Source organism: Perognathus longimembris, chromosome 6 (genome assembly GCF_023159225.1).
Source record: "Perognathus longimembris pacificus isolate PPM17 chromosome 6, ASM2315922v1, whole genome shotgun sequence".
In the NCBI taxonomy this organism is placed as follows: Eukaryota; Metazoa; Chordata; class Mammalia; order Rodentia; family Heteromyidae; genus Perognathus; species Perognathus longimembris.
Genome location: NC_063166.1, coordinates 64553348 through 64824186, shown reverse-complemented (window position 1 = coordinate 64824186; position 270839 = coordinate 64553348). Strand labels below are relative to the sequence as shown.

General features: G+C 45.1%; 13 protein-coding genes, 1 long non-coding RNA gene and 2 other non-coding genes across 33 annotated transcripts; 9 read left to right on the top strand and 7 right to left on the bottom strand.

The window, feature by feature from the left end:
* Positions 1-8612: 8612 nt before the first annotated feature.
* Cpxm1 (carboxypeptidase X, M14 family member 1) lies at positions 8613-15133 on the bottom strand. Its single transcript, XM_048349372.1, has 14 exons — positions 14977-15133; positions 13900-14055; positions 13640-13749; positions 13411-13550; positions 12968-13058; positions 11902-12052; positions 11724-11812; positions 11276-11399; positions 10997-11193; positions 10730-10909; positions 10346-10643; positions 10019-10158; positions 8949-9051; positions 8613-8857 (listed from the first exon to the last, which is right to left on the bottom strand). The coding sequence occupies exons 1-14, from the start codon at positions 15113-15115 to the stop codon at positions 8613-8615; spliced, it is 2163 nt and encodes a 720-aa protein (XP_048205329.1). The 5' UTR covers positions 15116-15133.
* An 8417-nt stretch (positions 15134-23550) lies between these two features.
* C6H20orf141 (chromosome 6 C20orf141 homolog) lies at positions 23551-24336 on the top strand. Its single transcript, XM_048349371.1, has 3 exons — positions 23551-23573; positions 23757-23999; positions 24108-24336. The coding sequence occupies exons 1-3, from the start codon at positions 23551-23553 to the stop codon at positions 24334-24336; spliced, it is 495 nt and encodes a 164-aa protein (XP_048205328.1).
* A 739-nt stretch (positions 24337-25075) lies between these two features.
* Positions 25076-25552, top strand: Tmem239 (transmembrane protein 239). Its single transcript, XM_048347431.1, has one exon. The coding sequence runs from the start codon at positions 25094-25096 to the stop codon at positions 25550-25552; it is 459 nt and encodes a 152-aa protein (XP_048203388.1). The 5' UTR covers positions 25076-25093.
* A 7610-nt stretch (positions 25553-33162) lies between these two features.
* LOC125354049 lies at positions 33163-33278 on the top strand. The gene has a single exon (XR_007211434.1). It is a non-coding gene; the product is annotated as a U5 spliceosomal RNA (small nuclear RNA).
* Positions 33279-35245: 1967 nt separating this feature from the next.
* LOC125352338 lies at positions 35246-35780 on the top strand. The gene is made up of 2 exons (XR_007211161.1): positions 35246-35304; positions 35521-35780. It is a non-coding gene; the product is annotated as an uncharacterized LOC125352338 (long non-coding RNA).
* Positions 35781-39548: 3768 nt separating this feature from the next.
* On the bottom strand, positions 39549-44958 carry Pced1a (PC-esterase domain containing 1A). Of its 3 annotated transcripts, none has more exons than XM_048348919.1 (8): positions 44833-44958; positions 43724-43868; positions 43158-43237; positions 42809-43047; positions 42567-42717; positions 42232-42478; positions 40225-40494; positions 39549-39935 (listed from the first exon to the last, which is right to left on the bottom strand). In XM_048348919.1, the coding sequence occupies exons 2-8, from the start codon at positions 43845-43847 to the stop codon at positions 39688-39690; spliced, it is 1359 nt and encodes a 452-aa protein (XP_048204876.1). In that variant the 5' UTR covers positions 43848-43868; positions 44833-44958; the 3' UTR covers positions 39549-39687. The 3 variants fall into 3 exon arrangements, with proteins under 3 accessions (XP_048204876.1, XP_048204875.1, XP_048204874.1); XM_048348918.1 differs by lacking the exon at positions 44833-44958 and adding an exon at positions 44180-44605; XM_048348917.1 differs by lacking the exon at positions 44833-44958 and having other exon boundaries at positions 43724-44114.
* Positions 44641-60121, top strand: Vps16 (VPS16 core subunit of CORVET and HOPS complexes). Of its 3 annotated transcripts, none has more exons than XM_048348913.1 (24): positions 44641-44794; positions 53570-53658; positions 53855-53952; positions 54041-54169; positions 54247-54391; positions 54526-54641; positions 54770-54892; positions 55011-55066; positions 55410-55499; positions 55598-55692; positions 55864-55940; positions 56361-56492; positions 56588-56715; positions 57107-57142; positions 57305-57413; positions 57580-57714; positions 57812-57920; positions 58005-58102; positions 58178-58285; positions 58458-58535; positions 58632-58801; positions 58884-58980; positions 59605-59708; positions 59822-60121. In XM_048348913.1, exons 1-24 carry the CDS (start codon positions 44742-44744, stop codon positions 59964-59966), a joined length of 2520 nt encoding a protein of 839 aa, XP_048204870.1. In that variant the 5' UTR covers positions 44641-44741; the 3' UTR covers positions 59967-60121. The 3 variants fall into 3 exon arrangements, with proteins under 3 accessions (XP_048204870.1, XP_048204871.1, XP_048204872.1); XM_048348914.1 differs by lacking the exon at positions 44641-44794 and adding an exon at positions 45202-45334; XM_048348915.1 differs by lacking the exons at positions 44641-44794; positions 53570-53658; positions 53855-53952; ... (2 more) ...; positions 54526-54641; positions 54770-54892 and having other exon boundaries at positions 55054-55072.
* Positions 60122-66048: 5927 nt separating this feature from the next.
* On the top strand, positions 66049-182729 carry Ptpra (protein tyrosine phosphatase receptor type A). 3 transcript variants are annotated; one of them, XM_048348910.1, is made up of 23 exons: positions 66049-66627; positions 97877-97956; positions 124992-125070; positions 126167-126508; positions 131129-131155; positions 139267-139351; positions 140453-140526; positions 140666-140802; positions 156748-156838; positions 160004-160080; positions 162144-162180; positions 169106-169203; positions 169947-170066; positions 170915-171081; positions 171563-171698; positions 172420-172569; positions 173728-173821; positions 174492-174568; positions 175005-175139; positions 178385-178510; positions 178600-178751; positions 181067-181202; positions 182098-182729. In XM_048348910.1, exons 2-23 carry the CDS (start codon positions 97924-97926, stop codon positions 182170-182172), a joined length of 2448 nt encoding a protein of 815 aa, XP_048204867.1. In that variant the 5' UTR covers positions 66049-66627; positions 97877-97923; the 3' UTR covers positions 182173-182729. The 3 variants fall into 3 exon arrangements, with proteins under 3 accessions (XP_048204867.1, XP_048204869.1, XP_048204868.1); XM_048348912.1 differs by lacking the exon at positions 97877-97956; XM_048348911.1 differs by lacking the exon at positions 131129-131155 and having other exon boundaries at positions 66051-66627.
* LOC125354070 lies at positions 106840-106942 on the bottom strand. The gene has a single exon (XR_007211453.1). It is a non-coding gene; the product is annotated as a U6 spliceosomal RNA (small nuclear RNA).
* Positions 182730-186648: 3919 nt separating the features above from the next.
* Positions 186649-187703, top strand: LOC125353713 (progonadoliberin-2). The gene is made up of 3 exons (XM_048349369.1): positions 186649-186805; positions 186913-187040; positions 187665-187703. Exons 1-3 carry the CDS (start codon positions 186649-186651, stop codon positions 187701-187703), a joined length of 324 nt encoding a protein of 107 aa, XP_048205326.1.
* Positions 187704-187974: 271 nt separating this feature from the next.
* Mrps26 (mitochondrial ribosomal protein S26) lies at positions 187975-189637 on the top strand. Its single transcript, XM_048347430.1, has 4 exons — positions 187975-188213; positions 188306-188452; positions 188562-188685; positions 189203-189637. The coding sequence occupies exons 1-4, from the start codon at positions 187999-188001 to the stop codon at positions 189335-189337; spliced, it is 621 nt and encodes a 206-aa protein (XP_048203387.1). The 5' UTR covers positions 187975-187998; the 3' UTR covers positions 189338-189637.
* Positions 189638-197351: 7714 nt separating this feature from the next.
* Positions 197352-198063, top strand: Oxt (oxytocin/neurophysin I prepropeptide). Its single transcript, XM_048347429.1, has 3 exons — positions 197352-197489; positions 197618-197819; positions 197949-198063. The coding sequence occupies exons 1-3, from the start codon at positions 197370-197372 to the stop codon at positions 198005-198007; spliced, it is 381 nt and encodes a 126-aa protein (XP_048203386.1). The 5' UTR covers positions 197352-197369; the 3' UTR covers positions 198008-198063.
* A 6758-nt stretch (positions 198064-204821) lies between these two features.
* Positions 204822-206629, bottom strand: LOC125352333 (arginine vasopressin). Its single transcript, XM_048347428.1, has 3 exons — positions 206480-206629; positions 205146-205347; positions 204822-204994 (listed from the first exon to the last, which is right to left on the bottom strand). Exons 1-3 carry the CDS (start codon positions 206597-206599, stop codon positions 204822-204824), a joined length of 495 nt encoding a protein of 164 aa, XP_048203385.1. The 5' UTR covers positions 206600-206629.
* An 11163-nt stretch (positions 206630-217792) lies between these two features.
* Positions 217793-257882, bottom strand: Ubox5 (U-box domain containing 5). Of its 7 annotated transcripts, none has more exons than XM_048348903.1 (6): positions 257828-257882; positions 233246-233416; positions 230428-230489; positions 227822-229025; positions 223238-223399; positions 217793-218495 (listed from the first exon to the last, which is right to left on the bottom strand). In XM_048348903.1, exons 3-6 carry the CDS (start codon positions 230479-230481, stop codon positions 218287-218289), a joined length of 1629 nt encoding a protein of 542 aa, XP_048204860.1. In that variant the 5' UTR covers positions 230482-230489; positions 233246-233416; positions 257828-257882; the 3' UTR covers positions 217793-218286. The 7 variants fall into 7 exon arrangements, with proteins under 7 accessions (XP_048204860.1, XP_048204863.1, XP_048204858.1 ...); XM_048348906.1 differs by lacking the exon at positions 257828-257882 and adding an exon at positions 257361-257458 and having other exon boundaries at positions 230428-230589; XM_048348901.1 differs by lacking the exon at positions 257828-257882 and adding an exon at positions 257361-257458.
* Fastkd5 (FAST kinase domains 5) lies at positions 244222-257873 on the bottom strand. 2 transcript variants are annotated; one of them, XM_048348895.1, is made up of 2 exons: positions 257828-257873; positions 244222-246940 (listed from the first exon to the last, which is right to left on the bottom strand). In XM_048348895.1, the coding sequence occupies exon 2, from the start codon at positions 246901-246903 to the stop codon at positions 244483-244485; it is 2421 nt and encodes an 806-aa protein (XP_048204852.1). In that variant the 5' UTR covers positions 246904-246940; positions 257828-257873; the 3' UTR covers positions 244222-244482. The 2 variants fall into 2 exon arrangements, with proteins under 2 accessions (XP_048204852.1, XP_048204851.1); XM_048348894.1 differs by lacking the exon at positions 257828-257873 and adding an exon at positions 257361-257500.
* Positions 257883-259620: 1738 nt separating the features above from the next.
* On the bottom strand, positions 259621-269641 carry Lzts3 (leucine zipper tumor suppressor family member 3). 5 transcript variants are annotated; one of them, XM_048348899.1, is made up of 6 exons: positions 269504-269609; positions 266885-266957; positions 264677-264839; positions 263669-264145; positions 262538-263392; positions 259621-262200 (listed from the first exon to the last, which is right to left on the bottom strand). In XM_048348899.1, exons 4-6 carry the CDS (start codon positions 264125-264127, stop codon positions 261502-261504), a joined length of 2013 nt encoding a protein of 670 aa, XP_048204856.1. In that variant the 5' UTR covers positions 264128-264145; positions 264677-264839; positions 266885-266957; positions 269504-269609; the 3' UTR covers positions 259621-261501. The 5 variants fall into 5 exon arrangements, with proteins under 5 accessions (XP_048204856.1, XP_048204853.1, XP_048204857.1 ...); XM_048348896.1 differs by lacking the exon at positions 266885-266957 and adding an exon at positions 265478-265540; XM_048348900.1 differs by lacking the exon at positions 266885-266957 and adding an exon at positions 265478-265540 and having other exon boundaries at positions 262601-263392.
* Positions 269642-270839: the final 1198 nt, after the last annotated feature.

Here is a 270839-nt window from a genome sequence, read left to right as displayed (position 1 = left end):
GGGAGGCAGAGGCCCAGAAGCGAGAGGCCTTCCTTGATGAGGTGAAACAGCCTTTGACTCCCAGGCTGCTCCTCTAAGCCACATTCCAAATCCTCCCCATGCCCAGACCCCTTCTGGGTAATAAAGAAACAGCCATTCATCCACTCCCACCCCCAGAAGAATGTCAGTTGTCTGTCCTCCAGAGACATACTCCCTGGGTGAAATGCAGGCTATCTCCCCCTGAAACCACGCTTTTCCTTTGTATTCCAGTGGGCCCTTGGCTTTTTCCTTTTTCACTGACAACCCTGGCTCTGGCTTTCAGAAACCCTGTCCTTCCCAATCCTTTTACCCAGAGCTTTACAGCCTACTTAACAAACAACCCCTGCCAAGAAAGATGGTCTGGTTCTGTCCTTCCGAGTTGACCCTTTTTTCCTCCGGCGTTCTGTCATGTAGGACCCATAATAGAGGGTTATCCTGCCTCTGAATATCACACCCTATTCAGTGCTTGCCTGTTCTTCCCTTCCGTTTCTGCTGGCAGCCTGTGCTGCAAGAGCACCAAAGCCTGTCCATCCTCACTGTGCTCCACTCAGCTTCAAGCACTCCCCAAGGCCCATCCAGGCTGTGCTTCTGCAGAGCTCTAATCTGTACTAGTCACAAAAGCTAACTGGTCAATGGTCATATCCTGGTACTGGGGACAGCCAAATTATAACTGACCTCAGAGGTTTCAAGGCACTGCTCAAACCACTGGGTTAACACTCTCTGTCTCTGTTTCTGTTTCTCTGTCTCTCTGTCTCTGTCTCTCTGTCTGTCTCTCTGTGTCTCTGTCTCTCTCTCTTTCTCTCTCTCTCTCTCTCTCTCTCTCTCTCTCTCTCCTGTAATCCTAGCTACTCAAGAGACTGATATCTGAGGATTACTGTTCAAAGATAGCCCAGGCAGGAAAGTCCATGAGATTCTTATTTCCAATTAAACAATAAAAAGCCAGAAGTGGAGCTGTGGCTCAAGTGGTAAAGTACTAGCTTTGAGGGGAAAAAAAGAATCTCAGTGACAATGCCTAGGCCCTGAGTTCAAGCCCATGACCTGCTAAATAAACAGATACTTATTTTTTGTAATCTTGGAGCTAGCAACTTTGCTCAGGATGATTACAGTGATTGTCCACAGATGTCAAGTGTATGTTTCTTTTATCTTTTTTTCCAGTCCTGGTGCTTGAACTCAGAGCCTGGGCACTATCCCTGAGCCTCTGTGTGCTAAAAGGCTGGCATTCTACCACTTGAGCCATAGCACCACTTCCATATATGTTTCTTTTTTATTTCTTTATTATTATTATTATTATTATTATTATTATCATTTTTGCCAGTCCTGGGGCTTGAACTCAGGGCCTGAGGGTCCTTGAGGGTTTTTTTTTTTTGTTTTTTTTTTTGCTCAAGGCTATGCCAGGCAAGCATTCTACAGCCTGGCCACACTCCCAGCCCCATATATGTTTCTCTTTTTTCTTTTCTTTTTTTTTTTTTTTTTTTTTTTTGCCAGTCCTGGGCCTTGGACTCAGGGCCTGAGCACTGTCCCTGGCTTCTTTTTGCTCAAGGCTAGCACTCTGGCACTTGAGCCACAGTGCCACTTCTGGCCGTTTTCTATCTATGTGGTGCTGAGGAATCAAACTCAGGGCTTGATGTATACAAGGCAAATACTCTTGCCACTAGGCCATATTCCCAGCCCCCATATATGTTTCTTAAACACACAATTCTGTCACCTACAAGAGTTTTATTTTTTATCTTATTTTGATTAATTTTTCTTGCCTACATGTTCCAATATAATATTGAATAGAACTAGTGATAATGGGGTTTTGTTCTTGATCCTGGACGGCAAACTTTTAGCATTTCACCAATAAGTATCATGTTTGGCTACTGATATGCTTCTGTTTCTAATTTTCTAAAAGTTTATGACTAGATTCCAAATTCTATGAGATGTTTTTTCTGCATTAACATAATCAAATTACTTTCTCTGTTATTTTGTCAGTGTGATGAGTGATATTAATTATATGTCTAATTTGAAGTCTTTGCATTAACTGTCTAATTATGTGTTTGACAATAGACTACCATATACCATATGTCCTATACACAAGGTATCTATTAACACATAGCCCATTCTGTCCTTCTCTCCTCTCTATATTATGCTTGCAGAAGGTATCCATAGGCCCTCAAAAGCTAGGCATCTGGGAAAAACAAACAAACAAATAAATAAATAAAAAACATCTAGAAACCACCTCAGTAATTCCTCCTGCCATGCTGGCTTCTGCTATCTCTGAGGAACAAAAGAGGAAAAAAGATAAGAACTAACACAAATGACTCTCTCACTAGTCATTCTACCTTCATCTAACCTTCCTTAGCCATTTACTTTTTCCCCCCAGTCCTGGGGCTTGAACTCAGGGCCTGGACTCTATCTCTAAGTCTTTCTGTGCTCAAGGCTACCACTCTACCACTTGAGCCACAGAACCACTCCTGGCTTTCTCTGTTTATGCGGTACTGAGAAATCAAACCTAGGGCTTCTTGCACACTAGGCAAGCACTCTACCGACCACTAAGCCACATTTCCAGCCTCTAGCCATTCACTTCTCACCTAGCTCAACTTCTTAGTTATGGGTCTCCTTTATTACTAAAAAGTCAGAACATACTGGGGCCTGGGGGCTCGCTCCTGTAGTCCTAGCTATTCAGAAGGCTAAGATGTGAAGATCATGGGCGAAGCCAGACCAGGTAGGAAGGTCCATGAAACTCTTATCTACAGTTAACCACCCAAAAGCCAGAAGCAGAGTTGTTGCTCAAGTGGTAGGTAGAGCACTAGCCTTGAGTGAAAAAGCTCAGGGACAGCACCCAGGCCCTGAGTTCAAGCCCTAAGATGAACTCTCTCTCTCTCTCTCTCTCTCTCTCTCTCTCTCTCTCTCTCTCTCTCTTTCTCTCTCTCTCTCTGCAGAAGAGCCCTTGTGAGTGATTGATCCAGAAGCTCCTTACTCCATTCACTTTGCAAAGTGAGGTGTCCAGCCCCCTGCCTTTTTTCAACCTTGGCGAGGAGTGTGTAGTGTCAGTTCACAGGGGTCTGGGAGGGCTCTGGGTTCAGAGCTGGAAGGGAAGGAGGTGCTGGGTGCAGATTCCCCATGGATTCTGCAGAATGGAAGCAACTTCAGAGCTCCAAAGATGCAGAAGTGGCTTCCCAGCAGGGCAGGGACAGAAACATGACTGGTTTTCTCCATTCCTTTTACACGGTTTTACTTGTTGGGAAAGAAGGAGCCAACTATTCAAAAGGGGGAAAGGGGGCTGGGAATATGGCCTAGTGGCAAGATTGCTTGCCTCGTATACATGAGGCCTTGGGTTCAATTCCCCAGCACCACATATACAGAAAACGGCCAGAAGTGGCGCTGTGGCTCAATAGGCAGAGTGCTAGCCTTGAGCAAAAAGAAGCCAGGGACAGTGCTCAGGTCCTGAGTCCAAGCCCCAGGACTGGCCCCCCAAAAAAGGGGGTGGGGAAGGAAAAATTTCATCCAATAGTAGGGTTGTTGTTCTTTTGGGGCCCAGCATCCAGCATCTTGGTTCTCCAAAGCCTCTCCTGCTCCCTCATCTGCCAGCCTGAGAATGAAATCTACTCTAATGTGCTCTTGGCTTGGGTAGCAGGAGCCTCAGGTACCACCATCACCACACACACACACACACACACACACACACACACCACACACACACACACACACCACACACACACACACACACACACACACACACACACACACACACACACACACACACACACACACACCCTGGGTCTATCTGAGCATAGTTCCTGAAGGTTTGCCTTGGGGGCAGTGAGTGAGGAAGAGAACAACCCCCTGCTCTGGCTCTCTTCCCTTAGTACCTCCCTTGAGACCTGCATGCCCTCCCTTGACCTGCACCCCACACTTCATGCACTCAGAACAGGGTGAGTCCTCCTTCAGGTGGATAGGGGAAGATGCTACCACTTTGGGGCTGGCGCTGGCACTTGCTCAAGTCCAGCCAGCATGGGCTTCTGTGGTAAAAGCCAGTTTGTCTGGGCCACTCCCCAGGCCCCTCTTTGGAGCTGAGCCTCGAAGTTTACCTTGCCAAAATAAATTGTGGCTGCTGCTAAAATGTGGTAGTGTGGCTGCTGGACTAGCCCAAACCTGGCAAGCTTGTCAGATGGGGTCCCCACTGGCTCCCCATCATGGAGCCCTGAAAGTTCCCAGGGTCAAAGCAGATTGGGAGCAGATACCAAGGGACCACCAGAAATCTCCCTGTGTCATTGAGGCAGAGGTGTCCCCTCTCTGGGTCTTGCTTGAAACCAAAACAGTCCATCCTCAAGCTTCAATGTTGGATAGAATCCCTCCAAATCCACTCGTTGTGGGGAGCAGCTCCAAAGCAGAAGGTGTTAGGAGGAAGTGTCTATGCCTATATGTGCCTGGAGTGGCGGGGCGGGGGAAGGGGGGGGAGCGGGGAGCATGGGCATGCAGTAGCAGAGCAAGAGCTCCTGCAAGGCCTCTACTACCAGATCCATCATGGGGCTACATTAACCTTCGCTCCACAATTTACTCAGCATACATCATAGCCCATTAGAGGAGGTGGGAGTCCCTGGAAAAGCCTGAAATAGGAATGTAGGTAACAGGGCATCAGGACAGGGCAGGGGGAGAACTAGACGAGAATGTGGTCTTCAGGCAAGACTAACATGGTCCTAGCTCTGAAGCTTAAAGGGCACCTCATATGAACCCTTCTTGTGGACTGAGGGAGTGGGGTCAGTCAAGTCAATGGCTGCAGACTGCTAAAGTGGGGTAAAGCAATTCTGATTTGGCAATGGGCAATACTTGGGAGAAGATGGTAAAAGCTGTTCATAGCCAGCATTCACCACAGTAGGGGGAGAGGTATACTGGCTGCTAAAGAAATCTGGATAGGACGCTCAGAGGCTCATCAGCCTGGTAACTCCAAGAACAGGAGTTAGTCCCCAACTTCTTGGGTGTCAGAGACACCCCTTCTGTTTCAAGTAGAGTTCCTGGTTGTATGCTGGCCTTTGAAAAGCAAAGGGTAGAGATGTTCTCAGGGAGATCAGATGAAGCTGGCAGGGCTCTATCTACAGCAGAGGAGACAAAATCTAGTTGACTCAAAAGAGACTTGGGGCTAGGAATATGGCTTAGTGGCAGAGTGCTTGCCTCGTATACATGAAGCCCTAGGTTTGATTCCTCAGCACCACATATATAGAAAAAGCCAGAAGTGGTGCTGTGGCTCAAGTGGCAGAGTGCTAGCCTTGAGCAAAAAGAAGTCAAGGACAGTGCTCAGGCCCTGAGTTCAAGCCCCAGGACTGGCAAAAAGCAAAAAAAAAAAAAAATAGAGAAACTTAAGATGGCCGCTGGTGGCTCATGTCTGTAATCCTAGCTACTCAGGAGGCTGAGATCTGAGGATTGCAGTTCAAAGCCAGCCATGCAGGAAGGTCCATGAGACTCTGATCTCTAATTAACCACCAGAAAACCAGAAGTGGCACTGTGGCTCAAAGTGGCAGAGGACTAGCCTTGAGCAAAAAGAGCTCGGGGACAAACCCAGGCCCCGAGTTCAAGCCCCATGGACTGACCAAAAAAGAAGTTTCATTTTTGATTTTGAATCTCAATCCTTAGATCTCAATCTCCTGAGTAACTAGGATTACAGGCATTAGTCACCAATGTCTGGTGCATATTAACTTTTAATAACTAGCTTGTTGATAACTGCTCTTGATATAGGTAGTATACAAAGCCTTGGTCTTGTGGAGTTTCATTCCCTCTGTGCCCCTTTGTGCTGGTATTATTGTACTAGCTGCATTTTCTGCATTGTGGACTGTAATAGCTTCAGGATAAAATTCACAGCTATACAATTCATCTATTTAAATACCTCAATTCAGTTGTTGTTAATATATTTGCAGGCATGTATTACCATCAACACAGTGCATTTTAGGACCTTTTATCACCTAAAAATAAAAAAATTAAAAACCCTGCTCCTTTTAATTCCCATCCTTCCTCCCATTTATAGCAAGACTTGAGTAAACACAAATCTACTGTCTGCTTGTACTGGACACTTTCATAAAAATGGAATAATCTAGTATATGGCTCCAGTAAGTCTTTCCTTAGCCTAAGGTGTTCAGGATTCATTTATAATGTAACATGTACTATTCCTTTCCTCAACTTTTACAGTTAAACTTAAGGGTTTTAATTTGTGTGTGTGTACTGGTAGTGGGGTTTGAACCCAGTACCTCCTTATGTGAGAACTTAGTTTTAGATATAGCTTAAAGAAAGCCATTTTTGGCTCAGCAACCTCCATCCTAGGGTCTCAGCCCTTGCCTCAGACCAGTCCTGATCACTGTCCTGAAACTGCATGTATCCGGGGCCTCTGGCTGCACTGGCTGAATGCTGTCCACCTGGGCCTGACCACAACTATTGACTCCCTGGGCTAGGTCCAGCAGCTGCTGCAGAAGTGCCCCCGCCCCTAATGGTGCCAGGATGTGACCTTACGAAAATCGCTTATGAAAATTGCTTATGATAAGGCTGATGACAAATTTCACTTCTGTGAATCAGCTTGCTTGCTTGCAAAACTGCCTCGCCACCTGTGGACAGGGCAGTGGCCAGCCGGCTAATAAACTCCTTTGTTGTCTCTAACAGGGCCTCGGTGACCTTTTCCACTCTGAGGTTACTTCACTTACACTCTTACTCAGCTTTTTGATGGTTAGAGCTGGAAGCACAGGAACTTCCTCTCTGGGCTAGCTTTGAACCAAGATCGTCCAGGTCTCCACCTTCTGAATAGCTGGGATTATAGGTGTGCACAACTGACTCCTGTCCATATTTTCTTTAATTCTTTAATTTCTTTTTTTGAACTTTTTTGGGGGTTTGAACTCAGAACCTAGGTGCTATCCCTGAGCAATTTTGCTCAAGACTAGCACTCTACCACTTAAGCTACAGTGCCACTTCTGGTTTTCTGGTGGTTAATTGGAGATAAGAGTCTCATAGACTTTACTGCCCAGGCTGGCTTTGATTCTCAGATCTCAGCTTCTTGAGTAGCTAGGATCCCAGGCATGAGCCACCAGTGCCCAACTCTGACCATATTTTCTTATCTTGGGATATAGCCATTTTATTGAGTTTGAAGTGGCATCTTTTTGTGGTTTAGATTTGTTTTTCTATAATGATTTATAATGTTACACTTTTTTGCATATATTTATTGAGCCTTTCAATATCTTTTTTTTTTTTTTTTTTTTTTGGCCAGTCCTGGGCCTTGGACTCAGGGCCTGAGCACTGTCCCTGGCTTCTTCCCGTTCAAGGCTAGCACTCTGCCACTTGAGCCACAGCGCTGCTTCTGGCCGTTTTCTGTATATGTGGTGCTAGGGAATCGAACCTAGGGCCTCGTGTATTCGAGGCAGGCACTCTTGCCACTAGGCTATATCCCCAGCCCCTCAATATCATTTTTGGAGAACTGCCTACTCAAAACCTTTGTCAATTTTTGTGTGTGTGCTGGTCCTGGCCTTGGGGCTTGAACTCAGGGCTTAGACACTGTCCCGTGGAGCTTTTTCGCTCAAGGGTAGCACTCTAAACTACTTGAGCTACAATTCCACTCTGGCCTTTTTTTTTTTTTTTTTTCCTGATGGCTAATCGGACTTTCTTGACTAGGCTGGCTTCGAACTGCAATCCTCAGACCTCAAATCTCCTGAGTAGCCAGGATTACAAGTACGAGCCACTGCTGCATAGCTCTTTACCCATTTTTTTTTCTTATTTCTTTACCCATTTTTAACTGGGTTGCATATATATATATATATATATATATATATATTTTTTTTTTTTAGCAGTACTGGACAGGGTTTGAACTATGGTCCTCACACTTGCTAGACAGGTGCTTTACAACTTGAACCACGCTGCCAGCCCTGAGTTGTTGTTTGGTTATTGTTCTTGAGTTTTCAACATTCTGTCTACGTCTTAGATATGAATTGTATCAGAGCCCAGCACAGATGTCTCACGCCTGTATTCCTAGCTACTCAGGAGGCTGAGATCTGAGGATAGAGATTTAAAGCTGGCGTGGGCAGAAAAGTCCATGAGATTCCAATTACACAAAAATCCAGAAGCAGAGTTGTGGATCAAAAGCTCAGGGACAGAGCCCAGGTTCAGAGTCTAAGCCCTAGGACCAGCAGAAAATTATTTAAGTAAATCTTATCAGATATGTGATTTGAAGCTATTTCTTCTCATTCTGTGAGCTGCTGTTTTAATCTGTTAATAGTGTTCTTAAATTCTCACAAGTTTTTAACTTTCATTGAGACTTGCTCAATTTGTCTACTTTCCCATTTGTTGCTTGTCTCTCTGCCAGACCCTAGATTTGAGGACTCATGGGATCCTCTTTCCACATAATGTCTCCAAGACTTAAGTGCTAAGAACGTGCAAATGTGTACAGAATGGAAGCGGAGAGGTGGCCTGAGGCGTGTTCCCAGGTAAGGACTTGAGACATACAGGCAACAGGACAATAGGTACTGGGCAGCTTTAATGAGCTGGAGCACCTCTTCTTCTACTTTGTTCCCCTCCCCCGCAATGCCCCTTCAGTTCCGGACAGGTCCAGCCTGCCCAAGGCTCCCTCTGGCTCTCTTCATCTGGAGCTAGTCATCCTTCTTTCCCCTGAGACGCTCCAGCCGCCTCCGAAGGTCTGGGGGCAACTTGGCCTTGGCTGCCAGCAGCTCTCGCAGTCTCTGTTTGGGAGTCTTGGTGAGCAGGAAATTACAGGGGACAGGGCCCTCTTCAAAGGTGACCCGGCAGTTCCGTGTAACTGAATGGTAGCCCTCCGCACTGGCGGTCACCACATAATCCCCTGGGGTCAGCAGCCTCCAGTAATCCCCATCTCGTGCTGAGGAGAGTGAAGGGCAAGTGAAGTGACTCAGTCTAAAGAGCCCACCCCCTCGTTCAGTGCCCCAGGCCTCACTCTGGCCACTTCTTACCTGTGGTGACATCATGGTTAATCCCTTCCACAGAAATGACAGCATCAGCAATCCCAGTCTCTGTGTCTTTGTCCCTCACAACTCCTGCAATGCCCAGGCGCACCTATGTGGGAATAGGTTTGGGTTTTGTTTCCACTTTTAAGAAAAGATTTTGCTATGTAACCCAGGTGTGCCTGGAACTCTGGTCCTCAGCAGATCACAGGTACAATCTGTTGACCACCAAACCCAACAGAAAGTTTATTAAACCTCTAAGGTGGAGGCAGCATGATCTCTAGCTCAAGGCCACCCTGGGCTATACAATACGATTCTGAATCATTTACAAAATCCAACAAAACAAAAACCAAGCTAGGTAACAATGGTACATGTCTATAATCCTCAGGAAACAGACCTGAAGGATCATAGTTCAAAGCCTGCCAGAGAAGAAAAGTCTATGAATCTTCATGCCCAGTTGATCAGCAAAAAGCTGGGTTAGAGGCATGGCTCAAATGGCCAAATAAGCAACTGAATGAGCAATCTAAGCAAGCTCAAGGACCCAAGATTCTGGTACTAGGGGAAAAAAAATAAAAGGAAGCCAACAATGAAACAAACTAGAAGACCCTTTCTGCTCTGCATGAGTCTGACTAACTTTCTGGCTTTCCCACGAAAACAGTGGTATAGCTACTAGATGCCCAAGAGACACATTTCTAATCTCCTGATTAGAAACTTCCTCTGATTGGGAGGAAAGAGTGTCTCTGGGCTTTCCCACATGCATGGTGACCTACTCTATACCTGCCTAATATCTTCCCTGAGAATGGCCCCCGAGAACTAGATCTGGGACAGTTCTAGGGACAACCTCTCAAACTGCTGTCTCTAGTCCCCCGGCTCACATCATCGTGTGACTCTACCCAGCTAACAAACCATTCTTCCTGTGTAGACTCATCCAAGACTATCACATGCTAAGTGGCCCATGGCATCATGGGAATCTCACATTGGTTGGACCTTAGAAGAACCCCCAGATGGCAGTGGCAGCCTTAAGTGGAGAGCAGACTGGCTAGGAGTGAGTCAGGCGGGCCGGGAGATTCTGATCTGACCTGCTCCAGGTAAGTGAGGAGGGCATCTTTGTTATTTTCCCACTCCTGGGGCAGCTCGCTCTCATGAGGGAACTTGTCACAGGACAGCTCCACAGTGATCTCAAAGCAGTTGGTGTGGAGGTAGCTGAAGTCATTCATGCCTGGAAGAAGTCACAGACCTCAGAACTTAAGGGGGCAGGGTGGGAATTCCTCCCTCCCAGTGCTGTCCCTGAGAGAGACTTCTGGGTAGAAATTAAGAGGAGTGCTGTACACACAGCAGACTGTCTTAGGGGTCACCACCAGGATGAGGCTAACTCCACCCCTCCTCCCCCAGGATCCCTCACATACTCCCAGGAACTGTGTGCCAGTCAGCCCCATTGATGATGTTGCCATGTAAGGAGAAGTCCTGGTTGTGACAAGGCCGACGACCTGAGTCCTGCATGGCCCGATTAGTGCCAGCATAGACGATGCTAAGCCAACGAAAGACAGCGTCATCGGCCGTGGGAGTCAGTTCACGGGCAGCCCAGGGGGTCCGTGTCATGTCGAATGGGTAGGACACCACCAGTTCACCCCCATGGAGATTGGCACTCAGCACAAAAGGGATCCGCTTCATCCACTCAATCACTGCCCGAGTTTCCGGAGCCACCTGGACAGGAACCAGTCAGGAGAGGTGGGACACAGCAACAAGAGTTCCCTGGGTGGTCTTCCCACATGACCCTCCAGAATACTTACAGTGGCATTGGGCAGAGTATAGTATGTAGGCAATGGTAGGTGATGGTTGGGGACAGTGTGGGGCACCAGCCCTTCATCCTCAGCATCCCACAATGGAGTATTAAGGTCCGCAAAATTGTGATTAAGGTCAATGCTCTGCTGGGTCCAGCGACCTTCTGCCCAGCCTGCCAGCTCTGAGCCCTGCCAAGAGAAAGGGTTTGATCAAGCCAAGCTGGCTGGGAGCACCAATGCAGAAGGAGCAGGGAGCCCTCATGCCAGGTGGCCTACCTTACGATAGGCGATCTCATAACCATCAGGGTTCATGGAGGGCAACAGATGAATGCGTGTCTCAGTGAGCAGCCGGGTCACTCGTGGGTCCCCTCTCAGGTACTCACGGCATAAGTACTGCATCAGGAGCAGAAGCAGCTCCCTCCCCAGGGCCTCATTCCCATGCATGCCAGCCACATAGCGTACTTCAGGCTCCCCTGGAAATACAGAGGGCTCGCAGCTGCTTCACACACTTCACCTTGCCCTGTGCCCACCTCTCCCCACACCACCTGCCAGTACCCAGTTCATGTTCTCCGGGCTTGTCTGACATTTCCATCACATACAGCTTCAGGCCCTGGTAGCTCTTCCCAATGCTGTAGATACGGGTGATATCGGGGCACTGCTCATGTACCTGCTGCATTAGCTGTGGGGTGGGATAGGGGGCAGAGGGGAGCATAAGATGGTTACAACATCCAGGAGTCACAACACACATGGCTGTGGAAGGACTTACAAGTCAGTGGTGGGCCACACAGATCAGAGCATCCTAGCATGGTTCACAAGTGGAGCAGCAGACTCAGAAGAAAGGGATAGAATAAGGGAAAGGTAATTGAGGCAGAGCTTAGCAATCAGCAGAGAGAAGTGGCAGAGGGTAGGGAATGGGGTGAGTAGCAAGGGACATGCAGGCTTTGCCCTGGTAGGGAAGGGGAAAGCAGGCTCTCTTTCCTGGGCTATAGGGGTTATATCTGACCTTCCTCATGTCCTTATAGTTATGATGCCGAAAGTCCAGGGGATCTGAGGAGCCGCGTGCATAGGCCTCAGGAGATAAACCATTAGGATCTGGTAGAGGATGAATTTGTGATAAAGGGTGAATTCACAGTGGAGGATGCATCCTGCACCCAGGCCCTCCCCATCCAACCTTTACCCACCTAAGACTGGGCAAGCCAGGATCTCCGCCCGGAGGCAAGATGCACCTCCCTGAAGCCAGGTCTGGGGCAGCAGACGGATGAAACGAGCCACCTGAGGCTCTGGTAGGAGGTTCAGCACAGGGGTTTCTGGGTCCGAATTGGCAGGAAATACCTGGAGACATTGAGACCCTTTTTAGGGCTGCTCCAAACCCAAGACCGAAGGAAGAAACTCAGGCCCCCAAGGTCACTGGCTTAACTCTCTCTGCTGGGCTCAGCTGGAGAGCTACACTGCTTTAAACCAGGACCCTTCCCTGCCCCCCATTTGTGCCCCAGCTGTTTTCTGGCTTGGTAACAACTGGCTAGGCCGACATGGCCATGCAGTTCAGGAATGGCCCATCTTGATGCTGGCCAGGACTCTGTTCTGTAGCCAAGTGTCAAAGAGGTCCATAACATGGAGAAGTCAAAGCCCTGATCAGGCAAAAAGTGATGCAAGCCAGAGGCCCAGGGGCCAGAAGGGACGAAACTTCAGCTCAAGCCAATGTTACTCTCAGAGCAGTTACAGGGCATATCCTGAAACATCCTGGGCTGGAGACATGATATAATGGCAGAACACTTCCCTGGGATGTATAAGGCCCTGGGTTCAATCTCTAACACTGAAAAGAAAAAAGCCTGGCTCTCAGCCAGGCACTGATGGCTCATGCCTGTAATCCCAGCTTCTCAGGAGGCTGAGATGTGAGGATCAGAGTTTGAAGCCAGCCAAGACAGAAAAGTCTGAGATTCTTATCTCCAATTTACCAGTAAAAGCCCAGAAGTGGAAGTGTGGCTCAAGTGATAGAGCACCAGCTTGGAGCAAAAAAAAAGCAAACATGAGCTTGAAGCCCTAAGTTCAAGCCCTAGTACCCCTCACACACACCACACATATACAAAAATGGTGCCTGCTGTGTCTCTCCCTCTCTCCTTCCTGAGGTGCCTAAACGGACATCTATTATTTATCCTCAGGGAGCCTCAACCTAGCCAAGTACCATACAATGATCTGGGTGTCCAAGTCCCCAGCAGAGAGGGGCTCAGCCACTATGGGACCACTCACCGCATCCATCCCAGTGCTGAGATTCTTACTTCCCCACCAGTTCTGGGTGTCATTGCTGAATTGCACCTTGTATGATGTGACCCAGTCATATCTGGCAGGAGGAGAAGAAGTCATTGCCAGGCACCAGTGGCTCACGCCTGTAATCCTAGCTACTCAGGAGGCTGAGATCTTAGGATTGTGGTTCAAAGCCAGACAAGGCAAGAAAGTCTGTAAGATTCTTATCTTCAATTACTCAGAAAAAAACAGAAGTGGCTCTGTGGCTTAAGTGGTAAGGCGCTAGCTTTGAGCAAAAAAGAAGCTCAGGGATAGTGCTCAGGCCCAGAGTTCAAGCCCCAGGGCCCGCAGAGAAACAAAAGAAAAGATCATGCATGTCCTTGGGAATCCCACACCAGTCCTCCTGTATCCACCCGTGACTTCCCAGCTAGGGAGGTAGCCTGCCTCACCTCCAGATAGAGTTCCTGCCCTGTGTGATAATGCCTGAGAAGCGGACAGGTTTCTTAGCATCCACCTGAAACCAGGGCTCAGCATCCTGTTCTTCAGCACACCAGGCTCCATCATATAGATCCCCGTCCTCCAGGCCTGACTATGGGCACAGGACATAGTGGTCAGGCCCAGGTAGGCAGAGTAGAGTGGACCAGGATGAAGAGTGGGCTTTGAGCCAGGGTTGCCCACCTGGATGTTGAGCCGTCCTCGGTGTGGTCCAAGACCATAGGACTGGCTGCTGGATGCCTCGAACTGGCTATCTGAAACCCTCAGGGACTCCAGGCCCAATGGAGGGCAGCCTAGGGACAGGAATAGAGCACTGAGACTGGGTCAGAGGGAAGGTAGTGAGAACAGGTGAGAAGCTAACTTTACACTTACGTGCTTGGCAGGCAGGGGGGCATGAGGCCAGGAGCTAGTGCCCCAGCAGAGCCCCTGGGGGAGGACAGTACCTGGTTCTTGTTTCTTGGGGTGTTTGAGGGCCCTTGATCGGCTGGTAGTCACCAAAGGTCTTCCAGTCACGGAGCTGCTGAAACGAACTACCTTGCGCTTCCTCACGATGACTTTTTTCTTGATGACCCGAACTGGGACACGCTGTTCTGAGCTCCCTAGGATCCAAAAGGGCCCAGCATGCACCGGGGATATTAGAATGGTATGAAAGCATTCCCTCAGGAATGGTCTGCCAGCCCACTGTAAGGCATACATAGCCCGTGGCAGGCCCACTGCAAATATCCAAAGGACTTAGCATGGCATTCCAGGCCTGCAGCCTGACCTCTCTCTAGGCCCTTCTTTGGTGCCTCTTCCTGACTTTCCACCTGGTCAGCCTCATGTCTGGCCCACTGACCCAATAGAAAGCTACATCCAACCACTAGCAATTGGACGTTGCAAAAAGACAAGTTTGATTCTTTCCCTGCAAGTGCTTCATAGCCCTCCCCTCCCTGTATCCCCCAATCCTATACCCTTCGCTCTTCCCTAGCTCAGGACTAGATGCCCTGTCCCAAAGCCCCTGGCCATCTCCACTGTCCTTCTCTACTGAGAAGCCCTGTGTTGGAATCAATGTCCTGGTTATGGAGGCTTTTCCAGGCTGCAGGCTGGCACTCCGCGGGGTGGGGTGGGGGGGTCGCTCCGGGAGCAGTTCAGGGGAGGTCAGGCAGCCGGCCTCCCCACCCCCACTCTGGGGACAGTGCTCCCTGCTCTGCACAACCTCCACTAAGAGCTCTCCTTCTTTCGTTCTTTCCCTCCAGACCCTACCCTAAGCTTCTCTCCTACACACATTTGCTCTGCAAGCTTTTTAATGTGGTGCCTTTGCACGGCTTTTTCCCCTCCTCCGGGCCTCAGTTTCTTCACCTGTACAAGGGGACGGCTGGGGGTTGGCTCCAGCATCACAACTACCGCCTGAGTCCCAGGACTGCTGACTAGGTCTGGCCGGAATGGGGCTGCTGAATCAGCAGCATTGCGCTCTGTGTGTGTGTGCGTGTGTGTGTGTGTGTGTGTATGTGAGTGTGTGTGTGTGTGATCGGGAGGCTCACCGTTCGCATTCGAGAGAGGCTGTACGGAGAGCAGAGCTTTGGCAGGCGGCGTCAGGTCCAGCGGCGAGGCGCTGGGCGCCCCCAGACCCAGGTGTCCCGCAGGCGCCAAGGCGGCCAAGGCGAACAGGACGCCCCACATGGCTAGCGCAGAGATGCGGGCGCGAGTGGCTGGCCGCGATCTGCGGGTCTGCTTCTTCCTGCCGGTGGCTCAGGAGCCCCCCGCCCCTTCCTGCCGGCCCCCTCCATCACCCCACGCCCCTCGGCAGCCTCCGGCCCGCCCACCGCCCGCAGGCTGGACTGCGACCTCCGAGCAGGGGGCGGGGAGGGTCCTGGCGCGGAGACTGGGGTGGGGGGGAGCCGCGAGGGGCAGCGCCGCCCCGGGCCTCCCCACCCCCCAACCCCCCCCCAACCCCCACCCCACCCCGGCCCCGCTCCTCCCTCTCCCACCGCGCCGGGAGAACGAGCCTAACTTTGCAGAGCCAACCTTCCCCTTGGTCCTGCAGGGCGCCAGTCCCGCGGCGGTAACCTAGTTTGCACCGCGCTCCATGAACGCTATGTGCTTTGCATGTGGTGGGCATTTTACCGACTGGTAAACTGAGGCTCCCAGTGGTGGCTAATCGACTTGGCCAAATTAGTAAAGCTGAGACGTTTGCGGAGGAAACTAAAACCATAGAAGGAAAAAAAAAATCCATCTGGAAGCCACAGGTCCCTGTTAGGGCGGTGGGAGAAAGGATGGGGAAACTGAGGCGGGAGACCGAATGTCTGGCGGGAAGAGGAAGGGCTGGTCTTGCAGAAATCCTGAAAGACAGCCCAAGGGGCCCAGCCAGAGGCTGCGCTTCTCATCTCCACCACTCCCACCACCCTCGCCCCGCCTCTCCTCTCTCCTTTCCTCCCCTCCCCTACTTTTGCTCTTGCTCAGCTGCCACGTTCCGGGGTTACATAACCCGAAGAGCGGCCAGAGGGCTGGGGCTGGAGATAGAGGCTGAGGCTTGATGTCTCCTCCCCCTCCTTGCCCTCCTCTCTTTACTTCCCTCAGTCCTAGTCTCTCTTGCATTCCAGAATGCAAGACCCTTGACCACATCCTCCCCACTCCCTACCCCCTCTGGATTCTCCATGCCTGGTGCCTGGTGGTCGCCTGCCTAGAAGGAAGAAAACCCATCCATCCACTGAGTACCTTTGGCGGGTGCTTTTTCTTTACTGCCATCCCCTCAAGAAGCAACACCCACAAGGGGCTCTCCCACGGGTTTGGGGGGACACTATCTGTACAAGCAATTTGAATCACTCAGTATCAGCATGCCAGCACCATGCTGGCTGCCTAAGTTCACAAGGTGGGAGGAGGAGACCCTGCCACCAAGGCACATACAGTCTCATGGGCACAAGTCCTGGAGCTCCCCCAAAGAACCTGCTCCACTCTACCCCTGATGGATAGAGAACCCCTAGAGAAGGCAGGGCACCAGACAGGACCCACCCAGGACCAAGGTGTCTCATGGTCATGAACCTACACACCTCTGCCAAATTCAAGACACAAGAGAGAGAGAGACATAAAAAATAAAACAAAAAAAAACACAGTTCCAAAGTGGTGACACTGGAGGTGCAGGCCTCAGGCAGATGGGCATTACAGCAAACTGTGCCCCTCTTCCAGAAGGGAAGGCCACAGTTTGATAGGTAACAGACAGGAGCCAAGGGCCTATGCTAGGAGAGTCCTTGATTCAGTGCTTATGTGCTGACAGCCTTCTCTGTCTCTCTCTTTTGGTCTCTTTTTGCCTGCCTTACATGCTACAATCAAACGTTTGATGGGGGGGAGGGGGGATGTGGCTTAGTGGTAGAGTGCTTGCCTAGCATGCATGAAGCCCTAGGTTTAATTTCTCAGCACCATATAAACAGGAAAAGCCAGAAGTGGCCCTGTGGTTGAAGTGGTAGAGTGTTAGCCTTGAGCAAAAAAGAAGTCTGGGACAGTGCTCAGGCTCTGAATTCAAGCCCCAGAACTGGCAAAAAAAAAAAAAAGTTTGATTTGGCCCGGTGCCAATGGTTCACACCTGTAATCCTAGCTACTCAGGAGGTTGAGATCTGAGGATGGAGGTTTAAAGCCAGCTTGGGCAAGAAAGTCCATGAGATTCTTATCTCCAATTAACCACCAGAAAACTGGAAGTGGCTCTGTGGATCACATATAGAGTGCTATCCTGAACTGAAGAGCTCAGGGACAGCACCCAGGCCCAGAGTTCAAGCCCCATGACCTCCAAAAAAACAAACAACCAACAAAAACAGTTTGGTTCTTAGGAAAGGGACCAGATATGAACTGATAAGAAGGCCCTGGATCCTTCTCAAGTTTAACTCTGCTCTGGAATATTACTCATCATTATGTCACCCTACACATAGTCCCAAATAAAAAACAATTTCTGGTCTGATGGGGATAGAGTAGGCTACTTTTGTTAGCAGAAAAGTTGGCACATCTATCTTAACTTTTGTGTCTTTCAAGAGGAGTTCTGGAAAGCCACCAAATGTAGTGATAGGAAAGTTAATGTGGAAAGGAAGTCACTTGGAGTAGATTAAACGTGGTCTGTAGAATGAAAATGATGTTAGCCTTTGGGGGTAGAGTACTTCCTGAGACCCTCAGGTACAGCCTACAGGGCTAAAGTCAAAGCAGCGTCATGAGGATAATGATCCCTCTGGTAAGGGCCATGAACCTGGGTCTTTGTTAAGTTAAACACATCTGTGGTTCCACATGACTCTAACCATGGGAATATTTAGGAGGAGGAAAGGAAAGGCACAGAAAAAATCTAAGGGGGGGAATTATGCAACTGTGTATGAAGACATAAAGTATCTTGGAACTGGAGGCCATGACTGAACTTGTGCACCATGAGCAGAAAAACTATGAGCAGAAAAAAATTTGAGTGAGAGCATGAAGTCCTTAGTTCAAGCCTCTGTACCAGAACACACACACACACACACACACACACACACACACACACACACACACAACATAAAGAGACTCAGTAAAAGCTGTTGTGTAGAAAGTTGAGGAAAAACAATTGAAAGCCATTCTGAGCAAAACACAATATATTCATGTCTTAAATACCATAATGAAGTCCCTTAGTGCAATTTTAACACACACACACATACACACATACACGAAGGACAGACAACTAAAACAAGCTCTGCTGGGGAGGGTTGGGCTTACAAGGGGGTGGGATAAGTGAGGATATGAGGATGCATATGATAGAAGTAGTTTACTTGCATGTATGAAAAGAGAACAAATGAAATCTGTTGAAATTGTTTTAAGAAGGGAGGAGGTGGGTTAAGGAAGAGTGATAAGGAACATTTATACATGTGTAGAAATGTCACAGAGAAACCCTTCCCTGTACAAGTAATGTGTTAATAATTCAAAAAATCTGCTGGGTACCGGTGGCTCATACCTGTAATCTTAGCTACTCAGGAGGTTGAGACCTGAGGATTTGGGTTAAAGACAGCTAGGGCAGGAAAGTCCATGAGAATCTTATTTCCAACTAACCACCAGTAAACTGGAAGTGGCACTGTGGCTCAAAGTGGTAGACCGCTAGCCTTGAGCAAAAAAGCTCAGAGACAGGGCCCAGACCCTGAGCTCAAGCCCCACAACTAACAAAAAAAGTAATTGTTCCAGGTGGTCATGGATAATCACCTGTTCAAAATGATTCTTGATTCCTGCTGTAATTCTTTTGCACTTTTCATGTGAATCAACAGAGCTGTGCTGATCCTCTAGTAACAGTATGAACATGTCTCCACTGAAGCCCAGGCTGGCCACTTCTCTGATTCCAGCCCCCATCCCCATCCCAGTTTCCCAGACAGATATGAAAAACAGGAGACGACATAGGAGACATAAGAAACAGGATATCTCATAAATGGAGAAAAACTGAAATCATTTCTTTGAAAGTGATGAAACAAGAGTGTCTACTTTCTGGGGCTGGGGATATAGCCTAGTGGCAAGAGTGCCTGCCTCGGTTCGATTCCCCAGCACCACATATACAGAAAACGGCCAGAAGCGGCGCTGTGGCTCAAGTGGCAGAGTGCTAGCCTTGCGCGGGAAGAAGCCAGGGACAGTGCTCAGGCCCTGAGTCCAAGGCCCAGGACTGGCAAAAAAAAAAAAAAAAAAGAGTGTCTACTTTCCTCATTCTAAAAAAGAAAAGTTATTGCTATTATAAAGGTGATGTACAGAGGGGTTTTAAGTTACAGAAGTCAGGTAGAGAGTACATTTCTTTTTTGACAATGCCATCTGAACATGGAAAGCCCTCCCATATTCATAGATTGCCAGAATCAATATTATGAAAATGGCCATACTTCCAAAAGTAATCTACCCATCAGATCCAATGCCATACTCATCAAAATCCTATTATCACTCCTCAGAGAAATCATTCTAAAAATTCATATGGAGGCATAAAAAACCCTGAATAACAAAGCAATTCTAAGTAAAAGTCAAACAAAAAAATCAAGTGCTAGAGATATTACAATACCAGACCTCAACTTCTACTACAGAGGCATAATAACCAAACCAGTTCAATACTGGTATACAGTACCTGAAGACCAATAGAACAGAATAAAAATACCAGAAATAAGCTGGATGCTGGTGGCTCACACCTACAATCCTAGATATTCCAGAGGCTGAGAGCTAAGGATCACAGATCTAAGCCAGCCTGAGCAGAAAAAGTCTGTGAGACTCTTATTCCCAATAAATCACCAAGAAAATTGAAAGTGGAGCTTGGTTCAAGTACTAAAATGCTAGCTTTGAGCAAAAGAAACTCAGGGACAGTGCCTAGGCCCTGAATTCAAGCCACAGGACTGGAAAAACAACCCTACCAAAAATAAAGCCACACAGCTATAGCTATCTAATTTTTGACAATTGAGCCAAAAATATACACTGGAGAAAAGAAAAGAGACTCTTCAGTAAGTGATACTGGGAAAGCTATCCATCCACTTGCAGAAAATTGAACCTGGGACCTCTATCTCATACCCTCTGTCAACTCCAATTGAATCAAATAAGACCTGAACTTTAAGTCTGATACAAGAAAACATAAGGAAAACACTAAACATTTTAGATACAGGTAAATATTTTCTGAATAGGACTCCAGTTGTCTATAGAAGGCAGCAAGCATTAACAAATGGGACTATACCAAATGAAAGAGTTTCTGCACTGCAAAAGAAACAATTACCAGCATCAAGAGACAACCTTCAGAATGGGAGAAAAACCTTTGTCAGTTATTCAACAGACAAAAAATTAATATCCAGAATACACAAGGAGTTAAAAAATAAACAGTATGAAAACAAATAATCCAATTAATAAATGGGGAAGTGAACTAAACATGTAGTTCTCAGAAGAACTACACATGGCCAATAGGTACATGAAGACATGTTCATCCTTCTTAGCTATAAAGGAAATGCGAATCAAAACCACATTACCACTCTATGTCACTAAAGTCAGAATTGTATCTCTCAAGAAAACAATAAACAGCTGCTAGCAAGGATTTGGGGAGGGGAGAGGAAGAGGAAACTCTGATACATTGTCCATGGGAATGTAAATTAGTGCAGCAACCACTTGGAAATCAGGATGGAGATTTCTTCAAGAACTAAAAATAGATCTTCCTTATGACCCCACTATACCATCATTGGCCATATAGCTGAAGGACTATAAGTCAGCATATCAGAAAGACATTGACATTCTATTCTTATTATAGCCCTATTCACAATGATGGAATCAGCAAAGTGTTCAACAACAGATAAAGAAATGATGTGCGCACGTGCACACACACATACACACACACCATGGAATATTACATAGCCATAAAGAGAAATGAAATATTATTTTCAGGAAAAATGTATGGAATTGGAGGACATCATATATAGTAAGACAAGCTCTAAAAACAAGATATCATGTTTTTACTCATATGTGGAAACTGGACCTAAAATACATATATGCATGTGTACACATAGATATAGATACATAATTACATATATGGATAAACAGAACACAAATATAGAAACATACATGTATGGATGTATATATACATAGTTACATATATGGATTAAACAGAATAAAAATCTAAGAGAATACTTAGAAGGGGAAAAGGAAAGAGAAAGAGGGTAAATAGTTCTGAAATACTCTTCAACTATATATGAAAAGAGCATAAAAGCTTGAATGAAAGTTGTCGATCAATGAGGGTTAGGAGGGGAGAAAAGAGAGACAGCTGGCTGCTGGTGATTCATGCCTGAGTCCTAATGACTCAATCGGGAAGCTGAACTGAAGATTATGATTCAAAGCCAGCCTGGGCTGCAAAGTCTGTGAGACTTTTATCTCCCAAGGACAAGCAAAAAGCCCAAGGTGGAGCTGTGGCTCAATTGGCAGAGTGCCAGACTTGAGCATAAAAGCTCAGGGACAGCAAGAATCAAAGCCCTGAATTCAAGTTCTGGGATGGGCCCAAGGAGGAAGAGGAGGAAGACGAGGAGGAGAAGCAACGGAATCTGTTTGGAGAGTAGAGCACTAGTGGAGGGGAGTTGGGCTAACAAGGAGAGTGAATGAGGATGAATACGCTCAAAGTAGATTGCTTGCATGTATGAAAACAGAACAATGAAACCTGTTGAATTGTTTCAGTAAGAGGGGAAGGGATAGTAGAGCAGGACAGGAATGATTACAATACACTGTAAATGTGTTTATTCCCCCCGTATAACAAAAATATTCTGATGAAAGAGAAAGAGAGGAAAGAAAGAAAGAGAAAGAGAAGAGAAAAGACACATCAGAGACTCCTACCCAGCATATAGCAAACCCTCAAGGAGCATTCATCATATCCATCACCCAACCCTTTTGCAAAATATAGTTGCTTCATTTTAGTATAATCAACAGCATATGGCCCTCAAATCTATATGTCCAACAATACAATCTTATAGGTACAGACTGAGAAGTGGTCAGGTTTATGAGACTGGCAATCTCAAACCTGAACATTGATTTGCTTATTTACAAGGAACAAGTGGAACTTATACAAGAAGAAACTTATACAAGAAAGAGAGAGACGATCCTCTGTATACCTTAAAGACAGATGTCTACCAAAAGTGCAGTGGCCAAATATGCAAACAGAACCAGAGCAAGGGGACAGGGAATGATCCCAAGAGCCAGAGACCCTGATTCATCACTACCAAAGATGGTCAAGACAACCAGGCCTGAGTCTTTAGGCAGGAACTGCTGGAGGCAGGCTAATGGCCCCTTCTACTTCCCCTTCTATATGCTAGGAGGTCATTATCTGCCCTGCCACCACCACAGCAGTGTTCCTTCAGTTATAATACTGGGACAAAAAATAATTTTTCTTGATTATGACTCATTTCTTCCCTGTTTTCTCAAGTCACTAAATAGGTGGGTTGGCATCTCTGTAGCCACCACCCATTGACAACTTATCAGTAGAAATAGACTTTTTTTTTTTGCTAGTCTTGGGGCTTGAACTCAAGGCCTGGGCACTGTCCCTGAGCTGCTTTTTTTTTTCTCTCAAGGCTAGCACTCTACAACTTGTGCCACAGCGCCACTTTCAGCTTTTTCTGTATATGTGGTGCTGAGGAATCAAACCCAGGGCTTTATGCATGGTAGGCAAGCACTCTACCACTAAGCCACATTCCCAGCCCAATAGATTTAATTTTTTAGGGGATCAATCTCTTCCTTATCTGTTCATTTTTCTTAATTTCATTCTCAAAGGGCAACTGCTAGGTGTTATTTTTTATTAAGTAGTTGTACAAAGAAGTTCAATTCTTTAAGTCACGTTATGAGTACAATGCATCTTGATCCATGCCATTGTTCTCTCCAATTTTCTCCCCTCACATCCCTACCTTCAAGTTAGGTAGTTCAAGGTAGCTGCTAGCTACTCCTTCTCATTTTCTTTTAAATGTAGGGGTCTTACTATGTAGCTCAACTTAACCTCAAACTTACAATCCTCCTGCCTCAGCCTCCGGAGTTCTGGGATAATAGGTTTATGCTATTATGCCCTGGCTCAATAGCCTGTTTCTGGAACCCCAGCATCTATATCACCTTCCACAAATTGTAGTTGTTAAAAATTGCTTCCTCTCAACCCACTTTCATTAAGCAGGTCACATGGGAGCCCAGTCCCATAAAGCTTCCATTTGCAGAGCCTTTCTCTGTATTCCAGGAGAATAGTCATGAAAGTGTGAGGGGGGGGGGGGGGAAGGAACCCTTCAACCCCAAGGGCTTTATAAGTATCACCTCACTTAGGGAACAGAGCTGAAGACAGATTGAATGTTCCCAGACAGATGGCTCTGGAAACTTGAAGGATGAAGACATAACCCATCCTTGTTTCTTGGACAGCTCCCCCAAGGAGTGATGGCATTCCTGACAACCCAGAGTCCCGTGGGAAAGCCCAGGGGCAGAGAATTCACAAGGCAAGAGGATGAGAGTTAGTTCTCAGAAGTCACTGACTTCCTGGTTAAGACCCACGTAGTTCTCAGGAATTGCTGGCTTACATGGGTCTTAGGAAGCCAGACAGCTGCAGCCCCTCCCTGCCCCAGGGCCCCACCTGGCACTAGGTCACAATGCCCTAGGTGCTCAGTCCTAGAATGGCTGACCCAAGTGAAAGGAGGTGAGGAGGGTGGGTGGGGTGTATAGGGGAAGGGGGGAAATTCCCAAGGATCCTGGATCCCCACTCCAAGCTCACCTTTGAGTGTATCCTAGGGACCCCTTCCCCTCCCCCTTTTCCTCCCTTCCAAAACTAGCTGTTCGGACCGCTTCTGGTTTCCTCAATGACTCTATTGTGCTTACCCAGGGCCAAACCCCTTGCAAATCCCATCCCACACCCTCCCAGGGGTCTGGGTGCTGGGGAGGGGTCAAGTAGGCCAGTACACCCATGTGTGTCCTGCTGGGATCCTAGCTGGGCCCAGATTCTGGACAGTGTCCTAGGCCTGGGAGCACTAGGGCTGACAATTGGAGCCATCTTTTCCATGGCTGGCCCAGCCCTGTTGCTGCTGCTGCTACTGATCAGCTTCCTCACCTTTGACCTGCTCCACAGGTAAGTGGACAACCAACCAGCAGTTAGACATTGTAAAGCAGCGAGCACACATGGCCAACTTGCCTGAGCCCAACTGATAACCCTCTCTCTCCACAGGCCCGCCACAAGTCCCACTTTGCCACGACACAGACTTCTCCCAAGGGGCCAAAGTCAGGGAGCTGGTGAGGGTCCAGAACAGCAGGTGGCTCCCTTCTTCCCAACAGAAGCAGTCCCAAGACAACTCAGCCTCCAGGATGCATTGCTTCTGCTGCTCCTGAGCGTGGGGCTGCTCCTGGGAGTCCGAGGTATGCCTTTGGCTTTGCTAGGCCTGGCTTTCTGCCTCCACCCTTGGATCTGAGGGCCCACTCCAAACACTGAGTGCTCTTAAAACAAACAAACAAAATACACTGGTCTTCCTGCTTTCTTAGGCTTCCTCGCCATCCTGAGCTAAACAGAGGGCCTGGGACACGCCCTTTTATTCTCAGCCTGTACTTCAGGGGACCTCTGGCCTCATAATGTAGAGAGTCAGGACTGAGACTTGATGCAGGAACAGTAGGCAGGGGTGAGGCAGGGAGATCAAGATGGGATGTGCCAGCTAACTTGGGGCCTGTAGGTTGAGGGCAACCATTCTGGCCTCCTTCTGGAGAATGAGAGTCCATAGAAGAAGACTCAGAGCTGACATCAGCCACCAGGGGAGGGACAGAGATGAAGGCTTCCAGAAGCAAACAGGAGAAACTGTATCTGCAGAGCTCACCAAGCTCCTCTGCCAGCCTGGAAGGCCCATGGAGAGGAATTCAGGTGAGCCTTACACCATACAAGGGACTCCTCTCTTGAATGGACCCCACCCCAGTCCGGGTCATAATGGGACTCCCCCAGAGATGGTGGGGTGTGGGTGAGAGTGAAAGACTTGGATCTGGCTGCCAGGCTATCCTGGGTGCAGCAGGAAACAATATGACTTAGATGGCTCTTTCCCGAGGTAAGTCTCAGGTCCCTGCTCAGGGCCCCACCCTGCCCCACCCTCCTGACTCCCTATACCAACACCTGCCCTGAATTCCCCAGCATCTCCAGCTGCTCCTGCAGCTGGCCTGGACCTGTCCCTAGGTGCACCACCAGCCATGATGCAGCAGTCTCGACTGGAGACGGACACCATCGGAGCCGGCGAGGGGCCACAGCCGGCAGCGTCCTGGTCAACCTGGGTCACCAGGCAGGGCTGGATACGCTGGTGGGCATACCACATACCTCCCAGCTGGGTCCAGTGGTGGGCCACATCAGGCTGGCGGCAACCGCTGCAGCGCATACTGTGGGGTGTAGAGGGGGCACTCTACCTGCTGCTGGCACTGATGCTATGCCATGCGCTGTTCACTACCGGCTCCCACCTGCTGAGCTCCCTGTGGCCTGTGGTGGCCGCAGTGTGGCGTCACCTGCTGCCAGCTGTGCTGCTGCTGATACTCAGTGCTCTGCCTGCCCTGCTCTTCACAGCCTCCTTCCTGCTGCTCTTCTCCACGCTGCTGAGCCTCGTGGGCCTCCTCACCTCCATGACTCACCCAGGCTATGCTCAGGACCTGGTCCGTTAGAAGGGCAACCCCATCCCACTGCCTGTGTCTGTTGAGCCCTGGACCTAGGACATGAACATCAGGGAAGAGGGAGGGCAGTGGAGCCTCGGCAGGCCCCAGATCCCTCACCCAGAGCAGAAGCCTGGCCTCTTGGCACCTACCTACCTCAAGCCCAGTGCTGCAGGTACCTGGAAGGAGGGGTTAGAGGCTTTGAGAAGAGGGGACAGGACAGATGGCTGGGGACAGAGCTTGCCCGTACCACCGAGAACACCTTCGTGGATGTGGTAATACCACTGGGGCTCCCATGGAAACTCAGCTTCTCAGCCCTCTCAGCTGCAGACTCGTTGAGAGCTTCTTCCTGAGTACCCTCATTGCCATTCTTTCAGCCCATCCTCTCTTCTACTTCCAGGAGGACCGCAGGCTCTAGAAAGGGCCCCACTGACAGAAAGCTAGCGAGGTGAGGGATGGCCAGAAGGCCCAGAGATCTCACCTTGTCCATCTGCCCAGGGCACCCCTCCTTACCTGCCTCTGTCCACACCCCATATCTGGGAAACGGGTCAACCTGAGAAGTGAGTTTCATGTTTTTGTTGTGTTTTTGGGTTGTTGTTGTCATTGTTGATTTTGGTGTTGTTGTTTGGTGCTAGAGATGGAATCCAAGGCCTGGCAATATGCTAAGTACATGCTCCACCTCTAAGCTACATTCCCAGTTTCTTCTGCTATGGAAAAACAAGTCTATTTTCAGCCACCTACATAATGGATGGCCTTGGGCAGTTCATTCTTTTTTGCCAGTCCTGGGGCTTGAACTCAGGACCTGTGCACTATCCCTGAGTTCTTTTGCTCAAGGCTAGCACTTGAACCACAGTGCCACTTCTGCCTTTTTCTGTTTATGTGGTACTGAGGAATTGAACCCAGGGCTTCATGCATGCTAGGCAAGCACTCTATCACTAAGCCACATTCCCACCCCCAGTTCATTCTTTTGAGCCTCAGTGTTAAATGGGTCCCAACTCTGTCCCAGGGCATACTAAAATTGTAAAGGTTAAAACAAAAACTGTAAAGATGTTTTGAGCTCTAAAAACATGCTGTAGACTCCAAAGGTCTTTTGGCTAGTAAACCAGATGGGACAGCAAAGAGTTTCACGAGGCTTTCTGAGAAATTCTCTGTCATGGATAGAATTTGAGGCCTCTAATGACAAACAGAGGATGGACGGATGGTGTAGACAAGTTGTAAAATATCATGTGCCATGAAATCTCAAAATGAGCAGATGTGGAACTCTTCTGGTTGTGAAATTCTTGGAGCTGGGGCATAGTGCCAGGATCTAGCCACACAGCTGTGTGTGTAGGGGAAGGGCATAACAACTCAGGGAAGTCCAGAACCAATCCAGCAGAGCTGCTCGTAACTAAGAAGGGTATTTCTCGACAAAGTAGCATTCCTTGATGCCCCAGATTCTGGTGATTCAGTCACTGTTGACTCCTCCCCCCAACAACAACAAAAAACACTGAGTGATCACATATAAGGTAAGCTGATAGATATAATAGACAATTCACTCACAGCTAGGACCAATTCACTTAGCCTCCATCTAGTCCCATCTATTTACAGCTAACCCCCAAATCCTGACTTCTAAGGCTCTAGACCCAAGATCCTCCTTTCATGACACTTAAATAGTTGGGTCCTGAGGACCAGTCCCTGAAATGTGGTTAATTTTTGGTCACTAGTTATATATGTTCACCATCTTAGGCTTGACACACAAGGACTTGTCCTTCCTTCCTGTTTCTTTGAGTATGACCTGGTATCAAGGGTAAGAAAGGATATGGAGATGATTACCATGGTGTGCATACTGGGATTGGTTTCAAGTCCCAGTGCTGTTGTATCTAGCCCCGTCTAGCCATGAATGTCCTTGGTGGAAATTGCTAAACCTTCCTGAACTTCATTTTCTTCTGTGGTAAGACAAAGGCAAGGACACCTGTCTTCGGGCTTCTATGGGATTCCTGGTAAAAATGTCTGGTCTGGCTCTTATTTCCATGACATATAGCTATGCTATAACAATATCATTTCAGAGATTAAAAGTCCTCATGAGGGTAACTACTTGTCAATGGCCAGGCCACTGAGTCCCACTCCACTTTAGTGGGTGGTAAGGTGATGGGAGAAGATCCTGTGAGTTTCCTCATTCTCAAAGGCTCCTACCAGAAATGAAGATCAGGCCTGGGGATGTCATGAGTCAAACTAATCTAGATCTCCACTAGGCCGAAGTCCTGGAGTCCTCTAAGGAGGTGTGGCCTGGATCCTTCATTGATTTGGCTCTGTATTCCTGGCTGGGGATATCATTCTGGAGTCTGAAGGCCACTCTAATAAAAAAGAAAAGATACCATAATTCAAGATGGAATAGGACGTGGACAGGCGCAAGGCCTTTTCCCATACAAACACCCCTTTCCTACATGCCTGTCCTATGCCTGTGTAGGGTAGAATAGTATAGCCAGACTGGAAAGCAGAGAGAGAATATTTTACCAGATTAGGCCTTACAAGTACCTTATGACCCAGCAATTCAAAACTCTCCCAGAGGTACGTAGAACCTTCGTCCTCAGAATACACCCAGCAGTATATGTGCTCCATCAGAGCTGGTCAAAAATGCAATTGGCCTAGCCCTAGATCTGCCGAACCACAGCCTTCATTTTAACCAGATTCCCAAGAGATACACATGCATACTAAAGTTTGAGTCATGCTGCCTAAGGAGAGATGTTTGAAGACATTATCAGTTGGGGTAGGGAAGGGTAAAAGCACAGAGATGGGCATCATGGAGAAGAGGCAGAAGTTAGAAGACGCAGAAGCTACCTGGATCATTCTTAAAATCTTAGCACTTACAAGAAAATGCAATTTCTTTTGCACATATTTAAAATGTATGCCAGCAGAACAAGTGTTTTTGTTTTCTGTTTCCCAAGAACACCTGAAAACAAGAGATAAACAGAATGGCATGGACAACTAAGGGGAAGCAAACGGAAGTGAGAGAGCAAACAAGAATAAAGCAAAAGACCTTTGCCGAGAAGACAATGATCATATAATTCCTGACATTCCTTTTAATGTGGATAAAGTCATCCATTTAGAGTGAAAAGGCTTTAAAAAAAGATACAAGCCTGGGGAAAATGGACACGCTAGAATGAAGGCGTTCTAAGCTTTTCTGGTTTGGGCCAAGACAGGAAGAACTGTCTCATTGGTTTGTATAACCTGGACCATGGGATGGGATTTCTTTGCCTGTGCTCCTCCACTTCACCCCCACAGCCTTATCTGATGGGGTTGGTGTGAGAAGCGGGGGAATCCAGTAACTGTTTCCTGTTTTGGCCTAGCCAGAAAATCAGGTCAGCTAAAGGAAGTAGCTCAGTGGTAGAGCGCTTGCTTAGTATGAGCTAGCTCTGAGCAAAGACCTGGGCTCCATCCTTAGCAAATCAAATCAGGCAGAGCATAAGGAAGCTGAGCCCAGAATCAGCTACCAGTGGCCTTTCATTTGAACAGAGCAGACCAACAGCTGCAGAATCAAATCTTGGTGGGATATCTAAGAAATGGTGGAGGGAGGTGATACTCCAATAGGACTTCCCTGTGCCTGCCCCACCTCCCCAAACTGGGAGCAGGATGCAGAATATCCATGAGGGCTCCAAAGGGCTGTATCAGAGGGCGCATGCATGCTGCCCAGGGGGCACCGCTTAAGAGGCAGCTTTAATGGTCACCCAAAAGGAAAGAAAAAAGGTCCGTGGCAGAAAGGAGGGCTTCCAAAGGCCACTTGCAGTGCTGCTCAGACTCGTGGGCGCTGTCAAAGGCCGGGTGTGTGGAGTGAAAGGCTCTTAGTCTGAGACCACAAGGGAGAGGAGAGGAGGCAGGGCCATTGGGGACCCGGCAGGCGCCCCACGAGCAGGGGCAAAGCCCCGAGACACAAGCACAGATTTGCTGGGGAAGAGGGGGGCCGTGCTGCCCACAAAGGGGAATGGGAAGGCCAGACCGTGGCTACGTGGGGACCGAGGGGAAAGGGTGGTGGGGTTTGGGTGCGCGGATGTTGGGGACACCAGGGACGGGCCACAGGCGCGCGGCGCTGAGTTCATGCTCAGGCTGCGTGGCAGAGGGGTAACAGCCACCCCAGGGCGGGCATCCAGGGGAGTGGGTGGAGCGTGGAGCGTGGGACAAAGGCCTGAGGCTGTGGAGGAAATCTCAAGCTCACCGTTCAGTGTGAAGGCCGTGGGCATGAGCCGTTCTGGGCAGTGGCAGCCCGGGCAGCCGCAGCGTGTGCGAGGCGCGTCCCCTGGTGGACATCTCCGGCTCTGACAGCCTGAGATCCGACGCGCTGGAGCTGGGAAAGGAGGGAGCCGCGTGCACCAGCTTGGATACCAGCACCCAGGGAGATGGGGCAAGGCCTGGGGCCGGGGAGAGACATCCTAGGACCACTGACATCACCGTAGTAGCTTCGTCTTTGTCCCACATCTCTAGCTGAGCTCTCCAGCCAGAGTCCCGAGGCATGGAGGCACCTTAAAGAATTCTGAGAAGAGGGGGCACACTGGTGGCTCAGGCCTGCTATCCTAGCCACTCAGGAGCTCAGATCTGAGGATTGCTGTTCAAAACCCAGCCCAGGCAGCAAAGTTGGAGAGACTCTGTCTCCAATTAACCACCAGAAAACGGGAAGTGTCGCCGTGGCTCGTGCTAGCCTTGAGCAAAAAGAGCTCAAGGACAGCGAGCAGACCCAAGTTCAAGCCCCATGGAAGACACACACCCCTTAAAAAAAATCGAGAAGAAAATCTTACTTGACTGTCCCTGACTCCTGGCCCAGCTCCAGTTTGATACTGTCATTCCTCCTGGGGTAAAAGTCTGGCTTTTTTTTGTGACGTCCTGTTAAGATCTGGCCACCACCAACGTTGAACAAGCCAAATCCAAATATGTGAAAACATATCCATTTATATTTCAAACTCTTGCTTCCTTTATAGGCATTCCTTACCTTCCAAATACTTTCCATCTTAGAAGTAAATATGAAATGGTAGCCTCCCCCACAACACATTAATAAAAATAAAATTATTAAAAAAAATAAAATCCAAGTGCCAGTGGCTCACATCTGTAATCCTAGCTATTCAGGGAGCTGAGAAGTGAAGATCGAAGTTTCAAGCCAGCCTGGGCAGGAAAGTCCATGAGATTCTTATCTCCAATTAACTACCAAAAAAGCCAGTGACAGAGCTATGGCTCAAATGGGAGAGTGCTAGATTTGAGCAAAAAAAGAAGCTAAGGGACAGCATCCAGACCCTGAGTTCAAGTCCAGCATAAAATAACACTTTTAAAAAATGGTCTGGAGGCATGGCTCAAGCCAAGAAAAAACTTGTAGGCTCACTTCTGAGAACAAAAATGGCTGGATTGTGAGGTAAGTAAAGGTTTTTTTTTTTTTTTTTTTGGCCAGTCCTGGGCCTTGGATTCAGGGCCTGAGCACTGTCCCTGGCTTCTTCCTGCTCAAGGCTAGCACTCTGCCACTTGAGCCACAGCGCCGCTTCTGGCCGTTTTCTGTATATGCGGTGCTGGGGAATCGAACCTAGGGCCTCGTGTATTCGAGGCACGCACTCTTGCCACTAGGCTATATCCCCAGCCCTGTAAAGGTTTAACTTAAAAAAAAAAAACTCAGAGCCTCACAACTGTGAGAAAAAGCAATCTTTTTTGACAAACCAAACTGCTTCATCTTGTAACTAGTTACCATTCTGTACTAATATTCTCTGGAATTATTCTCTCTCTCTCTCTCTCTTTCTCTCTCTCTCTCTGTGTGTGTGTGTGTGTGTGTGTGTGTGTGTGTGTGTGTGTGTGTGTGTGTTGGTGCTTGAACTCAGAGCCTGGGCACTGTCCTTGAGCTCTTTGTGCTCAAGGCTAGCTCTCTACTACACTGAGCCACAGCTCCACTTCCAGTTTTTGAGTGGTCAATTGGAGATGAGTTTCACAGGGACTTTTCTGCCTAGGCTGGCACCAATACTTGAACTCAGGGCCTCACATTCTCACTTGGCCTCTTCACTTATGGATAGTACTCTACCACATGAGCTGCACCTCCAATCTGGCTTCTAGGTTAACTGGAAATAAGTGTCTCGTACTTTTCTGCTCAGGCTGCCTTCAGCTTTATGGTAGATCTTAATATCAAAGTGTAACCTTCCAACTTGTTCTTCTTCATTAAAGTTGACTATTCTAGAATTTTTTGAATAGCATTTTATTATTATTATTATTTATTTATTTATTTATTTTTTTGCCAGTCCTGGGGCTTGGACTCAGGGCCTGAGCACTGTCCCTGGCTTCTTTTTTTGCTCAAGGCTAGCACTCTGCCACTTGAGCCACAGCACCACTTCTGGACGTTTTCTGTATATGTGGTGCTGGGGAATTGAACCCAGGGCTTCATGTATACGAGCCAAGCACTCTTGCCACTAGGCCATATTCCCATCCCCACATTATTATTAAGGTGTATAGTACAGAAAGGATACCATTAGGGTTATCCTAAATCTTCTATATGACTTTAGAATCAGCTTGTTCATTCTTATAAAAATGTTGGGATTATGTATAGATCTAAATGTTATAGGTCAACTTGGAGAAAATTGATAACATGTCTGGTCCATATCTAACACCTTGGGAAAGGTATACCTCTCCACTTACTTAGACTTTTAAAATTTCTCTCAGCACTGTTTCATAGGCACTAGCAAATAGGTCCTTAACATATCTACTCATACTTATTCCTAAATGCATCATACTTCACTGTTATTGTAAATGGCATTGTTTTAATTTTTTGAGCTATTGATATTTGAACTCAGGGTTTCAAACTTGCTAGGCAGGTGCTCAACTACTTGAGCTACACACACCTCTCTTTAAATGTCTATTTCTAATTGTTCATTTTAGATACAAAGAAACACTGTTTTTTGTATACTCATAGATATATTCACTTTTAGTTCTAGTAGCTTCCTAAAAAATAATTTCCAACAGAAAAATCCTGTGTCTGCCAGCAAAAGATTTACTTCTGGTTTCCAATCTGTAAAGCTTTAATTTATTTCTCATGTTACTGAAGCAGCTATGGCTTCCAGTGAGTGCAACACTGAATAGAAATGGTGAGGATGAACATATTTGTTTGTGATCTCAGGGGTAAAGTATTTGGGTTTTTCCCCTGGTATGATGTCAGCTGGAAGTTTTGCATGAATGCCCTCTATCTTTATATTTCTACTGTTTGGAAAGCTTTTTTTTTTTTTTAAATCAGGAATGGATACTGAATTTTGTCAAATATCCTTTCTATCTCTACTGAAAGGGTCCCGTTCACTTTTAAAATGTGATCTAAATTTGCTTTCTTGGTTTTAAAAAGGAGTTTGTGCAGTTTGTTTTGTTTTTGTTTTTTTTTTTGGCCAGTCCTGGGGCTTGGACTCAGGGCCTGAGCACTGTCCCTGGCTTCTTTTTGCTCAAGGCTAGCTAGCACTCTGCCACTTGAGCCACAGCGCCACTTCTGGCCATTTTCTGTATATGTGGTGCTGGGGAATCGAACCCAGGGCCTCACGTATATGAGGCAGGCACTCTTGCCACTAGGCCATATCCCCAGCCCGAGTTTGTGCAGTTTGAGGATGATAAACTTGGTATTTCCTCCTCTTCAGAAATTACTCAAATGAATACTCTGTTTTCTCTTCAGATCGTATACATCTTTCACCTTTTACTAAAGATTTCTGTAGAGAGGAACAACTCTGAGTCTTAAACCAATTTTTTGAGGCCTTGTTTTGGCAAGGCTGTCTTTAAAAAAAAAAGAAATTACTCAAATGAAAGTGAAAATGAGAAATGGAAATGCAAATAGCAAGACTGATGGGATCAGGACAGAGCAGAAACTCCAAGTTAAATGGACAAGCTGGGGAAAAAAAAAGCAGTGTAAAACAAGTACAAATTGGAATAACCACTTTGAAGATCATTGAGCAGCATTTACTAAAGTTCAGCATTTACATATTTTATAACCTAACAATTCCACTGGGAGGGAAACGAGTACATCTATCCACCTAAACCCTTAAGCAAAAACATTCAGATGCTTTATTCAAGATAGACAAAATCTGAAAACAATTCAAATGTCCATCAACAGGGGAAGGTATACATTGTATTCTTTACATCTAATGGAAAGTTGTACACTAGGTAAGAGGTCACAAACTACCAAATGATGCAACATCATAGGTAAACCTCACAGAAGTAAACTGGAAAGAAGCCAGACAGGCGTGTACTTTATATGATTTTGTGACAGGATTTCAACTACAGCAAATTCAAGGTGACGGGGGTAGGGTAGTGGTTACCTTTTGGAGGAGGGGAAGTACTAAGAAAGAAGGGGCATAGGAAACTTTGTGGGATGATGGAAAATTTCTGTATCTTGAACTGGGTGGTGGTTACATGGACACATGTAAAAACTTAAGAAATCATATACTAAATTTGTGTGTTTTTAGTTGCATGTAAAATGTGCATGTGTATTATATGTTAATGGGAGTCAGGATGCTTTCTTCCCAGAAATACAAGCATATCTTAATGTGGAAATATGGGAGTGATTTTGTAAAACAAGCAAAAATGTAACTCACCATGGAAAACAACAAATGACAAATCAGTCCTCAGATGAATAAAAAGTATTTTTTATTATTGAGCATCCATTCATGGTCAAAATTTTTAGGAAACTAGAAATGGAAAAGGGTGTTTTGTTGTTTTGTTTTTCTTTTGGTTGTGGGGCTTGACCTGGGCACTGTCCCTGAGCCTCTTTGTACTCAAGGATAGCACATTACCACTTGAGCCACAGTGTCACTTCCAGTTTTTGAGTGATTAATTGGAAATAAGAGAAATAAGTCTCATAGGGACTTTTCTGCCTGGGCTGGCTTCCAATCATGATCCTTAGATCTCAGCCTCGTGAGTAGCTAGGATTACAGGTGTGAGCCACGGTGCCAGGTGGACAAGAATTTTAACTGAATAAAGGTTAACTTTCAAAACCCTATGGTCACCACACCATTTTTAGTGGTAGAAATTTAAAAGTTTTAAATCAAGTGGCTAAGATGATCAGATCAGTTCAATAAGCTAAGGACCACACTAGAAGATGATCTTTCCTGGTAATATCTTTTAAACTGATGTGGTCTCCATTGTTTCAGAGAACTCTGTAACTTTCATTTTAACTATCTGGCAAGTATACAGTACCATACATCAATTTAATATCTGGAATAATTTGTAAATTCCACTCAGGATGAAAAAGCCAGTTTAATAATATCTACTGAATTCCATTTATATAAAATTATTTTGTGGGCTGGGGATATAGCCTAGTGGCAAGAGTGCCTGCCTCGGATACACGAGGCCCTAGGTTCGATTCCCCAGCACCACATATACAGAAAACGGCCAGAAGTGGTGCTGTGGCTCAAGTGGCAGAGTGCTAGCCTTGAGCGGGAAGAAGCCAGGGACGGTGCTCCGGTCCTGAGTCCAAGGCCCAGGACTGGCCAAAAAAAAAAAAAAATTATTTTGTGTATGTCAGCCCTGGGATTTGAACTCAGGGCCTGAGAACTATTCTTGAGGGTTTTTTTTTGTTTTGTTTTGTTTTGTTTTTGCTCAAGGCTGGTACTCTTACCAGTTAAGCCACAATTCCACTATTAGCTTTTTAGGATTAATTGGAGATAAAGAGTCTCACAAGCTTTTCTGCCCAGGCTGGCTTTGAACTACAACCCTCAGATCTCAACTCCTGAGTAGCTAGGATTACAGGTGTGAGCCAACAGTGCCTGGCTCTACATAAAATTGACCTATATAGAAAGGAGGTCACGGGGCTGGGGATATGGCCTAGTGGCAAGAGTGCCTGCCTCGGATACACGAGGCCCTAGGTTCGATTCCCCAGCACCACATATACAGAAAACGGCCAGAAGCGGCGCTGTGGCTCAAGTGGCAGAGTGCTAGCCTTGAGCGGGAAGAAGCCAGGGACAGTGCTCAGGCCCTGAGTCCAAGGCCCAGGACTGGCAAAAAAGAAAAGAAAGGAGGTCACTATCAATGATTGTTTGGGGACAAATGGTGGAGACATGAGGAAGTTGTGGGAAGAGGTGAAGTGAAGAAATTATAGAGGAAAAACTTGCTTATCTTGATTGTGATAGTTTCATGTGTGTGTAAAATTGTATAGGTGAAATATGCATGTCAATTACATTTATATAAAGCAAGCTTTAAAAAAAGAAATAGTTCATTTCTTTGTGGTAAGAGTTTACTATTACATTTTCACCAATTCATGTCTAGATATATTTCAACACAGAATTGAACAATCTATACAAGGAACTGGATAATGGAACAAAAGGCAAGTTACCGACTTTTGTTGGGAAACTTCCAGTACATCAAATATTTGGGAGGGAAATACACTACACTTTTCTCAAAAGAAAATTTTCCTTATAGAATGTATAGGCTGGGCTGGAATATGGCCTAGTGGTAAAGTGCTCATCTCATATACATGAAGCCCTGGGTTCAATACCTCAGCACTACATATATAGAAAAAAGCCGGAAGTGGCGCTGTGGCTCAAGAGGTAGAGTGCTAGCTTTGAGCAAAAAGAAGCCAGGGACAGTACTCAGGCCCTGAGTCCATGCCCCAGGACTGGCAACAAAAACAAAACAAAAACAGAAAGTAAAAGCTGACATCTCAACTGAAGTGCTCATGAACTCTATACCTTTTAGCAAAATCTTGGTATGGCAAAGGTGTAGGATACTGGATCCATTTTTATTTGGAGGGAATGGGGTTTGAACTGGAAGTTGAACTCAGAACCTCATGCTTGAGGTAAGCAGGTACTCTGCTGGAGTCAAGCCTCCAGCCTAGGATCTACCTTTTAAAAGAGATCAAACCCAGCATGAGTGGCTCACTTATAATCCTAGCTACTCAGGAGGCAGAAATCAGGAGGCTTGTGCTTAAAGGTCAGCCCTAGCTTCTTGGAAAACAATCATAGGAGATTTGAGGTTCAAGGAGGTAGGGCATAAAGGGAAATACAAAATCCTATTCCCAAAAAGAAAGCAAAAATGACAGGGGACATGGCTCAAGTAGTAGAGTGACAGTGACAGCCTAGGAAGCACAAAGTGCTGAGTTCAAACCCAAGTAACACACACACACACACAGGTACACACACACACACAGGTACACACACACACAGGTACACACACACACTGTCCCCAGTATTCAAGTAGGCTCAACTGTGAGGACCATAAATTCAAAACTAGCCTAGGCTAGTGAGATCCTCAAAAAAAAAAAGATAAACAAAAACTAAGATTTTGTGGGCTGGGGATATAGCCTAGTGGCAAGAGTGCCTGCCTCGGATACACGAGGCCCTAGGTTCGATTCCCCAGCACCACATATACAGAAAACGGCCAGAAGTGGTGCTGTGGCTCAAGTGGCAGAGTGCTAGCCTTGAGCGGGAAGAAGCCAGGGACGGTGCTCCGGTCCTGAGTCCAAGGCCCAGGACTGGCCAAAAAAAAAAAAAAAAAACACTAAGATTTTATTGGAGTTATAGAAAGATTCTTAGTGGACAATTTCCCAGTGGCCAGCTATGAGCACTTTTTGGACACTAAAGTTTGGGCTCTGGTTTGCCTAAGTAGCCAGCAGTGGGTCTACATACTCAGGGCAACCTAAGATTTTCATCATTTTTGCATCTCAAAATAAAGCCCAGAAAATTATTTAAATGCAAATGATGATCTGTAAAAAGCTATTTTTAAGTCTCTTATTTCCCTATCATGTCTGAACAGAATCTGTAAGAGAGGAGCCAATCTTTAACTCCTTTGTATTGTATGTATTATATAACAAACCAAAACTAATTTCTCCCTCATATCTAAACAGATTGAGCTACCTCAATAAATTTTAAAGGAATGTAAAAAAAAGAAAAGGACAAAGTGGTTGGGACATATAAGTGGGTGATGTAAGCCTCACAGCTAAGTAGAATGGAAATTAGAAATATGGAAGAAGAATGGAGAGGATATTGAGGATATTAAAGTCTCCAGGCTAGGTACTGGTGGCTCAGACCTGTAATCCTAACTACTCAGGCAGCTGAGATCTGAGGATCAAAGCCAGCCTGGGGAAGAAAGTCCATGAGACCTGCATGTCCAATTAACGAGCAAAAAGATGTAGGTGGAGCTGTGGTTCAAGTAGTAGAGCACTAGCCTAGGAACAGTGCTCTCAGGCCCTGAGTTTAAGCCCCAGGACCAGAAGAAGAAAAAAACAAAGTTTCCAGATTGCTTACGCAGTGAGAGAACCAGAATCAGAAAAAGAGTGGAAGAAACAAGGAAGAAAACCTTAGAAAAGCTCAATAGGAAAAGTAGCAGGGAATTCTTGAAGAACAGGATGGCAAGCAAGAGAAAGGCCCAGAGACCCGGTAAGCTGTGGGTTCCTGCAAATCAGTCTATGTGCTGTGTTTTTGTTGTTGTTTTCCCTCGGCAAGATGGAAACCTCAGAATCAGAGATGCCAACGTGTCTGGACAGAAAAACAAGGTTTTGAGAAGGAAATGCATAAAGGAATGGCAAGGGACTGGAAAAAGTGGACACAGCTGAAGAAGGCTGTTTCAAGACAGTAATTTTTGGTTAATGAAAAGGAAAAAAAATTAGTGAAATGATCCAACATCTAATCTCTAAAAAACAAAAGAAACTATCTACTTTTTTTTTTGCCAGTCCTGGGGCTTGAACTCAGGGCCTGAGCACTGTCCCTGGCTTCTTTTTTTTGCTCTAGGCCTGCACTCAACCACTTGAGTTACAGTGCCACTCTTGGCTTTTTGTTTTATTTGGTGCTAAGGAATCAAAACCAGGGCTTAATGCATGCAAGGCAAGCACTCTACCACTAAGGCACATTCTCAGCCCCTACTTTTTTGTTTTGTAAATCTCCCTTTCCATTTCCTCCTCATACCAAAGAAAGGCAAATGAATTTGCTTAAGGTACTGGTTTTTTGGTTCCTCTAAAGGTCTTTACTGATTTACACAGTCTGCACACTTCCTAAGCACCAGTAGGTGTTAACCCCATCCTTTCATTTGCATTTCTTCTAGCAGACTGCTAACCATGATTGACACCTGATGTGGTATTTCTTGGAGGGTGAGAGGTGCATGCTTTCTTTCAAGGTTTCACTTACAATTACAGAAATGTTAAGAATTCTGCCATGCCTTTCCACCTATTCTACTTCAAAATTATTTAATAGATGTTTGTGTTAACTTAGTTTTCTGCTCCTACATCACTCCTAACCCCACAACCTTGTTCTATCCCCCACCCTTCCCCATTGTTCAACCCACAGTTTATCACTAGTGTAGTTTGTAGGGCCAAAAACCCAGGGTCAAGACCAACTGTCTAAGCCAAGATCTTGCATGGGGCCCCCTCCATGGCCCCCCACATTTGAGTAACATGAAGTTCAGCACAGCCTTCCTACCTTTAGTCAATTTGTTTCCCCCATCGCCACCAAAGAAGCTGGTCAGTGTTTGCTTTGTTCCCATTTCACATTTTATCAAGGAAATAGGTTTATAATTGATCTGCTCGGATTTAGGGGTTTTGTTGTTTACTTCCAACAACCGACTCCAATGTGCCAAAAAATGATAAGTTCCTTGCCTTTTTAACCTTTGGGGTAAATGCTCACAGGACTACATGCAACTAAGAGATATAAATGAGAATTAACCAGATCTAAAATAGTTTTGCCAGGCATGACAGTGCATGTACCTGTCAGCACCCAGAATGCTGAGGTAGGAACATCAAAAATTCACAGTGAGATCAAGGCCAGTCTGGGCTAAAAAAATGAGACTTTGTCTCAATCTCCCCCCAAAACAAACTTTAACTCAGCCTGGGACTCTTCCCATTTCCAGAGCTGCTGATATCAAGGCCAGCCACCCTCTGAGGTCTTTAAGTATATGTGTCCTAGTGAAAGTACAAATGAGTGTTAGAGGAGCACAGTCAATTATTTCTAAATAGTGGGAGTTCAATGGCCAAAGATGGAAAGAGTTCAGAGGCAACCTCCCCAACTCTTAAGTTCATGGTTTTGGGAGACCCACTCCCTTACACAGGAATATGTCACTCTGTCCTTCCATGCCTTTATTGGTGACAGCAATGGACAAGATCAATGTCAGGCATAGCAGACATCCTATCCCAGCACCTAGGGTGCTAGGCAGGCCTTGAAGAGTCACTGACACACCCAGCCCCAAGCCCAACACCCAGTCTACCCAGGCCATGTCCCCGAATGGGCATGTCCCCGTCTGTCTAGTTTGTATGTGTGGATCAGTCTGTCTGAGTGTCTGAGCCGCTGTCTACAAGGTCCCCCCATCCTTGGCACATGATAGGGGCTGTTGGGAACACAGCGTGACATCCCCCGGAGGACCACAGGGTTCCGCTGCTGACCATGGGAGACAGGGCCAGAGACTGGAGGTGGCAGGGGGCCAGGCACAAAGTTCACTCCAGGGCCACATCCTACAAAAAAACCAGTTATTATCAGAGTGGGGTTTTGATGGGAGTGAGCACAGCTCTGCCCTCAAGCAGCATTACTTCTCCAGGGTTTCTCGGGGCTTTTGCTTCTCCAACTGCAAACTGGGGATACTGCTTCCCCTACCTCCTCCAGAGTGGGAAACTGTGAGAATTAATCCAATCCTGGAGGTTCAAGGGATACCCAATTCCTCTATGCCTGTTGGCATAGAAGGCTAGGCTGGGGAACATGCAAGGGGTGGTTGGGGATATGAGGGGAGGCTTCAGAGGCACCTACCTAAGTTGGATGGCATCGAGAAGTCCTCCGTTGAATTATAATTGAAGAATTCATGAGGTGGGAAGGGCTGGCCTGGGACAAATGAGGCATCTTGGGGCAGAGGTGGGAACAAGGGAGGTGGCGAGGGCTGAGGAAGGGGGTAGGGAAAAGACATAGGAGGGGGCAAAGGAGAGGGTGGGGGCAAAGCCAGCTGTTCCCCGAAGTCTGGGGGCTGCCTATGGCTTCCCTGGAATGGATGATCCGTCTTTGACCAGTCCTCAATCCATGGGTCTAGGAATGGGATGATTGTTTTAGGTAGGCCTAGAAAGCCAGCTTGCCCTTAACTCTGGCTATTCACACTTCCAGAACTCTACTCCAATCTCTTTGAGAATAAGGCCACCAGCCAGAGCACCCTGGTTCTCCTCATTCTCTACTCAGGTACCTCATTCTTTTCCATTCCAAACCAAGCTCAAAGTATGCCTCCTTATTTCTTGCCTCTCCCACTACCTGTGTTCTGACCTCATGCTACCCTCTCAAGCCTACTTTCTTTGCTTGCTCAGTTCCTGTATCTTTATCTTGTTCCCAAGCTGTCATAAGTAATATTTTGCCCCATTTCCATCCCCTCATCAACTGCCCATTTCTTTCTGACCCTGCTTCATGCCTTCAGCATTTTTCCTACTAAAAGTAATTGCTCATTGACAAATTTAACAAAGCCTTTTCTTCCCAACACAGCTGCTAGAACTCTATCCTCTCCCAAAGTACCTCTACCCTCATCTTCTTGTTTCCCTATCATCACCCTACCCTGTCAATGCAAAGCATGAACACCGTTCTGTTTTCTTCTTCACAGGTCACAACTCCTGCCTTTCCTTTACCTCTGCTAGATACCATGCACTTTTGAGTCTAATGTTTTCACATCTGCCCTAATCAAACGCATCAATTCATCTTCCTACCCCAGATCAACTGTTCCTTTGATGTCCTTCATTCCCATAGCTCTTAGTTAGATTTAGAAAGCCCGAGCCAGTATTAACTAACCTTAAACCTTTAGAACTTCCCTTTCTTTACTGGGGACAAATTCTCTCAAGTAAACATCAAACAAATGGAACCATTTTACAATCAAGTCCTAACTCACCTCCCTGATGCTCTAACTCCTTGCCACTAAGTCCTAGAGGTCTGTCTCCATGATATTTCTGGCCTCTGTTCCCCATACTCTCCAGTGCTACAATAAACAGCACTAAGATGATTTGTTTCTAATGCAACAAATACTATAGTCCTGACCCTGTACAGAGCAACTGTGGCAGACAATGGAATGGAGGGGGTAAGCTGTTGATGAGTGAGGTAGGAAGCTTGCCCTTTGGGGACATGATGCAGAGGAGAAAGAGATATGTAAATAACCAGCCATGATGTACCCTTTGTGAGCAGACAAGGGCTGGGAGGTTAACAGAGAAACAAATGTTTAGTAGCAGAGTATATCACAGCTGAGATGTGATGGAAGAAATGCCCCCAAGATAAGCAGAAGTTTCTAGCTATGACCACAGATAAGGCCAGAGGAGATCTGCACTAGGCTGAGCTAAAGAAGAGTCTATGGGGTATTGTCTACTAAGTCCATCATCACAAGACCACCCTTCTCCCACGAACCCCAGAGGTTACATCATGTAACATCACCCTTTCATCTGACCCCCAAGCCCAAGCCGTAGGCTCTCTTGCCTCTGCCACACTGCATAGACCTTTCCTTAATTTCAGTCCTCCTATCTCTTATATCCATACTTAGATAGAAATAACCTCATTTATAACTTTTGACACCCTGCCTTATATAATCAATGCTGGCAAAACCCCATTTGTGTACACAGAGGGATTACATGTTAAGCTGTAAAGAACTGAACATTTGGAACTAGAATATTGCTGCTGTGCACCAGAGAACCAGACAGGAGCAGTCAGGAGCAATAACAATTCAAGGGATTCTCATTCTGAGCCTTATACTCTGAGGGATCTACCTGAATTACTACCCTTCCCTTCTGTGGCAGGGCTCACCAGGGGGATAGTCTCGCTTGGGTAGTTCCACACCCCATGCATCAGCTACATGTGCTAGAAGCAGGTGTGAGAGGTGACGGTGTGCGTGCTGGTCCCAGTGAACACCATCTCGATGACGGTGCCGTACTGCATGTCGGAAATGAAAGTGGAGGTCCAGGACATCGAAGCAGTGGTCCCCAGCTAGGGTAGCGCTGTAGAAATTCCCTTCAACCACATCACGCCGCAGAGAGCCGGCCAGAGGCTGGAGCTGGTTGAGAAAGTACAGCTTCTAAGAAGACACCCTGTCTATCAGCTAGTGGCCCCATCCTTTGTCTAGAAGGGCCCCAATCACTTGCCTCTGGCAGAAGGAAACCCCCAGTGACACGTTCCCCCAGGGGCATTGCCATGTTCCACACCAGCAGACAGGAATCTGGCAACACTTGGTCCATGCGCACAAACACTCGTTCTAGATTCTCTCTGTAGCTCTCCATTGAGTAGCGGCCATACCTGTTAAGAAACACATATAGGGTGGGCAAGAGCACAGGGGTGGAGCCATACCTCCACCTCTAAGCAGTATTTCCCTTTTCCCCATCCCAACCTGGAGAGATCCCAGAGGCAGGAGTTGATGATCACCAGGTCAGGGGCAGGCCCGTATGTCAGCTCCTCCAGGATATCCTCAAGGTACTCCGAGTAAACGCGGGTGAGGAAGTAGAAGCGTACAAGGTGGTGGCCAGAACCCGAGCAGAACTGGCGGACCTCACGGTACTGTGTCCCGTTGTGCAGCTCACCTAGCTGGCCCCCAGCCACCAGCTGGTCCTGTTCAAAGCTTAGCTCCCCCTGCCCACCCACCCCCACCCAGCTAGTCAGACCCAAGCCAGGGAGGTGGACCTTGCCAGGCCAGGGTCTGTACCCGCCCACCACTGGCATGGCTGCCGACCTTCCCTCACCTTGGCTTTCAACTGGGCAACTGTGAGCAGTGAGTCTTTCTGGAGCAGAAGCACCAGGTCCTTATATACAGCTCTCTGGACTGCAGGGAGACAGAGATCCCAAGGCTGAGGCAGACCTCACCCTATCCCAGCTCATCCCAAGTCCAGGCAGCCTGTCTTCCCAGTGCTGGGCTACCCAACATCAGCTGGTGGAGTGCTGGGGTGGGGGGAATGGGTTAAAAGCCTTGGCACTGACTTGGTGCCATCTAGCTGGGTCCTCTCCACCAACTTAGCATAGATTGATCCATGAGCACCTGGCATAATTAAGATGACCAAGACACTGAGGGGACACAACACAATCCATAGCTCTGTTTGGGAAAATTATGGAGGACTGTAAAGAAGGGAGAAAAGATGCTAAGATGGGCTAAGAAGTATATCTGCCAGGACACCTGTGGAAGGTGCATGGGGAATAAAAGAAGGGGGGAATTTTAGTGGGCTAAAATGAAGTAGGAAGCAGACAGGTCTGAGATGGAGACATAGCGCACAGGTGTGGGGCTGGGAAGCGTCATCCTTGAGGGGGCACTCACTGGAGTCCCCCAAGATGACCACGAACTTGTTGTGTAGTAGCTGCTGGACTTCCGAGGCTTGGAAGTGGACCATGGCGCTTCGCAGCGGGCGGTGCGGCACCTCGTTTTCCAGACAGAAGACCATGCCGCCGCTGACAACCACGGGCTGCAGAGAGAAGCTACTAAGCGTCCCGAAGGCGAGATCTCCGGGCAGGTCGGCCCCAGGGCCCGCCCTGGGATAAAATGAGACTCGCATCAGCCCCTCCCAGGTTGCTCGGGGCTACGGGGAGGAGGTAGCGACTGCAGTGCAGGGCCCATGGCAACGACAGCCCCAGGCGCACTAGACTCAGAAACGGGGTCACCCGGCCCACAGGCCCTCCTGGGCACTGTGGCGCTTCCCGCACGGCGCCGCCCTGCGCCCCGCCACGTGCCCGCCGCCGCCCCGCGCATGCGCGCGCGCCCGCTCGCGCCAATTACCGAGTCCCGGGGCTCCGCGCAATTCACCGGCGAGGAGGGCAGGCCCGCGCGCCGCGCGCCTCGCCCGCGGAGGGCTTGTGGTCAAGCCTCATGTTCCCGTACCCCGGGAGGGCAGTCGGTTCTGCAAAGCCCCAGCCCCACAGAGCCTATGCGCCCCGGCTAGCCGTCGGTGCTCAGCCCAACGCTCAGTGCTCTCCATGCGTGCGTCACGGAGGCACCGACGGCGCCTCAGGCCTCGGCGCCCCGGGCGGCGATGCTCACAGCTCCCACTTCCGGTCACCCATGTCCCGCCCCTCACAACCCCCCAACGCCGGGGGGAACTAGAAGGCCTCAACGTCAGCCGCCGTAGGGGGTAGGAATTAGGGCCAGGCCCACCCGGGCGGCAAACCCCGGGCACGGGCGAGGGAACGGCAACGACAGAGTGCGGCTGCCCACAGTCGTGATGGCTGCAGCGGCGGCCTCGCCACGTGACCCGGACGGGCGGAAGCGGAAGTTCCGGCCTGCAGCCTGCACTAGGTGGACGTCCCCCCTCAGCGCTGTCTCGCCGCTGCTGGCAACAGCCATGGATTGCTACACGGCGAACTGGAACCCGCTCGGGGACTCTGCCTTTTACCGGTGAGCCGCCCTGTCCTCCCACCCACGACCCGCCTTACCCGCCTTGTCCGCTGGTTCGAGTCTCCCGGCGGAGCCGGCGGAGCTGGCGGAGCAGTCTCCCGTCACTGCGGACGCTGGGGTCCGCCCCGCGGCCGCTCTTTCTGCGAGTCGGTCCCTTAGCACTGGGCCTCCTAGGGGCCTTCCCCCTGCTTCACGGAAGGAAATTGAGGCAAGTGCGGTGACCACCCCGAAGCCTAGGTCTGCCAGCTTCCGGAAGGATGCTCAGATCACGTTGGGGGAGGCCGCCCTCAGTGACAGCCAGTGCCCAGGCTTCTGCCGGAAAGTGCTGCTGAAGTCAGACCACAGGGGCGCTCAGAGGGGGGCGGAATCGCCCGGCGGGCGGGGTGAATGGGCTGACCAAGGCTGGGAGAACCTAGGGGCCTGCTCGAGTGAGGACCCCTGGGGAGCGGCAACCCTCTCGTGGGAGTTGAGGAGTCCACAAGTCTTAAGCGAATCACAGCGGTACCCTGACTTCATAGTGACTGACTGCCCTTTTGTAGGGTAAGCTACATATTGCTTGTAGAACGTCTCTATATCTCTTTGTAGGTCAGCTCGTATTTGTCGCGCCAAACTCATTTGCTACCCTTACCCAAATTTTGTGCTACACCTGTATAGAATTGGCAAGGGTCTCAAAGTGCCTGATAGTGTATGGCTTTCCATGTCTGCACGGACCTACAGTGCCTTCTGTGGACACTACCATTTCCCTCCTCATCACATTAAAGAATCCTTGCTCCTCCTTCAGGACTTAAGTTCAAGTGTTCTCTTCAGAACTTTCTTAAATGGTCCTCCCTCCAGTAGAATCTTTCGGGTCTCACAAGGCTCAGCACTAGTCTGTTTTATGAGCGGCGCGTTAAGGCAGTATTTACACAAGATTCTTTTGCTAAACTACGTTTCTGAGGGCATGTGTCTTGCATTTATCTCCAATGCATAACTACGTTTCTGAGGTCATGTGTCTTGCATTTATCTCCAATGCATATTTAGAACCGTGCATTTCTACTCAATATTGTTTATTTATTTATTTTGAAATCAGGGCCTGGTTGCTATGCTGTCCTTAGAATTTTTTTTTTTGTTGTTGTTTTGTTTTTGTTTTTGCTCAATGCTAGCACTCTATTACTTGAGCCACAACTCTACTCCCAGCTTTTTTTGGTTGTTAAGAGTCTCATGGACTTTCCTTCCAGGTCTGGCTTTGAACAGTGATCCTCAGATCTCAGCCTCCTGAGAGCCATGGGAACCTGGCTTCAATAAAAATTTTAAGGAATGTTTTATGATAGCACCTAAAGATCACAAAGATACTTCATTTGAGTCCTAGTTCAATAGAAAAAAATCACTTTTTTTTTTGCTAATGAAACTACCATTCTCATTCACTTATGCACACTTTCAAATGTAATTTTTAATTCACAGTGTAATGTACTTTCTAAATAACCAATGCCTTGTTTGTGCCTTTAGAGCTCTGTTGCGTTTGTTCATTTGTAATTCTCTCAGGAATATGCCTGTACAGTATGCAATAATTTAGCCGAAAATCAGTAAGATCTACCAATAATTTCACTTTAAAAAAGAAAATATATCAGCTGACAAAGGTAACCATACCAGTAAGTGTTTATTTATAAGGTAGTTGACACATTTTAAAAAATATGAACTTGCATTTACTTTTTGTTTGGTTTTGTTTTTTTGCCAGTCCTGGGGCTTGGACTCAGGGCCTGAGCACTGTCCCTGACTTCTTTTTGCTCAAAGCTAGCACTCTGCCACTTGAGCCACAGCGCCACTTACAGCCTTTTCTATATATGTGGTGCTTAGGAATCGAACCCAGGACTTCATGTATAGGAGGCAAGCACTCTACCACTAGGCCATATCCCCAGCCCTTGCATTTACTTTTGAAGATACCTGTTGTGACTTGTTAAGTCAAAGAGTACTGGAGACAATTGACCGCATTACCACAGAATTCCTATTTATCAAATCTAACTTTTGTGGATTCACCAGTAAAGTTTTATTTATTTATTTATTTATTTATTTATTTATTTATTTATTTAGGCAGGCCAGTCCTGGGCCTTGGACTCAGGGCCTGAGCACTGTCCCTGGCTTCTTCCCGCTCAAGGCTAGCACTCTGCCACTTGAGCCACAGTGCCGCTTCTGGCCGTTTTCTGTATGTGTGGTGCTGGGGAATCGAACCTAGGGCCTCGTGTATCCGAGGCAGGCACTCTTGCCACTAGGCTATATCCCCAGCCCACCAGTAAAGTTTTAAAAGGATGTGGAGTGCATAGACCTGGGTCTGAGTAGCTAACCTGCCCTTAGCTGTGGTATACAGCAAAAGAATTAGGAGCCTAGGGCTGGGAATATGGCCTAGTGGCAAGAGTGCTTGCCTCGTATACATGAAGCCCTGGGTTCGATTCCCCAGCACCACGTATATAGAAAATGGCCAGAAGTGGCGCTGTGGCTCAAGTGGTAGAGTGCTAGTTGAGCAAAAAGAAGTCAGAAACAGTGCTCAGGCCCTGAGTCCAAGGCCCAGAACTGGCAAAAAAAAAAAAAAAAAAAAGAATTAGGAACCTAAACCTTGCTATGGAGGATACTTAACTTCTAAATTGTTAATGTACTGAGACTTTCTTATCTACTGGACACTATGCCAAGTACTTTGTTGGTTAACTTGCTTAGGCCTTACAACTCAATTAGGTAGGAGGCGTCATGATTAACTTCCTCTTACTGATGAAAAACTGAGGCAGATAAACCAGGTTATAAAGACCAGGTTCCACAGCTGGTAAGTGCTAGACGCTAGTTTTAGCTTCTGTGCTCCGATATGGGTTCTTTTAAAAACAGGAAATAACACACTACTTTCTCTTTAAGGGCAGATATGTGGTTTTGTTCCTATGTGTACATAGCTAGGATCTAATCTATATTCTAGTAAATGAATGAGTAAAAACAGGTGGGAGACATTGCATTTTGTGTCCCATGTGCAGGACAGGATACTATTATTGGCGGTGGTATTCTGGAGAACTCACTTGAGTTTGGAAAGCCAAGGAGAGAAAATGATGGCAAGTTGTTTTGGAGCTCCAGAGGTTATTTTTATCTTAAAAAATGCAACTTGAGTTAATCCCATTTTTTTTTTTTTGCCAGCCCCAGGGCTTGAACTCAGGGCCTAAGCACTGTCTCTGGCTTCTTTTTGCTCAAGGCTAGCACTCTACCACTTGAGCCACAGGGCTACTTCTGGCTTTTTCTGAATATGTGGTGCTGAGGAATTGAACCCAGGGCTTCATGTATATGAGGCAGGCACTCTACCACTAGGCCATATTCCCAGCCCTCATTAATGAACTTGACCCAACCTTTGCCAGGCTGTGTCTAGCAGTAGAGCAGGCATGTACTCTGCCTGGCTTAGAGCTAGCAGGCAAGGCAGGTATGTCATAATAGTATTTGAACATAGTCACTGGGAGACACAGGAATGTATAACCTAAGAAAGCATTTAATAGATGAGATGAGGGGAAGGGAAGCAGAAGTAGAGGAGACTTTCTGAGAGAAATAGTAATACTCTATCCAGAATAGCATATACAAAGGAAATGCCCAACCCTATATTTAATGATCTACCTACCTCCTGAGACCACTCCCTGCAATCTGTCCTGTCTGGGTCAAGTCAGGAGACTTATTCTTGGAAAGTTGGTTTTAAAAATTGCTAAGTTGTGGGCCTAGGTATGTGGCTTAGTGGTAGAGTGCTTGCCTAGCTTGCATGAAGCCCTGGGTTCGATTCCTCATCACCACATAAACAGAAAAGGCCGAAAGTGATACTGTAGCTCAAGAGGTAGAGTACTAGCCTTGAGCAAAAAGAAATCAGGGACACTGCTGAGGTCCTGAGTTTAAGCCCCAGGACTGGCAAAAAAAAAAAAAAATGCTAAGTTGTGACTGAAAACTGTAAGTTATAAGAAAAACCTTACATAATAGCCTCGAGTTGAAGGAGATAACTCAAGGAATGACAACTTGTAAGGGTGACCTCTCCCCAGAGTGAGGTTCAGACCCTGTTGGAGTAAATAGAGTTGCAATCCACTGGATGGCAGTGAAGTTCACTGGTTTGCCTGGGCCAGAGCTTTTGCATAGTATTGAACAAGCAAAAAGCCACTCTGTAGAGTGCAGGAGGCAGGGGATGCATGCAGGCCTTTATGGCTGCCTTGGGTATGGACATGCAGCAAGTGTAGATATGCAGGTGGGGGCCTGGAAAGATCTCTATAAGGCAAGCCCCACTCAGTGACTAGTTGTGTATGAAGGGAATTAATGTGAAAAGGAAAAATGCTAGGATGCAGGTGGTGCAGCTAATGACCAGGCATCTTGGTATGCAGAGGAATTGATTGCCTGGTGTAAGCAGGAAGCCTGGAGTCCTGTGTCTGTCCAGAGAGTCAGCACAAGTTGATGTGGGAGGGTTTTCCAGGTCCATGATTAGGGCTCACACCAACCAAGTGCCCTCATACCCTTGCTCTGGATGACAGCCACTGCTTAGAGAAGGGTAGGTCCTTCCTCATCCAGTATTCTCCCAGCTCCCTCTGCTGAGAAAGCCTAGCATCATATTCCACATGCAGGAGAAAGGCTTGAAGGAATGCCCATCATTATCACAGAATCCATACTGAAGGGCGAATTTGAAGTTGAATAACAATCAGTTGATAACTAACATGTGAGATTGAATCTCTATTTTGCTATCAGGTTTCTTTGCACAGTGATTTTAGTAACTATCAAAATTCAAGGCTTTAAAAATTCACAGAATACAGAAATATATAGTATAAAAATACAGTACTATATTTCTCCCAATCCACCAGCACCCTTTCCAAAAGTACTTACTGTCTCTAGCTTCATGGGGAAGCCTCCGTACATTTCTGTGTATATTTACACACAAATGTGATTATATATAAACATACTAATCAAAAATGTATGTTCAGTTTTTTATTGCAGCTACAACCTACTTGTTTCACTTAAGATATCAGAGAGGTCATTTTGTGTCAGTACCCACAGAATCATGTTAATGGACACACAACATTTTCCAGAATGGTCATAGTTTATTTGACTAATCCCGTTTTGGTGGACATAAGGAGTTTTCCAGTTTGAACTAAGTCAAAGGAGCTACACAGTTAAAAGACAGTGTTTCCTTTTTGTCTATAATAATTGAGCCAATTTATGCTTCCATTAACATGTATGAGTGTTCATTATTACACTTCTCAAAAATACTACATTTTTTGGGGGTAGGGGGATTAGTAATTGAGGTTTGAACCCAGAGCCTTGCCATTATATAGGCAAGTGCTCTATTTCTGAGCCTTGCCTCCAGCCCCAGGGCCCCCCCCCCCGCCCCCGCCACTAACCCCCTTTGCTGGTCCTTAGGCTTGAGCCACAGTTCTACTTCTGGCTTTTTGGTGGTTAGAGATAAGAGTCTCAGGGACTTTCCTGCCCTGGCTGGCTTTGAATTGTGATCTTCAAATCTTAGCTTCCTGAGTAGCTAGGATTACAGGCATGAGCCACTGGTGTCAGGTACAAAGACTTTTCTTTCTCCCATTTTGTGAGTTACCTCTTGGTTCTAGTAAGTGTTTATTTGCAGAAACCATTGCATCTGACATAGTTCCATTTGTCCATGCTTGCTCTTATTTTCTGGGCAATTGATGTCCTATTCAGAAAATAATTACTATGCCTATGCCTTCCAGATTTTCCCTGTTTTTCTTGTAATTTCAGGATTTTCTATGTTACACCTAAATTTTTTATCCATTTGGAAAAAATCCATTGATTTTTCCACAGGGTGAGAGATAGAGTTCAAGTTTCAGCCTCCTTTATGTGAATACTCCAGTTTCCCAGCACCAGTTGTTGAACAAGCTCCCTTTTCACAAGTGTGTATTTTGGGCTCTTTTAGCAAAAAGTAGATGGCTGTAGCTGCATGGTTTTATTTCTGTTCCTTCTGTTCCATTGGTCTTTGGGCCTGTTTATTTATTTTTTATCAGTACCATACTATTTTTTTTTTGTTATAATGGCTCTGTAGTATAATTTGAAGTTTGGCATTTTGATATCTTCTATGTTTCTCTTTTTGGTCGGGATTGCTTTTGCTTTGTGAGATATTTCATACTTCCATATGAATTTTCAGGTTGATTTTTCCTTTCTGAAAAGAATGACTTTGAAGTTTTGGTAGGCATTATTTTGAATCTGCAGACTAATTTTGATAGTAAGGCCATTTTTATTATGTTAATTCTGCCAGTCCATAAGCATGGAAGGTTTTTCCATCTTCTTGTATCTTCAGTTTCTTTCTAAAAAGGTTTTATAGTTTTCATTATGGAGGTTTTTCACCATGGTTAAGTTTATACCTAGGAATTTAATTTTTTTCTCAGCTAATTCATTGTTGATATATAGGAAAGCTACTGATTTTTTTTTTGTTGTTACACTGAAATGCTATACTAGTGGATTGCTATTTTTTAATGGAATCTTTAATCAGAGTCTTGAATTTGCCATGTAGGCACTGTACCACTTGGGCCATACCCCCCCACCCTTTTTGCTTTAATTATTTTTTCAAATAGGGTCTCACATTTATGTTCTGGCCAGCCTAGACCAGTCATCTTATTTATGCTTCTTACGTAGCTGAGATACCAGAGGTGTCCCATTATGCCCAGCTTTTATTGGTTGAAATAGGGTCTCACAGATTTTTTTTTTCCTCTGTGCTGACTTCAAACTGTGATCTTCCCAGTTTCCACCTTCCAAGTAGCTAGGATTTCAGGCATGAGCCACCATGCCTGGCATAGTTTCTTTTTTAAAAATCAGAAACAAATATGAATGTATTATTTTGATCTTTTTATACATATATATAATTATGCTGAATTGCCTTAACTTTCACTTATATATGTTCGTTGGTCTTTTTCTTTGTGAATTTGAGTTCTGTATCATGCCTGGATTTTTTTTTCTACTTTGAGATTATAAAAATATCAGATATTTTTCTGATATGGCATTTTTTAACATTTAAATCTTAAATCCCATCTGGTAGATACCTTATTGTGGAAATTAAGTTTTGAAATAGCATTTATTGGGGTCCTTCCCATATGGCTCATTGTCTCATTTCAGATATCAATTTGTACCATTCTTCAGTTCCCAGGTATTTTTGGACACTGTCCTTGTCTATTGATCTATTTGCTTATTCCTATGCCAAGACAATAAGTTAATTTATATAGTATGTTTGCTATCTGATTTATATCTGTTCATACATTTTTTTCTTCTTTTCTTTCCTTTTTTTTTTTTGTTGGTTATGAGGTTTGAACTCAGAGCCTTGGTGTTGTTCCTGAGCTCTTTTGCTCAAGGTTGGTGCTTACCATGTTGAGCCACAGAACCACTTCTGATTTTCTGGTGGTTACTTTCCTGCCTGGGTTGGCTGTCATCCTCAGATCTTAGCCTCCTGAGTAGCTAGGATTACAAGTATGAGCCACCAGGGCCCAGCTATATTTTCAAAATATTAATCTTCCAATATTTTCTTTCAGGTGACTCCCCACCCCCCATACACAATGAGCTTTAGAATCAGTTTGTACATTCTTTAAAAAAAATTGATTACTATAAAGGTGATGTACAGAGGGATTACAATTATGTTAGGTCAAAGAGTACATTCCTTTTTGAACAATGTTACTCTTTCATTCACTCTCTCCTAGTTTTTCTCTTCCATCCTCACCCACAAGTTACATAGTTCATTTTCAACATAGTGTTCAGTGAGTACCATTGTTTCATTTGTCCACCTTTTTAAAAAAAAAAAGTTTTCAACTGTGGGGCTTGAACTTGGGGCCTAGACGCTGTCCCTGAGCTCTTTGGCTCAAGGCTAGTGTTCTACCACTTTGAGCCACTGCTACACTTCTGGTTCTTTTGTGATTACTTGAAGATAAGAGTCTCACAGGCTTTTCTGCCTACGCTGGCTGAGTAGATAGCCTGAGTAGATAGGATTACAGGTATGACCTACCAGCACCTGGCTCATTTGTTCACCCTTTGTCCCTCTATTAATTTGTGCATTCTTGTAAAAAAAATGTTAGAGGGAAATTTTTTATCAGAATTCTTGTACATTTTAAGATGCCTTTGCTGCAATTTTCTAAGATTTCATCAGGTTTATTCTTAAAAGTTTATTGCTATCTTGATTTATTTATATCTTGGATTGTAGGCATGTTGTATTCCAAGCGTGATTTCATTATCTCATTTAAGCCAACCATTCATAGACCAACATTAATTGCATCTCTCACCCTAGCCCCATTTCACTGAAATACTCTGCTTGGATGTCTTTCAGGCACTGGTAACTTAGAACCTCTAAAACTCATTTCATCAGTAAGTGTAGGTGAACCCCGGGGTTAAAAGTGCCTAACACCATTCATTGTTGAGAACCAGAAATAGAAGGAAGTCTTCCTACCTTGAGAGATCTTTTCCAAGGGTCTTATTTCCTGCTAATACCAGCTTGAACCAGCCACCTTACCCTACTTCTATCTCCGTGTGTGCTTTGGATATTGGCCACACTGCTTGCCTGTCTGAGGAGCTTTTGCCAATCTTGGACACTTTCCTCAAAAGCCACATCCTTCCTTGCCAACACCCTCTGATTCTTTGCTGCTATCCCTAGGCCAGCATGTGGTCAGTTTCTAGTTATCATCCTTGTCTCCACTTCTGGGTGGGGAGATTGATCTGCTGCCTTGTGGAGGACATATGGAAGCTTTAGGGATTCCTCTGGGGCTCATGGAATGCAGGTTCATGAAGACGTTAATCTGTTCATCTCTGTGTGGACAGGAAATATGAACTGTACAGCATGGACTGGGACCTGAAGGAGGAACTCAGGGACTGCCTGGTGGCCGCTGCGCCCTATGGGGGCCCCATTGGTATGTTATTCTTCCACCACTACATGCTCTGGGACCCAGGGATGAACTCAAGGCCCCTTGACTCCTGGGGATTTGCTGTCAAGTTGTTTTTTGCCAATTCACTTTGCTATAGTGCTTTTAATTCTGGGTGTCAAAGCGAGGCCTACCCCATGTGAAATGTGTAGCTGTAGAAGAAAAGTGTCTTCTCAAATTGCAGCACTATTGAGGAACCCTTGGAGGAAAGAGAAAACAGCCAGTGTGAGGCCAGTACTTGACATCTACTCTGCTTCTGGCATGCCTCTGGCCAGCCTGCTGGTGAGCACCCCAGACTGTCTCTAGGGCTGTGTGCTGGGTAGTGCTTTCTAATCCCATGGATAACCTCAGAAACCGCTCTACTCTGCAGTGGAAGAGTGGGCCTGTGGTGTCCCTAGGCTGGTCAGCTGAGGAGGAACTGCTCTGTGTGCAGGAAGATGGTGCAGTACTCGTTTATGGACTTCATGGTGACTTCCGGAGACATTTCAGCATGGGCAATGTAAGGACTCGGGTATGGGGAAGGAAGATGGAGTTTATGACTCAATGGAATGCTCAACCCATGACCCTTTTCTCCAGGAGGTACTCCAGAACCGGGTTCTTGATGCCCGGATCTTTCACACAGAGTTTGGTTCTGGGGTGGCCATCCTTACAGGAGCCCATCGTTTTACCTTGAGTGCCAATGTGGGCGATCTTAAACTCCGCCGGATGCCAGAAGTGCCAGGTGAGACCTGATCCACCTGACATAACCATTCAGTATGACTGATGTGCCTCTAGCCTATGGGACCAGCAGAGGCAGGAATGGTGGCGTCCAGTCATTGAGATTGTCCTCTGAGATCGTCTCCTCCCTGGTTTCAGGTCTGCAAAGTGCACCCTCATGCTGGACTACACTGTGCCAAGATCGAGTGGCACACATTCTTTTGGCTGTGGGGCCAGATCTTTATCTCCTGGACCATGGAGCCTGTTCTGCAGTGGTGAGGAGTGGAACAAATAGAGGGCTGGGAGAGGCAAAGGGAAGTCAGTCTGTCTGATGTCCTCTGAGTCAAGTCTGTCTGGCTCTGAGAAGTCCGTCTGTCTGGTATCCTCTCCTTCTGTGCCCCAGAACCCCCCTGGCCTAGCCCCAGGAGTAAGCAGCTTCCTGCAGATGGCTGTTTCCTTCACCTACCGACACCTGGCCCTCTTCACGGACACAGGCTACATCTGGATGGGGACAGCATCACTCAAGGTGTGATGCTAGGACAAGGGGTACCATGCCTTATCCAGGGAAAATGTATTGGTAGCAAGGGGCTTTTCAACCAGACGTGTCTTCTGGATGAGGCTATGACATGTCTGCACCCTTTCAGGAGAAGCTGTGTGAATTCAACTGCAATATCCGGGCACCTCCGAAGCAGATGGTCTGGTGAGGGTAGGAGAGTTCTTTGGGGGTGGGACTGGGATATAGCCTTAATTTTTCGGATATTTTGTTTCATCCTGTCTTGGCAGAGGTAAGTGGAACATTGGATCTCCCCTCCTTTAAGTGCTGCTGCACTTAAAACCATTGTCCACTGGGGGCTGCTCGCAGGAGCTATAGCACAGGACTGAGGGGGAAGCAGACAGATTAGCACATAGCTAGAGGAATGGGATAAGGGATATAAGAATGTTCAGTGCTATCCAAGGCAAAAAGATACAAACAATAATCTGGGATACATGGCTGTAGCCTGCTATCTTGCAAGTGTTTCAGATGTGTGTGTTGTTACCCACAGGTGCAGTCGTCCTCGCAGCAAGGAGAGGGCTGTTGTGGTGGCCTGGGAAAGGCGGTTGATGGTGGTGGGTGATGCACCTGAAAGCATCCAGTATCCTTAGAGGGCTGTCTGTGTGGGTGAAAGGAGGAAGAAGGGTCATCTGCCCCACCCGATGTTTAGATGCCCTTGGGAGCCTTGACTTTGCTTAGGTTTGTGCTAGACGAGGACTCCTACCTGGTGCCTGAGCTTGATGGGGTCCGAATCTTCTCCCGCAGTACCCATGAATTCCTGCATGAGGTGCCAGGTAAGGCCCCCATAAGGGCACTACATAACTCAGGGCAGAGCTCCTTCCTTCTCCCAGCCTGACCCCCCTCTCCCCACTGTCCTGGACTGTGACCCAAAGTAGGTTCTGGGTGTTGAGGCAGAGCTGGAAGTTTCTTGTCTCTTGCTCTCACTCACTAACTTCTTCCCCCAGTGGCCAGTGAAGAGATCTTCAAAATTGCTTCAATGGCTCCTGGAGCGCTGCTATTGGAGGCCCAAAAGGAGTATGAGGTAGATCCCTGGGCTTCTTACCAGGCACCAAGAGGTTCTCCTTCCCTTTCCTCTGCTTGGGTCAATCCCTTGTCTCTTTCTTGGATGTGTGGGAACACTTAGGTGTCACCTATCAGGAGAGAGGTTTAGACAAGACACCTGCCTGGGCTGGTGGGCTGACAGGAGTAGAATCTTACATGTGATGATGGGAAAGGACCGAGTGACTCCTCTCTTCCAAGCCAGGCCCAAATTGGCACTATTATTGGAGGTGTTAAGCCTTCACCCTGTGGCAATTGTGGGAATCTCAGGTCCAGTAGATGGGATTGAGGGCTGATCTCTTGCCTGTGCAGCCCCTCTACACCAGCCCAGTTAAGAGAAACTCAGGGCCAGGAGTGGGATAGCTCCTGTCATGATGCTCCATCTTTGGGCTTTCCTCCACAGAAAGAGAGCCAGAAAGCAGATGAATACCTTCGGGAGATCCAGGAGCTGGGACAGCTGACCCAGGCTGTGCAGCAGTGCATTGAGGCTGCAGGACATGAACACTGGCCAGACATGCAGAAGAGTCTTCTCAGGGTTGTCCTGGAGGGAGTTCTGAGGGAAGGAGTCCTGGGAAGGGAGGGCTGAGTAGCATGGGAAGCTCTCTTCCATTATCCTTTCGCTCTTCTCAGGCAGCCTCCTTTGGAAAGTGTTTCCTGGACAGATTTCCACCTGACAGCTTTGTGCACATGTGCCAGGATCTGCGTATACTCAATGCCGTTCGAGACTACCACATTGGGATCCCTCTCACCTATAGCCAGTATCCCCATGCATGCAGAGATGGCATATGAACAGGGGGTGGCAAGAGAAGGGCTGGTGATATGGCCATATAGACCCTTGGAAAATAGGCTTTTTAATTTTTTTTTTTGTGCCATTCCTGGCACTTGAATTCAAGGGCAGGGTGCTGTCCCTGAGTTTTTGTGCTCTAGGCTAGTGCTCTACTACATAAACCACAACTCCACTTCTGATTTTTTTGGTGGTTAATTGGAGATAGGAGTCTCACAGACTTTCTGCCTGGGCTGGCTTCAATCTGATCAATCCTTAGATTCTAACCTCCTGAGTAGCTAGGCTTACCGATGTGAGCCACCAACACCTGGCTTTGGCAAACAGACTTTTATTTACAGCTGGATCCTTAACCAAAGAAAATAAAGATATAAGCAGCTTACCATCCAGGTGCTGCTGGACAGGTACAACAAACCCAGGGGTACTAGGGCAAAGCTAGAGGTGGGTGGCTACTATAACCTCCGGTGGGGTCTTAAGGTCACTGCTCCTGATACATAGGCTAGTGATACTCTTCCTCCTCTATCTGTCTCATCTTGCCTTTGTACCCTTGTGCTCTTGTCCTCTAGGCTTGTGTTGCGGAGGCTTTACCCCTTGGCCATCCAGATATGCGAGTACCTGCGCCTTCCTGAAGTTCAAGGTGTGAGCAGGATCCTGGCTCACTGGGCCTGCTACAAGGCAAGGATGTGGGGTGAGGTCCAGGAGCACTGAGGTAATCTCAGTTCCTACTGAGGTGTAGGAAACATAAAGTATAGAAGTGAAGGGTGGGCTTTGATTGAGGGTACTCTAGAGGGGGAGACATGAGATACAGATTTGGTTTATACCCTCCCAATACTCCTTACAGGTACAGCAGAAGGATGTGTCAGATGAGGATGTTGCACGGGCCATTAATCAGAAGCTAGGGGACACGCCTGGTGTCTCGTACTCTGACATTGCTGCGAGGGCCTATGGCTGTGGCCGCACAGAGCTAGCCATCAAGGTGTGGACATACAGCCCTCCCCTGGTGCTCTGATGTGAGTGATCAAGGCTCTCACACCAGCTTTTTCTTTCCCATTGTGCCCTCCTCACCCCCACAGCTGCTGGAGTATGAGCCACGCTCAGGGGAACAGGTGCCTCTCCTCCTAAAGATGAAGAGGAGCAAACTAGCACTTAGCAAGGCAATTGAGAGTGGGGACACAGACCTGGGTGAGCAGGGTTTAGGGGAGGGCTAGGTGGGCGTCCTTAACTGAGCAGGGCCAGTCTGGAAGCCATATTCACCTTGTCCCACAGTTTTCACTGTGTTGCTGCACCTGAAAAATGAATTAAACCGGGGAGACTTTTTCATGACGCTCCGGAATCAGCCCATGGCCCTGAGTTTGTACCGACAGGTATGTGGGGAGCAGGGAGGATAGAGCCTCTTGGGCTCTTGAGCTGACCTTGCTGACTAATTGTCTGTGATCCAGTTTTGTAAGCACCAGGAGCTAGAGACGCTGAAGGACCTTTACAATCAGGATGACAATCACCAGGAGTTGGGCAGCTTCCACATCCGAGCCAGCTATGCTGCAGAAGAGGTCTGAGGTCATGATGGGCTAGGATTACTTATCTGGTTCTTCTCTAGGAACCTAGACCCCCCATATTGGTTCACACCCCATCTGGTCATCATCATTGAGGGAGAGTCTTGAGAAGACATAAGGCCAGGATAGATGCTGATCTCGTGAACCTAATCCACCCCTGTCTTTGTAGCGGATCGAGGGACGAGTAGCAGCTCTACAGACAGCAGCTGATGCCTTCTACAAGGCCAAGAATGAGTTTGCAGCCAAGGTTTGGCCAGCCTTTTTCTAAGAGTCCTTTGTCATCTCTTCTTGGACTTCCCTCCTTGTCCTATTCATCCCCAGGCTGCTTTACCTTGGTCCCCAGGCCACAGAGGATCAAATGCGGCTCCTACGGCTACAGCGGCGTCTAGAAGATGAGCTGGGGGGTCAGTTCCTAGACCTGTCTCTACATGACACAGTCACTACTCTCATCCTTAGTGGCCACAATAAACGTGCAGAGCAGCTGGCACGTGATTTCCGCATTCCTGACAAGAGGTAGATGAGGGCCTGGGCTGTGTGTAGCCCTAGAACTGCCTGTCTCCTGTGTGCAGTACATTCAAGTCCAACTTCCCTGTAGACTCTGGTGGCTGAAGCTGACTGCTTTGGCAGATTTGGAAGACTGGGAGGAGCTAGAGAAGTTTTCCAAGAGCAAGAAATCACCCATTGGCTACCTGGTGAGATCTTCCTTCATCTCCCCACCACCAGTAAGGGGAGTCCTTGGCAAGGAGTTAGGCAGGGTGACTATTACCTATTCAGCTGACCCGTGTCCTTAGCCAGTACTTCTTATGTCCATGAGAATGTGGGAAGACACCATGCACTGTGCTGGGTGCATTGGAGAATGACCCTGAGACAGATGCTGAGGGGTATAAGAATGAGGTGCCGTCCCTGAGAAGGACCACAAGGGCAGGGAAGTCCTGCTTAAGTTAGTGGCAGAGAGGAGAGGGAGAGTCCAGGGAGCATATCAGGTTGTTTCCTGTGGCAGATGGTATAGAGAAGTAGGGTGCAGGTTTCATAGTGATAGAAGAGAGAAGGCACAGGACCTGAGAAGGCTTCCTGTTGTAGATGGTGGTAAAGGGTGAAAATAATTAGTTTCCAGGCTGTAATGGATCTTTGCTTTAGATTGTTTCTCTCTAAGAATGTTGAGATCAGAGCTATTCTTGTGTAGATGGGAAAGGAACTACATATACTATTTAGTGTATAAAGTATGTATAACCAATATGTCCATTGGGATTTTGTTAAGGAAGACTGGGGGACTGTGCATTGTTTTTCTCCCCTTTTCCCTTTCCTCAACTTCAAAGCCCTTTGTGGAGATCTGCATGAAACAGCACAACAAATATGAGGCCAAGAAGTATGCTTCCCGTGTGGGTCCTGAGCAGAAGGTTAAGGCTTTGCTTCTTGTTGGGTATGTAAAATGAGGGCCCCATGGGTATGAGGTGGCTAGACTAATGGGTTGAAAAGAGGCAGGGTTGGTGCTCTTGGGCAGCCCCAATACTATCTCTTCTGTTCAAACTACAGTGATGTGGCTCAGGCTGCCGATGTAGCCATTGAGCACCGGAATGAGGCTGAGCTGAGCCTCGTATTGTCACACTGCACTGGAGCCACAGACGGGGCCACAGCTGACAAGATTCAGCGGGCCAGAACACAAGCCCAGAAGAAGTGAAGAGCTTCTAGAAGCTTTGGGGAGATCTTCTCCTATCCTGGACTTGGCAGAAGGGTCACTCCATCCACTCCTCCCCTCTCAGGGCAAAGCTGAGAAGCAGGGAGAGGTCTAAGGATGCAGAGGAACGTGGTTGTAAATAAACTTGGAATATTTTAGAATGGTCATTGTACACAAACTAGCCTGAGAAAAGCAAGCATAAGGGGACTGAAGGTGTGGCTCAAATGGTAGAATGCTTACTTACCTAGATAGCATGAAACCCTGAGTTCAAACCCTAGTGCCCCCCCCCAATAAAATATTAAAGCAGGACCATCTAGACACCTAAACAGAATTTTCCATCTTTGTGTAGAGGCTGTAGGTAGGTCCTTATATAAGAGGGGTCTGTCTCTACATAGTTACTAAGGAAAGCTCTCTCAAGGGGCTCTCTGAAAACTCCTAGGAACATTATGGAGATAAATGGCATAAAATGTAAGCACAAATGCAATAAGAACCACAATGAAAAGCATCCCATGTATATGCACACACTTTCGAGAGCCATGCTGAACATTTAGCCAGTATTGCATTTATTCCTCATGAGATTAGTAGCATCACCCCTCTTTATAGAAGAGGAAATTGAGGACCAAGATTAGTCACAGAAAATATGTGGCAAAGCCAGGATTTGAAAGCTATGTTGATTCCAACTGGAACTGGTATCAGTCCTGAGGCAAGGCCCTGTGTTGCCCTACAGTGAGGATAGGAGGACTAGTAGGACACATGTGACCATTCAGTTCTAGGGCTTAAAGGAGAAGCCTTTGGGAGCCTTGCCTACTGAACAGTGGTGAGCACTGGGCCAAAGAGAAAGAGGTGAAAGATCTGACCAACATAGAGGAAGGGAAAACGTCCCAGGAAGAACTATGAGCTAGAAACCTCCGGGCTCCACCCTATCTCACTGAAGCCTCCGGGTCAGCAGAGGCACCTGTTTAGCCCTCCACTCTGTCCCTAGTCTGTATACTCCAATGTACCATGGTACTGCCACCTGTCACTGTGGGCATTTTGTGTAGCAAGGGGACAGAGGAAGAAACCAAAGCAATAGAGCTTCAGGTACTATTTAACACTCCTAGGCCTGACCATGCTTTAAAAAAAATAATAAACTCTGGTCTGAGGAAGTCCTTTCTTTCCAAACCATCTGATTTATAAATGTTAGTTTATAGAAATTCTCCAAGGAGACACAACTCAAATTGTCAAGCAACCATTTATTATGCTTACCATTTATTATGTGGGTCAAGAATGTGGTCAGCATGCAGCAGGGATGGTTTGTGTCTACTCCACAATATTTGTACATCAGCCGGAAGACTCTGAAGCTGCAGGCTGAAATCATTTGGTTGCTTGCTCACCCACATGTCTGGGTGAAGCTGGTTGTTGACCAGAACACCTACAACCTGGGGTACCTCATAGCATAGCTGGGTCCCTAGAGTCAAAATCCATTTTGCTGTTGCTAACCAGCACTGAAGCCCCTTGGCGTCCCATTTGCCACATTCTGTTTGACAGGACAGCCTCAGAAAGCTACCTCACCATTTTCAAGTAAAAGGATGGCACCTCTTGATAGGAAGTTCTAGAAAGATTGTTGCCAGTTACTTTTTTCTCTTTGAAATAAGCAGACATTCTCAAAGAAAGTGCAGGATCCCCTTATGCTGGGCTCTTCATTCTGGGCTTTTGTCTTTTTTCAATATTGGCTCCACAATTCCTCATTGCTCTAGTAACTGATGATTTTCTTTCTTGGTGCTACTGGGGTTTGAATTCAGGTCCTCAAGCTTGCTAGGCTGGCACTCTGTAGCTTGAGCATAGTCCCAGCTCTTTTTTGCTTTATGTTTCAGGTAGGATCTTGTATCTTTGCCTCAGAATGACTTGACTTTGACTCCCCTACCTATGGCCTTCTGTGTAGCAAGATTATAGATGCATAGTGCCATTTTATTGAGATGGTGTCTCATCAGCTTTTTGCCCTGGCTTAGAACTACACTCCTTCAAATCTCTGCCTCCCAAGTAGCCAAGATTACAGGTGTAAGCCCTACAGTACCTGTATTCTTTGTCCTCCTCCCCCTCCCCAATCTTTTCTGCCTCTTAGAAGAGAAGAGATTGCTGCCAAATAATCCAACCTTCCCTCTCTAGAAGGAGAGACTTGGCCAAGGCTAAATATACATGACTTAAAAAAAAAACAACACAAAGTAACGTACTATCCATTTCCTCATGTGCAATACAAACAATAGACATTGTATGTGAACTTTTAGTAATATGCAAGAAATAAGTCTTAACAACAATGGGAGATTTATATAGTGATTACAACTTCATGAAAAATGTGTGTGCCTGTGGAGAAGCCCAGGAATTGTCCATAGGAGAGTTATTTGAAAAAGGCAGAGGCTGGGGATATAGCTCAGTGGCAGAGTGCTTACCTAGAGTGTACTTGATGTCTGAGTTTGATCCATGGGTACCGTGGTACATCAAAAGGGGAGGGGGGGAAGTGAAGGACTAATTTTCTCTCCAACATTCTTTTATGAAAACTTTTAACATATACAACCAAATTGGAAGCATTTTTACAGTGAGCACCTGTGTAAACACTACTTGGATTCTTCACATCTTATTATGCTTATTACACAGCTATCCATGCATTCATTAATTAATGCATCTTTTGTTGCATTTCAAGGTAAATTGTATGAGAGGTATGACAAATTGTATGAGGTAATCCCAGTACTCGACACGGAGACAGGAAATTGGAGAGCTCAAGGCCAGCTTGGGCTACTTTATCTCCAAAAAAATGTACATTGAAGATTTCAGTACACTTCCCTGTCAATATGGAGTACATTTCGTTAAGTAGAGTTCATTATAGTTTTTTTTAATTCCTTTCTGGCAAAGTCTACATATAATGAATCACAAAGATCTTAAGTGTACATAGATCTGCTGGGGTTTGACAGGTTCATACACCTATAAAGAGATACTTTTAAAAAAAATCTGAAATGGGGGCTGGGAATGTGGCCTAGTGGCAAGAGCGCTTGCCTCGTATACTTGAAGCCCTGGGTTCAATTCCACAGCACCACATATATAGAAAATGGCCAGAAGTGGCACTGTGGCTCAAGTGGCAGAGTGCTAGCCTTGAGCAAAAGGAAGCCAGGTACAGTGCTCAGGCCCTGACTGAGTTCAAGGCCCAGGACTGGCCACACACACACACACAAAATCTGAAATGGGAGGAGGAAGGCTTAGCTCGGTAGTAGAGCATTTACCTACTGTGTGTGAGGCCCAGATTAAATCTTGGCACCAGAAAATAAATTTTAACTAGGACTTTTTCTTTCAAATCCTTAATTGCCCAGTAGAAAATAGCATTTAAAAAATGGCCTTTACTTACAGCAGTTGTATAGCAGGCCTGAATCTATGAATTTGGGTGAGGCCAAGTCTTTTCTAATGGATGGTGTTAGAATTCTGGCTATAGGCAGAGTCTAGAAACATTTCTAGTTTAGGAAATGAGGGGTGGGTATAGACAAAATGAGAGTCCTATAAGACAACTCAGGGCAAGAGGCTTCTGCAAATAACTTGTAGATTAACAGTGACTGGAAGGGCTCTTGGCTCTCGTTTATTATTGTGTTGCTTTATTTTCATTACAGCACTTAGGAAACATTCTTTTTCATTTGTTTATTGTCTCTCTCTCCCTCCAGAATGTAAGCCCCTGAGAGCAAAAGGCCTCTTACTCCCCACTGTGTCCAGCACATGGTCTGCACTCAATAAGAAATTGAATGACTCATTGTTCCATTTACTAGATGGGGAAAGGAGGCCTGGAGAGGGAAGTGACTTGCCTGAAGGAACAGGATGCCTTTAGTCTCATCCTCTAGCTTCCCTTAAGTGCAGTCTTTTGCCCATTAACCCTGTGGCTGTTGGGTTCCTGTGGGGTGGCTGACAAGTGCCTGTTGGGTGTGCCCCATGAGCTGGGACTAAAGTAGAGTAGGAGAGCCACAGTCTCCCCTTGGGTTGCCTGGGGAAGCCTATCTCCTCTCCCTCTCAAAACAACCCTTAACTCTGTTGATGGGGGAGAGGCCCCTGGACAGTCAAGTAAGATACAGCACCAGGCCAGTTTCCATGACAGGCAGCTTAGAGTAGGACCCTGACCTCTTCCAGTGGAAACAGTTGTTTGCACTGAATCTTTCCAGGGTCTTGGGAGTCAGTTCCCCAACTCCCTTGGTCTTAAGTTCTGTGTTACCCCTTCATATACATCACAGATGTTATGATTATACAGTGTGCCTGTATCATGGAGAGTAAAAGATCTTGCATTTCTTGAGGATGGGTTACTGGCCAAGCTGTGTGTGTATCTACAATTCTCAGTACAGCTCTGGAGGGTTCCAGGAAGGACAGCAGAGGGAGGCTTAGGTCACTCAGCACTTGGCAGGGCTGGAAACCAGAGCCCTCTGACTGCCACACCCAACTGCAAGGATTCCCAAGTGAGGTCAGATCCAGTAGGGGTTCTTCATAGGGTTGTCCTTCAAGGATAACCACCTGTCTTAATAGTTTTTTAAATTCCATTAGCAATTATAAGTAGCATGTCAAGCTCTTTTATGTTAATATAATCAAACCGACCAAAAGCAACTATGTAGGTTAGTGTAGTTACGTAAAACCTAAGCTGGTAGTTCAGTTTTAGGCCATGGGGCTGCCCTCATTGCCCCGGTACCTTTTGTGCTTACATTGTTTTTCAGGTCTTTTTAAAGCACGGGTCCAATGCATGGCCAAAACTTCAGTTACTTTTCCATTCTCTGTGCACCTCCATTCTGGATAGATTTTTTTCAGGTTTTTTTTTTTTTTTTTTAAAGCACGGATCCAATGCATGGCAAAACTTAAGTTACTTTTCCATTCTCTGTGCACCTCCATTCTGGATAAATTTCAATTTGGACTTCCCAAGAAATGGGCATGTGGAAGGATCGTCCCTCACTGGCTACCCTTGGGGGTCTGACACTTCAGAGGACTGGGCATTGGCTCGGAGCCTTTGAGCTGAAGTGTCTATCTGGCAGAGACACGTTGAGTGGGCCATCTCCCCGACACTTCTGGACTGGCTCTGCCAGTAGTGTTTTCCCTGCAGGGAAGGGGAAAACCTGAGGAAGGGCCATCGCAGCTCGTATTTCTAGGAGGTGGCCCTGGTCAACATAACTAATTTCACACATGGGAGGTGGGAGGAGGGGGGTTGTATAGAAATTCTAAGTTGGTACCCCAGCAACAGGTTAGGGGGGACGACAACAGATGACAGGGACTTCAATCCTGAGTAGAAACCCGCTGATGTGCACTCTTGTGCAGACGTATTCTACTCAGAGTTGCCTCTAGTTATAGATCCTATCTCCTTCCTGAGCATTGAGCTCAGTGGGGCATAGTGGGTGAACTCGAGGCTTGCCCGCCTGGAGGAGAAGCTGACACCCACTCTGGGCACCACAGACTTCGGATCTAAGATAAGGTGTAACCCTCGACACTTCTTGGGCCTACAGAAGCCCAGTGGCTCGGCCTGGGGGCCAACTTTTAGCCGCAGGCACTTAGGTCTGGTAGCACCCAAAGTGGCTCCACCGTGCTGCCTCCAGACTTAAAGACAAATGGCTTCCGGGGCTACACGGGAGGGCAGCGGTTCCCAGGGTTCCTGGAAGGGGGTCGGCACCCCGGCCCTGGTGGAACTCGACTCTCAATCTTCCTCACCCTTTGATCCTCCCCTCCACCGCCAGGCCTGTAGCGAAAGGCTCCCCCCCCCCCCCCCCGCCCACCGTCCCCCCGCCCACCGTCCGGCATCACGTGTGGCGTTTCCACCCAGTTCCGTGGCGAGTCAGGCCCAGTATGCGCATCTGGAAAGCGGGAGAAATGTCCCCGGGGCTCGGGTGGGGATGATGTAGGTTGCTGGCTTCACGTAAGGCAGCACCCAAGGAGCCAGACTCGTTCTAGGGACTCGGCAGGTTCTCCCAGCGAAGTACCTTGCAGTAACGGGGGTAGGGAGCGCTGGGAGAAGGCCGAATCGGTCACATTTGGAGGAGTGTAAGAATGGTTTTCGCGTTCTAGGCCACCCCAGTCAGCGAGGATTGGTGTGGCTCGGCCCGGGCCTCAGTTTCCGCATCTGTAAACTGGGAAGAGAGCCCCAGGTCCAGGTTCCACAGATTGTAGACAAGCGTAAGATGTTGAAGAACGATCTACCGGCGCTACCAAAGTCCTGCTTTCCGCAGCATGGAGTCCCTTAGCTGTGGAGGACCGTGAGATCTACTTCACACCCCCGAAAAGAGGGCGCTGGGAGGCGCGCAAGGGCGGGGCCGCCAAGGCCGGAGACGCCCGTTCAGCGTGGGCCAACCAGCGCCCTCCTCTGAACAGCCAATGAGCACACGCCTTACAACCAAGGCAGGGTCGCGAGCGAGGCTGCGGCGAGTGCAGCTCTGACAGGGACGCGCGCGCGCGCGCGGCCGAGCTCGGACCCCGGGCCGAGGCCGCCATCACCGCCGCCTGCGCCTTCGTCCCTCTGCCACTTCCCCTCGCCATGCAGGCGAGGCCGCCGCCGCCGCCGCCGCGGGGCTTCGAGCTGCGGGCCGGGCGGCGGCCCTGAGGGCGAGTGGCGGGCCGAGCCGCTGCCGCCGCGGAACTGAGGCGGAGCTGCCGTCCCGGTCCCCCGTGGTCCCGCCCAGCGCCGGACTCGGTGAGTGTTCGCGGCCGCCGCCCCGGTGGGCTCCGGACGCGGGTGGGAGGGGCCCCCGGGTTCCTCCTTTCCGGGCGGGGTCCCTCGGGCTTGTGCGCTGGGATCTGCATCCCTGCGCTGTGGGTAGGGGGCTGGGGGTCTCCGGAAGCGTGTGGGACAGGGCGCCGACCTCTCTCCGCTGCCCCACAACTTTGCGGGCGTCCTCCTGGGATCCGGCCTGGGCGCTGCCATTAGTTCATTCTGAAACAAGAAACTTGGAACCGCGAGCACATCATTTGCCTAGGTTCATTTGATGGGAGGAAAAGAAAAGGAAAGAAGAAAACTCCTGGCAAGGGAAATGTTGTTCTTGCAGTCACCCAAGTTTCTTGCCCTAAAAGCCCCTCCTGGCCCGACTCCCAGGCCCCTCTCTCTTTGCCGTCCACTCCCAACTGTTGAAGATGCATTAGGAAGGGGACCAGAGAACTGCCCAGAATTCGTAATGAGCCACTTGGGAATGCAGATCCCCCCCCTTTTACTCTCATTTTTTTTTACATACATATATATTCTGTATTTCCTGAAAATAAAAACCTTAATGGCAGAACTGAGTCTAATGTTGAGGAAGGCGTGTGTGTTTGTGTGCGGTCAGTAATACTTGTAAGACAGGAAAAGAGGAATGTTCAAAGCCTTCCTAAGCAGAGTAATGCCTGTAGAAGCCTTTGGCTAGAATAAGGATTGCTGCTGGAAACCAGACACATCTCCTCAGAGATTGCTTCACTAACCACCTGCTAGCTGTTGAGACAGCCAGACAACTCGAAAGATGGTGGGTGAGAGGAGGATTGACAGAGGAAAGGGCGAGCATCTTCCTGTCTGGCCACTCCTTTTAAAAACACTGATCGGATGCTGTCACTTGTTTATTTAAAAACTCCCTCGCTTTGTTTTCTCCGTGGGATGAATGAAACTCAAAATGTCTTAATCTGGTCACAAAAGGCTGTGAACAGTCTTGCCTCAATTTACTCGTTTACATTTAGCTTAATCCTATCGTACTCTGGGCCTAGCCATTCAAAGCTGCCTGACTGCCCCTTCACCTATTTGGAGGTTTTTGCTTTCTTGTGTCCTATTTCCTCCCATCTTGACTGTGCTGGGAAATTTCTTCCCAGTTGTCTCCATTTCCCAAGAGAAATTTCACTTGTCTTTCCCAAAGGCCTGTTTGGAATGCATGCCAGGACTTTTGGTACCTTTGATTTCCCATCTCCCCATGTCTATCCTGCCTAGCCTCCATAAATAGCAGGCAGGAACTGACAGGACCCATGTTCCACAGGCTTCCAACTTGCTTGACTGCCCCTAAAAGACCAAAATCCCCTTAGTCATTTTTCACTGCTCAAAGGGGCTGCAGGTAAAGTATAATGCATGGTAGGATCTAGGAGTCCATTTACTGGGTGCCTGTTTAGCATGTGGGTACACTACAGAATAAAAAATTCAAGCCCTTTGACTTAAGTATATTTATGTGTCATGAATTTGCCAGGTAAAGTGCTTGATTATGATGCAAAATGAAAGTGAGAAACTTCTTGGGTCCTTTCCTTTGAAGCACTCACAGACAGATGCAGGACAGGTGGATATAATTACATCGTAGGTGCTACTGGACTAATAATGATTGCTATTACCTTTTATTTGCCTGTGACAGGTTATGTAATAAACGCCTACACAATTTTCTCATGTAATCTTTTCAAAAGTTGTATGGGGGTTTATTCCCACTTTGTAGGGCTGAAAACTAAGTCTCTATGGTGGGCAGATGAGGCAGTAGTCTGAACTTGAGTCCTGTTAGTCTACCTCCAGAGCCAGCCAGCGCAGGATACACTCCCTGAGTGGTTAGAGAAAGCTTTCTTGGCAGGGAGCCTTTGGGTTCTGAAGGATGCATAGAAGTTGGTTAATGATGGACAGCACACATAGTAAAAGGGGAGCAAGCTTGGAGTGGAAGGACCAACTATCTTTGGGAAGAGGTTAAGCTGGGTTGAATAGATGAGATTATGGTTAGTTTGAAGGGCTATGAATACTGTGTTAAGAGTTTGGGCAGTGGAGGGGGTAACAAGCTTGACAAGAAATGAACTCACTACATATGTAACTGTAACCCCTCTGTATAGCACCTTGAAAATAAAATAAAATTTAAAAAAAGTGTGGGTAGTGGGGAGCCATGAAAAGGTTTAAAGGAGGTCAGAGACTTGGGACTGATTGAGTATTGGAAAGATCTTTTGATGATGCTTTCTGGGGCCAGATGCTGATATCCTGTTGTTTTAGAAGGTAGTGGCCCAGCTCTACAACATAGAATCTTAGACTCAGGAGATTATACCTGTCTAGAGAGAATTCTGCAGTTTTGAGAAGATAATGCATTTGAGAGGAAAATCTAGCCGTGCAAATGTGTATATAGAAAAAATAAATCTCCCTCCTACACTGACCCCAAGTTTGCTGCTTCCTAACCTCCTTCCCAGAGCCAGTTGTAGTTTCCAGCTTCTGTGACCTTTCATAGACTCTGTTCTTTTATAAACATGTGTCAACTTATGTTCCTCTTACCATGGTATGTTTGTCTCACCTTATTTTTAATTAACATACTTAAGAAATTACCCCATATTACTACATTCAGAATTATTCACTCGGGGGACGGGGTTTGAATTGAACTCAGGGCCTAGGCTCTGTCACTGAGTTTTTTTGCTTAAGACTAGCACTTTACCACTTGAGCCACAGTTCTACTTCTGGCTTATTGGTAGATTTTGGAGATAAAGAGTTCAATGGACTTTCCTGCCCAGTCTGGCTTTGAACCACGATTCTTAGATTTCAGCCTTCTGAGTAACTAGGATTATAGGAGTGAGCCACTGGTACCCTGCTGATTTATTTATTCTTTGTATTGACACTCTATAACTTCAATGTGAAATAAGCTATATTTGTACATAGGACTAATATATATATATATATATATGTGTGTGTGACTAGTCTTCATGTTAAACATTTGTTATAGCTTGGTTCTCTTACAGAAATACAATGAATATCCTTTGGCCATACATTGTTATGTGCTTATTTGTACCGTTATTACAACAATATACTTTTTGAAGTGAAACTACTGGGTCAAAGGACATGTATATATATATATATTTTTTAAAGATATGTAGCCAGATTACCAAACCCTTTGTTTGAATTTAACCTGCTCCCCAAAATGTGTTGGATGTTCACCAAAATATCTAATGAGATCATCTGTGATGTTTATTCAGCTATCACATGCCTGCTTCCCACCGCCCCCCCCATGTGATTGTACCTGTTTTCCGCTCAAATTGAAGACATTGAGGTTCAGAAGGATTCAAGTGACTTGTGCAAGAAGATCTGTGTTAAGTAGTGGTGATATATTTTTGCAGCTCTGGCATTGGTATTTATCTAGTACCTTTCATGGAGACACTCAGCATTAACTTGTAAACATTGTCGGATTATTTTTTTCCCTTCATCTTCACATGAAAAAATGAGTCCTAGGCTTGAATTAAAAGTAGGAAGCTGGCCAAATATAGTCTTGTGCGTTTTTTTTATTTTTGTTTTTTTTTTAATTTTTATTATCAAACTGATGTACAGAAAGGTTACAGTTGCATACGTTAGGCACTGGATACATTTCTTGTACAGTTTGTTACCTTGTCCCTCATACCCCCCATCCCTCCTCCCCCTTTCCCTTCCCCCCCCGCGTTTTTTTTTTATTTCTAGTACAATAACTAATAAATGTTTCCAAATTCTGAAGCTGAAGAAAACCTACAAATAACCAATATTAAGGTTTATTTTTATATATTCTCTATTAAAGGGAGAAGCCACTAAATATAAAATGATATTTAAATTACCATCTATATCAGTAGACATTGATTTTTATAGTTATAGTCTATAAATACAGAATATGAGTTTTGAATTGTTGAGTAGCATAAAATATTTTATATTTACTTGTTTATACTTACTATTTTGAATCACAGTATTTTAAAATCACAATATAGTATTCCATGAATCAACATTTGTAATTTGTATAATGTGCTTTATTCCTTGCTTTTTTTCCTTTTTTTCTATTATAAATCCACACACCCATGTTCAAGCACTTCTTTTGTTTTATTTTCTTGGACCTTTACTGCTCAAGTGGGCTTTACGAGTCATAGGAATAGTTTAGTGCTCAGTTGCTACCGCTGAAAATTATACTGGTTACAGTTCCATCAGTAACATATGTAGCCCTGTTTCCTGGGAACCTAGCCAGTGTCATCACTTAAAAACAAAAAGTATTTCATATTTTATTAATTTGAAAGAAACACAGGGATACCTTGAAGTAGGTTCTCTCTCTCTCTCTCTCTCTCTCTCTCTCTCTCTCTCTCTCTCTCTCTCTCTCTCTCTCTCTCTCTCTCTGTGTATGTGTGTGTGTGTTAATTTTTGTGTGTATATGCCAGTACTGGGGCTTGAACTCAGGGCTTGGGTGCTGTCCCTTAGCTTTCTTGCTCAAGACTGGCATTCTCCACTTTGGCTTTTTTGGTGGTTAATTGGAGATGAATCTCATGGACTTTGCTGACCTGCTGCTTCAAATTGAGATCCTCAAATATTAACCTCCTGAGTACGTAATATTATAAGCATGAGCCACTGGTACCCAGCTCCCAGTTTATATTGCCTTACTGAAAAAATATTGTGAAAGTGGAATTGAATATATAAAGCATTGACCAGGAGCAGGGGACATCACAAAGTAACTTGGGTGTGATATCTGTCCTTATGACACTTGTTAGTGCAGTAGATAAACAGTCACCTTATGGTAATTACACACATGGTGGATGTGATCCAAAGAGAAGAATTGGGTTTCTTGGGAGTGTCAGAGAAGTTCAGTTAAGCATTCACAAAGTCCCTGAGCTAGGAAGGGTTTGATAGCTCAGGACAGCCTTCTCCAACTTGAATGTGCACACAAACCATCTGGGATGCTTGTTAACTGCCAAGTCCTGATTCAGTAGGTCTGGGGTGGGACTTGGGATTCTGTATTACTAACCACCTCCCTGTTAACAGATGCTGCTGGTGGGTGGATCACATTTGGCAGAGCAAGGCCTACTTCAGAGCTTGGTGAGCACCTGAAGCTGGCTGACCATGGTGAACAGTAGGTGGCAGGTGGCTTGCTATGACTTTAGAGCCTTAGTTCTCTGTCCTGGGTGTACTCTAGATTCACCTGGGAACTTTGAAATATCAGAGATGCAAATGCCCTGCCCCTGTGGGTTTTTTATTTATGTGGTCTTGGGTAGGATCTGAGAATATGTATATGTATTTTAATATCCCAGATGATTCGAATATGAAGTTAGGGTTGGGAACCAGTTGACTGGAGACAGGCAGAGGACAGAGTTGAAGGTTCTATATGCATGATTTGGGGCTTATCTTGAAGACAGAGCTGAGCCATTGATGGATTTTTCCCCCCCCTAGACCTGGGGCTTAAACTCAGGGCCTGGGCACTATCCCTGAGCTTCTTTTGCTCAAGGCTAGCACTCTACCACTTGAGTCATAGCGCCACTTCCAGCCTTTTCTGTGTGTGTGTGGTACGGAGGAATCGAACCCAGGGCTTCACACATGCTAGAGAAGCACTCTGCTACTAAGCCACATTCCCAGCCCTGTCATTGAAGGATTTTAAGCAAGAGAACGAACTGATCTGATTCCTAACTGTAAAGTTTACTGTGGCCTCAATCTTGAGCAGTAATTTTCATGGTGAGGTTGATAAGACATCTCACTGGAGTACTGGGACAAAATGTAGAACTTTTGTTTTTATCTAAAAAAATAGGGTATCACATTTAATTTAAGAATCATGGAACTTAGGGTGTTATGAAGGAAGAGAGGGAGTTCTTCAGTGAGCAGAGCTATATTCATCCCTTCAGTGAATTGCAACAAATTGGTAACAGTTTACATTATCCAGTTTTCATTCAGCTAACCTTTATGGAGCTGTGGGGAAGCCAGCGATAGAAGAAAATGCTGATCACATAAGCCAGAGCAAACAGTATGAGCTATTAAATCAGATTAAGTAAATTAGCTCTCATTAAAAAGGAACCTATCAGGGTTATACAAAATATGGATCTACATCCTATTATTAATTAGAACTTTGCTTTTTGAGTGTGTAACCCTTGATAGTAAAGTAGGAGGCTATCACTAGTATCAAGAAACTTCAAAACTAAGCATCCAGAACATGAAAACTTCCCTGTGCTGGGAATTGAACCAGGGCCTATGAGTACAAGGCAAGTTCTCTGCCACTGAATCATATCTCTATCGCCCTGCTTTTTTTCCCCCCAGTGATTTTTATTATATTTTTTGCCAGTCCTGGGGCCTGGACTCAGGGCCTGAGCACTGTCCCTGGCTTCCTTTTTGCCCAAAGCTAGCACTTTGAGCCACAGCACCACTTCCAGCTTTTTCTGTTTATGTGATGCTGAGGAATTGATCCTAGGGCTTCATGCATGCAAGGTGAGCACTCTACCACTAAGCCATATTCCCAGCCTTTCCCAGTGATTTTTAAAGACATGAATATTCAGTCAGATGAATTTACAAGTGTTAGGATTAAAGTTTATATTTTGAGGTTTTAAAGGGGGACTAACAGTCCCCCCAAGTGCTAAGCAAAAAGACTATAATATATGGGAAATAGTGTATCAAGAAAGCAAAATGGCTTCCTTTGTCAGCAGATATTGTTGGAAGATCATAGAAAACACTGCTGAATTTGTGAACAGATGTTAGCACAAAGCCAGATGTACCTGTAACCTCAGATACTCTGGAGGCCGAGGCAGCAAAATCCTAAGTTACAAGCATTTACCTTTTGAGCCTATGGCTGCACTCAAAGGTAAAATGCTTGCCTAACATGTATGAGGCCCTGAGTTGGACCACAGTACTGAAAGAAAATCCAGCAGCATTTAGCATTAGCATTACTGTCTCTCCTTTACCTCAACAGGGTCTCTCTTTGTAGCCCAGGCTCATCTCCAACTCCTGATCTCTGTCTTCCTCTTCAAAATGGTGAGATTTGTTTTACAAGTATGGGCCATTACACCCATCTAGATTCTCTTTTAATAATTAAATTCAAGGAGAGCCAATTCTTTTGTGAATTACTAGAGAAAAGTTGTATTGAAGAACATAAATTCTTATTGTGAATGATTGCCCTAATAAGAACATTGTTATTTGGAATAATTGTAAACTATTGGCAGAACAGCTACTTTGAATAAAAGAAAGAAAATGCATTTGTTGCCCTTTTATGCACAAACAATTGTCAGGTTATCATTTATTGGTCTTTTAGCAGAGCTTTTGATGACTTTCTCACTTTTATTATTATTTTTCATGACAACTTTTACTTATCATAGTAGTGCACACCTGTGACTCCAGCACTATAGATGCTAAGGCAGAAAGATTGAGAGTTCCAGGCCTCTCTGGATCACACAATGACACCCTGTCTCAAAACCAAACACAAAAAGCAACAGTAACCCATTTTGTGTGGTTACCTAGCTTAAAGTCATTTGAAAAAATAATATGCTTAACATAGTTCTTCAAGTAAGAGGTTATTTTTTTATTTTTTATTTTTTTGCCAGTCTTGGAGCTTAAACTCAGGGCCTGAGCACTGTCCCTGGCTTCTTTTTGCTCAAGGCTAGCACTCTGCCACTTGAGACACAACGCCACTTTTGGCCTTTTCTATATATGTGGTGTTGAGGAATCGAACCCGGGGCTTCATGTATACAAGGCAAGCACTCTTGCCACTAGGCCATATTCCCAGCCCAAGAGGTTATTTAAGTGTACAACTCAGTGGTGATTGTACATTGACAGTAATGAAAGCAGTCAGCAAAATCTAAGATCATTTTTTATCATTCCCAAAAGAAACCCTAACACATTAGCTTCACTCCCCATTCTGCCCAGCTTCCCACCCCTGGCAACCAATCATTCATCTTTTGTCAATATGGATTTACCTATTCTAATTCATATAAGTGGAATAAAATATGTGGCCCTTTGTGACTGGCTTCTTTTAGCATAATTTCTTTGGGGCTCATCCATTCCATGATTAACTGTGTTTACTCCTCTTAGTGACCAAAAATTATAGTATTTCATTATGTGGATATACCACATTTTGTTTATCCATACATTAGTTGATGAACATTTGGGTTGTTTTTGCTTTTTGGCTATGTAAATAATGAAGCTATTCAGATTCGTGTGTGTGTATACATATATATATATATATATATATATATATATTTTTTTTTTTTTTGTCAATCATGGGGCTTGAACTCAACGCCTGGGTGCTGTCCCTGTGCCCTTTTGCTCAAGGCTAACACTCTACCACTTTGAGCCACAGTTCCACTTTTAGTGGTTAATTGGAGGTAACCTCATGGACTTTCTTGCCCAGGCTGGCTTTGAGCCACTATCTTCAGATCTCAGCTTCCTGAGTAGCTAAGATTACAGGCTTGAGCCACCATCACCTGCCTCTGATGTATAGATTTTTGTGAACATGTTTTCATTTCCCTTGGGTATACACTTAGGAGTGGAATTGCTTTGAGAAGTTGCCAAACTGTTCCAAAGTGACTGTACCGTTTTGCCTTTCCAGCAGCAATGCACATGAGTTCTAGTTTTTCTCCATCTTTGTCTATACTTATTCTGTCTTTTTTGTTGTTATAAACTATCGAGATAGAGTGGCAGCCATGAGTAAACAAACTAAGCAAAACTACGAGGCCCCAAATTCAAGCCCTAATATTGGAAATAATAAATGATTAATTGCATGAGAGAAAATGGACTTTTGCTAGCCAAACTTAATTATTTAAAAGATTTTGTGGGCTGGGAATATGGCCTAGTGGCAAGAGTGCTTGCCTCATATACATGAAGCCCTGGGTTCAATTCCCCAGCACCACATATACAGAAAATGGCCAGAAGTGGCGCTGTGGCTCAAGTGGCAGAGTGCTAGCCTTGAGCAAAAAGAAGCCAAGGACAGTGCTTGGGCCTTGAGTCTAAGCCCCAGGACTGGCTAAATAAGTAAATAAAACAAAAATTTTTGTGTCAATCACAATGGCTCAGGCCTGTAAATCCTAGCTACTTAAGAGGCAAAGATTGAGAGGATCACAGTTTGAAGGTAGCAGTCTCATAACATCCCATCTCTACCATGAAAGGTGTGGCTGTCATCCCAGCTACATTGAATATGGAAATAGAAGGATTGTGGTCTGTGGGAGCTTCACATAAACATAAAATCCTATTTCAAAAATAACCAAAACGGAGGCTGGGAATATGGCCTAGTGGTAGAGTGCTTGCCTCGCATACATGAAGCCCTAGGTTTGATTCCTCAGCACCACATATATAGAAAAAGCCAGAAGTGGCACTGTGGCTCAAGTGGTAGAGTGCCAGCCTTGAGCAGAAAGAAGTCAGGGACAGTGCTCAGGTCCTGAGTTTAAGCCCAGGACTGGCAAAAACAAAACAAAACAAAAATAACCAAAGCAAATGGGAATGGCTCAAGTGGTAGAGTACCTGCCTACCAAGTGCAAGGCCCTATGTTCATACCCCCAGGACCGCAAATAAACAAATAGTGCTAGAGACTCTTTAAAAAAAATGTTTTGCTAGTCAAATCTAAGATGTAAATTATGGAAGAATAAATATCATTTAATTAGCACAGCCCTGGTGCTTTTTCCTTATGTATCTTTCCATCTTTCTCCCTCCCTCCCATCCTTTCTTCCTTTATGGCAGTTTTAGAGTTTGAAATCAAGGGCCTCAAGTTTGCCAAGAAGATACCATACCACTTGAATCATACCCATAGTCCTTTTTTGCTTTATTCTTTCAAGTAGGGTCTCTCTTTTTTTGCTAGGGGCCACTAAGAATCCCACTACCTATAGCCTTCCTGTAGGCTGGCATCATAGATGTGAACCATGATGCCTGGCTTCCTTGTCAAGATAGGGTCTCACCAACTTTTTGCCTTGACTGGCTTTGAACTACAGTCTTCCTTTGCCTCCTGAGTTGTTAGGATTACAAGTGTGAGCTGCTGTGCCCAGCCATAAAATAATTTTAAATGAGTTCTAATGTTAATAGTTTAATGTTAGAAATATCATTTTTATGATTATTTTAATTTCATTTGAAAATGCTTAGTACACAAACATAAATGTTTGATAAATACTAGCGCCTGTGGTACTGTTATATTCCGAGAGGGAGGCACAACTGAAGGTGGGAAGGGGTTTTATTTACAAAGGAACTTTATTTACAACCTAAAACCCAGAACCAGAGCAGCCCTCCACCTCCAAACGCTAGCCTGCGACTACCTTGTCCTGGGCTAGTGAACCCAGACCTGACCTGAACTCCGAACCTCCACTTCTGAACCTCCACTCCTTAACCTCCAAACCTCCAGAGAAGTGAGCTTCCTTCCTGCAGGCCTCGCCTCTCCTCAGGCTTCAAGCCTCAGGCCTCCCACAGGCCTTAGGCATCTCTACAGGCCTTAGGCCTCTCTTCAGACCTCAGGCTTCGGGCTTTTCTGCAGGCCTCAGGCTCCTCTCAGCTCAGCTCTCTGTCTGCTTTTCCCAGCTTTGCTCTACTCCACCGGCAGGCACCATCTGCTTCTCTCTCCTCCCTTCTCTCCAGCAGGCAGCATGTATATGTACACTCTGGGCCTCTGAAGCCCCGCCCCCTCTAATCACCAGACTGCTTAAAAGTGCCACTGTGGCTATAATGCAAGTGTAGGGCAGGACTTCCTAGTCTGCCCCTCCCTCTAGTTAGTTGCCAGGCCCAATTAGAAGTGCCACTGTGGCTGTAATGCTGGTGCAGGGCGGGACTTCCTAGGCTGCCCCTCCCTCTAGTCCCCAGACCCACTTAGAAGTGCCACCATAGCATTGTGGGGCAGGACTTCTTTTTTTTTTTTTTTTTTTCAAATTTTTATTATCAAACTGATGTACAGAGAGGTTACAGTTTCATACATTAGGCATTGGATACATTTCTTGTATTGTTACCTTGTCCCTCATACCCCCCTCCCTATGGGGCAGGACTTCTTAGGCTGACCTTACTCCTGAAATGGCCTAGTCCCATGCCTCCTTCTACAGTCCCCGGCAGTGACACAGCAAGGGGCGGCCCACGGGTTATTATATTACTGTTATTACTGTATGTTATTGTTATATGTTATTAATATATAATATATATTAGCACCTGTAGAGTGATGCTCTTTATTTTTTGTTTATGTTAGGCCTGGAGCTAGAACTCTGGGCCTAGGCACTTTCCTTAGGCTCCTTTTTGCTCAAGGCTAGCACTCTACCACTGGAGCCACAGAACCACTTCCAGCTTTTTCTGTGATTAATTAGAGATAAAACCCTCATGAGCTTTCCTGCTTGGGCTAGTTTTAAACCATGATCCTCAGATCTCAGCCTCTTGAGTAGGTAGGAGTACAGGCATGAGCCACTGGCGCCTAGCTAAGAGTCTTCTTTATCAGTGGATGTGCAGTAAAAAGATTTGATACATTGCTAAGGAAAATGACTGGTTAGAGCAGTCTTTTACTTTTTTTTTTTATTAGCATCAGCTAGCTGTACAAGGGAATATCATTGGACTCGCCTACTCTGTCACTCTTACCCCATGGGAGTCCCACAGTCACATGTATGATTGTTTAGTGTGGAAGAGTGGTGATGGACAGGTATGATTTAAACAGTAGAAATGGTAGGATTCCAGAGTTTTGGCTTTAGGAATAAAATGCTTGTTAGATGGTGGAACAGAGCTTCCGTGTATAGGAAGTTGAAATCCAGCTTCTGTGAATTGTGAAGTAGTTTTCAAATATTGACTGACAGATAGCTTAACCCACAATTAGTTTTCAAACATTGGTTGATAGGTGGCTTAATACATAAGTATGCAATCGATATAAATGCATCAATACTACCCATTAACAAAGAGAATGCCTTTCATTGATGTGTTAGCAGCCCTGTTACCACAGCACTGTGGAATAGTGCCAGGATTTCTCTGTTCTTTTAAAAGGAGCTAGTATTTTTCTTGATGCTTCTGCTCTCCTGATTTCTATTTGTTTCTGTGGTGAGGTGAAAGCTTCTCCCACCTTGTAGAGAATGAAGCTAGTCCCTAACTTAGTGCATCTGTTTTACATTGTAAGACAGCTACCTTCCAGCTTATCCTTGTCTCCTCCTGGCCTCATCCACTTAACAGGGCCTGAGTTCACAATGATGTCCAGCTTATCAGTGGTTCCCCTTGCCCAGTCTGCTGTGTTAGCTGGAATGGGCCTCCTAAAGCCTCAAGTCTAAAACTGCCACAGGTGACAAACAAGCAGCCCGAGAACCCTTCCTGGGTCCAGAACCTTGCCTCTTTTATTTTTCTTTTCAGTGGTTCATGCCTAGTTAGCAATAATGCCACTGGGCAGCAGTTCTGAACCTGAAGCACTGATTCTCAGTAGAGATTCTTTAGAGTGAAGAGGAATATTTTTTAAAAAAGCAAAGAAAACAGGCTGGCAAGGTGGTACATGATATAAACCCAGCACTTAGGTGATGGATGACCTCAAGTTCAAGGCCAGCCTGCACTACATAATGAGTTCTAGGCCCATCTGGGATATACAGTTAAGACCTTGTCTCAAAAAACAAAAAAAAAAAGGGCTGGGAATATGGCCTAGTGGCAAGAGTGCTTCCCTCATATACATGAAGCCCTGGGTTCGATTCCCGAGCACCACAAATATAGAAAACGGCCAGAAGTGGTGCTGTGGCTCAAGTGGCAGAGTGCTAGCCTTGAGCAAAAAGAAGTCAGGGACAGTGCTCAGGCCCTGAGTCTAAGGCCCAGGACTGGCAAAAAAAAAAAAGAAACATGGTTTGATTTTTTTTTTTTACTTAGTGTTTATAATTTGTGTAAATAAATATACATATGTATATTTGAAAAATACTGACACATAATATCTATAAATAATATGTAGTAAAAAAGTAATTATCTCCTCCCAACTTTTTTGTCAGTCATGGGGCTTGAACTCAGGGCCTGGGTCCTGTCCCAAAGCTCTTTTGCTCAAGGCTAGCACTCTTACCACTTTGAGCTATAGCTCCACTTCCAGTTTTCTGGTGGTTATTTAGAGGTAAGAGTCTCACAGACATTCCTGCCCTCTCTTGCTTTGAACTGTGATCCTCAGATCTTGGCTTCCTGAGTAGCTCGGATTACAGCCATGAGCTACCTACCAGTGCCTGGCTCAACGTTTTTCTGAAGTTATTCACAGATATGAACAATACTTATGAGACCTTCCAGAAATATTATATGCCTATACAACATAAGTTATTTAAACTTGATATTTCAAGTAACAATGAAGTAAAGTTTGGGTTGTTTGCTTATCAGGAGGGTTGAGAGTTAACAGCAGATTGAGATGTGTGAGGTGTGTTTGTGTGTTGTGCTACGATGGAACCCAGGACCACTAAATGTGCCTTCCTATCTTTGGTGCCAATGTTAAGTGCATTTGAGTTCCTCCAATATTACTGGGAGAGATTGTTTGACCTATTCAAACTTAATCAGTTTTCAAAATTTCTGCCTTAATGAGAACTTTGCAGAGCAGGTAGTAGTAGAGCAGCTCAGATTTATGTATGAATGTTTTAATGTTGGAGGAGGCCTTTTGTATATGTAAAAGACTATAATTCCTTGAGTTTCAAAATAATACTTTATCTTATTTACTTAGTCATTTATTGTCAGGACTGGAATTTGAACTCTGGGCCTTACTCTTGGTAGGCAAATACTCTACCTCTTGAGCCACTCCCCAGCCTCAGATTTAATTTATTATTAGAATGGCAGTTTAAAACCTAAATTCTCGGGCTGGGGATATAGCCTAGTGGCAAGAGTGCCTGCCTCGGATACACGAGGCCCTAGGTTCGATTCCCCAGCACCACATATACAGAAAACGGCCAGAAGCGGCGCTGTGGCTCAAGTGGCAGAGTGCTAGCCTTGAGCGGGAAGAAGCCAGGGACGGTGCTCGGGCCCTGAGTCCAAGGCCCAGGACTGGCCAAAAAAAAAAAAAAACAAAAAAAACCTAAATTCTCCCTTGTTAGTTTTTCTTGTGACAGTCTTGCTATTATACTTACAAGCATAGTAATTTTATATAGGGACAATAACTTTCTTCTTCATTTTTTTTTTTTTGCCAGTCCTGGGGCTTGAACTCAGGGCCTGAGCACTGTCCCTGGCTTCTTTTTGCTCAAGGCTAGCACTTGAGCCACAGTGCCACTTCTGCCTTTTTCTGTAGATCTGGTACTGAGGAATCAAACCCAGGGCTTCATGTACACAAGGCAAGCACTCTCCCACTAGGCCATATTCCTGGCCCCACTTTCATTCTTTTTTAAGCTAATGTTAATTCCTGAGTTTAACAGATGAATTCCTCCAAACCCTTAGTCATTGCATTAAATTTCCTGAGAGATTTCAAGCACATTTATATAATCAGTCTGTCAAGTGCTGACAGACTTTGACAGGTCAGAGTTAACACCTTAATATATAGAATCTCTAAGCATTGAGCAGTCTGTGATAATCAGAAATTAAACCAGCAAATGTAGGAAAGTAGGTTCTTATAAGGCCAGTACTTTCATTGTCTAAATCTGAATTACCAACATTTAAAAAACTTGTACCTTAAGCTTTAAAGTATTACCATTAGGACGTTTGTATACTTTGTTGTTCACATCTTTTCTTCCTAGAGTTGTAATGTCAACCAGTTATGGAAAACAGCTTTACCATCTCAGAGAGCCAAGATTATTGCATTAAAAATACAGGCCTAGGGCTGGGGATATAGCCTAGTGGCAAGAGTGCCTGCCTCGGATACACGAGGCCCTAGGTTCTATTCCCCAGCACCACATATACAGAAAACGGCCAGAAGCGGCGCTGTGGCTCAAGTGGCGGAGTGCTAGCCTTGGGCGGGAAGAAGCCAGGGACAGTGCTCAGGCCCTGAGTCCAAGGCCCAGGACTGGCCAAAAAAAAAAAATACAGGCCTAGGCTGGGAATATGGCATAGTGGTAGAGTGCTTGCCTAGCATGCATGAGGCCCTAGGTTCAATTCCTCAGTACCACATGAACAAAAAATAAATAAATTAAATTTAAAAATACAGGACTAGCTGGGCACCAAGAGCCCTCACCTGTAACAGTAGCTACTCAGGAGGCTGAGATCTGAGGGTCGCCATTCGAATCTAGCCCAGACAGGAAAGTCTGTGAGATTCTTAACTCTAATTAACTATTTAGGAAAAGCTGGAAGTGGTGCTGTGGTTCAAATGGTAGAACACTGTCCTGGAGCACAAAAAGGGACAGTTCCCAGGACCTAAGTTCAAGCCCCAGGACAGTTAAAAAAAAAAAAAAAAGGTACAGGACTATAACAGTTATTTGTTGGCTAGATGTTTGAGGCTGTGGAAAGGAAACTAACAGGATCCCCCCCCCCCCCCTAGAATGTCATATTCAAAAAGTATGGCATTACTTATAGTAGTTCTGAATGTGACATGAGTTGGGGGAATCATATTCAGTCTTTCACAGATTTGCCTACTATTCTTTTACTCTCCATGCCTTAGTTCAGGCTGTTTCACACCTAGATGCCTTGCTGCATATTCTCTAACCATCATTGCAGTGTAGCAAGTGATCCCATAGTAAGTTATCATATGCTGCCATGAGTGACCTTATACTTCCTGATCTAATCACAGCCCTGGAATTACAGGGGTGGGCCACCATCACCAGCCATGTTCATGGTCTCAGAAGTATCCAGGTAGTCCAAAATATTCACTAATAAATAATTTTACTAAGGCAGGGACTTATTATTTATGCAATGGCTTCAGTGGCACCAGAACTGTTTACTAGCTGTTCAGTGAGCACTTAATTCTGCCTTATTTTCACTTCCTATTGTAGTAAGCCACACTTCTAATGAAGGGATTAAAATTCTCTGTGAAAAAAAAATGTCATTCAAAAAGAAACCACCCACTAATTGGGTTTTTATTACACTCATGCAGATTTGAAGGAATCTCACAGTTTTATTTGATTATGTTCTGTAGAATAAATGATAATGATATCCAATAGTACTTTAAGATTTTGTCTTTTTTAGGCCAGCTGAGCTGGCCTCCAAGTGTCTTCTCCTGCCCTCAGCCTCTCTGGTACTGGGGAACTTGATGTGTAGCACAGGCACCCTTGGACTTCTGCCTCTGACTTGCCAGTGCTGGGATTACACTTGTGCTGCACCATGCCCTAAACTACTTTTTTTTTTTTTTAAAGTGATTTTACTCAAGAGTCTTGAACTTGCTAGGCAGGCACTCTGCTACCTGAGCCACACCTCTAACCCTTAGGATGATGATTATTATTGACAGTATTTAGATTTGAATTGGAAACCTTATACGTGCTAGTTACTCTACCACTTGAACCATGCCATCACTTCCATTTTCTTCTTTTTTTTTTTCTATTCTTGAAAGTACATTTGAACAAGAAACGTTAAGCCTTTGTAGTGCCCTCAAAACTCATACAATTTGGGTTATTTTGTGTGTGGAAGGGAGTTGCTGGGGCTTGAACCCATGGTCTTGAACATATTAGACAAATACTCTACCACCTAGCTCCAACCCTGTTCCTCATCATATTCTTTTTTTTTTTTTTTTTTTGGCCAGTCCTGGGCCTTGGACTCAGGGCCTGAGCACCGTCCCTGGCTTCTTCCCGCTCAAGGCTAGCACTCTGCCACTTGAGCCACAGCGCCGCTTCTGGCCGTTTTCTGTATATGTGGTGCTGGGGAATCGAACCTAGGGCCTCGTGTATCCGAGGCAGGCACTCTTGCCACTAGGCTATATCCCCAGCCCCCTCATCATATTCTTAAGATGCCTTTTCTTCTCCTTTTCCCATCCCCCTTGCTTTTCTATAGAGTCGTGTTGCTTACTCAAGCATATCTTTGGAAGCCAGGTAAGCATGTGTCCTCTTGCATCCCACCATGGGCTGGTTCAGAAAGGAGGCTCTCACCTGATACCAGCACTTTGATACTAGATTTCCCAGCCTCCCAAACTGTCAAAAATCAGCCTTCCTTTCCTTCCTTTCTTCCTTCTTTCCTTCCTCCCATATCCTGTCACAGAAACACAAAACAGACCAAGATGGATCTGTAGTTGTATGATAGCATAATTTTACGTTTACATGTGTTCCATGTGAAACATTAATTTAGTATTGAAGGTATATAAGAACCTTATTTCTTTCAGGGAAGAACTATTCTTTTGTATATTTTGGTCTGTAATAATTTGTTTCAAATATTTTAGCAAAAGCTTTCTATTTCTCCTACTTGCATGTATCTTGGCTGGCATAACAAAATAAATAGTTGCAGATATTACTGCCTTATTGAGAATGAGTGGGTTTTTTTTTCTACTTTTTTTCTTTTTCAGTTTACAGTATGTGGTGAGTGGGTAAGGAAGGGGTGGTTTATGGTACATGTTTCATTTTTCTTTTTTTTCTTTCTTTCTTCTTCTTTTTTTTTGGCCAGTCCAGGGGCTTGGACTCAAGGCCTGAGCACTGTCCCTGGCTTCTTTTTGCTCAAGGCTAGCACTCTGCCACTTGAGCCACAGTGCCACTTCCGGCCATTTTCTGTATATGTGGTGCTGGGGAATTGAACCCAGGGCTTCATGTATATGAGGCAAGCACTTTTGCCACTAGGCCATATTCCCAGCCCTCTTATTTTTCTTTTGCATAATTATGGGATTGGGGGATGGGGAGGATCCTGTGGCTTGAACTCTGGGACTGAGTGCTATCCCTGAGCTTCTTTTGCTCAAGGATAGCATTCTACTACTTGAGCCACAACACCACTTGTGGCTTTTTTTGTTTGTTTGAGATAAGAGTCTCACGGCATTTCCTGCTTGGGCTGGCTTCAAACTATTATCCTCAGATCTAAGCCTCCTGAATAGCTAGAATTGTAGGCATGAGCCACCAGTGCTCAGTTTTGATTATGGGACTTTTGAAAACTTCATACAGTATGAATAAGAAAAGAAAATATTTGAAACTTAAAAATAATATTATTGGGGACTGGGAATATGGCCTAGTGGCAAGAGTGCTTGCCTGGTATACATGTAGCCCTGGGTTAGATTCCTCAACACCACATATATAGAAAAAGCCAGAAGTGGTGCTGTGGCTCAAGTGGCGGAGTGCTAACCTTGAGCAGAAAGAAGCCAGGAATAGTGCTCAAGCCCTGAGTTCAAGCCCCAGGTCTGGCAAAAAACAAAACAAAACAAAAAATAATATTGTTTTCTCAAGGGATCTACATCTCAAATCTAAGAAAACGTTCTTCTTTCCCTTCTCTTCCTCTCCCTTGTCCTCTCTCCTTTGTATAATCTTGGATCTAGCAACTTTGCTTGATTACAGCAGTATTTTGTACTCTGATATCAAGTATATGTTCCTTAAGCATGCAATTTTTGTCATCTGCAAACTTTCTTTTTTTTTTTTTTGTGGCCAGTCCTGGGCCTGGAACTCAGGGCCTGAGCACTGTCCCTGGCTTCCTTTTTGCTCAAGGCTAGCACTCTGCCACTTGAGCCACAGCGCCACTTCTGGCTGTTTTCTATATATGTGGTGCTAGGGAATCGAACCCAGGGCTTCATGTATACAAGGCAAGCGCTCTTGCCACTAGGCCATATTCCCAGCCCCCAAACTTTTCTTTATTTGAAGTTTTTATTTTATTTTGATTAATTTCTCTCTCCTACATATATCTTGAACCTGTGGCTCAAGTGATAGAGCCTGCAGGGGCAGTGCCCAGGCCCTGAGTTCAAGCCCCAGGATAAGCACAAAAAACAAGATAATTTTTTTAATTCATTTATAAAATTAGGTTACTGTTGCTTTGGTTAGATTCCCCCCCCCAAATAATAGTTCAGAGTATTTTTTTAATTTCCTTTGTGTTTTTTTTTCTTTTATCTGTGGGTATTTCTGTGTCTTGTAAATTTTCGAGAATGGGATTTATCTAGTAGCATTATAATGAATTTATTGACTTACTGCATTGTGGTTAAAGAATATAATCTATATATTTTCTATTTTGTTGCTAACATTTTACCACAATTGTCTATATGCATTTTTCTGAATCATTTTACAAATAACTTGCACACATATGTTCCTTAATCTCTAAGACATTGTATATTTCCTTAGAACAAGAATACTTGCCCATATAGCCCAGAACCCCATTAAAATCAGGTAATAAAAATTTTTATAGTACATTCAACTCATCATCTCTGTGACAAAATGCCTGACATGAACAACTTAAAAGGAGGAAGAGTTTAGCCAGGCACCAGTGATTCACACTGTTCAAATCATCCTGGGCAGAAAAGTTCACGAGATTCCCTCCAAAATATCCAGCAAAAAGCCAGTCTGGCTGAAGTGGTACAGCACATGCAAGCAAGCACAAAGCCCTCAGTTCAAACCCAGTAATCAGCAAAAAGAGGGAAAAAAGATTCATTACAGCTTTTGGCTCCATTGCTATGGACTTCCAAGGAAGCACAGCATCGTGGTGGCAGGAACATGTGGTAGAGGACACTGCTCATCTCATGGCAGCTAGGAAGCCTTGAGAGAGGAGAGACAAACATAGAGACCCATGCCTTCTAGCTTCCTCCTTTATCTTTGTTCTCTTCAGACCCTAAGTCTATTAGGTGATACAACCCACTTTCAGAGTGGTTCTTTCCTATGTAGTTGCTGTACCACATATTAATAATCACTGGAAATTCCCTCACAGGCACACCAAGAAATGTGCTTTATTAATCTGTTTCTTTCCAATAAATTAAGTCAAGATTAATCATCATATCCCTTAGATTTTACCAATCTCTGAATCATGTCCCTTGTAGCAAAACCACTACAACAGAAAAAACAACAACAACACACCACCATCACCCCCAAAACAATACTGGAAAGCCTCTTACCTTTTGACTATTCTTATTTTGGATTCAGGGACCATTCTAGACCATGCCTTGCAATTTAGTTGTCATGTCTTTTTAATCTGCTTCAATTGGAATAGTTCCTCAGGTTTACTTCTTTGTAGTGATCTTGACATATTTGAAGAGGAGGCCAGTTACTTTGCAGAATGTTTTCCAGTCTGAGTTAGCCTGATGTTTCCTCATGAATAAGCTTAGATTAAGCATTTTTGACAGGAATACACAGATGTGGTGTTATATCAGGAGGCACATGTCAATTTGTCCCATTACAGATTGTTTGATTGTATCACTTGGTCGAGATGTTGCCTGACAATTTCTCAAAAGCTAATTCAAAAGTATTTTTGTGTACTGATTAATAAATAGTATACATTTTGTAGAAGTGGTGCTTTGAGACTATGTGAAAAGCTCATTTCTCTTCAAAAATTTACTGACACAGATACACATCAATAATGAATGTTATTGCTATTGTGGTTGCCAGATGGTAAGTTTTAAAAAATGCTCATTGCTTTTACATTTACCTGGCATTTTGCTATAAGGAAAAACAATCTCTCCTTTTAAAAAAAAAAAGAACTTAAAAAATATTAATGTAAGACTCATGGATTCCTATTTTACTTTTTTTTCACTTACTTTGTTGTTCAGTTTGTCCCAGATTTGGCCACTGGGAACCTTTCAAGCTGTCTCCTGTGTCCTTTTTTCATGTCCTCATCATTCTTTGATCATTTTTTTCCCCCTATGTTTTGGCACTAGATTTTTCATGTTCATCTTGTACTTTAGTCTTGGTCCTAAATACAGCCAAGACCAAGGCTGTATTTAGAAATCAAGATCTCAGCATTGGATGTGTTCCTTGCTCCTTGGGTGTCATTACTCTTAGGCTGAGACAGAACTGTGAAATTGTTTTAATACATACTTTGGATTTAATTTATAGATCTGACTGAGGGATGTAGTAGAAAGGTCAATACTATTGCAAGTTAAATTTGTTAGTTTTCCAGAAGCAAGATGTATGCTCTGTTGCACAGGACCACATGGAGAAGCATCAAAGTGAGTCAAGAATAGCAGGAAGTAGAAGAAGACCATTTTTAGTATAGTGGTTAGTACTTGTTAGGTAGAGACATCTCTTATTGTACAGAAAGCAAAACACAGATGTTCAGATATGTGGGTAAGGATTTGTAATAGTGTGTGTGTGTGTGTGTGTGTGTGTGTGTGTGTGTGTGTGTGTGTGTGTGTGTGTGTGTGTGTGTGCTGTACCTTAGCTTTTTCACTCAAGGCTAGCACTCTACCACTTGAGACCCAGCTCCACTTCCAGCTCTTTGGTAGGTAGTTGGCAGTAACGGTCTCACAGACTCTTCTGGCCAGGCTGACTTTGAGCTTCTGGCTTTTCTTGTGTAGTTCATTAAAGACAAGAGTCTTATGGACTTTTCTGCTTGGGCTGGCTTTGAACTGTGATCCTCAAATCTCAATGTCCTAAGTAGGATTAGAAGCATGAGCCACTGGTGTCCAGTATATTAGGGTTTTTTCATATTCTGAAAACCACAAAGATGGCATGGATGTAAACAACTTTACTATCTGGGCTAATGCTTTCAAGGTGCAAAATCACCAATTATAGAATACTAAGTGATTATTTCATATGCATATCTGTGCATATGTGAGTGTATAAATGTACACAAGCATATATGCCTACCTATAAATATTGAAAAGCATGACTTCATTCTGATAACTGAAATTCCATTCCAACACTATAGAGATTTTCTTGGTATTGTTTGCATGGTACTGAGGCTTGAACTCAGAGCCTCACACCCTCACTCAACTTACTTGCAGCTGGCACTCTACCACTTGAGCCATGCCTCCAGTCCAACATGTTACTGGTTAGAGACTGCTTCTTACAGATTTTTCTGCCTGTGCTGGCTTAACATTGCAATCTTTCAGATCTTAGCCTCCTGAGTAGCTAGGATATGAAGCATGAACCACTGGCCCCCTGATACTGCTGTTGTTTTAAAACTTATTGTCTTCCTACCCTACCCCCAGGGATACTGGGATTTGAACTTAGAGCCTTAATGCTTGCTAGGCAGGTGCTCTACCATTTGAGCCACACATACCCCAGCTGCCCTAGAGTTTTTTTTTCTTCTTTTTAGTTTTTCCTTTTCTGTTTGTATACCTCTCTTCTCTGACAATGACTAATCTGGCTTTCATTAGACTTTCATTAGCTTTTTTTGTTGGTCCTCTCGTAGGTAGCAATCTCCTGACCATGAGGCCATCCCATTGGCCCCAACCCTACTTAGTACATTGGATGAACATTCCCTTTGATTCCATGGGCCATTTTTATAAACAGTCTTTTGGTTTTTTGATGGTGTTGGAGTTTAAAATCCTAGCTTTGTCCAGCAACTACTCAACCACTAAGCCATGCCCTTAATCCTTGTGTTTTTGTTGCTTTTTTAATAAAGTCTTGCATTTATGCCTTGGCCAGCTTGGGTCTCTATTTATGCTTCCCAAATAGCAGAAATGACAGGCCTTGGCAGTCATGCCTCACTTTTATTGGTTGTGATAGGGATCTTTCGAACTTTTAGCCCAGGCTGGCCTCCAAACACAATCCTTCCATTGTCTGCCTCTGGATAGCTGGGATTATAGGTTCGAGCCCCTGTAGGTAGCATAATCTTTGCATGGGTCCAAACTACAGACATTTCCTTTACCTTTGTTTAATTAAGTAAGACTGTTTCCCCAACAACATTAGTAAAATACAAAATCTGACTTGTGATCAGAAACTGCTTCTTTATTTTCTTAAACATTTACTCTAACCCTAGAATAGCTAACTAAGGCTTCCCTAAACGTCATTCAACTGGAGCTAGTTTAATTTTTTAAAACTGGGAAAATTACAGTCTTCATTGCACTTAGCTGAACTTTACACAGCTCTGCATTTCCCTCTGTCAGTTCCTCTTGGAATGGTGGGTGGGTGGCAGAAGGGAGGATATGTATAATAATGTATTTTTAGTTCTTTTGAATAGAGGGGTTGCTCCAGCCATCGCTATTGATGGCAGGAAATATATTTATAGCTCCAGGGAAGGAGAGGTGTTACGAATCCCAGTTTAAGAAAACCAAGGAAGCTGTACTTTATTTCCATATTACTCATTTATACTTTGCTGTTCATTCTTGCTTTAGAAATGTGAGATGAATGGACCTGTTAGTTTAAGAACTATAGATATTTTAGTATATTGAATCTGCTCCTTAATTTGGGCAGTTCTTCCATTTTGAAATTTCACAGTAGGCAACTCCTGCGATAAAAGGACCTTCTAGGGCATACATCTAAGGATGTGTGTGTGTCAAGAATTCAGATGTTAGCAGAGAGTTGAACAACAGAGGTACTGAGGGTTGCTAAATATTGTTCCCAGTCATAAAATTCTTTTTTTCTTCTTCTAGAATTCTTAATACAGCTTTTGGTGTGATTCTTTTAATGATTGAAACTAGAATCATTTGAGGTTTTTTCATTATGCACCATGCAGCTTCCTTAGAACTTTGGAACAAGACTTTTGCCTCATGTGCAATGGGCACATGGAACATGAGTTAAATTATTCTGAAGCTTTCTCTTTTTTTTTTTTTTCTTCTCCACTTCCTTTCTTAATTGAGGGAAGGAAAGAGTTGGTTTCCAAGGATACATCTTTTTTCTTGTGCTGGTCTCAGATTGATGCAGTCATGGAAACCAGGCAGTAAACTCATTCTTGGCAGCTACTAGCCCCCATCTGATCCTTTCATAAAAGGCATAAGATTCTTTAATAATACAATTTGGGAAGGTTTGTGTCAAATGATTCCAAGTCATTCTGGAGGGGGGTTAGGAATACTTTCGAATTGATTTAAATGAATCAGTTAGTTATTAACATTTTGCTAAACAAAATTGCAGTTAAAGGTGTTTATGTCTAATTTAAATGGGGTTTTGCATAGAACACTGAATGTTTAGCCTTTTCTTAATACTTAAAAAATACTTTGAATATAGTTTGAGAATTTTATTTTCCATTTCAAGAATGTGTTATATCAAATTGTAGATGTACTGGGTTTTATTTAATTTAGCACACTGAAGACTTTTGAGTCTTGTTAAAGTCTTATTAAAGCCAGTGCATTAATGAGATGACAATATGAAATTGCTGAGCATCAGTGGCTCACACCTATAAACCCTAGCTACTCAGGAGACCAAGATCTGAGGATCACGGTTCATACCAACCCCAGTCAGAAAAGTCCATGTGACCCTTATCCCCTGTTAATTAGTGAAGATCTGGAAGTGGAGGTATGGCTTAATTAGTAGAACACCAGTGTTGGACATAAAAGCCAAATAGGAGTGTAAAGCCCCGAGTTCAAGCCCCAGTACTCTCTCTCTCTCTCTCTCTCTCTCTCTCTCTCTCTCTCACACACACACACACACACACACAGATGAAATTATGTAGTCTTTGAAATATTTTGTATATTCTTTAGATGGACTGCCTAGGGTCAAATTTCATCTATGCTGCATGATAGGGCCAGTTATTTAACTTCTCTGTGCCTCAGTTTGCTCACCTGCAAAATAGGGAATAATCACGTCCACTTCATGAGGTTTTGATGAAGAGTAAGGATGAAATAGGTAAAGTGCTTAACTTAAAGGAAGCACTAAGCAAGTGGGGGCTACTCCTTGTATACATAAGAAATAGAAATACCAGTGAAGTTGTAAAAGTTGGAAAAAGGTTTATACTGAATTCATTTATGAAAAACCTTTGAAGGAAGGAAAGTGTTTGACATCTGTACTCTTTTTAGGCTACTTAACAAGGGTAGTGGGTTTAGGACACTCTTCTCCAAATGAAAAATACATCTTTCCCTGTCTCTGTATAAAGATTAAATATTGGGTTTTTATAATTTAGCAAGATATTTGTCAATTTAGTAAACATTGCTCACTGTATGCTAGATATTCAGATCACAAAGGTGAATAAAACATGTCTTCAAGATGGGGAGGGGTGTATACACCAGCACTTAGAAGACAGATGGTGAGTTAAAGATGAGCTGGGCTACATAGTGAGTCTAGAAACAGACCTGGATGAATATGGGAATTTAGTAATAGCATTTAAAACTCAAGAGAGAAAGCCAGGACCTTTTTTTTTTTTTTTTTTTTTTTTTTTTAAGTAATTCTTGCTACTCAGGAGTCTGAGAGATCTGAGGATTGTGGTTCAGAGCCACCCAGATAAACTAATCCCCCAAAAGATGAAAGTGGAGCTTCGGCTCATGTAGTAGAGCACTGGCCTTGATCAAAAATATATTAAATTTGTGAGTGAGTGTGTGTGTGCGTGCACGCCCGCATTTACACATGCATGCATGCACGCACCAGTCTTGGGGCTTGAACTCAGGGCCTGGGCCCTATTTCTGCGCTGTGTGTGCTTTCTCTCTCACTACTCCTCCCCCCCCCCAGCTCTACTTCCAGCTTTTATGGTGATTTATTGGAGGTAAGAATCTCACAGACAGGGCTGGGGATATGGCCAAGTGGCAAGAGTGCTTGCCTCGTATACATGAGGCCCTGGGTTCAATTCCCCAGCACCACATATACAGAAAACGGCCAGAAGTGGCGCTGTGACTCAAGCGGCAGAGTGCTAGCCTTGAGCAAAAAGAAGCCAGGGACAGTGCTCAGGCCCTGAGTCCAAGCCCCAGGACTGGCCAAAAAAAAAAAAAAAGAATCTCACAGACTTTTCTGATTTCTGACCTGGCTGGCTTTGAACTGTGATCCTCAGATCTCAGCCTTCTGAACAGCAAGGATTATAGTTGTGACCCACTGGTGCCTGACTTGAATGATTTTTATGAAGAGCTGCATATTCATTGTTGGTAGGGTATTTACTCTCTACTCTTTAGTGTGCCTCATTCTCTGCTCTTCAGGTTCCAGGTTTCAGTCCTGCTGATACATACCATTTATACTTAATTATAATTTTACAATTTAATTAAATACTAAGAAACATGAGTGCAAAAATAGTTGCTTTTAAGAAAATTAAGTCAATATTGAGCAGATGAGAGAAGTGCAAATATCCTCTCATCCAAATTACTGTCTTATTAGTTGTGAGTATAAGCACTTAAACAGATTAAGGGAAGCTGAGCAATGGGTAGCTCATGCCTGTAATCCTAGCTACTTAGGAACCTGGAATCTGAGGATTGTGGTTCAAAGCCAGCCTGGGCAGGAAAGTTTTTGAGACTTTTATCTCCAGTTAAGCACCAAAAAAGTCAGAAGTGGAGCTGTGGCTTAAGTAGAAGAGCACTAACCTTAAACACAAAAGCTCAGGGACAGGGATAGTGCCCAGACCCTGATCAGTTCAAGTCCCAAGACCAGCAAAAAATAAAAAATTAAGGGAAAAACATTATAAAATTTTGACTTAATAGTCTGTACTTGGGGCTAGTACAGTGGTAGAGGCCATGCCTATTAGCTTTTGTAAGGCCTTGGTGTCTGTCAGTCCCCAGCACCACAAAAATGGAACAAAATATTCTACACTCAGTTATCTCACAAAAAGTTCTACATTCAATTGATTTCATTGTCTAGGTTTTCTGCTAACTTTATTTTTTTTTTATTATTTTTTTTTATTTTTTGGCCAGTCCTGGGCCTTGGACTCCGGGCCTGAGCACTGTCCCTGGCTTCTTTTTGCTCAAGGCTAGCACTCTGCCACTTGAGCCACAGCGCCCCTTCTGGCCGTTTTCTGTATATGTGGTGCTGGGGAATCAAACCTAGGGCCTCGTGTATCCAAGGCAGGCACTCTTGCCACTAGGCTATCTCCCCAGCCCCGGTTTTCTGCTAACTTTAAAGACACTGAAATTTATTATCACGTCTTAGTCTACCCGTTTGTGGACAAGTTAACTGCTCTTGCCACAGTTTTCTGCCTTGACTGGATTGCAACTGCAATCCTCAGATCTCAGCCTCCTAAGTAGGGAGGATTATAGCCATGAGCCACTGGAACATGGCCAAAAAGCCTTTTTATAGATGACCTTCAACATTGTAGGCATTCTGCTGGGCTCTCTGCATATTAAGACATTGACATTATCCTCAAGGCTCTTAGTGTTGAAGGATGTCATTAACCATGACTTGTGCTAAGTATTTTGCTAGAGGTAATGACTAACTGGTGGCTGAGGGAAAGGAAGTAATTGGGACAATTGGGATTTATGGATGAGGTAATGGGGTAGACCACTATAACCTTCTGCCAGTTTTTGCATAATTCACAAAGAATGATTTTTTACTTTTTTTGGGGGGGGTTGGTTGGTTGTGGGGCTTGAACTCTGGGCCTGGGTGCTGTCCCTGAGCTCTTCAGCTCAAGGCTACAATCTACCACTTGAGCCACAGTGCTGGTTTTCTGGTGGTTAATTGGAGATAAGAGTCTCACGGTCTTACCTGCCCAGGCTGGCTTTGAACTGCAACCCTCAATTCTCAGCCTCCTGAGTAGCTGGGATTATAGGTTTGAGCCACCAGCACCTGGCTTCTTGACTTCTTTAAATGATTGAGAAGAAAGAGGAGTAATGTTTTGTGACATGGAAATTAAAGTCAAACTTAAGTGTTCTTAAATAGTTTTAGTGGAATATTGCTATACTGAAATTTTACCTATTGTCTGTGGCTCTTTTAGTGCTAAACAGTGTAGCTCAGTAATTGTAACAAAGTCTGGGCTACAAAGCCATTTGCTCTTAATGTTGACTACTTGGGCAGATGGTGATTTGTATCTACTGAGACAAGCAAGTGAGGAGGAACAGATGTAGAAAGCCTATCTATGAGTGCTGATCATCTGAGTCAGAGGTGGTTTTGAAATAGGCAGGTGCAGAAGGCAAAAGCCAATGTAGATCTGAGATTCTGAAGAGAGTTTAAGGCTGGGGATAGGTTTGGGAAGAAAGGATGAAATGAAGATCCCTGGAGGGAGGATCCCATGGAGGAATGGTAACTTGGGTACCAGAATTTTTTTAAGCCCCCTGGCCAATTCCAGTATATAGTCAGCTTTGAGAGAACCACTGGTATGGAGTGAGAAGATTGAAGATGGAACTCTGGGGAGCATCAACATTTAAGGGAGTTCTAGGGACTCCTACCAAGTGGAGGAAATGCTGGTAGAGAGATGATGGAAGCTGGAAATGCCCTGCAACTGTTGGTCAAGTAAGATGAGGATTTCTTTGGAGGTGACTGCTGACTCTCACTAATCAAGAGCAGTTCTTATAGAGGCCAAGTGACAGCATGGGTTAGACAGAGAACAGTGACTTGAGGTGAAAGTAAAACTTTTAAGTATAAACTATTGAGGGAGCTGTCAGGTAAGGAAAGTGGGAGAACATAGTAGGGAGGGAGGGACTGGGGATATAGTTTGTTCAAGAGAGTTTTGCTAAGAGGACACAGCTTGAGCCTATTTATGTAGTCAGGGAGCCAGCACTCAGAAAGGAAACCTGAAATGACAGTACTAGATGCCACCATTCAGTTTTCAGAGCTAGATGTTTTTTTGTATTTCTTGGAATAATCTTAACATTACAGACTGTTTGGAATTGAATGCTTAATTTTATAGAAATATATAGTTATATATGTATAATATAATACATAATAACAATACAATATAAAATATAATAAATGATATAATATATGCATATGTTATATGTGTGTATATATACATATATGTGTGTATATATGTTGTGTGTATATATATATATATTATTTTTCCCCCCATCCTGGGGCTTGAACTCTAGGCCTGGGCGTTATCACCTTGCTTCTTTTTTGCTACCACTTGAGCCCCAGTGCTACTTTTTCTGAGTAATTAATTGAAGATAAAGAGTCTCATGTACTTTCCTGCCCAGACTGAGTTTGAAATGCACTCCTCAGATCTCAGCCTCCTGAGTAGTTAGGATTACAGGCATGAGCCACCAACACCTAGCTAAAGTCATATTTTAATTTTTTTATTATAAGTAGTAAAATTAACATTTGGGAGTCTTTTCTCCTAGTGTTTTTTAAATCTTTATATATGATTAATTAACTAATTAATGTATCAGTTGGGATCCCCAGGAAGCAGACACTGAGGTGGAATTAGAGGGGAAAGCGTTTATTAGGGAGTAATGTCTGTGATGAAGAAGAGAAAAGAATACGACTAGCTATGAGGCGGTCGCTGACAACAAATTACCTGATAGAGGCAGCCGTAAGACCAAAATGGATGGGTCCTTATATCACCATATTTCCCAGTCATTGGTTGGGGGCAGTGCTGAAGAAAAAGTGCTCTGGGCTTAAAAACTGACGCAGATTCCCAAGAAGCAAACAGTAAGGAACTATCAGGTCACAGGACTTCTTACAGCTTAAAGAGGAATCTGTTCAATGTATCTTGTTGTCTGCCATGACACAAAATTTTGTGTCCCGTCTTTTCTGCTTAACACATGTGGGTTAATTTGTAGTGCTTACAAACTTTAAAAATGTATACATAGTATCCCAACAAGCCCTTAGTTAATATACTCATTCCCTAGGTTTCCAAATTTTCTGTACTATTAAAAATGCTATAATCCTGAAACTACTCAGAGGTTGAGATCTGAGGATCGCAGTTCAAAGCCAACCCCAAGAGGAAAGTCCATGAGATTCTTATCTCCAGTTAACCACCAGAAAACTGAAGTGGTGCTGTGGCTCAAGTTGTAGGGCACTAGCCTTGAGCTGAAGAGCTCAGGGACAGACTCCAATCCCCATGACTGACAAAAAATAAAATAAAAAAGATAACTCCTTTATATAAAGTTTTTAACGAGATTTTTTTAGGATTATTTTATTTGAATAGATTCTTAGAAGCAAAATAGATTGAAGAGAATGAACATTCTTAAGACTGTCATAGGGCTGGGAATATGGCCTTAGTGGCAAGAGTGCTTGCCTCCTACACATGAAGCTCTCCTTTCGATTCCCCGGTACCGCATATATGGAAAACGGCCAGAAGGGGCGCTGTGGCTCAGGTAGCAGAGTGCTAGCCTTGAGTGGGAAGAAGCCAGGGATGGTGCCCAGGCCCTGAGTTCAAGGCCCAGGACTGGCCAAAAAAAAAAAGACTGTCATGTTATTTATAGTGTCACCACAAAGAATGAGAGCCAGTGACATAATGGCCCTCAGTAACCTTGGATCTTGTTTTCTCAGTCATGGCTAATTTGTAGCTGAAAATGATGTCTTGTCTCCCTTTCTAAAGTGTGATATCATAGGGTCTTTAGCGAAGTGAATTGAGGATATGTAATTCAGTCCTCTGTCCAAAGGGTGAGGAGATGATGGTAACAATGAGGGCTCCAGTATCAGATTGATTGGGTTTAAATGTCTCTGCTGTTTGGCATTTTGTGACCTTGAGAATGACTCAGAACATTAGCCTATTTGTCAGAATACTGTGGATCAGTTTCTGTCTTATAAGGCTGCTTTGAAGATGGAATGACGTAGAGTATATAAAAACATGTAGTATGAGGTAGGGCCCATTGCAAACGCTTAATTTTTTTTTTTGGTCAGTCATGGGACTTGAACTCGGACCTGAGCACTGTCCCTGAGCTCTTTTGTGCAAGGCTACTACTGCTGTACCATTTTGAGCCAGAGCTCCATTTCTGGTTTTCTGGTGGTTAATTGGAGATGAGAATTTCAAGGACTTTCCTGCCCAGGCTGGCTTTGAATCGTAACCCTCAGATCTCAGCCTCCTGAGTAGCCAAGATTACCGGTGTGAGCCACCAGCATCTGGCTTTAAATGTTATTTTATGTGCCTTTTAAACTGTTTTTGTGCGTGTGCACGTGTTTGCTTGTTTATACAATTGAGACAGTGTCTTGCTATGTACCTTAGGCTGACCTTAAATTCACCAGGCTAGCCATAAATTCATGATCTTCCTGCCTCAGCCTCTTGAGGGTTGGGTTTACAGACCTGCACTACCTACCATGCCTGGCTAGATATTAGATACTTGACAGTTTTAGTATTTAGTGAATTAGGAGATAAATAATGTTTAATTTAAACTCTAAGGAGAAAAACATGAGGCCTGTGTAAGTTTAATAGATCTGGCTTGGATCCCTTAATTAATAAATTGCAGACCTGGAACCTGAAAGTGGATTTTGCCTGAAGTAGCATTTTTTCAGTCTTGATAGTATTGACATTGGGGACTGGATAATATTTTGTTATAGGACTGTCCTGTGATTATTAAGATGTTTAGCTTCTACCCATTAGATGTCAGTAGCACAACCTTCATACTTTCAGTTGAGTGACAGTCAAAACTGACACATGTCCCCTAAGGCAGGTATCTAATGATCCTGTAGTGACATAGTCCAAGTTTGGGGACAAGGAAGTAGTACTCCATCCTGCCCTCAACGAATAGGCCTAATCTCTTGTTGAATCCATTTCTCTGAACTGTTTAAGATGAATTTTGTTCTATAGCTCCTGGAATTTTAAGCACACCTTTGTGAGACACCTTATAAGGGTGTTAAATAGAGCTATTATATATATCTTTTTCCCTTGATTGCAGGTAGCAAAACTAAAGAAAAAGAAAAGATATTTATGAAATTCAAATGAATGGTGATGGATGATGCAGTTCAAATAACTAAGGTAAGAGAAATAAAACCAGAACTGTACAAATTACAAAATAAACCTCAAACCAGGTTCTTACCTATTGTCTTCTGTTTATGTTATGGCAGCTTATTTTTATAATTTAAAAAATTAACATCTTTAAAGATTATAGTTCTTAATATGACCATGAATCAGAATCACTTAAAGAGCTTTATAAATAAGGGCCAGGGTGTGGCTCAAGTGGTAGAATGCTTTTCTAGCAAGTACTGGGGGCTGAATTTAAACCCCTAAACTGGCCTAGGTACCCTTGAGAAATGAAAGCAAGTCCATACAAAGACACACAGAAATGTTTACTGAAACTTTATTTTGAATAGCTGGGAAAGGTTGGAAATGAAATGTTCAAAAGCAGGTGAGTAGGTAAGTAAATTGTGATACATCCATGCAATGAAATTCTACTTAGCAATAGAAAGAAAAAACTAACAGTATACATATAGGTAAGTCTCATAGATATACTCTTGGCTGAGTGAAGGAAGGCAACCACACAAAGGTTGATGTAGCTCAGTTACCAGGTAAAACTAAAGTGGGATGCTAGAAGTCACATTGGAGGCCCTCTAGCAGGCTGCAGACTGTGCTGAAAGGGACAGGAGAGCCTCTACCAGGCTGCAAAGGCCTGCTGTGTGAATGTTTGCAGCTTACACCCTCCCCCCATATGATTTATTCTCTTAAGCCATTGTAAGTATATGGTTCATTAACTTGAAGCAAATTCACATTGTAGAGTCATTACTACCACTCATCTCCAGAACTGATTCCTCTTTCCCCAGCCCATGGCTGTTGAATTCTACTTTCTGTCTGTGAATTTGACTACTCTGGGTACGTCATACAAAAGAAGCAGAATATTTGTCCTTTTGTGTCTGGATTATTTTATTTAGCACAGTGTTTTCAAAAGTCATCTGCTGTAGCATATGTCAATACTTCGTTCCTTTTTAAGACTAAACATTCCTCTGTATGTATATACCACATGTTGTTTATCTGTTCATCACTTGATGGACATTTGGGCTGCTTCCACCCTTAGGCTGTTGTGACTAATGCCACTCTGAACTTGGGTGTATAAACATCTGTTCAAGTCTCTACTTTCTGTCCTTTTGGGTATATATTTAGAAAGGGAATTGCTGGATTGTATGGTAATTCTATGATCCAGCAACTTTTTGAGCAACCACCATGTTCCCCAAGGTGGCAACATCATTACATTCCTCCCAGCAGAATTGCTTCCCAGGGGTCTTCCTAGTTGGAGATTATATGCTTTCACTGCTGTTTCTTTAGTGAACTTTTTTTTCTTTGAAAAAAAATCAAGTTTTGTCTCTCCATTGTAAAAGTGATGATTTTACCTTCTTTCCATTATGAAAGATGAGGATTTACCTCTATCCCATTTGATTTTTTCATTATTTTTGTTTACTGTTTTGTTAATACATTTTTACCATATATACTCTTTCATTTAATCTTCAAAACTGAAAACTACTTAGCCGCTGATGGCTCATGCCTATAATCCTAACTACTCAGAAGGCTCAGATCTGAGGATTGTAGTTCAAAGCCAGCCTGGGCAGGAAAGTCTATGAAACTCTTTATCTCTAATTACTCACCTAAAAACTGGAAGTAGAGCTGTGGCTCAAAGTGGTAGAGCACTAGCCTTGAATGGAAAGGGCCAGGCCCTGAGTTTAAGCCCCACAACTAAACCGAGAGAGAGAGAGAGAGAGCAAGCAAGTAAGCAAGCAAAATTTATAACTAGGTCACTATTATTCTTTGTCAGACCACGCAGTGTTTTCTGGTTTATATTTCTTTCTCTATAGTAGTTCAATTTCAATATCATGGACCCTTGGCACTTTAAGGTAGGAAATGAAAAAAATAAATTCTTGGGGGTAATTGTCAGTTGCTTCCAATCATACTTTATATTTCTATTTTTGGCCATAACTTTCTCATACAATTTTCCTCCCTGGAGTTTCTGATTTTCCTTCCTTCCTGTCCATTTGCTTATTATAATCTCACTTTCTCACAAGTGCAGTCATAAGTCCTGCTGTGTTAATGTGTGCATTTGTGTGCTGCTTTTCATTTTTTTTTTTTTTTTTTTTTTGGCCAGTCCTGGGCCTTGGACTCAGGGCCTGAGCACTGTCCCTGGCTTCTTCCCGCTCAAGGCTAGCACTCTGCCACGTGAGCCACAGCGCCGCTTCTGGCCGTTTTTTCTGTATATGTGGTGCTGGGGAATCGAACCTAGGGCCTCGTGTATCCGAGGCAGGCACTCTTGCCACTAGGCTATATCCCCAGCCCTCATTTTTCCCATATGATTTATCCTATCAAGACTAGTCCAAGCCATACTTTATATCCCATGTGCCCTAGTCCAAAGCCAATCTGGACTGACTGGTTTGGGGCTGACTATATTTGATACAACCCATAATAGGGGCCAGAAGGGAAAGGGATTCTTTTTTTTTTTTTTTGAAGTAACAACAGCTTTATTTAAAATTATTCACATACAATTTACCTATTTAAGGCATACAATTCAATGGTTCAATGGTTCTCAGGATATTCAGAGATCAGTAACCACCACTACAATCAATAAAAGGTATAGATTTTTTTTTAGACAATGGCAATTACTTACAGTAAGCATGAAAATAATCTTTTTTTCCCCTGGATTACATGAAATGAACACCTTTACATATAGATAGATATATACTGGACCAAACTATTTTCCAGAACAGTCATATCAGCAGTTCATGAAATTATTTTGTCTTAGGACTCAACATATCTCAACTAGCATTAAACTCTAGTTTAAGGTTCCCACTGCTTATTTACATTTATTTTATTTAGCTACTACCTGAACTGACTGTTCATCTATCCAATATTTTAGAACTTGTCTGAAAGGCAGCAGTGCAAGAGTTAACAGCATAAGCTCTAATTAGAGTCAAAGTTAAAGACCACCAGGCTGTTTGGTAGAGGTGTGCATCAAAACTCCTCAGCAAAACACCACCTTTGGAGTCTCCATTATTTAGAAAATGGCTTCACATTTTACAATGATTCTTATGTCACTCCAAATATTTTCAAGTGTATCACTTATTTCATAAGTAGGATGAGTGCAACTTTGTAAGAAGACTCCTGAGAGGAGTTTGAGTGATGTTGGCTGCATTGGAACTTTGTAGAAGACCTGGACCAAATATTGTTATGGAAAAGACAGAGTCTAGGGTACCCATCCAAGACACCCAAGACCAGAGTCTTCACACACAAGACCCAAGGCTGAAGTTCCCTTTCTTCCCCCTCCTCTCCCCTCCCCTCCCCTTTTTCCTCCCTCCCATTCCCTTCCCTCCTCTCCTTTTCCCTTTCCCTTCACTCCTTTACCTCCTCCCTTCTCCTCCCCTCCCTTTCCTTCCTTCCTTTCTTTCTTTTTAAATGACAATGAGTTTGAGTTCAGCTGCTAGACAGGGGCTCTACCACTTGAACCACATATACCCCAGCCCTTTTTGCTGTTTTTCAGATAGGGTCTCATATTTCTGCCAGCCTTGAATGAAGCATGATCCTCCCTATTTGTGCCTCTTGCATAGCTAGGATTACAGTTGTGTACCTTTATGCCTGACTTGTCGATTAAGATGGGATCTCATTAGCTTTTATGCCTGGGCTGACTTTGAACTGTTTTCTTCCTCATCTCTGGCTCCCAAGTATTTGGGATTACAAGTCTGAGCCACTCCTGTAGGACTTTATAATTCTTACGATTAGTCTAGTTTGGATAAAACTGAGTATAGGATAATAGAGTCATGAAATGGATTGGTGGTTGTGCAAGTGAAAAGAGAGAACCTAGGGAAAGGGGCCTTTCAAAGTAGTAGTGCGTAATTTGGCACTGGGAGACTGAGACTAGTGGAAGTCTAAAGAATAAACTGAACTTGAAGGAAAAGTCTAAATAATAAATTGAATTTGACAGCAAAGTAATCAGTTAGATTTAGTTTTTCAGGTGATTGTTAGACATTTAGCAGGACCTTGGAAAATAAAGATGCACATTCAGAAATGAAATGATGGAAGTGATCATTGAAACCCTAAACATCACTAAGCCTTTCTGAGGAAAAAAGATATAGAGAGAAGAGTCAGGAAGCCAACATTGTAGATGCTTCTTTCTCTGCCCCTGAAACAAGTGGCGTTGAACACTGTTATGGCACTTGAAACACACATGTACTTTATTTCCATACTGCCTTTTTGTGCAGCCACGGTCTCAGTATAGGCAAAAATGGATCTAAATTGGTTTTCCAAGCCTAATACCGAGCTCAGTGTCTGGTTTCTCATTGAAAGTTTGTTGAATGAATGCTTGAATTGGAGAAGGAAGACATGAACTTTACAATAAAGAAATTTGCATCTTTCTTCCTTGCATGCTTATTGCCCAGTGCCTGGCCTATAATAGAATGCTAATGAAATTTTGATTTGCAAATGGTAGAGAAAGAAAAGCTTTTGGAGCTGAAATTTAGTAGTTGTTGTGTCAAAAGAACCAGGAAATGGAGAAACTTTTGGGAGAGGTGGCAACTACAACATGTTACAAGCAGACATAGAAAATGAAAACAGGAAGAATTTGATCAGGATGCTCTTTGTAGATTTGAGAGTAAAGGAATTAAAAACATAATAAGGACAAATACTGTGTGTTAGAAAATTAACAGAGAATGTGAAGAAGTCTAAGGAGAAGGGAACTGGTCAGCAGCATCAAGAGAGGGGCTGCAGGGCTTAACATTTGGTTTGTTTTAAAGTCTGTCTGGAACATTTGGGCCTATTTCTAAACAGATTTGAATGAGGGCCAGAGAAGCAAAGTTTGAAGGTCCTATGAAAATATCTTTTTTTTTTTTTTGCCCGTCTTGGGCCTTGAACTCAGGACCTGAGCACTATCCCTGGCTTCCTTTTGCTCAAGGTTAGCACTCTGCCACTTGAGCCACAGTGCCACTTCTGGCCGTTTTCTATATATGTGGTGCTGGGGAATTGAACCCAGGGCTTCATGTATACAAGGCAAGCTCTCTTGCCACTAGGCCATATTCTCAGCCCGGTCCTATGAAAATATATAATATGGGATGAGAGATCTTGCAGAGGATCTCAAACATAGTGAGCAACCTTGGAAAGGATGAGAGGACCCTCTTTACTCTAGTCCTAATAGAATAGAAGCTATAAAGAGAGCTATCTTCCCAGAGGGAACTATGCCACTAGAAACAAGCAAAGGGAACCTGACAAAAGTGTTTTTGCACAACAGAAGTGGTATTTCTAGCCAAAGTTGGATATCCAGGAAGCAGGATGGCACCTCCTGTGTTTTAGGGAGCTTTTGGTTGCTCCTGTGTATGCTCTCTCTTCCCTTGCCTTCTCTCTCTCTCTCTCATTGTTTCCCCTTTCCCTCTCTTCCTTTCTCTTCCCTACCCTCCCTCTTCTTTCTTCTCTTCCCCCTCCCAACCTTTCTCTCTCCTCTCTCCCTCTCCCCCTCTCCTCTCTCCTATCTCTTCCCTCCTTTCCTCTCCTTCTTGCCCCTCTCCCTTTCTTTCTCTAGGTCTTTCTCACTCTTGTAGAGACAGATTCTCATTTCCATAACCCAGGCTAGCTTTGAACAAAATGTATGACACTATTGATAAAAGATTTTAACTAGGAGAAAAGAGAAGTGTGATTAGCTAGTGACTGTGGAGCAGAGGCCAACACAGTAGAAAATTCCATACATTTTATTTCATTTGATGGAGACCTTTAACTTCTATACCTTAAAACCCCATTGAACACAGACAGTGCCAGAAAAAGTCTGCTTTCTCTTCAACAAAGGGGAAGCACAGAATAACAGAAACATTTTGACCATGCCTGTCCTTCTCCAGGCAAAGGAAAGAAGGAGTTCCCTTGATTCTCTAGCACTGTGGACAGTCAAACTGCAGCTGTGGGGAATGCTGGCTGAGCCATCTTCCACCCCCACCATAGCCAGCAGTCACAAGGTGGAGTCACACACAGCACAAAGGGGGGGCTTGAGAAATGAGTTCCTTAAGTCTATAGATTAGATCCTCCCTCACAGAAAAGAAAGAAGGGAGGGACAAGTAGCTGGAGATTTATTGTATGTTACTGTAATGGTGGATATATGTCGTTATGTTTATCAAATTCATACATGTATCACAAAAAAGCAATCCCTAATGTAAGCTCCAGCCTTTAATTAATAACAGTGTATTAATACTGACTGGTCAACTGAAAAAAAATATATATCCTTAATATGGAGAGCAGGAACAAAGGTGTGGTAGAGAGAAAAGTAAGGGAGTAAATGGAAACTATATTCCAATCAGTATCTCTGTACACCTAGAACTGCTTTTTAAATAGTATATTTTAATGGATGATGATTTACCATAAAACACTAATCAAAAGAAAAACAAACTGAAGTACCTATATTAATACCAGATAAAGTATTCTTCTAAGCAATGAAAATTACCAAGGACAAAGAGAAACAATACACACCAATAAAAGGATCACTTCAGCAAGAAGGCATAAATATTCAGATATATGTATGAAAATGTAGCTTTAAAATAAGTAAAGCAGGGCTGGGGATATAGCCTAGTGGCAAGAGTGCCTGCCTCGGATACACGAGGCCCTAGGTTCGATTCCCCAGCACCACATATATAGAAAACGGCCAGAAGCGGCGCTGTGGCTCAAGTGGCAGAGTGCTAGCCTTGAGCGGAAAGAAGCCAGGGACAGTGCTCAGGCCCTGAGTCCAAGGCCCAGGACTGGCCAAAAAAAATAAAATAAAATAAGTAAAGCAAAATTGGATATGATTGAGAGTGTGACAGACCAATGATTACCATTGCCAGCTCAACACCTTCTTTTCTAATTGACAAAACCACTAAGACAAATGCCGTGTATTTACACTTACATGTGGAGTATTGAAAAATCTAAAGACCTGCTAGGTGACTGTACCTAGCAACTCAAGAGGCTGAGACCTGGAGGATGGAGATTCAAGGCCAGCCCGGGCAGAAAAGTCTTTTAAGGCTCCATCTTCAAAATGACTAGCAAAAAGTTAGGCTAAAGGTATGGTTAAATAGTAGAGTACCAGCCAAGTAAATACAAGGCCCTGAGTTCAACTAGTAATTAGTGGGAAGAATAAAGTAGACAATGCTTACTTCCATCTTGTTCTGAACTATAAATTCTTCTGGCAGTTTAACTTACAAACTTTATTGTATCATTAGTTTTAAGTATATGTATTCTTTTTTCCTCTGAGATTTTTTTTCCCTCACAAACCCAGTTTGCTACCTCTGTTTCCTGACTCATTGAATAATAACTTCTAGGTAACCAGAAACCTAGGAAGAGTACCATTTAACACCTCCCTTCTCACTCCAAAAGCAAATTCTGTCCAGTGCTGTGCCTCTTAAAGACCTCCACTCTTGCATCTCCACCTGTAATCTAACCTGCTAATGAGGCTGTCTATGTCTGCTACTCCAGGCTTTCAACCCAGTCGAGTGTTCATTCCAAAACACAGGCCAGACAAGTCACCCTTGTGCTTCCATTCTTCAAAGGCAACTTAAGGTTTGAAGAACAAGAAAAAAATCACTGCCCCACACTCATGATCCTGCCCTGTATACATCTCCAGTGTCTCCTGGCACCATGCTCCCCCTCAGTCTTTGTGCCTTGGACACAATGGCTTCTTTCAATGGCTCCCACCCTCTCTCTAACCCAATCTAGAATGTATTCCATATCCTCCCTGTCTCCTTAACTCTGTTCATTCCTTACATTGTATCCCAGGAGTCAGTGGCTTGGGAATCTTTGTCTGGCTCCCTCACTTCTATATAGGCTCTCAAAGTCTTTTAATTCTCTTTTCTACCACTTTTCCCATTTGGAAAGTAGTCAGTGTCACAGGCCTGTGTGTTTCATGAAGACAGGTATTTGGATTTATTATTTTATGTATTAGGGACAAGACCCAAGTACACAGTAAATGCTTAGTAAATCCCCCCTCCCAGTGAATGTGTTTTTGACCCCCCAAAAAAAGTAAAGTTTTGTAAGCACATTTTTTCTAGCATTTATTAGTCATCTGGCCTTTCATGTTTTGAATTAATTTTATGAGGATTTTTATTAATGTTTTTTATAATGGTTCATGGCTAAATTTCTGAAATAAAATTCAATCATGGTTATAACATGGTGCATTCTCTTTGACTGGAATTTAAGACTTTATAGGTATAATCTCCCTCTCTTACTCTTTTCTTTCTGTGTGCTTTGTCTGATTTATGTCTCATAAACTATAAAATATTCAAGTTTTGTTAGTTTATTTTTATTTAGTGTGATTAGCAGGTCAGAATGTAAATTCAACCTTTTTACTCTTTACCTCTCATTTTCTCCATCTCTTTTGTGTTCCTTGTTTCCTCCTTTCTTGCCTTTTGAATGGAGTGACCTTTTTAAAAAAGGTTAAGATTATCTTTAAGTAGTTGTACAAAAGGAGTTTTGATTTAGAGTATCAATTTATAAGGACTATGCAGGTTGATCAGTGTTACCCTTTCCATCTTGCTTTTCCAACTCTCTCATCTCTAACTATCCCCTCAAGTTACCTAGTTCTATTTTCATATAATATTCAGACTTTATTCTCCCACCCTTTCTTCATTTGTCTACCTCCCTCTCCCCTTGACCCTACCTTTCCCTGATATCCCAAGTTCTAGCTTCCTGGTCCTTTAGTTCGACTGTAAGTTAGCTGTTCAGAGGGATTACACCATTGGACTTCTCCCCTGCATATACCGTACTTTCCTTAACATGTTTATGTATGTATGCAGATGCTTCTTTATATGTTTACATATATATTTATAAATTCGATCCAGCTTTTTTTTCTTTCTTTGCAGACCTGAGAATCAAACTCAGGACCTTGCCCCACTGAGCTAAATCCCCAACACCATAACTTAGATCTAACTTCCACATATGAGAGGAAAATATATGGAATGCTTCACAAGTTTGTATGTCATCCTTGCACAGGAACTGTGCTAATCTTCTGTGCATTGTTCTAATTATAGAATATGTGCTACCAAAGCACATGGTTGGGCAAAAGCGTATAACACAGAGCCTATTTATAATGAAGTGTTTTCGATTTCTCATGTAATTTATTGAATATTTAGTGAAAGCAAATGCCAGGGGTTACATGGACATGTTTTCTCTGCATTATAAAACTGGAAAAATCTTAAGTCAAGCAAAGCCAAGTCAAGAACTGTCTGTAAGTACTTACAGCTTTGTTTTTAAGTAATTGACTTGTAGAGATATGTAGGTGGGACACTGAGAAAGGAGTGGTGGTTTGAATCCAAAAGCTGTCTGTTGGAGAATTTCTTCTCTTGAGGAGGAGATCAGCTCTTGTTTCTGTTCAGACATTCAGCAGATTGGCAAGACAGTCTACTTGACTCAAAGTTCACCAATTAAAAGGTAAATATTGAGAGAGTGAGGGAAGGGATGACATTGTCCAAAGAGAAATGTACACTTTACTTGACTTCACTAACTGTAACCCCTCTGTATATCACCTTTATAATAATAATTTAAATTTTTTAAAGAAATTTAAAGAAAAAAAGGTAAATATTAAGCTAGGGCACTGGTGGCTGAGGAGGCTGAGATCTGAGGATCGTGGTTCTGAGTCAGCCAGGGCAGAAAAGTCTTTGCGATTTTGATGTCCAATTAACTACCAAAAAGCCAGAGGTTGAGCTGTGGCTCAAAGTGGTAAAGGACTAGCCTTGAGCACAAAAACTCAGGTACAGCACCCAGGCCCCAAATTCAAGTCCTAGGACTGCCACACACACAAAAAAAAAGTAACCATCACAAATCCCTGTACCCCTTGATGTCTTGTCAGTAATATTCATCTCTTTAAGCCAACCTTAATCTCTAAAGACAATAGCAAGGTCAGATTTCTGACTAACATGATAGGACTGTCCTGCACACAATTAAAAACTTCTTTCTCCAGATTCAAAGTTTATAGGTAGTGTTGATCTCTTTGGTGTATTGCAACACAGATACATGATCAGCTGTTAGTATAATTGTTTTTCCTTGAAGAAAAGGTTTACCATGTTTCTATTACTACATGATAAAACATCCCCATAGGGGCTGGGAATATGACCTAGTGGTAAGAGTGCTTGCCTCCCATACATGAAGCCCTAGGTTCGATTCCCCAGTACCACATGTATAGAAAATAGCCAGAAGTGGCGCTGTGGCTAAAGTGACAGAGTGCTAGCCTTGAGCAAAAAAAAAAAAAAAAAAAAAAAAGCCAGGGACAGTGCTCAGGCCCTGAGTCCAAGCCCCAGGACTGGCAAAAAACAAACAAACAAAAAAAAAAACCCATCCCCATATTTAGTTGTTTAAGCCATTTGCCCAGAAGTAGTGGACTCTGCCTGTAATTCCAGCTACTCAGGAGGGCAAAGCAGGAGAATCATAAGTTAGAGGCCAGCTGGGCAAAGTTAGTGAAACCCTGTCTCAAAAACAAAATGGCTAGGAGTTGGGGCATGGCTCAAGTCTTCGAGTACTTGCCCAGTTCTGTCCCCAGTGTCCAACCTAATTAGCTCACAATTCTGTGAATCAGCAATCTGTTGGTTATCTGTTCAGTTCATCTGCTGTCTTAACTGGAGTCATTCATGCAGCTGTAGGCAGCTAGTGGTTTGTGCACAGCTGAGATTGTCTTAAGCACATGTCTGGCAGTTGGTGTTGACTGTTCTCTAGGCCACTGTCTCCATGTTAGAAGGTGTGCCAAGGCTTTTCACACTGACAGCAGTGTTTCCGGAAAGCAGAATGACAGCTGCAAGGTTTCAAGAGGTGTCAACCTGAAGGTCACACCAACATTTCGGCTGCATTTTATTGGTTGAAGGCAAGTCATAGTTCAAATTAAAGAGATGGGGAAACAAACCACCCCTTTATGGAAAAAATGACCATGTCTCACTGTAAAAAGTATGTGTATGGAATAGGAGTTTTTGTAATCATCCCCACAAATAGTCTTATCACTGTGTATGGTTTTGTTTTTTCCTTCTGACTACCTTAAAATTTTTTATGGAGGGATTCAGAAGTCTTATTATGATATATCTAGATACATATTTCCTTTTTATTATTTATCTGTATGGAAATTCGTAGTAATTTTTTTTTTTTTTTTTTTTTTTTGCCAATCCTGGGCTTGAGCTCAGGGCCTGGGCACTGTCCCTGAGCTTCTTTCACTCAAGGCTAGCACTCTACCACTTGAGTCCCAGCGCCACTTCTGCCTTTTTCTGCTTATGTGACATTGAGGAATTGGGCCCAGGGCTTCATGCATTCTAGGCAAGCACTGTACCACTAAGCCAAATTCCCAGCCCCCTTAGGACTTTTTAATGTATAGTTTGATGTCTTTTGCCTGTTTTAGAGTGTTTTCAGCCTTATCTCTATTTCTTCTGTTCCATTTCTCTTTTCTCTTTTACTGGGGACTCAAATTATGTGTAGGTTAGATTATCTCATGGTATGCTTCTCCATATCTTTTGCCTTCTCTGCTTCGTTCTGATTACTTCCCTTTGTTTATCTTCCAGTTCACTCATTTTTAAGCTATATATTTTTGTTTGTTTGTTTTGTCAGTCATGGGGCTTGAACTTGGGGCCTGGGAAGTCCTGAGCTCTTTTGGGGCAAGGCTAGCACTCTACTGCCTTGATCCACAGCTCCACTTCTGATTTTCTAGTGGTTAATTGTAGATAAAGAGTTTCATGGAATTTCCTGCCCATGCTGGCTTTGAACCACCATCTTCAGATCTCAACCTTCGGAGTAGCTAGGATTATAGGTGTGAGCCACCAGCACCCAGCTTTAAGCTATATTTTATCTGTTCTTTTTTTCCCTTTCTTTTTTATTTTATTTTTTTTCTTTTATTGTCAAAGTGAAGTACAGAGTTGTTACAGTTTCATATGTAAGGCAGTGAGTACATTTCTTTCTTTTTTTTTTTCTTTTTTTGCCAGTCCTGGGCCTTGGCCTCAGGGCCTGAGCACTGTCCCTGGCTTCTCTTTGCTCAAGGCTAGCACTCTGCCACTTGAGCCACAGTGCCACTTCTGGCCATTTTCTATATATGTGGTTCTGGGGAATCGAACCCAGGGCTACATGTATACCAGGCAAGCACTCTTGCCACTAGGCTATATTCCCAGCCCGTGAGTACATTTCTTGTTCAACTTGTTACCTCCTCCCTCATTTTCCCAATTTTATCTGTTCTTAAATCTGTATATTTGGGCCTTTATGTCAACTATGGTATTGATTTAAAAAGTTGTAAATTCTTCATTCCAGTATCGTGTGTGTGTGTGTGTGTGTGTGTGTGTGTGTGTGTGTGTGTGCGCGCGCGCCTGTCCTGGGGCTTAAACTCAGGGCCTGAGCACTGTCCCTGAGTTTATTGTGTTTGAGGCTAGCACTCTGCCACTTGAACCCTAGCTCCACTTCTGGTTTTTCTGGTGGTTAATTAGAGAGAAGAGTCTCACAGAGTTTCCTGCCCAGACTGTCTTCAAGCCATGATCCTGAAAGCTCACCTCCTGAGTAGCTAGGATTACAGGTGTGAGCCACTGGCCCCAGGCTTCCAGTGTTTAAAATAAAAACTTTTAGCAAGGATTTATTTTAGTAAAACAGGATGTGGAGAAATAGAGAAGAGGAAAATATTTTTTGCCCCCCTATGCAGAAAAGAGAGTTAGAGACTACTCTAGATTTAAAAAAAAATTTTTTTGTAGTACTAAGGGTTGAACCCTGGCCTCACTTGTATAGACAAGCACTCAACAATTTAGCAATACACATAGCCCTATAGAATGTCTCTCTGGCCCTTTCTGTAGGTTTGTAATAATTTTTTAAGTAGGCCTGAGTATTTACTGACATTCATAATCCTGTAGAATATTACTATTTGCTTTCTACTGACTCCCATGTTGTCTCCCTAAAAAAAATACTCTGACTTTTAAATTTTGTTTATAGGGCTGGGTATAATGGTACATACCTATAATCCCAGATTATAGGAGACAGATGCAGAAGGATTTTGAGTTTGAGGCTACATAGCAAGCAAGACTAGGCTAGGCTACATAATGAGACCTTATTACCAAAACAAAACAAAAGGAAACAATTTTTGTAAAGAGTTTCTGAGATTAGGCATCTACTTTTGTTCTAAAGATTATTTACATTTGTTTCTGACCTTGCATAGGGGTCTTGAATCATTTTAATCCAGTTTCAGAGATTGATTTGCTTTTAATCAGGGCCCATAGTCCTACAGGGTCTCATCAACCTCACTCAGTTCACCACCTGTTATACCTATTATGTGTGGGACATTTTTCTGGATGCTCTATAGGTTCTGTGATAGGAACAAACCTGGTCTTCAGAGTGCGGTGTAGTCATTATTATAATTGACAGGTAAATATATATTCAGCTAATAAATTCTATGAAAACGATGTGTAGGCTGTTGTGATAGTATTACTTAGAGAATAAAAACAGTTCTATTGTAATTCATACTGAAGCAGATTTTGTTTAAACTGAAACCTGACTGATAGAGAGAACAAGGAAAAGACATTATCAGTTAGTTGAAAGAGTGAAGACTGGGTGGCAACAGAAAAATATATGGAGAGCTGCGCATAGTAGCTCAAGCCTATAATCCTAGCTACTTGGAAGCAGAGATCGCGGAATCATGTTTGATGCCAACCACCCTAAGCATAAAAATCCACAAGACTCCTCAACCATTGGTTGGGCAGTGGCAAGCATGCATCATCACAAGCTGCAGGAGAACAATAACTAGGTGCCTGTTAGCACAGAGACACAAGGAAACATAAATAGGATCAAAATCCAGACTGGCCTGGGCATAAAGTAAGAAGCTATCTTGAAAATAATTCGGTGAAAAAGTGGCTGGAGTGGTGGTAGCTCGTGTAGTAAAGCATCTGACTGGCAAGTACAAGGTCTTTAGTTCAAATTCCAGTACTGCCATAAATACATACATAGATACATAGTATATGAGGGGAAAGAAGAAAAGAGGACAGTTTGGGCAGTTTGTATTTAGAAATATGCGCGCACACACGTGTACATATTTTTCCTTTTTTTTTTTTTTCTTATTCTTTTCTTTTTTTACTCAGGCCCCGATTTTCACTCAGCTTGATTGCTTGGTCATTTGAGCCATGCCTCCATCCAGAGTTTTTCCTGATGATTTTGGAAATGGAATCTCTTGGACTTTTCTGCTCAGGATGGCTTTAAACCACTATACTCCTGGTCTCAGTCTCCTGAGTGGCTAGAATTACAGGTGTGAGTCATTGGCACCCTGCCTGACTTAGAACTATATTGATGAGTTCTGGGGCATTATACCCCTCTCCATTTTTCTTCTATTTCCCTTCAGAAAAATTAATGGATTAGGTATTGATGAATCTAGGTCCTGGATTCACTTCTGTACTCTTAGAGATACACAATTCTCCACTCAAAAGGAAGAAAGGAAAATAGGGAACAAACATAAAACGAGGAAAGAAGCACGTAAGGAAAGACTGTCATACTCTTTGTGTTCCTCCTAAGCATTTGTAGTTTGACACCTGTAGTAGGTATCCTAGACTTACCTATGGATTCAGTAGAACAAGAACAGATCAGATTTTTCTTAATTGTAAAAGAGAAAATTAGATAAGAATTTTCCCTCTTCTGTTCTTTTTTTAATTTTTTATTTTGTGAGACCCAGACTTGAACTTGGTACCTGACACTTTGCTCATTGGCTGGCGCCCCACCAACTAAGCCACACCTCTAACCCCTCCATCTTATTTCTCTAATGAAAAGACAAATTAATCAAAATGAAGAAAAGTCACATTCATCTCCTGAGTGAAAATAATTTAACTAATCTGAAATGTTTTAAGGCAACATGAAAAAAATGAGTAAGAAAATGCCTGCAATGTTAACTCCTCGAAGTCAGTAACTGCTTTCTCCCTTGTCACCTCAGCTGGGTACAAGATAATTGAACAAATGAGCAGTTTTAGTTTCCTTGCTTTGAAGCAATTTGAACTGTCATTACCTTATAAGTAGAGTTTACCATTCACTTGTTTTTACACATTCCAGAAAGATTGACAAAACTTTTTTTCTCATGATATCACTAATCCAAAACTCTGATCTGATCAGTTTTAGAATTTAAATTTCCTCAAGAGTCCAGCTGTCAGAGAACACATTGTTATACTAAGGTGAAAAGCCTATTCAGAACTTTATGGCTGTTTTCTATCTTTGACCACAGACCCTAGGACTTGATCTGGTATTTGAGAGGGAAAAATTAGTTATGCTCCTTTATCTTAGTTTTCTAATTATGATGTAAAGTTTTCTTTTTCTAGAAAGAGACTAAACTGGAATGAAAATGAATTTTCATCAGTAAAAGCAAAGCTTTAAGTAGGTCATCTGACTTTGCTTTTGTGTTCCACATTTACCCTGGTTATAAAAGGGCCTTTCATGAGTTTTCTAGGCTTTCATCACTGCCAGACTCTCCACAGGCATTGTGAGAGAATTAAGCTACCACCTCCCCCATACTAGTCTCATGTACTCTTTCCATGGGGCACATACTGGACTATGTTTAGCTCAGCAGGAACTCTGCAGACACTGAATCCATGAACATCCCTCCTTCCAGATAAGAAGTTCAGCATTTATTAGTGTCACGGCCATAGAAATTAGTGTCTACCAGTATCTAACGGATATATGACATGCAGCCTAATTTTTGTCAAATGCTTAAGCCAAAGTATAAGAAGTGTTTATATTAATTTGTATATAAAATTTTCATCTGGGGCTGGGAATATGGCCTAGTGGTAAGAGTGCTTGCCTTGTATACATGAAGCCCTGGGTTCGATTCCCCAGCACCACATATATAGAAAATGGCCAGAAGTGGCACTATGGCTCAAGTGACAGAGTGCTGCTAGCCTTGAGCAAAAAGAAGCCAGGGACAGTGTTCGGACCCTGAGTCGAAGCTCCAGGACTGGCCAAAAGTAAAAAATAAAATAAAATAGATAATTTCTTCTAACTCAGTTGAGTAGGAAATAATGTTTCAAATAAGCTAGATAAATACTTGTAACTTTTTTAGAGAAGGTAGTATACCAGGTGCATACTTATAAACTCATCACTGGAGGTCCCAGGCCATTGTAGGCTATATAAAGAGCCTTTTTTTTTTTTTTTTTTTTGCCAGTCCTGGGCCTTGGACTCAGGGCCTGAGCACTGTCCCTGGCTTCTTTTTTGCTCAAGGCTAGCACTCTGCCACTTGAGCCACAGCGCCACTTCTGGCCATTTTCTGTATATGTGGTGCTGGGGTATCGAACCCAGGGCCTCATGTATATGAGGCAGGCACTCTTGCCACTAGGCCATATCCCCAGCCCAAGAGCCTCTCTTTTTAAAAAAGAAGAAGAAGCAGGAAAACAGGAAGGAAGAAAGGCAAGGAAGGAAGGAAGGAAAAAGAGAAAGAAGTAGCAGGTAGTCATCACTGAATTCACTTTTGTTTGTTCGGTTTTTGTTTTTTTGCCAGTTCTGGGGCTTGAACTCAGGGCCTGAGCACTGTCCCTGGCTTCGTTTTGCTCAAGGCTAGCACTCTGCCACTTGAGCCACAGTGCCACTTCCGGCTTTTTTTCTATGTATGTGGTGCTGAGGAATCGAACCCAGGGCTTCATGTATAGGAGATGAGCACTTTACCACTATGCCATATTCCCAGCCCCCTGAATTCACTTTTTCATCTTTTAACTACAAGAATGGAGGAAGAAAGGGAGCAAGGAATTTTATTTTATTTTTTTCAGGTAATGGTCCTAGGGCTTGAACTCAGGCCATGGTAGCTGTCCCTGAGCTTTTTGCTCTACAACTTGAGCTACAGCTCCACTTCTAGCTTTTTAGTAGTTAATTGGAGATAAGAGTCTCAGGGGCTTTCCTGCCTACTGGCTTTGAACCAGGATCCTCAGATCTCAGCCTCCTGATCAGTTAAGATTACAGGTATAAGCCACTGGCTCTGGATGAGATCGAGGCATTTTGAAGGGATATTTAGCAAGCTGCTTATGGCATTGTTTGGGGGTATTAAAAGATTTACATTGTATTAATATTGCCTTCTACTAAGTGTATCTCAAGGATAGTTTTGGCCTTATAGTTTGTTTTTTAATGTGTGTGTGTGTGTGTGTGTGTGTGTGTGTGTGTTTGTGTGTATGTGTTAGAGAGAGAGAATATTGGAACTTGGGCTCTTTTTTTTTTTTTTTGGTTTTGCTTGTTTGTTTGTTTGTTTTGCTCAAAGGTAAGGCTACTTGATCCACACCTCTAATTCATATTTGTCAGTTCTTGGAAGAAAATAGAGCATTATTTATGCAGGTTCCAAACAATTCTGATGAAACTAGTCTTCTAAGGCCTGCCAGTTTACTTGCTGTACTGTTCCCACAGGTAAATATTCTGTAACATCTACCCACTAAAATCTTTTATATTCTCAGTCATCTCAAGTATCTTTCTTTTCGATCTTTCTACTGGTTCAACATCTCAGCCATCCAACCCTATTCCTTATAATCTTGTTGCATTTGCCCAGCAAAATTTTAATTCTGTATGTTTATTCTCCAAACTATTAGTGCTTAAAGTATTTTTCTTAAAGTATTTTTCTAGTAAAAAATCCTAGCAAAAGTAGGTCTCATTTCATCTGGTCATCAACTCCTGTCGTTTTCTAGAGTGTCATTATTAGTCTTACCATTTCTAAAACTGTCTCCCTGCTTGCTTACTCTCTGTGCTGCATAGATCACAGAGAAATCTTGAAAATGTCCAACTATAGTGCCCTCATTTCTCTATTTCTCCTAGTTTCAACCTTTTTTACATAAATTCTCTTCCTTTCTATCTGATCTTTGTTAGCATTTATACATCATTAGTTCTTCCTTGGCACAACAACAAACTAAGTGACTATTTTTTTACTAGGATATAAAAATCCTGTATTTAGTGGGCTAGAAGGTATAGCTCAGTTGTGCAGCACTTGCCTCATTCACAGAGACCCTAGATCACATTCTTAGCAATACACACACACACACACTTTCTTTACCTCAGTACCCTAACCCTCATAATTTCTAATAATTTGCCTATATACACTCTGTGGGTTTTCTATCAATAGTCATTTCCTGAAAATAATAATAAGCGTTCTAATTTTCACTATTTTTTTTTTAGGAAATAAAACTAAAAGTTTATTTTAACCAAACTCTATAACCTGTACTTCCACCAATCTACTTGGTCTTTACCATCTCTCCTCTGTAGTTAACTAGACTGATGTGTTCTCTGCAAGTCTTTTTTTATTGTAAAGGTGATGTACAGAGGGGTTACAGTTACATAGGTTAGGTAATGTGTACATTTTTTTATAGTGTCACCTCTTCATTCATTTGCTCCCCATTTTTCCCTCCCTAATCCCTAATTTTTACTATTATGATTTCTTACTATAAAAGCAAGGATCTCATATAATCTTGAAATGAGTATAATAGGTCACTTTGCCCTATTGCTAATTTTTTTTTTTTTTTTTGGCCAGTCCTGGGCTTTGGACTCAGGGCCTGAGCACTGTCCCTGGCTTCTTCCCGCTCAAGGCTAGCACTCTGCCACTTGAGCCACAGCGCCGCTTCTGGCCGTTTTCTGTATATGTGGTGCTGGGGAATCGAACCTAGGGCCTCGTGTATCTGAGGCAGGCACTCTTGCCACTAGGCTATATCCCCAGCCCCTATTGCTAATTTTTTAAAGGAATTTTGTTGTTGTTAAAATAGTACCTTTTGGGGAATCTGTGATATGAGATATAGTGGTGCCAGCCTACATGGTCTTAGACTTCTATGATCCCCACAATCAAGAGGCTGGAGCAGAGAGATTTAAACTACATAGCCAAGATCCTGTCTCAAAAAAACAAAACAGTAACTTTTTTTAGGTTCTAGATTATTTTTCTAGTCCTAAGATTTTTTTTTTTAATTATGAATTTGGGCTAAGCCAGGTGACTCACACCTCAATCCTGAGGCCAGCTTGGCCAAAAAGTTAGTGAGACTCCATTTTATAAGCTGGGTGTGGTGCTGCACACCTATGAACATATCTATTATAAGCTGAAGAACCACAATCCAAGGAAAGCACAGGCAAATACATAAGATCCTACCCAAATAATAACTAAAAACAAACAAGCAAGCAAAAAGGATCTGGGATGTGGCTCAAGTGGTAGAGTACCTACCTAGTAAGTTGAGACCCTGAGTTCAAACCCCACAACTCAATAAAATCAATCACAAATTGTTTTATTTATTTGTGTCTTTTCTTTTTACCTGAGTCCTGGTGATCTGCTTCAGGGCTTCATACATGTTAGACCTGGCTGTAATATTGAACTATTCCAGTCCTGTTTTGTTAAACTATTCAAAAAAGTAGGGTAGTGTGTGTTGTTCAAGGTTAAATCATTTGCTAAGCAGGTATTTTTCCACTAAGCTTCATCTCCAGTCCTGTTTGAGCTTTTTATTATCTTTTTATCATTAATTATTTCTGTATTTTAATAACTTTATAATTGGCATAATAAACTAAACACATTTAAAACAAATTCTATTATTGTGACTGTGTATGCAGCAGTGAAACTATGACCACAATCAACAAAGTGTGAATATATTCATCATTCCTCAAAGTTTTCTTGTACCTCATTAACCCACTCCTCTGTCCCCAGAAACCACTGGTCTATCTTCTATCACTATGACTATTTTTCAATCTCCAGACTTTTGTAGTGTTGTATGAACCATGTGTTTGTGCTTCTTTGGCTGGACTAGCCAATTCCTGGAGGCAGTCAGTTACTCACCTGCTTGAGGGTGCCTTTCAAATGAAAACCAGCTAATCCAGGCCCCAGACCTCATGCACTTTCATTATCACACACTCTGGACCATTATCCACCTGCTGGATTCACCTCAGGACTAGATACCAGGCAACCTAGGACATTCCCTCTTTCCCAGAACCCATTGAAATTATTCAAATTAGCCAACCCTCAGCCTACTTACTAGTCTGTGTCACCCATTCCTTCACACCAAAACCACAATAAAGGCTTTCACTGATGTTTTTACCTTGTTCCCTTTGCCTCTTGACTCACTCTGCTGTTTCCTCTTGAGGTCTCTGTATGGCATGTAATTATCTTTTCAGTGACAACCATCCTTTGAACTCACTATACCTGAGAAGGGTGGAGGAGCAGGTGGAGGAATGCCCGTATATTAAAACCAAGTAGGAAGCCAGGTGCCAATGGTAGCTTATACCTCTAATCCTATCTACTCAAAGGAGGCTGAAATCTGAGGAACATGGTTTGAAGCCAGCCTTGGTAGGAAAGTCTGTGAGAATCATCTTCAATTAACCACCAAAAAGCCAGAAGTGGAACTGTGACTCAAGTGGTAGAGTAGTAGTCTTAAGCACACAAAAAAGCTCAGGGACAGCACCTAGGTCTTGAATTCAAGCCCCAGAACTGACACACATACAAAAAGTGGGACTAGCATGGTGATAGATGCCTGTAACCCCCAACACCTTAGAGGAGGAGTCAAGAGGATTGTGAATTTAGACCAGCCTGGGCTACAAAGTGAGACTGTCTCAAATAAATACAAATTAAATAAAACAAACTACTTTTTTGCTTTGTGTGTGTATGAGAGAGAGAGAGAGAGAGGGAGGGAGGGAGGGAGAATTAAATGCATTCACACCATTGTATGGCCATCCATGTCCAGAACTTTTTCATTAGAAACCAACTCCCATCCCTTCTTCCCCAACACTCCCACACACCCCTCCAGATCTAACCCCAGTGTCTGCACATGTACCACTGAGCTACATACCCAGTCCACAGCTAACTTGGGCAGAAAAGTCCAAGAGATTCTTATCGCCAATTAGCTAGTGAAACTGCTGAACTAGACTCATAGTTGAGTCCAGCCATGAATGAATGAAAAGACAGAATGAAAACAAAACAAAACAAAAAAGCCAGAACACCCAGCGTTCAAGCCCTAGTACTGGCACAAGAAACAGAAAAAGAAAAAAAGAGAGAGAGAACCACAAATCGGTATATAATATATTTTGTTACATTTAAGTCTGGTTCTGGTTCTGTAGTTTATTCCATTTTTCTGTCTGTCCTTCTAATACCACATAATGGTCTCAGTTTTGTTCCCTGTGGAACTTCATCTATGGAAGTGAGCAAATTTCCAATGCTTCCAGTTCCCTTTAGTCCTTTTCTTCTCCTTGTTTTGGACCTCTCTGTTACTCCATTGTCTTTCTCCAAGGAAGATCTATAGAGAGACTTGGTTTCTAGGGTCTGAGAACCTCCTGAGAAGCTCTCTAGTAGTTTTTCAAGCCACTTTCTCTCTCTGGCAGCCTTTCATTGTGCTGTTCCTCCTCCACCCTCCCTTGGTGGTATGTATCAGTTTCCTACTCATCAACACCCACCTACTCCTGCCTCTTGTGCTTGTCAGATGTCTCCTCCCTGGCTTGTTCATTGCCACTTTTGTCTCTCATACAGCTGCCCTCTAGCAGTCCTTGGCTTCCTGCCTGACTTCCATGGCAGCTGCTCCTTCATTGGCCTGTCTGCCATCCTGCCCCTTCTCCCACCACCCCTTTCAGGTACAACATGTACTGTACTACTGCACATTCTCCACCCTCAGAGCTAAACTCATCCCCCTGCCAAACTGAGCATCCTCCCGCATGCAGCAATTGCAACCCACTGAAGTCAGACCCTGTGGCAGTTCTTACTTCTAGCCTCTCATTTAATCATTTTTCTACCCCCAAAAATTCTCTTAGTCTACTCTAGATAGTATCGTCCTCCACTGAGGTCTTTCTGCTTTGTTTACTAGATAACTTCTGAAGACATCAGTTAGTGACTTTTCTTTCTTTTCTACTATTGACCTGCTGTTAATTATCGTTTCTAAAAACGAGTTTTGCTAGGCACTGTTTCATGCCTATAATCCTAGCTACTCAGGAGGCTGAGATCTGAGGGTCATGGTTTGAAGCTAGGGCAACAAAGTCCCTGAGATTCTTTGTCTCTAATTAACTACCAAAAAGCTAGAAGTGGAGCTGTGGCCCAAGTGGTAGAGTGCCAGTCTTGAGCAAAAAAAAAGCTCCAGAGATAGCACCTATACCCTGAGCTCAGGACTTGCACACACACAATTCTAGTCCTTCTTGTCAACTTCCTTAATGTTAATATATGGCTGAACCACAATGTTAATTCTGTTGAGATAACTGCTAAGTCAGACATTTTCTCATAGCCCACTGGAACTCCTTTGGCCTCATCTTGTGTTATCATTGTCTATTATTTCTTCCATCTTCTGTCTTCCCCAAACACCAGTCTTTCACATTAATAGATATTTGATTACCTTATCAAACTCTTATCGTTTGTATAATCTAACAAGACTTTTCAAACTTCAAAGCCCTCTCTGCTTAAGAACCTTTTCTGAACCTTTTCTTAGCTAACTGCTCATATGCTTCCAAGTACGGCTCAGGCTTCATCTCTTTTGAAGATTCCTTCTATAGTGTTCCCTACACTCTAGTGTTCATTAGCTAGTATTTTTTATGGCAAGTGATTGATTATTCAGTATTTGAATAGTTTATTTTTGAAGTCTTTGATGACAGTGTGTCTAACTTGAGAATCTCCCAATATTTGGCAAACTGAAAGGAAGAATATGAGCTTTGGAGTTTGAAAAGCCCTAAGTTTGAATACCAGTAACTATTAAATATATGGCTTTGCCAGGCACTGGTGGCTCACGCCTATAATCCTAGCTACTTAGGAGACTGAGCTCTGAGGATTACAGTTCAAAGCTAGGCAGGAAACTCTGTGAAACTCTTATCTCCAATAAACTACTCAAACAAGCTGGAAGTGGTGCTGTGGCTCAAATGGTAGAGTGCTGACCTTGAGCAAAAGAAGCTTAGGGATAGCTCCCAGGCCCAGAATTCAAGCCCCAGAACTGGCAATTAATTAATTAATGACTTTGGGCAAATTCGTGAACTGTGGGTTATTTGCCTTCTTCATCTGAAAAATGTCAGGGTGGGGGGGAGTGAGTGCCACTGGGCCATGCCTATAATCCTTGTTCTTCAGGAGACTGAGATCTGGAGGAGATTACGGCACAGAGATAGCCAAGGCAGAAAATTTCTTGAGACTCTATTTCGAAAATAACCAGCAAAAGGCCATTCCAGAGATGTAGCTCAAGTTGTAGAGCCCTGGCTGAGCAAGCATGCAGCCCATAAATACAAGGAAGTGGAAACATGGTTTTGGAGGAAGGTATGTTTCCTTGGAAACATGGGCAAAACCAACACCCCAAGGAAATGATTGGAAGGTAGAGAAGGCTTAAAAACCCTGCTGTGGAGAATTGGAAATTCTTACCAGAAAAATGCAGAAAAGTTATGTTCAGACTTCCATTGAGGCATATACTATGGGTTGTTTGGCTTTCATAAGCAGCATTTAGTAATCAAATGTAGGAGTGACGAATTCTGGATTTTGTCTGTTTTATTTTGGTCTAAGGAATTTAGAATATTAAGATGACTTTGAGCTGACACCAACATTTTGTGGTGTGGTAAAAAAGAAAGTAATGAGTAGGCAGAAAGATTGGAAAGAAGGCTGAAGAGGGTTCAAGAGACTTAAAGCCTGCGTGAAGTCAGAGAACTGATGTAATAGACATAAAGGAACTTCGAGGGCAGGAAGTGTAGTTGGAGAGTGAGTGGGAACATAGATTCTGTATGAGAGGTTTTCCGGGCAATGACAATTGGTGGTCCAGATGAACAGAGCTATGAGGCCTTTGGAGTTAAGGAAGACAAGGAACTGAGAAGCTGGTCCAGATGTCTGTTGTGGTATCATCTGGGAGTTGGCTAAAGTCATTCAGAACAATGTCAGTACCAGAGAATAAGAAGAAAATAGTGACTCACTGGGAAAAAGCCTTCAAGAATGGAGAAATGGTTTACATCTATGAGGAGTGAGAAGAATTCAACCGTACTTCCTGACAGGGTGCTCTGGAATACTTGGAACAGACCAAAGATTGAAAGTGAGGATTGATGTAGTTGCAGATGAGTTGTATATCAGGAGGGAATCAGGGAGTCTTGGGAGTTTGCCTAAGGGTTTCTTCTTTATAGCTCTCCCTCTCCTCCCTTTTCTCTCTCTGAAAAAACAAGATGCTTTCACTGTGGTTTTCTGGATTTGAGTCTGTGAGTATAACCTGAAAATGACATAGTTACATAGATCTTCTTAAATGTTTCTTATTCTCTAGCTTATGCATACAAATCCTCTCATACTTCCATCATTGCATTCTTTTTCTTTGCATTCTTTCACTTGAAGTATGCTTTTTTCTGCAGCTTTCTCTCTCTCTTTTTCTTTTATTTTGGGGGGATTAGTTTTTCACATTTATGATCTATGTTGAAATCTGCATTCTTTTTAACTTGATGTTTTTATTGTTATTATAATCGTTACATACAGAGAGGTTACAGTTATTCGTTTTTTTTTAATTAAAACATTATACTTTTAATTTAAAGCCAGTGCCTGTAATCCTAGCTGTTTGGGAGGCAGAAATGGGGTTTTGTACCAGTCCAGGCATAAAAGTTCATGTGATAGTTGTCACACAACTATCATCCCAGTAACAAAGGGAAGAAAACTTGGATCATAGAATCCAGATCCCTCCAGGCATAAAGTAAGACTTTATCTTGAAAACAACCAATGGAAAAAGGGACTCGTAGAATGGCAGTAGAGTGCTTGCCTAGCAAGTAAAGTCCCTAAGCTCAAACCTCAATACTCCCCCCCAAAATAATACTTCTTATTTGAAAATAAAAACTGGTATAATTATAAGAAAGATGCACTAGCAAAATATTTCTAGAGACTGGGATTTAAACTTGCTATCACTTCATATTCATTGGCAGGCTCTCTACCACCTGAGCCATGCTTCCATTCCCTCTTTCCAAATTTTAACAATTAGAAATAAAGTTACTAAAAATACTTATGTGTGCACATTTTTGTGTGAGTGTGCAACTTCAATCATTTGGGAAAACACCAAGAAATGTAGTTGCTGGCTCATAAGGTAAAAGTATATTTCATTTTAGCTGAGCGCCAGTGGCACATGCCTATAAATCATAGCTACTCGGGATGCATGGATCTGAGGATTGTGGTTTGGAGCCAGCGAGGGCAAGCAAATCCAAGAGAATCTTCCAGTTGATCAGCAAAAAGCTGGAACTGGAGGTGTGTCTTAAGAGCTAGAGCAACAGATTTAAGTGAAAAGGCTCAGTGAAAGTGGAGCTTAAGCCCCAGTACCAGCACACATACACACATGTACACACACACACACACACACACACACACACAATAATAATAAAATAAGTTGTCAAATTGTTTTTCAAAATGACTTTACCACATTGCATCCCTGCCAGCAATGAATGAGAAGTTCTATTGCTTCATACTTACAGAAATATTGTGTATCTGTGTTTTAGATTTGGGCTGTTCTAATAGGTATTTATAGCCCATTGTTTTAGTTTCCTAATGACATGATGTGCAGCAACTTTTCACATATTTGTCATGTGTATATCTTCTTTGGTACATATACACTAATCAGCCTACCAGTCTATTTTTTAATCCATGTGGAGAGAATTATATGTATTCCTTATTGTTGAATACAGTCAGATAAGAATTAAGATGGATCATCAGAAATCAATGTGAGTTCTCTCTCCAAAAGTTTCAGAGTTAAATCACTGATTTAATGATCACAGCCTAAGAAAAATAAGAAAGTGGTAAAAAAAAAAATTTTTTTTTGAGATTACTCCTGGAGAAAGCCACCTGTTGAGCCTACTCCCCAGCTAGACGTTGCCAACAAACCATTCCAAACCTCTAGAGTTATATACATCTATATATGCATATATATGCATCTCCTTCCTTTCATACCTCTACCCTACCCCCAAAGATTATCATGTGCCCCTTAGGAAGTCATGTCCTCTTTCCCTTGGAGGGTAACAACCATACAGAATTATTCCTAGACTGTGAGCCCCATGGAAAATAAAGGCTTGTAAGTGAATTGTTCCCCAATTGTTTCTCTAGGGTCAATCTCATTATAGGACATAGAAATATGAATGGATGAAGGAGTCCCTATTACTAGTGAGAATGTACCACTGTCTTCTTACAGATTTTGAAGAGAAATAAAGGTGGAGAACAGCTATATAACGATACACTTCAAAGTACAGTAATTAGTACAGTCAGCCTACTTTCTCCATACTTCTCACTCCAGAGGGTAAAGCTACACATAGCAATTAACTTCAGATCTTTAAGGACCACTCCCTAGCTCTCACCCACAGAGATAAAGTCTGGCCTGGGCATTTTTGAGCAGGTTTTTTTGTGATTCTAAAGTGCAACCAGGAGTGATAATCATTGCTTTAAAAATATGTCCTTTTTGGACATGGTTGTACATGCCTGTAATCCCAGCATTCCGTAGAATGAGACAAGATGATCATAAGTTTGAGGCTAGTCTGTAATACATAGTGAAACTTTGTCTCAAAAAAGATATATTCTTAATTAAACCTACTTTCATTTGTATAAAGGTTCAAAGCCTAAGTGGTGGCTCATGCCTATAATCCCATCTACTTGGGAGGTTAGGGGCAGTTGACTACCTGCCCAAAGCTAGCGAGACCTAATCTAAAAAACATGCCAATTTAAGGGCTGGAGATAGAGCTCCATTGGTGAAACACATTTCAAGTAATTAATCCCCAGTATTGCAAAAAGGAAACAAAAAAAGTAACAGTTGGGCTCCTAGGAAAATAAAGTGTATCTGTTTCACAAGGAATTGTGAAGCCTGTGTACACACACACACACACACACACACACACACACACACACACCATCCTGAGGCTTGAACGCAGAGCCTGGGCACTATCTCTAAGCTCTTTTGCACAAGACTAGCACTCTACTACTTGAGCCACAGCTTAATTTATAGCTTTTTGGTGATTAACTGGAGATAAGAATGGTACAGACTTTCCTGCCTGGCTGGCTTTGAACCATGATCTTCAGGTCGCAACCTCCTGAGTAGCTAGGATTACAGGTATGAGCTGCTGGCACCTAGCCTGTGCATATGTTTTTATAGCTACAAAAATGCTTCCCAGAATACTTTTAGTATTTCAAGTCATTTGGATATAGTTACACTAACATAAAACCTCATCTCATACAATTCCTTGTTTTTCAGGTCAGCATGGATTCCTGGTTCATTCTTGTTCTGCTTGGCAGTAGTTTGATATTTGCCAGTGCCAATAATGCTACAACAGGTAAATTGTTATTTGAGAGGGCCATATTTGAAATAATATTTTGCTTTCATATATAATGAGCCACATTTAGAGACCTAGGTAGTAGACAATTAAGAAGAATTAAATTTTGATTTAAAAATGATGTTATGTTGGGGTGCTGTGTTTTAGGGGAGGAGGTCAGGCAGTGAGTTAGAGGAGATGAGATTGATTGGAATAGAGTACTGCAAATATGTGAGAAGATGTAACAATGAAACATCTCACTGTATAACTGATACAAGCGTGTGTGTGTGTGTGTATACCAGTCCTGGCCCTTGAACTCCGATGCCTAGGTAGTGTCCCTGAGCTTTTTTCTCAAGGCTACCACTTGAGGCACAATCCACTTTTCAATTCAGGCTTTTTGGTGGTTAATTGGAGATAAGCGTCTCATGAACTTTCCTGCCCATGCTTGCTTTGAATCATGATTCAGCCTCCTGAGTAGCTAGGATGACAGCATGGGTCACCAGTGCCTGGCAAAATAAATATTCTTTTAAAAATCTCTGAATTATGTTGAGTGCTCAGGTTAGTTATACATATTGTCCACTGTTTTAAATATACTAAAGATATTGTATGTTCTTTCCTGAAAAGTAATAGTTGTTGATTCTTTTTTTTTTTTGGCCAGTCCTGGGCCTTGGACTCAGGGCCTGAGCACTGTCCCTGGCTTCTTCCCGCTCAAGGCTAGCACTCTGCCACTTGAGCCACAGCGCCGCTTCTGGCCGTTTTCTGTATATGTGGTGCTGGGGAATCGAACCTAGGGCCTCGTGTATCCGAGGCAGGCACTCTTGCCACTAGGCTATATCCCCAGCCCCAATAGTTGTTGATTCTTAACACCATACAGACTGATCTATTAAGAACTAAGTGAGGAACCTCATTTCCTCCTGTCACACACAGTCCCTTGGAGGAAATGGGAAGGGATCAACAATAGATGAAGAGGGAGTATGTGTGCAGCATGTGTGCGTGAGCTATCTTTGCTTGGTCTCCAAATATTTAAGAAGTTTAATGAGACTTAACTACTTTGTATCTTAACTTTTAAGCTTCACATTCTTTATGTAATGTTTCCTTATCTTTTGGTGTTTTGTAGTTTCACCCTCCTTGGGAATTACAAAATCAGTTACAGCATCAACAGCAGAATCAGCTAAAGAAGAGAACAAGACTTCAAATCCAACCTCTTCAGTGATTTCTCTTTCTGCGGCACCAACATTCAGCCGAAATATAACTCCAAAACCCACCTATGTAACCACTGTCAATTCTTCACAGTCTGACAATGGGACCACACTAACAGCAAGCACCAATTCTGTAGGCATTACCATCTCACCAAATGGAACATGGCTTCCAGATAGCCAGTTCACAGATGCCACAACAGAACCCTGGGAGGGGAATTCCAGCACAGCTGCAACCACTCCAGAAACCTTCCCTCCTGCAGGTACCAGAGATGCTTTCTGTTTGTCCCAACTTTTCTTTTTTCTTTTCTTGTTTTTAAATTCGCTTGTTCCAGTTCTACCAAGGGTAGGATTTCACTGGTATATATCCACACATTTACACTCTATTCTGATCAATCTCACCCCCTCTATTGCTCTGTTCCATCTATTTTATTCTTCAAATTTATTCACCATTTTATTTTGTGAGTGTGTGTAAAACTTCTTAAAGTAAATAACATTGCCCAAGCAAAATATTGAAACTTAGAGGTAAGGAATTCTTAAGAATAGCTGGTCAACATAGTTTTCTGGATTGCATCTTTCTGCTAAGTGAGATCCTGGTTAGTAGACCATGTTTAAAGGTAAAGAAGGAGGTTGAAAACATAAGAGAAAAAGAAAAGCTAATTAATGATGCAAGAGACTAAACATGAAAAAATAAGAAGAATGAGTAATAATAGCCTTGAAAAGAAAGGGATCCATAGAGACCATGGCAAAGGGAATGGAAACTAGTGTCCAGGGGTGTAATTAGAAAGGGGGGCCCCCGGGGAAACTCTTTTGTTGCAGGACCTCAGGATTTCAGGATCTCAGCCCAACCCTCGGTCTCCTAAAATCAGAGTCACTTGTTTGAAGTCCTGGGTCTAGGACTTGGTCTTTAAAAGTCCCTTATGTATGGCAAAGGATATAATTGTTCCCTGATTGCTGTGTGATTATTTCATTTCTAGCAAAATTATTATTCCCCCTTCAGAAATCCCTCTGGCTCAACAGATATCGATCAATAGATAGATATCGATAGAAAGAGAGCTATAGATAGAAAGATATATACATATAGAAAGATAGATATAGCTGAGACTGACTTATAGTGAAGAGCATAGTCCGCAGACCTACATTACCTATTTGAATCCTGACTCCAGTAAAGTTAGTTGTATAACAGTAGGAAAATCTACTTAATCTCTCCATACTTTGTTTTCATCTGTAAACTTGGAATGAATTATAGTAATAGTTTTTGCCTCAGATAAAGTATTCAGATTAATGAATTACTATGGATAAACTACTTACTATACTAAACACATTTTAAGTACTGGTTATGATTGTCATTATAATTTTTGCTCTCTTAGTTATCAACACACTGTAAACCTCAGGAGTCTTTAAGTCAGGAGGATCATAGTTCAGTCCAGCCTGGGCTACATAGTGAGTTCCTGTCTTACAAAACCAAGGGCTAAAGCTCGAGGTATGGCTCAGGGGTAGAGTGCCAGCCTAGCAAGCATAGGCCCTGAGTTCAAAAAAAGAAAAACAATTCTCCTTTTGCCAAACATCTGTAATTTTAGCTCACTCCTTTAATCTTGGCTTACATCTCTAATGAGATTGAGATCTAGTGGATCACGATTGATAGCTAGTCCAAGTAGAAAAGTCCACAAGACCTCCAGCGAAAAAAAAAAGCAGGGCTAGAAGCATGGCTCAAGTGGTTGAGTGTAAGCCAAGGAAGTAGGAAGCCCCAAGTTCAAACCCTGGTCCCAGAAGAAAGCAAAATGACAAAAAATCAAAAGGACTGAGTGTAGACCCCAGTAGTATACCACTTTATTCTAAAGTAAGATTAGATTGGTGTGGCATACAACTGTCTTTTTTTTTTTTTTTTTTTTTGCCAGTCTTGGGGCTTGAACTCAGGGCCTGGGCACTGTCCCTGAGCTTCTTTTGCTCAAGGCTAGCACTCTACCACTTGAGCAACAGCACCCCTTCCAGTTTTTCTAACTATGTGGTACTAAGGAGGTACAGGGCTTCATGCATGCTAGGCAAGCACTCTACCACTAAGCCACATTCCCAGCCCCCCAACTATTCTTAATTACTCAGTGAACTGCAGACAATGTCTGCAGTTTTCTTTATACCTTAACATTATAGTTTTATCATAGTGCAATAACTAGTTCATAGGAATAATCCCAAAAGTAAGGTTTTTTTTTATACATGAAGAAATTATACAATGATGAAAAAAATGATGGAACATTTTGTAATGTCCAGATTATAACCTGCTTATGAAATCAGTTTAAGTGGGCCACCACTAGTGTTTTGTTGGTTAGCATATATTAATTGTACAAGGGAAGAGGTTGTTTGTGGCATTTCTGTACATATATACAATGTATCACAGCCAGTTTTACCTGCTCTATCTCTTAGCCATTGTTTTGGTTTTAGTGCCTGTACTGGAGCTTGAAGTCGGGTCATCACCTTTTAGCTTGGCTTTTTCAGCAAGTGCAAGCAAGGCTGGCACTGTACCATATGAGCTACACTGCCACTTCCAGTTGTTTGAATGGATAGTCTTACTTCATTTTTATTCTTTTTTATGTTGCATATATCATTTTGTGCAACTTTTGTTATGCACAGATGCCCACAGATACATTTACTAAATAACAAAATATATTTCTAGATATAGGTTAGGGAGGAAAGACAGAACTATTTGTCAAGCTAAAGGAATAAACTGAAAGAAGTCTTAACTGTAATCCAGGTTCAACTAATTTCATAGCCCATGTTCTCTTCTGTACTCTTTTATTTAACAATTCTATGAGGTTACCCTAGATAGTTATAGTTATCTTCTTTTAATACATGTTTAATGTTAAGGTTATAGAGAGTAAATGATTTCTTTAGGATGTCATGGCTTGCAAGTAGCATATTTGGCATATTTATGGTCTTTTCATACTGTTGGCAGGACACTTAGTTTTCCATGTAATTAGTAGGGTCCAAAGTATGCCAATAGCCAAGATTCCAATTAGTGTACATTTAACACATTTCATGTCAAAGGCAACAGACTATTTATCACTGGTGGCTTTTATTCAAGATAAGTAAAACAAAGAACCTTTTGTAGGGCATAAGAATTTCACAGACTTAACCCTGACTTCCTACATCACCACCATTGTATCATTCCTCCTATAATATTTACATCATAGATGTAAGTTGATAGATAATGATGATTATGTAGATGATGTGTGTGGTGCTGAGGATTGATGATGACAACAGCGACGATGATAATGATATGATGATGATGATTGATGATGATGTGTGGTACTGTGGATTAAACCCAGAGTATCACAGGTGCTTTTAAAACAGTGGATTTAGCTAGGCACCAGGGGCTCATATCTGTAATCCTAGCTACTTAGGAGACTGAGATCTGAGGATCGCGTTCAGAGCCAGCCTGGGTAGCAAAGTCCATGAAACTCTTATCTCCAGTTAACCGCCAGAAAACCAGAAGTGGTGCTGTGGCTTCAAGTGGCAAAGTGAGCAGAAAAAAACTGAAGGATGGTACCCAGGCCCAGAGTTCAAGCCCCAAGACCAACAAAAAAATAAAATAGAAACTACTGAACCTGCACCCCTAGCCCTGATGTTTTTATATTATTATGACTATGAAATACTGTTCTCTGCCAAATTATAACTATGATTTGATTATTTTTTCTTGGGCAACTTTTTTCCAGATTTAACAATGAACTTTTTTCTTATTTTGCTTTTTATTTGATTATTGCCAGCCACTTTTCCATTTTCCCCAGAGCCTTTCAGTATACTTTTCAACAAAGTCAGACCTATTCAGTAATCAGTTGCTTTTTTTCAACTAGAGAAACTCCTTCCTCTTAAGCCTCCCATTCTTACTCCATCCTAGGTTTGTTGGTTTCTAGGGCTTCTACACTGGTATTAGTCTGGGATTTCTCTTCTCCATCATTGTAGGAATTCTCATTGCTGCCGCCTGGCTTCTACTTTATTCTTTCTTGTCTTCTTCCGTCGTAGAGCTCGTACTCGTAGCTTGAGAAAGGGGTCCACAATAGCTAAATTGCATAAGATTTGACTGTCTGAAAGAATTTTTAGCACTCGTGTAGAATTTGAGAAAATAATTTTCCTCCAGAATGTTTAAAGTTTTCTCCTAACTGACTCTTAATTCCCAAGTTTGGAGAATTCTATTGCTCTCCTAAACCCTAATTTCTTTTTTTCTTTTTTTTTTTTTTGCCAGTCCTGGGGCCTTGGACTCAGGGCCTGAGCACTGTCCCTGGCTTCTTTTTGCTCAAGGCTAGCACTCTACCACTTGAGCCACAGCGCCACTTCTGGCTGTTTTCTATATATGTGGTGCTTGGGAATCAAACTCAGGGCTTCATGTATACGAGGCAAGCATTCTTGCCACTAGGCCCATATTCCCAGCCCAATTTCTAATTTTAACATATCATGAAAGAATATCGCACTGTTTCACTGTTGGGAATTTTCAAATACCTTTCAAAAGGTATTCTCTGTTTAAACAGAACTGGTTATGTAGCAATTTGATTTTGTTGCATGTTATCATTTAGATCTTTATTTTTCTCCTCATGCATTCTAATTATCCAAAAGACACAATCCTCTAAGAGCATGCATTTGTATTTTTCCTTAAACTTTTTATGAATATTGCTATTGCATTGTTTGTGTACTCCAGAAAGCTAGACCATTGACTTAAGTTTAGTGAACTTGAGATATTTTGTTTACAGTTATTGGAAGACATCCCAACTCAACTCCAACACTGAATATAGAGAAAAGTATCTACATCCCTGGAGCTTTGCTTTACCTTCAATTAAATAATAATGTTTTTTTTTCTAACCTGAGTGAATGTTCTCTATTTTTCACTTATTACACAGGTAATTCTGACTCAAAGGACAGAAGAGGTGAGCTGCTCACCTTTGTGTATCATCCTTTTCCCACAGTGTACATTGTCCATCCATATTTTCTCTGCTCACAGTCTATACAAAGCTTGTGCATCTGTGTTTACAGTGTGTTTACTTTCCATTAAGGTGTTTTCATGTTAACCTCAAATAAGAATTAGGAAATGGGTGTTTAATATATTTTTAGATATAGATTACATGTATAGATTCTGACCGCTTTGATACATTTTAACAAGTAATAATATTACAATTACTATGTTACTTCTTTATGTCCCCTTATTAATACTACTCTTTGATACTATTAGGTCATAGCTTATGAGGCAGTGACATAGAAATAATAAAACATTATTAGAAATGTTCTTCAATTTGAGTTTGGAAAATAATACTCTCTGAAGGAGTTGTCTCATCATGGTTTTATTGTCAAGTCAGACTTTTCCAGAATTATTTTCTGATTTTATTAACCATGTTCAAATTATTCTGCATAATTTGTAGGCTTGTGAAATCTACCAAGTAGAAAGTCACTGAGTTAGAAAAGTGAATGTTTTCATTTTTATATGTGTATGCCAGACATAGGGCTTGAACTCAGGGCCTAGGTGCTGTCCCTGAGCTTTTGTGCTCAAGGCTAACACTCTACCACTTGAACCACAGCTCTGCTTTCAGCTTTTTGGTGGTTAGAGATAAGAGTCTCATCGACTTCTTGTCCATGCTGGCTTTGAACTGCAAGCCTCAGAGCTCAGCCTCCTGAGTAGCTAGGATTACAGGCATGAGCCACCAGTACTCAGTGAATATTCTGAGTGTTTATGTGTTATTTATCTGCCACAGTGAGGAATAGTGAGATGCTATATTCTGTATTTTTCCCTTGCTTTAACAGCCCTTGCTTTCCTAAACTCAGGAAGCAAGCATAGGTGAATGGTGTTAAGTGCCTTTGCTGTTCAGCTTCACCTACTAGATTCTCACTAGCAGATATAGAATTTAGTAGATTTGTATTGCAGACATATTTATGGTTGTTTTCTAAAACTGCTCTTTTACCCAGTCTTAAAGTCAAAAGTTGAAGTGATAGTTTCAAGTTTAAAAATGAGACATATGACTCTTAGTGTATATTTTCAAAATAACCTGCCTTTCTTACTCCACATATGCTTATTTTACTTGGCTCATGTTGAAGTAGTTTGCATATTGTAATGAAGAAGAAACAAGGGCTAGGAATATTGATAGGTGGCACAATGCTTGCCCACTATAGGCAAGGCCCTATCATCAAGAAAAGGAGGGAAGGAAGTAGGAAGGAAGAAAATTACCTAATTAACTTCATTATTGCTAAATGTGACATATGGGACGTTTACTATAAATGAATATTCTTTTTAAGTCACAAGTTAAACCAACAAAAAATGCAAAGGCATACAGATTCTTAGTGTCTAAAGCCCCATATGTAATGATTTTTTTAACAGAGAAAATCATACTGCTGTAAATTTTTCTTTTTGTATTTTTTTTGGTGCTGTATTAAACCCATGACCTCTTTCATGCTAAGCCTGCGTTCTACCACTGAGTTACACCCCAGCTCCATAACATCCTTATTTTAGAGCCAAATCCTTTTTTGAAAACTGAGGCAACTGTTTGGAAATATTTGCATTACAATAGGTTTGATAAGCAAATTATGTGAATTAAGGTTATAAGTTTTTATGCACTAGACTCTGGGGTGCTTTTAAACAGCAATGGCTAGTGTTTAAATTGTCAGAGCAGAAAAGAATAAAGGAAGTAAAGGAGGCAGGCAATTTTTCTTCCTCTTTTTGTCTCCAGGAAACTAGTTATTTTCTCCTGTATGTTACTTTTTAAGTGTATTCCAAGTTATTTGGGTAGAAGTAGTTTGTTGTTGTTGTTTTAAGTATGAGGTAGCCAAGCTCCAGCCACTCCCACCTGAAATCCTAGCTACTCAGGAAGGATCGTGGTCAGAACCAGCCCAGGTCGAAAGGTCTGTGTGAGACTCTTATCTTTGAACTGCAAAAATCCAGAAGTGGAGCTGTGGCTCAAGTGGTAGAGTGCTAGCCTTAGGCAAAACAACTAAGGGACAGCACTTAGGCCCTGAGTTCAAGCTCCAGAACCGGAGGGGCTGGGATATAGGACAGTGGTACTCACCTAACATAAGTGAGGTTTTAGAATCCATCCCGAGCTACACCACCATATATATTTAACCATTTTAATAACTTTTCAGTGTAACAGTAGCTTTAGGTACATTTACATCATTGTATAATAATCCATTTCCAGAACTTTTTATTTTCTCAAATTGAAAGCAGCTTCCTTTTTTTTTTTTTTTTTTGGCCAGTCCTGGGGCTTGAACTCAGGGCCTTAGCACTGTCCCTGGCTTCTTTTTGCTCAAGGCTAGCGCTTTACCTCTTAAGCCACAGCACCATTTCCGGCTTTTTCTGTTTATGTAGTGCTGAGGAATCGAACCCAGCCAGGGCTTCATGCATACTAGGCAAGCACTCTACCACTAAGCCACATTCCTAGCCCTTTTTAAAAGCATTTTTACGGGGGCTGGGAATATGGCCTAGTAGCAAGAGTGCTTGCCTGGTATACATGAAGCCCTGGGTTCAGTTCCCCAGCACCACATACATAGAAAATGGCCAGAAGTGGCGCTGTGGCTCAAGTGGCAGAGTGCTAACCTTGAGCAAAAAGAAACCAGGGACAGTGCTCAGGCTCTGAGTCCAAGGCCCAGGACTGGCAAAAAAACAAACAAACAAAAAAAAACCAATAAAAGCATTTTTACTGGTATCAGGTTGGATGATTGGTATATCAGTTTCCTAATAGGATTAATCTATGCCAGCAACATATATGTTTAAATGTTAATACTGTTTATTACTTAATTTTGAGCATCTGGCTAGCTTGCCTTCCATATTCCTTTGTAATTGTCAACTCTCCTAGTAGTCATAAACAATACTGAAGTTTCATGCCTTCCTGATACTCATTCCACTTGCTCACTCACTTGACCTTTCCTAACTCCCTCATCTTAAATAATAGAACACTTCACCCTGTTCCCTCTTTTACTCTGCCTTACTTTTCTTCTTAGCTTGCATTTGTATTATAGACTTCCTTTATTGTCCAGTTCACTAAAAGTAAAGAATTTTGATTTATTCACTACTATATCCTCAGGACTCACTGAGCTAAATCCTTCACCCTGAAAAATAGATTTTGAGCTTAGTGATACCTGGAAATGATCTTGAATCCATACCCTCAAGGAACTTATTACTTACTGGAGATATAATCAGTAACTTTAGTCCAGGGTTATAGGGATCATAGAGACAGTATTATAGAAGTATAAAAAAGTCTGGCACCAATGGCTCATGCCTATAATTTTAGCCACTCAGGAGTTTCGGATCTACAGGGTCAAGGTTTGAAACTTGCCCTGGCGAAAAGTTGGTGAGACTCTTAACTCCATTTAACCAACAAAACACTGGACTGGAGGTATGTCTCAAGTGGTAGAACACCAGCCAAGCAAACATACAAGACCCAAAGTCCAAACCCCTAGTTTGATATTAAATTGAGCTGTTCCTAGCCCTAGACTAATAGAACTGGAACTTTGCCTCTGAAGGGTCTTTGGTTCTTACTGATCTCTTCAGCAGTAGTCTGGAAATTCTCCAAGTTTCTAGTCTACAGATGCTACCATTGCCCTCTTCATGATAAGCTATTGAATCATGAGTTGGCTTTTTTTTTTTTTGTCAGTTGTGGGACTTGAACTCAGGATCTGGGTGTTGTCCCTGAGCTTTTTTGCTCAAGGCTAACACTCTACCTACCACTTTAAGCTACAGCTCTACTTCAGGTTTCCTGGTGGTTAATGGGAGATAAGAGTCTCACAGCCTTTACTGCCCAGGCTGGCTTTGAACCATGATCCTCAACTCTCAGCCTCCTGAGTAGCTAAAATTACATATGTGAAGCCATTAGCGCCTGGCTTTCATGAGCATTTCTTCCGCCATTATGATATGATTTGGAGAAGAATAAAATGTGAACTTGTGGATTCAACCACTATCTGGAACCCAAATGTCTAATTATTTCTGTATAGTACTCCTCTGATGCCTCCTTAAAATACTGCCCTCTGTGATTGGAACTTAATAAAGACATACTTCTTGATAAACCACTACTACTTTTACTCATATAACATAATCCAGTATTATTAGCATTACTGTGTGTAAGGTCCTGTCATGGGTTTTTTTTGTTTTTCTGTTGTCATGAGGCCTGACCTCAGGGCCTGGGTACTGTCCTCAAGCTCTTTTACTCAAGGCCAGAGCTCTACCACTTTGAGCTACATCTCCACATCTGGGTTTTTTTTGTTGTTGTTGTTGTTTTGTTTTGTTGAGTGGTTAATTGGAGACAGGAACTTTTCTGCCCTGGATGGCTTTGAACAGTGATCCTCACATCTCAGCCTACTGAGTAGCTAGGATTACAGGTGTGAGCTACTGGCACCCAGCATCTGTGCTGGGTTTTAAGGTATACAGAAAAAAAAATGTTATCCTTGCTCTAGTGGAGCTTATGGTATAAAGAGGAGACACTTTGTAATTATTTATTTGATTATAGTTGATTAATAAATATGAGAGTTATAATGAAGGGAAATAACAGGGTGCTATATATGAAACTGGCACAGAAAATAGCTAACATCAACTGAGTATATAATATGTGCTGATTACTGTGCCAAGAACTTTACATGGATGATCTCATTTAGTCTTCAGAATATCTTCTTTTGGAGTGGTAAATTTAGTATTAGGAAGTGAAAGACCTCTGAGAAAAATGACACTTAAAATAAGAATTGGATGAGTAGGAGTTAGCCAGACAAAGAATGGAGGTAGGCCATGTGACTCAGAGGAATAGCACATTCAGAAGATTAAGGATGAGCAAACTCAGAATAAAGAGATGTAGATGCTAGTTGCTGCTGTTTAGTAAGCAAGGACAGACTAGTGGGAGGTAAGAGTCGGTAGGGGCTAAATTAGGAAGGTTTTTAAAGGCCAGGGCAAGGAGATTAGATTTCATTCTAAAGGCACAGAAAATTGTTGCAGAAGGAGATAATCTGATTTACTTCTTTATAGATAACTCTGGTGTTTTTAGAGAATGGATTACCAGAATTTACTAAGGTGATGTAAGTAAGAGAATTCTGGAGGTTGAGTGTTGATGAGAGTAGAAAATGAAGAAAAGGCAAACACACCAGATGCGGATGGCTCACACATGAAATCCTAGCTACTCAGGAGGCTGAGATCTAAGCCCCAGGTTCAGAGACAGCCTGGGAAGATAAATCTTTGAGACTTTTCTCCAATGAACCACCAAAAAGCCAGAAATAGAGCTGTGGCTCTAGTGGTAGAGTGCTAGCCTTGAGCGAAAAAAAGCTCAGGGATAGTACCCAAGCCCTGAGTTCAAAACCAGCACAAAAAAGAGGGGAGGAGGAGATAAATTTGAGGTATTAGTTCTAGCCCTAAAATACATTACTTGCAGCTGGGTTAGGTAGAGAAGATAAATATCAACAAGAAATAAAGGAGATTTCCACATTTCTTACTTGACCAAGAGGGAAGGAAGGTGTGTGACCACAGAAGGATGAGAGAAAGGTTTAGACAGAAAGTTTGTTTTACCTGTGAAATTTTAAAGTGGAGATTATCAGTAGGTAATTGAGAATCTGAAGCTCTTAAGAGGTCAAACCAAAAATGCAAACGTGGGAATTGCTTGGGAATTATTTGTACTTACAGCGTCTATCTGATAAGATCAAGATAGACCATAGAAAAGATGACCAGGCACAGAGCTAAGGCGTTCCCACGGTAAGAGAGCTAGTGTTTGAAGACAAACAAGTTACAAAGGAGACTACTGGAACAGCCAAGAGAAAGAAAATCAGAAGAGTGCTTTATTGTGGAAAGTCTTCAAACAGGAGGAATGGCCATCCAATATGAATCTTTGTTTTAAGATGAGAGCTACATACATAGTACAAACATACATAATATGTTTGAAAACTGCCATCAGTAGGGCTGGAGGCATGGTTCCAGTGTTGTAGCACCTACCTGTAGGCAAAAACAAGGTGAGAGTAGAAAGTATACAACTGTAATCCTAGCACTTTAGTTCTTGGGTGGCAGAGGCAGATGAATCATGATTTCCTAGACCATTATTAGCAAGACTTTGTCTCAAAAAAAGACTCTTAGTAAACTGAGTGCTGGTAGCTCATGCAAATCTAACTACTCAGGAGGCTGAGATCTGATGATCATAGTTCAAAACCAGCCCAAGGAGAGAAGTCTAATGAGATGCTTATCTCCAGTGAAACAGCAAAAAGCCAGAAGCAGAGTGTTAGAGCAACAGCCTTGAGTGGAAAAAGGGAGAGAGAGCATTAGACCCCAAGTTCAAGCCCTGCTACCACCATAAATAAATAATAACATCATTTACATAATATCTCCCTCCAGCTACTGCTTCTTTTCTCTGCATACTGTCATGTAAAAGTTCTCATGAAGGAATTACTATCTCTTTCTCCCCTCTTTCTGTCTTCCTTTTACTCCATTTAGGCTTTCTCACCCTTACCCAACTGAAGCCACTCTAGCTGCCACTCTGTCAAATCAAGTTTTATTTCTCTATCTTCATCCTACTCCATCTCTTGGCAGGGTTTGATTGAGTTGATTACTCCCTCTTTGAAAAACAGCTGAGTAGTCCTCCTTCCCCACAGAATATAAGCTTTTTATCGCTGGTCTGCCTGAGCACTTCTCTGTTCCTAGTGTCTACACTGGTGCCTGATATACAGGTACTGTCTTGTAAATATTTTTTAATGAATTCTGCTAAGAGGTTGAATCAGATAAGGATGAGAATATTGCCAGTGGATTTGACAATGTGCCATTTTTTTTTTTTGGTGTTCTTGCTTACAAGTTTCAGTGGAGCACTAATGATGGGAATCAGAGCAAAAAGCTAAAGGAGAACCTAGAGGTAAGGAATTTGAGGGAGAATATTAGGCAACTGTTGTGAGCATTAAGCTGAGAAGAGAAACAGAGCTGTGGTGATGGAATGTAAGTGAAGTCAAAAAGATGTCTTTGGAGTAACAGTAATGGATGTAGTCCAGAGCTTGTTATGACAGAATTAACCTTTATATGAGAGCAACATATCCATCCAAATGGGGAAGATCATTTTAAATTCAGACTGAGTAGTTTGTGGTGGGTAAGATTGTGACCTGACCTACCTAGTTAGCTGCATAAGAAATGGGGCTAGGTGTGCCTAGTGGAAAGGGAGCCAGGTTCTATGGAATGGAGAGAAGCTTGCCTTGTTTTCAAGCTCCTTTTTTTATAGTTGGGGTCCTGGAAAAATGTGGCTGAGGGAACAGGATATAGGAAGACGTAGAAGGAAACAGACAGCAGTTTTGGATATATGGTGTCTAAAGGCTCTAATGGTATCTTGTTTTTAAACTTTTTCTTTCCTCTCCATCTTTCTCTAGAGGAACTCCATTGAGGCTGAAAGATTAGCATTGGCCCCACACACCAAGCCTGTCATCACGGTTTGCTATATGCATCCATATATTTGAGTACTTTTTGTGGGCCCAAGTATTGCTTCAGGCTCAAAGGATATAGCTATGAATGAAACAGTCTCTGCCCTAAAGAATTTCTTTTATAAAATCTAATGCAGGGGGGCTGGGGATATAGCCTAGTGGCAAGAGTGCCTGCCTCAGATACACGAGGCCCTAGGTTCGATTCCCCAGCACCACATATACAGAAAACGGCCAGAAGCGGCGCTGTGGCTCAAGTGGCAGAGTGCTAGCCTTGAACGGGAAGAAGCCAGGGACAGTGCTTAGGCCCTGAGTCCAAGGCCCAGGACTGGACCAAAAAAAAAAAAAAAATCTAATGCAGGGAGACAGAATAAACAAATACATGATATTAGTCTTCTTCCTCCCCTACCTTACATCCTACCCACTAGCCCTAAGGTAAAGGAGAAGTACTTTTTCCTTGCAAGCTCCTCTCTCACATTCCTTTGTTCTTATTCTCACTCTGTGTGTGTGTGTGTTTTGTAACTTGCCATCAACAAAAGCATTAATCAAGCCCTTCTTTTTCACCAGTGAATCTCTCTCATTGTCCAACTTGAGCCTTCCATTGACAGCATAGTAATGACTTGTCTTTTCTTGGTTCCAGATGAGACTCCAATTATTGCAGTTATGGTGGCCCTGTCTTCTCTGCTAGTGATCGTGTTTATTATCATAGTTTTATACATGTTAAGGTAAGTGTACTGTTTCTGTATTCTCTCAGACTTCCTTCTAATACCTTAATGTCTCAGTAAATTTACCCACACAGTCCAGAAGACTAGAAGGTAAAAACAATAAATAGATACATTCATCATACTGCTAAGATTACATTTTTATTTAGAACTGCCTGAAAAGTTCTAAAAAGTCCTACTTAAGCTCTAGCCCCTCCTTCGTTTCCATCTTTCCAAACCAAATCTCAGTTCAGTTTAATCTAAAGCCCAAAATGATAGTTTGGAGGTTGAGGGAAGAAACCACAACCATTGTTCAAGATCTTCAGCTTTAGCCCTTTTGAAACAATCCTAAAAGAGCCCTAGTGAGATTACATGCACAACAAAAGCCTACTTTATGTCTAGTTGGGGTTTACCCACAAACCTCTCTAGAACTGCTGACCCTGGCATGCTAAGCTGAGTGATGGGCATTACAGAGCTCGTCTTTCTGACCTTTTTTCTGAGGTCTCTAGACAGTACCCCTCAAACAGTGAACAGGATAAAGCTACTGCCCTGATAACGTGGATTAAATTCTGCCTTATTTTTTCCTAACCTGCTCAGTCAGTACTCCCACTGTTTTTCTGTAGGAATAGGAAATGGGGGGAGGGCTTGTTTGCTCCCCTTCAGCCTGTGTTTCCATCAGATCTTTGCCCATCTAGTCTAGAGCTCTGAACTTCTCAGGGCTTCCAAGCTACTCTTGGGTAACACCAGGATTTTGCTTCATGTAGATCCTCCTGTCTCCCCCTACTATATTCCATACCTATGCATTGTTTCTCCACCTGGAGTAGTGTGCTCTCAAGTGGGTTTCTGGAACCTAGAGTACACAGAGGAGCCAAACAAGTCAGAATATATCAGTGGTGTTACTTAGATTGGATTCTAGGGTATCAAGGATAAGCAGGAACATCCAAGGAAGTCAGTCACCATAGAATAGAGCTGTCTCAGCTGTACATGAACTGTCTCTAAAAAGAAGTCTGATTATTTGATACAGGAGGTTTAGGAAGAGTACGTTGATAAGTAGAAATACAGAGCCAATGATTGGCCTCTTCTGCCTTTGTACACAGTTATTCATTATAAATATTGTCTCATTAGGTTTAAGAAATACAAGCAAGCTGGGAGCCATTCCAATTCTTTCCGCTTATCAAATGGCCGTGCCGAGGATGTGGGTAAGGCAGGGGGGATCTTCATAGGAAAAATCCAAGAAATTAGGTGTTTCCCCATCCTTTTAAAAGAGTAAGACTTGTCTCCAGAAAAGGGATGGCATCCCCAGGGTACCTCACTGACCTTCCCCTCTGTGTCCTACAGAGCCCCAAAGCGTGCCACTTCTGGCCAGGTCCCCAAGCACCAACAGGAAGTACCCACCCCTGCCTGTGGACAAGCTGGAAGAAGAGATTAACCGAAGAATGGCTGATGACAATAAGCTCTTCAGAGAAGAATTCAACGTGAGTTCACTGTCGAGGCTGGTGTGGCATCAGGGAGAAAGGCAGACCTGAGGTCAGGCCGTTTCACTCAGAAGTAGAAAATAGGTTTGTAATGGTTAATAGGAGAGAAATTGTCTACCAGGTTTGTTTCACTCCCTTCTTGTTTGATCATGGACAAGAAATGTAAAAAAGATTTACTTTATCCGCCTCATGTTCTCATCCATTTATTAATCCATCCATCATCATGTCTGTTCCTTCATTTGTCTAATAAATACCAATCATCTAATGTGTACCAGGTAACATTCCAAGTGACAGATCTAAGTAGCCAGTTTACTCTGAAGGAATTCACTGCCACTAGGGAAACTCTAGTAGTGAGAACAGAAATAATTAATTCAAACAACAGTCTGGGCATGAGTTGAAGGGTCACATATTAAAATATGACCTTTTTTTTTTTTTAATGGTACTGGGGTTTAACCTCAGGGCCTGCATTTGTGCTTGCTTATCTTACTTGCTCAACTAGTGCTCTACCACTTGAACCATAGTTCCAACCTTGCTTTTTTGGTGGTTATTTTGATAATGGAGTCTCAAAGAATTTTCTGCCCAAGTTCAGCTTCAAACAGCCATCCTCTGGATATCAACCCCTTGAATAGCTAGAATTATAGTTGTTAGGGCCACCATTGTCCATCAGGAGAGACAGGGGACTCCAGGTGTCCACAGTAAACAGGAGTGTGGGTCAGTGTGGAAATTGGGACTAAGTCAGACAAAGAGCATAGGCCTCATCTTGAATATTGAGATTCATATTTTATAACTCTCCAGAAAGCATAACATGTATAAACCACCGGTTAGTGGTCCCAACCAGGTCAAAAGAACTTCCCTGAAGAAAGTAGAAGGAGTAGCAGGAAATGGGAACTAGGGAACATTCCAGGGTCTGAAAATAGCAGGAGAAATTATTAGGAGTGAAGGAAAGGCACATTGAGAAAATTAAAGAAAGGCACTGAGTAATCTCAGAGAGGAGGTCAAGAGAATTTTGAGAGATAAAACTAAGAATTCTAGGCCAGGGGTACCATTGGCCAAAAAGAAATGGACTCTTTACCTGACTTAAGTAAACATAACCTCTGTGTCCATAACCTTTATAATAACAATAAAAAATTTTAAACATTCAAAAAGAAGGCTAGGCCAGACCATTGATCTCATAGATTGTCTTGAAAGAATTAGAAAGCCATCGAAGAAAAAAAAAAGATGATTCTGGCTGCTGTATAGTGAACAGACCATGGAACATATACAGGGCTTACAGCAGTTGTTAGGTCAGAAAAGCTGGTATACCTAATGGTTAAGGAGAGGGAAATAGCTTTAAGGACAGAGAAGAACAGTTCCACGGTTGACCAATTCATCAACGAGATCATTGCTAAAGTGTCAGCTTCATACCTTTCTGCTGCGCCATAGATCAGCTTTGTCTTGTGGAGTGGCATTTTTGTGATGCTGCCTTGGTTTGAATCATCACATGGAGATAAAATGAAGAACAGTAAGGAAAAGGTGACTGTTTCTTTTACCAATGAGGACTATTTTCCTAGAAGCTTCTAGAGCCTTCCCTTGTCACATACTTGTTTTTAAACTAATCATGCACAGAGAGATACAGGGTTATTGTGGCTAAATAAGATCAATCATATTATTCCTAGGTCTTAGCCAGCAATCCCACAGGGTAGAAACTGGGAGGAAAGTGAAAAGGAGGAATAGTTAATTGGATAGCCATATCAGATCTGCCATGGAAAAACTTAAAATTTTTATTTTTAAAAAATCATATAAAAGAGGGCTGGGAATATGGCCTAGTGGTAAAGTGCTCGCCTCGTATACCTGAAGCCCTGGGTTGAATTCCTCTGCTCCACATATATAGAAAAAGCGGGAAGTGGCACTGTGGCTCAGTGGTAGAGTGCTAGCCTTGAGCAAAAAGAAGCCAGGGACAGTGCTCAGGCCCTGAGTTCAAGCCCCAGGACTGGCAAAAAACAAAACAAAACAAAAAACACATAGAAGAGCCGGGCACTGATGGCTCACACCTGTAATCCTAGCAACTTAGGAGGTTGAAATCTAAGGATTATGGTTCAAAGCCAGCCTGGGCAGGAAAGTCCATGAGACTCCTATCTCCAATAAATTACTTAAAGAGAACCGGAAGTGGCACTGTTGCTCAAAGTGGTAGAGTGCTAGCCTTGAGCCAAAGAAGCTCAAGGACAGCACTCAGGCCCAGAGTTCAAGCCCCAGGACTGGAGGGGGCAGCGGAGGTGGAAGAATATATATAAGGAACGCAAGACTTTGAGCTAGAGACCATTACGAGGCAAGATGGAAGAATGAATGGAATACCTTATACCTTTCTTTGTTTATTTGTTAAACTATTGAAGAAACATCACCATCTAATACTCTTTGTTGGTTGAAAACATCTACCTCATCCAGTAGGACAGGATCCCAGACTCAGCACCACAGCTGGATTTGATAGACATGGTACTATTTAGTTATCTGTAGTATCACTTGCTCTGGGTGATGAGGTATGTGATCCTGTTGTCATATTTTTCTGTGAAATGAACTTTTTGTAGTTAGTATTTCCTGACATCTCATGATAAAGCATTCCAGTAATGCTTGGAGAATGGTAGCATTCCTAGAAATACAATAGGCAAATTGAGGTAGATTATAATGATACCCATTTGCTGTCATAGCCATAGTCATCATATTTGTGAGCTGTTCGGGCCAGCACTGGGATAACAGAGTAAAAGAGTGACCAACATTGCCTGGATCTTGGCAATTAATGCTACCTGGTAAATAGTCACATTGAGCCTAAATGTTTCTTGTTCTCTTGTTCCCAGCATTCACTATTCAGGGATCAGCTTAGATCCTGACCTCCAGTAAGATGGATAGTGTGATGACTTGCTTGAAGTTCTGTGTACTGAGATTTCAGACCCATCACATAAATACTTAACCCTATAGGAGTCTACTTTCTGCATGGGCCAAGATGTCACACAGAGCCATTTGTATACTATGCTGGACTTTTTAACTCCATAGTGTTGACATCAACAAAAAGTTGGAAATAATTTATTATGGCTTGGGATATGGGGCAGGTATTTCTCCACATCACTTCTATCTTTGGTGAAATTTTGATTTATAGTTTACTAGATCGTTTCTTTTTCCCTCTTTGGTCATGGGGCTTGACCTCAGGGCCTGAGTGCTGTCCCTGAGCTTTTTCACTCAAGGCTAGCATTCTACCTTTGAGCCATAGTGCCACTTCCAGTTTTCTGGTGGTTGGTTGGAGGTAAGAATTTCAGAGACTTCCTTTCCCAGGCTGGCTTTGAACCACCATCCTCAGATCTCAGCCTCCTGAGTAGCTAGGATTACAGGCATGGGCCACTGATACCCAGCTAGATCCGTTTTAATACCTAGGTTATGATGGGGAGTTGACGTCACCTGAGTGCCTAGTGTCCCAGTCTGTACTCTAAAGCCCATTTCTAAGTTAGGATCATGATCTTGCTGATGATCTTGAGCTTGGTGCCTTATTGTGAGGTTTTTCATTACAATTCTAATATTCAGCCTCATCGTGGACCTTTTAGGATCTCACCAAGTCTACCGAAGCCTATTTCTTTCTGGCCTAGTCAGCCTGAGTATTTGCTATTTTCATTATGCAATAAATAGAGTAGGCTACCTGTATGTGGTGTATGCTGTCTCCAAACTCCAAGGTTTGACTCAGCAAGCATTGCTCCTTCTCTTTAATGAGGGAATAAAAGTAGAGCAAGGAGTAGCAACTATGTTGGAGCAACTATGTTCTATGTTGGAGAAGATAATACGGACATGCTAAAAACTGTTGACCTTCAGACAACTCAGCTAAGATGACAAGCCATTACTTTTTAGTCTTTGTTGTTTTACTATCATATATCCAAGACACATAACTTTCTGCTTGTCAGGTTCTTTTGGCTTAATGTTATCAGGCTGGTTGTGAGAATAATGTCACAGAATAAGGTCCTATGAACCAGTAAGACAAAGTCCTTATGAACTGCATCACAGCATAAATAGGTCAGGATTATTTACACTGAAGCAACTCATTTCATAAAAGGGAAACTTCTTCAAGTAGTCTGCTCAAGATATATATACATACTTGACCCACTAATAGGGAGATAGATTCCATGTGTTAATCTGTCAGAAGAATTGCTGGAAAAGCAACCGCAAGTCTACAACTCTAACTTCAGGCTTTTTTTTATTTTGTTTTGGTTTTTTGTCAGTCTTGAACTCATGGCCTGGGTGCTGTCCCTAAGCTCTTTTACTCAAGGCTAGTGCTCTACCACTTTGAGCCACAGCTCCACTTCTGGTTTTCTGGTGGTTAAGAGTCTCATGGACGGGGCTGGGAATATGGCCTAGTGGCAAGAGTGTCTGCCTTGTATACATGAAACCCTGGGTTCGATTCCCCAGCACCACATACATAGAAAACGGCCAGAAGTGGCGCTGTGGCTCAAATGGCAGAGCGTTAGCCTTGAGCAAAAGAGAAGCCAGGGACAGTGCTCAGGCCCGGAGACAAAGGCCCAGTACTGGCAAAAAAAAAAAAAAAAAAAAGGAGTCTCATGGACTTTCCTGCTTGGGCTAGTTTTGAGCCACAATCCTCAGATCTCAGCCTCCTGAGTAGCTAGGATTACAGGCGTAAGCCACCAGTGCCCAGCTCTAACTTCAGTTTTTCAGTTTACCATCATCTATTTACTATCTGTCTATCTATTATAAGGTAGTGTCTAATTCTGTAGCCAAAGCTGGCCTCAGACTCACAATCCACCTGCCTCAGCCTTTTGAATTCTGGGATTACAAGTGTGTAACACCATGGCTGGCTTCTGTTGACTTTCTTGAAGACTGTTGGGTGGCTTGCATGAGAGATAATAGGAAATATCAATGGTAGTACTAGTAGTTATTGAGCACTCACTCTATGCTAAGCTCAGAGGTATATGTGAATTAGCTCATCATTGTCCCACAACTTACTTTCTGCCAGGGGGAGGGGGAGGAGGGAGAATCTCATTGTGTTACTCAGGCTGACCTTGATCTCTTGTTCTAAAGTGATATTCCTGCCTCAGCCTCCAAGTAGCTGAGACTATAATTATGTGCCACCATGCATGGATGGCCTACAGCCTTCTAATACTCTGTAGCACTTAAGATCTCTACTTATCTAGGGGCTTAGCTTTTCAGTAAAGAGACATCACTACTTTGGGAACTTTCATTTGCTCTTTCTGTAATGGTCTTTATCTAGTGAGTTATAGAATCCTTGTATTTTACTCCTTAGAAAGTAGCTCCTAATATGAAGCCAGTTCATGCTAAAACTCCTTTCTTCACCTCGCTTGTAAAGGCTCCATTCTAAGTAGCATATCCCAATAAGTAGTATCCCAGTGCCAGAACCCGTTAATCCCTACTAGATACTTTCCCCTTTACCCAGTGCACAGTTACTGTAATAAATCATAAATGACTAGTTTCTTAAAGGAAGATGAGGGAGAGAGACTCAAGGTATATGAATGTTGATATGTTCTGGCACAATTGTTCCCCATAGTTAGTTGTCTGGCCTCCTCCAGAGTTAAAGAGATGAAATTACCCAAGCATAGAATTCAGATGAGCCAGGACCCTTCCCCTAACCAGAGTAGTCTCGTAGGACCCCTCAACTAAGCTGAACCATATGCTTCTCATTTTCATATCATTCTGAAATATTACAGTGCTTTCCTTACTACTGTAACTCTCCAGCAAGGACCATGTTACATGTAGATCCCATCGAGGCCGTAGTCAATGTGTCAGTAAAAAAGTTGAGACTGGGGGCTGGGAATATGGCCTAGTGGTAAAGTGCTCTCCTTATATACCTGAAGCCCTGGGTTCGATTCCTCAGCACCATATATATAGAAAAAGCCACAAGTGGCACTGTGGCTCAAGTGGTAGAGTGCTAGCCTTGAGCAAAAAGAAGCCAGGGACAGTGCCCGAGCCATGAGTTCAAGCCCCAGGACTGGCAAAAAAACAAACAAAAAAGTTGAGACTGGCCAGCGCCAGTGGCTCATGCCTGTAATCCTAGCTACTCTGAAGGCTGAAATCTGAGGATTGAAGTTCGAAGCCAGATGGCCCAGGAAAGTCTGGAAGATTCTTATTGCCAATAAACTACTCAGAAAAAGCCATAGGTGGTACTGTGGCTCAAGTGGTAGAGTGCTAGTCTTGAGCACAAAGAGGCTCAGGGACCAGTGCCCAGGTCCAGATTTCAAGCTCCAGGACCAGCAAAAAGGAAAAAAAGGAAGAAAGAAAGGAAAAGTTGAGCCTGTGAGGACTAACACTGTAATCTCCTCTCTTTGTGCTGAGTTTTCCAACTCAAAAAAAAAAAAAACAAAAGAGAGAGAAGATTCAATCAAGAGAGTGAGGGGGAGGAAGAGAAAGGAGAGCAAGGGAAAGGGAAGGGAAGAAGGAAGGAAATGAAACCACCCATCTAGTGGGAAGGCATGGAGAGCTGACAGAATTGAAAGATGAGTTTGAGTACCAAGCCTTGGAGTCATCTAGGAAAGTCTATGTTTATTCCCAATTTTCAGAATCCTGGAAAAGGAAATCCAGCTCAGTGTTAGTCAATTATGCCTGCTTGAGTCACTCAAGAAATACAAATTCACCCAGAAATACAAAGCAAATACACCAATCTATGCCCACTGTCATAGAATAGTATTTGTATAATCTTGAAGTGTAGAGGACCTTTCTCAGCAAAATACAAGATTCAGGTACCAAAATGGAAAAGACTCACATATTAAAATGTTAAACATCTCTATGACAATACTATAAAAAAGAACCTCCTGTCTAGAGCAAAGTCATATCTATAATACCATAAAGAGCCTCTATAAACCTGTGAGAAAAGAGCAACTATTCTAGTGGCAAATTGGCACCTCATGAAGAAATACAAATAGTTTATAAATATGAGATATTAGCTGTCAAAGAAGTATATAAAACTTTGTTTTTTGCAGCAGTGGGGTTTGAAACAATGCTTGCTAGCCAAGTGCTCTACCACTTAAGTCACATCTCCAGTGCTAAGATTGGAAAATTTAAGATTGATATCAAGTATGGTAAAAGTAAGGGATTCATGTGCTCTTAGTCACAGGAAGAGTTTAAATTGGTATAGTATTAGAAGAATGATTTGGCTCTGTCATTCAAAATATAAATGCTACCATGTCCTGCTTCTGAGACTAACAGAACAACTTTCCTGTGCACAAACATTTATTTGTACAAAGGATATCCATTATAGTTTTGTTTATAGTAGCAAATAAAATTAAAAATATATGCCAAATAGCTGACTGGCTGATGATGTCTTATGGCCATCATGAAATTCTGAACTGTCATTAAAATAAATATGCCACCTTAGAAAGATACATTATGGGGCTGGGATATGGCCTAGTGGCAAGAGAGCTTGCCTCGTATACATGAGGCCCTGGGGTTCGATTCCCCAGCACCACATATACAGAAAACGGCCAGAAGTGGCGCTGTGGCTCAAGTGGCAGAGTGCTAGCCTTGAGCAAAAGGAAGCCAGGGACAGTGCTCAGGCCCTGAGTCCAAGGCCCAGGACTGGCCAAAAAAAAAAAAAGAAAGATACATTATGTAAGATAACACATTACAAGTGAATATAGATGACATAATCACAGGAGCTTGAACTCCACCTGGGTGCTTGTCCCTATGCTTCCTAAGCTCAGGGCTAGTACTCTATCTTGTGAGCTACAGCTCCACTTCCAGTTTTTTGGTGTTTTATTAGAGATAAGAACCTCATAGACTTCCTGCCCTGGCTGGCTTCAAACCACAATCCTCGCATCTCAGCCTCCAGAGTAGCTAAGATTACAGGCGTGAGCCACTGGCACCATGCTTCACGGTTAGGTTTTTAAGAATATGTGAAAAATTTTGTGTGATAATAGGGCTGTTTTTAAATTTAGAAGAAACTGAACTGTTAACAGTCGCTGCCTGCGAGAGGGATAAAAGATAGGAGAAACATGACAGAGGACTTTCAGTTTCTATAAATTATTGATTCTTTAACAACAAGCATATTCTTTTTATAATATTTTTTAAAGAAAGGTTCGTTTATGTCTTGAGACAGGGTCTTGCTATATAGCCTACTGTAGTCTTGAACTCACTCTATAGCCCATGCTGCCCTCAAATTCAAGATCCTCTTGCCTCAGCCTCTTAGTACTGAGATTACATGCATGCATGTACCATTACCCCAGACTTGTTTGTATTTCCTTTTTTGTTTTTTTTTTGTTGTTGTTGTTGTTTTTTGCTAGTCCTGGGGCTTGTACTCAGGGCCTGAGCACTGTCCCTGGCTTCTTTTTGCTCAAGGCTAGCACTCTGCCACTTGAGCCACAGTGCCACTTCTGACCATTTTCTGTATATGTGGTGCTGGGGAATTGAACCCAGGGCCTCATGTATCCGAGGCAAGCACTCTTGCCACTAGGCCATATCCCCAGCCCGTTTGTTTGTTTTTTTAACAAGTGGCTATATAGCATCTAAAAGGAAGGAGCTGCTTCCTCTTCCTCCTCCTCCTCCTCCTCCTCCTCCTCTTCCTCCTCCTCCTCCTCCTCCTCCTCCTCCTCCTCCTCCTCCCGTCCTCCCCCTCCTCCCCCTCCCCTTCCTCCCCCTCCCCCTCCTCCCCCTCCTCTTCCTCCTCCTCCGTTGGTTGTGGGAATTGAACTCAGGTTCTGGGCACTGTCCTTGAGCTCTTTTTCTCAAGGCTAGCACTCTACCACTTGAGCCACAGCACCACTTCCAGGTTTTGAGTAGTTAATTGGGTATAAGAGTCTCATGAGGACTTTTCTGTCTGGGCTGGCTTCGAACTGCGATCCTCAGATCATAGCCTCCTGAGTAGCTAGGATTACAGGTGTGAGCCACTGGTGCCCCGCTGCTTTTTTTTTTTTTTCACACCTTTCAGGAGGCTGTGGACAGGTTGCTGTGAAAAGATCTATTACCAAATGGGAGATCTATTACCAAATTCTGGAGAGAAACTGGACAGTGGGTGAACAGCTGATGAAATAATCAGCATAGGACATGACAACTGTTTTCATTCATTTGACAAGCTGAAAGGAGACTGGGTAGTATTTTTCTAATCCTCATCATGGCTGGAAGTTCAAGTTAGGGCTTTCATCCTGGAGCTATAAACTAGAACTATTTTATTCACCAGCATTTATCTTAGGGAGAAGTGTTTAATAGAAATACTTTGAAAATCCCTTGCTGAGAGAGTTTCTTAAAGTATATTCGAGGCTTAAAAAGATAAGAAAAAATGATCAAATATGAAAGGATCCTGAGAGCAAGGAGGTAGGAGAAAGAGAACAGCAGTAGAGCCAGTGAGGTAGCCAAACCTGTGCCTGATGAGCCTGGCCTTCTTCAGGACCCTGTATCTTTAATAACACAATTGAATTCTTGGATTGCCAGGTGAAGGCATGTATGTCATCTTGTAATGTAAGGGGACATCCGAGTTGAAACCAGAGCAGAAGAGTTTCTTCTACCTTGGTGAGCTATACCACCAAATAAATGAAGTCAACCAAAGGAACTGTGGCAAGAGCAAAGAATTCAACATTCTAGTGAAGGTGGGGATTCCAGTTTTGCAAAGGGCACAAAAGGCAGTAGTTGACATCTAGGTTTACATTAGTCAAGAGAAATATAAAAAATTATATATATGAATGTTGTGTTCTTTTAAATACAACTATTCTAAGAACTACCTTAGAGAGTAAATTTTCCCATCACTGCAGATTGTTTTGTGACTTCTAGATGAGAAGTAGGCTTAAAACATAAAAGTGAATATTATTCATTATGTTTAAGGAGATCTTAGCCCAGTGAATCAAGAAGTAAATAAAAGAAGGACTGCAAAGACAAAAACAGAATGTGAGTTATTCACCAGGAGACTACTGATCTCAGAAAAGTCAGACTCATCAAGTAATTTAATAGAATTAGTCATTTTAGCAAGATTTCTAGATACAAAAGCAGCGTAAAAGTGAATGCATTTCTGTATATGTGCCACAGACAGACAATATAGTAGTATTTTTTAGACTATGCCATTCATAGTAGCATCCAGATGTAAAGTGCCTAAGAATAAATTTCCCACAGTATTTGCAAAGTCTTCAGAGAAAATGATAAATAAAAGAAAATTGGAAGACCTTAAAATAGTTTAGTGAAGGAATACCATCAATGAATTTAAGACTCAATATTGTAAAGATGTCAATTCTCCCCAAACTGATACATAGATTCAATGCAATTCCAATAAAAATCCCAACAGGTTATTTGTGGAACTTGACAAGCTGATTCTAAAATTTATATGGAAGAGAAAAGATCCAAGAATAGTCAAGACATTCCCGAAGAAGAAGAACAAGGTGAGGAGAACTGCCTTACCAGAAATAACAAGTTATTATAAAGTTTAGTTATTAATAAGACAGTTTTATATTGATACTGGGATAGACAGATTAGTCCATGAGTAAAAAGTAGCCCATAAGAAGATCCATGTGTAAATGGAAACCTATTTGTGACAGAAATGCTGTTGCTATTTTGGTTGGGGAAAGGATGGCCTTTACAAGAAATAGTTCTGCACAACCAGGCATCCCTGTGGGAACAAATAAAATGGCATGTTTGTCCAATACCAGACAAAAGCATCGGTCCAGTTGACATAACATTGAAATTTAAAGGACAGGACTATAAATTGTAAAAACTACTCTAGGGACATATGCTTGTGACCTCACTGTAGGAAAGAAATTCTTAAGCTTTAAAATGCTGATAAGCCTTAAAATGAATTGAGTACATGAGAATGCATAGATTCTGTTCATATATAAATGCCATAAACAAAAATGAAAGGAAAAGTCACAAACTTGCAAAGATACTTTGGTAGCACAAATAACAGATAAAGAATTACTAAGTAACCAGACTGTAAAAAGAACTAATTAGCCAGGCAGGCACCAATGGCTCATGCCTATGATCCTAGCTACTCAGGAGGCTGAAATCTGAGGATCATGGTTCAAAGCCAGCCGGGGAAGACAAATCCAAGGATTCTTTAATTAGCAAGCAAAAAACTGGAAGTGGAACTATGGCTCAAGTAATAGGGAACCAGCTTTGAGAAGAAAAAGCCATACCAGGAGTATGGGGCCTGAGCTCAAACCTCAGGAAAAAAACATTACTAAGAAAATAATATACTAGAACATTGAGGAAAACACTAAAGACTGACTATAATCTGACAGCAGATTAGGATACAGAACAAGTGGAACATTTTACATTGTTCGAGTATAAATTAGTACAACTACATTGAAAACAATTTGCCTTTATCTGGTAAGCTTAACTTGAAGTTTGTACACATATGCACGAGACACATGCAAATTCATACTTGCAGCAGGATAGGTAACTGTAAGTAATCAATATCAGGAGTACAATGGGAAAATATTTACTTGATGTCAGACTGGAACACTAACCAATAGAGAAGTGCCAGTTACACACAACAACCTGGATAATCCTTAAGAACATAAGGTTAAGCAAAAAATTAAGTTACTCCTTTATTATGATTACATTTCTATCACAAAAATAGGCTGAATAATAATAAAGTACATGGGATAAAAATAAAAGGATTGAAAAGGTACCAAGTTTACTGTGAGAGGGTAAGAAAGAGATCAAAAGGGTAGAGGAACCCAAAGAGAAGTACTAAATTAAATTAAATGATGGATAGAACTTTTTAAATAAATCTGAAAAACTCTTTTAAAATTTTGGGGCTCATGCCTTTAATCGTAGCCACTCAAGAGGCTAAGGTCTAAGGATCATGGTTCAAGCCAACCCCAGGTAAGAAAGTCTGTAAGACTCTTATCTCCAATTGACCACCAAAAAGCCTGAAGTGAAGCTATGGCTAAAATAATAGTGTGCTAGTTTTGAACAGAAAAGGCTAAGTGACAGTACCCAGGCCCTGGTATTGGCTTAAGGGTTTTGAGCTCGGGGCCTGGGTGCTGTTCCTAAGCTTCTGGGCTTAAGACTAGCACTACCACTTGAGCCATAAACTCAACTTCTCATTTTTTGTGGTTAATTGGAGATAAGAGTCTCACAGATTTTCCTTCCCTGTCTGGCTTTTTGAGCCTTGATCCTCAGATTTCAGCCTCCTAAGTGGCTAGGATTACAGGCATGGGCCACCCGTGCCTGGCTGACATGCTTTTTCTGTTTGTTTGATTGGTGTGTTGTTTGTTTTTTAATGATGGAATTCTTAGCCAATTCTTTCCCTGTTAAGGCTTGAGCGAGGAATGAAATGGTTTTTTGGTGCCATCTACTGGTTTTAGAGAACATAACATCATCTAATTTGCTCCTTTCTAGGTCTTTGAGCTAGATTTCCATCCCTGACTTAAACTTTTTAGTCTAAACTTTTGAATCTATTGCTATATTCTCCAAGAAAAGTCTTTTCTTTTCTCCCAATAAACAATGACTGTGATTTCTTTCAAACTTTTCTTTTAGGAGCCTTAGCCCACTCAGACAGTGTTTATCTTTATCATGACTGGTAGGGGAGGAAAGAATGTTAATATGACCATATGAGGTGGTAGTCATTGTTATTTGTGACCTTTCTGTAGTAAACAGTGCCTTCAGGAGTCTTTATGTCACCATCTCTTTTCTACATCATTTTAGAATAGGGATGTACAGAAATTGATAAATTATAGAGAAGGGCCGGGTGCTGGTGGCTCACACCTGTAATCCTAGCTACTTAGGAAGTGAGATCTGAGGATCACAATTCAAAGCTAGCTGGGGCAGGAAAGTTTGTGAGACTCTTTATCTCCAGTTAACAACCAGAAGTGGCACTGTAGCTCAAAGTGGTAGAGTACTGGCCTTGAGCAAAAGAGCTCAGGGACAGACAGCACCCAGGCCCCAAGTTCAAGCCCCACAACCAACCAAAAAGAAAATAAATTGTAGAGAAGGGATGCACCTCTGGATTTGACTTGTGGGCTTAAAAACTGGTGCCAGAATGGAGACCTGTGGAAATCTCACCTGTGTGAAGGAAAAGTGAGTCAATTGGGAAATTCCAGTCTTAACTGTGGTTTCTGTTCCATGTATAAGAGTGCAGCAATAGCACCAGCAGCAGCAGAAAGAAAGAGACAGAGAGAGAGAGAGAAGAAAGAAGGAAGGAGAGGAGACTCTTTCCTTCTCTCCCGTATATACTAATAAGCATAAGGTCAAAGGGAACCTGCCTCTCTTAGTAAAATACAGAACCTCCAAGGCTTTAACTCTGGAAGGAAAATCTCTTGAGTAGGTAAAGGCAGATGGAGAATAAGAACCTGATTCCACTTCAAGTGCTTTAGTTTAATTTCTCCTACCAATGTCATTCTAGTTCCCAAGACATTTATTTGTTCCCTTCTTAAAGCACTGTTTCCAGCTGGTAAAAGTAGTTGCCAGTGGACTAGCATTTCCTTTATCTAAAAACTACATCTTCTTTCCTATCTCTTTCCCTAACTCATTCCTCTTTCCATCCATCTCTAAATCCAGTTGGTCTAACTCTAAAATATACTTCAAATGCATCCATTATCCTTTTACCACCAGCTTTGTTTCCATTCATAATTCAGCTCTTGATATTCTTATTTTCCAAATAACCAATGTTGTTCTTTATCATGTAAATCAAATAATATTTTTAAATACTTGATGGGATTTTTTTTCACCCACCAAACTCCCTGTACAATGGAAATGAATAGTCTGATCTTGTCAGGCTCCTGTCTTCCAACTGCTATCCTACCAACCTCTCCTTATGTGTGACATACCCACAAGACCCTTCAGGTCCTCATAGAGTAGAGCCTCTCCTGCTTCTTGGTCATCACAGATTCTGTTTCCTAGGAATAGAATACTGTCTTCCACATTCATCTTCCTTACAGCTCCCTACCTTTTATCTAAATTTGGCTCTTTCTGATACTCCAAAAGCATTCTTCTGTTATTTCATTGCATTTGTCATGGTATGCAGTTATGTATTTGTTTTGTTTCATGTCTGACTTTGACCCACATTTGCACTGTCCATGAGTATAAGAACTGTGTGCATGTTTGGTTCATAACTGTTAACTCTGTACCTAGTCTGTTATTTGAGATAATAATGAAAAGTAACACATGATCCTTAGTGTACTTAACTGTTTCTCTACTGCTGAATACTAAGGTGGTTCTCTTTCTAAATAATGATAAAGTAAATGAGTTGAATATAGAGTTTTATTTCCTTAGAGTACATTATCAGAAGTGGATTTGCAAGGTCAAAAAAGTATGACTGCCCTTAAAGCTCATAAAATGTATTTCCAAATCAATTACCTGAAAGATTGTCCAGGCTATAATTTTAACTTATTTCCCTTTTTGTTTTCTAGTTTTGAATGTGTGGGACATCAAGAGCACAGTTGGAATAAAATTTAGCTTCCGTTGAGCACCAGTAACTCATGCCTGTAATCCTAGCTACTTAGGGTGAGGATTGCAGTTCAAAGCCATTCAGGGCAGGAAAGTCCATAGGACTCATATCCAGTTAACCACCAGGAAACGGCGCTGTGACTCAAGTGGCAGAGCTCTAGCCTTGAGCTGAAGAGCTCGAGGACAGCACCCAGGCCCAGATTTCAAGCCCCACAACTAACCATCCCCCCCCCCAAAAATTAGCTTCCCACTTTCATCAAACTCATTTATTGAATTCTTGTTTTGTGCCCTTTTAATAGCTTACTAGTGTGCCCTTGAATGCTTATTTAGTTTGTTTATTTGTACATAAGAATATGCCTTTTACGTCTTGTGTGGCAAGTATTAGTTTTATTGTTACAGATGAGGAAATGTAGGTATAGAAAGTTTTAACAGGGGCTGGGGATATGGCCTAGTGGCAAGAGAGCTTGCCTCGTATACATGAGGCCCTGGGTTCGATTCCCCAGCACCACATATACAGAAAACGGCCAGAAGTGGCGCTGTGGCTCAAGTGGCAGAGTGCTAGCCTTGAGCAAAAAGAAGCCAGGGACAGTGCTCAGGCCCTGAGTCCAAGGCCCAGGACTGGCAAAAAAAAAAAGAAGAAGAAGAAATTTTTAACAGATTTGCTCACATTCACACAACTTACCTGTCTCTTCTCAAAACATTTCATGCTTGCCCACTTACCTCCCTGTGCTAGCCCAGTTTTATTTACTCTAAAACTGCTACACACTCAATATCCAGTTTCTCTGCTTCCCAACTGCAGTACCTGTGTGACTGTCCCCCTTCCACCCACCAGGCCTGCTTCTTTGCCACATAATGTTTGAGGCTAAGGTGCTCTGCTTCTGTGTCAGACTCCTGATGTTAACCTAAGTTGACTATTCAGAGCCCTCCTGAATGGTTTCACTCTGAGGGCAGCTTATCTCATCTTCAAGATAGTTACTATGGATAAATAGCACCCAGCAATACTTTTGTTGTTGTTGTTTTGATGTGTGTGTGTGTGTGTGTGTGTGTGTGTGTGTGTGTGTGTGTGTGTGTGTGTGTGTGTGTGTTGCCCATACTGGGGCTTGAACTCAGGGACTCATGCTCTTAGTTAGCTTTTTTGTTCAAGGCTTGTGCTCTACTGCTTGAGCTACACCTCTATACTTCTAGCTTTTTGCTGATTAACTGAAGATAAGAATCTCAGACTTTTCTACTGAGCCGGCTTCAAACCATGATCCTTAGATCTCAGCTTCTTGAGTATCCAGGATTACCAATTTGAGCCACTAGTGCCCAACTAGGATTGGGGGTAATCCATTTTAACCTAGCATAGTTACAAGCCCCTAACCATATAGTAATTGTATAAAGAGCACACAATTGCTCCTGGAGATTCTTGATTTTAAACTCTTAAGTATCTTGCACTATTGGGGAGCGATATAAAGTGTTCATTTGAACCTATACACACACACACACACACGCGCGCGCGCGCACATGTCATACTTGGTGCCAGGTAAGTTTGATGTAGTAGGCTGCATGTTTGTTGTTTATTTCCATTAGTAACTCCTCTAACTTTTTTTAACCTTTCAGGCTCTCCCTGCCTGTCCAATCCAGGCCACCTGTGAGGCTGCCTCCAAGGAAGAAAACAAAGAAAAGAATCGATATGTAAACATCTTGCCTTGTGAGTGTTATGTAGAATTTCCTAGATTATAACCTCAAAGTACACCTAGGGACAGATTCTTTGAAGATGGAAAGAATCTTGCAGTTAGTCACAAGAAGCCTGTAGCCAGAGTTGGGTCAGTCCTTAGATTAGAGTTCCCCTAGAAATCCCATAGAGATAATTGAGGCAGTTGATCGGGATTTCTGTTGCAGGCCTAAAGTTTCTAGAGTCCAGGGAGTATAACTTCATAGGATCTAACAGGATGTGAGTTGTAATAATGGTAGTTTTTTTGTGATTTTTTTTTTCCTTGCTGGTCCTGGGGCTTGAACTCAGGGTCTGGGCTGTGTCCTTGAGCCTCTCAAGGCTAGTGCTATACTACTTGAGCCACAGCACCACTTCCAACTTTTTTTCTGTTTATGTGGTACTGAGGAATCGAACCCAGGGATTCCTGCATGCTAGGCAAGCACTCTACCCCTAAGCCACATTCCCAGCCTGAGGGTAGTTTTTTGCAGTGCTCTTTTGAAGAAATTCCAGTACAGAGTTCTCTTCAAACACTGAGTTAAGGGCTGGGAATATGGCCTAGTAGCAAGAGTGATTGCCTCATATACATGAAGCCCTAGCTTCAATTCTCAGCACCACATATATATAGAAAAGGCCAAAAGTAGTGCTGTGACTCAAGTGGTAGAGTGCTAGCCTTGAGCCAAAAGAAGAGTTTAAGCCACAGGTCTGGCCAAAAACAAGCAAACAAACAAACAAAAAACACTGAGTTAATTTTCCTAGACTTAGTCACTGCTAATCAGTTGTCCTTATCTAACAGGTATTTGGCTAGATCAGTAGTCTCCAGATGGGATGTGCCTAATCCAATGGGATATGAGTGAAAGATATTTAAACTACCTTTTTTTTGGGGGGAGGGCATGGAGGGAGGGATCAGTCATGGGGCTTGAACCCAGGGCTGGAGCACTGTCCCTGAGCACTTTTTTCTCTAGTACTCTACGACTTTGAGCTACAGCTCCAGTTTGGGTTTTCTGGTAGTTAATTAAAGATGAGTCTCACAGACTTTGCTGCCCTGGCTGGCTTCAAACCATAATCCTCAGATCTCAGCCTCCTGATAAGCTAGGATTACATGTAGGCATGAGCCACCAGCACCCAGCTTGAACCTTGTTTTCATTGGATTTTTAAAAACTCGTCCTTTAGGGGCTGGGTATATGGCCTCATGGCAAGAGTGCTTGCCTGGTATACATGAAGCCCTGAGTTCGATTCCCTAGTACCACATATACAGAAAACAGCTAGAAGTGGCGCTATGGCTCAAGTGGAAGAGTGCTAGCAAAAGAAGCCAGGGACAGTGCTCAGGCCCTGAGTTCAAGGCCCAGGACTGGCAAAAAAAAAAAACTTATCCTTTAAAATGTTTGTATCTTGGTGTACATACTTCCTTGGTGTTTATGCATTATTTATCAGTAAACGAACATATATCAGAAATACCTGCTCAGGTTTTCTTTTTTTTCTGGTCTAGTGCTTGAATGCAACCTAGGTGCTATCTCTGCGCTTCTTTTACTACTGGTCCTAGTGCTTGAATGCAACCTAGGTACTATCTCTGAGCTTCTTTTACTCAAGGCTAATTCTCTACCACTTGAACCACAGTGCCACTTCCAGATTTTTTGAGTAGGTTATTCTAGATAAGAGCCTCGCAGACTTTCCTGCCCAGGCTGGCTTCAAACCCCAATCCTCAGATCTCAGCTTACTGAGTAGCTAGAATTATAGGCATAAGCCATTGATAACAGGCCCTGCTTATACTTTTGTTGGTGAGATATGGGACCAGAAAAGTAGAGACTATTCTGTTAGGCCTTTCCTATTTATATACATATATGTATATATATGTACATTATGAGTATATATTTGTATATTTTTAATATAGTTGGTATATTGTACACATCGCTCTGCCTTTTTAAACATTACTGTCGATTTGTCTGTCAAGAAATATTTTCTAGGGCTAGGAATGTGGCCTAGTGGCAAGAGTGCTTGCCTCGTAAGAAATCCTTTTCTAGGCTGGGAATATGGCCTAGTAGTAGAGTGCTTGCCTCATATGATTCCTTAGCACCACATATATAGGAAAAGCCAGAAGGGACTCTGTGGCTCAAGGGGTAGAGTGCTAGCTTGAACAAAAAGAAGCCAGGCCCTGGATGCTGTCTCTTAACCTTTTTTTATAAAGGCTAGCACTTGACCACTTGCCACACCTCTGCTTCTGGATTTTTTGTGATTAATTGGAGATAAGAATCAGGCTTTTCTTACCCAGTCTGGCTTTGAATCATGATCCTCAGATCTCAGCCTCCTGAGTAACTAGAATTATAGGCATGAGCCTGGCACCTGGCAATATTTTCCTTTTTGTTTTTATCAGGTGCTTAGTATTCTGTACTTTGGGTATATTATTCCCTTGTGGTAGAAATGTTTTCAAATTTTGAGCATAAAAACAGTATTGGGAAACAGGCATAGTGGTTGTAATCCCAACTACTTAGGAGACTGACAGTCACCAGTGGCTCATGCCTATAATCCTAGCTACTCAAGAAGCTGAGATCTAAAGATCACGGTTCAAAGCCAGCCTGGGCAGAAAAGTCCCTGTGAGACTCTTATCTCCAATTAACCATTCAAAAACCAGAAGGAGAACTGTGGCTCAAATGGTAGAGCCCTAAGCAAAAGAGGTCAAGAACAGCACCCAGGCCCTGAGTTCAAGTCCCACAACCAACAAAAAATAATAATAAACCAACTACTCAGGAGGTAGAGTTCATAGTTTGAGACTAGACCCGGGAAGTACTTAGCAAGACCCCATCTCTACCAATAAAGCTAGATTTGGTGCCACACATCTGTCAACACATAAGACATTATGGTAAATAGCAAGATCATGGTCCTTTCCAACCTGGGCAAAAACATGAGACTCTAATTCAAAAATACTTAAAGCAGAAAGGATGGAAAGTGTGGTGCAACTGGTAGAGTGCCTAACAAGCATGAAGCCCTGAGTTGCAGCCCCAGTACTGCAGGAAAAGAAAAAGAAAAAACGTTTTAGAGTAACATCTTTATGAATATGTGTCTCAGTCCACATAGGTCCAGGTGACTTCACTGGCCTAGTTACATCAAGAACAGTAAGAAATCAAGTTGCATTTAGTGAAATATTACTTGCTGATTTTTTTTTTCTAGATGACCACTCTAGAGTCCACCTGACACCAGTTGAAGGAGTTCCAGATTCTGATTACATCAATGCTTCATTCATCAATGTAAGGAACCCATGTCTTTCTATTATCTCTGTGTATGACCATTGGCTGCCATCTGTTAACTTCCTCCCAGATGTATATTAGGAGGGATATTTGACATCTGAAGTTTCTTCTAAGAAACTTAGTTGGTTTTTTTTAAGTGACTGACCTTTTTCTTTTTTTTTTTTTTTTTTTTTTTGTCCTGGGGCTTGAATTCAGGGCCTGGGCACTGTCCCTGAGCTTCTTTTGCTCAAAGCTAGCACTCTACCACTTGAGCTACAGCGCCACTTCTGGCCTTTTCTGTTTATGTGGTACCAAGGAATCAAAACCAGGGCTTCAGGGCTGGGAATATGGCCTAGTGGCAAGAGAGCTTGCCTCATATACATGAAGCCCTGGGTTCGATTCCCCAGTACCACATATATAGAAAACGGCCAGAAGGGGCACTGTGGCTCAAGTGGCAGAGTGCTAGCCTTGAGCAAAAACAAGCCAGGGACAGTGCTCAGGGCCTGAGTCCAAGGCCCAGGACTGCCCCCCCCCCCAAAAAAAAAAACAGGGCTTCATACATGCAAGGCAAGCATTCTACCACTAAGCCACATTCTGACCTTCTTTAAAAAATAAATAAATAAGGTAGTTAAAAATCTATCATTTTGGTCTAAATGGAATCTGAATCTAAATGTATTTTTCTCTGAATTAGTTAACCCTTTACTGAGCTTTTTCAAATAACTTAATAATAAAGTTATGTAAAATTAAGGGAGAACAGAACAATATCTGGCTCCAAGTCCTGTTAGTCATGTCTGTCATGAACTAAGGTAGCCTGATGGAATGGAGGTGGTTCCAGCCACCATGTGAAGGAGTGGTAACAGGCAGAGGGCGTGGGTTCTGTAGCTAAGGGAACACAAAGGTAGGCCAACCTGACTGGTGACAGAAGGAGGCAAAGGAGAGCCATTACACAGTTGGCAAGGAGGCTTCCAGCCTATTCTTAATATATCCTTAATTTTAATTACTTTTAATTACAAGCTTAAAATTTAAACAACTCTACTCTGCCTTTGTTTGAAGTGGAGTAGGAAATTACTTCAGACTGAGGTCCCTTCTTTCGTTTGGCCACTACCTTAACTGTTATTTGACATGATCGGCTTGGTGCAACCTAATGTCCCATCTGAGCTACCCCCTGTCATTTACTGCCTTCACTGCTATATTGAGAGGGCCAAAGGGTGATCCATGATCCTTAGATCTGGTGACTTTTCACTTAACTAAGACTTCTGGAGCAAACACTACATTTAAACAATAAGACTGAGAAGACATACAGCTAAAACAGTAAAGAGTGGAAAAGAAAGTTCCTGTCTGGGAATATGGCTTAGCAGTAGCGTGCTTGCCTAACATGCACGAAGTCCTAGATTTGATTCCTCAGCACAACATAAACAGAAAATGCCAGAAGTGGTACTGTGGCTCAAGAGGTAGAACACTAGTCTTGAGCAAAAAGAAGCTAGAGATAGTTAGTGCTCAGGCCCTAAGTCCAAGCCCCCAGGACTAGCAAAAAAGAAAGTTTTTGTCTGTTGTTAGTTTTTCACAGGCATGTAGGAACCCTAGGCTCCTCTTCTTCCAGTTGCCTACCATCTGTAATGGAGTTCATTGTCAACACTGGTTGTCCCCAAAAAGGGTCTGCACCTGGTAAAGCGTTCTCAAGAAAACAGTCCCTTGTTCTTCCCACTATCATTCCCAGCTTCATCCCTGGAAGCACCTCTGATTTTTCTGTCTTGGAGGCTCTTTCCTATTAACACTAAAACCGACATTGTCAGCTGCGTATCAAGCATCAAACACATGGCCTAGCTTAGGAGTTGGTATTTGGCCTTTCTTATACCAGTATTCACCAATTCACTTTAAGAAGACTACCTAGACTACTTGAATTTCATAATCTTTGAGTTTTGTTTCCAAAGCTAATAACCCTTTGGGAATTTCTAGAATGAAAGCTTTTGTTAATTGCCTGGACTTTTTCACAAGGGAGACTTGTAAACTAGTTGGGAGTCAAACTGAAAATTGCATTCCTATTGACTTTTGGTTTTCATTTTTCTTTTTATCCCTTTCCCCAGGGCTACCAAGAAAAGAACAAATTTATTGCTGCACAAGGTAAAGTAATGCTAACATTTTAGGCTTATCCATGATCCTGTAGTGTGTTGAGGGTTTTTTCCTAAATACTAAATGGATTAATGAGAAAAAAGTTTTCTATAATTATCACCTAAAAGAAATATAATCGGGCTGGGGATATGGCCTAGTAGCAAGAGAGCTTGCCTCGTATACATGAGGCCCTGGGTTCGATTCCTCAGCACCACATATACAGAAAATGGCCAGAAGTGGCGCTGTGGCTGAAGTGGCAGAGTGCTAGCCTTGAGCAAAAACAAGCCAGGGACAGTCCAAGGCCCAGGACTGGCCAAAAAAAAAAAAAAGAAAGAAATATAATCTATCTTAGAGGTTTACATTGAAGAGAATTTCATCTTAATGATTTAATATCCAAGGCCCTTTGCTTTCAAAGGGCCTTTACTGAGCTGGGAATGTGGCTTAGTGGTAGAGTGCTTGCCCAACATGCATGAAGCCCTAGGTTCAATTCATCAGTACCACATAAACAGAAATCGCCGTAAGTGGCGCTGTGGCTCAAGTGGTAGAGTGTTAACCTTGAGCGAAAGAGCTCAGGGACAGTACCCAGACCCAGAGTTCAAGCTCCACAACCGACAAAAAAGAAAAAAAAAATCTAACAATGCAAGCCGCCTTTAAAGAAAATCTCCACACCCTGAGAATTGAAATGCATGAAAAAATAGATTTAAAATACAACTCTTTAAAGGAAGAAATTTCCACGATCAGAGCTGATATGACAACCATGAATAGCTCTCTGACATCCATAAACTCCGCAATTGAAACCATAACACAAAGAGTGGACCATATGGAATCCAGAATCTCTCGCCTGGACGATGAAGCAGCTGACAACAACCAGAAAATGACCACACTCCAAGAAAAGGTGAAGCTTCAGGGAAGATTACTCCAGGAACTAATGGACAAAGACAAGAGATATAATCTGCGTATAATTGGAATAGAAGAAGGAGCCGAATATCAGAGCAGAGGGCTTAATCATGTTCTCAATAAAGTTATTGCAGAAAACTTCCCCAATCTCACAGGGGACCCCATCCAGGTAACCGAAGCCTATAGGACACCTGGCAGGCCAGACCCCAGGAAAACCACCCCAAGGCACATAATATTCAAGACTACAGACCTCAAGATTAAAGAGCAAATTCTGAATTCAGCCAAAGCGAAGAAGGAAACTTTTTTCAATGGGAAGAGGATTCGAATAACATCCGACTTATCCACACAAACTTACCAAGCTCGAAGTGAGTGGAAGAACACCATCCAAGTACTTCAGAATAACAATTTACAACCTCGGATCAAATATCCAGCGAAACTGGAGTTCACATTCGAAGGGAGAACCAGATCTTTCCACACCAAAGAGGAGCTAAAGGAGTATGTGAATAAAAAACCAGCCCTACAGCGAATATTAAGAGGGGAAGCCCACCCAACAGAGATCGTAAAAGACACACAGACAGATTCAGAAAGAAACTTCAATAGCCAAAGTCCAGCAGAAACACAAGCTCACTAAAGACAAGAAGAAAAAAAAAAAACAACAGGAAAAAACAGCCCAACAAGAAAATGGAAGGAGAAAAAACACCCTTATCCTTGATCTCTTTAAATATAAATGGCTTAAACTCCCCGATCAAGAGGAGCAGACTGGCAGAATGGATCCGCAAGCAAAAAGTTGACATCTGTTGTCTACAAGAGACCCACCTTACAGCAAGGGACAAAAACAGGCTTCGAATGAAAGGATGGAGCAAGATCTACCAAGCAAATGCACCCACCAAAACGGCAGGTGTAGCCATCCTGATCTCAGACAAGCTGGATTTCTCTTTAAAGTCCACTCAAAAAGACAAAGAAGGACACTACATATTGATACAAGGAAAAATCCAGAATCAAGACATCACGGTGATAAATGTATACTCACCGAACAAAAGAGGCCCGACATATGTCAAGCAAATTCTCACAGAATTACAGAGCAAGATAGATGCAAACACAATCATAGTGGGTGACTTTAATACTCCTCTCTCTCCAAGAGACAGATCCAACACCCAGAGGATTAGTAAGGGAGCTGAGGACCTAAATAACACCATTGCCCAAATGGATCTAACAGACCTATATAGAACCTTCCACCCTACAGAGACCCAATACACCTTCTTTTCAGCAGCCCATGGATCATATTCCAAAATAGACCACGTCATAGCCCACACAAAGAACCTCAGCAAATACAAAAGAATTGACATCATCCCATGTATTATATCTGATCACAGTGGATTAAAGGTAACCCTCAACAACAAAGGATACCACAGAGCCTATACACACTCTTGGAGGCTAAACCCCACGCTGCTATCCAACACTTGGGCCACAGATCAAATTAAAGATGAAATCAACGAATTCATAAGCCACAATGACAAAGAAAACACATCACAAAGAAACCTATGGGACACAGCTAAGGCAGTACTGAGGGGCAAGATCATTGCACTCAGTACCCACATTAAAAGAATGGAAGCAGAGCAGGTGAATACCCTCACGATGAAACTAAAACAACTGGAGAAACAAGAAATGACAGAATCTAAAACGACTAGGAGGGGAGAGATTACAAAGATTAAAGAAGAGATAAATCTGATTGAAAATAGAAAGACCATTCAACAAATAAATAAGACTAAAAGCTGGTTCTTTGAGAAAATAAACAAAATTGACAGACCCCTTGCAAGACTCACAAAAAAAAGAAGAGAAGAGACTCATATACGTAAAATCAGGGACTCCACAGGAAAAATTACAACAAATACACACGATATTCAAACAATCATAAGGAGCTATTTCCAAAACCTCTACTCAACAAAAAACAATAATTTTACAGAAATGGATCAATTCTTAGAGAAGTACAAACTGCCCAAACTGAACCAAGAAGAAATAAATCAACTAAATAAACCAATAACTTACGGTGAGATACAGGAGGTAATCAAGAACCTCCCTACTAAGAAAAGCCCAGGCCCAGATGGATTCACCAATGAATTCTACAAAACCTTTAGTGAGGAGCTAATTCCAATACTCCTCAAACTCTTCCGCGAAATAGAAACGGAGGGAAAAATCCCGAACTCATTCTACGAAGCTAATATCATACTCATCCCCAAACCAGGCAAAGATCCAACAAAAAAAGAGAACTACAGACCAATATCACTAATGAACACAGATGCAAAGCTCCTCAATAAAATATTAGCTAACAGGATCCAGAAAGTGATCAAGAATATCATACATCATGACCAAGTAGGCTTCATCCCTCAGTCACAAGGATGGTTCAACATCCGTAAATCAATCAATGTAATTCACCACATAAACAGAACTAAAATCAAGAATCACATTGTTATCTCAGTCGATGCCCAAAAAGCCTTTGACAAAATACAACATCCATACCTATTAAAAGCTTTGGAGAGAACAGGAATAGATGGAACATTCCTCAAAACAATAAAAGCCATATACAACAGACCAACTGCTAATATCATATTAAATGGAGAGAAACTTAAATCATTCCCCCTAAACACAGGAACAAGACAAGGATGCCCACTCTCCCCACTTCTGTTCAACATAGTACTGGAATCCCTAGCCATAGCAATAAGGCAAGAGGAGGACATCAAAGGGATCCACATCGGCAAGGAAGAAATCAAGTTATCCCTATTCGCAGACGACATGATCTTATATCTCAAGGACCCAAAAAACTCAGTACCCAAACTCCTACATCTAATAAACCAATTTGGCAAAGTAGCAGGATACAAAATCAATCCACAAAAGTCAGCAGCTTTTCTGTACACCAGCAATAGACAAACAGAAAAGGAAATTATGGAAACGATTCCATTTACAGTAGCCAAAAAAAGAATAAAGTACCTAGGGATCAACTTAACCAAGGACGTGACGGACCTATTCAATGAAAACTACAAAAATCTAATAAGGGAAATCAAAGAAGACACAAGGAGATGGAAAGACCTCCCATGCTCATGGGTAGGCAGAATCAATATAGTGAAAATGGCCATACTGCCCAAATTGTTATACAAATTCAATGCAATACCTATCAAAATCCCAGCCACATTCTTCACTGAAATAGAGAAACCAATCCATAAGTTCATATGGAACAGCAAAAAACCTAGAATAGCCAAAGCAATTCTAGGCAAAAAACATAGTGCAGGAGGTATCACCATACCAGACTTCAAGCTCTACTACAAGGCCATCATAACAAAAACAGCATGGTATTGGTATAAAAACAGATCGGAAGACCAGTGGATTAGAATTGAAGACCCAGAAATAAAACCGCACTCTTACAGCCAACTGATATTCGACAAAGGAGCTAAAGACATACAATGGAATAAACATAGCCTCTTCAACTACTGGTGCTGGGAGAACTGGGCAGCCATATGCAGAAAACTCAAAGTAGACCCAAGCCTATCACCATGCACCAAGATCAACTCAAAATGGATCAAGGACCTCAACATCAGACCTGAATCCTTGAAACTACTGAAGGACAGAGTAGGAAAGACACTAGAACTTATAGGCACAGGAAGGAACTTCCTGAATAGAGTCCCAGGCGCACAACAAATAGGGGAAAGACTCAACAAATGGGACTACTACAAATTAAAAAGTTTCTGCACAGCTAAGGTCATAGCCACCAAAATAGAAAGACAGCCAACGATATGGGAAAGGATATTTACCAGCACAGCAACAGACAAAGGCCTGATATCTGTCATCTACAGAGAACTCAAAAAACTAAGCCCCTCCAAGCCCAATAAACCTATTAGGAAATGGGCAAAAGAGCTAAAGAGAGACTTCACAAGAGAAGATATAAAAATGGCAAAGAAACACATGAGGAAATGCTCAACATCCCTGCTAGTAAAGGAAATGCAAATAAAAACAACCCTGAGATACCACCTCACCCCAGTTAGAATGGCCTATACTCTGAACTCAGGAAACAACAAATGCTGGAGGGGCTGTGGGGAAAGAGGAACCCTTCTCCATTGTTGGTGGGAGTGCAAATTAGTACAGCCACTTTGGAGAACAGTATGGAGGTTTCTCAAAAAGCTCAATATAGACCTACCCTATGACCCAGCCATACCACTCCTAGGCATCTATCCTAAACAGCAAAACCCAAGATATCAAAAGGACATTTGTACTTCCATGTTTATCGCAGCACAATTCACAATAGCCAAAATTTGGAAACAACCCAGATGCCCCTCCACAGATGAATGGATCCAAAAAATATGGTACTTATACACAATGGAATACTACATAGCGATTAGGAATGGTGAAATATTGTTATTTGCAGGGAAATGGTCAGAACTCGAACAAATAATGTTGAGTGAGACAAGCCTAGAACACAGAAAACAAAGGGGCATGATCTCCCTGATATATGACTGTTAACAAAGGGAGATGGAGAGACAGTAGAGACCAAGTCTGTGAACACTGTATATGTGCTTGATACATTGTATACTGCATATGGGTCTACCTGACCTAGACAAGGGATGGGAAAACAGGTTGTAAGATATCACAAGAAATGTACACAATGCCCTACTATGTAACTGCACCCTCTTTGCACAGCACCTTGTAAAAAAAAAAAAATTTATGTTCAATTGATAATAAAAAAAAAATAAAAAATAAATAAAAAAAAAAAAAAAAAATCTAGACCTGAGCTCCACTGTTATCCACAGATAGGTGTCAGAGGAGGGCTCTGTGCCATGACCCTATACATACTCTGCATCTTTTCCCATAACTTGGTATTTTATTTTATTTTATTTTATTTTTTAACTGTATTTTTTTTTGTCTTTATTCTTTCTGGTACTGGGAATCAAACCCAGAATGTTGCACTTGCAAGGCAAGCACATTGCCAGTGAGCTATATCCTAGCCCCACAACCTGACATTTTAGTAAGATGTCTTCAGAGACCCTAGCAAAGATGTTTTGATGATGTTTTCAGCAAGTGAAGAGTTATTATGATGTTATTGTGGTTCACTGATGGTAATTTATTCAATTTATTCAATGGACAAAAAATAAATAATAATAGAAATAGGGAAGGAATAAAACCCTTACAGGGTTTAATTTCTCATCTAATATGGAAATGATCATGTCTTTGAAACTCCATGTCTGTCTGTCTTTCCTGGTCAATTTTGTTCTCTATCTATGCTTTCCTAGTTTTCTCCTAGGCTTTTTTTTTCCCTTTCTTTTTGCCAGTCCTGGGGCTTGAACTCAGGGCCTGGCCTTCTTTTGCTCAAAGCTAGCACTCTACCACTTGAGCCACAGCACTACTTCCAGCTTTTTCTTTTTCTTTTTTGTTTTGTTTTTGCCAGTCCTGGGGCGTGGACTCAGGGCCTGAGCACTGTCCCTGGCTTCTTTTTGCTCAAGGCTAGCACTCTGCCACTTGAGCCACAGCACCACTTCTGGCCGTTTTCTGTGAACGTGGTGCTGGGGTATCGAACCTAGGGCTTCATGTATTCCAGGCAAGCACTCTTGCCACTAGGCCAAATCCCCAGCCCCGGCAAATAAATTTTTAATCCAGCCTGAAAAGGCCACTCAATCTATCTGGGACTCATGATTGCCATCTCAATGTGAAAGGAAGAAGCAAATGCCATGTCATGCACTTAACTGGTCTGGACTCATAATGTAGATATTTAGTAAGCTGTCATGATTTCTAGTTCTCAGTTGTCTTATCCATGGAGACTACCATGTTCCGTTCTTTTTTGGCAGCCTTCTTAGCCCACAACCCTAGTAAAGTATTTGGTGCATACATGATGGATACTAGAGAAAAGTTTAGTTAGTAGGTGAATGGATGGATAGTTTGGATATTCAGCTGAGAATGTGGACACAGGCCTCCAAAAGTCAAGAGTAGGTATTCCCACTTTCCTTGTGTCTGTCTTCCATTTAATGTGTGTTCTCATTTTTGTTCTTGGCTACATTAGGACCAAAGGAAGAAACAGTGAATGACTTCTGGAGGATGATCTGGGAACAAAACACAGCCACCATTGTTATGGTGACCAACCTGAAGGAGAGAAAGGAGGTAAGTGGAGAAATTAGATAGCAAGTCTCGTGGTATGATGTGGCCAGGGGAGTATGCCATGTTACAGCTCTGAGTTTGAACATGGCTTTTGTGGCTGCAGTGCCAGTAGATCATACAGACAGATACGGGCTAATAGAGCTACTTGACTCTTCTATAGCCTAGAGGCCTCAGATGAACAGTTCTCCAGAGACCATGCTCATGTCTGGTAGTTAACTCACTCTGATTCTAAAACAACTGGGAAGACTTGAACCACTAGCTAAGGAAAAGTTTTTCTTGTCTGGTTTCTCTAGTTCCTTGGGTATATCCTTAGCAGAGGAAATTGTATGGACTGAGACCCTACAAGAATAAAGGAGAATCTGAGGCCTGAGCCTGACCTGCAGGCTTTGACTGCTCTTTTTTCTTTTGTGTCTGCCAAGTCTATTCCTGGCCTGGCAAGCTCTGTCACTGGGCCGTAGCCATAGCTAGTGCCAGTCTGATGAGTCCTGGATCAATCCCCAGAGAGGAATCCCCATTCATAATAGTCTTAAGGATGGCCATTATCCCTCAACCTGACCTCTGGCTCTTAGAAGCTTTTTAAAGCCTAGATAACAGAAGGATGTATGTTTATAGTCTGCAATAACCCATCATGGTAGTCTCCTTATGGTAGGCTACTGGTCTCGGGTTCAGACAGGCTTACCCCAAGAGCCTGCCCTGGGATATTATAAGTAAAATGGGTGTTAGAATGTGTGTTTGCTTTTTTCCAGTGTAAATGCGCCCAGTACTGGCCAGACCAAGGTTGTTGGACCTATGGAAATATCCGTGTGTCTGTAGAGGATGTCACTGTCCTGGTGGACTATACAGTACGGAAGTTCTGCATTCAGCAGGTACTGACTGCTTACTCCCTGACCTGGTTCCTGTATAGGATCTGTTGACCAGTATAGGATGGGAATAGCCAGGTCATCCCCAGTCTTGTTCCAGGTGTTCAGAAATTGCTAAGTGCACTAAGTGCACTGTGTATTTGTAACTATTCTGTCAAAGCTAAGGAAGCAGGGGCTGGGGATATGGCCTAGTGGCAAGAGTGCTTGCCTCGTATACATGAGGCCCTGGGTTCAATTCCCCAGCACCACATATACAGAAAACGGCCAGAAGTGGCGCTGTGGCTCAAGTGGCAGAGTGCTAGCCTTGAGCAAAAAGAAGCCAGGGACAGTGCTCAGGCCCTGAGTCCAAGGCCCAGGACTGGCAAAAAAAAAAAAAAAAAAAGCTAAGGAAGTAACAGTGTCATGATTAGAAGGAAAAATACCTATTGAGTGGAGTTTGATCACCTTAGATGTTCAGGCCATGAGAACAGGGAACACTAGGATGTAGGACAGTTTACTTGGTGCTGGGCTCACCTCTCCTTTCCTGCTCCAAACCCTTCTAAGAGCAGAGATATAGTGGACCTGGTCTGGAGCCTTCACAGGGTTGCAAATGAGCTGTGGAAAGGGGATTTACCAACAGTTGAAGTCCTGAGTTTTAGCTCTAGCCTACCATTTAGTAGTTCTGGGGCCTAAATGGGTCATTTATTCTCTGACTTTTACCTTTATCTGGCTATTAATAGTAATAGCTGTACCTAATTCCTGCAGTTACTGGGAAGAACCTTTGTCCATGACCAAAACTTCTCCATTTTGCTGTATCCTCCCTCTGCTGCCCACCCCTGGGTAGCAGAGTAAATACACATCTCCTCACTTCACAGGTGGGTGACATGACCAACAGAAAACCGCAACGTCTCATCACTCAGTTCCACTTTACCAGTTGGCCAGACTTTGGGGTTCCTTTCACCCCAATTGGCATGCTTAAATTCCTCAAGAAGGTGAAGGCCTGTAACCCTCAGTACGCAGGGGCCATCGTGGTTCACTGCAGGTTAGTGGAGTTTGACCCTGGGGTCCTACTTTCTGCCCCCTTGGCCAGAGCAGGGAGACAGCACAGGGTTTCTTGTCAGAGGCTAGCACAAAACAGATGTGTGATTGAGTCCCAGAGCAGCAGCCCCAGAGACTGTGAAATTCTAGTGTAGAATGGAGAGTATGACTTGAGGAAAGAGAAGAAAGAGCAGTCCTCTAAGACCAGGAGTGCAGAAACTTGCTATAAAGCCTGGTGGCTATGTTGACTTCTGGCCAACTATTCTTGCTTCCTTCAGACCTTTCTAAGTGTCAGGATACCCAGTCCTGATAGAGGTCAGCAGTTCCCCCAAAAATTGGAGTTGTTAGTTCCAGAACACTCTTTTCTACTACATTTGCAATTAGAGTTAGAACCCTGGAGACAGAGTCCACGCCTGTGGTGCCCTTCCTTGCCCACTGTCACGTCATACTGGCCATCACAGTAACCCTCTGCTCTTTGGCTACAGTGCAGGTGTAGGGCGCACAGGCACCTTTGTCGTCATTGATGCCATGCTGGACATGATGCACACAGAGCGGAAGGTGGATGTCTACGGCTTTGTGAGTCGAATTCGAGCCCAGCGCTGCCAGATGGTGCAAACAGATGTAAGTGGTCTTGGGATGAGAGGGGGAAAAGGTGGCATTCCATTACCAAACATCTGCTCACCTCTGACTTTCACCTTTATCTGGCTGAGTGTAATAGTAACTGCTGTGCCTAACTGTCTGAGATCAAAAGTTTCCCCATTGCCACTGACAGTTTTCTAGGCTGTTGTAAATCATCACCATCCAGTGTGATTAAGGGCCCTTATAAAATCTATGTTTAAGCGAAGCACGGAGGAGGTTGTGTCTTTGTGGCTATGGGAATCAGGAAGGCAGCTGTCATTTCCACTGGACTTAATGATAAGGAAACAACCCCTGAGGAAAGCAAAGTGTACCAGGACCTACAGTCATGATGCAGCCACTTCTGGGAGCAGCAGTGAGATGACTCTGTGCTGTGGTCAGGGCAAAGCACAGGGAGGCTGGCTGCCTGGAGGCTAGGGCCTCTCAGGTTTTGTACATCTTCATCTTGTAACAGCACCTTCAGACTGCAGAATCCACCAGCACCCCCAAGGCTGACTTGAGACCCTACCTCCCTAGCTAAGCAACCCCTAGAGGAATGTATACATTTCAAGTCCTACTTCACTGTGTTGGGACAATTAGGATGAATCATTTTATCTCTTTTAGTATCAAAGGAGTAGTGGACAGGAATGAAAGGAGGTGGAGGGATGATCTGGTGCTACAAGGACTTGTGTCTATAACTGAGAACTCCATGTCATCCATATTTCAGATGCAGTATGTTTTCATATACCAAGCCCTACTAGAGCATTATCTCTATGGGGATACAGAACTGGAAGTGACCTCTCTAGAAACCCACCTGCAGAAAATTTACAACAAAATCCCTGGGACCAGCAACAATGGATTAGAGGAGGAGTTTAAGGTAAGTTAGAGCTGGAAAACCTCTTCAGTCTGTAGAATGTGGACTGGGTATAATGCAAGGCTAAGGAGGTAGTAACCTGTGTCATGCTCTCATCCATAAAAAGTGCTTCCATGGGGCTGGGAATATGGCCTAGTGGCAAGAGTGCTTGCTCATATGCATGAAGCCCTGGGTTCAATTCCCCAGCACCACATCTGTAGAAAACAGCCAGAAGTGGCACTATGGCTCAAGTGGCAGAGTGCTAGCCTTGAGCAAAAAGAAGCCAGGGACAGTGCTCAGGCCCTGAGATCAAGGCCCAGGACTGGGGAAAAAAAAAAAAGTAACCTCAGCTGGGTGCTGATGGCTCACACCTGTAGTCCTAGCTACTCAGGAGGCAGAGATCTGAGGATTGTGGTTCAAAGCCAAATGGGGCAAGTAAGTCCATGACTCTTATCTCCAATAAATTACTTTTTTTTAAAAAATGGAAGTGGCACTGTGGCTCAAGTGGTAGAACACTAGGCCCAGGTACAGCGCCCAGTCCCTGAGTTCAAGCCGAGGGACCAGCAGGAAGGAAAAAAAAACAAAAAGTAACCTCAGAATCAGGAAGGAAAGATGTATATATGAATTTTTTTCTAAAAGGTGTAAGACCGCCTCTGTCTTGAATAGAACAACCAAGTGAATGGCCAGATATACAAAGATCCTCGTGTGTGTGTGTGTGTGTGTGTGTGTGTGTGTGTGTGTGTGTGTGTGTGTGTTCGTTCTCAAGGCCACAGTCCCACTTCCAGCCTTTTATGGTTAATTGGAGATAAGAGTCTCACGGACTTTCCTACCTTGCTTTGAGGTTGCTTTGAACCTATCCTCAGATCTCAGCCTCCCGAGTAGCTAGGATTACAGGCGTGAGCTACCAGTACCCACCTCACAGCTCTTCTTTTGGACTGAGATCCTTTGCTACAGGGTCATAAAATTCCAGGCTTGAAGAGTTCCAGATGGTCACAGAAACCTGGAAGGCAATGTTTTCCCCCAAATTCTCTTGACTTAACAGAAGAAACAGTATTCTGACAATATGTAGAAATGGAAGTCAGGACTAAGCAAGGAAGAGCAGCATGGGGTGGCTAGAAATGTTGTGAATAGTCCCTCAGGATGTTCCTGAGATCAGCAATGTCTCCCCTCATCTTCATTCAGAAGTTAACATCAATCAAAATCCAGAATGACAAGATGCGTACTGGAAATCTTCCAGCCAATATGAAGAAAAACCGTGTTTTACAGATCATTCCATGTAAGAGCCCTCTCTCTACTGCAAAGCCTATTGCCCCACACCCTGTCAGCTCCCTACACCCATTCTACTTCCCAGATACTAGCTAATGGTTGGCTTAGTTAATGGTTAGCCCCAAAGAGGAGAAGGTAAAGGAAATAGGGTTATATATCTGTGTGATTCCTAGAGGAGAAGCTCACAGCCACAGCTAAGAAACATGGGAGGGGCTGGGGATTTGGCCTAGTGGCAAAGAGTGCTTGCCTCGTATACATGAAGCCCTGGGTTCCCCAGCACCATATATACAAAAAATGGCCAGAAGTGGCGCTGTGGCTCAAGTGGCAGAGTGCTAGCCTTGAACAAAAAGAAGCCAGGGACAGTGCTCAGGCCCTGAGTCCAAGGCCCAGGACTGGCAAAAAAAAAAGAAAGAAAGAAAGAAACATGGGAAAAAACTTATCTTTCTCATTCTTACTCTTCTCATAGCATTGCCTCTTGTGACTCTCATTTCTTTAGTGGCTTCTGTAAATAAAAGACTATAAAAAGCCAAAGGCTTTCTGTCTTCTGGGATGGCATGTCCCTGCACAGCCAGGATTATATCTCCCTAGGATTTGGGGTAAAAACAGAAGAAAGAAAAAGAGAGAGGGAGGGAGAGAGAGAGAGAGAGATGTTGGTGAGCTATAAGCCATTGTCCTTTCAGATGAATTCAACAGAGTGATCATTCCAGTTAAGCGGGGCGAGGAGAACACAGACTACGTAAATGCATCCTTCATTGATGTAAGTGATGGGATTCCCTAGGGCTTGCAGTGTCTCACATACCTTCTTGCAAGGACCATCTTTGAATCAGTCAACATTTACTGAATGTCTACCTTCCCACCTACCCTGAGCACTAAGAGCCCCTAAGAGGAGAAGGTAGAGGAAACAGGGTATATACCTGTGTGGTTCCTAGAGAAGCTCACAGCCACAGCCAAGAAAGATGAAAAAACTGATCTTTCCCATTCCTACTCCGCTCATCCTAACTCCAGCAACTGCTTCCCTTCCCCAAGGTTTGATCCTTGACCAAAGGGGAACTCTACCTGGAAAGAGTGTACCTCCAAGGAGCCCCTATATCTTTCTAGGGGCCTGTCTCACTGCCTCTCCCAATAGGCCGGTCTTTTTCACTTACTCTCCCGATTAAACCACCTTACCTCTGTGATTGATCTGGCCTACATAGGGCTACCGGCAGAAGGACTCCTACATTGCCAGCCAGGGCCCTCTTCTACACACAATTGAGGACTTCTGGCGAATGATCTGGGAGTGGAAGTCCTGTTCCATCGTGATGCTAACGGAACTGGAGGAGAGAGGCCAGGTGAGTTCAGAAAGAGCTTTTTGAGCCACAAGGGATAGAATAAAAAGGGGAAGGAGAGGAACTATTGATCTTTTCTTTGGTTAACACTATGCTGGTCTATCATCCCACCAGCTAGTGCCTGAGAAGTTATCAGCTTCTCTCAGGAGTAGAAAGCTAAGAGCCGCCTGAGCTTCTGCGCAATTCCAGATAGAACCTACCCTCAGTTTCCTCTTACCTCTAGGCTTCTTTCTTTGCACATAACCTCTCTACCCCACTTTCCAGCCAGCAAGATGAGAAGCAGGGTGCACAGCCACATCAGGGCTCTGAAGTGGAACCATCTGAATGTCCCTAAGATGAGGTCGGCTTCTGCTGGCTGCACTGTAAACAAACCAGTAGAATCTGAGAAATAACAAAAGTGAGAAATGTGCAACTTTAATATTAGGCTTAGAGACGTGGATATTCTTTTTGCTGAGCTGGTTATTTGAAAGAGATGAAGCAAGGGGAGCATGATGAAGCATGTCTCCAACTGTGCTCCACCAGCTTAACAAGAAAATTTTTTTTTTTTTTTTTTTTTTTTTTTGGCCAGTCCTGGGCCTTGGACTCAGGGCCTGAGCACTGTCCCTGGCTTCCTTTTTGCTCAAGGCTAGCACTCTGCCACTTGAGCCACAGCGCCACTTCTGGCCATTTTCTGTATATGTGGTGCTGGGGAATCGAACCCAGGGCCTCATGTATATGAGGCAAGCACTCTTGCCACTAGGCCATATCCCCAGCCCAAGAAAATTTTTTTTAAAGAAAGCTCTCAATTTCACTAAAAAGAGTTGGGACTTTATAAGTCATTTTAAAAAGCAATTGACCAGTCTAACTTGCATTTTTTTAATTTCTCTGGAGACATGAGGAGAACAAATGATAAATGAGCAAGCTAGAAGCCAAAAGGCACTATGGTAGGGTTGGTGCAACATCTGTCCTCAAGAGGGTAGAGGAGTGAGGTGGACCTAACGGAAAAGTTAGGGATAGTACCTTCTCATGGCTCACTGGGTTTGTGATCAGTTAAAAATTAAACACAGGGCTGGGGATATGGCCTAGTGGTAAGAGTGCTTACCTCGCATACATGAAGCCCTGGATTCAATTTCCCAGTACCACATATACAGAAAATGGCCAGAAGTGGCAGTGTGGCTCAAGTGGCAGAGTGCTAGCCTTGAGCAAAAGAAGCCAGGGACAGTGCCCAGCCCTGAGTCCAAGCCCCAGGACTGGCAAAAAAAAAAAAAAATTAAACACAGGACTGGTAATGTGGTTTAGCAGTAGAGTGCTTGCCTAGCATTCACAAAGCCCTCAGTTCAATTCCTCAGCACCACATAAAAAGAAAAGGCTGAAAGTGGCGCTATGGCTCAAGTGGTAGAATGCTAGCCTTGAGCAAAAAGAAGCCAGGGACAGTGCTCAGGCCCTGAGTCCAAGCCCCAGGATTGGCAAAATAAATAAATAAATAAATTAGACACACTAGGTTGTTCCAACCACTATTTGCTCCCCATTCCATGTTTATGCCACTTATTTGGTTTGATAACAAGGTCTGGCACATTTTTACTAACCTTGGCATTTTATCATACCCAGAAATTTTTTCCCGTTATAACTGGCCATTGAGGTAGTCTTCCCAGATATGCATAATGTACCTAATCAGCTGACATCCTACATCATCATCAGTAGCAACACTGATAAAGTCAGAGGTTTGAGTTAAGGTCCTTGGTTTTTCAATTATGGAAACAGACACCTGAGTAGCAAAGAACAGCTGAGACTGAGATGCTGTGTTATCAGGACCTAGGTGTATGTCTTGTAGCCCTCTCTAAGTCCTGAGAATGCAGATGACACCAGGGCCTTACATGCATCTCCACTAGATCCCTTCCCCAGATACAGAATGAGAAGGCCCAGACCCAAGTCTATTTAGTCAAATTATCAGACTATCATCCTTGCAGAGGACTCAGTGTGAGGTGAGCAAAGAACAAGTGAGCAGGAAGTATTTCTCAAGAGTAGCACTGAAAAGCCAGGCACTGGTGGATCACACCTGTAATCCTAGCTACTTGGAGGCTGAGATCTAAGGATCAAGGTTCAAAGCCATCCCAGGAGAAAAATGTGAGAGACTCTTAACCTCCAGTTAACCTGGAAAAGGTAGAAGTGTAGGTGTGCCTCAAGTGGTAGAGTGCTAGATGGGAGCAAAAAAGCCAAGCAAGCATGCAAGGCTCTGAGTTCAAGTCAAATACCTTTCTTTTTCTATTTAGTTTTTCCAAGTTTTTCCTAATCAACATAAATTGCTAGTAGTGAAGAATCTCAGCTCCTCCTCCAAGTGCTGATGAAATAAACCATAAGCCATACAATTTTTTTTTTTTTTTTTTTGCCAATCCTGGGGCTGGGACTCAGAGCCTGAGCACTGTCCCTGTCTTCTTTTTGCTCAAGGCTAACACTTTACCTCTTGAGGCACAGTGCCACTTCCCGATTTTTCTGTTTATGTGGTGCTGAGGAATCGAACCTAGGGCTTCGTGCATGCTAGGCAAGCACTCTACTGCTAAGCCACATTCTTAGCCCCAATTATTTTGTTTTATCTATGTATTTATACTTTGACTTGTTCTATAGACATTGAATAAATTCATTTGGGGCCTACCATGTGTGCCAGACATTGAGCACGGTGCTGAAAATACAGATGAAGAGATAGCTTGTCCCTACAGGGGACCAAAAAGGGACTTGAGATAGGTACAAGCAAAGACAGACTAGACTGTAAGCCATCTGTTGCCCACTAACAGTAAATGCAAGGGCCCTTGCAGATTGAAGGGATCAAGATGAAAGGGATAAGGCTGTCTTCAAGCACCCTTGCTCAGTGGGAGTATAAATGGGCTTAGGGTTTCTTAAGTAGGAGATTGACATGTAATCAGCTCCTTAATGTGGAAACACTGGAAAGCAAGGAGACAGGAATTGGAACAAATATATTCACTCTTCTATTCCTTCCTGTAACCATTCGAGTATATTGGTACCACTGAAAGCAACATAGTTCTTGACTCTGTTATGTTGTAAGCTAAACTATAAGTGACACCAAATGGCTGATTGTCACTAGTTAATTGGACTTGAATGTTAATTAGAATGATGTGAAAATCCACCAAAACCTTGGGGATTCAGTGTGTGAGAGGAAGAGCTAACTGGTGAGAGGGTTTAGGAGGCCTGTGAACAGTGCTGCTCTGCCACATACGGTGTTGTGGTCCTCTCACCTCTCCCATTCATCCCTCCAGGAGAAGTGTGCCCAGTACTGGCCATCTGATGGCCTGGTGTCCTATGGAGACATCACAGTGGAGCTGAAGAAAGAGGAGGAATGTGAGAGCTACACTGTCCGAGACCTCCTAGTCACCAACACCAGGGTAAGTAAGATTAGTGGTGAGTGGGAATCCTCCTGCAGGGAAGACAGCTGTCCCTCCTCCCTGATCTGATGATGTGCTTTCTTCCAAAGGAGAACAAGAGCCGGCAGATCCGACAGTTCCACTTCCATGGCTGGCCTGAAGTGGGCATCCCCAGTGATGGGAAGGGCATGATCAGCATCATCGCAGCTGTGCAGAAGCAGCAACAGCAGTCAGGAAACCACCCCATCACTGTGCACTGCAGGTACTGCTCACCTCCGATGGGGGCAGAGGGAAAATGAGGGGCAGGCGAAAGGAGCATTCGTGAGTGTCAAACTGAGGAAGCCTCACACGGTGACATGTGATCAGAGATCTGAGGTTGAATGTGGTCTGTTAAATGCTAGGGAACTAGTAACCCTATGATAGTGGACTGGAAGTCAGCCTGGTGGTACACCCCTATAAGCCCAGCTAATTAGGAGACAGAGGGGTAGGAAGAACAGGAGTTAGAGGCCAGCCTAACCAAAGTTAGCAAGACCCTATCTCAAAGGAAAAGAAAAGGGCTGGGGTTGTAGCTCAAGCAGTAGAGTACTTGCTAGGAGACCCTCGAATCTATCCCCAATACCAAGGAGAAAAAAATGGGCAGGGAGGTGTGTGACAGCAATGGAGTACAGGAGAGAATTGAGGGAAACTAATATCTGAGCGGCCCGTGGGTAGTGCAGAGTCAGGGCTTGGTCCTCTCCAGCCTGGAGAAAGAGAGCAAGTATGGTTTGAGGAAAAGTGAACAAGACTAAGAACATAAAGTACAAACAAAGAAAAGTTAAGAATTCTCCAAGTTTGAACTAGAGTTACTGGTCACAGTTGATGTGACCAACAGAAAACAGTAAGTCTTGTTTGGGGGAGAAGACCAATTTTGTTTTGGTGAATGTGAATTTTATTTGAGATTACATTTTTGAACAAAAAAATTGTTAGAAGCTAAGGTTGTAACTCAAATAGTAGAGTTCAAACTCGAGTATACCCCCCCTAAAAAATGTTTACCCTGAGTTTTCCTGAACAGTTGATGTTATCTAAAGGTTGTACGTTCTAGTTTTTCTTCGGCTGTCATCCTCTCTCAAGCTTATTCTGCTACACACATACACACACACACACACACACACACACACACACACACACACACACGTGTGGACAGGTGGCTAAAGCCTGCTATGCTTGGCCTTTCATCAGCACTGCGCAGCCACTCACTTCTTTCCCTGGAGCTCTGGCATGGCTTCTCTTCTGAATTCCAGCCTCATGAGCTATTTCTTCTCTGTGTCCTATGCTGTTTCCACCCTTCCTGTGACCAAGGGCCCACTCCTTGAACTTCAGTTAAACAGATCATTCCCCTGTGTTAACTCACCAAGTCCCCTGACTTAACAGCAGTCTTCAAGTATTTATCATCCGTTCAGCCTCTTCCCTAAAATCTAAACTTAGGTTTCTAGTACTCAGCGTTCTCATGCTGTGTCTGATACTTAGGGTTCTAATCGGAACTGATCTTCCTTCCCAAGCCTTCCCTAAACCAATAAGTAACATTTTTATCACTACTTAACTCCCATGAGAAGCCTTGAAACTGGCCCGTTTTCCCATTCTCACATCATATCTAACCCATAGCACATGATGCTCTATCTTCATGTCATCTCAAAATCTGGTCTTACTCACTGTTCTCCCTGAGCCTACCCTCTCTACTGTCCTCAACACAGCAGCCTTCAGAGGCTTTTCAATGCAAGCCAGACCATACCCCTTTCGTACATAGATCCCTCTGTGATCTGAGGGCTCCCTGTTGGACCAGGCAGCAGGGAGTATTCTGGGCTGGTGTTCTCCTGGGGCTCTGACCCCACCCCACCACTCTCCTGTCCCTCCCATATCATATATAGCCATGTAAACTCAGCACCCTTGGCCCAAGAGGCTTGTTCCTAGGCAGCCATGGTGCTTCCTCCTCACCTCTGCATCTGCTCATGTAACACTCTTTCAGCAAGCCTTCCCCAAGCACCCTGCTTGGAACGCCACTCCTTCCCGTACTGTCTGGGGAGTCTACTAAGCCTCACCCTGGCAAAGAGCAGATATTCAATGTCTGATGAGGAAATCAGCCTGTAGCATTGGATGGGGAAGATAGGTTCAAAGCCAGGTTTCATTTACCCAGGTGTATAAAGAAGATGAAACACATAGAAAAGGAGCTACACACACACACACCAGTGCAGACAGGTTTATAAGGGAAAGGGAAGAAAGGACTAGAATTGTAACCTGAGATAGCAGTGAGCAGCTCAGAACATTGTAGGTGGCTGCTGGTGGGAAGGGAATGAAAGTTGTCAACACAATCCCATAGGCAGATACGCAGCAGGCACAGGAGAAGGCAGCGGGGTTACATGCTGTCACAGGACCCCTCTAGGCAGAAGGCAGAGGTGAACATGGGCCTCCTGCCCTGCCTGCCCTCTCCCCTAGTAGTTTCACAGATCACTCACCTTACGAGCACCGGTCAGCCTCCCTGTGCTCCTGGCCACATTCACCCCCTTAGCGCAGAGGGCTGGTAAGTACGTCTGTCTGTTTCAGCGCCGGGGCAGGACGGACGGGGACCTTCTGTGCTCTAAGCACAGTCCTGGAGCGTGTGAAAGCAGAGGGGATTCTGGATGTCTTCCAGACTGTCAAGAGCCTGCGACTTCAAAGGCCACACATGGTCCAGACACTGGTATGCCAGTCCATGCCACCACACCAGCTGCAACCCTCCCCTGTCAGTGAGGAGTCCTTCAGAGGCCACCTAATAGACTAGCCACGGGCCCACTATTCCCCAGAGTGCCCCAAGAGGCAAGAAGTGCTCTTAAAGGCAGGATCACAGTAGGAGCATAGCTTCTGTCCTGAGAGAGGGTTTGGGGAGGCTAGAAAGGCTCCCCATGTGCTCCACAGGGCTTGCCTGTGCCTTACCTCATTGCAAGGAGGGGAAGGGAAAATGGGACACAAGAGTACATACCTTTGCCTTTGTTCTGGGCTCCTGCATTAAGAGGTCTGAATTTTTGTTTTGTTTTGTTTTTGTTGCCAGTCCTGGGGCTTGGACTCAGGGCCTGAGCACTGTCCCTGGCTTCTTTTTGCTCAAGACTAGCATTCTATCACTTGAGCCACAGCGCCACTTCCAGCTTTTTCTATGTATGTGGTGCTGAGGAATAGAACTCAGGGCTTCATGTATACGAGGCGAGCCCTTGACCACTAGGTCACATTCCCAGCCCAAGAAGATTGACTTTTTGACAGTCTGGATATCCATAAAAGTTCTTGAATCCTGTGGAGCTATCAATGTTTGAGGGGAAAATGAAAGATGATTCCGAGGTCTAGAGGAGATGGCGCATTGAGAGCCAGGGCATATCCTGGCCCAGCACGCTTATGTGTGACCCTGCAGTCCCTACCACTGACCTTGTATCTGTGCCCAGCTCTGCAATCAGCCCAGAGGGCAGAGCTGCCAGAACTCTGGCTAACAGGTCAGGTGCTGGTAGAAGTCCTTCAATTTTCCATTTTTAAAACATGAGCCAGTTAGGAAGCACAGTTCCATATTCTCTTCGGTGACCCTGGCTTTCTTCCCCACCTCTGCTTTCCAGGAACAGTATGAGTTCTGCTACAAGGTGGTGCAGGAGTACATTGATGCATTCTCAGACTATGCCAACTTCAAGTAACAGGAGACGAGGCCCACGGACAGAATTGCCTTTAATATTTTGTAATATTCTGTTTTGTTAATATACCCAAAATTGTGTATATATCTTATAACTGTTTTAGAAATTGGTACATAGGCTTCTATTACCTATTAGGTGGAGATTTTATATGTAAATGTGTTAGCACTGATAGTCCTTTTTCCAATGTTTTATTGGGGAATTAAATAGTGTGATGTTTGGATTGATATCGTGAAATCCTCAGCCTGGAAATTGGGCTGGGTTATTATTCTGCATTAAAACATCTGTTCCTAAAGAAGATAAACACAAGACCCATTCCAGGTAGCTCAGTACCAACTAAGAAAACAAGCACAAAGTTTCCAGAGCTCTTGAGGAAATGGTTGTCCCGGTGCCCCAATGAAAACCTCTGTCCCTTCCTTCACTGTAAATTATCCCTCCTCTCTCCAGCCCACTCCTGCCGTCACCTACATCCCAGCAGCCCCCTGTGGGGAGTAATGGGACCAGAGCGGTATCTCTGGCACCACACTAGGGATTATCAGGTAATAAAAGCTTTGACTCCCTGAGGAAATGTCTCTCCCTTTTGTCTGGGTGGGGCAGCCGTAGTTATGGTGGGGACTCTAGGCCACTCTTGTCCCTGCTGTTGCCACTGCCGCTGCTGTTCCAGCTCTCAGCTCTGAACATCCCTGGGACTCTGCCTTCTTGCCCACCCCATCTTTGGTTCAGTGATCCCAGTGAGCCTTGCTCTGTGGGGAAAATGAGCAAGTTTTGCTGAATTTCCCTAAATGCAAGGAGGGGCACAGGGGAGAGAGAAGCTCAATCGTGGGGTAGGGGCTGGTCTGACAAGTCTAGTCCCTGGTGCTTTGCTCCAAAGTCATCTGGATTGTCATTCTTCCCAGAAAATTCATACCAGCTGTTCCCATGCTGCAGCCCAGATCTCCAGCAGCTCCTCCACTGGCCCTTCATTGTGTTCCTTGGCAGGGGAATCCAGCTGTGCCATTCCACTTGCAAACTCTAGCTCAGTCATCTTCATCCTTAGTCCTAGGCCACTGCTGAGGGTTTGTGCCTATCTGTCTCCAACAATACCAAAGTATGTCCTAGCCCTCTGCTTTCCCACTGATTACAAGCTAATACTAGCTGTGATTAGTAAGAGTTCCATGGCCAACAAATGGCTTTCCTGTTGCACTGAGATGGACATGAGGGTAAATTCCAGAATCAGCCTGGGAAGGACAGTCAGACATTCCTGAAAAGCTAAATGTGTTTCCTGAAGAAAAGGACCAGAGTTTTCCCTGGGAAACTTAAGTTATTCTGGTTTGGATTTCTCCAGAGGGCAAGAGTAGAGTACAAAATAAAGGTGCCCCATTCATTCAGGGACACGAACTGAAACATTCCATGAACCTAAAGCAGAACACAGCTAGTTGGCTCAACTAGAGTTGTTTTCACTAAGCCACAAAGCAAATGTTTTCCTAAAAATACCTAGTTAACTAGGATCTGATGGCACACACCTATAATCCCAGCTCCTTAGAAGGTAAAAGTTGGGAAGACTGTTTGAGGAAACCCCAACAAAAAGTCTGAGAGGGGGCTGGGGATATAGCCTAGTGGCAAGAGTGCCTGCCTCAGATACACGAGGCCCTAGGTTCGATTCCCCAGCACCACATATACAGAAAACGGCCAGAAGCTGCGCTGTGGCTCAAGTGGCAGAGTGCTAGCCTTGAGCGGGAAGAAGCCAGGGACAGTGCTCAGGCCCTGAGTCCAAGGCCCAGGACTGGCCAAAAAAAAAAAAAGTCTGAGAGGCTCCTTCAGCCAATAGCAGAACATGGTTGCACAAGCCAAGAAGGATGCATACATAGGAGAATCACAGTCCAGGCATAAACATGAAGTCCTATCTGAAAAATAACTAAAAAGGCCAATGAGTGAAAAGCCAGAAAGGAGGTGTCGCTCAAGTGGTAGAACCCAACTGAGCAAGCACAAGACCTTGAGTTCAATCCCCACTACGTCAAAAAACTTTTAATTAAAATCACCCCATTTATTAAAGTCTGTATGTTTCCCACAACAATAATTGAACATCCTTTCCTCACAGTGATTTCGGATCCCTGATAATAAGTCAGTTTGGAAAATCACAGCCGTGCCCATTCCACCCCCATCATTATTGTCACAGGATTTGATGCATCTGTTTGTCCAATGACTGGTCACCACAGTGCCAAGGCTGACCCTGCCCTTGTATTTGCTGGTCTGTCCGAATGGGGAGATTGGCTATTAACCCTGTAAACAGCCTCCAACCCCTAGATATTGACACTGGCAATGGAAAGCGGAGCTACTGACGCAGGCTAGGAGACAGAGCCCTTTCCTGCAGCTCACAGATGAGCAGTTAGACCCCTGGGAGACTGCAGGTCTCTCAGCTGCCTCCCCCCAATAAGCCTACTTGGAGAGAAGAGAGGCTACCCTGGGTGAGTACTACTCCACCAGCCCACCTCCAAGTGATGTGACTCAACCCCAGTGACAGGACAATTTTCTAGGTGGTGGGAGCCCCTGGGGAAAGTAATCACCCACAGACCTCTGGACAAGCTATTGGCTTCTCCATTCTTAGGCCCCTACTTTTCTACTAGGCAGAGCCTTGAGTGGGATTCACTGCCCCTCTCCAGGCCTCAGTTTCTCTTTTGTGTCAGGGACGGCTTCACAGGCCTCAAGAGCAGGAGCTGGAGGATGCATCCACAGAGGAGGGAAGATGAGACTAAGACATGGACCATCCAGCAGGAGTCCTGTGACTTAAGTAAACCAAGTCATCATAAACAGTGTTAAAAGCATATTTTTTAAAAAGCATAAAAGTTTTATTCAGGTGCCAAACAGGTTTGCCAATGGGAAAACAGGTTCAGTCAGATTAAACCAGCCTTCCACCAAGGGAAAGCAGACGTGAATGTACAGAACAAGAAGCCATGAGGCAAGTGTGGCACAAATCAGAGTAATCGGAAATTTTCTAAGTCCCTGGCAGTGGCCCACTTAGGATGCAATTCTAGCTGCTACAGTGTTTCAGACATTGCAAAGTATTGTTAGATTCCAGAAAACCATGCCTCTTGGATTCAGTTCCCAATGTATTGTACATGTGTCAGTTTTACTTACCAGTAAAGCTGAAAAAAACCTTTGTGCTCAGAGCCTCATGCTTTCTAGGCAAGTGATCTTCAATTTGAGCCATGTCTCTAGTATTTTTCCTTTTTTTTTTTTTTTTTTTTTTTTTTTTTTTGCGGTCATGGGACATGAACTCTTGGCCACAGCACCAACTTCCTATTTTTCAGATAGGATCTTGTTTTTTGGCTAGGTCTGGCCTCAGACTGATCTGACTTCCATTTCCCACACAGTTGAGTTTACAGGTGTGAACTTCCATGCCCAGCTATTTTGATGAGATGGGAAGCTGCAGATCCTACAGATCTTCACTTCTGGAATAGCTGGGATTATAGGCATGAGCCACCACACATAGCCATTTGGCTTCTTTTTTTTTTTTTTTTTACCACTCTACAACCATTTTGATTTTTGTTTTGATTTGGGGTCCCTGGGAAAATAGGGAGTGGACAAGAGAATCTATGTGGGAACCTTAGAGCCAGCCAGCAGCCTGATGTTTGCTCATGATGTAGATGCTGTGGAAAGGGAGGGTTAGGTGCGCCACCACACACCTCCCCCTTTAAAGACGTCACTGAAATCTGGGCCAGAGCAGGGGGTGGAGCCAACTGATCAATAAATCCTAGAGCTGTCTGGCTAGGGTCCTGCTGCACCTGAAGGAGTCACTCTATTCGCAGCTCTTCCTGGGTGAGTGAGGCTGTCCTCCCTAAAGCTGGAGCTTCTGGGTCTAATTCCAACCCTCCTTTCTTCTCTCCCAAGCCCTGCCATCCTTAAACCATGCCCAGAAAGATCCCCCTTTTTCCACTCCCCTTCCACTCTACCCTGTGCTTGTCTCTGGCCTGGGAGGGGCAAGAGGCTGAAGCATTTTTCCCATCCCTGCCACATTCTTTCCACATTCCCAACTATGGTAGATGAGAGATGGAGGCCTCAGAGAAAGGGCAGAGTGCCTTTCTAGTTTCCTAACACCAGTGGTCCCAATGGCTCCACTGCTGCCCCATCCCATGGAGAATATCCATTCATCTTCCCATCCTTAGCCAGAAGTATGTTCCCCTCTCCAACCTTCCATTTCTGAAATTCCCTGAAGGAAAGGAAGATGGGTCTGATCAACTGGGAGAGCCATCTTAGCTGGCAAGGTTGGGGAAGCCTCTGTGTGGGGCTCTGGGAGATGGCCGATGGTCTGAAGCATCCTCCCCTGGTACGGGCAATGATCTTTCAGAGTTTAAATGACTGAAGGCCTGAGGTGAAAAGCACAGTGGTAGAAATGGAACATTAAAGATGCCAGTTGGCCAGGCTGGCCCTTGGGGAAGAGGAAGGTTGTAGTGAGAATGTCAGGGTGCTTGAGTGCTGTCCACTATCCTTGAGAGCAGACCCACCATGGCCAGCTCGAGGCTACACCTCCTGCTATTGCTGCTGCTGCTGACTGCCCATCCTGGACCCTCACGGGCTCAGCATTGGTCCCACGGCTGGTATCCCGGAGGAAAGCGAGCCTCCAGCTCATCCCAGGACCCCCAGAGTGCCCTCAGGCTCCCAGGTGGGTGATGGGTCTCCCTCACCTGACTGGGAGGAAGATGCTGGGTGTGGGGATGAGGGTCAGGCTGCAGGCCCTGTTCCCTTCTGAGAAATGTCTCGGGCCCGCAGCAGGTAGCCCACCCCAAAGTGCCCATGGCTTCCCAAGTGACGCTATGGCATCCTCTAAGGACCTTATGCCCTGGAAGGGCAGGACCATGGCCCTCCACAGGAAGCAGCACTTGGTGCAGACACTATTGGTAAGTGGGGTGAGACCCCAGCATTCGAGCCCAGCCTCTGGTCACCAGGGGCCATCCTGACTGGGGGCTGGGGAGAGGAGAACCACCACTGGGATGCCCCTCACCTCCTCCCTCCCCCAGTTCTCTATTCATTAGTGGAGTGGGATGTAACGGTACTCCCTAAAGAAGGGTGGCAGCTTTGGACCCCTGCTGGTTTCTTGACAAGTATGTGTCAAGGTGGGCAGCCCCTCTCCCATCCAGTGGGAAGAGCAGAGCGGCCGGCCATCATAGAGCTAGGTGGCCCCTGACATGTCACTCCAACTCGACCATTGCGCTCCCTAAAGCCATAGCAGAGGACAGTTGCGAGGGAGTGGTTGATTACGAACTTGCAAATCGCTCATTGCTAAAGGAAAAAGTCTAAGCTCCAACGCAGGTCCTACCCTGTCGCCTATCTTAGGTGATTATGAGCTCAGGACTTGACCGCACCAGGATTGTTTAGGATGGACAGACGGCCTGCCCACATTATGGGAAAGCCCATGCTGGGTCCCCCAAGCTCCTGTGGGAGGGTGCGCGTCTGACCCTCCAGGCGGGACGACGGGGGAGGGGCCCGGGAGCGACCAGGGCTGATCGCCCCTCTCTCCGCAGAATGCAGCCCGAGCGCCGCGTCCCGCCGCCTTCGAATAAAAAAATGTGAGGTCCAAAGTTGTCTCATTCGCTCCGTCCCTCGCCCAACCCCGCTGTGAGGCCCCGGGGAGCGGGTGGGATGCGGGGTGAAGGAGGGATAACCCTAAGGTGCGGGCCGCGCTGGGAGCGTCCGGCCAGTTCTGGGGAGAAGGGAGGGCTGGAGCACCAATCACAGGTTGGGTAGCCGTGTGGTGGCTCCGCCCATCTAGGGGCGTGCCCTAGGGGTGGGGCTGGAGGCTGCAGGTCCCAGGGTGCTCCGCGGCAGCTTCCGGGCCGGGCGTGGGCGGACGCGGCGATGCTGCGCGCGCTGAGCGCCGTGTGCGCGCGGCCTCCATGCCGGCCTCCGGCCCTGCCGCTGCTATCGCCGGCGCGCGGCCGCAAGACCCGCCATGACCCGCCTGCCAAGTCCAAGATCGGGCGCGTGAAGATGCCACCCGCGGTGGACCCGACGGAGTTGTTCGTAGTGACGGAGCGTTACCGGCAGTACCGCCAGACCGTGCGCGCCCTCAGGTGTGTGTGCCCGCAGGCCGGTGGCCGGCGCGCCCTCGGGGGAGCGTTGGGGCGGGCGGCAGGGTGCCGACTGGAAGCGCGTCCCCGCCCAGGCAGGAGTTCGCGTGGGAGGTGCGGAGGAAGCTACAGGAGTCCCGAACCGGGGTCCTGGCCGAGCGCAAGGTGCGGGAGGAAGCCGCCGAGCACCAGAGGCTGATGGCCTGGAACCGGGCGGAGAACCAGCGACTGCATGAACTGCGGTGCGTGAGGCTTAGAGCGGGACCGGACGGGCCGAGCCCGGGCGGGCAATCGGGGCCTGGGGAGGCAGGGGTCCCGCTCAGCCTCGACCTCCCCCCGGCCCCTTTGCAGGCTTGAGAGACTGCGGCGGGAGGCGCTGGAGCAGGAGCAGCGGCAGGCCGAGGAGCAGGCCCGCCGAGCCCTGGAGGAGCAGGCCCGGAGACAACTCAAGGAGCAAGAAGTGCTGCAGCTTCAGGTGGGGGTGGGGCTGGTGCGCTTGCGGGACTCGAGACTCGGGAGAGAATGGAGAACCTAATGCCAACCAGAGCTGGGCTGAGTTTGACCTTGAGCCTGATAAAATCATTGAAGGATTGCTAGAACCAGACAAGGGTTGATAATGTGAAACCTGAAAGCAAGGGAGTAATCCTACAGTAGATGGAATTTCGATTAGAATAAGAGAGGGAGAAGGACAGGTTTGAGAGGGGTTTAGAGGAGATCAGGAAGTGATAAGGGACCGAGCCCATCACTGGTACAAAGGTTGTCACACCTAGTGCTTGGTGCTCTGGCTGTGATGCCCTGTGGGTGATGGTGTAAGAAAAAAAATATGGCAAGTACACCTGCGATTATCCTAGGTCTGGGTTTCTGAAAGATGTCCTGGGCCCCGTGCACCCTTCTTCCCCAGAGACAGCAGGAGCCTTTTCCCCCAGCAGACCATGCCTGGCAAGCCAGCTTGTGCTGGGCTCACATGCAACTGGCCTTTTCTCTCTTCGTAGGAAGAGGCAAAAAACTTCATCACCCGGGAGAACCTGGAAGCACGTATAGAAGAAGCACTGGACTCCCCAAAGAGCTACAACTGGGCTGTCACCCGAGGCGGGCAGATGGTCAGGTCGCAGCACAAAGGCTCCTAGGGGCCCAATAGGGACAGTGTATACACAGTGTGTGACTGGGAAAACCGGGGGCCTTTATCATCGGGCAGCCCTTACCCTGTCACTCATCACTTGGTGAGAAACTCCCAGGACCAGTGTCCTATTCTGCCCTCAGGTGCAGTGTCAGGTTCAGCACTAAGCCTAGAGTGGTTTTTGTCTCACAGGGCAGCATCCCCTCACATAGCCAGGCCATCTCTTGAATGTCATGAAATACATGAGCCACTTGTGACCTGATAAAATCATTGAAGGTCTGCTTTTATAAATAAAGATTTATTGGAACACAGCCTTGCTCATTCATTGACTACATTTATACTGGTACAGTGGCAGAACTGAGTAGAAGCAACTAAGACTGGTTGACTTGAGGCTTTAGGATACTAGCTCCAAATGAGGATATATTACCCAGTAATCGACAAAAGCTAACCAGTGACCCAAGGCCTGCTGCTATTCAATCCTGGGTTTTGCTGGCCAGGGCCTGATAGGTCCAACACCCTGAAAGCACAGGAGCCTCCATTTTTCTTGGTAGTTCTCTACTTGCAGCTTCAATGATGTACATCTGCCCTGGTGCTCCTAGCATTCTTGCACCACCCACTAAATGGTGCTCATTGGCCAAGGCTTTATGAGATCAGGGTGGCTTGACAAACCCTCTGCTGATGTTGGTGCAGATCCTCCTAAAAACCAGGCTTCAACAACAGCCCCTAGCCACCATCCCAGTGCTGGCAATTGGTGTCTGTCCTGCAGTTTTGTGGTATCCCATGATAGAAGGCCTGATCTCTAGCAGAGCCCTTGGACAGTTAGTTTGATGGGTGTGGCCTTGATCCAAAAATATCAGGGGTGCTCATGGTTCTTGCCTCTACAGTCAATAGAATGCGTCTTCAGCTTTGCATTACTGCTTTGGACTTATTTCAGAAGGAAATTTTCCAAGCTTGACAGTTCCCAGAATTACTTTCATTTTAGCTGTCAAGTGGGCTTAACTTCCTATGTCCTCAGAGCAGGCGTATATTTGTCCATTGGTCATTCTGACAAAGGTCAGAATTGCCAGAACTGTACTTGGCTGCAGGCTGGGCCATCTAGGGAATCTCTTGCGCAAGGTAGATTTGTCCCGGTGCTACTGGTTCATGCCTGTAATCCTAGCTATTCAGGAGACTGAGATCTAAGGATTGGAGTTCGAAGCCATCCCTGGCAAAGTCCATGAGACTCAACCACCTGAAGTGGAGCTGTGGCTTAAATTGATAGAGCACTAGCCTTGAGCCAAAAAAAAAAAAAAAAAAAAAAGCTTAGGAGCAGCACCTAAGCCCTGAGTTCAAGCCCCAGGACTGACCAAAAGGGAAAAAAAAAAAAGGGCTGGGAATGTGGCTTAGTAGTAGAGTGCTTGCCTAGCATGCATAAAGTCCTGGGTTCGATTCTTCGGTGCCACCTAAACAAAAAAGCCAGAAGTGGTGCTGTGGCTCAAGTGGTAGAGTGCTAGCCTTGAGCAGAGAGGCTCAGGGACAGAGCACAGGCCCTAAATAGGAAACTTACTTTACCACTGAAGTAATTCTGACAGGAAGAGTCAAGCTTAGAATTATTTTTCTTCTGAAGTAAATCCAAAGCAATATTGCTACCCCAAAATCCAGATAAGTCTTCAGCACAGGTAATGAATTATACAGTAAATATGTCAAAGGACAGAACATTACCTGCACCTACTTCTGATTTCAATTTATAAGACCTTGAGATCAAGAATTTGCGAGGAGCTTGGTGCAAGTAGCTCATACTTGTAATCCTAGGTACTCAGAAAACAAATCCACATTGTCATAGTTCAATGCCAGCATGAGCATTAATGTTTTTGGGAGTCCATGTCCAAAATAACCAGCAAAAAGCAGGACTGGAGGCATGACTCAAGTGGTAGGCTTCTGGTCAAGCCAGCAAGCTGAGTTAAGTGCAAGCCAGGAGTTCAAACCCAGTACCAGCCAAAAAAAGAATACATAAAAATCCCACTATCGTGCCATAAAGGAGCTCATGAAAGTGACATAAACTTGAAGGCAAGTGTTCTACTACATTCCTGTAGTCCTAGCATTTTCATGTTCAAGGCCAACCTGGACTAAAAGCCAGGCTATGGTTCTTCCTGCAAAAGGGAAAAGAAGAGAGGTGTACAAGCCCCATCCTCAACCAACACCACACACAGTAGCCTGGCAGCCAGATGTCCGGTCATCAACCCCAAATGATTGGGCGTTTTGTTAGTGGGGTAAAAACTAGCTTGTAAAAGGTTCTTGGTAAGTAATATTGAAGTTTACACTTTGCATTTTTAATTTGTGTGTGTGTGTGCACGCCAACCCTGAGCCTTAAATGCAAGCTCGGCACTATCCCTGAGCTTTTTGCTCCACTCTTACCATTTGAGCCACAGCTCCACTTCCAAGTTTTTGGTGGTTAATTGAAGATGAGAGTTCCACAGACTTTCCAGTCTGGGTTGGCTTTGATATGCAATCCTCAGATTTCAGCCTCCTGAGTAGCTAGGATTACAGTCATGAGCCACAGGCACCAGCTAATTTTGCAGGGGAGGGGCTCAAACCTCTTGCTCTCAATTTGCTTTTTTTGCTCAAAGCTGGCACTCTACCACTTGAGCCACACTTCCACTTCCAGCTCTTTGCTAGTTAATTGGAGATAAAGTGTCTCACTGACTTTTTCTGTGCTTATGCTGACTTTGAACCTTGATTCTTGGGTCTCAGCTTCCTGAGTAAGCTAGAATTACAGGCATGAGCCCCTAGTACTTGGCCATTTTATTTATTTATTTTTTTTTTTTTTTGGCCAGTCCTGGGCCTTGGACTCAGGGCCTGAGCACTGTCCCTGGCTTCTTCCCGCTCAAGGCTCTGCCACTTGAGCCACAGTGCCGCTTCTGGCCGTTTTCTGTATATGTGGTGCTGGGGAATCGAACCTAGGGCCTCGTGTATCCGAGGCAGGCACTCTTGCCACTAGGCTATATCCCCAGCCCCCATTTTATTTTTTAATGCAGTATTTTTGCTTGAATCCAAGGTCTTGCTTAAGTGCCCTACCACTTCAGCCTTTTTAAGTTTGAAAGTTCTTCCTGTTACTCAGGCTGGTCTCAAACTTTGTAGCCTCAAGTGGTCCTGCCACAACCTGCCACTAACTACATCATCAATCCTTACTGTTGCTCAGAAGAAACTATAGAACACCTTAAGATTCCTACTTGGACTTGGAGAAGAATTATGTGCCATGTGCAGTGAAATGGAACATGCATGACAAGCACAGTTTCTACTTGCAGCTCCTCTTATCTCCAGCAGAGGGCAGTACCACCAAGGACCCTAAAAAAAGTGATGAGAAAAGATTGTTAAATTTCACACTACTGGTGGGGGCAGGGCAGTGGCTCAGTCTGTAATCCTAGCTACTCAGGAGACAGAGATCTGAAGATTGAAGTTCAAAGCTAGCCCAGGCTGGAAAGTCCATGAGACTCATCTCTCCAGTGAACCACCAAAAAGCTGGTTGTGGAGCTGTGGCTCAAGTGGTAGAGCACTAACCTTAAGTAAAACAGCTCAGAGACAGTGTCTAGGCCTTAAAGTTCAAAGCCTGGGCTGCCTCGTGCTCCTCTTCTGGGGCAGAGGAGCAGACACAACAAGCCTGCTCTCTCTAATGCTGGCTCTCATTCTTCCTTCTGCACACACAAAAGCCATCTTTGGTGTCATTCATTACACAACAGCAAAGCACTAAGGCTAGCACGCTATCATTTGAGCCACAGCTCCACTTTTGACTTTTTTGGTGGTTAAGGAAGATGAGTCTCACAGACTTTCCTGCCTGGGCTGGCTCTAAACCACGATCCTCAGATCTCAGACTCCTAAGTAGCTAGGATCTCAGATGTGAGCCACCAGCACCTATGCCTTCTGTCCTCCCCTCTGAGTGCCGCCCAGGTCATCTTCACAAAGAATCTCTGGGGCTTGCCTTCATAACCATTGTAACCAGTCCTTCCCTTGTTCTCTGTAACATTTACTAGGCCATCACAATTCACAATTCACTTATTAATTCTGGTGTTGAAGTTGAGCCCCATGCGAACGTTCTACCACTGAGACCACCTAGAATCCCCTACCCCATGTTCACTACTATTGGTATATGATTATGCTTTATCTTCATTTCCTGTTTGCTTTTAGTTACTACAGCAGAACACCTGAGATAATGAGCTTACCAAGAGAAAAGGTCTGCTTGGCTCGTGATTTCAGAGGCTCCAGTCTATCTGTTGGCCCTGTTGCTTACATAAGGCAGCCTGTGATGGCCAAGTGCTTAGAGGAGCCAAAATCCCTTTATGCCAGCAGGCAAAAGAGAGGAGTGGCCCGAGTCCCGCTTCCGCCTTCAAGGGCATGTCTCAATGACCAAAAGACCTCCCTCTGGGCCCCACCCTTTAAAGGTTCCCCTATTCCCCAATATCACCATCTTGGGGACCAAGCTCTGATTCTCATTCTCATTCTCTCTCTCTCTGTCTCTCTGTCTCTGTCTGTCTGTCTCTCTCTCTCTCTCTCTCATTTGCTGGTACTTGCTCAGTTGATGCTCTGCCACTTGAACCATGCTTTTCTTGGAGATAGAGTCCTGGACTGACTTCCAACCATGATCTTGATTTCAGCCTCCTGGGATCAAGAATTACATGTGTGATGACATGTGGGAGCCATCAGTGCTCAGCTTGGGGGACACACAAGATCAAAACCATAGCACTACTGGAATGTTTATTGCTTCACACTTTTCCTTCTCCACTAGTAAATAAATAACGTGCAGATAGGGATTTTTCTCCAGTGCTGAGGATCAAACCCAGGGCTTCATGCACACTCCTTACTTTTGTGAGTCTCTTGAGTTTTAGCTCAAGTACTGAACTTCGGCCCCAGTCTGAGGGCATAGATTTCATCTGTTTTGTTCACTGGTGTTTACAGACATCTGTGATGGGACCCGGGCATCTTCAGATGAGGACTGGGGAGCCGAGGAAGGCAGGCTGGCTGGGTGGGGACCATTATGTGATGGTAATTTATGGGCAAGTGTTAGCTCTGGTGAAGTCAGTGTGCCCACAGAGGGGTGGAGGGCCTCTCTGGGACCGCTGCGGGGGCAAGGGCTTGGCCTTCTAGGCCAGGAATACCAATGAGCTGATGTGGATGGGAAATGAGCTGATTTGTAACCCAGACCCAGCCTGACCACTTCTTCAATACTGGACAGATCACCGCAGTCACTTGAGGTCGTGACTCAGGGTTAGACGAGCACTGGCAGCTTCTTAGCCTCCTTGGCCTCAGTAGCTACTGGAGGAGAGTGAACATACGGCAGAAGGGGCTGGACTGCCTCGTGCTCTTCTGGGCAGAGGGGCCCACACCGCGGTGTGCTCTCGCTAATGCTGACTCTCACTCCTTCTGCAGGGAGCCCCTGCGGTAACTGCCCTCCTCTACCGCAGGCAGGGCCCTGCACTTGGGCCCACAGGGAGCAGCCACTGGCTGTGGCCAGCTGGGAAGGGTGTCACTCCGGCCAGGTGGCTCTCTGCAGCTGAGGCCATCCACTGACGATACTCTTAGAAATGAGAAGTCCTTTTTTCTTTTTTGAAGGGAGGCTCAGACATGGCGTTCTCTTTCTTTTTTTTCTTTTTTTTTTTTTTTGGCCAGTCCTGGGCCTTGGACTCAGGGCCTGAGCACTGTCCCTGGCTTCTTCCCGCTCAAGGCTAGCACTCTGCCACTTGAGCCACAGCGCTGCTTCTGGCCATTTTCTGTATATGTGGTGCTGGGGAATCGAACCTAGGGCCTCGTGTATCCGAGGCAGGCACTCTTGCCACTAGGCTATATCCCCAGCCCGGCGTTCTCTTTCTTATCCACACCATTGAGTAGCACTCCTTCTGTAGAGAAATTTTAAGTTTTATTTTCATTTTGAGATACATTTCAACACAAAAAAAAGTAGGCCAGGCCCCAGTGGCTCTTGCTTGTAATCCTAGATACTCAGTAGCCAAGGTCTGGAGGATTATCATTTGAGGCCTGCCTGGAGAAAAAGTTAGCAAGACTCCCTCTCAATCAGCAGGTGGACACGATGGTGGCGGAGTGAGCCCGTCATCCCAGTTACAAGGAAACTGATACTGGGAGGACTGTGGTTCCAGGCTAACCCTGGGCAAAACAGTTTATGAGTCTTCATCTCGATTGAAAAATATTGGATGCGTCATCTGGCTACACCAGAAGCATGGACAGGAGGACTGTGATCCAGACTGACCTGGGCAAAAAGCAGAAGCCTATTTAAAAAAAAAAAAAAAAAAGAGGAGAAAGGACTGGAAGTATGACTCATATACAACACCTGCCTATCTGGCACAAAGCCTTACATTCAGACCCTAATACTGGCTGACCAAAAATAAATTAAAATGCAAAAAATAAAAAAATCCAAAAAGGTTTTGCTGTTCTTTTTCTGGGCTGGGACTGGAATCCTGGGCTTCATGCATGCTAGGCAAGTATTCTGCCACCACATTATGTCCAGCATCCACAAAGGGTTTTGTTGTTGTTGTTGTTTAGTTGGTTTGTTTTTGTTTGTTTCTATTTTTTTTATTTTTTATTTTGGTCATGGGGCTTGAACTCTGGGCCTGGACGCTGTCCCTGAGCTCTTCAGCTCAAGCATAGTGCTCTACCACTTTGAGCCACAGCACCACTTCCGATTTTCTGGTAGTTAATTGGAGATGAGTCTCACAGACTTTTCTGCCCAGGCTAACCATAATCCTCAGATCTCAGCCTCAGATCTCAGTAGATAGGATTACAGGTGTGAGCCACCAATGCCCTGCCCACAAAGGTTTTTAAATGCATAAAGTAATACTTTTGGAAGGAGGATCTCATTATAGAACCAAGGCTGGCATTAAACTTTCTATGTAGCCCAGACTAGCTATGAACTGTGATCAGTCTGCCTTAGTCTCCCAAGTACTGGAATTACAGGAGTGTGTCATCACTCCTAGCTATAAAAGACATTTTTAATCCTGAACATCCTATCCAAGAAAAAAAAAAAAGAAACAAAAAGATATTTGATGCTAGGCACTGGTGGCTCATACCTGTAACCCTAGCTACTCAGAAGGCTGAGATCTGAGGATCAAACTTTGAAGCCAGACTAGGAAGAAAAATCTGAGAGACACATATCAAATTAAGCAGCAAAAGGCCAGGAGTAGAGACATGGCTTAAGTGGTAGAGTTCCCCTCTTGAGGTAAAAAGCTAAGGGACAATGCCCAGACCCTGAGTTCAAGCTCCATTTTCAAAAAGAAGACACCTGATTCCAAAAGAAACCGATTCTATTTATATTCAGGTGTCATTGTTATAGCACATTTTGCTATTGTCCTAAGTGTGTGCCTGTGCACGCACACACACACACACATGCACCTGCACACACACATGTAGTGGGGCTTGAACTCAGGGCCTTGAGTTCTTGCTTGGATTTTGCTGCCCAAGGTTGATGCTCTACCTCTCGAACCACCACACCTCCAATTCCCTAAGTGCTCTTTAAAACACATTGGATAGGATGGATTTAATGGTGGCCGTGTAACTGCTATAACCTCAAGAGATGCCTGTCAACAATTTTTGGACAATTGCAACGGCTGTCGGCCATAGGGGGTACCTATCACTTGGATCTGCGCCTAGGCCCAGAGAACTGCCAATCCCCTGGTAGCTTGTGCCCGTGTCCTGGCGGAGGGAAGGAGTTTCTCTTGGAGGTTGGAGGAAGATGCGGTCGTGGGGTCGGGCGCGCACGTTCCCCGCGCTGCCATCCTGTTTGAGACATTGGCCGGGGTGGCAGGGGAGCCGTTGGTTGGGCTGGACGCCCCCACTTGCAGCCCGGTGTGGTCCCAGTGGCTCAGGCCGCTCACGTTCCTGAGGCTCCTGGACCATTCGCCAAGGCGGTGACCTTCCTTCACCCTGGCCTGGCCCTCCGTGACCAGGCAAGCGGCCGCCCTCTTAGACGCGGCTCGGCCCCCGCACAGCGCCCGGGCATAAAAGGGCAGGATGGGAGCGATCGCCGCCCGCCGCGGACCCCGAACCCCGGACGCGCCCACACCATGGCTGGCCCGGGCCTCGCCTGCTGCCTGCTGGGCCTCCTGGCTCTGACCTCGGCCTGCTACATCCAGAACTGCCCGCTGGGCGGCAAGAGGGCGGCGCTGGACCTGGACGTGCGCAAGGTGAGCTCGCCCGGCCGGGTCCGGGCTGCCCGGTGCTGGGGGCCGGGCGGGGCGGGGAGCCCCGCGACCCCGGCCCAGCCCCCTGCCCGCGCCTCTCCCCGACCCCCCGCCCTGCGCCCTCCCCGCAGTGCCTCCCCTGCGGCCCCGGGGGCAAGGGCCGCTGCTTCGGGCCCAGCATCTGCTGCGGGGACGAGCTGGGCTGCTTCGTGGGCACGGCCGAGGCGCGGCGCTGCCAGGAGGAGAGCTACCTGCCGTCGCCCTGCCAGTCGGGCCAGACGCCGTGCGGGAGCGGCGGCCGCTGCGCAGCCGCGGGCCTCTGCTGCAGCCCGGGTGAGCGGGCGGGCGGGCCGGGCGCGGGGGCCCGGGGGTGACGGGGGGTGGGATCCCGGTGCGGGGAGCCCGGGAGCACCCTCCCCAACCCCACCCCCGGCGGCCCCTGACTCGCCCCTGTCCTTGCAGACGGCTGCCGCTCCGACCCCGCCTGCGACCCCGAGGCCGCCTTCTCGGAGCAGCGCTGAGACCCCACAGCGCCCTCCTCCCCTGTCCTCCGTGACCCGCCCCCCACCCCCTGCCCGGAGCGATGAGAGTCAAATAAAACATTTTCCTGCCCCAACTTGACTCCTGTCGTAGGTGTCTGAAGCGGGAGGGCGGGCACTGGGGAGTGGAAGGGGGCTGGGGCCAGGCCTGCGCCCTGGACCGGCCTGTGGCGACACGGAGCTGAGCCGCCCCGACGGGGACGCTGGGGACGGCACCGGGCCCCAGCCCGAAGGAAAAGCCCCAGCTCCCCGTGGCTCAAGCCTGGAAACCCAGCTACTCAGGAGGATGTGATCCGAGGCCCAAAGCCAGCCCAGGGGGCTGGGAATGTGGCTTAGGGGTAGAGTGCTCGCCTAGCATGCACGAAGCCCTGGGGTCGATTTCTCAGTACCATATAACACAGAAAAAGCCAGAAATGGGCTGTGGTTCAGTGATCCAGCGCTAACCTTGAGCAAAAGAAGCTCAGGGACAATGCCAAGGCCGGGTTCAAGCCCCATGAATGGCAAAAAGAAAGAAAGAAAAAAGCCAACCCAATTAGGATTTTATCTCCAAGTGAACAGCAAAAAAACTGGAAATGGAGTCGTGGCCCAAGTGGCAGAGTGCCAGCTTTGGGCAAAAGCTAAGGGACAGCACCACCCAGGCCCTGAGTTCGAGCTCTAGTATATGGGCAGGCAGCTCTAGTCACAAAACGCGCGTGTGCACACACATGGAATTTTCAGAAGCCCCAAACGACAAAGGTGGAGGTGAATGGATGGGCCCAGGTCTGAGTACAGAGGGAGTGAAGAAAGAAGGAAGGAAGGAAGGGAGGGAGGAAGGGAGGGAGGGAGGGAGGGAGGGAGATAAAAGGTTATATGATCACATCTAACAATATTCTAAATATGTAGAGAGCAGTAAGTTATAGAATAATGAGAAACAAAGACTATGACAACAATATATGTAATATATAACATGTAATATAGTATTCTAATTTTTTCTTCTGGTCCTAGGGCTTGAACTCAGGCCTGAGCAAGGTCCCTTAGCCTCTTCATGCTCAAGGCTAGCACTCTATCACTTGAGCCACAGTGCCACTTCCAGCTTTTTCTGAGTAGTTTGTTAAAGATAAGAGTCTCACAGACTTTTCTGCCTGGGACTGGCTTTGACCTATGATCCTCAGATCTCAACCTTCTGAGTAGCTAGGAATACAGGCATGAACCACCAATGAGTGGAATTTTTTTCTTGAGTGCCAGTCCAGAGGCTTGAACTCAGGGCCTGGGCACTGTCCCTGATCTTCCTTTGATCAAGAATAGCACTCTACCCCTTGAGCCACAGCACCACTTCTGGCTTTTCTGTGGTACTGAGGAATTGAACCCAGGGTTTCATTCATGCTGGGCAAGCACTCTACCACTAAGCCACACTCCCAGTCATGAATGGCAATTTTTAAAATTATCTTTAAATAGTTGTTCAAAGAGCTTGGCATTTAGCAAAGCAGTTTATGAGTACAATTAATCTTGATGTGTCAGCCCTTTCAATATTCTCACTCCACCATTAATAATTTTGAAGTAACAGATGTCTAGAAAACATTACACTCAACAACTAGAGAAAGTGTGACTTTAAGGGTGCACACATGAAATGCTCACAAAACTGACCCTGTGCTTGTCATGAAAGAAGGCAATTAGGATAAGGTACAAGCCAACATTATACTGATTATAATCCCTGACCTCAATGCATAAAATTAATAAAACGGAAAAGATGATTAAAGAAAATTCTCAGTGTCTGCATTCCAAATACATATTAGAAAATAACCCCAGGGTTAGCACTGTGATCATCATGAAATTGCTGATACTTAGAACAGGAAGGGTAACACCGCAGGTCACAGGAAGACATTGAGTTGAAGGCAGAAATGTGGTTATAACACCTTTGTTGCTGGAGATGACAGATAAGGGACACTGTGTCAAGCCATTGTGCTTACCCCTTAGTTGGGATGCCATGTTGAGTCTCTCGAACTTTTATATTCCGGCTGGCCTTGAACTTCAATCTTTCAAACACTGCCTCCTAAGTAGCTAGGATTAAAAGCTTGAGCCACCATGCCTGGCTAAATGTGATTTTTATTTATTTTTTGGGTGGGGTCATGGGTCTTGGACTCAGGGCCTGGGCAAAGTCGCTGAGCTTTTTGGCTCAAGGTTTCACTCTACACTGTGATCCACAGTGCCACTACTGATTTTCTGGTGGTTAATTGGAGATAAAAGTCTCACTGCCCAGGCTGGCTTTGAACAGTGATCCTCAGATCGCAGCCTCCTGAGGACTGCAAGCATGAGTCGTCACTGGTACCTGGCTTAAATTTGAATCTTAAATATCGCCAAAGGTCCATGTGTTAAAATTCCCCAGCTCACTGGGTGCTTGTGAAGAGCCAGACTAAAGCCATTTTGAAGTCAGGCCCCACTTTACTACGCGAACCTGAGATAAGCAGGCCCTATGAGCAAACCCAGGCCACCAATTATCAAGGCTAGCAGAACGAGCTTATTAGGGCCCAGCTAGTCAGGAAACTCCCTGCTTAACTCTAATGGCCTGGGAATGCTTAACTCTAATCACCCCAGAATGTCTCTAGCCCTGAGAACACCTGATTGCTGTAACTTTGGTTTTTTGCTTTTATAAGCTCTGTGAAATCTCAGCTCGGGGCTTCCTCCTAACCTCTGCTGTGTCAGTGGGTAGGACGAGGCCCGATCTGCAGCTCGCCTGAATAAAGCCTTGCTTTTGCATTTCGGAACGTCTGGCTCTCGGTGATCTTCTTGGTGGTCTTCTCACAACTTGGGCATAACACTTGTGGGTCATAGCCAGTCCGGCAGAAAAGTCTATGAGACTCATATCTCCAACTAACCAGAAAACTGGAAGTGGTGCTATGGCTCAAGTGGTAGAGTGCTAGCCTTGAGCTGAAGAGCTCAGGACAGCACTGGCCCAGAGTTCAAGCCCCACAGCTGACAAAAAAAAAAAAAATTCCCAGCTTAATGTTAATGGGGGACAGTGGAATATGAATTAATTAATTAATTAAGAGCTGGTACTAGGGTTTGAACTCAGGGCCTCACACACTTGCTTAGCTTTTTCATTCAAGGTTGGTGCTTTATCATATGTTGCCAATCTAGCTTTTCTTCTAGTAAATTGTAGATAAGAGTCTCTTGGATTTTTCTGCCTAGGTTGATTTTGAACTTCAATCCTTAGATCTCAGGGTCCTGTTTTTCTTTTCTACTAAGGTTAAAGCCTGTGTGTGCACACATTCTATTATTGAGCTACTAAGCTACAACGGTAGCCTTTGTTTGGTTTCTGTTTCTTTGGCTTTTGTTTTCGTGTTTCTTTTTTTCTCTTCCTTTCTTTTTGAGATAGGGTTCTACCAAGGGCTAGCCTTAAGCTAGAGATACTCCTTCCTCTACTTCTCAGAGTGTTACTGATGGGGGGGGGGGGATGTTTTTGGTTTTGATGTTGTTTTGTATTTGCACCAGGCTGGGGCTTGAACTCAGGGCCTGGACACTCTGAGTTTTTTCACTTAAAACTATCACTCTACTTTGAGCTACAACTCACTTCCAGCTTTTTGTTGTTGTTGTTGCTTTGCCAGTCCTGGACCATGAACTCAAAGCTTGAGCACTGTCCCTGGTTTCTTTTTGCTCAAGGCTAGCACTCTACCACTTGAGCCACAGCGCCACTTCAGGCTTTTTCTGTATATGTGGTGCTCAGGAATCAAACCCAGGGTTTCATGTATGGGAAGCAAGCACTCTTACCACTAGGCCATATTCCCAGCCCCCCAGGGTTGTGTTTTTTTTTTTTTTGTTTTGGTTTTGGTAGTTAATTGGAGATAAGTATCTTATGGACTTTCCTGCCCAATCTGGCTAGGAACCACGTGGGGCTAGGCACCAGTGGCTCATGCCTTTTATCTTAGCTACTTAAGAGGCTGAGATCTGAGAATCAAGGTTTGAAGCCAGGCCAAGCAAGAAAGTCCATGAGGCTCTTATCTCCAATTAATCACCAAAAAGCCAGAAGTAGAGCTGTGGTTCAAGGTAGTAGAACACTAGCCTTGAGCAAAAAAGGTCAGGGACTGAGTTCAAGCCCCACAACCAACCAAACAATAAATAAACAAAAACAAACAAGGCTCAAGGCTCTGATTTTCAAACCTTGGTATCACCAAAACACCAATATGAATAGGAGCCAACTTTTGCTAAGCAGAGAAAGCTCATGCCTTTAATCCTAGCTACTCAGAAAGCAGAGACTGGGAAGATTGTAGTTTGAGGCCAGCTTGAGCAAGAAGTTAGTGAGAACCTATTCAACTAACAGCTGGGAAGGAAACATAAATAGGTGAATCACAGTCCAAGCTCGCTCAGGCATAAACAGAGACTCAAATCAGAAAATAACTAAAGCAAAAAAGGCTGGGGTGTGACTCAAGTGGTGGTTTGCTTGCCTAATAAGTATAAGACCCTGAGTTCAAATCCTAAGACCACTAAAATAAAGCAAGGTAAGGTTGGTAGTGTAGCTTAGTGGTGAAACACATGCATGAGGCCTTGAGTTCAATCCTTAGCACAAGAGAAATTGTGGAAATTAAAACGATAGATAAATAGTCATTAACAAGCCTTTGTTGAGATGCATCAGGATTTCTGTATATGTGTGTGTGTGTGTGTGTGTGTGCGCGTGCCAAAGTGTGTGCCAGAACTCAGGGTCTCAGTTCTCCTCCTCCTCCTCCTCCTCCTCTTCCTCCTCCTCTTCTCTTGTAAGTTGTGGGGCTTGAACTCTGCCTGGGCACTGTCTCTGAGCCTCTTTGTGCTCCAGGCTAGCACTCTACCACTTGAGCCATGGCTCTGCTTCCTATTTTTTGTGGTTAATTGGAGGTAAGAGTCCCATGGACTTTTCTTCCCAGGCAGAAAATCTCAATAGTCAGATCTCAGCTTCCTGAATAGCTAGGATTGCAAGTATCAGCCATTTGGTACTCGGCTTATCAGGAAGTATTTTAGAGAAGATACTGATGGCACCATTTTATGAAACAGGAGGTGTGGAAGCTTGGACACTTTGCCCTGAAGTCGCCAGCTGTGGCAGCCCTTGTGCCCCTGGAGAGGCCGAGCGAGCTTCCTGCAAGTGCTCTGTAGCTGGGTCAGGGGACTCCAGGGAGGAGGGAAGGAGTAGAAAGATGTCCAGGGGCAGAGTGTAGGGTGGGGGTAGGCAGATGTAGCAAGGGCCTGACTGTTCTGGAAACGGGTAGAAGAAAACAGGTCACAGAGGCTCTACTTTGGAGTGCGAGGCTCTGAATCTCATTGTGAAATGTCCACTGAAGATCAGATCCAGTGCAGCCAAACCACATCCCACTCCTACCACCCTCTGTCAGGAAGAACTAATAAGCCTCATCAAGGAGTAGACCCCAAGTAGGCCACATATGATGGAGGCAGGAATCCACGGCAGGGAGAGACACCTGCCTGGCCGCACCCCACCTGGGTGCACCTGGTCCTGCTGTGGGCATTGTCACTGCAGAGGCTGCTTCTGCAGGGGTCAAGGGTCAGCACCAAGGGAGCACTAGGGTGGCCAAAGCACCTGGACTCTGTCCAGGGCTCACTGAGAGTGGGCAGCTTGAGTCACAGGCTCTGCCCCTAGCCTGGGTGGAAGGGGTCAGCCCGCCATCTCTCTGCCTGCACTCCCTCCTGGCCTCAGTGTCTGCAGAGGACCCTGAAAGCTATACAGCCTCTGTGGACCCAAGTCTTGGAACAAGACAGCCAAGTTAAGGACACGGTGGGCAGGGAGGCAGAGGGGAGATGGAAGGCTCTCAGGGCTTCAGGGAAGAGGCAGAAGGTCCAAGGGAGGGGAGAGAAGCAAGAAGGCCATGGGGCTAGAGGGAGAAGTAAGGGAATGGAGGGGATGGAGGGCAGGGATCAAGTGTTGGGGACACCTCTGCCCTGAAATCATGTGTGCCCACGGACGGGAGGGCCCTGTGTGTGGGAGCCAGTGTGAGTGTGAAGTGAGTATGGGCTTACGGATCCTCGTGTTCATCCGTCATGGCTGTGATGTGTTTCTCCAGGCACACTTGTGGTTCTTACGGTGTCTGTGGCTGAAGTCAAGTCATGAGTATGTCTCTAATAATTTTTTTTTTCAGTGCTACAGAAACCAGGGCCTGGTGCATGCTAGGCAAGCATTCTAGCCCCTGTCTTGTCTGTTTTTCTGAGTGTGTGGACTGTGTGGGGCTGGTCTGCAGGGGTTTGCAGCGCTGTTCTCCCCACTGTTTCTCCCCCACACTGAGGGCCTTGATGGTTGGGGCACAGGACAAATAGCAGGTTGTGTGCCCTCTGCTAGGCACACAGTGCGGTGCCCTGACCGGCTCCATTCCCAAGCACTGCCTTGGATGAAATCGGCCTTGCCCTGGGGATCTGGGAACCTGGATGTGGCCCCCTCGGATGGAAGTGGAGACTGAATGGGTACCACTTGCCTGCTGTCAGTGCCTCTGTGTCTCTCTCCATCCTTCTGCTATGTCTCTTTTGTACAGCAATGCCTCCTCCCTCCTTTCCTCCCTCCCTCTTGCGCCTCGGCTCCACTTCCAGCTTCCCGAGTGGCTCGGATTACAGGCGCGGTTTGGGGGTGCACCTCGCCATCCTGCTCTTTCTCTGGGGTGGATCTGCCCATCACGGAGTCTGCAGGAGCCGGCCAGGGCGGAGTAGGGGGGGGGGGGTGGGAAGGGGTGTCCGCTCGCCTCCTTTCCTTCTGCCCTCCCTCCCCACGAAACGAGACAGACACTGCGGTGCATTTCCAAAGTTTATTTCCGAGCTGCAGGGGCTGGGGGCGCGGGGGCGCGGGCGGGACGGCTCAGTAGAGCCCGGGCTTGGGGGGCTCGGCGGGCTCGGCCGCCCCGGCCAGCTGCACCAGCCGCAGAAGCAGCGCCCCGGCCGGGCCGTCCAGCTGCGTGGCGTTGCCGCGGTCGCCGGCGCGCGCGCGGCGGCGGAAGCCCTCTCGGCACGCGGGCTCCATGACGCAGCTCTCTGCGGAAAGGCGGGTGTGAGCGCGGGCGCCCGGGGCGGGGGCCCCGGAGGGGTGGGGTGTGTGTGTGAGCGCAGCTCCGCGGGGCCCCAGCCGCCCTCCCCACCGGCCTCGGAGCCCTCCCCTCTCCCCTCTCCCGCCCTCCGTGCCCACCGTCGTTGCAGCAGAGGCCCGCGGCTGCGCAGCGGCCGCCGCTCCCGCACGGCGTCTGGCCCGACTGGCAGGGCGACGGCAGGTAGCTCTCCTCCTGGCAGCGCCGCGCCTCGGCCGTGCCCACGAAGCAGCCCAGCTCGTCCCCGCAGCAGATGCTGGGCCCGAAGCAGCGGCCCTTGCCCCCGGGGCCGCAGGGGAGGCACTGCGGGGAGGGCGGGGGTCAGGGAGAAGCGCTGGGGACGCCCCTTGGGTTGCGCAGGGGATGGGGATGGGCAGGAGTCCCGGGCTCGGGCTTGGTTGGGGCTGATCAATGGGGCTTCAGGGCTTCTTGATTTTCCAGTGACTGAAGACCATACAGTAATAACTATCCTCACCTTTATCTGGGGCTACATCCCAGGAGATCCTCCCTCTCCACTCTGGGACATCGCTTCCGGGCACCCCTCTTGCTCTGAGTGACCCCATCCGAGCTCCGTACACACTTCCTCCTGTCCCATACTTCTTTGATCCCTAGCTCAACTCCCTGTGCACCCTGTGCCCAGCAGAGAGCTGCTACCCTCATCCAAAACACACCCAGACACCGCCTTCTTTTTTCCTGGCCTTGTTCATGACCTCCTTGCTCACCCATTATGGCCTACCAGGCTGGGGAAGCCTTCCCAAGCCCAGGGAAGAAGGCATAGACCCCTGGTGCCTCAAGCCTCCGAAGGGAAGCCCCAGAAGAGAGGCTGAGGGGGTTGCCCTCCTGCCCACTCCAGCTTGTTCATGAACAGCTCAATGTTGAGCCACTCATGTGCTGGGCAGGACGGAACAGACACATTCAGATTTACTTCAGCTCTGCCAGAGCTCGTATTAATTGGGCACCAGCTGGCCACACAGCCTAAGAGAATTGGGTTGGATACCCAGTAGGACTTTTGCACAACCTGCTCAGGCAAACTCAGAACAATGGCCATCTCCTGTGAGTGTGTTTGGACTCCTGTGGCTAGAAGATGCTGGGGCTGGATGGAATTCTGGGTAGGACAGGACAGAGCCTTATACTGCAGCCAGTCGAGATGAGAGGACCCCACAGGCACAGCCGGGGCCTTGCCACCCAGTTCTACTTGCCCCTGCACCCTCTGTCTGGAGCCCTTCATGCCTGCCTAGCCGCCCGGTCCCCTCTCCCCACCCCAAGGGCCCTTCTGCCCAGCCATGCCTCCTCTTCCCAGGACCTCATCTAAAGGCTGCCTTCTTCTCATGACTTCCCTCCTTCCCAGCCCCCCCAGCCCCCTCCCCCCGCCTTGGGGTGCTGGTCCCAGGGCACTGCTGCACCCAGTCCCCCCTGAGCTCAGCCGCAGTGGTACCTGTCTCAGCTCCAGGTCAGACATGGCCCTCTTGCCGCCCCGAGGGCAGTTCTGGAAGTAGCAGGCCGAGGTGAAGGCCAGCAGGCCGAGGAAGCAGATGGGCAGCATGGTGTCGGGCATCCTGGCGCACGAGGTGAGGCTGTGCGGGCGCTGCTCCGCTGGCTCTGTGCCTCTGCCTGCGCTCGCTGCCTATTTATGTCCGCAGGTGTCCCCTTGGAGGCAACGTGGCTGCCACCTCCCCCCTCCCCAGTGGCTCCCCAGGAGCCCACGGCCGCCAGGTCCCAAGCCGTCAGCAGTGATTCAGGCGTCTGGGGACGCACGTGGGCCTGTCTGGGCAAAGCATGGTGGAGGAGGGGGCCGGCCGCCGAGCTGTCACTGACCATGGTGTGACAGGAACGGCTGCTAGTGCGGCTGTGGCGCTGTGGGCTCCAGTGGAGGGACAGGTGGGGGTCCCCTGGAGACGGTCTCTGAGCATTCTGGCTGACCAGAAGGGGTTGGGGGCTCAGAGGCCCCATCTACCTGACACAGCCTTTGAGAGGAGGCCACTGGGGCCCCATGGGCTTAGGCGCAGGGCCAGGCCCAGGAGCCATGGAGCAGGGGACAGCCAGCCTAGCCCTGCAATAGGACATGTGATGCGGAGAAGCATACCCATGGTCGCAAGATAGGGGGCTTCGCCCTCCCCCCATGGGCAGCCACAGTCATGAAGTCAAGAGGGAAGCAGAATTAGGGAGACTGTTACCATGGGGGGGTGGTGCAAGGCATCAGAGAGAGGCTAGGATGCTGCCACACCAGCTTTGCACCCCACAGAGAAGGGTACAGAGAGACTAAGGGCCCGAGACTTGGGGCCTTGCAGACAGCTTGGGGTGAGCCCCATGACACCCCCCACACCTCAATCTAGTAACATGGGTTAGGGAAGAACTCCAGGCCTGGGAAGGTTCAAAGGTATGGGGGGAGCCCTGTGGAACCTGCCAGCCCCCTTCTCAGGGGCTCCAGGCCATGACTGTTTCAGGCCTGAGGAGAGACTGGGGGGCCTGAGCGCCTGGGGCAGGAGGAAGAAGCCATAGTTAGATGGGCCTGGCCTGACAGAGCTGTCTGAGAGCCTGGAACACTCTCTCTCTCTCTCTCTCTCTCTCTCTCTCTCTCTCTCTCTCTCTCTCTCTCTCTCTCTCTCTCTTTCTTCCGTAGGTCTTGGGGCTTGAATTTGAGGCCTGGATACTGTCGCTGAGCTCTTCAGCTCAAGGCTAGCGCTATGCCACTTGAGCCACAGCGCCACTTCTGGCCTTTTCTATTTATGTGGTACTGAGGAATCGAACCCAGGGCTTCATGTATGCGAGGCAAGCACTCTACCACTAGGCCATATTCCCAGCCCCTTTTTATTTTTTATACTTCCTCTTTGACCTTGACTTCTAAATGTTGGAACATGCCAGGACTCCGTATGGTGTCCCTTTTCTTCTCCTTTTTCTAGGTGATTTAATATATTTTCTATAAACTAATGATGTCCAAGTGCATCCTCTTCCCCAAGTTGCAGGTATCTAGTTACAACTGCCCAGCCTCACATTTCCTCTGATAGCCAATAGGCCTCCATGACTTACCACAGTGAAGCTTTCTCACCTGCACTCTCCCCTTTCCCACAGCCCCCATCTCTGCAGTTGAGCCACCAACCGACCAGCTATTCCTTCTCACCCTGGTCCTTCTTTATTCCTCACTTTTTCTCAACTCTGCTTAATTCTGTTCTTGCTTTGGGATCTGAGAACCTGTCACTTCCTGGTCCTCTAAGGCTTTGCTACCCTCTACTACCTTCCCCTCTCCCTAGGACTCACTTGACCAGCTTTTCTTAAGAGGATCTTTCATTGCCGGTCCTGTCTAGAGCATCCTTCAGTCCACTGTGGCTTTTGGTCTATGGGTGATGAATCCCAGTACTTCCTACAACTTACTGTTCATTTCTGTCTCTATTCCCCTCTAGAATGAAAGTGGCAAGGTGTAAAGAAACATTCCCTCCCCCTTTCTCTTTAATCTTCCATGCTGTGCTGTGTGTGTGTATACACGTGTGCACACACACACATGCACACACCATTACTGGAGCTTGAACTCAGGGCCTCACATTCTCACAAGGCTTTTTCACTCAAGGCTGACACTCTACCATTAGAGACACACCTCCTCTTTTTTTTTTTTTTTTTTTTTTTTGCCAGTCCTGGGGCTTGAACTCCTCACCTGAGCACTGTCCCTGGCTTCTTTTTGCTCAAGGCTAGCACTCTGCCACTTGAGCCACAGCGCCACTTCTATATATGTGGTGCTAGGAAATCGAACCCAGGGCTTCATGTATAGGAGGCAAGCACTCTTGCCACTAGCCATATTCCCAGCCACACCTCCTCTTTGAAGAACCCCATCTCTTAAGTTTACTACCCTAACCCAACTCCTGGGAGAGCGTTTGCTACATGGTTGGGTTTCTTTCTTTTCTACTTTTCCTAATTTTCCCCCTTTTTTCAGTACTAGATATTGAATTTAAAGTCTCTTGTTTTCTAGGCAAAGTGTTTATCAATCGAGACACATTCTAATCCATAAGTTTTCAGTAAATAAATTATGGCAAGGGGCTGGGAATATGGCCTAGTGGCAAGAGTGCTTGCCTCGTATTCATGAGGCTCTGGGTTTGATTCCTCAGCACCACATATACAGAAAATGGCCAGAAGGGGCGCTGTGGCTCAAGTGGCAGAGTGCTAGCCTTGAGCAAAAAAGAAGCCAGGGACAGTGCTCAGGCCCTGAGTTCACGGCCTAGGACTGGCCAAATAAAAATAAAAATAAATAAATAAATTATGGCAAGAAGTAACTTAATGTACTATCCTAATTTCCTACTTCACTGGTCTCTCTGTTTCTCTGTCTGTCTCTGTCTCTCTGTCTCTGTCTCTGTCTCTCTATGTGTCTCTGTCTCTGTCTCTCTCCTTTGAGATGGGGTCTGGCTGAGTGGCCAGGCAGCTTAACACTCAGAACCCTTCCATCACTGGCTCTGGACATAGGGACCCTCCCTCCACTTCAGAGTTTTGGTTCCAGTTCTTTGATTTTGATCGCAGAATAAGAATTTCTGGGCAAGTCACAATGGTAAGAAAACTTGGCAAGGTTTTATTGAGTAAGGAAACAGGCAAGCAGAAAGGCACGGGCACACACTCACAGATGAGTATAGGTGTGCAAAGGGAGACACACACAGCTCTGACATTAGGGCTATATCTGATAAGGTCGGGGTTTGACTTTAAATTATTTTAAGGTGTGTTTTCCTTTGTTCTTACACCTGGCACATTTAATCACTTTTTTTTCTATTATTTACCCTCCCCTTCTCTCCCCCCTCCCATGTAGTCATTCTTGCTTTTACACTTTTAGCACCTGGGCTTAGGGTCTTTAAAACTGGCCCGCTCTTAAATTTTGATCATTATGTTCAGGTGACTGTTCTCATAACCCAATGCTGCCTTCATGGCCCATTTGACACCTGCCCCCCACCCAGGGCCATTCTCAGAAGTCTCTGGCTTGGAGCAATTCTCAGAAACACCTCACCCGAGCCCTGTCTGAAAGCATGCATTGCCGTGGAGGGAACTTTGTCCAAACTGCCTGATACTTAAACCCTGGAACCCCACTTCTGTGCCCCTTGTTCAGTGTTATTTGGCACACATCTTCAGCAATGATTAAATCTGATCTGATCTGTTGAGATGTTTGCCTCCTTTCTTCTCTTTCATCCACTTGATCTTTCTACCATTGGGCATTCCTTCAAAGAAATGATTCAGGGGCTGGAAATGTGGCTTAGTGGTAGAGTGCTTGCCTGGCAGGCATGAAGCCCTGGGTTCAATTCCTCAGTAACACATAAATAGAAAAGTGTCGCTGTGGCTCAAGATATAGAGTGCTAACCTGGAGCAAAAGGAGCTCAGAGACAGTGTGCAGGCCCTGAGTTCAAGCCCCAGGACTGGCAAAAATAATGAATGAATGAATGAATGAATGAATGAATGACACATTCTGCCATACGCATTTCAAGACAGACATGTTCTTCCTTGAGATAAGTACTTTGTGCCAGGAATCATTTTCCCAGGTATTTGCTTTTCTGTGATACTTGTCTTTCTTTACGATGGCCTTCCTCAGTTATCAGACCACACTTATTATTTGGAGCCAGAAGGCAAGGTCAGATGGGGAGAGCTGCTCTTTTTCTTTTCATTTTCCTTATACAAATACTGCAGCTTATGAAGGAGTATAGGGATTAAAGCAAAGTAGATAGAATCTAAATATAGTATTTGCTTCTGAATTCCTGGCTGCTGTTTACTATGCTTCATTTTTTCTAATCTATCCTTCCTCACTCCTGCTTCAGCCTCCTGAACGCTAGGATTACAGGTGTGTGCTGCCAGCCCCTTTTGTATGTACCACACACGTTTCTGCTACTCCAACAACAGGTGGCTTCATGTTGTTTTTAAAGAATCCTTTATTCCTTTAAGTTGCACAAAGGAATTGCCATTTAAGTTGATTTCATTTGCAGATGAAACCTGCTGCTAGCCAAAAGCACAATATTCTTTCTTGTCACTTGTTTCCTGATCTGTGAGCCATCTACCATGAGGACACACGAACGCTTTGCCACTTGAGCCACGATTCCAGTCTGGCATTTGCTGATTGGAAATGGAGTCTGACAGATTTTTTTTTTCTTTTTTGCCCAAGCTGGCCTTGAACCTCAATCCTCCAGGTCTCACTCAGCCTCCTGAGTAGCTATGATTATAGGTGGGAGCTATTGGTGTCCATCTATTAAAAAATTCTTGCAAAAGTAACCCAAGGAAAAAGCATCGAGCGTGGGTGTGGGTGTGGTGACACCTTTTCTGGGGCTGGGATCAGGCCTGAGCCTTGGGGGACCAGGACGGGGGGTGGGGGTGGGGAAGGGGTGTCAGAGATGAAGTTATTAGGAACGACGCGCGGGGCCTCCGGGAGCGGCACCGGGCGGCCTAGGTCAGCCGCAGATTGGCGGGCGTCGCGGGGGCGCACGGCGCGGCTCGCCCCGCCGCCTTAACGAGGCGCGCTGTGCCCTGACTGCTAAGAGCGCCATGAGCGCGGAGCGCGGCGCCCGGAATCACTCAGCGCCATCAGCCCGCGAGCGGGCGGGCAGGCGGGGGGGGGGGGGGGCGCCGCGGCTCCCCAGCTCCCTGCCTGCTGCGGCTGGCTGGGGCCCTGGGGGCAGCCAGGCTCGGTCCCTGGCTGGGAAGCGCGAGCGGGGTCGGTGATCTTGGGCGGGCACCCGGGCGGGCAGCCGCCCGCCCCCGCCCTTTTGCGAGGGTCCCCACGCGCCCACCCGCCACATCAGTCGGCCCGCGGAGGAGGAGCGGTGGGGACGCGGCGGCCGCTCAGCCAAGGCTGCCCAGGATAGGCCGGGGCCTGTGGTTTGGGCGACTGAAGTTCTTGGGAGAGGGTACACCCAGAAATAAAGAGTTTGTGCAGAGGTGTAAAGGAACAGGGTGTGTGCATGTGTGTGACCTGCGCGTGTGTGTGTTGAACCACAGTGCCCTGGCATGAGGTGCGTGGCAGTCTGACTCAGCCTTTTATACATGTTTCCTCCTTCAATCACATAAAACCCCAGGAAGGAGTATTTTTATCCCTGTCCATAGACAGGAAACTGGAGGACAGGGAGGTTGAGTCACCTGCCCAAGGATACTAGGTAATACTAATCAGTAGCCCTGGGACTAAAGTCATCCCACGATCCCAAATTCTGGGGGTGACTAAGCCACCAGGACATTTAATTCATTTATGAATAATTTTTGTTATTTATTGATTTGTCATGGCGCTTGAACTCAGGGCCTGGGCGCTGTCGCTGAGCTCCTTCACATAAGTCTAGAGCTTGACCACTGAGCCCCAGCTTCACTCCTCACATTCTGGTGGTAATTGGAGGTATGAGTCTTTCCTGCCTAGCTTTGAACCGCAATTCTCAGATCTCAGCCTCCTGAGTAGCTAGGATTACCTGTGTGAGCTACTGGTGGCCACTTGCCACCACCATTCCAAAGATCAGGAGTTCAAACTGGACATAGCAAAGTCATCTTTTATTTGCCTCACAATGCCTGGGGTCTCTACTGGAGTGAACGGCCAGCAACTGGAACCATCTGGAGACTTCGTCATGTCTGGACGACTGGGCTGGAGTGACCCCAAGGCTCTCCACTGGGCGTGCTGACTGCAGCATGCCATGTGCTGTGGGTTTCTCACGTCTTGGTGGCCTGAGACTAAGTGGAATCCATCTGGAAGCCTTGTGTGGGGACTCGGGCTTCAGGAGTGAATGTTTCAGAAAACAGGACTGAAACGAGTGATATGGCCTCTTATGGCAGCCTTGGAAATCGCCCAAGGTGAATTTTGCCATACTGGATCTACAAGCTGCTTAGAGCCAAGAAAAGGAACCAAATCTATCTTTGTCTGGCTGAGGAGCAATAATTTAAAACTAAACAGAGAGGCAGGAAGTCAGGAGAGAAGGAGAATCTGAGATCTGGGACAGATTTTCCCAAGGAGTGTTGAAAGGGAGAGCGAGCAGTTGGAGAACTCTGAGCACACAGCTGAAAGACTTAAGAAGGGGCACAGCCCTGCAGGTCTTGCACCAGCCAAGCTGAACCACCTTGTTGCTTGAGGAAGGAAATCTTGAGGGTTCCGGCAGCTTAGATAACTTCCATCATCTCATTACAGAAGGTCACCATTGCACACATAGGCGCGTGCCAGGGCATCTCATTTCCCCAGTTGCTCATGCTCCATTCACCTCCTGAGTCCCCAGGGCCAGAGCTCCTTCAGTCTGAGCTCATCCCGTGGGTGGGAAAGAGGAAGGCAGGTGAAAGGGGTTCTCTCTGGAGGCTCCTCGTTTTGGAGACAGGCTAATTACAGTCTTCCTAATTAATGAACCACGGGGTTGCATTTCATCTGCTGAGTTAGAGCTGCTGTCTGGGCCCTGGGCCCAAGGGGAGGGGCCCAAGAAGAGGAGAGGAGGTCTGAGAGATGGAGGCCAATTTTCTGCTCTTCCCTTTTCAAGCTCAGTTCTCTCCACCACTTCTCTGGTCCCAACCCAGTCTTTCAACTCCTGGCATCTTTCTGGGACTGTCTGCCAATCTGTCTATCCCTCCCCCCTTCCCACTCTGCCAGGACCACCTGGGCTTATTTGGTATCGACTCGCACATGTGTTCCGTGTCACTCAGCTTCCTGTGCAGCCACCCACATCATCTACCTGGGGTCTCTGTGAAGCATGGCAAGCCCACCTTAGAGCAGCCGCCCATCACGGCGCCCAGCCACAGCCTGCTGAAGACCCTCTCCATGACCCCTCTTGGTAGCTGTGTGCACAGGTGCTTTTCCACTCTCAGTCCAGCCAGCTGAACCCTGCAGAGCCCTTATTTAGGGAAGCAGCTTTTATTCTTATGTCTGCAGGCACATAGCCGAGCCATGGGCTGCTCATGAAGTTGATATCCAACAGCTCTACTCTGATGCCCAGGTAAGGAAGCTCCTGTGTTGTGTGGCCAGGGCTTTCTCACTGGACTGGCACTGGCAATAACCGTTGATTCCATAGACCACCCAGCTACAGATCCAGAGTAAGTCATGGTAGCTCTGAGTATGACTTTACCTCACTTTTCTCCTAACCTGAGTTGTTTTGTTTGTTTCTTCACAGCAATGAAAAAAAAAAGACATATATAACTTTTCCCTTATACAAAAGGGAAGGGGGCTGGGAATATGGCCTAGTGGTAAAGTGCTCGCCTCATATACATAAAGCCCTGGGTTCGATTCCTCAGTACCACATATATAGAAGCTGGAAGTGGCGCTGTGGCTCAAGTGGTAGAGTGCTAGCCTTGAGCAAAAAGAAGCCAGAGACAGTGCTCAGGCCCTGAGTCCAAGCCCCAGGACTGGCAAAAAAAAAAAAAAAAGTATGGGAAGGGAAAGCTCCAGAATACCTGTGCGGTCCTGTCTTGGAAGTGCACTATCCTGCTACTCGTCTGTCTTCATGGGAAAATCACCATCACGAGATCTGTCTATTCTTCCTTTTGTCTTCCTCATCCCTGTGCCACCCTAGGGACCTTGATCAGGTGAGCCTAGGGTGTGTACAAGGCCCTGGCTTCATTAAGGGCAGCTGGGACAAGTGTGTCAGGCAGCACCATTCTAGGCACCATTCCTGCCCCCGCCCCCAGGACTTTATCTCACCTGTACAGGGGTTTGAAAGTGCCTCATACTTTCGAGGCAGGTGCTCTACTCCTGAGACAAACCTCCAGCCTTTTGCACTGGTTATCTTCCTTTTTCATCTTTTTTCTTCCTCTCCTCTTTTATTTTTTTGTGCCAGCCCTGTGGTTTAAACTCAGGGCCTGTCCCTGTCCCTGAGCTCTTTTGCTCAAGGCTACTTGAGCCACAATTCCTCTTCTAGCTTTTTGGTGGTTAGTTGGAGATAAAAGGCTCATGGACTTAGCTTTGATCAACCACGCTCAGATCTCAGCTTCCCGAGTAGCTAAGATTACAGGTGTGAGCCACCAGCGCCCATCTGCACTGGTTATTCTTGAAATTAGGTCTTAAATCCTGCCTAGGCTTGTGCCTGGACTGTGATCACTCCTATTTTTCATTTCCTATTGTAGTTGGGAGAAGAGGTATGCACCAGCATAGTTTTCTAGACCTTTCTGAGTGAGTGTGCCTGGAACTGTAATCCTCCTGATCTCAGCTTCCAGGCACCTGAGAAGAGAGTTTAGCAGAGGCTGGGGTATGGCTAATGTCCAGTTGCAGGGACTGGGGGAATGAGGCAGGGCGGGGGGAGATAAGACTCAAGCCCAGGTGATTACCCTCTCCCACTATCCTGCTTGGCCCCTCCCCACACCCATGTTGCAGCAGTTTTCTGGGGGGCACTGCAGACAAGTCTCACTGCATTCATATTTTGACCTAAACCTTCATGAATGATAAAGCTGGTCTCCAACTGAACAGCCCAATACAGTAGCCACTAACCAATGTGATTATCAAAACACTTGCGATGTGGCTAGCTGGTGAGACTAGAAAAGGAGTCTTAAATTTGTTTTAAGTTTAAATGGCCATCTAAGGCTTAATGTTTTCTCTCCTGGACTATACTTTTTTTAGGCAATTTCCAGCTCCCCCTCTCCTTCCCACCCAGAACCCAGGGGGAAATGTAGGCAACTGTAGCCAGGGCCTGGTGCTGACAGTGGGGGTAGGCAGGGCGGGGAAGGGCCAGGTCCTGCTCACAAGGCAACTAAGGGAGCGCTCCGGGAGGGGGCCAGCCTGCAGCAGCCCCGTCCCCACCCCAGTGGCCATCACAATGACATTCAGGCCAATCACAATGCTACCAGCAGTGGGAGGCAGAAAGGCCGAACAGCACGGGGCGGTTTACTGTAGAAGCAGGTCTCTTTGTCTGCAGACCTACTTACAGCAACTGCAGCGTCAGTGGACCCCGTTTCCTGGGGAATGGCAAGGCGCCCAGCAGCTGAGTGGCCTCAAGCTGGAAACCTCTAGGAGGAAGCAGGACAGGTGTGGGGCTCAGGGAGGCTTCTTAGCCCCAGGACCTAGGGGCTACAGGGCCCAGCTGGCCAACTGCAGGGACAACACCCAGAGATTCTCTGTGAACACAGAGCATCTGCTGGTCTTCTTCCTAGCGATTTGGTTCTTCTATTTCTTCTGCTTTCAGGATTAGCTCTGACAGAGGCTGGAGGCAATAGCAGCTGGCATGGCCCAGCTCCTGACAGTGAGGCCAAGGAGTGGTCAGGGGCTAAAGTCTCGGCCTCACCGGCAGTAGGCCAGGCTTCATCTTTGCCCCTGGAGAATGGAGATCTGGAGACAGGAGCCACGTGTGTCCCCTGGCCTTGTCACACCATCTTGCCTGCTCTCCAAGGGCCTCAAATGGGCTTTGTGCTTTGTGCCTGTGCCTCCACTGAGCAAATGACATCACAAGGGAGAAACATCCCACAGACGCCATGGTCAGGAGAGCAGGGGATCTGTGAAGGGCAGCAGAGACGCAGAGAAGCTGTGGGGTCCCGAGGCATCAGTCAATGGAGTTGAACTCTGTGTTTACTGGGAAGCTGTTTTGTGCCTGACCCTGGGCTATGATGAGAAATAAACTGCCCTTGGGACCAGCTGGCAACAGGAGAAGTTGCATTTTCATTTTCTGGGGGAGAGAAGTGAAGGCTGGTGGTGCTCCACTTGGTGTGGTGTGTTTCTGGTGAGAGTGGGCAAGCAGCACTGGCTTTGGGGAACGCAGGGCAGGTCCTGTGAGCTCCCAGGGGCTTCCAGGCCTGAGCAGCAATCTGGGCCTCCAGGGGGTGAGCAGCACTCAGCCCTGAGGACGTCGGGTGCTGGTGGGAAAGTAGGCTGTTCTCCCAAGACCATGACAGGTGGAGGGTTGGACTTCCACAATCCATATACAGGAAAAGGCAGGCATGGAGGGGGTGGGAGATTATCGGGGCATTCAGAGCTGAAAGGCAAAGGGCGTAAGGGGCCTCACACCATCTGTGGCAAGATAAGCACCAATGGGACAAGGGAAGGAGGCAGCCACCTGTGCTCAGTCACTTGTGTGGACAAGTCCCCCCGGAACCCCCAAACACACAACCCTATCAATCCTGGGTTCTAGATTGGAGCTCTGGATGGTTTGAAGGGACCTGCACCCCAAGACTTGTCCACAGGGCCTGAGACTGATCCCAGGTTGTTGTTCTGTTCTCCCCTACTAAGCTCAGAATGGAACAGGGATGGTGTAGTGTATTTTCCCACTGACATTTTTCTTGTGACCAGGATCTTTATGACAAAGTAAACTGTTATAGGACTACTTATTGTCCCTTTGGGACTCCAGGAAGCTAATTTTATATATTGTCAGTCATGGGGCTTGAACTCTGGGCCTGTACATTGTCTTTGAGCTACCGCACCACCTCCGGTTTTCTGGTGGTTAGAGATAAGAGTCTCACAAGCTTTCCTGCCTGGGCTGGCTTTGAACTGTGATCCTCAGATCTTAGCCTCCTGAGTAGTTAGGATTACAGTTGTGAGCCACCGGCACCCAGCCCTAGCTAAATTTTGAATTCTTTTCCTGAAAAGAATATGTCTTGGCCTCAGCAGCTCCAGCAAGAACTGAGGGTATGTGGGCACGTGGCCACAGAGAGGCCCCTCACCTCCCTACTGGCAGCACCCTCAGCAGACCCATGACTGAGGTCTTCCTGCCCGGCATGCTGCTGTCCTCTCACACAACTGGTATGCTACATAGCCTGGTGGGGTGCAGTGACTGCTCACAGCTGCCCTGCAATGACACTTCTGCTTGTGTGGATGCAGGGGGGGCGGGGGCAGGAATATGAAAATAAACAGGCACTCTGTCCAGAGGAAGCAGTGGGCATCAACTGTGACTTTATTAAGGCTCTGATGATGTCTGCTATCTGCCGGTGGTGGTGGGGGCTGGGGGGCTGGGTCATGTGCTCCACTTCTGGGTGGCCCCGAGGCAGAGGACCTCTGTGAGATCTCGAGCCACAGTCCATTGTGCTCTACTCACAAGGCTGGAAGAAGGTGTGTGCGGGTAACTTGGGGGCCCTCAGCAGGGGATCCCAGGGGGCCCAGCTCCTGCTGGGGAAAGGCGGGGAGGTCCCTGGTTAGGACATCCCCGCATCCCCCTTGACTATGCCCAGCTTATGGCTTTTTTATCCTGTGGCCACCTGAGCCAGGAGTGGAGTGCCCCCCACTTAGTGACCGTGCTACACTGTGAGGTGCTGCAGTCCCAGGAAAGAGGCCTCTCTGTGCCTGCACCAGCCAGGTCACAGGAGCACGGAACACAGCCCCTGCCCTCGTCTCCTCCTTGCGACAGGGCTTGTCAGGCTGACGGTCACTCAGAAGTGGACCCGCTGCACATCCTGGCTGGTGACTGGCTGCTGGCAGGTGGTGCACATGATGGGCAGGGAGCGCTGCTGCTCACCCAGGCAGGGCCGGCAGAGGAGGTGGCCACAGGGTAGCTGGTACACAGGCTCCTTTTTGAAGTAGGGAGAAAATACTCTTTTGCAGGAAGCACATTCGGGACCAACACCGCTCCTGGGCTGCTCTGGTGGGTCAGGAGGAGAATGGCCAGGTTAGGGATGGCTGCTCCTCAGCCAGGCTCGGCACAGCCTTGCTCCGTCCCTCCCTAACCCACCCCAGCTCATCTGGCAGGGGAGGTTGCAGAACCAGGCCTAGGGAGACTTCTCTGCTACTGCTGACCAAGTCGGTGCTGTTCCTATGACAGCTGGAGAAGAGCTGGGTCTGATGGCAGCTAGGCAGTAGCAAGACAAGGCCTTCCCCCATCGCTCAGCAAAGTTCTTTCTCAGCACAGCTCAACGTGACATCATAAACCAGGAAAGGGAAAAGCACCAAGGTTCCTGACACCAGGCCCAGGGCAGGTCAGCGCATGGGGAAGTTACCAGGGGGCAGACTCCTGTCTGTCTGCAGACCCCTTCTAGCCCCTCAGTCTTCCTGTGCTCTGAAGCCTCTTGGGCAGCTCCTCCCCTGCATGACTCCCACAGGGCCTCCAGAGTGAGGGGAGCACTCCCTAATCCCCACCAGCCTCACTGGTGACTCTTCCTTCCCTGGGGCCCTAGGCTTCTTCCCTTCTTCTGGGGAGTCCAACTCTTCATTCCCAGTTACCACCAACTGGGGGATCCCAAAGGCACTTGAAACCACTCTGCTCTAGAAATGTTTAAGCCCCAAGCTCCTCCCCTCTATCTACTTCCATTGTTACTACCCAGGCTGTCTCTTCCTCCCTGGCTTACTCTCCTGCAGTTGTGTCCTCACCATCTCTCCTTGAAACTGTGACTGCCTCACCAGCAAAACCTGATCCTGCACTTCTTCATACGACCTGGGGCGCTCCTCCAGCCCTTGCATGGCCGGTCCAGCCTCCCTGCCTTCACACCCATGCTGGTCCTTTAGGGTCCAGTCATTTCAAATCACTTCTGTACAGCTGGAGGCTGCTGGTCTCCTGACATTGCACCTGTAGTTCCCTGTGGCTCAGATAACATAGCCTCCAGGTCTACTAGAGAGGCCTATTGCGCCTTTCCTGTGCTCTGGAGCCCTCAGCTCTTCTCATGCCACCAGCTACATGGCTGTGCCTTAGAAAGCACTCGAGTCGGACCACACATGAGATTCTTTCTCCTCAGGGCTTAGCAAAACACTTCAGAGTGGAGCTCATTCAGCATGTGATAAATGGGTCTGACATCTACACAAAGAGAATGCCTACTAAGACATGTAGCTTGTCTTAGAGCACAAGCTGCAATGGGATGCAGTGCTGCCCTGCCTCAATACCCCCGGGGCTGCAGGTGAAAAAGTGCCTGGCTTTGGGGGTTTCCCTTAAGCCAAACATGAAGCAACCTACAAGAAATGGGGTGTCTCTCACATGCATATTAGCCAAGAATCACACAAATCAGCAGGGCACCAGTATAATGCCTGTCATCCTAGTTACTCAGGAGACTTAGATCTGAGGACACGGTTTGCAGCCAACCTGCTAAGAAATCTGTGATTCTTATCTCCAGTCAGCCAGCAAAAAAAAGCTAGAGGTGGAGGTATGGCTCAGTGGTAGAGCACCAGCCTTGAGTGAAAAAAGCTAAGGGAGACTGCCCTGGCTCTCATCCCCAGTAATGTCACAAAAAAGAAAGAAAGGAAGAATATGAGTTACAGAGATTCCTTACTGGTGATCTTCAAAAATGGAGGAAGGAAGGAGGGAGAAGACAGGAGGGAGGTGAGAATGGAGGAGGAATGAAAGCAGAAGGAAAGACATTTACTACTATTTACTGATGCAGACTTTATGCAACATGCTTCTAAGATCTGTCTGGCCCACAGATGCACTGTGAGAAGTCATTTTCCACTAGTCTTAATATCATACCTGCCAGGTACTGGTGGCTCATGCCAAGAATCCTAGCTACTCAGAAGAAGGCTGAGATCTGAAGGTCACAGTTTGAAGTAAGCCAGAACAGAGAAATCCAAGAGACTCTCATCTCTAATTAACCAGCAAACAAACTTAAACTGGAGGCATGGCCTAAGTGGTACAGTGCCCTGCAAGAGATTGAGGCCCAGAGTTCAAACCTGAGTACTGACACCAAAAAACAACAAAACATACCTAGAGCTGCACTGTGTCACAAACATAAAATGCCCTAGTTCTCTTTAGCACAAACCAGAAGTCCCAGAGTTTCAGAGGCAATTTCAAACCCCAGAGGCAATTTCAAAAGTAGAACACAGCGGGGCTGGGAATATGGCCTAGTAGCAAGAGTGCTTGCCTTGTATACATGAAACCCTGGGTTTGATTCCCCAAGCACCACATATATAGAAAATGGCCAGAAGTGGCGCTGTGGCTCAAGTGCAGAGTGTTAGCCTTGAGCAAAAAGAAACCAGGGACAGTGCTCAGGCCCTGAGTCCAAAGCCCAGGACTGGCAAAAAAAAAAAAAAAAGTAGAAAACAGGGCTGGGAATATGGCCTAGTGGTAGAGTGCTTGCCTTGTATACATGAAGCCCTGGGCTTGATTCCTCAGCACCACATAAACAGAAAAGGCCAGAAAGGGCACAGTGGCTCAAGTGGCAGAGTGCTAGTCTTGTGCAGAAAGAAGCCAGGGACAGTGCTCAGGCCCCAGAGTTCAAGCCCCAGGACTAGTAAAAAAAAAAAAATAAATAAGTAGAAAACAAAGGACTGAAATGCAAAAAGAAAAAGACATAGGATGTGACCAGTGAGTGACAGTATGATTGTGTGTGTGTGTGTGTGTGTGTGTGTGTGTGTGTGTGTGTGTAATATATACACATATATATGTATAGCATGCAGGACCCCAGGAGGTCAGATTCTACTTTAAGTTCAATGTCATGCTATAGGGGGACTGGAAGCAGTGGAGCACCATGACCCTGTTTACATTTTACTAAGACCTCTCTGACTCGTGAACAGGATGGCGGCAATGAACACGGTGGCTGTAGGGAGCCAGCAGAAGCTACTGCAAGGACTAGAGGAGAGACAGCAGGAGCTGGCACCAGAGTGGCGGCCCAGGGAATCCCAGCAGAGACTAATCTGAGATGTACTGTAGAGGAGTGTGAAGGGGACTACTTCATGGGATATCAGGGTGTGGACTTGAAGGAAACCAAGGAAGACTTCCGTGTCAAAGGCTCACCCAGGAGAAAGAAATCGTTCTTTACCCAAGTGAAGAAGGGTAGAGGAAAGCCTTGGAGGGCAGACAGGACAGCAAACCAGAATGATTAACTGTGATACCTGTGAGAAGAGAGGAGGCTAGGTAGTAGCTGTCAGAGACAGGGGTCTAAGCTCAAGGAGAAGCAGGAACTACAGGGGCAGTATTAGACAAATGAACTTTCACTAGGCTGACAGAGTACAGAGAGAAGAGGGTCCAGGGCCAGAGTGTGGGAGAGAGGGAAGTTGGCAATGGAAAGTGAAGGGAGCTAGATGCCGGTGGCTCAGTGAGGCCTGGAATCCTACTCAGGAGAGGCTGATATCTGAGGATCGTGGTTTAAAGCCAGGCTGAGCAGGAAAGTCTATGAGACTCATCTTCAATTCCAATTAATCACAGAAAAAGCCAGTGCTGTAACTAAAGTGGTAGAGCACTAGCCTTGAGCAAGAAGGAGCTTAGGGACAGTGCCCAGGCCTACAGTTCAAGTCCTACGACTAGCCAAAAAAAAGGGAAGGGAGACCACTGAGGACAAGGAAGGCACACCATCTGAAGGGAGACCAGTGAGGACAGAAGGCACGCCATCTGAAAGCCAAGATAAAACCTGACACTTCGCTGTTACACCACAGGATGCTAGGAGGGAAAGCTGCCAGTCACTTTTTTTTTTTTTTTTTGCCAACACCAGAGTTTGAACTCAGAACTTTGTGCTTGCTCAGCTGGTGGTCTACTAATTACCCATGCCTCTAGCTCTCCTTTTTACTTGTTATTTTCAAGGTAAGAGTCTCACAGACTTTCTTGCTCAGAATGGCTTCAAACATCAATCTTCAGATCTCAGCTTCCTGAGTATCTGGGAAGCCATGAGCATCAAGTTATCTGATCACTCTGACAGGCAGGTTCTTGGTTACCCTTAAGGTTTAAACAATTAGAATGGGCAGAAGGGAGACAGGGAGATGGTCTAGAATCTAGACCACAGCAGAAGGCACAGGTTTGCATCAGCAGGAGTCATCAAGTACATGCTGCAGTTTCATCATATAACATACCCCAGCATTCCATCCAGGTCTTCTCATCTGTAGCTTAACAAATTTTAGTATACCACTACCCTTCTATGTTGATAAGAGATTTTGGATGGGAGACAAGACTAGATTAGGAAAATAAAAAGAGAGGTGTCAGACATCGTGGTGTATGCCTGTAATCCCAGCTACTCAGGAGGTGAAGACAGGAGGATCATAGCCTAAGGGCTGCCTGGGAAAAAGCACAAAACCCCCAAACTAAAAGCAAAAGGGCTGGCTCAAGTGGTAATGCACTTGTCTAAGCATGCTCAAGACTCTGAGTTCAAATATCAATACTACCCACCCTGCTACTTCAAAAATCCTCAGGAAAGAATTATGAACATTGGCTCTTATGAAGAAAACACAGCAGGACTCAGGACTCAGGACTCAGGACTTAGGCAGGCCTGAGTCCACAGAATGACAGGGCTGACTGTGAAGAGTCAACTGCCTAGGTAGCCCCTCACCTCTCCCTGAAGAAAGGAGAGAGAATTACAATGAAAGAGGAGCTAGTCAGGCAGACCCACAGAACCCCAAGAGACCAGGCCCAGCATCCTGCACAGACAGACAAGCCACTCGTCGTAAGACCCCTAGCAGATGGCTGGCCCATGTTACCAGAGATGGCGCCTGGCCTCCCAGAAGTGCTGGTCCCTCTGGTGCCCAGGTGCTGGAGCTGCCCCCGGGTCAGCCGGGTGGTGAAGGAGGGCATGGAGCCAAGGGTGGACCTCAAGGCAACTTCCAAGCTTTGTGACAGCTTCTGCTCATGGGTCACTGGACCTGTCAAGAGATATGCAGACCATACAACATCCAGAGAGAGGTTTGGCAAGAGAAGCCACAAGTCTTCTGAGGACTACAAAATAGCTCTTCCCACTACAGAAATAATAAATAAATAAACTCCTTCTTCCTGGACTGGGAATGTGGCTTAGTGGTAGAGTGCTTGCCTAGCATGCATGAAGCCCTGGGTTCGATTCCTCAGCACCACACAAACAGAAAAAGCCAGAGGTGGCACTGTGGCTCAAGTGATAGAGTGCTAGCCTTGAGTAAAAAGAAGTCAGGGACAGTGCTCAGATGAGGAGTTCAAGCCCCAGGACTGGTGAAAAAAAAAAAAAAAAGAAGAAGAAAAGAAAAGAAATTCCTTCTTCTTCCTGTCTCCACATGAAGGCACAGCCTAGGGAACCCTAATAGTTGGGCAGGAGGGGGCCACCTTGTGGCACTGCTGGAGAACTACAGCTGCCTTTCTTTTTTCTTTTTCTTTTTCTTTTTTATGGAGTGGGGGAAATGGTACCAGGGCTTTGTACCCTAGGGTAAGTACCCTACCACTGAGCTAAATAAATCTCCACCCCTTGAATACGCCTTTCTATAAAGGCCTCCCTGCTGGCCAAGGAAATGGGAAACGCAATGGGCAGGCTCTGTATTCCTGCCCCCTGCCTCTATTTTTCTTCCCCAGCAAACAGTCTTCTGTTTATGTAATTCCTCCCTTCTGAGGTTCCCATCCCTGCAGGATTGCTTGCTTGCCCACTCCAGAGGCTATGTCCTTTCTCTGCTGGTAAGTAAAACATGTAGTCTAACTTGGTTATTCACTCTGACCAGGCTATCACCATCTGGGTTAAGTGAGCAACAAAAAGCCAAGCTATAGCTAGGCAAGAAAGGGCTCCCCTTTCTTGGGGACTTGCCTGGTGGCGGAATCTGCAAGACTGTCCCCCCAAAAGTAGTAGCATGTTTTATTATAGTTTACAGTACATACAAAGACAACGTGGGCCTTAAAGGAGCACTCTTAGTGTGGCTCTGTGTCTCCAAGCCTGTCAAGGCCAACACCACAGAGACCTCCATGTGAGATGGGGTGGAGTATTTTTCTTCCCATCTGATCCTACTGTACTTAACATGCTTCCAGCCATTTCTAGGGATCTTGTTAGCTAAAATTTATTCTCAAATCCAGATAACAGTGATTATAATGCACAGTATTTGCACAGCCTCCTAGAGAAAAAATGGAAATTAAAGAATGACCAAATTTAAACTAATTTTAATTAGGAAAAAACTGTTAAGCTATCTTTCATAGTACCATAGACTGTTTGTTATCCAGGACAGTCTCCAAACATGTAAAGTATAGATTAGTTCAATACTAAGAAATTGTTTCAGACTATAGAAAACAAATATTTCCAGATTCTTTTTATGAAGCAAAAAAAAAATTACACAAAAGCCTTGCTCTTGTCTGTCATCTGACAACAAACTAGGGAAATGTATTTTCAGCTCACATCAAAGATAAAGGACTAGATTTCACAATATATAAAGAGTTCTTGGGGCTGGTATTGTAGCTTAGTGGTAGAGTGCTTGCCTAGCACATGAAGCCCTGGGTTCAATTCCTCGGCATCACATACACAGAAAAAGCCAGAAGTGGCACTGTGGCTCAAGTGGTAGAGTGCTAGCCTTGAGCAAAAAGAAGCTCAAGTTCAAGCCCCAGGATTGGCAAAAAAAAAAAGTTCCTAGGAATAATTAAGAAAAAGATCAACAACTAAGAGAAATTGGGATGGGGGTTGGAAGCATGGCTCAGTTGGCAGAGTGCTAACTAATGAGTAAAAGTGTCAGGTATTGAGTTCAAGTTTTGGTCTGGAACTGCCAAGAAAAAGAAAAAAAGACAAATTGGGAAAGGAGACTAAGTGAAGTGGTACATACTTGTAATCTCAGCACTTGGGAGGCTGAGACAGGAGGACATTGAGAGGAGGATGGAGAGTTTGAGGCCAGCATAGGCTACACTGCAAGATCCTATTTCAAAACAAATATAAATTCCCAGTTGAAATAGCTCACAGGAAGAGAAGCACAGGCTGATTTTTTTTTTAATCATGCAAGGAATGCTCAAGGCTCACTAATAAAAGGTTTGAAATTAAAGCAATATAAGACATTGTTTAACCTATCAACTAAGAGTGTGAACATTTGCCAATACTGTTAGTGCAGCCGTGAGGAATTTCACATCACTGGTGAGGGGGTCCAAAGGGCAATTCACCAAGGGCAATTCACCAACATCTATCCAACGTAAGAATCTATATCCTTTGACTCAGAAATTCCAATTCTAGGATCATGTCCTACATCTGCAAAGATGGGAAATTTATTTGTACAACGTTAATTCTGGGCAACACTATTTTTTTGTTTTGTTTTGTTTTTTGCCAGTCCTGGGGCTTGAACTCGGCCTGAGCATTGTCCCTGGCTTCCTTTTGCTCAAGATCAGCACTTGTGCCACAGTGCCCTTTCTGACTTTTTCTGTTTACGTGGTACTGAGGAATTGAACCCAGGGCTTCATGCATGCTAGGCAAGCACTCTACCACTAAAACACATTCCCAGCCCCATCAACAACACTATTCTTAGCTCCCAAATGTGAAACAACCTAACTGCCCACCAAAAGGAGGATAGAGGAAGATGGTTGTTTCATTTTATATGGATAAATTTTTTTTCAAAAAACAATTTTTTTTTGGCCAGTCCTGGGGCTTGGACTCAGGGCCTGAGCACTGTCCCTGGCTTCTTTTTGCTCAAGGCTAGCACTCTGCCACTTGAGCCACAGCGCCACTTCTGGCCATTTTCTGTATATGTGGTGCTGGGGAATCGAACCCAGGGCCTCATGTATATGAGGCAGGCACTCTTGCCACTAGGCCATATCCCCAGCCCCTTTTTTCAATTTTTATTTATTTATTTATTTATTTATTTTTTTTGGCCAGTCCTGGGGCTTGGACTCAGGGCCTGAGCACTGTCCCTAGCTTCTTTTTGCTCAAGGCTAGCACTCTGCCACTTGAGCCACAGCGCCACTTCTGGCCATTTTCTGTATATGTGGTGCTGGGGAATTGAACCCAGGGCCTCATGTATACGAGGCAAGCACTCTTGCCACTAGGCCATATCCCCAGCCCCAATTTTTAAAACTATATGAATATATTATTTTTAAAAAGCTGATGCTAAGGCTTAGTTAAAACAGTATAATAACAAAGCAGTATAAACTTCTTTTGTGAAATCACCTTTAAAACTCTTACCTAATCTTATATTCCAAAGATTCCTGTTTGTTTCAATTTTGTAGTTGAGAAATCTTACCAATTTTCTCTATTCTCTGTTTTTTTGTTTTTGTTTTTTTTTTTTTTGGCCATTCCTGGACCTTGGACTCAGGGCCTGAGCAACTGTCCCTGGCTTCTTCCCGCTCAAGGCTAGCACTCTGCCACTTGAGCCACAGCGCCACTTCTGGCCGTTTTCTGTATATGTGGTGCTGGGGAATCGAACCTAGGGCCTCGTGTATCCGAGGCAGGCACTCTTGCCACTAGGCTATATCCCCAGCCCTATTCTCTGTTTTAATCAGTATTCTCCCTAAATCATCAAGGCTCTCTAGACTTTCTGCTCAGACTGTCCTTGGCTGAAAAGACATTTTTTAATTTATAGTTTCTTGTTTTTTTTTGCTCCTCCTGTCTTTTACTAGATTTAATATATTCCTGGTCAGTCTTATTTAGAACACATGAAAACCACAATACTCTTTCCTGTAGGGCCTTAGGGGCTGAACATGAATATGGGGTTCAGCAACGGCTCCTAAACTGGGTGCATGGCGCATGGAGTTGGGCAGGGTGAGTTGGGCTTAAGCCAAGCTCAAGCAAAGCCACCAAGTGTTGGGCTTCAGAGGTCACCAATGGCAAAGTGCTAGGGAAGAGGCAGGAAGCCCAGAGGCCTAAATCTCATACTCAGGAACACTGCAGCCTGCTGCTTTGAGGTGACTTTTCTTTCCAAGCTGGAACCTTCCTACTTTTCTGGGTGCTATGGCGGCTCATGGGGAGGTAAGGCACCTCTATCAGTGCTCCTCTGTGAAGGCCAAAAAATACCCTGGAGCTCATTGATACCTGAGGAGCCAGAAAGATGTCAACAGAAAACCTAGTCTGCTCTGAGGGACTAGTGTCTCTCCTCCCAGGTTTGACCAGAGGAGATTGGAGCCAGAAGAGTGTTGACCTGGCCATGGCACAAAAGGGAGCCTGAGGCAAGCAAGCCCACCAGTGTGACTACACTAGATGGAGGGGGGAAAATACAGATGGAGTCAAGGCATAGAAAACACATACAGCCCCTCCATGGGATCTTACAGAATGAGAAAGAAGCATGGGCAGTAGCCTGACAAATTAAGCCACAAAGCATACTGCTAAGGAGGATAAGCTAACGGCCACAGGCCATGGACATAGGACAGGGGGTTACCTGTTGAACAGTCCATGTGTGTCAGGCCAAGCTCACTGATGGCTTTCATCTTCTTGGTGGTGTGTTCTGAGGTAGTGGGTGAGACCAGAGGGTTTATGCTAGAGAAACAGGAAGGATTTGCACCACAGCTGCTGTCCGAGGCCTGTCCAGCCTGCTCCAGCTTCCTTTTCCGAGAGGGCAGGGCAATGATAGAAGGGGTCAGTGCTGATGCAGTCTGTGCTCTCCCAAGTAGATGGCAGCCAGGGATGGAGTGCTGGAGCAGGAAATGATCTATCCGGGCTTTCAGGGAAGTGTGCGGCAGGGGCTGGGAGTGTGGAGTAAAGGCTACCCCTGTGAAAGGGTCGCTGGGCACTCGACCCCACGCAGCTTCACTACGGTTGCACTTTTCCAGAGTGCTCTGGTCGATGACCTTGCCAGAGGGCAGAAGCATGGGGCAAGTCATGATCTCCAGGGTGATGGGATCCAGAAACTCCTCAGGTACATCCTGAATCTCCTTAGCCAGTCCCTGGAGGCCCGAGGGGTCCTGTGGGTGCTCAGACTGGCCCCCAGGGACACACTCACTTTCCATGGGCAAGGCGGGGGTCTGAAAAGCCAAGTCTTGAGGCAGGCTCTCCGAAGCCACCAACAGAACACTGTCTATCACATCTTGAGAGCAGGTCTTGGCTGGCTGACCCCACACTTCCAGCCGTTTGATGCAAGGAATGCCACTGCCTGTCACGTGGGTGATGCAGATCTTGAGGTGGGACACGTGGCTAAGGGAAAGAGCTCCCTTATTCCACAGCTCCTGAGTTATAGCAGCAGCAGGAGAGGGCAGTGTGACTTCCACTGGGCTAAAAGGTGGCCTGGTCTTGAAGCCCCTGTGGCTGAACACCACTTGGTTCTGGTTTTTCAGTAAGACTTTGCCTACCAAGGTGAAGGCTTCCTTGTCTGGGACAGATGGCTCAGTTAGGCCCAGGGCCTGGCACTCAGATGAACTCCAAGAGGCTCTGCTGGATAAGGCAGATGTGTACATTTCCAGGCCAGTGACATTCTGGCCTCCCCCAGCTGTGAGGTCTAAGATAATCCTACAAATTTCTACATTGAAAGGAAAGGAAACTGTCACATAGACTGGTGGCTTAATAAAATACTCTGTCCTAAAACCATGGCTTCTTTTTGTGAGGTCTTCAGAGATGAGATTTTCAACTTCATAACCATCTGCTGATATCTAGATTTAATGACATATAGGACATACATTAATCCAAATGAAAACAACTGGTTTTCAAGAATTAGGGAGCAGCTGAGTTGTCATCTATCTTTAATGTCACTTTTTCCTTCCTTCCTTCCTTCCTTCCTTCCCTCCTTCCCTCCCTCCCTCCCTCCCTCTTTCTTTCTTTCTTTCTTTCTTTCTTTCTTTCTTTCTTTCTTTCTTTCTTTCTTTCTTTCTTTCTTTCTTTCTTTCTTTCTTTCTTTCTTTCTTTCTTTCTTTCTTTCTTTCTTTCTTTCTTTCTTTCTTTTTCACCAGTACAGTGGTTCAAACTGAGGCCCTCACACTCTTGTTTAGCTTTTTCACTCATGGCTGGTCCTCTACTACAATGCCTCCAGACTGGCTTTTTGATCATTAACTGCAAATGAGAGTATCACAGGCTTTTCTTTCTGTGCGGGTTTTGAACCATAATCTCTGGATCTTAGGCCCCTGATTAACTAGTTAAAAGTTTACTTCTTAAAAAAAACCAAAAACCTCCTTAAAGAAGTTTAAAGTTCCTCACTTTCAAATTTCCTCTACTGAACTGAATTGTCTAAGTTTTTTTTTTTTTTTGTAAAGTACCCCAAATCACACCAAAAGCTATAGGCAACTCCCCAAGTAATGGGAGCCATAAAACTCTACTCAAGCTGGACGTGGGGTGGACATCTGTAATCCCAGCATTTGGGATGCTGAGACAGGAGGACTAAAAGTTAGGTTATATACATTCTGTCTTAATTTTTTAAAATTTCTATGTAAATTTAAATAAATGGCAAGCCGAGCATGGTGGCACATGACGGTAACACTAGCACATGGGAGGCTGAGGCAGGATGATATGAGTTTGAGGCCAGCCTGTACTACATAGTAAACCCTGTGTCAAGCAAAACAAAACAGAACAAAACATTCAGTAATATATAGTGAGGAATCTAAACTACAAATACCAACTATTGCTTCTAGCATTAGAAATTAGCAAAAGATAGTCAGGTGTGGAAGCTCACTCCTGTAATACTAGCACTCAGGCGGTTTTGGCAGAAGGATCGTGAATGACTTCTAGAACAGCTTAAGTTACATAGTAAGACTCTGTCTCAAAACAAATAAACTAACAAAAAGGGATTAGTAAAAGAAGTAGGGGAAAAGAATATTTCTACTTTCACTATGCCTTTGAGTAGCACTAGAATTAATCACCTGAGGGATCACACAGTGACAAAATCCCCACACAAAATGAGTTATAGCTCTATGCTTTACGCTTCTAGAGGTATGTCTGCCCCATGCTTACCTATCTGGTAATCTAAAGGTGAAAGTATAGTAAGCCTGAATCAAGTCCACATACACAAAAGAATATGGAGAAAATATATACTGAATACTTATGTGTAAATATTCACTTTACCTTGTTGCAGTGAATTCTTGGTCTGAATTGCGGAAGACAAAGATTTATTACCATCTTTGTAGCTGCAAGAATAGATACCAAGCATCAGAAACAGCCTTAAACAAGAAATGAAACTTGGTATCAGACAAGTTAAAGCTCGGTTCTAAATTTGAGGAATTGATTCTAGGGGAAAAAAGGAATCATATTCTCTTGCAGTCCATATTCTCCATGCATCTTAAACAGAATGTTGTGGGGAAACTAGACACTAATGGTTGTGAAGGAGAGTTCTATTGCAGACTCCTCAGCCTGGGAAAGCTGGCCAGTTCTCTGGCTGACAGCAATGCCAAAGACTCGGGGGAGACAAGGCCTGCCAGTGCTGCTATAGGAGCTCCTTCCTGGAAAGGGACAAAGGTGGCTAGGCTAAAAAACAAAGAGAACCTAGAATGGAAAAGGTCACAGAAAACAGTCATAGTGGTGCTGGATACTTTTGTCATTTCATATTTGTGAATTCACAGATGATTTTATTGGGGGTAGGAGGTTGAACCCAGAGCCTCCTGCTCTTGCTTGGCTTCTTTTCCCCTCATGACTGACACTCTAATACTTGAGCCACATTTCTACTTGCAGCTTTTTGTCTACCCAGGTTGGCTGTGAACTGTGATCCTTAGATCTCAGCCTCCTGAGTATCTAGGATTATAGGTGTGAGCCATCCTGCCTGCCCCTAATGTTTTCTTATTAAAATAAAACAATCAAGCCAGGTGCTCATGGCTCACACCAGTAATCCTAGCTTCTCAGGAGATGGGGATCTGAGGATCGCAGTTCAAGGTTGCTGGGGCAGGAAAACTCCATGCGATGCTCATTTCCAATTAACCACCCAAAAGCTGGAAGTGGAGCTGTGGCTCGAGTGGCAGAACAATAGCCTCAAGTACACACACACACACACACACACACACACACACACACACAAAACAAAACCTCAGGGATAGTACCCTCCTCCCCACACATGCAGAGATGCAGAGGGAGAGAAGGAAAGAGGGGGAGAGGGAGAGGGAGAGGGAGAGGGAGGGGGTGTCCAGGAGCCAGGTACTGGTGGCTCACACCTGTAATCTTAATTACTCAAGAAGCTGAAATACCATTCAAAACTAGACTACACAGAAAAGTCTGTCAAAATCCATCTCCAAAATAACTAGTAAAAAGTAAGGCTGGAAGTGTGACTCAAGTAGCAGAGAGCCAGTTGTGAGCAAGTAAGCTAAGTGAGTATAACAGTCTGAGTTCAAACCTCTGCACTGCCAAAAATTAAAAATCATCATTGAAAAGCCTTTTTAAAAACTGAGTTATACTGAATACATGGAGCAATTTAAAGAGCTATTGTGACTCCTTTACAATATAAATACAGCATTTCTTTTTTTTTTTTGGCCAGTCCTGGGGCTTGGACTCATGGCCTGAGCACTGTCCCTGGCTTCTTTTTGCTCAAGGCTAGCACTCTGCTACTTGAGCCACAGCGCCACTTCTGGCCATTTTCTGTATATGTGGTGCTGGGGAATCGAACCCAGGGCCTCATGTATATGAGGCAGGCACTCTTGCCACTAGGCCACATCCCCAGCCCTCCAGCATTTCTTTTCTGTTTTTTTTTTTTTTTTTTGTCTTTTTTGTCTTTTTTTTTTTTTTTTTTTTTTGGCCAGTCCTGGGCCTTGGACTCAGGGCCTGAGCACCGTCCCTGGCTTCTTCCCGCTCAAGGCTAGCACTCTGCCACCTGAGCCACAGCGCCCCTTCTGGCTGTTTTCCATATATGTGGTGCTGGGGAATCGAACAGAGAGCTTCATGTGTAGGAGGCAAGCACTCTTGCCACTAGGCCATATTCCCAGCCCTCTTTGTCTATTCTTCAGTACTACCTGGGTTTTAACAGAGTCTCCTACTTGCTAAGCTGGTAATCTACTACCTGAACTGTACCCCTACCAATTTTGCTTTGGGGTTTTCATTCTTTTCTTTTTTTAGTCAGTTGTGGGGCTTGAACTCAGGGCCTGGGCTCTGTCCCTGAGCTCTTTTGCTCAAGGATAGTGCCCTCTTTGAGCCACAGCTCCACTTCCAGTTTTCTGGTGGTTAATTGGAGATAAGAGTCTCATGGACTTTCTTTTTTTGTTTTTGCTTTTGTTTTTTGCCAGTCCTGGGCCTTGGACTCAGGGCCTGAGCACTGTCCCTGGCTTCTTTTTGCTCAAGACTAGCACTTTGTCACTTGAGCCACAGCGCCACTTCTGGCCGTTTTCTATATATGTGGTGCTGGGGAATCGAATCCAGGGCTTCATGTATGCGAGGCAAGCAGTCTTGCCACTAGGCCATATTCCCAGCCCCTCATGGACTTTCTTACCTGGGCTGGGTTCGAACCATGATTTCAGATCTCAGTCTCCTGACTAGCTAGGATTACAGGTGTGAGCCACTAGCACTCAGCTACTTCATGTATTTTTCAAATAGGGTCTTACATTTTTTTGCCCAGGCCAGCCTAGACTAATAAATCTCCTATTTATATCTCCTACATAGCTAGGATGACAGGTTTATGTGCCATCCACTAGAGTTTTATTGGATGAGATGTGCTCTCATTAATTTTTGCCTAAGCTGGCTTTGAACTTCAATTCTGATCTCTACTTCCCAGAAGCTAGAATTGTAAGCTTGAACCACTGTGCTAGCTCATAAGGAAAATGTTAACAGGGCTCCCCATTCTTCTTCTCACATGTGTGGAGATGAGTCTTCTAGTGAAATATCTTACCTGATGAAGCTGTCAACTCTACTAGTTATCTACTAAAGTACACGAGCCTAGATCAGACTAGTTGCTCTCCACAGTACTTACCAAAATGTAATGTGAGGGAATATTTACAGAGACTTCAGTCAATCCAACGTTAATTCTCTTCAGTCCAGCCCAAGTGGCACCTCTTGCCTCCTGCCAGGCATCGCTGGGGGCTGCTGCAGGGCATATCCAATACCACTACATCACAAGTTTCTCGGAAGTTAGGGTCCTCAACTGTAGCAAGAATAAATGCAACATATTAATAAAAATTCAGGGCCAGAGGTATACCTTCAATGGTAAATTTTTGCCTATCAGATGTGAAGCTCTTGGTTCAATTCCAAACAGTGGCAAGAAAACAAATTCAGTACCAATCTGTGAAAACTTGAAGGACACTAGGGTAAGTTAACACACTAGCTGAGAACCATAATTTGAATATCTACAGCATATCTTTTGGGGTGAATCTTATCAAAGTTACAATAAGCTGCATACAGTGGTTCAAGATTGTAATCTTACTTGGGATGTGGAGATCTTGGGGATTCTAGATTAAGGCCAGCCCAGGCAAAAAAGTTTGTAAGACTCCATCTCCACCAATGGCTGGGTATGATAGAATCTGTTACCCTATCCACAGGGAAAGCAGCAAGTAGGTGCACTGATATATACCTGTTTTCCCTCGCAACACAGTGAAGCTATTGATAACACAGGGTGCCCAGGATATAAACTGAGACTATCTTGAAGATAACCAAGGCAAAAAGGGGTTAGAGGTGTGGTTCAAGTGGCAGAATGCTAGCCATTCAAGCACAAGGCATAGGGTTCAACCCTCAGTACTGTCAAACAAACAACCTCCCACAATAAGGCCACTTTATACAATTAATAAATGCTAAAAGAAAAGCTTGGCAGGGGCTGGGAATATGGCCTAGTGGCAAGAACGCTTGTCCCGCATACATGAAGCCCTGGGTTCAGTTCCCCAGCACCAGATATATAGAAAATGGCCAGAAGTGGCGCTGTGGCTCAAGTGGCAGAGTGCTAGCCTTGAGCAAACAGAAGCCAGGGACAGTGCTCAGACCCTGAGTCCAAGGCCCAGGACTGGCAAAAAAAAAAAAAGAAAAGCTTGGCATTGGTGGGCTCATACCTGTAATCCTAGATACTCAGGAGGTTGAGACCTAAGGCTCAAAGCTAGCATGGGCAGGAAAGTCCATGAAATTCTTATCTTCAATTAATTACCAAAAAAATAGCTAGAAGTGGAAGTATGGCTCAAGTGGTAGAGTGCTAGCCAGGACAGTGCCTATGCCCTGACTTCAAATCTCAGAACCAGTACAAAAATGATTTAATAAAATTTAATAAAAGATACACTTCCTAGAGTGAATCCTTCAGTATAGTGGACCACCCATTCATGGCAATCCTCCTTATTCCACCACAAATAGTATTCATCAAACTATTATCTGTGTAAGACTTGACTCTATAAGGCTGGATGCTGTTTTGTTAGGCTAGAAAAATGAACATTTTCTGTCCTACACGGGATCCTCTCTTGGAGACCCACAAGGAAATGTCTCTTTTCATCTTTGTACTACAGTAATTGCTTTTCATGAGCAAGTCAGTATTTTATCATATGAGTACAAGTTAAGTTCTTTTACTTTGGCTTCTAGAAAGCTCAGTAAAATCTGTGGCCCATCACTCAACTGTCTGTTGCCCTAGAATCTTTACTTATTTTTATGACATATGTCAATGTCATATTTTGTTATGAATGAGTTTTCTTAAAATCACTTTAGAACAGGATGGGGTATAAATCAGTAGTAGATCATCTCCTTTTGGTACATATTTACATCAGCAGCAACCCTTTATTATATTAAGGTAAACATTTTAAGTAGATTTTTGTCTTAGTACAATTTTATTTTTTAAAATAAGTGTGTGTGTGTGTGTGTGTGTGTGTGTGTGTGTACACATGCATGAACGTGTGATGGTACTGGGGCTTGAACTCAGAGCTTCATGCTTTTGCTTGCCTTCTTCAATTGAAACAATCTACCACTTAAGCCATGACTCCAGTTCCAGCTTTTTGCTGGTTAACTGAAGGTAAGTCTCAGACTTTTCTGCCCCAGGTGGCTTCAAACTTTGATCCTCAAATATCAGCCTCTTTTTTTTTTTTTTTTTGCCAGTCCTGGGGCTTGGACTCAGGGCCTGAGCACTGTCCCTGGCTTCTTTTTGCTCAAGGCTAGCACTCTGCCACTTGAGCCACAGCGCCACTTCTGGCCATTTTCTGTATATGTGGTGCTGGGGAATTGAACCCAGGGCCTCATGTATATGAGGCAAGCACTCTTGCCACTAGGCCATATCCCCAGCCCAAACATCAGCCTCTTGAGTAGCAACAATTATATGTGTGAGATGTTTAATTTTTTTATTGTTAAAAAATGCTAGACCCAGGCACAGGTCCCTCATGCTGATAATCCTAGCTATTCAGAAGCCTGAGAGCTGAGAATTGAGGTGAAAAGCAAGGTTAGGCAGACAAATCCAAGAGACTCTTATCTCCAATTAACCAGCAAAAAGCTGAAATTAAGCCTAGCAGTGGTGGCTCATAGCTATAATCTTAGCTACTCAGGAGGTTGAGATCTGAGGACTAAAGTTTGAAGCCAGCCTAGGCAATGAAGTCCATGAGACTCATCTCCAATTAACCACCAACAAGCTGGAAGTGTTGCTGCAGGGACAGTGCCCAGGCTTTGAGTTCAAGCCCCAGGACCAGAAGAAAAAAAAAAAAAAAAGAGGAGGGGAAGGAGGGGAAGGAGGAGGAAGAGGAGCAACAGCAGCAGCAGCAGCCAGGCACTCTTACCTCATGCCTGTAATCCTAGCTGCTCAGAAGGTTGAGATCTGAGGATCAAGGTTTGAAGCCAGATGGGAGAAGGAAAGTCCTGAGAAGGAAAGTTCGTGAAACTCTTATCTTCAATTAACCACTAGAATACTGGAAGTGAAGTTGGGTTCAAAGTGGTAGAGCATTAACCATGAGCAAAAAAGCTCAGGGACAGCACCCAGGTCCTGAGTTCAAGTCCTACAACTGACAGAAAACAAAAACAAAGAAAACAAAATGAATGGTTCTATTAAGTCCTGAAGCAAATGAAGACTTCTATCGGTGATTATATAATAAAAAGATTTGTAATGTAGCTTTCTGCAGATGACGTTCACATTTTGAGAAGAATGGCCTAAATCAATGTTTTTCAACTTATAGATTTTGAAAACAAGTTACAGGTTAAAGAATAAAAATTAAAACATATAAAATACCAAGCACCAAAGTGCATAAAGAATGAGTATTAGGTCATGAAGCTTTTGTTTCAGTTTTGTGCAAATAAAGAAAAGCATATGCTTAATCTAGCATGAATTGTATTTCCTGTTGTTGGTCTTGATTTTTAAAAGTATACTCACATCACAGGGAAGAATTTACAAGAGTAACATTTGAACTATGGACAATTGTGCTTGTTTTGGCAGCACAAAGAGTAACACTGGGACAATACAGAGAAAATTGGCATGAACAACTAGGATATAAGACTGAGCATAGGGCTGGGGATATGGCCTAGTGGCAAGAGTGCCTGCCTCGGATACACGAGGCCCTGGGTTCGATTCCCCAGCACCACATATACAGAAAACGGCCAGAAGCGGCGCTGTGGCTCAAGTGGCAGAGTGCTAGCCTTGAGCGGGAAGAAGCCAGGGACAGTGCTCAGGCCCTGAGTCCAAGGCCCAGGACTGGCCAAAAAAAAAGACTGAGCATAGCAACAACTCGGAAGAGGGATATATGCTACATCCTAAGGGTACATTGGAGTATATATGCTCAACTACAGGATCCCAGAGGGGAGAAGAGGAAGAGTCCTAGATACAACTAAGTCATAGAAGAGGGACCATATGAGGCTGGGAATGTGGCTTAGCAGTACAGTACTTGCCTAGCATGCATGAAGCCCTGGGTTTGATTCCTTAGCACCACATAAACAGAAAAGGCCAGAAGTGGCACTGTGCCTCAAATGGTAGAGTGCTAGCCTTGAGCAAAAGAAGCCAGGGACAGTGCTCAGGCCCTGAGTTCAAGCCCCAGGACTGGCAAAAAGAAAAGAAAAAGAAAGAGGGACTATATGAGTCAAGTTCAGGAAATGCCACTTAAATGGCTGGAGATTTTTTAGGATGCAGTTTCATAGTTCCCAGTCTAGTCTCAAAGTCATAGGCTCAAGTGATCTTTCTACCTCAGTATCTTGAGTAGATAGGACTATACATACATCATCATCACTGGGCTAAGGGGGAATCGGAGTATGCAGAAGGCCTTGAATGTCATTTGAAAGGCCTTAAATGACCTCCTCTCGCTGAAACAATGTTTCTCAAATCTATAGGTCAAGAACTAAGAACATTATTGAGTAGGTTATAAATATTTGTTTTGGTGCCAGTTCTGGGCTTGAACTCAGAACCTGGGTGCTGTCCTTGAGCTTTTTTTGTCCAAGGCCTTCTACCCATTGAGCCACAGCAACACTTTCTGCCTTTTGGTGATTACAGATGGACTTTCATGGACTCTCTCTCATGGACTTTCCTGAATAGGCTGGTTTTGAACCACAATCCTCAGATTGAGTAGCTAGGATTTTTCAATTGAGTAGAATAGAAAGGAAATATCAGAATGTACCACAAATAAGGGTGAGCTTTATTCTGCAAAGCTTTTGCTTCAGCTATGTATATATATAGAGAGATACTTGTTGGTTTATTCATTCATTCAAGATTTAAAAAAAAATTGAAACCCACTGATCAGAAAGAAATCGTAGAAAGCTTATAATCAAGGGGAAAAATGACACTAATGAAGCCCACTATTAACCTCTTAGATGACAACAGCAATTCTGAACCACTTAGAAGCGATTCATCCTTCAAGAGCTCCCTTTCCGTTGGCTGATGTGTTCCAATGACCTTTCTGTACTATAAGAAGGCTATTTTGCAAATGGCTGCCTGAAGACAGCAAAAATGAGTGCCAAGGTACAAACTACTTAGAAATAAGTGGGTACTCTGTTTGTCCCTTGATACTTTCTCCCTTTAGTTTGAGGGAGGGATAGTCTTCAAAAAGAGGAAAATGGATAATTCATACATTACTAAGCATCTTGCAAGGAGATCAAGGACACTAAGAAATTATATTTTAAATAATTAAACCTTTCATTTTAAGATGACTCTAGGCTCATGTGCCATTATGAGAGGTCCCACATACTCTGCACCCAGTTTTCCCTGGTTGTAATTACTACACTGCTATATCACCTTAAGAACATGATCAACACTAACAACCCAGCCATTCAAATTTTAGTTTTACATTTGTGTGTGCCTAAAGCTACTCAGTTATGTGACTTTACATGTAGATTTGTGCAATCAATACTAAAAATCAAGACACAGAATAGCTGAATTACTATAAGGATTTTAGGAAACTGTGTGTGGATGCACACACACACATGTGCATTCCCAGGGCCTCACATATTTTACACAAATGCTTCGCTATTGAGCTAGACCCTAAGTACTTTTTCTTTTTATAGTACTAAAGTTTGAACTCAGGGTCTTTTAGGTTGGTACCTCTACCACTGAAACCATGCCTCAAGCCTTTTTTTTTTTTTTGCTAGTTATTTTTCAGATAAGGTCTTGCTTCCTACCTGGGAGTGTACCCAAGCCTACATCTGCCTACTTTAGGCTATACCCATACTTCTACATCCAGCTACAATCCATGTGTGTATTACTAAATGCAGCTTCCCTCTGTGGAGATGGAGTCTTACAGGCCTTTCTTCCCTGGGCTGGCCTAGAACTGCTATTCTCCCTTTCTTGCTTCCTATGTAGCTTAGGATAACAGGCATGTGCCACTATACCCAGCTATGGGTTAAAGGGTTTGGGGAACTTTTCTACATGGGGCTAGCCTCAAACTATGATCATCCTGACCTTAGCTCCCCAAATAGCTAGGTAAGAGCCATTGGTGCCTGGCTTCCAAAATATTCTTATTACCACATTAGTGTTTTAACTCTTTACCCCAATCTAAGCCTGGTTAAAGCCTTCAGCTCATACTGTAAAAAAAAACAACACAAAAAAAACACAATCTGAGCGACATATTTCTTTTTATTACTCATGTCAGCTAAGTGGTAATATGACTACAGAAAAATACTAAAGTAGACACAAAGAAAAAGAATACAAGACTTGTAGAACTACTACCACCAGTTGTTAAAGGGCAGCACAGACCCGTAATCCCAGCATTAGGGAGGTGGAGGCAGGAGTTAAGAGGCTAGCCTATGCTACATGGTAAGACTCTATCTCCAAAGAAAAAAACCAACCCAAAACAAAAACAAAGGGCTGGGTGTAGTACATACATACATAATACCACATATAATACATACATATATAATACTTGAAAAATGGATAGGAGGCAAATCTGGCAAATGACTCTAGCTGAAAAACTAAAAACAAAAAGTGGGTATGTATAGACAGTAGTTTAGGAGGTAAGGGTGTATACATTCAGAAATTTAAATATGTAACATATTAGATTGGTGGGCTACACTGAGACTTTTGCTTTGGTGTGTGGCAAAGTTGAGGTGCACAGCTTAAATACCTGGACTGGTTCCTGAGGTCTCAGGATGATATCAGGGAGGACTGCACAATCTACATCCAGTGCTCAGGTACTTTGTGTAGCTGGTAGTCCAAATTGGTCTGGATGTTAAGATAGACAAGGCTTTCTCCTCTACCTCCCTGTACTTGGGCTCAGGAGGGGGGAAAGGAAAGGGTCAGGCAGGGGCCCAGAAGTGGAATGACCAACTATACTAATCTAGTCAGGACAGAGAGGTTTCTCAGAACATGGGACTTTCAGTGGTAAAACTGGGTAAGTCCTGGGCAAACTGGGATGAGTTGGTTACACTGTTCAAAGGTACTCCCTGGAGCTTGACGCAATGAAACAAATACTTTGCTGCTGTTGTTGAGGTCAAATCCTGGAGGTGGGAGAAGTGTGGAAGGACAATTTGGAAGAGAGTAAGTTAACCATGACACTTTCTGAACACCAGAGTATCCATTTTTCTTAGGCCTACAAAGAAGTTGCCATAGCAGACTTATACAATCCGATACTGATTTCACAAAAATGTAATAGAAAGTAATTCTGGTAGATACATATATTTTAAAGACTGGGCTCAAACAGGTTACAGAGGAAAAAAGAAAAGATTACCTGTCAAATAAGAGAAAAGCGTTTAACCTCAAAGAGTAGGTGGAATACCAATATGGTGAGCAATTTTATAAATTGAGCACTTCAGCTTCTAAAGACACATAATGCTTCTTATAATTTCTAAATTGAGTTACCTGTCCACCCATGAAAAACGTGTAACTTAGGCATATTTTTCTTAGAGCTGGTTAAAATGAAAGACAGCTGCTCCCAACCTATCTCTACCAGTAAGAGGTGTGCAAAAAGACAAACAAGCATAGGCTCAAAAGAAGCTTGTAATTTTATAAGTTGTTCAGGTGAGCCACACTTCAAGGGTTTAATGTGTTGAAGCACTGTTCCAGGCACAAAGAGACAGTTTTGTTTTTGCAGTGCAGTTTCAAGAATCAAAGCCAGGACCATGCACATGCTAGGTAAGTATCTTACACAATGAGATATACCTTCAGCCCACGGACAAAGCTTTTACTCTTAAGAAACCCATAGGTAGAGCTAGTCATCAGTGCCCCACACCTGTAATCCTAGCTACACAGGAGGCTGAGATCTGAGGATCATGGTTTGAAGCTAGACTGGGCAGAAGTGTGGGACTTAGCTCTAACTAACAGTTTTTTTAAAAGCCAGAAATGGAGATGTGGCTCAAGTGGTAGAGTGCCATCCTTGAGAGAAAAAGTGAAGGATAGTGCCAAGCCCTGAGTTCAAGTTCTAGTACTGGCACCAAATAAGAGAAAAAAAATGCAGGTATGGTGGCATATATCTATATAATCCCAGCCCTCACATGGCTAAGGTAGAGTAATAACAAGCTCAAAGTCAGCTTGAACTACACAGTGAGTGTCTCAAAAAAAAGGGGGGGGGTACTAAGTAAAAATATAAGATTAAAACAAGGCGAAGACAAGTATTCTTCCAAAAAGACTAAGTCAAGATCTATAACTTGGGGCTGGGAATATGGCCTAGTGGTAGAGTGCTTGCCTTGTATACATGAAGCCCTGGGTTCAATTCCTCAGCACCACAGATACAGAAAAAGCCAGAAGTGGTGCTGTGGCTCAAGTGGTAGAGTGCTAGCCTTGAGCAAAAAGAAACCAGGGACAGTACTCAGGCCCTGAGTTCAAGCCCCATGACTGGCAAAAAAAAAAAATCTATAACTCAGGACTGGGAATGTGGCTCAGCGGTAGAGTGCTTGCCTAGTGGCATGAAGACCTGGGTTCAATTCCTCAGTATCGCATAAACAGAAAAAGCTCAAATTGATGCTTTGGCTCAAGTGGTAGAATGCTAGCCTTGAGCAAAAGACGTTCAGAGACAGTGCCCAGGCCCTGAGTTCAAGCCCCATGACTAGCAAAAACAAACAAACAAAAAAAACAACTTAATCATTACCTAATAACTATCAGCAAAATTCTGTGGGATCCTAAGTGAGATGACCAGGCCATGAAATACAAACTTGATACTAACCCTGTCCTTCCCCCAGTACCTTACTTCATGTTCTTTTCCCTCTGCTGAATGTTCAAGTTATCTTTGCCTCTAATACCCTATGTTCAGCACATTCATCTCTTCTGTGTCACAGCCCTCAAAATACTGATGCTGTTTTGTTTTTTTTCTGAGTTGCCAGATTTAGCAAATAGTGTTCAATTAACCCTGAATTTCAAATAATAAACACTGAATTTCTTTTATATATAAGAATATCCCATATATTATTTGGGACATACTTAAAACTTAAAAAGCTATTTATTGAACACACAGAAAATGAGGATCAAAAAGGAATTTCCCTAACATAAGGGTTTATGAAAAATTCACAGCTGACATCAAACTCAAAGATGGAAAACTGAAGCATTCCTCTGGATCAGGGGACTGATCTGACAAGTATGGCTACTTTTATCACATCTATTCAGTATCTTACTAGAAGTTCTTGCCAGAGCATTTAGGCAAGAAATAAGATATCCAAAGTAGAAGGAAAGATGTAAAACTATCTCTACATACAGGTACCATGAGCCTAATATGTAGAAGATCCACACTATTATAAAAATTTTTGAGCTAATAAATGAATTAAACAAAACAGTAAGTTTTGACACTGGTCTTTAACAATCAAATGGAAGCTGGGCACTAGTGACTCAAATCTGTAATTTTAGCAACTCAGGAGGCTGAGATCTGAGAATTGTGAAGCAGCCCGGACAGACATATTGATGAGACTATGAAATTCTTTAATCTCCAATTTACCAGCAAAAAGTTGGAATTGGAGGTATGGCTCAAGTGGTAGACTGCTAGTTTTGAGTTGAAGCCCCAGTAATGGCACTAAATAAAATTTTTAAAAATGGAATGGTGCCATTTCAGTTTGCATGAATGATAAAGTACTCTCTGAGGAAGTGATCTTTATAATGAGACCTGAATAATAAAATTCCTTGTAAAAGAAATTCTCACCAAGTGTTGGTGGCTCATGCCGGTAATCCTAGCTACTCAAGAGGCTAAGTGGGAGTCCAGGTAAGTCCATGAGATTCTTATTTTTAATTAACCACCAAAAAGCTGGAAGTGGAATTGTGACAAGTAGTAGAATGCTAACTTTGAGTGAAAAAGCTAAGGGACAGTGCCCAAGCACTGAATTCAGGCCATAGGACTGGCACTAAACTACAAATAATCAAATAAATAAGGAAGAAAGAGCAATGAAGGACAGCCAACTCAACACAAACAGGAATTCAGACATTCCATTTAGAGGATGTGAAAAAAGCACAAAGGGAAAATTCTGAAATGTAAGTGAAGCTTAGAGACTATTATCTTACACAAAGTATAGGACAATTACTTTTTTTAAAAAAATGTTTTAGGCAGACTCAAAATAACTGTAAGAGAATGACAGCAAGTAGAAAAAAAACACTAAGTAGGACTTACTGGACAGGACATTTCAAGATTTTTTTTTTTTTTTTTTTTTTGCCAGTCCTGGGCCTTGAACTCAGGGCCTGAGTATTGTCCCTGGCTTCCTTTTTGCTCAAGGCTAGCACTCTACCACTTCAGCCACTGCGCCACTTCTGGCAGCTTTCTATATATGTGGTGCTGTGGAATTGAATCCAGGGCTTCATATATATGAGGCAAGCTCTCTTGCCATTAGGCCATATTCCCAGCCCTAGAATAAAATGTGTAAACTAACTACATGGTAGCCACAATTTACTACTGGTATGGATTATAATTGATAATAATGTGTCCTAGCTTCAATCTACTGCAGAAGCATAACTACATCTCCTTAGCAGATGCTTTTATTATCAAACTTACATTCTAGCTTTTGTAAATGGCAATACAGGTTGAATATTCTTTAACCAAAATATTTGGCATCAGAAACATTTCACATTTTAGATTGTTTCATATATGAGACTATCTGTATACACTGCCATTTGATTATCCTTAATCCAAAACCCTGAAAATCCAGAATGTTCTGAAACCACCTAAGAAAGAAAAAGAAAGCGAGTTGGGAGGGAGGAAGAAAGAAAAGAAAAAACCTCCATAGGCTGAGAGCAAGCTCATGCCTACCATCCCAGATACTCAGGAGTTGGAGTTTAGAAGAACTATGGTTCCATCAAGGCCAGTCTGGGCAAGAACCCATCAAAATCAATAAGCTAGATATGATGGTATGTGCCTATTTAGAAGGCTATAGGCAAAAGAATCATGGTTTGAGACTGGCACTGAACAAACACACACACACATCGAACAAACGAGCAAAACACCAACAAAACCTTATCTGAAAAGTAATCAGAAGTGAAAAACCACTGGGCAAAGATAGCTCACCTACAATCTTACTCAGAAGGCTGAGATCTGAGGATCAGGGTTTGAAGCCAGCAATGACAAATTCAAGAGACTCCAAAACCAGCAAAAAGTTCAAGCACTCATTTTCACACACACACACACACACACACACACACACACACACACTCATGTACACACACCTAAAAAACAAAGCAAAAAGAACAAGAAACATTGGATGCATGGCTCAAGTAATAGAGCATCTGCAGAGCCAACATGATGCTCTCTGAGTATTGCCAACAGCAAAACATTAAAGATTTTGAAGCACTTAGAATTTTTTATTTCTGGATTAGGGATGCTCAACCTATACCTGGTAAGGTATATACCTATTGCTTTTATGAGTAGAAATGCCTCTGGGAGCACTTCAGAGAGCAGTGAACACTTTCTCATGGAGATACGCCAGCTTCTCTAAGCGAGTTCGTTTCAATAGGGGGAACCACTCCCAGTAGGGTAACTCTACCACACGATATCCAAGCCGGACCAGTTGCCGCCTCTTCATATTGTGCAATCCAAGCAGATCCCTGGAACCATAAGAATATTGGTTTCTGTTTGTCAGTTGAATGGCTAGTTTCACTAGTGGGGTCTCTATCTGGACTGGGGGACAAGGCCCAGCCACCTCCATAGTCCCCAATGTATCTGCCACATTGCAATGGGCATCCTCCATGTTTATTGCTCCTTTGTTGTCTAACTCCATGGGCTGCTGTCTAGTCTTTGACTCAATTTCCCTCTTGAAAGAACCTCGTGGTTTACCTTTTAGCAACTGATTCATCAAGTCATCTGTAAGGCTGACTCCCACAGGCTTAAGCTTTATTTTGGCTACATCATCAGTTGGTATGGCATCTCTGTTAAATGGTATTGGCTTCCTGTTAGCATCAAGCTGGACCTCCATGTCAGAGGATCGAGTATGAGGTAAAATCATATGGTGCATGATGTACTGGGGGCCACCCAACATGGTCTCAAGTAAAGAGAAAGCTTCTAGGAATTCAGGCTTTGAGGTCATATCCTTTCTTGCTAAATCCCACAGCTTTGCTGATGCCTCTTTCTGAAGGTCAGAGCTGAGACGATTGCCTCTGTAATCTGGACACTCAATACCAACTGTGCCATCAAGAGTATAAAGTTCTTTACTGAGTTCAAACTTGCTTTTCTCCTGGGCCAGCCTGACAAACCCTGGACTCAGAGCAATGTTGATAAACTCTGTTGGGAAGTACTCTGAAAACGCCAGGCCCAGCAGGCAAGTGAGCAAGTGTTCTGGATATTGGTTGAATTCAGGCATCTTTCTTTGAATCTCATTTATCAGGCTGGAATAAAATTCTTCTGTGTTGGGTGGCTTATAGTTCAGAGTTCCAAATGACCACAGAATCTTGGCAACATCTTTACTTCGACAATGTGCTACCCGAGGAGGCAAAGAGGCAGCCACTGCATTCATGACTCTTTCATCCAGGAAACGTAAGGCTGAGCAGGCAAGTGTCAGGTGCATGACACCTTGTACCCCTAGGGAAGGAATTCGCTGAGGAGCAATCTCTCCAAACTGCTTCATGAACTTTACATGATCTACGTGAGTGAAACGGAACATTTTAAGAATATGCACTAAGGCACGATTACTCAGATTCTTCATGTCAGCACAAGCCAAGTCTCCAATTTTCCGCATGACAAATTCTGACAGACTACTACTTGACTTAAAGAACCCCAAACAGATTGTGCCAACCTCCTCTAAATTGATCAAATCTATGTACTTAACAATTAGTAATTCTAGTTTTTGCATTAGGTCTTGTGGTACCTCACGACTTTCACCTATAATATAAATTAAGTGAATCAGCTGGGACAAGGATAGCTCTTTCCAGTGCAAATTAAGGTAACTAAAAAAAATATTTAAAAATCTGGGTACTCTGCGGCCCAAGTATCGCCAAAGATCAGCCACCAAGAGAAGCTGATTTAGACTCATCTTCCACACCTGATGGCAAAACCTGGTTTCATACACATCTAGAATTGGATGGGATCGAGGGATTCCTAAACCAACAAAGGCTTTCAAAATACTGATCAAGTCTTCTATATGGAAGAGCTGTATGTTCTTCACACTCAGCTGGCAGAGCAAAGCAAAGCTGGATCTTGGCAGCAAACCAGGATGCTGCTCAGCAGGCAAAGTGCTCAGCTTACAGAAATAATCAACAATGACTTCAGGCTGAAGGCTACTTTGATAAACTGTGACTTTGTGCAAAATCAGTTCACCTTCTGAAACAGACAGGGGCTGACAAGTCTCAGATCTGGTATAGCTGTGAAGCTGGTACTCAGGCCTTAGCTGCAGGAAAACCCGGATGTCTTCTAAGGAGTCAAAAACTTCTACATCCTCTTCATCAACCCTCACGGCACAGGGCGAACCTGGCTGCAATGTGCTGGCATTAGAGATAGAAGCCTTGCCGAATCCCAGGCCTCTCTGAGAAGAGGCTATACTAGCAATGTTCTTATTTTTTCTGGCAGCACAGTGGAGGCTATGGTGCTCTGGAAGGTCCTGTCCCCCTTGCCGTGTGCTGCTGCCCACACTCCAATATGCCATACTCTGGGTTGCACTGTAGGCAAAAGGACTGGAAAAAACTTTGTATTTTACAGGTTTTAACAACTTGAGAGTAGCTGTCATTCTGGTGTGAGTAATGATCTTTCTGGTAGGCAGAGCACAGTCGTCACAGGTCTGATCAGCCAGTTTCTTGTCTACATGGTGCTTGATTAGAGCTGGACAGTGAGGTGTTCCATATAAACTGCCTGGAAATCTTCGGAATACCACAAGAGCCATGGATCACAAATGACTGGGCCAGAATTGGTGCCAGATACTGAAAAAAGGGTAGATGAAGAATAAATGGCTTCCACCTATCACAATACCAAAACTTATAAGAAACAGATTCAAACTATACTGCTGTCCGCACAAAGAAGTTTAATGCTAGTGAATACTCAAACCATGAGCCACAATGTATGAACTTTTTCCTTGCATAAAGGCACAGGAGAACCCAAGCCCAGGAGTTCCCAGACTCCTGCTTGATCCAGACTTACTACTTGGTTGTAGAAAAGAAACAGTCACAGTCAGTTGCTTGCTAACACTCAAAAGGAATGAAAATGAAAGATTTCCAAAAGAAAACTAGGAAAAGAGTAAGCAATTTATTTCATCTTTTTCTTTCTTTTTGTGTGTCGGTTGTGGGGCTTGAACTCTGGGCTTGGGCACAGTCCCTGAGCTCTTCAGCTCAAGGCTAGCACTCTACCACCTGAGCCACAATGCCACTTCTGGTTTTCTGGTGCTTAACTGGAGATAAGAGTCTCACAGACTTTCCTCCCAGGCTGGCTTTGAACCATGATCCTCAGATCTCAGCCTCCTAAGTAATAGGATTACAGGTGTGAGTCACCAGCAAGCAGCTCATTTCATCTCTTTAACAGCAACAAAAATATACTTGGAGAATAAGATATTTATAAAACCTACCATACTAATTTTTCCACATATTCTTACTTTTAAAAAATGCTTATTCTCTTTCTTTCCACTTAGTTGTCAAAACCTGACAAGCAAATCCAAGGAGACCTGGGCAACCAAGGTCTCCAGACAAAGCTGTGCACAGAATTCCAAGATTTCAAAGAAACCAAAATAACTTTCTGAAAAGTCTGTCTAACTCTGCTGCCAGAGCCCACACATCCATACATAAAAACCAAGGGGAGTGTGTGTGTGTGTGTGTGTGTGCGCGCGTGCGTGTGTGTGTGTGTGTGTGTGTGTGTACTGGTCCTGGGGCTTGAACTCAGGACCTGGGCACTGTCTTTCTGTTTGTTTGTTCTTTTTTTTTTTTTAAACTGAAGGCTAGCACTCTACCACTTGAGTGACAGCTCCACTTCCAGCTGCCTTTTTTTTTTTTTTTTCCCTACTTGGAGATAAGAATCTCACAAACTTTCAGGCCCAGGTTGGCTTCAAACTGCAATCCTCAGGTCTCAGGCTTCTGAGTAGTTACAATTACAACATCCATCAGAAGCACAGGATTTTAGGGAATCCCAGTAGCTTTGTTTTGTAGCTCAGCTACACAGGCTTCTCTGAATGACACACTGAATCTTTATACACTTTGTTCTTTTGTTTTGTACTGGGGCTTGAACTAAGGGTCTCATGCTCTTGCTTAACTTTTTTACTCATGGATGGCACTCTACAACTTGAGCTACACCTCCACTTCTACCTCTTGCTGGTAATTGGAAATAAGAATCTCTTGAATTTGGCTTCAAGCCACAATCCTTAGATATCAGCCTCTTGAATAAGATTACTGGCATGAACCATGAGTGCATGGATTATGTTTGGTTCTTTATTGTGACCTACGAACCATTTTGCCCACTGAATTTCAACCCATGTATCAGGTGCCACAGACTTGGGGTCAGCAAACTACACCTCAAGGCTCAAATCTAGTCCTGTACTTAATATGTAGGTAAAGACTTACCAGAACCTAGCATAGTTTAAACTAACTTTCCTGTCATAAAAGCAGAATTAGCTGTCAAAGACTATATTTATGCAAGTATTTTACTGTCTAGCCCTGTAGAGAAAAGGTCTATGGCCTTCTGCCAAAGACCATTAGTTGGTTAGTTGGATAATTTATTTTTAAGGTACTAGGGCTAAAGTCCAAGGACTCACACATGCTAGGTCCCGAGTCCCCATTAGTTGATTTTTATGAATTCAGATAACCAACATCTGCATTCAAAAAACATTAGGAGGGGCTGGGGATGTAGCCTAGTAGCAAGAGTGCCTGCCTCGGATACACGAGGCCCTAGGTTCGATTCCCCAGCACCACGTATACAGAAAACGGCCAGAAGAGGCGCTGTGGCTCAAGTGGCAGAGTGCTAGCCTTGAGCGGGAAGAAGCCAGGGACAGTGCTCAGGCCCTGAGTCCAAGGCCCACGACTGGCCAAAAAAAAAAAAAACATTAGGAGGTGGATGCCAGTGCCTCACACCTATAATCCTAGCTACTCAGAAGGCTAAGATCTGAGGATCGTGGTTCAAAGCCAGCCTGGGCAGGAAAGTCCATGAGATTACTATCTCTAATTAACCACCAGAAAACTGGAAGTGGCACTGTGGCTCAAAGTGATAGAGCACTAGCCTGGAGTAAAAAAGCTCAGGGACAGCACCCAGGCACTGAGTTCAAACCCCATGACCAAAAAAAAAAAAAAAAGGAAAGTAGTACTAAAATGATTTTATTTTTCTTCAATATTTAGATGATACTTAAAAGATTCACATGCCTTTGGATGGGGATATAGCTCAGGAGTAGTGTGCTTAACATGCCGAGGCTCTGGGCTCAATGCCAGTGCCATAAAACCAAAACACAACAGATGTATATGCCTCAAAATAGTCACCAAAACTCTCAATTAATATTATAACACAGACATGATGGCAATACGAGAAAGTAATAGAATGTTCCAGGAAACAGAACAAGACTTTTAACAAGTCCTGCTTTGCAACCTGGGATCTAAATTTGGTCCAACATTGTTTGCAATTAAAGTATAAACTGTTCATGTCTGCAGTCTTTCAATATATCTTAGAAACTAGATACTAAGAAATAACTTTATCCAGCTGGGAATATGGCCTAGTGCCAAGAGTGCTTGCCTTGTGTACGTGAAGCCCTGGGTTCAATTCCTTAGCACCACATATATAGAAAACGGCCAGAAGTGGCACTGTGGCTCAAGTGGCAGAGTGCTAGCCTTGAGCTAAAAAGAAGCAAGGGACAGTGCTCAGGCCCTGAGTCCAAGCCTAGGACTGGCAAAAAAGAAGAAGAAGAAGAAGAAGAAGAAGAAGAAGAAGAAGAAGAAGAAGAAGAAGAAGAAGAAGAAGAAGAAGAAGAAGAAGAAGAAGAAGAAATAACTTTATCCTTCAGTTCAAGGTTTTGAATCCAGAGTCTTACACATGCTAGGTAACTTCTTTAACATTTCTCTTTACCCTCTCATCCCTCAATTTTTTTTAAATTTTTATTGTCAAGGTGATGTACAGAGGGGTTACAATAACCTATGTAAGGCAAGTGAGTATATTTCTTGTCAAATCTGTTACCTCCTCCCTCATTTTTCTCATGCTCCCTTCTCCCCAATTCCCCTTCCCCCTTCTTTTGGAGACAAGACCTCACTAATTTTGTCTAAACTAGGCTAGAAATTCCTGATCCTCTTGTTTGTGCCTCCTGAATAGGTAAGATTACAGGCATGTAACACTACACTCAAGCTAAGAATCTCCCCTTTTAGCATGCATTAGTTGTACAAGGGGAGGGGTTTCATTCTGACATTTCCACACATGTAAAAAATGTACCAAATCAACCTCACTTCCTCACTCCCTTACCCCCAACCCCCTTTCTCTAAACAATTTCAACAGCTTTCATTGTTCTATTTTCAAATATGCAAATGAATTTGACCATATTCATCCTCATTTGCCTTCTTCATTAGCTCTTGTAACTTTCACTGGTACTCCTCCCTAACAGAGGGTGTGAGCTTGACTGACAAAAGACAAAGTGTTGTACAAGACAGAAACTAAGCCAGGTATTGGTGGTTCACCCCTCTAATCCTATTTATTCAGGAGGCTGAGATCTGAGGACTGCGGTTCAAAGCCAGCCTGGGCAGGAAAGTCCTTAAGATTCCTATCTCCAATTAAGCACCAGAAAACTGGAAGTGGCACTATGACTCAAGTGGCAGAATACTAGCCTTGAGCTGAAGAGCTCAGGGACTGAGCCCAGGCCCAGAGTTCAAGCCCCATGACTTCCAAAAAAAAAAAAAAAAAAAGATAAAAACTATTAGCTGGGCATGAGTGGCAATCCTAGCTACTCAGAAGGCTGAGCTCCGAGGATAGCAGTTCAAAGCCTGCCCAGACAGGAAAGTCCATGAGACTCATATCTTCAATTAAGTACCAAAATGCTAGAAGTAGACATGTGGCTCAAGTGGTAGAGTGCCATCCTTGAGCAAAAAAGCTAAGAGATAGTGTCCAGGACCTGGGTTCAAGCCGCAGTACTGGCACTAAATAAATAAAAACTATAAGGAAACTATATTGACAGGAAAAAAGGTAGGGGGAGAAAGTATAGAGGTTGGAGACTGATAGAAGACAGAGCCTCTGGAAGGCTGAGATAAGGAAGATAGCAATTTGAGAGTGGATCATGCAGAAATATTCACAAGACCTCTTCTCAATCCACAGCTGGGTATAACTATATGTACTTGTTATATGAAGGACTGAGGTAAGGAGGATCATGGTTCCAGGCCAAGCCAGACAGAAAAGTCCGTGAGACTCTTATCTCAACAGTGGGAAGCTGGATGAAGTGGAGCATACCAATGATTCCAGCAACAACGAGAAGCCCACAGCAGGCAGAGGTGGAGTCCATGCACATGTCTGAGTGGGAAGCAAAACCTTATTCTCAAAATAGTCAGTGAAGGGCTGGGAATATGGCCTAGTGGTGAAGTGCTTGCCTTGCATACATGAAGCCCTGGGTTTGATTCCACAGTACCACATATATAGAAAAAAGCCAGAAGTCGTGCTATGACTCAAGTGGTAGAGTGCTAGGCTTGAGCAAAAAGAAGCCAAGGACAGGGCTCAGGCCCTGAGTTCAAGCCCCAGGACTGGCAAAAAAAAATAGTCAGTGAAAAACAGGGTTGGAGGTGTGGTTCAAGTGGAAGAGCACCAGGCTAGCAAGCATGAGGCCCTGAGTTCAAACTTCATTACTGGGAGAAGGGGGAAGCATAGAGTCCTGAAGTTTGTTATACAGAAGTCAAAAGATACAAAACTCAGCAATCAAGCCAGGCATCAATGGCTCACACCTGAAACCCGAGTTACTCACGAGGCTGAGATCAGAGGATTGTGGTTCGAAGCCAGCTCAGGCAGGAAAGATTCTAAGAATGTAATTTCCAATAAATTACCAAAAAGTTGGAAATGGAGCTGTGGTTCAAGTAGGAGAGCTACAGCCTAGAGGAAAAGAAGCTCAAGGACAGTGCACAGACCCTGAGTTCAAGACCCAGGACCAATTTTTTTTTAAAATGTTAGAAATCGGGCTGGGGATATGGCCTAGTGGCAAGAGTGCTTGCCTCGTATACTCTTGCCTCGTATACATGAGGCCCTGGGTTCAATTCCCCAGCACCACATATACAGAAAACAGCCAGAAGTGGCGCTGTGGCTCAAGTGGCAGAGTGCTAGCCTTGAGCAAAAAGAAGCCAGGGACAGTGCTCAGGCCCTGAGTCCAAGCCCCAGGCCTGGCCAAAAAAAAAAAAAAAAAAAAAAAAAATGTTAAAAATCAAAAAGGCAGGGGAATTGGCTGTACCTTTAGTTTTAGCTACTTGGACGCTAAGGTGGGAAAATCAAATCACTTGTGCATAGGAATTGAAGTCCAGCTCAGAAAACATAGTGACCCTCTTTAAAACAAACAAAAAAAAATAGTAACATAACTGTATTGTGTGAAAGCAACTGCTTTATTGCTATGGTGAAACTAAGAGAGAAACATTTTCTATTTAAACTTCCTTTAGGGACTGGGAATGTGGCTTAATGGTAGAGTGCTTACCTAGCATGCATGAAGCCCTAGGTTCCATCCTCAGTACCACATAAATAGAAAAAGCCAGAAGTGGTGCTGTGGCTCAAGTGGTAGAGCGCTAGCCTTAAGCAAAAGAAGCTCAGGGACAGAGCCCAGGACCTGAGTTCAAGCCCTAGTACTGGTGCAAAAATAAATAAAATACACAGATAAATGTCAAAAGAAACAGATTAAGAGATGAAAAGTACTAAGGAACAAAAATGGAGAACGAAAGAAAAAGGAACTAATAGTGTTATAAGATCTACTGGCAGGGCTGGGAATGTGGCCTAGTGGCAAGAGTGCTTGCCTCATATACATGAAGCCCTGGGTTTGATTCCCCAGCACCACATAATATAGAAAATGGCCAGAAGTGGCGCTGTGGCTCAAGTGGCAGAGTGCTAGCCTTGAGCAAAAAGAAGCCAGGAACAGTGCTCAGGCCCTGAGTCCAAGGCCCAGGACTGGCAAAAAAAAAAAAAAAAAAAAAAAAGATCTACTGGCAGTTTAAGTCATAAAAATGTGCAACTTAAAAACTAAACTTTGGGCTGGGGATATAGCCTAGTGGCAAGAGTGCCTGCCTCGGATACACGAGGCCCTAGGTTCGATTCCCCAGCACCACATATACAGAAAACGGCCAGAAGCGGCACTGTGGCTCAAGTGGCAGAGTGCTAGCCTTGAGCGGGAAGAAGCCAGGGACAGTGCTCAGGCCCTGAGTCCAAGGCCCAGGACTGGCCAAAACAAAACAAAACAAAAAAAAAAAAAAACAACTAAACTTTGGGGCTGGGAATATGGCCTAGTGGGCTGGGAATATGGCCTAGTGGCAAGAGTGCTTGCCTCCCATACATGAAACCCTAGGTTCGATTCCTCAGCACCACATATATAGAAAATGGCCAGAAGTGGCGCTGTGGCTCAAGTGGTAGAGTGCTAGCCTTGAGCAAAAAGAGGCCAGGGACAGTGCTCAGGCCCTGAGTCCAAGGCCCAGGACTGGCAAAAAAAAAAAAACACACACACACACACACAAAAAAACTAAACTTACAAAATGCATGGACTAACAAAAAACTAGCTATTCTTCAAAAAGATAATGAAATAAATGTGGGAACATTATAGTGTAAGTAGTTCCTACTGTCTACAGAATTTATAGATGTCCAGTAACAGAAATGGTGAATGACAAGGAATCTTTGAGGCATGAGGTACAAAACTGCAATTGGCAAACTGTGGCCACTTACTTTTTCACCAGGCAACTTTTTTTTTTTTTTTTTTTTGCCAGTCCTGGGCCTTGGACTCAGGGCCTGAGCACTGTCCCTGGCTTCTTCCCGCTCAAGGCTAGCACTCCGCCACTTGAGCCACAGCGCTGCTTCTGGCCATTTTCTGTATATGTGGTGCTGGGGAATCGAACCTAGGGCCTCGTGTATCCGAGGCAGGCACTCTTGCCACTAGGCTATATCCCCAGCCCTTCACCAGGCAACTTTTGGAGTTATACTAAATACCATAGCAACATATCTATTGTGATCTAAAGTATAACCACTATAGAAATTGGGTCTTGAGTACTGTGAAAAAGAAGAAGGAAAAAGAAGAAGAGAAGCAGTAGGGCATGAATGTAGGAGGAAAGGCATTGGGAAGGAGTGGAGGTAGGGTATGCTGTCCAGGTAGAGCAAGCATATCTGAGAGAAAGTTAGAACTCCTCTTTACTCAAGGACTGTAAAGAATGCACTAGCTCAGGCTGGGAATGTGGCTTAGAGGTAGAGTGCTTGCCTAGCATGCATGAAGCCCTGGGTTTGATTCCTCAGTACCACATAAATAGAAAAAGCCATAAGTGGTGCTGTGGCTCAAGTGGCAGAGTGCGAGCCTTGAGCAAAAATGAAGCTCAGGGATAGGGCCCTGAGTTCAAGCCCTAGAACTGGCCAAAAAAAAAAAAAAATGAATCCACTAGCTCAAAAGAGAGACTATGAGATGTTCTTTTAACTCCGGGTTCTTTTTTCAATAAAGACTCAAAAAACATTTGATGTCATTGCACAAAGCTCCTTTCCTTAAGTGTCCCAACTGTACCCTCCTTCTCAACTCCACCTTGAGTCCTACTATACCAGGGTATATTCTCAAAACAGAGTGGCATTTCCAGAAAGCACTGCCCAAACCACCCTGATTGATGTGACTTCATAAAAACAAAGGATTTACCTTTTTACTTTCCTGGTACAGGTCAGAGCAAGTCCAAATAACTTCATTTTAGGGCTGGGAATATGACCTAGTGGTTAAGAGTGCTTGCCTCGTATATATGAAGCCCTGGGTTCAATTCCCCAGCACTACATATATAGAAAATGGCCAGAAGTGGCGCTGTGGCTCAAGTGGCAAAGTACAAGCCTTGAGCAAAAAGAAATCAGGGACAGTGCTCAGGCCCTGAGTCCAAGGCCCAGGACTGGCAAAAAAAGATGTACTGGGCTGGGGATATAGCCTAGTGGCAAGAGTGCCTGCCTCGGATACACGAGGCCCTAGGTTCGATTCCCCAGCACCACATATACAGAAAACGGCCAGAAGCGGCGCTGTGGCTCAAGTGGCGGAGTGCTAGCCTTGAGCGGGAAGAAGCCAGGGACAGTGCTCAGGCCCTGAGTCCAAGGCCCAGGACTGGCCAAAAAAAAAAAAATGATGTACTGTACACATATATAGACATGCTGCATTGAAACTCATCTGTGCAACCACTTAACCATAATTAAAAGCTAAATTTATATAAAAAATAACTTCATTTTAAACTAATCCAGAAAGAAGACAGAGAAAGGGAGCAGGGCAGAGGTAGCCATGCTAACTGCAGATTAAGTATGTAACACCTCAGAATATACAATTTTCAGGTACCAAATCTCTTGTCTCCCCCAACTCTTTTCTCCTTCCTTCTCTTCCAGTGTTGAGAATCAAACCTAGATCCTCACACATGCTAGGCAAGATCTCTATCACTGAGTTACATACCTAGTCTCTAACTTTCTCTAGGAGCTGAAGTGTCTCACAGTAAAGACCCTTAGCTGTTATCAAGGATATTAACTGAGCTAGACCCTTCTGTTTCTACATAGGTGCAGAGCATACCAGAGAAGGATGCACTAGTATTAGGAAGGTTAAGCACATGTTTAAAATTATTTAGTCAAAGTAAGTATCATCTACAAAGCTAAGCTAAACCAAAATCAAATCTTGCAAACCATGCTGTTTTCTTTGTTCTGACTTCAGCGCTTGTAGGAAAGAAAACAGCCCATTTGATCATCTGTTAAACTTTGTCAGCATACACAGTCCTCTCCCATCCCTACAAGTCTGCTATTCTTCTATCAGTATGGTAACAGAGTATGGGTAGATATGAAGCCCCAAGATGATCCCGTTAGAGTAACTGCTTTTGAAGAGTTTCCAAAGGCCCTAGAACTGGAAAATCTCTCACATAAAAAAGTACTCCTGGGGCTCAGAATATGGCCTAGTGGCAAGAGCGCTTGCCTCCTACACATGAAGCTCTGGGTTCGATTCCCCAGCACCACATATATGGAAAATGGCCAGAAGGGGTGCTGTGGCTCAGGTGGCAGAGTGCTAGCCTTGAGCGGGAAGAAGCCAGGGACAGTGCTCAGGCCCTGAGTCCAAGGCCCAGGACTGGCCAAAAACAAAAAGTACTCCTGGCCCATGTAAATGAGAAACATGATAAAAAAAACAAACAAACAAACAGGCAGGTAAAGAGAAGTATGTACACCCACAGAGTCACAAGAGAAAATTCTCAAATAAACAGTTCACGTATCTATTACTGTTAGCCCACTAAGCACGTGGTTTTACTTGCTTTTTCAGGTATAGCATATTATGTATAGCATATTATTTCAGACAGGCCAAGGAGGAAATTCAAAATTCTTTTATATCATACTTAGTTTATTTATGTGATAAAAGGTTTTGTTGGGAACCAAAAAATGAATCACTAAATAGGGAAGAGAAAAGTTCAGTAACAAATACATAGCAGTCCTGTATAATTGCCAAAGACTTCATTTCCTTGGCTTCAGGAAACAACACAATCTCAGATTTTATTTTCATCTATTAGGCAGGAGCAAATCATAAAGGGCTTTCCCAGTGTGATCCAGAGAAGTGAGGTACAGTCCTAGCTGTGGAAAAAGAGCTGTTCTTAACGATCCACACTGTATCCAAAGGGCAGAAGACATGACTGAAGTTTGAAATACCAGTTGATGTGAAAGCACTTGGCTATAGTTCCACAGAACAAGACATTGACCAAGGTCTACAGTGAGTGAGCAATGAAGTCTCATGGGAAGACCCATGAGTGAACTGCTTTGGGGGCACCTTCACAAAGCTCCCCTGAGTCAGCAAAAAGGGCTGCTGGATTCTGCACAAGAAAAAAATATGGAGGGGTGGGGAAGAGCAATCATTTCCTATCCCTGTAAACAGGAGGGAAAGGCAACAAAGCTAGGTTTTTGCAACTGCTAAAAATAAAGGTATGTAAGCCGGCGAGAAGGCTCATGCCTGTAATCCTTGCTACTCGGGACTGAGATCTGAGGACTGTGGTTCGAAATCAACACGGGCAGAGAGGTTCCTAAGACTCTTATCTCCAATTAATCACCAGAAAGCTGGAAATGGAAATGTGGTTCACGTGGAAGAGCCACCAGCCTTGGGCGAAAAGACGAAGAGACAGCACCTAGGCCCTGAGTTCAAGCGCCAGTACAGGAACATACCCAAAAAGATTTGTAACTTTCTGTTATTTACTGAAGACTCACCTCGTCCCAAGTACTAAACTAATGACTGTAGAACACCGCCGCTCAAGGTACGACGCGCTGGAAGCTGGTAGAAAAAGACAGCATCTCAGGCCCTACCCCGGAACGGCAGGATCAGCAAGGTCCAAGGGATTCGTGTGCACAAAGGATTCAAGTTGTGATAGATGCGGGGGAAGACCTCACTACATTCTCATACAGCCCCGGGAGACACGTAGAGGGACAATCTTCGCTTAACACCGAGACAGGTTCCGGACAGGTTCTGGTCAGGTCCCGGTCAGGTCGCAGGACTCTGGGGTGGCGTGGGTGGCCGAGGCTCCCCGAGCAGCGCCGGCCGGGACGCCGTGACCAGGACCTCGGCGCACGCAAGGCCTGGACGCACTCGGAAGACTGGAGGCTCGGCCCCAGGGCCCGGCCGGTCGCCAGGAAAGGAAGCGGCCGCCGTGACCTCTTCCCCGGCCGCTGCCACTCACCTGAGCCTGGGTAAGGCGGGCGCCGCAGTACCAGGCCCCAGACCCGGCAGGTTGAGGAGACACGACCGCTCCTCCGACACCAACGGGCTCCTCAGCACCACTTCCGGTCGTCCGGCCGCTACTTCCGCCTGCTACGCGAGGGACGGGAGCCTCAGAGGCTCAGAAGACTCTGCCGCGTTTTCTAAGGACCAAGTCTACCCCAAGGCAGGAACGAAAACGCTGGGAGCTCTGCGACCTCCAGAGGGAGAAATAGTACCCTGTATGGGTCACCCTAGAGGTAACTGGGCAGCGTAGATGCAGGTTTCAATCTGGCCATCAGGGTTTTATGACTTTGGGGAGCTCACTGTAAACTCTCAAAACCTGGTTTCTCAGCTATACAGTGAAGCTTAAAATGCATTTGCAATAGAGATGCATCTATGAAGTGCTCTCGGAAGAAATAGTGATGGATAGGCCAGATTGTTTGGAAAAAGTGAATGTGATAAGGAGACCAGAATTGTGATGGGTGAGCCAGGCATCTCCCGCCCCATCCCCCATACCTGGTAGTTTGGGGGAATCCTAGAAAAGAGACTCTGCCAAACCTCCATTTAATTAGAAGAACCCAAGCCAGGTGCCAGTGCCTCATGCCTGTAATCTTAATCAAGAGGCTAAGATCTGAGGATAGGGATTTGAATTCAGCTCTGCCAGGAAAGGATTCTTCTCTCCAATTAAGTACACAGACACACACAAGTGGAGCTGTGGTACAAGTAGTAGAGTGCTGAATGCTCCCTCCAGACACCATCTTGTCAAAAGATATGTAGAGAGGGCATGACCTGGCCAAGGTGAGGGTCCAGCATTCCAACTGCTGAACACTGTGGAAGGCAGTTTGCCTGGTACCCCAGACCACTGATGCCACTGCTTGAGGGGTCTCTCCATAGGTCAGACCAGTTGCTGATTACAAGTCTGTCTCTGCTAGCAGTGGCAGGAGACAACCAAAAGCCATCCCCAGGAGACGAGCCATGATTATTACTTCTAAAGCTGTGAGACAGTCCTACTACTCTTTGCCAAATACTCAATTTCCCAGTCTCCCTTGAAGTAGGAGGAGCATATAACTCAGTTCTGACCAACAAGACTAAAAGGGAGGATTGTGGGAAAACTCTGACTTGCCTGATGAAGTGGTGCAGACCAGTTCCTTCACAAGGTGGCAGCCACCTTGTGGTAAGGAGGGGAAAGAAACTAGGATGGGAGAGCAAGTCTTTCTAGGTCCACAATGGACCAACCTCTTTGACACCCACACCCAGACTTTTTCCCCAACGTGAAGAAAAATAAACCATTAAGATACTGTAAGTCAGGTTGTGTTTCCTACAGCAAAACACATTCTTGATTGGGTGGCTTTGAAGACGGAAGCAATTCTGGAAAAGGACAACTCACTGCTATGCACCACACGTACAAGATCCATTTTCTTACTAATTGTAAACCCATTCTGTCCTTCTACACCTTCTGCCCTCAACAATATGCCAGTTACTGTAAAGTAGCTTAGATAACTTCAGGCTGCATCTAGTCTTGCAAAAGGGAAATTTCCACTGGGTAGAAACATAGAACAGTGATTCACCATGTATGCATGTGCATGCACGTGAGCGTGTGCAAGCACACACAACTGAGGGGACGTGCACAGGAGCCTTGGCATGGGCCAGCCTCCTGGTACGGCCCAGTAAGCAACTCTGGTCTCACCCCTGGGAAATGTTTACTCCAGCTTTGCCCTCTCCGCTGCTAGGCCTCACCTCCCACACCTGCAAAGACACAACCAGGCCACAGAATGCCATTCAAGAGGCTTTCTCCATTTTATTTCTTTGGGAAAGGAAAACGAAAAGTCTTTCCATCACATATGGTAGATATATATATTCTATATATTTATTTATATATAATTTATTTTGTGGTTGGACATCCCAAAGCTGAGTCTGTTCCTATTTTTATTTAGTTTTCCTACTAATGCCTTCTTTTCTCCCAGCCCCGTGGCCCAGGCCCAGGTTCTGGGGCAGGTGCAATGAGGAGTGGGATAGAATAGGCAGTGGTTGCCAGGATAGCCTCCCATCCAGCTCAGAAACCTGATGAGGACCACCCAGAAGGGGCTGTGCAGAGGGCTGGAGGCCACGAAAGCGGCACTCCTGTTTTTGTGGGGGTTGCACAGCTCATTAAACAGTCACCAGTCATGGGAGGAGGCTGGTCAGGGGCTGGGGGACTTGCTCACAGTAGTTGCCAACTCTCTCCACTCTGCCCCCCCAAGCTCAATCTTGGGGGTGGAAGAGAGAGTGAAAAAGAGAAATACAAGGACTGAGGGCCAAGCCTCCTCCAATTTTTATTGCTGGTGAATTAGAATTTACTTTCTTAGAAGGGAAATTAGAATTTCCCTTCCTGTCTTGGGGAGATAGACTCTGAGAAGGACCCCAGAGAAGGAAGTGACATTGGCTGTCCCGACCCCTACTGATGGCCATGCCAGGCCTCCCTGGGCAAATGCTGAGCCAAATCAGAGCCTGGCAAGGAACCAAGAGGTCAGTGTTCCTCTCAGGTCAGCCTTGTTCTTCAGGGGCAATCACATCAAACCATCCCTGGCTCCCCAAAAGCAAGGGCCTCGGGCTCAGACTTGGGCCGGTAGAGCTGGGAAGTGGGCAGTGCACCAAAGGTCAAGCAGAATTCCTACTAGAAGAAAGGTGAGACTTGGAGGAAAAGGCAGCCTGGGAAGATGATGTTCTGAGCGTGAAAGCAGGAGGCTGGGGGAAGTGAGTGAAGGAAGACACAGGAAGACATCACAGACACTCATCTGACCTCAGAAACTGGGCAAAGGTAGTGCCTGAGAGGCAGGTTGCACTTAATAGCTGTTTGAGCTGGACAGTGGCCCTGGGTGTGGGGTTAGCCAAGCAGTAGGGGGGGCTATTGCCCTGCGGAATTCTGGCCAGAAGGGTAAGGGTAGAGCTAAGAAGGCTCCTCCTTTCCATAAGAACAGGAGAGCAGATCTGTCCTGGGCACTGAGCTTCCAGCCCCAGCCCTTCCCTCCCCTAACACACACACACAGACATACACTCAGGACCAGGCCAGGCTCTGATGCCTGAGCCCAAGAGACCTTGGGGGGAGGGGCTGGGCAGGTAGCCCTCTCAACCACAGTCAGGCCATCTGCTCCCTCTTGTCCTGCCAATCTGCCCCGGGGAGGGGAAAAACAACCACATGAAGGAGAGAGACTGGGAGCCCAGGATCTGTCAGCATCGGCAGACCCGTGCAGGCCCCCTCAGGCTGCACAGCCTAGGAGCACAGAAACTGGACATAAGGTGGCCAACAGCAGCATCCCAGACCCCCCAGAAGGGCTGGGGCATATCCTGGCACTGCAGGCCTGCCGCCTCCATCTCCAACAAGGGGCTTCCCAGAAAGGGAGCACACTCCCTGCTGCCTGGGTCCTCAAACCCATGCACTCTGATTCCCCCATGCCCTCCTTGGAAGGAGGGTCCACGTGGCTGCCCATGAGGGCAGTGCTAAAGCTGGGGGTGGGGTAGGGAGGCGCCTGGTCACAGCTGCTTTGAGAACCTCTTTGGTCTGGGGATATGGGGGATGTGGGGGACATGGGGAAGGGAAATGGAGGGAAGGGGATACTAGGACCTCTGGCCTTCTGACAGGGGATGTGTCAGAAGGCCATGTGCCTAGGTGAAGGATCAGATTTCTGTGGACTCGATGCGCTCAAGCCGGGAGGGGGTCCAGGCCTTCTTCTCCTCGCCATGCTGGGGGGTAGGTGTGCTTGCACCCCCTGAGGCTCCACGCTCCCGCAGCCGCCGCTCCAGCTGCTGGTTGCGCTGGTACATCTCCACGTAACTCAGCTGTAACTGCTTTTGGTACTCGATCACCTTCTCCTTCTCCTCCAGCCACACCCGGCGCTCCTCTGCAAAGCTGGCACCCTGGCGCTCCCGGGCCCTCCGCTCAGCTGCCAGCTCGGCCTGCAGCCGCCCCACCTCCCTCCGCAGGGCCCGTGTCCCATTCTCCCCACCAGCATCTACCTCCCCATCCACAGAACCTAAGGAAGCAGCAGCTGTCACCCCAGCCTGCCGACGCATCTTGGCCTCATCGCTCTCACAAGTGGCCAGTGCTTCTTGAGGCTCAGCCAGGTCTACGGGGGTCAGCGCCGGTTTGAGGCAGGCAGTGGGTAGCTCTCCTTCACTCAGCTCCAGGCTAGCCTGTTTGCTGCCGAAGGAGTCCCTCAGGCTGAGCAGCTGCTCCTCCTTCTCCCTCAGTGAGGCCCGGCCTTCTCGCAGCTGCGAGCGGAGCCCCACGATCTCACTCAGCTTCTGTGACACATCAGCCTGCGAGTCCTTCAGCTGCTGCTTCAGGAGGGAAATCTCACCAGCCTTCTGACACACCTGGAGAGAGAAAGGCAGGGAGAGAAACCAGGGTAAAGACAAAGCTCTGCACAACCCCCAATCCAGCTTGAGCACCAGAGGCACCCAGCTGCCTTGCCAGGCTCAGTCCACTTTAGACAGACAGGGATGACACACCAGGCAACCTGCGGGACTCGGGACGGACATGGCTGATCTCACAGAATCAGGGATAGCGTCCATCCTCACAGATACTCTGAACTGGTTTGGGTCCCTTACTCCTTTTACTTCTCCTTGTTATAGTTCTGGACTACTGCTATGGGATTTTCTGAAGGAACAGAAGGAAGGGGAGATGGAGAAGGCCCAACCCCCCAGCCCGCACCTCCCACTTAGTTTCCTCCATCCGGGGTAAGAAGTCGGCCTGCTCCTTCTGACAGGCGGCCACCTTGTCCTCTAGCTCTTCCCGTTGCCGCATCAGCCGGGCCGCCTCCTCCTGCAACTGCTTCTTGTCCTGCTGCAGCCGCAGCACTTGCAACTGTAGGCCCTGCTGGGCCCGCTGGGCACGGCGGGCCACCTGCTGCAGCTTCCCACTGCAGCCCTGTCGCAGCTCAGCCAGCTCACGCTCCCACGCCTTCTGCCGCTCTTCTAGCACTTGGGCCACGGCAGCCTCACTCTGCTCCAGGCTGCGCCGAAGAGCTGCCACTTCCTGCTCCTTCTCCCACAGCCTCTCCTCCAGCTCCTGGATCAGTGCACTGGGTGAGGGTGGTGAGCAGGCTGCAAATGGTAGGCCTCCACCTCCACCCTCCCCCGACCCCAGGTGGCCTGACCGCCCCATGGATGATGATGACCCACTCTTGCTGGAGGCCCGCCCACTGTCAGAGGTGCCCAGGTCCTGGTAGCCTGACCCCCCACCGCTGCTGCCACTACCATAGCTGGCAGTGCCAATGCGGTTGATGTGGCTGGTAGAAGCACTGAGGGGGGCCAGGTGCTGGCTGTAGTTGGAACTATAGGTGGGCAGGCTTGTGAGTGAGTTCCGGCCTGAGTCTGAGAGACCGCCTCCACTCCCACCCGCTGGGGTCATGGTCCGAGACTTGTCCAGTCCTCCCTTGAGGCCACCTGGGGCCTGTCGTCCCTCAGTGGTCCCATTGGTCTGCGGGGGGCACAAGTTCTGCATGGAATGGAAATTCTTGGGTACAACAGGCTTGAAGGCTGATGGCCGAACTAGTGGTTCTGAGCACTGCATAAAAGAGAGCGGGGAGTAGACATCAGAAGAAGAACTTAGTTTGGCCCTAGCTTCTTCCCTTTGGTCTTGTCCAAGTATCACCTTCCACTCCTACTAGATCTCCACCCAGAGGCTCCTCATGTCTGTCTTTACTTCAGCTCTCCCCTAAGCCAGGTCTCTCTGCCTTGGATCCAACAGCAACACTTAGGGCCCCACTCCTCAGCTCCCCAGCCCAGTCGCCACGAAGACCCACCTTACCTCCTCTCTGACTCCCAGACCCTGGTGACTGACCTGGTCTAGCTTGCCAGAGGTGGCTAGGAGCTTGGGTGGGTGGTTAGGCTCACGATACTGTGGCGGGGCCTTGTCACTGCCGCCGCTGCTGCTGCTGCCACCGCTGCTGCCCACCACATTGCCGCAGACATCTGTGTGATCACTGCCCCGCAGCTCGCCATTGAGGTAGAGGGAGTTGGCGAGAACTTTGTCTTCTGAGGGGTAGCGGCTGGGCCTCTCCCTGCTGGCCCCACCACCACTGCCTCGGGGGCCAGGAAAACTGCCCTGGCTGCCCCCACCCCCTGTGCGGGTGCCCACGCTCTTCATGGGGAACTCCTGGGCATGGGCCACCCCACTGCCCACACTGCCCATGGCCAGGCGGGGATCTGGAGGGCCAAGTTCTGAAGGCCGTGGGGCAAAGGCCAGGAGGGGATCCCGTCCTGGGTCAGCTCGCACAGGCAGTGTCTCCAGCTTCGCCATGACTAAGCCAGGGGGGCACTGTGGGCACAGGTGGGAAAGCAGAGAGATCAGATTCCATTCCCAGTGCCAACTCACCCCCAGGCATTCAGCCCCGGCCGCACCCTGTCCTTCACAGTGTCCCCTTTTCTACAATGGTACAAGAGCCCACAGGCCTCCAAGGTGAGGGAATAGTGTGGAGAGTGGTAATGGGAGTTACCTGAGGCTTCTCCAGGGCGCCAAGCACAAATCCTCCAGGCTGGGCTCGGCTTAGTATGCCACTCCTCAACCCCACCCCCATCCACCATAAGCCTCTCTGATTCAGTGACCCTCTCTGTTGCTAATTCCCAGAATTTAGGGGCTCTTTAGATCCAGGCCCCTATATTCTAACGTCGGAGATGGGGTGGGAAAGAGGGCTGTATATGAATCAAAAGGAAAACCTCAGAAGTTAAAGGGGAGACATAAGAACCCTATCCAAATTTTGAGGGTGGTTCCTTCCCAGCCTCCTAACCTAAGGGGTTCCAGTCAAGGGCAGGGATGGGAGCTCACTACCGGCGCAGGCTTCTCTCTTGCCTTTCCAAGGGGGTGGGGGGCCGACGGGTCCTCAAGCCTGGGACCCTCGGAGGCCCGGTCTGCAGGGGCCAAGGGGCTCACTCTCGCAGTCGGGGCTCGGCCCGAACCAGCGGCGCGACTTCGGACGAGCTGACCGAGTCATCCTGGACGGCAGTTTTCTCCCCTGTGAAATGGGAGGAAAGAAGAATCCACCTCGCCCAGCGGCCGCGCGCCCGGAGGCGGCGATCGAGGGCGGGAACCCGGGTCTCCGGGTAGGGTGGGCGGAACTGCGGCTGTGGCGCGCGCGCCGCGCCGGGGGGTCTCGGGTGGGCGCAGCCGTGGGCTTGCGGACCGACGCATCGAGGCCGCGGTGCGCAGCCAGGCGACAAGAGAGCCCTCTCGGAAGTCTTCCCAACTGGGCTGCAGGGGGCCAGCCCGAGAGCGGACCCACCCCCCCAACCTCGGGGTCCGTACCGCGCAGAGGTTCCCCGCCCCCGGCTGGCAGAGGCCCCGGGCCGGGACGCAGCGCCGCCCGCAGCGGGAGCCGCCCTCCCCGCAAGCGGTTCCCACAGGTGGGCGGGGCCTCCGCCCCCACCACCAGCGCCCAGAGGATCCGGCTCCTGCCCCACCATGCCAAGAATGCACGGCCACCAGGAAGACTTCCTGGATTACCCCCCCCCCCCCCCCCCGTTCCCTGTGGACCTTGACCCAGCTCAGTTCAAGGTGAAGTCCCCAGAGTCAGCTCTGTTGGGTGTGTGATCCACCCACCCCCCCTTCTCCCAAAGCCGGCCTGCAGAAGGGGGGAGCTGGGCCTCAAGTTACCTGGGCTTCCAGAAGCCCCACTTCCTGGTTCTTTAGTTTCAGCTCCTCACCTGTCTCAGAAACCTGCATAATACAGCAGATGGGGGGGAGGGGGGCACTAGACAGTGCCACTTGCTGTCTAGATGCTCGGATACATGTGTTAGAAACGAGAGGGGTCACCCTTCAGAACTCTAGCACCTAATCCCAGCAGAAACCAGGAAGGGAGCCCCCCCTTCTCTAAGGTGAGGGGGCCCTGGTGGCATTCCCGCAAGTGCTCTGAACTACATTCATGCCAGTTATAATGCTGTGTCCTTCCTATCAGACTCCAGACCAAGGGAGCTTGCCCTTCAGTGTGTTCTGAGTAGTAACAGCCCTAGATGGTGGGAAAGTTTACCACTAGGTTGATCTACTGCCCTTGTAGAATTCTGTTCTCTCAGCTTTGTTCTCAAAGGTGTGGAGAAGGCAAAAAACTGCTACCCTCCTCCCTAGGGCCAGTCCAGTCCCACATGTAAGCTGGAATGAGGCTGGGGCATGACAGGCATCTATGACACAACTGAAGTGCAGCGTGGACAGGTATACCACCCTGAGAGAGCTGTCTCATTAAATTTTGTGCTCCAGGCCTCTCTTGCCACTCCCTAGATCCTGCTCTGCCTCCACCAGCAAGCACAGTCCTAACTGCTTGCTACCTTTAGACTTTGAAACTTCTTCCTACCCTAAACATGCCCCCTTTCTCTTACCATCCCTGAGTGTTTCCTCAGGGATACACAAAGAGGTAGAGCGGCTGGGACTAGGAGGATGGAAGGTGAATGAACTGAGGTCTGGAACCAGTGGGAAGGCCTAGGCAGAGTTTGGGAAAGGGGAACTGGCAAAACCTCATACAGCCAGGGTTCTAGTGGAGAGGACTTGGTAGGAGTCTGGGCTGGGGTGCCAGGATGGTGTGTCACCCTTAACATGACAGGGGAAGCTTGCTTGGGGAGAAACAGGTGCTTTTGAGAAGAGCAAAAATACCTCTCACGCACTGGGTGGAGAGACTGGAAGTCAGCATCCAAGGGTGGTGTGGGTGGGCCCAGCACTGAGCTAGGGTGGCAGAGCCCCAGAAGTTTAGGAGGCAGTGTGGGAGCAGGAAAAGGGCCAGAAGAAGCTGATCTAGAAGGGGAGGGCTTCAAGAATGTGGGTGTGGGCTGGGAATGTGGCTTAGAGGTAGTGTGATTGTCTAGCATGCATTGAAGCCCTGGGTTCGACTCCTCAGTACCCCATAAACAGAAAAAGCTGGAAGTGGCACTGTGGCTCAAGTGGTAGAGTGCTAGCCTTGAGGAAAAAAAAAATCTCAGGGCAATGCCTAGGCCCTGAGTTCAAGCCCCAGGACTGGAAAAAATAAAAAATTTAAAAAATCATTAAAAAAAAAAAAAAAAGAATGTGAGGGCATACCTGTAGTCGAAACTATTCAGGAAGCCCAGGAGTTCAATGCACTCTGGTCTGGGCAACATAGTAAGAGTCTTATCTTAAAAAAAAAAATAAAAAAAGAAAGAAAGAAAAGAAAAAGTGGCAGTAGCTCTCAGTGTTAAAAAGAGCATTGAAGGGTATGTCCTGGATTTGGCAGCTGAAGACATCATTGGTGTCTACGTCAGAATGGCTTCAGAAAAGTGGTGCAAAGTAAAAGCAGACCACAGGGGTAGAAGGGTGCAAAGAAAAGAGATGACAGAGTTCCCTGCTAAAATAGGCCAGAGAATGCTGTCACTTACGGAGGTTTGGAATCCAAGGGCCTTAACATTTTTTAAAATTAAATATGGCAGAAACTTGAGAATGCTGATATGCCAAAAACAAGGATTATTTATTCCTAGGCAGATCTAGGCAGGGACCTACCAAGGGGGATGTACCAGAGGCTTAGGTGTGAGCAGAAAGGAACTTCAGAAACGATCTTGGTTATGAATGATGGGGATAATGTTTGGGGAGATGCTTTGTAAACCATAAAGTGCAATGCAAACAGACTGCACCACCTACTCTTAAGATCTAGAAAAGAATTGGGCCATAGGTTGGAGGCTGGTCTTATGCCCTCTGCCCCACTATTTCCACACAGTCTTGCATGAAAACAAGGTCCCAGGGCATTGACTGGAGCCTCACTTCTTTGTGCTTTACCTAGAAATTTACTCCCTGGAGCCTTGCTCCCAAAGAGCTTCTTGCTTTAATTCTAACATATGGTCAACCCTTTGTAAACATGCCCTATCTTTTGCCTCTTCCAAGCTTGGGCTGCTACAACTTTTCCTCAATAACTGTGGCACAGGGCTGGAAGGACAAGAGGAAGATACATTTACCTGCCAAGTGGGAACTGAGCAGAAAGGAAGGGTTGAAGTTCCTCTATGGGCCTAGATCCTGAAGTGATCCAGCCACATGGCATCACACTGTGATAGCCTATTGCCTGATTATCCTTGCTCCATCAACCCTCAGTGCTGATGACATTACACACAGTATTTAGCCACCACGAGAGCCAAATGGAGTCCCCTGGGAGTGGGTAGTTACACATGCAGGTCCCTCCAACCACAGTGACCACTCAGCCTAGGAACACTTGGGATCTCAGGCACCAAGCCCACCCCATTCCACCTCTTGAAGATCTCAGCAGGGCCCCTGCCAAAACCCTTGCCGGGAGTTCCTCACTGGCCTTCGCCACTCCCTCCCCTAGGTGCTGCCAGGGACACTTTCTAAAGGGCAAAGCCAATTTTGTCCCTACTCTAGCCAAATCTTTCCATGAGCAGGGTAAAGAGCAGGGATATAGTTCTGGTGGTGTCAGTTCTAAGTGTAAATCACAGTTCAAATGACTAGGAGTGTAACCTTATGCAGGTTATTTCACCTCAGATTCTCACACCTACCTTGCAGGAATTTTAAGAAGTAAAAGTATTATGGGTAAAATGTCTGGTATTTCTCTTGCCCCTGCCCCCCATCCCTAGAAGCAAAGAGAGCTTGCAGCGGAGGCCCCACAGCTTGTCCTGGTGCCTATCCTATATCTGTCTCTCCTGATCTGAGCCTCTCTCTTCCACACACAATCTCTTCTCAGCTTTCTGCCCATCCTAAATCCTTCTGGCACCAGTCCAAATGCTGCCTCTCAGGATAGCATCCTGAGACCCTAGGGGTCTTGGAGCACTATGCTCAGGATATCCTAGGGTTATTTCACTGAGGCCTCCCCAAGGCTGGCCTGTGGGTACTCCTGGGGAGTGGATGCTATCTTAGGGGTCTTTGGGCCCTAACATCAAGAAAATTCAGGGCAAATGCACATGGGAATGTTGGGAACAAGGCAAATAGGCAATGGATCCAGACAGGGGAATCAGGAAGGGCTTCCAGGTAGAAGGACTGAAGGAAAGGGATTCAGGGGGCACTATTGGGCTTTTTGGGGTGCAGAGATCTCCAGAACTTCTTGGTTGGGAAGTATGAGGGAAGGTCCATCTTTCCTTGGAGGTATGAGCACGGAAGGGGATGGGACCTTATCCTCCCTCCTCCATCCCAGTTCTGATGAAGCGGGTTTTCAGGCTGAGGGGGCCGACAGCGCACCCCCCCCTCATCCCAGCACACACATACACGTATATACATACATACACACAGACACGCGCGCACACACGCGCGAGCCTCAGCTGTGGGGGGGGGTAGGGGAGGAGGAGGGCTCGCCTGTTCACCATCAGCCCACAGAGCAGAGCGCCAATAGAGAGAGACCCCGGCTACAAGCCATTAGAGGAGGTGCCAGGGGGTCTCCAAGGTGGGGGAAATCCCGCCCGCATCTGCTTGGGCTCCCTGACAACGCGCGTGGCCCCGGGGGGCGGGGCGCGAAGGGAAGAGGTGACATAATCCGGGCCGCACCCCCTCCGGCCGCCACCTCCCCCTGGCCCGGCGAAGCATCCATGACATCATCAGCCTCGTCTCCTTTCCCCTCCCCCCGGGACCCTAGCAGCGGGACGCGCCCCCTCCCCAGCACCGGGTTCAGCCAGACGCGCCGCGCAGTGCAGCGGACACGGAGGCGGGTCGGAGCCGGGAGGGGCGCCGCGGTGGGCCAGCCCCACTTACTCGCTGTCTCGGGGGTCCAGCGCAGGGTCTCCGACGCGGACGCCACCGGCCCGGCTCGCTGGCGCAGTCCGAAGCCCGCCCGGCGGGGCGCGCGGCGCGGGCCCGGCTCCGCTCTGCGCCCCTCCCGCTCCCCGCCCGGGTCCCGCCCACCAGCGGCTGCGGCAAACGCGGGCCCGCCCTCAGGCCACGCCCCCCGGAGCCGCCAATCCCCGCGCCGGGGCGGGGCTCCTTAACCCCGCAGCTGCTGCTCGCGGGTTGGCACTCCGGACCCCCCTCGGTCTCGCCCGCTCCCAGGCGCCAAAATTCCGCCGAGTTCCTCCGCTCCCCGCCTTTTCTCGCCCTACCAAACGCTTGGGGCTCAAGCCCCGAACATCTTTGTTTTAGGCAATGGGGAATGAGCGCTTCTGGCTTGAGGTCCCCGAGTCAGCACCGAGCCCCGTTCTCCGGGACGTGCTCTTCAGGTGGAAGCCTTGGGGACCCTGAGAACCTGCACGGTGCGCTTGAAAGGAGCTGGTGCCGGCGAACCGGATCCATCTCCAGTAGGAAAGATCCGTCGGCGCGCGAGGATCCCTGGCATGCTTGTAGGAGGCGTCGAGGGCCAAAACTCCGCAAACGGAGCTGATTTGAAACTTGCTGCTCCCGACGGCTGCCAGGGAGGTGCGACGGGGAAATAAGACACTTGATACTCCAGAAGGATTTGCGTGCGTTCATTCTGTGCGGATTGCCTGGTGCTAGGCCAGGAGGCAGCCCCCGCGTGGCACCCCAGAGTGAGAGGAAGCAAGGTGGGGGGGGGCTCATTCTTCACCCACAGCCTGGCACGCGCCTGCCGCAGTTACTGCGAGCGGGGGGGGGGGGGGGGTGGAGGGCGTGCCCAGAGGCTCGGGAAGACCGACCCGGGGGAAGTGGCAGGCCTTGTACTATGGCCTTCACCTCCTTTAGGGTGGGGAAACAAACCCCGCAGACGGATCTGCGTCGGTAAAAAGCCTGGATGCACCGGCCCCATCCTAAAGACTGCGGCACCTTCACTCTGGCTAAGATTTTAATTCATTCTCCCTGCTGTGATCGCTGATGTACTTTTTATGTGTTACTGTTTTCTGAAGTTCTTCACATTTGCTTTTTTTTTTCTTTTTTTTTTTATTAATTGGACATAATTTTTTTTTTTTTTTTTTTTTTTTTTTGGCCAGTCCTGGGGCTTGGTCTCAGGGCCTGAGCACTGTCCCTGGCTTCTTCCTGCTCAAGGCTAGCACTCTGCCACTTGAGCCACAGCGCCACTTCTGGCCATTTTCTGTATATGTGGTGCTGGGGAATCGAACCCAGGGCCTCATGTATACGAGGC

What these genes read in the sequence shown, in the direction of transcription:
- Cpxm1 (XM_048349372.1), bottom strand. Translation starts at nt 15,115, where the DNA reads ATGTGGGGCGTCCTGTTCGCCTTGGCCGCCTTGGCGCCTGCGGGACAC. An exon ending in GCCCGGAGAACATGAACTGG is followed by an intron (nt 11,194 to 11,275) that starts GTACTGGCAGGT and finishes CTGTATTTCCAG; the next exon opens with GGGAGCCTGAAGTACGCTAT. An exon ending in TAACCATGATGTCACCACAG is followed by an intron (nt 8,858 to 8,948) that starts GTAAGAAGTGGC and finishes CACTCTCCTCAG; the next exon opens with CACGAGATGGGGATTACTGG.
- C6H20orf141 (XM_048349371.1), top strand. Translation starts at nt 23,551, where the DNA reads ATGGCTGACCCAAGTGAAAGGAG. An exon ending in GCTGACCCAAGTGAAAGGAG is followed by an intron (nt 23,574 to 23,756) that starts GTGAGGAGGGTG and finishes GTGCTTACCCAG; the next exon opens with GGCCAAACCCCTTGCAAATC. An exon ending in ACCTTTGACCTGCTCCACAG is followed by an intron (nt 24,000 to 24,107) that starts GTAAGTGGACAA and finishes GCCCGCCACAAG; the next exon opens with TCCCACTTTGCCACGACACA.
- Tmem239 (XM_048347431.1), top strand. Translation starts at nt 25,094, where the DNA reads ATGATGCAGCAGTCTCGACTGGAGACGGACACCATCGGAGCCGGCGAG.
- Pced1a (XM_048348917.1), bottom strand. Translation starts at nt 43,958, where the DNA reads ATGCGAGTCTCATTTTATCCCAGGGCGGGCCCTGGGGCCGACCTGCCC. An exon ending in GGTCATCTTGGGGGACTCCA is followed by an intron (nt 43,238 to 43,723) that starts GTGAGTGCCCCC and finishes GTCTCCCTGCAG; the next exon opens with TCCAGAGAGCTGTATATAAG. An exon ending in TTGCCCAGTTGAAAGCCAAG is followed by an intron (nt 43,048 to 43,157) that starts GTGAGGGAAGGT and finishes GTGGGTGGGCAG; the next exon opens with GGGGAGCTAAGCTTTGAACA.
- Vps16 (XM_048348913.1), top strand. Translation starts at nt 44,742, where the DNA reads ATGGATTGCTACACGGCGAACTGGAACCCGCTCGGGGACTCTGCCTTT. An exon ending in CCTCCGAAGCAGATGGTCTG is followed by an intron (nt 55,067 to 55,409) that starts GTGAGGGTAGGA and finishes TGTTACCCACAG; the next exon opens with GTGCAGTCGTCCTCGCAGCA. An exon ending in GATGCACCTGAAAGCATCCA is followed by an intron (nt 55,500 to 55,597) that starts GTATCCTTAGAG and finishes GACTTTGCTTAG; the next exon opens with GTTTGTGCTAGACGAGGACT.
- Ptpra (XM_048348910.1), top strand. Translation starts at nt 97,924, where the DNA reads ATGGTGATGGATGATGCAGTTCAAATAACTAAG. An exon ending in ATGCAGTTCAAATAACTAAG is followed by an intron (nt 97,957 to 124,991) that starts GTAAGAGAAATA and finishes CTTGTTTTTCAG; the next exon opens with GTCAGCATGGATTCCTGGTT. An exon ending in TCTTCAGAGAAGAATTCAAC is followed by an intron (nt 140,803 to 156,747) that starts GTGAGTTCACTG and finishes TTAACCTTTCAG; the next exon opens with GCTCTCCCTGCCTGTCCAAT.
- LOC125353713 (XM_048349369.1), top strand. Translation starts at nt 186,649, where the DNA reads ATGGCCAGCTCGAGGCTACACCTCCTGCTATTGCTGCTGCTGCTGACT. An exon ending in GAGTGCCCTCAGGCTCCCAG is followed by an intron (nt 186,806 to 186,912) that starts GTGGGTGATGGG and finishes TCGGGCCCGCAG; the next exon opens with CAGGTAGCCCACCCCAAAGT. An exon ending in ACTTGGTGCAGACACTATTG is followed by an intron (nt 187,041 to 187,664) that starts GTAAGTGGGGTG and finishes CTCTCTCCGCAG; the next exon opens with AATGCAGCCCGAGCGCCGCG.
- Mrps26 (XM_048347430.1), top strand. Translation starts at nt 187,999, where the DNA reads ATGCTGCGCGCGCTGAGCGCCGTGTGCGCGCGGCCTCCATGCCGGCCT. An exon ending in CAGACCGTGCGCGCCCTCAG is followed by an intron (nt 188,214 to 188,305) that starts GTGTGTGTGCCC and finishes GTCCCCGCCCAG; the next exon opens with GCAGGAGTTCGCGTGGGAGG. An exon ending in AAGAAGTGCTGCAGCTTCAG is followed by an intron (nt 188,686 to 189,202) that starts GTGGGGGTGGGG and finishes CTCTCTTCGTAG; the next exon opens with GAAGAGGCAAAAAACTTCAT.
- Oxt (XM_048347429.1), top strand. Translation starts at nt 197,370, where the DNA reads ATGGCTGGCCCGGGCCTCGCCTGCTGCCTGCTGGGCCTCCTGGCTCTG. An exon ending in TGGACCTGGACGTGCGCAAG is followed by an intron (nt 197,490 to 197,617) that starts GTGAGCTCGCCC and finishes CCCTCCCCGCAG; the next exon opens with TGCCTCCCCTGCGGCCCCGG. An exon ending in GGGCCTCTGCTGCAGCCCGG is followed by an intron (nt 197,820 to 197,948) that starts GTGAGCGGGCGG and finishes CTGTCCTTGCAG; the next exon opens with ACGGCTGCCGCTCCGACCCC.
- LOC125352333 (XM_048347428.1), bottom strand. Translation starts at nt 206,599, where the DNA reads ATGCCCGACACCATGCTGCCCATCTGCTTCCTCGGCCTGCTGGCCTTC. An exon ending in CTGACCTGGAGCTGAGACAG is followed by an intron (nt 205,348 to 206,479) that starts GTACCACTGCGG and finishes CCCTCCCCGCAG; the next exon opens with TGCCTCCCCTGCGGCCCCGG. An exon ending in GGGCCTCTGCTGCAACGACG is followed by an intron (nt 204,995 to 205,145) that starts GTGGGCACGGAG and finishes GCCTTTCCGCAG; the next exon opens with AGAGCTGCGTCATGGAGCCC.
- Ubox5 (XM_048348903.1), bottom strand. Translation starts at nt 230,481, where the DNA reads ATGGTAATAAATCTTTGTCTTCCGCAATTCAGACCAAGAATTCACTGC. An exon ending in CAAGAATTCACTGCAACAAG is followed by an intron (nt 229,026 to 230,427) that starts GTAAAGTGAATA and finishes CATTAAATCTAG; the next exon opens with ATATCAGCAGATGGTTATGA. An exon ending in ACACATGGACTGTTCAACAG is followed by an intron (nt 223,400 to 227,821) that starts GTAACCCCCTGT and finishes ATCTCTTGACAG; the next exon opens with GTCCAGTGACCCATGAGCAG.
- Fastkd5 (XM_048348895.1), bottom strand. Translation starts at nt 246,903, where the DNA reads ATGGCTCTTGTGGTATTCCGAAGATTTCCAGGCAGTTTATATGGAACA.
- Lzts3 (XM_048348897.1), bottom strand. Translation starts at nt 264,127, where the DNA reads ATGGCGAAGCTGGAGACACTGCCTGTGCGAGCTGACCCAGGACGGGAT. An exon ending in CCTCTGGCAAGCTAGACCAG is followed by an intron (nt 263,393 to 263,668) that starts GTCAGTCACCAG and finishes TCTTTTATGCAG; the next exon opens with TGCTCAGAACCACTAGTTCG. An exon ending in TGGAGGAAACTAAGTGGGAG is followed by an intron (nt 262,201 to 262,537) that starts GTGCGGGCTGGG and finishes TTCTCTCTCCAG; the next exon opens with GTGTGTCAGAAGGCTGGTGA.